The sequence below is a fragment of the Bos indicus genome, chromosome 5 (assembly GCF_029378745.1).
Source record: "Bos indicus isolate NIAB-ARS_2022 breed Sahiwal x Tharparkar chromosome 5, NIAB-ARS_B.indTharparkar_mat_pri_1.0, whole genome shotgun sequence".
NCBI lineage: Eukaryota > Metazoa > Chordata > Mammalia > Artiodactyla > Bovidae > Bos > Bos indicus.
Genome location: NC_091764.1, coordinates 19,513,096 through 19,801,453, shown reverse-complemented (window position 1 = coordinate 19,801,453; position 288,358 = coordinate 19,513,096). Strand labels below are relative to the sequence as shown.

The 288,358-nt window shown below is 40.0% G+C and overlaps 1 protein-coding gene and 2 pseudogenes across 5 annotated transcripts; 2 read left to right on the top strand and 1 right to left on the bottom strand.

Moving 5' to 3' along the window:
- Positions 1-89,798: 89,798 nt before the first annotated feature.
- On the bottom strand, positions 89,799-89,916 carry LOC139183375 (5S ribosomal RNA; annotated as a pseudogene).
- Positions 89,917-102,607: 12,691 nt separating this feature from the next.
- On the top strand, positions 102,608-236,011 carry ATP2B1 (ATPase plasma membrane Ca2+ transporting 1). 5 transcript variants are annotated; one of them, XM_070788935.1, is made up of 22 exons: positions 102,608-102,746; positions 164,789-165,216; positions 176,834-177,031; positions 182,504-182,758; positions 182,850-182,975; positions 187,041-187,181; positions 188,490-188,528; positions 189,252-189,413; positions 191,036-191,250; positions 194,244-194,486; positions 196,569-196,810; positions 199,352-199,589; positions 204,325-204,504; positions 205,153-205,240; positions 205,603-205,709; positions 219,483-219,674; positions 219,912-220,125; positions 220,555-220,766; positions 222,183-222,290; positions 224,206-224,388; positions 224,777-224,863; positions 232,736-236,011. In XM_070788935.1, the coding sequence occupies exons 2-22, from the start codon at positions 165,009-165,011 to the stop codon at positions 233,045-233,047; spliced, it is 3,750 nt and encodes a 1,249-aa protein (XP_070645036.1). In that variant the 5' UTR covers positions 102,608-102,746; positions 164,789-165,008; the 3' UTR covers positions 233,048-236,011. The 5 variants fall into 5 exon arrangements, with proteins under 5 accessions (XP_070645036.1, XP_019815895.1, XP_070645038.1 ...); XM_019960336.2 differs by having other exon boundaries at positions 224,777-224,890; XM_070788937.1 differs by having other exon boundaries at positions 224,777-224,928; positions 232,736-232,958.
- Positions 236,012-269,477: 33,466 nt separating this feature from the next.
- Positions 269,478-269,936, top strand: LOC109558336 (small ribosomal subunit protein eS26-like; annotated as a pseudogene).
- The last annotated feature ends 18,422 nt before the right edge of the window (positions 269,937-288,358 follow it).

The following is a 288,358-nucleotide window of genomic DNA, read 5'->3' as shown; positions in this document are numbered from 1 at the left end:
CCAGTACTCTTGCCTGGAAAATCCCATGGATGGAGGAGCCTGGTGGGCTGCAGTCCATGGGGTCGCTAAGAGTCAGACACGACTGAGCGACTTCACTTTCACTTTTCACTTTCATGCATTGGAGAAGGAAATGGCAACCCACTCCAGTGTTCTTGCCTGGAGAATCCCAGGGACAGTGGAGCCCGGTGGGCTGCCGTCTATGGGGTCACACAGAGTCGGACACGACTGAAGCGACTTAGCAGCAGCAGCAGCTAGATTAGAAGAGATGTTAAGGATTACCTGGCCCAACCTTTTCATTTTACACATGAAGAAAGTGAGACCCAAAGTGGTCCAGGGACTTTGTAATGACAGGAATAGATTGAATCCTACATCTCCTGACTGGTATTCCCGTGCTTCTTTACAGCATCACACAATGCAACCATTATGTAAATGAGAAGGACTCAATTCTTCTTTGGCAGAGTATTTCCTTCTAAGGACAAACTTCAGCCTTTCTGTATCTAGCGACTGTGCTAACCAGTTTCACTAAATCATAAGGTAGAAAATAATTGCTACAGTAATATATGATGAAACACTTGTCCTCTGAGGCAGACAAGATCAAACACTAAAATTCCATTTTGGAAACGGGAATTCTAAAGCCACCTGGCATTTTTTACTTTTAAGTTCTCTTAGATAATACATTTCAGAATATTATCATCGTTGCTTCAAATAATTATGTTAAGACTTTGTCTTGGTAAACAGATTATTATAATAGACATTTAGATGAGGAAATCTTAAACTCTCTCAAGAATAATCTTAATAAGTATTTTTGTTCTATGCAGTGACTTTGGTGTTCCCTTCATTGACAAAAGAATTACTGGAATGGAGAGTTTAATTAACTTATTTGTAATCATGCAGTACACTAGTGGTAAAGAAAGGATTCCAGTACTCAGTTGTTTTGTTTTGTTTGAATTTGGTTTTTTGGTTTTGTTTGCTTTTATTTTGCAAAGCAAATACTTTTAAACTATGCATTAGTTTTAATGCCCAGTTTGTTGTTCAGCCTACATCCACCCTAGGAGGGCATGCTTCTGAGCTCTCAGATGATGTGAAAGAAATGAGTAACAAAAGCTGATATTACCATTTCTTAATATTTTCTATTGAGCTAAGTTGATTTAAACATTTATGATATGAAGATTACAGATCAGTTTGCACCTTTAGCCTCCACTACTCAAATCTGAGTTTGTGTCATTTGTCCCAAAGAAGACTCAGTGGAAATGCAGGGAAAGATTAGTTTGAATCAAGCACTTCAACTCAAAGAACAATTTAAAACAAAGCCCCACTAATCATGGAAAATGTCACTAGTTCCTATTTTGATTAAAAATGAGGAACAGAAAGGAGGTGAACAGACTGGAACTTCTTGCAATGACTCGTTTAGGATTTATAACAGAAGGAGGAAGTTACTCTCCAGAAGTTGTGTTTGAAGTAGAAAGAAATGTGTTACTGGCATATGAATACCAGTCAGGCTGACAGCACTATTAGAGGTAGGCATGATGTGCAGAATAAATAGCCACTCAATGTAGTGACAACTTTGAATGACAGATAAAGAATAAAAATGAACAATTTTTCTGATAATGTGTCAGGAAACAAATGCCTCTTTCTTTCAGAAGAAAAAGATATATATGGTTGTAAATTCCAGCAGCCTCCCATCTGGTGAACTCTTTCTTCCTTAACAAAACTATCATTTTGGCCCCAGACAGAGCAATTTCTTGGTGGAAATTGTTACTTCGTTCATTGAAGGTTTACACCAGTTTATTCTGACTGTTTCTGTTCAGCTTTAACCCTGTGTTTTATACTAACATTGTCTGTCTGCTGCATAATAAAAGATCTAAGAATAGTTTAGGCATTTTGTGCTCTGTAGGGCAAATGCCATCGTAAGTTCAGATGTACTCAGTTCAGTTCAGTTTAGTTCAGTCACTCAGTCGTGTCCGACTCTTTGTGACCCCATGAATCACAGCACACCAGGCCTCCCTGTCCATCACCAACTCCCGAAGTTTACCCAAACTCATGTCCATCGAGTCGGTGATACCATCCAGCCATCTCATCCTCTGTCGTCCCCTTCTCCTCCTGCCCCCAATCCCTCCCAGCATCAGAGTCTTTTCCAATGAGTCAACTCTTCACATGAGGTGGCCAAAGTACTGGAGTTTCAGCTTTAGCATCATTCCTTCCAAAGAAATCCCAGGGCTGATCTCCTTCAGAATGGACTGGTTGGATCTCCTTGCAGTCCAAGGGACTCTCAAGAGTCTTCTCCAACACCTACTCAGAGCAAATTCACATGTGCTTTTTTGCACCAAAAATATGTAATGTTTTAGGAGTCACCTCTTTATAAAATAATAAGAAAATAAAATTTTGTATTAATTTTCCTTTGTCAAAAACAACTCAAGGAGATGATATGGAAAAAAATTTTAGAAATTATACACTACGTTTCTGTATCAATCATTACATCTTGTCTTTGCCAACAAAATGAATTTGAATATTATTTCAACCTCCCTCAAGAAATTTCTGGCATGGATCAAAAAGCAGAAAAGAAAATAATGGGCCTCTACCTCAGGCTACTGTGTGCACAGTTTCCCTGAATGATGGAAATCCCATGGTGACAGCCTTTCATCACAGCAATAGATGTTTCCAAAGATACGGTTCTATAAAAGTCCCTCTGAACTTAAGAAAGAAAATATTAATTAGATAGTATGGTGTACCATGTCACTTTTAATTCTTCTATGCCATCTGAGAAAGCTTGAATCTAATAGCAGACCAATATTTGGTTTCAACTAAAGAGAATGGTATCTGTGTATCACAAGGATCTGTGAATCCAAAATAATGAAAGAAAGCTAAAGCACATTACGGAGTTATCTGTTTATTATAGGAATTCGTTAGCTATGCAGAAAACAGTTTTGCCCTTTTTAATTTCCTTACATAATTTATTATGTTGAGGGTATTCTCACTTCTGCCCAGAAATTTCAAGATAGAAGTTGAAACGTTACTTTCATATGTTGTTAAAGTCCGTTATTTCTGCATGGAGGTCTCATATTATGCATCATGGCAATTGTTTCCACTTTGTGAAATGATCAGAAATTCACTTTTCCCAAATTTCAGTTTTGATCTTTGCATAATTTCAAAACTTCTCTTTGGAAAAAAATATAGCAGTTGGTTTTCCTTTTATGTTTAGTATTCAAGTTAAGAGTGTACAATTTGTAAGGCAGATTTGTAAGGCCCTGACCAAGAACTCACCTCCCTGTCATCAGGATTTCCCTCAATGTCTCATCTTCTCAGCTACTGTGATTTCTCTTTGGTGTCTCAGTGATTTCCCAGCTCCCACTCATTACTGTATGCTTAGCATTTGGAAGGACAAATTAGTTGACATCACTCCATAGTTTTTTTTTTTAAATAGACTGATGATTGTTTTGCAATATTTGTTTGATTTCTGTCATACATCAACATGAATTAACCGTAGCAATATGCTTTTAAGGTTCTTCCACATTTTTGTGTCTTGATAGCTTGTTTGTTTTTCAGTTCAGTTCAGTTCAGTTCAGTCACTCAGTCGTGTCCGACTCTTTGCTACCCCACGAATCGCAGCACGCCAGGCCTCCCTGTCCATCACCAACTCCCGGAGTTCACACGGACTCACGTCCATCGAGTAAGTGATGCCATCCAGCCATCTCATCCTCTGTCGTCCCCTTCTCCTCCTGCCCCCAATCCCTCCCAGCATCAGAGTCTTTTCCAATGAGTCAACTCTTCGCATGAGGTGGCCAAAGTACTGGAGTTTCAGCTTTAGCATCATTCCTTCCAAAGAAATCCCAGGGCTGATCTCCTTCAGAATGGACTAGTTGGATCTCCTTTCAGTCCAAGGGACTCTCAAGAGTCTTCTCCAACACCACAGTTCAAAAGCATCAATTCTTCAGTGCTCAGCTTTCTTCACAGTCCAACTCTCGCATCCATACATGACCACTGGAAAAACCATAGCCTTGACTGGACGGACCTTTGTTGGCAAAGTAATGTCTCTGCTTTTCAATATGCTATCTAGGTTTAGTACCTACTAATATTCCATGCTGTGGATGGTGCCACACTTTATTTATCTATTCACCCTTTGAATCGTTTTTAATTTAACTCTCAGCACAAATCCTATGAGTTCTGGCTATTCCCTTTGACATACGAAGAAACTAAAATATAGAAGGTTCAGGGAACCTGCAGATAGAAGTTGCAGAGCCTGGATTCAAACCCAGGTCTGCTCATTTTTCAAAGAAAAGGAATGAACCACTCCCTCTCTTCCCCAATGCAGAATCTGAGAAGAACAAGAGGCAGTGGTTCAGCATTGAGTCGAATCTTCGCTAAACTCAGAGTCTCTAAGTTTCTCTTCGTATGACTGAGGAAGTGAGGCCTTAAGGGAAATGAAGCAGCAAAAGGTCCCTTCTTCTATTCTCAGAAAACACAAAGGGAGAAGAGGATAAGAAATGAATTAAAGAAACCAGACTTTACAAAATGTTGAGGATTACTGATTTTGTGGACGGAGAAACAATCTGAAGTTTTTTTAATATTTTTAATTAACACTTATTCCCCAATAGCTCAGCAGGTAAAGTATCTCCTTGCAATGCAAGAGATGTGGGTTCAATTCCTGATCCTGAAGATCCCCTGGAGAAGGGAATGGCTACCTACTCCAGTATTCTTGCCTGGGAAACCCCATGGACAGAGGAGCCTCCATAGTCTTATGGAGTCGCAAAGAGTCAGACACAGCTTAGCGACTAAGCACATATAATGTAGCACAAAATGTATGTCAGACACTGTTCTAGGTAGTTCATAAATATCAGCTCATTCAGTCCTTATACTAACCTATGAAATGGGTACTATTACTATCCTCATTTCAAAGATGAGGAAAACGAAATATAAAAACACTAACCTCTGTGCCCAGAAACCTGCTGTTAGTCAAGACAAGATTAAGATTTAAATGTAGGCAGTTTGGCCTTAGACTGAGCTCTTCAGCACCATGACATACTGCCCCTGATAGTTAGGAAAATATTTTGTTCCTTCTTATGGGCTTAGACCACTGTTTCTCAACCTGGAGTTCAAGATCCCCTGGATCCTTCAGATGTTTTTTAAAAGGCTCTGGGGTTCTCTTCAAGATTTTCATTTTATGTTTAGTTCTCAGCTTGCTCTGCAGCATGTGTTACCAAGTCACGTCAGTCGTGTCCATCTCTTTGTGACCCCATGGACTATAGCCCACCAGGCTCCTCTGTCCATGGGATTCTCCAGGCAAGAATACTGGAGCAGGATGCCATGCCCTCTTCCAGGGATCAAACCCACGACTCTTACTTCCCCTGCATTAGCATGTGGGCTCTTTACCTCTAGCACCGCCTGGGAAGCCCCATGCGTGCTTAGTCACTCGGTTGTGTCTGACTCTTTGCAACCCCATAGACTGCCCTGCCAGGCTCCTCTGTGGATGGGGATTCTCCAGGCAGGAATACTGGAGTGGGTTGCCATGCCCTCCTCCAGGAGATCTTCCTAACCCAGGGATGGAACCCAGGTCTCCCACATTATAGGCTGATTCTTTACCATCTGAGCCACCAGGGAAACACTGGGAAGCCCCAGTTCTCAACTTAAGTGAAGCTTAGGTTACAACTGACATAGTTTTCCCATTCTTTCGAAAAGCTGCTTGTTAAGAGGGGCTTCATGTTAGCAGGGGCCTCAAATTCAGGGCCTACCAACCAGAAATGAGACAGCACAAGGAACTGAGGTGGGCAATAAGGTCTGACCCACTGCCCACCCACCAGGTTGTCTTCAGATATGGCTCCCATCGCGGAAATATCTCAGGACTCCCAACTGCATTTGCTCTCTGAAGCCCATGGTCTTTTGTATGTACCTCTCTTATCATCCTTCACTCATGATGACTACTATTATCATTCTCTTTATACTGGCCAACCAACTTCTATGTTGAAACTGCCTTGAGAGTTCTGTACAGACTGCCTGTTGCCCTCAATAGCCACTCTCCCCTTCTTTTATGATAGAATCTTCCACTTTAGCTCGGTGCATTACCCAGCAGCTAAAAGACGCCACCTCTCAATCTACCATAGATATATGAGTGTCCCATACAACTAAGCTCTCACCAAATGAGAGGTAAGCAGAAATGCTGACTGAGACTTCCAGAAAATGTCCTTAAAAATGAGGAGACAATGGAGCATGTTGATAACGCTTGTGTGAGGACAGGAGATATACGCTAAATCTCTGTACCTTCTACTCAATTGTGCTGTGGACCTAAACGTGCTCTTACAAAAAAAATAAAAAAGTCTAATTTTTTTTTTTTCTAATGAGGGCTGTGCCTGTCTCTGCCTCCTTTCTCTTTCCTGCTGCTGTAGTCAGAGATAAGAAGGCTAAATTCCTAAGCCCGTCATGGACCATGGGATGGCCTTGGTAATATAAGCCACCTGTACTAGAAAAGGAAGGGGAAAGAAACAAAGTCCTTCACCAGCTCCAACTGTGTCACTCCAGACTGCTTTATTAGTGGGAGGGAAATATGCTTCTCTTTCATTTAATCTGAGGTCATTTTGATTTTCCTGTAATATGCAGCTGAACTTGATCTTCAGTGGTATAGAAGTACAGAGATGATGTTTTAGTCACCCTTCATTGAAAATATGTTTCACAGTCTCAATACAGCAGGTTCAATTGAAAAATATATTTATTGAATTGAACTTCAAAAACCACTAGAAGGGCTCAGAATTCTCCACTGAGGTATACACCAAAGTTCCTCCTGGTCTTATTGTCTACATCTAATTAAATTCATTCCAAATAAAATTTATAATTGTTTCTTTTCAGTCTTTCTTGAACAGAGGTTTCATAATAGGAAAATATTTAAATAAAATGCTTTATGAATATTCCATATGCTTAAATATATTTTATTAGCTTTTGAATAAAAGGTGACCAAAGTATTGTTTTCTGCCTTTTATTGAAAACATAAAGCTTTAGCTTTATTATTAGGGATTAAAACAGCTTTAAAAAGAAGACCTAAACTGAAAACAAGTTAGTATTACAATGTATTTTCTGTTAAGATAATATAATGTATATTGTATATCGTATTAACAATGTTATATAAGGTTCAATAATTATCTTGAGTTTTAAACTAGCAAGTTACAAGGAAGCTTTTAGAAAATAACATATTTGTAAATTGGTGAGTAGGGGCTACATATAGACATGTAAACTCCAAATATCAGTACTATAGTTTCTGGATTTTGGAAACTATAAAACCTTAGGATATTCTTTAATCATAACTTATTAGATTTCATCCTATTAAAATAATGACTATAGTTTTAGCACTCAGTTTTTCTTTTTTTATATTGAGGTACAGTAGATTTACAATAATATATAATTTTCAGGTGTACAACATAGTGATTCACAATTTTTAAAGCTTATGGTCCATTTATCATCATTATAAAATATTGACTATATGTTCTGTGCTGTACAATAACTCCCTGTAACTTATTTATTTTATACACAGTACTAATAGTTTCTACCTCTTAATCCCCTCCTCCTATCTTTCCCCTCCCACTTCCCTCTTCCTACCGGTAACCACTAGTTTGTTCTCTAAATCTGTGAGTCTGTGAACTATATCATACAAGTAAAATAAAGAATATTATCAAGTCATTCCATACAATGTTTAAATATATGTAATGTAATGTAGCTGCCCTGTGAACAGCACGGGAGTTTGGACATCAAGCAAAGCAGTGGAAAATCCACATACTGCCACCTCAGCCTCAAAAACAAAGTAATTGATAAATGACTTACCCAAGGACAAGAAGCTGAAACAGTGTGGATACAGTCAAGACTCAAACCCTAGTTGTTTTGATTCCACATATTATCATCTCTAATCAAACACAAACTTTTCCTCACACTTAGTTAATTTAAAGATCTATAAAATAAAAATGAAATTTCCAACATTCGATTGATCATAGAGAAAGCAAGAGAATTCCAGAAAAACATCTACTTCTGCTTCATTGACTATACTAAAGCCTTTGACTGTGTGGATCACAACAAACTGTGGAGAATTCTTAAAAAGATGGGAGTACCAGACCACCCTACCTGTCTCCTAAGAAACCTGTATGTGGGTCAAGAAGCAACAGTTAGAACTGGCCATGGAAAAACTGAGTGGTTCAAAACTAGGAAAAGAGTACATCAAAGCTGTCTATTGTCACCCTGCTTATTTAATTTATATGCAGAGTACATCATGCAGCTCCCAGGCTAGATGAAGCACAAGCTGGAATCAAAATTTGGGGGAGAAATACCAACAACCTCAAATATGCAGATGATACCAGTCTAATGGCAGAAAGTGAAGAGGAACTAAATAGCCTCTTGAGAGGAGAGTGAAAAGGCTGGCTTAAACTCAACATTCAAAAAGTTAAGATCATGGCATCCAATCCCATCACTTCATGGCAAATAGAAAGGGAAAAAAATGGAAGCAGTGACAGATTGTATTTTCTTGAGCTCCAAAATCGCTGCAAACAGTGACTGCAGCATGGAATTAAAAGACACTTTCTCCTTGGAAGGAAAGCTATGACAAACCTAGACAGTGTATTAAAAACATCACTTTGCCGACAAAGTCCATATCATCAAAGCTATGGTTTTTCCAGTAATCATGTACAGACATGAGAAATGGACCATAAAGGAGGCTGAGAGCCAAAGAACTGATGCTTTCAAATTGTGGTCCTGGAGAAGATTTTTAAGAGTCCTTCAGACTGTAAGGAGATCAAACCAGTCAATCCTAAAGGAAATCAACCCTGAATATTCGTCGGAAGGACTGATGTTGAAGTTGAAGCTCCAGTACTTTGCCCACCTGATGGGAAGAGCCAACTCATTGTAGAGACCCTGATGCTGGGAAGGATTGAAGGCAAAAGGAGAAGGGGTGGCAGAGCATTCGATGGTTGGGTGGCATCACCACCTCAGTGGACATGAATTTGAGCAAACTCTGGGAGATGGTGAAGGACAGGGAAACTTGCCATTCATGGGGTCACAAAGAGTCGGACACGACTTAGCAACTGAACAACAACAACAAAATAAAAATTCAAGTACTGTATTTATTGAAAAAAATCTGTATATAAGTGGAATTGTAGAGCTCAAACTTTTGTTCAAGGGTCTACTCTACTTATGAAACTTCTACATTCAAATAGAAAATGCTCATTAGTTCATCAATATTTCTTTTGCACCTCTTACAAAATCATCTAAAAACATCCTGTTTAAACTTTAATCAGTATTATCTAGTCTACATTTTAATCAATAATTATTATTAAAAAGAACAGTTGTTCTGTCACTAAGTCATTTCTAACTCTTTGTGACCCCATGAAAGATAAGAGTAGTCAATATTTATTGATCATTTATCATGTGCTAGGCATCATTTTGGACAAGGCAATGGCACCCCACTCCAGTACTCTTGCCTGGGGAATCCCATGGATGGAGGAGGCTGGTGGGCTGCAGTCCATGGGGTCGAGAGGAGTCAGACACAACTGAGCGACTTCACTTTCACTTTTCACTTTCATGCATTGGAGAAGGAAATGGCAACCCACTCCAGTATTCTTGCCTGGAGAATCCCAGGGACAGGGGAGCCTGGTGGGCTGCCATCTATGGGGTCGCACAGAGTCAGGCACGACTGAAGCGACTTAGCAGCAGGCATCATTTTAAGAGTTTCACATATTCCACAAATAGAATCCTGAAACTCAGAAATGATAACAATATGCTCCAATCCTCCCAATAAAGGTAGAATTGTGATTCAAATCCAAGTCAGTCTGACTCTGAATTCGAATCTCTCTACCAATGAACACACTTTGCTGCCTTCTATTAGTAACAAGGAGACTATAATTTCAATATTTTTGTCATTACATTTTTCTTCAAGTGGAGGTTAGCCAAATTAATGCCAAAAGATTTGCCAACCAATTTGTTAAATTCAAGAAAAACTGTAAGTCTTTCTAGTCTGCCTGAAGTGACTACTTTTTATATAAATGAGAAAATAAATTCTATCATTATGTAAAGACTATATTGTCACAGTTATTATTTATCTTTAAGCTGCATGGGAGCCAAAGCAACAAAGCAAATATGATGAGCTACATAATTCTTATATCAAGACTTTGAGAAAAACATTTTTTCTAGTATCAAATTATAAAACCCATATATTGTAGCAGATTTATGAAGAAACAGAATCAACAATGTTTTAAATATCATTTTCACAACAAAAAAAGAAGTGATATTATGTGCCCAACTTTTGGATTGTGTGTCTATGGAAGTCAATGAGCAATGCTGCTGCTGCTGCTAAGTCGCTTCAGTCGTGTCCGACTCTGTGCGACCCCATAGACGGCAGCCCACCAGGCTCTGCTCTCCCTGGGATTCTCCAGGCAAGAACACTGGAGTGGGTTGCCATTTCCTTCTCCATTGCGTGAAAGTGAAAAGTGAAAGTGAAGTCGCTCAGTCACGGCCGACTTGTGGCGACCCCATGGACTGTCGCCTACCAGGCTCCTCCATCCGTGGAATTTTCTAGGCAAGAGTACTGGAGTGGCTTGCCATTGCCTTCTCCACAATAGGGCAATAGTAAAGGATAATTCAAAAATAGTAATTTTTTTTCAGAATTATCACAGTCAATATCTACAAATGTTCTATAGGAATCAAACTTTCATTTAACTAACACTGACACTATGTGTATAAGTTGTAAAAACATCATATCAGTGCCATCAAGACATAAAATAATGTATTCCATGATGCCTACTGTCCACACTGGCTCAGCATTCTCTGACTTGTATGATATTATACAGAATTATACAACATCTGTGCCCTGCATCTTCCCTTTGAGCTCAAAAACATTTTCACCTATTTATGAGAAAAAGTGAACGTGTTAGTTGCTCAGTCACTTCTGACTCTTTGAGATCCCATGGACTGTAGCCTACCAGGCTCTTCTGTCCATGGAATTCTCCAGGTGAGAATACCAGAGTGGGTAGCCATTCCCTTTTCCAGGGGATCTTCCCAACCCAGGGATTGAATCCATGTCTCCTGCATTGCAGGCAGAATCTTTACTACCTGAGCCACACATCTAAGCAAAGCATTCTTTTGCTGCCCTACAACATATTCCCTTCATATAGCTGACACCCCTGAGCATACAGGTACAAAACCATCATGGCCACATGGCCACTGGTTCTTGCCGGCTCCCAGCTCCTCCCTAAACAGTAGACAGGCAGAGACAGGCAGCTAGAAAGAAAGTGCGAGGGCAAAGTCACCTGAGTTGACCTTTTGTGTCAAAAGTGCTTCACCTCCCCCACATTCAGCAGAGAGCTCACAGAAAGCATCCTCACGTATGTCTGTGATAAAAGCTGCCTTTGCCTGAGCACTTGCTTTCTGAATGAGGTCACTTTAACAAGCACAGTAGAAGTGATATAATGAAGAGATGTGGGTCTTTTCCTCATTAAGACATCCCGTAAAACATAGAATGAGCTATGGTCCCTCCAGAGGAAACTTAGACATGTTAAATTCATAGTTATCATTACACATTCAAAGATAATCAGCAGCAGCAGTCTTACCTTGGATATATTGAGGCACAAAGGGAAAATGGAGCATAGGAAATTGCTTACCTAGTTCACAAAGGTACTGAGAAGCTTAATGCTTGAACTCAAAGCACTTGAACTGAAGACACAAGCGTTATCTTCTTAGCATGCCATTCTGACAGACGTCCACATGGTCCCATCTTCCACTAATTGGACTTGGATGTTGCATGCATTTGATGATTGTGATAATGGGTGATCTGATTAACAGCCTCTCCATAGGGCATTTTGTCCACAAATAAAATTGTCTTTATCCTATAGGAGAAAATGTTTCTCAGCTTGAAATAATCTGATTTGTCACCACAGGTTACAAACGATGCCTTGGGCTTGTGGTGTGCAAAAATGTCTTTAAGTCAAGTGCCTGTCTTAAGAGGTTTCTTTAAAAAAGAGAATGGAAGCCTCCATTTGTACCACGTGACACGATCTTATCTGTTGTCTAGACTGTATTACCAATTCAGATCCTCTACCGTTGGGTGAATTGAGTTTAAAGGTAGATAAAGCAAAGCTATAGTTACACCACGTAAACTGATCTGGAAAAAAGAAAATGTAACAGTTTACCTACCATGAGATTGTGCACAGTACTTGTGTTCATTCCCTTAGTTCTATAAATCTTATATAATTCGTACTCAGCACAAGTGTGTGAATTTTGTAATTACTCATAATTAAATTGCGGCTTATTTGAGAATAACAGAGAATCAAAAGTTCATGAAGTTTGTTATCTCCATCTCAGACTGTAAAGTAAGTAGGTCAAGTTTTCAGAGTTGCATTTTTTCCTTCTTTTTTCTTTTTTTTTACTTTATTTTTTAATTGCAGGACAATTGCTTTACAATATTGTGTTGGTTTCTGCCATACAACAATGCAAATCAGCCATAATTATACACACATCGCCTCCCTCCACAGAGATGCATTTTTTAACCCATCAATAAAAGAAAAAAATTGCAATATCTTGTGACTTTTCAATGTTCTTATTAAACTATTTAATAAAATCTGAAAATGTAAGTTTAAATTGTTCATTGCTTCTAAACTAGTTTTCCTTTAAGAACTATATACCATTCAAGTTTTTCATTCCTACCTTATATTATTGTGAAAGTATTTCTGTTTGAACAATGAGTATTTGGCAATAATCATCTTCCCTAGGGTCATAGCCATTCTGATAAAAGTTTAAGAGATGAATTAAGGTCTCCTTTTCAGTAAAGCAGGTATTGATGAAGCTATACATATATATATTTATGTGGGAGTCAGGCCCTCAGAAAAGGTGATCCATTATCTCTGTGCTATAAGCCAAAGACATATACAGAAACTCACATAACTCTCCCTTCACCCATCCAAAAAAAGGCAAAAAAAAAAAAAAGGAAGAAGATTGATAACTATAGCCTGTTCTATCTCCCTCAGAAGGAAAAATACAGAGTAGCTTAAAATGAGAAAAAGATAAATTCCTATTACTTCCAACAACTACAAAAGACTATGGAGTATATTATTTTTGAAAACTATCTGCATAAATCCAATAAGATTTTTCCAAGAAATGGGCAAATTTAGAAAACTCAATCTAACACAGTTAAAAAGATATAAGATCTTGATGTATATGTAACTATTTGAGGAAAGTTCTTAGATTTTATTCCAGTCACAGAGTTGTACCTTTGCTAAAAGCTTTTTGACTTCAATTAGCTGAGTATTTACTTGGAAAGGAATCCCAATACTGAATGGGAAAGGAAAGATTAAAAATGTGGAGGGACAAACACTCATTTCATTCAAAAACCCTTGACCTGTGGTTTCCTAGGGAATCTGGATACTGGTACTATTCATCATTTATCTCTCACTGCTTTTCAGAACATAAACTGTAATGTCATTCTTATAAAATTTCCTTACAGCTATGGGAATCTCCATCCTATTTTGCCTCTCAGCTAACTCGGCTTTATTATTTACCATTGGTGGGTCCATAATTCATAAAACGTATCATTCTTTTTAATTTTTCTTATTTTTATCTTTATCTCTTATTCTCAACTTTATTAAAAATTCATTCATCCAACATTGTATTTACAAAGATATCCACAGGCCTAGTTAACCAGCTGATGCTATTGTGTTGCTGCAAAAGGGAGGTCTTAGAATTTATTTCGTGGAAATGAAGATTGTTTCCCTTCTGGAAGGATCAATCAGTGCAGTCTTTTTGTGTCAAGCTTAATGAAAGTGAAAGGTCCAGTCATTTAAAAATGAATAAACTGAGCTTAGACTCTTAGACAACACTTACTTACCCATGAAAAGAGACTACCATGATCTGGAAACTTAAGAAACGGATTCAAAAATGACTATTTGATATTATTTTTAATTTTCTACAGTAATCCACCATTCATTATTTTTTTAAATTTTCAATCTTATATACTGTGTCCTGTAGGAATGTTGCACCGTTTGGATAAAAAATATAAATGAAGCTATAGTTTGGTCACATTATTCAATTAATATTAGCACTACCAATAAAGAGCCAATGGTGAAAAAGGAGATAAACTTCAGTATCTACTGGTATACTTCTGTTACATTCACCATCAATTATTTCAGTCTTCATTAATTAGTTATATGAGACACAAACATGTGTTCTTCAAGGAGTTGGTCTCATTATAATTAGATAAGTATGGCTTTGTAGGGATCTACTCAGCATATTATGTAACTCATATACAGGACAGCTCGTATTAACTCTATTATAATTCCAATATATTGTTAAACCGGAATCTCATTGATAGAGAAGTGACAAAAGAATAAAGTTCTCTCAGTGTAAGCACATTTTTGAAACAAAGAGAATGAAAGAATCCTGGGAGAATGTTTGGGATAAAAGAATATCAAGCATGTTGTCATTTTTCATATGCTTTAATAGCTTGGTTATAAAGTTAGCTGGACACTAACACAGCTTTAAGGAGAAGGCAATGGAACCCCACTCCAGTACTCTTGCCTGGAAAATCCCATGGACGGAGGAGCCTGGTAGGCTGAAGTCCATGGGGTCGCGAAGAGTCGGACACGACTGAGCGACTTCACTTTCACTTTTCACTTTCATGCATTGGAGGAGGAAATGGCAACCCACTCCAGAGTTCTTGCCTGGAGAATCCCAGAGACGGTGGAGCCTGTTGGGCTGCAGTCTATGGGGCTGCACAGAGTCGGATACGACTGAAGTGACTTAGCAGCAGGAGCAACACAGCTTTAAATCCGATGGCAGGTAATTTTTACTCAGCTCTTAGTGACAAGCTGGAGTCACTGGTCTTTTACACTCTGTATTACATATCAGACATCGGTAAATGAGTTTTTTATTTGTCTAAGTGGCCTTTTAGTTTTCAAACAACCTTAAGATTTGCTCCAATTATTTGCTCCAAATATTGGAATCATTATAAGTGTTATCCAGTTAATAGAAAAGGCAACCACGGTTTTTAATATGTGAATTTGGGGGGAGTGCCATTCAAGGAAATAAGACTTGTAAAACTATTTCTCAAGTCACTTTGAAATCTACAGTCTACCTATAACTTGTACTTAGAACCCTGCCATGGTCAAAATTACAATGGTCCAGACTGCATCATTAGACCTAACACCTTACTGCACTAAAGGGAATGAAACCGTATCTAAGAGGCTGTGCTGTAAATGGTATCAGCCTCCTGACTTAGGAATCAGCTTCACAGAATTGTCTTCTCTGTCAAGTATGACATACACTAGAGAGTGAAATTGATTGGTAGTTTACAGAAGAAAGATATAACCTTCAGACTGGATAACCAAAACTTTCTCAGAAAATCTCTTCTGAAAGTCAAAATCCTTTTATATTCTTAGCAAACAATGATCAGCTGGAAGATTAAGACATTACTAGCTTTTTCCTAGAAGATCAGTTAAAACGGTGGTTATTTTTCCTGTTTTATCCAATAATAGTTTTTTTTTTTCCTTTTTTATCCAAAAGATGAAATAGATCATTTTAAAATTATAAATATTTTAACTGTTTTTCACAGAAAAATAATTACAATCGTTCTCTATTTTTAATGTTTTTAAGTACTTATGGAAATACACATATTTAGGACAATTCAGGTAAAAATTCCTATGTAACTGTGTTTAAAAGACCCTGCATCCTGTCCCCAAAGAGAAAATGAAAACAATATCCAAACTTCAATGCAGGAGACCCGGGTTCGATCCCTGGGTCAGGAAGATCCCCCACCTGGAGAAGAGAATGCTACCCGCTCCAGTATTTTTGCCTGGAGAATTCCATGGGCAGAGTAGCCCAACAGGCTATAGTCCGTGGGATTGCAAAGAGACAGACACAACTGAGCAATGAACACTAGGACTACAGTTTACAACTTCCTTCATATTCTGGCTTTTGTGTTTGCAATTTCCTTTCATGCTTTATTCCTCCTCACTCACCCTATAGAATCCAGCCACACTGATCTCTCAGCTCTACAACCATATCTAGCCCTCCCCTAGCTTTCCCCTCTTCTTGGAATGCTTAACTTTGCTCTCCTTGAATGGTCGCTTGCTTATCACTCAGGCCTCAGCTTAAATATCACCTTCCCAGTCAGGTCTTTCCCAGTAATTTGTCACAATAGGAACCCTCCTTGTTAGTTCCTATTTGAGGAATAGGGATAGTTCCTTGCTTGTGTTTTTCTTAACACATACCATCATTTGTCATTTGCTTGGTTATTTGACCTCCATCCCATTGCATGCTCCATGGCAAGGGGATCAGAATATGTAGTTCTATACTGTAGTGTGAGTACATATCCCTGTGCCTGTCTTTGGTAAATTCTCAATAAACATTTGTTCAGTAAATTAATTGATGCCCAAGAAGAGGTCATACTGGAAAATTATTTTATGTCTTTATGTTGGCAAGTCATTTCTTTTTAAACTCTAATGCTGAGAATGCTGCCTTTGTCACCACCATATAAACTAAGTCCTTGCAAAGCAATTCATTCTAAAGTTATTTTAAAATGTTTTAGGGACTCAGTTCAGTTCAGTCTCTCAGTTGTGTCTGACTCTTTGCAACCCCATGGATGGAAGCACACCAGGCCTCCCTTTCCATCACCAGCTCCCAGAGTTTACTCAAACTCATGTCCATTGAGTTGGTGATGCCATCTAACCATCTCATCCTCTGTTGTCCCCTTCTCTTCCCACCTTCAATCTTTCCCAGCATCAGGGTCTTTTCAAATGAGTCACTTCTTTGTATCAGGTGGCCAAAGTGTTGGAGTTTCAGCCTCAGCATCAGTCTTTCCAGTGAACACTCAGGACTGATCTCCTTCAGAATGGACTGGTTGGATCTCCTTGCAGTCCAAGGGACTCTCAAGAGTCTTCTCCAACACCACAGTTCAAAAGCATCAATTCTTCACCACTCAGCTTTCTTTATAGCCCAACTCTCATACCCATACATGACTACTGGGAAAACCATAGCTTTGACTAGACAGACTTTGTTGGTAAAGTAATGTCTCTGCTTTTTAATATGTTATCTAGTTTGGTCATATCTTTTCTTCCAAGGAGCAAGCATCTTTTAATTTCATGGCTGCAATCACCATCTGCAGTGATTTTGGAGCCCAAAAAATAAAGTCTGCCACTGTTTCCACTGTTTCCCCATCTATTTGCCATGAAGTGATGGGACCGGATGCCATGATCTTCGTTTTCTGAATGTTGAGCTTTAAGCCAACTTTTTCACTCTTCTCTTTCACTCTCATCAAGAGGCTCTTTAGTTCTTCTTCACTTTCTGCCATAATGGTGGTGTCATCTCCACATCTGAGGTTATTCATATTTCTCCTGGCAATCTTGATTCCAGCTTGTGCTTCCTCCAGCCCAGCGTTTCTCATGATGTACTCTGCATATAAGTTAAATAAGCAGGGTGACAATATACAGCCTTGACATACTCCTTTCCCTCTTTGAAACCAGTCTGTTGTTCCATGTCCAGTTCTAACTGTTGCTTCCTGACCTGCATACAGATTTCTCAAGAGGTAGGTCAGGTAGTGTGGTATTCCCATCTCTTTAAGAATTTTCCAGAGTTTGTTGTGATCCACACAGGCAAAGGCTTTGGCATAGTCAATAAAGTAGAAGTAGATGTTTCTCTGGAACTCTGTTGCTTCTTTGATGATCCAGCAGACGTTGGCAATTTGACCTCTGGTTCCTCTGCCTCTTCTCAATCCACCTAGAACATCTGGAAGTTCACAGTTCACATACTATTGAAGCCTGGCTTTAGGGACTACCTATCACCAATAAAATTAAGTTCAAGATCCTTCTCCTAACACACAAGGCCTCTAGAACTGGTGCCTAGAGCCCTGCCCAGTGCTGCATTGCCCCCATGCCCTGCTTCCTTCTTCACACTCTGATAACAGCCAGCCGTGCCAAGCCCTATGCCTATGAATGATCAGGCACTCCACAAGTATTTGCTAAGTCAACTGCTAGCAGTTTCCTGCATACTCCTGCCTGTTTGGGTGGTGTCAGCTGAGACTGGAGAGCCAGTCAGAGACCAGATCTAGAAAGATGTGAATATGACATGTTAGGGATTAAAGCCTTTAAAGCTTTAATGGGAAGCAATGCAAGGGCTCTGATCAGGGGAATGACATAAAGAAGGACTGCTCAGAGAGAAGTAGCATGTGTATCCTTCAGCACTGGCGTAACTTAGCATGTCTTTATGTGATTAGCTCCAAGGGTGATTTAACAGCCCCCCACGAGAGTCAGGGGCAGAGTCTGGAAAATATTTCTAGCCAGTAGTTTCCACTTGAATTGCATCTTGTACACTTTCAGTTCTGTCTTTTATGGAGCATGTAAGTTCTGAGTAACCTCCAAAGTCACTCAAGTAAAATAAATCAAGGATTGTGTTTTATACTTCAAGTCCTTGCGTGTCCTTAGGCAGGAAGAAAGACAGGCTTGGAGGGTCTGTATCTTTCCCAGTCATTTATCTTGAAAATGTCTGAAGCAACACTGAACTTTCAATGATTTTAATTAAGGTATATTTTCCCAAGTCGGAGAAGGAAACATAGGGACAAACAAAAACCTCCCTGTTTGGGTACAAGTAGCTCTAAACTTTATATATTATCTCTCAAAGTGTCATATACTGATATAATATTTGCTAATGTTTGTGTTGATAATGGCTACACATATTTGAATAAGAAATACAAGGACAAATTTTATTATCATCATCAAAGAACTCCTCATAAAAAGTTTTCTAAGCATCTTTTGATAACTTTTTGATAATAACTATGCACTAAATTAATCACAAATTGTTTATTCCCTCAGCAGTAAGGATTATTACTTGGTATTTGAGCTCCTTTTTTTAATAGCTTAGGTATTAAAACTTCTCTGTGACTGTCAGCTAGAATCAGTTTTACTCATTTGTCAAAATAACCGAGCTAATTTGACAGCATAAACAAACGTGTGCAAAGAAAAAGGTACATTGTTCTTTAGAGATATCCAGCAGCTATGCAATGACTGGGCATTACATTTCTCATTTTTCAAAAATAAATTCCTATGACTATCATAAAATCTGAATTAAAAATCAGTGCTTTCCAGAACCTCATGAAATAATCTGCAGGTGCTAACATGCTGATAGCCGCTGAGCTGAGACCAAAGTTAACATGTCAAAACTGGTTGCATTTTGGAATATTCTAACATCTGGGCCTCAAGTTGGATGTGTATGGATAAACCTCAGCTTCTCACGGCTCAGAAGAGGACGAGTATGAAAAAGAAACAGAGGCAATCAGAAGTTTGCAGGAGCAGGCCAGGCACCATCTGGGCTCTGTAGGAGGACTGCTGGGGAAAGGGAACATGATGGCATATGCTATAAAAGTACAGATTGTAAAGAAGGGTAGCACCCTTGTTTTGCAGACAAGTAACTACATTTATGTTGCAAAAGAGCCCTCTAAGACTCAGGAGGAAAAAAACCACTCTGGTTTCAGGTTAGCTGTATTGCAATGTTCTCTACTGAAGGATGGGGAGGGGATGGCGATGTGTACCAATTATAGCCCAATAGGTATAAATAAGTGTTCATGGGTGTAAATCTCTTTAACAATTGATTAAGAATCCTAGAGGAGGAACCGTGTCTAAAATGTCTCCTGCCTTCCTCACAGAAGTGCAATGCTGGGCTCGTGAGAGTGGCAGAAGCTCTGTATTTGAAACTCAGAGCATCTGGGTTTAATTACCATCTGTGCTTTTGTGAGAAAGTCAGCCTCTCAGCCTAACTCCTCATCTGCAAAAGAAAAAAAAAAATAATAAGGAAGTGGATGGTTAATTCCAGTCCTGCTTGGGTTTTTTAGGGTTTTTGTCAGAGTTAATAGATTAATATGTGTGAAGATGTCACATAAACTGTAAAAAGCTCCACTGCTGGAAGGCAATGATATTATACCTGGAGCAGAAGATCAACAAACAGTTGTTGGTAGACTGGTTTCAAGATTAGGATTTATTCATGACTCATCTATGGAAGGATTCCTTTCCATTTACTTCAGGGCTCTCAACCCCAGCACTGTTGACATTATGAACCAGATAATTCTTTGCTGAAATGTGGAACGTGAGGGGTGGGGATTACCTGTGTGTTGTAGAATGTTGAGAAACCAAACATAGCCCTAGATGTCAATAGCAGCCTCCCCTCCCCACTCTTATGAAGTGAGACCAAAAAAAACACGTCCACGCTCAGTCGCTTCAGTCATGTCTGACTCTTGGTGACCTTATAGACTGTAGCCCACCAGACTCGTCTCTCTATGGGTTCTCCAGGCAGGAATACTGGAGTGGGTTGCCATACCCTTCTCCAGGGGATTGTCTCAGCCCAGGGATCAAACCCACATCTCCTGAGTCCCCTGCATTGCAGGCAGATTCTTTACTGACTGAACCATCTGGGAAGCCCGTAAGTGTCCACAGACATCACTAAATGTCCCCAGATGGGGGCGGGATAAAGGGGGCCAAACCATCTCACAGTTGAGAACCACTGATTTAACCTAGAGACAAAATCCCATTATTTTCTGAAAAAAGCCATAAATGATAACAGCAGTAGTCATCCGTGATTACTCTGTGGAAGGCACCCAGCTAAACTATTTGCCTATATTAACTTCTTTAATCTTACAACAGCGAGGAGGTTTGAGTAATCCTCATTTTACAGATGAAGAAATGGAGGCTTAAAGGGTTGAAGCCACTTGCCCAGGTTCAAAATCAGAATAAAGCAGAGCTTGCGTCTGGATGCTGCTCTGTAGGATTTCAGAGTCTTCACTCTTAACCACCCCTCCTGTTCATGCTCACGTGAGATAAACTGATCAAAACAGCCCCACTCTCTGTTGAACATAAGACAGAACTTGCAGAGGTGAAGCTGACAGAAGGATTAAAGCACACAGCTTTCTAAAGGCTGTAGCTGCTTGGTAAATATTATTTATATGAACCATGAAACTAGGCTAGGCATTAAAAAAAAATAGGCATATCTGAAGAAAAATAGGCATCAAGTCCTAACGTATTCATGCATAATCATCATTTAATTCAATATAAACCATTTTTTATTGAGAAATTGTATTTTCTTTGTAAATATTTATATTTTCTTATTTCAGTGATGTGGAAAGAGATGAAGCTTCCAAAAGTAGGAAGCAACATTGTTAATGGTAGGTTGATTAAACTACATCTTACTCGATGGATGTGAGGGTGGAAAGCCTTCTTATGGGACCAAGAAGCTCAGGGCAAAGGCTGTTGTTCATTAAGCATCTATGTGGGTTTGTTTTGCCAGGTGCTTAGCAAAAGTTAATGCCCTATGACTTAATATCTAGGATCTAGGCTCTTGCAAAATACAGAAGCTGTCGATATTATTCCCAATTCCCAAACCCAAAAATGAAGACATGGTAAAGTTGACCAATACATATCAAGTCACAGAAATCAAGAGAAGGCAAAAGAAAACTTTAATTACAGAAGGATGTATAACTCAGATCATTCTCCTTGTACTGTCAATCATTAATGTCCCCTGAAATAGTAACCTGAGTAGCAAAGGTATTTAGTTTCTTAAGAGATCCACCCCTCATGGATGGTTCCTTCTCAACTGACCGTTGAACAAGACTGTAACTGCTAATTCACTACAAGGAAACCTGATTGCATTTTCTTCAAACTTCTATTCTGCTCCCCTGAATCAACCAGAATTCCTAACTTTACAAGTTGATACACATGTTTATTTCCTCCAAGAATAATCTTGAACTTTAAAAATGTGAAGAGAATTTCTTGCTACCAATAACAAGAACAGTCCAGTGTTCCATAGGGTCCAGAAGATCTGGTCCTTCCCCAGTCAGAGATCCAGTCTGAGTATATGCATGAAGGGTGTGGTTACAGTCTTGTTCTTATCTTCCCAGCCAGTATCACACATGTATGGTCAGTTCCCACGGTCACCCTTGCACTTTTAAGAGATGGTCCTGAGGGGAAGCTCCTGCCTCTGGGATGGCCCCCAGAAGCCATTTTATTCCTGTTGGTTTCCTTGTGCCCCTTTGCTGCTATTCATCTGATTCAGATGAGCTGTCAGATAATGCAGGTGCCTGAATTCTGTAGGAGATGACTGTGTAAGTCAGGATTCTTTCTGTTACAAAGGACAGAAACCCAGCTCAAGTTTGTTTAGGAAGAACTGGGAAGTTATTCTCTTTCCTAAATGAAAAAGTTTAGGCATGAACCCTTTCAAACCATGGGCCCAGAGTTTTTAAGTTACAAAGAATGTTTACATTTATTGGATTGCTATTAATAGATAATGGAGGTAGGTAGGTAGGTAGGTTGGAGAAGGAAATGGCAACCCACTCCAGTGTTCTTGCCTGGAGAATCCCAGGGACGGGGGAGCCTGGTGGGCTGCCATCTATGGGGTTGCACAGAGTCGGACACGACTGAAGCGACTTAGCAGCAGCAGCAGCAGGTAGGTAGGTAGATAGATAGATAAAGAAGTAGACGAATGGGCAGGACAGGTCTTACCTTCATCTTCTGCTGCTGCTGCTGCTGCCAAGTCACTTCAGTTGTGTCCGACTCTTTGCGACCCCATAGACGGCAGCCCACCAGGCTCCCCCATCCCTGAGATTCTCCAGGCAAGAACACTGGAGTGGGCTGCCATTTCCCTCTCCAATGCATGAAAGTGAAAAGTGAAAGGGAAGTCTCTCAGTCGTGTCCGACTCTTCACGACCCCATGGACTGCAGCCTACCAGGCCTTCTGTGCTCAAGGTCTCTCAGCTAGTAAATTGCACAGCTATTTACAACTAGTTGACTCCAGTTGCTGTGAATCCTAAGCACTGTGTATTTCCCAGTGTAGCTTATCTTGAAAGGATTGTATTAGACAAATAGCCTTACCCTCAAGATATCTAATTAATAGCAGAAAAAAAAAAAAACTGATGCCCTTGAAAGCATTTTGTATGAAGAACTGATTTGTGCTTTACTAGCCATCTATGGCGGAGATGGCAATGGCACCCCACTCCAGTACTTTTGCCTAGAAAATCCCATGGATGGAGGAGCCTGATAGGCTGCAGTCCATGGGGTCGCTAGAGTCGGATACGACTGAGCGACTTCACGTTCACTTTTCACTTTCATGCATTGGAGAAGGAAATGGCAACCCACTCCAGTGTTCTTGCCTGGAGAATCCCAGGGACGGGGGAGCCTGGTGGGCTGCCGTCTATGGGGTTGCACAGAGTCGGACACGACTGAAGCGACTTAGCAGCGGCAGCAGCAGCAGTACTTCTCCATTTTCTTTCCATAAGAGGAATTCTACAGGACTGTTTGGTGGAAGTTCTAACAGCATGTGCAAAGTACAAGTGGGCACTTTCTTTTGTCACTATCATACTAAACGGACAAACAGAGGACCGTATCATTGTCGTCAGTATGTCACGGTCATGTTGCCGTTGCCAGCAGCAATCACAAGCACCTTGAGAGTACTCCTAGCTCGGGCCTGTGGGCCTCTGCAGGGTCTCAGAAGCCAGCACTGCGTTCATTCATCATCATATCCCTGACAGCAAGTGCAATTTTGGTTGAATTAATGGAGAACAAGTCCTGATGGGACATAAAATCTGAAGAATAAGTAGAGGGAAAACGGAACTCTGCAGACTTTACGAGGGCCATGACTGTAGGTATTATTCTTTTTTGAGAGCGTAATGAAAATGAATCATTTCTTGAAGTTCCCATTGGTTATAAATGAAGATTACTAATTGATGAAGGACACATATAAGTTACCCTATTGTTGTGGAGCTGTATGAAGTTTCAGCAAAATGAAAATGAAAAAGTACCTCTCCTCCACCTGCACTGTAAATTCCATCCCCGTCACACCCTAGGGGGCTTTTTGCCATCAAATACCCCCTCTTCACTTGTAGGTTTACTCAATGTAAAATTACAGCCATCAGTCCCAATATTAAAACAATCCTGGCTCATCCTTTTATCCCCCTATAACAATCACATTCTTTCCTTCCATTCGGAAACTAAAGTCTAAACTCATTGTCTCCACTTCTTCATTTCTCATTCATTTTTCATACTGTGACTCGGTTTTCATACCCTCTATTCTGCTAAACTTGTTCTTGCCAGTTTCTGATACCATATACTAATTGCAATGTCAAAGTATTCTTCTCATCCCTTATCTTATTTGACCTCTCTCTGGCATTTGGCATTATAACTCCGTTCTTAAAACTCTCTCCCTGGAAGACCACATTCCCTGGATTTCCCCTACTTACCCCTTCTCACTGAAAGCATCTCTCGTAAATGCTATTATTCCCCGAGGCTCCATTGTCAACAGTCTTTTCTGTCTACATACTCTGTTAGGAAATCTTATATACTCCTATGCCTTCAATGAGTATTGATTTAACGTCTCCCAAATCTTGGTCTCCATCAATAAATCCACAAACACGTCAGCTATCCTGCCATTTCAGCATGCCCTAAATCAGTTGCATTGTATTAAATCCCACCAATATTCACATCATTGACTCCCTGTCCCCATGAATACCAGTATTATCTATCCACATTGGAAACTTCAGTCATTCCAGATTATTCTGCCAAATCCTTTCAATTCTACTTTCTAAATATTTCTTGTATTTGGCCCATTTTCCCCATGCTCACTGCTGCTCTCAAAATATTTCTCCTGGTTATTATGAAAAAGCCTTTTATTTGGTCCACCTGTGTATGATCCACCTACTCACTTGCCCCCATTTCCTCATCACCACTCAATTCATCTCTAAAACAAGCTGTCAAAGGTCATTCTAAAAACCAAATCTGATCATGCCATTTCTGTGCCTAAAATACTTTCCACATTACCTCAAGGATGAAATTTTAACTCTGTAGTATGTCTACCATATAAGGCCTTTCATTATCTGGCATCTCACAGACATATTGATCTCTATATTTACAGCCCTAGTACAAGATAGGCCTTTGATAAGCACCTACTGAATGAATGAATGAATGAAAGAATTCTGGAAAAGATATCCTTAGATTTAAAAAAAATGTTATGTTGACTTTATTTATCTTCAACAAATAATAACTTTTATCCAGGGACTTCCTTGGAAGTCCAATGGTTAAAACATCGTCTTCTGATGCAGAGGGTGCAAGTTTGATCCCTCATCAGGAAGCTAAGATCCCACATGCCTCATGGCCAAAAAAACAAAATATAAAACAGAAGCAATATTGTAACAAATTAAATAAGGCTTTAAAAATAGTCCACATCAAAAAAAAATCTTTAAAAAATAATTTTTAGTCATATATAAATTCACATAGCTTCTTTATTTTAAAACTTAACATGTATCATCCAAAAAAATAGGGTCTTCTTTTGCTTCTTTTTTTTAGGAAATAAATCTTTTAGGGAAAAGATCTAATAAGATATTTTAGAATATCCCACAAATATATGAGGAACTCCTGAACTTGTAAATGGGCCATGTTCCAAACATTCTTTTATAACTTGGGTCTGTGAAACTTGGAATGCATTTTCTCGTAGAAACAATGTTTTATATATTTTATTTAATTTAGACTTAAATTATTTTAAAATGATTTAAGGTAGTATATAATAAAATGCACATGTCATAAACTATTACAGTAATGAAAGAAAGTCTATTAACAATATATTTGGCGTATGGAAAGTAATTATATCATAAATCTCATAAGCCTACACTAACCCAAAACCACATAGAAATAACTGAGAATCTTGTCAGCCAATACAATATGAAAGGGAGAAAATTATGAGATTCTTTTTTCTTTTTTGCTTTTTAAACCTTTTTTTAAGTTCTTATTGTCTAAAATGATATATACTAACTCATCAGGAGACACATTTTCTTTGTACTAAATTCTCAGAAATTTTTCACATGGACACATACAAGGAATGTTTAATAAACTGTTAGGCAAATGTGGTCTCATAGAATAAACAAAAATACTATACACAGAGCTACCATCAGTGAACCTGAGAACATATTTCATTATATTCCTATAAAGGCATTTCTGTAAGCAATTCAAGTAATATATACCCATATCTCTGATGCTATAACTTTATATGGAATCAAGTCTGGTCATAGCCAGCATGTATCATTTAGGAGGTGCGTACATGCAACGTCTCATTTAATCTTCACAAAAGCTTTTGTGGTTAGTACAATTATTACCATTCCCATTTTACAGATGAGAAAATTGAGGCAAAGAAGTGCATAACTTGCCCAGTTCACACAGCAACATTGGTAATATTCCTCCTACCTTTTTTCTCCTTCAAATATTATTGATCTCATTCAAGAATTCAAAAGCAGTTGAATAACAAAACTCTTGAGTTTGAGCTCAAGACTCAAAATTCTTAAGTCCGTTGTCTTTAAGATGAGTTGCACCACTCCTGCCATTCCAATGTTATCTAACTCTTTTATCCTCTTTCCTCAGTGAATTATTATAAAGAAGTAAAATGCCTCTTACCAACCAAACGTCTTCCCCACACATTAGGGCTTTGCACTTGGAAAAAAACCCTCTACCTAGAAAATATTTCCCAAAACTCTTTCCATGACTGACACTTTCATGTAACCAGATCCCAGCAGAAGTCAAACTAGTTCCTCCTTGACCACACAATCTAGAGAAGCCTACTCATATACTCTCTAATGCATCACTAGATTTTATTTTCAGTCTGTTTATTGGTATTTCATTTATTCTGTTCTCATAACCCCCAGGATTGTGATAACAGAAATATACTGTGAATCATAAATGCAAGTGTCACACTTGTAATTTTGAACTGTCTAGTTGTCACACCAAAATATATATATAAAGAAATTTTAGTAATTTTAGTAATATATTTTCTTTAACTCAGTATATCTCAAATATTACCATTTCAATTGCAAACAATAAAAATTTAAAGAAATATTTAACATTCTTTTTTTCATGCTAAGTATTCAAAATCCAGGGTTTATTTTATATTGGCAACACATTGAAATTCAAATGAGCCACATTTCAGGTTCTCATTAGCCACATTCAAATGTTCAATAGCTTCATGGGGCTGTTGGCTGCCATACTAGACAGAACAACTTAAAATGTAAACTCTTATTCACAGGTATATCTCTAGAACCTAGATTAGCATAGTAATGTCTGCCCTTTGGGTGCTCATAATGCTATGGAATGAATGAAAGAATGTGGAATATGTGGAATATAAGTGTTCTATAATGCCTATATTCTGTTAGTGCCAAATTTGCCCATGGCAGAGATGACATTGTCTTATATAATTTTAGATGAATGCTAATACCTTGATTCAGCTAGTGAACTGATTGCAGATGTCTGACTTCCAGAACTGAACAAGAGTAAATGTATGTTGTTTTTAAGTAATTGAGTTTGTGATAATTTGTTACAGCAGCCATAAGAAACTAAGACACTTATTGATCTGTCAAGCCACCTCATACTAGATATAATTCTCTGATAGCTTGCAAAAATATTTTCATCACGATATCTGCTCCTCCCTGTGTCCATACCCCTTTGCCATGTGAATTAGCAGATTCTCTCCTTAAGAGAGAGAGGTGGGTTTCTTCACACTATCTGTTGCTTTGGCCAGTAGAATGCTGCAGAAGCAACATTCTGCCAGCTCCTAGTCTGGGCCTCAGGAGAGCTTACACGCTTTCTTCCTCTCATCCGGAACCCTCTGTATTTCCATGTGAATAAGCCTGGCCTATCCCACTGGATGCAAGAGACAAGGGACCCAGGTGTCCTCCATTGTCCAACCTGACAGTGAACCATCTGCTGGACCTATGAGTGAGGTCATCTTAGGCCAACCAGCTCTCGGTTGACCTGCCAACAGCTGACTGTGGACAAACGTGCAATATCCACAGAGATCAAAATAACTACCTAGCTGAGCCTAGCCTAGATTCCTAGCCTATAGTACTGTGAGCACAAAAAATTGTTGTTGTTTAAAGCTGCTAACTGTTGGGGTAGCTTGTTATGCAGCAATAAATAACCGATGTACTCCCATAAAGCAAATTCTTTCTACATGTGCTCAACCCTCCCATACAAATTCAGAGAAGGAGTCTGCCAAAAAAAGAACAGTTTGTAGTCTCACTTGGGGACAGTGCCAACTACTCCATTTCTTACTGGAATTCTATAGAGCTAAAATTTTCTACAGAAGCAACATTTCATCATGTTTAGTATCTCAATGAATACTTGGCTAAGGCCAACCACTCACCATATATCACAGTAGAGATAATACAAACGTGGAATTTCAAGGTAGATATGAGTATATAACTGATCTAAACATTTGTTAAGTATCTCATTTCCTGCCAAATACAATTTTGAGTGACATTAAATCCTTTTTTCCCAGTAAAGATGAATTTGTTACAGATATATCTTTGATAACTATAAGAACTAACCTGTTGAATAGGTCAGTTCCATTCAGTTCAGTTCACTTGCTCAGTTGTGTCCAACTCTTTGTGACCCCATGAACTGCAGCATGCCAGGCCTCCCTGTCCATCACTAACTCCTGGAGTTCACTCAAACTCATGTCCATCAAGTAGGTGATGCCATCTAGCCATCTCATCCTCTGTCGTCCCCTAATCCTCCTGCCTCCAATCCCTCCTAGCATCAGAGTCTTTTCCAATGAGTCAACTCTTCACATGAGGTGGCCAAAGTATTGGAGTTTCAGCTTTAGCATCAGTCCTTCCAATGAACACCCAGGACTGATCTCCTTTAGGATGGACTGGTTGGACCTCCTTGCAGTCCAAGGGACTCTCAAGAGTCTTCTCCAACACCACAGGTCAAAAGCATCAATTCTTTGGCAATCAGCTTTCTTCACAGTCCAACTCTCGCATCCATACATGACCACTGGAAAAACCATAGCCTTGACTAGATGGACCTTTGTGGGCAAAGTAATGTCTCTGCTTTTGAATATGCTATCTAGGTTGGTCATAACTTTCCTTCCAAGGAGTAAGCGTCTTTTAATTTCATGGCTGCAGTCACCATCTGCAGTGATTTTGGAGCCTCCCAAAAATAAAGTCTGACATTGTTTCCACTGTTTCCCCATCTACTTCCCATGAAGTGATGGGACCAGATGCCATGATCTTCATTTTCTGAATGTTGAGCTTTAAGCCAACTTTTTCACTCTCCACTTTCACCTTCATCAAGAGGCTTTTGAGTTCCTCTTCACTTTCTGCCATAAGGGTGGTGTCATCTGCATATCTGAGGTTGTTGATATTTCTCCCGGCAATCTTGATTCCAGCTTGTGCTTTTTCCAGCCCAGCGTTTCTCATGATGTACTCTGCATATAAGTTAAATAAGCAGGGTGACAATATACAGCCTTGACGTACTCCTTTTCCTATTTGGAACCAGTCTGTTGTTCCATGTCCAGTTCTAACTGTTGCTTCCTGACCTGCATATAGGTTTCTCAAGAGGCAGGTCAGATGGTCTGGTATTCCCATCTCTTTCAGAATTTTCCACAGTTTATTGTGATCCACACAGTCAAAGGCTTTGACATAGTCAATAAAGCAGAAATAGATGTTTCTCTGGAACTCTCTTGCTTTTTCGATGACCCAGCGGATGTTGGCAATTTGATCTCTGGTTCCTCTGCCTTTTCTAAAACCAGCTTGAACATCTGGAAGTTCACAGTTCACATATTGCTGAAGCCTGGCTTGGAGAATTTTGAGCATTACTTTACTAGCGTGTGAGATGAGTGCAATTGTGCGGTAGTTTGAGCATTCTTTGGCATTGCCTTTCTTTGGGATTAGAATGAAAACTGACCTTTTCCAGTCCTGTGGCCACTGCTGAGTTTTCCAAATTTGCTGGCATATTGAGTGCAGCACTTTCACAGCATCATCTTTCAGGATTTGAAATAGCTCAACTGGAATTCAATCACCTCCACTAGCTTTGTTCGTAGTGATGCTTTCTAAGGCCCACTTGACTTCACATTCCAGGATGTCTGGCTTTAGGTCAGTGATCACACCATACTGATTATCTGGGTCACGAAGATCTTTTTTGTACAGTTCTTCTGTGTATTCTTGCCACCTCTTCTTAATATCTTATCGAGCCCATCATTGCATAACATGTTCCCTTGGTATCTCTAAGTTTCTTGAAGAGGTCTCTAGTCTTTCCCATTCTGCTGTTTTCCTCTATTTCTTTGCATTGATCACTGAGGAAGGCTTTCTTATCTCTCCTTGCTATTCTTCGGAACTCTGCATTCAGATGCTTCTATCTTTCCTTTTCTCCTTTGCTTTTTGCTTCTCTTCTTTTCACAACTATTTGTAAGGCCTCCTCAGACAGCCATTTTTGCTTTTTTGCATTTCTTTTCCATGCGGATAGTCTTGATCTCTGTCTCCTGTACAATGTCATGAACCTCCATCCATAGTTCATCAGGCACTCTGTCTATTGGATCTAGTCCCTTAAATCTATTTGTCACTTCCACTGGATAATCATAAGGATTTGATTTAGGTCATACCTGAATGGTCTAGTGGTTTTCCCTACTTTCTTCAATTTAAGTTTGAATTCAGCAATAAGAAGTTCATGATCTGAGCCACAGTCAGCTCCTGGTCTTGTTTTTGCTGACTGTATAGAGCTTCTCCATCTTTAGCTGCAAAGAATATAATCAATCTGAATCAGTGTTGACCATCTGGTGATGTCCATATGTAGAGTCTTCTGTTTTGCTGTTGGAAGAGGGTGTTTGCTATGACCAGTGCGTTCCCTTGGCAAAAGTCTATTAGCCCCTGCTTCATTCCGTACTCCAAGGCTAAATTTGCCTGTTACTCCAGGTGTTTCTTGACTTCCTACTTTTGCATTCCAGTCCCCTATAATGAAAAGGACATGTTTTTTGTGTGTTTGTTCTAAAAGTTCTCGTAGGTCTTCAAAGAACCATTCAACTTCATCTTCTTCAGCATTACTGTTCAGGGCATAGACTTGGATTACTGTGATATTGAATGGTTTCCCCTGAAAATGAAGAGATCATTCTGTCATTTTTGAGACTGCATCCAAGTACTGCATTTCAGACTCTTTTGTTGACCATAATGGCTACTCCATTTCTTCTAAGGGATTCCTGCCCACAGTAGGTATAATGGTCATCTGAGTTAAATTCACCCATTCCAGTCCATTTTAGTTCGCTGATTCATAGAATGTCGATGTTCACTCTTGCCATCTCCTGTTTGACCACTTCCAGCTTTCCTTGATTCATGGACCTAACATTCCAGGTTCCTGTGCAATATTGCTCCTTACAGCATCGGACCTTGCTTCCATCTCTAGTCACATCCACAACTGGGTGTTGTTTTGCTTTGGCTCCATCCCATCATTCTTTCTGGAGTTATTTCTCCTCTGATCTCCAGTATGCAGTATGTTTCTGGAAATCAGAGGAAATAATGCCATTTATATTTTTAGTGTTTAGCAGTTAATTAGATTTTAGTTGTAGTTAATTAAGTTCTGGTATGCAGAAACACTCCAGCTTATCTAGTCAGAAACATGACTAATACAGAGAAACAGGTATACACAAAGTTTGAGGAGCAAGATCTAGTCTTAGCTTCCAGAAATGATTCCCAGGTATAACAATGAACCCGTGTGGGAACTGCTGTTTCTCCATCAGAAATCTAGAAAATAGGAAAAATGCAATTGCTCGTTTCAAGAACACACCATCTTAACCACAATCCATGCAAGCAAAATGGATAGTCTATGTCCTGCTTCTCAACACTCAAGAAGTTAGGAACAACCACACCTCTTGCAGAAAAACAAATGCTTCACAACCAAACATTTCATAAACAAACTTGTGCAAAGTAACAACAGAAGCACAATCACCTCATTTTTGACTTCCAAAAATTATATTTGGAAAATCCCAAATATAAGGGAAATGGTGAAATGTAGGCTTTGACTTTCAGCCACTTCTTTCCAATAATGCGTGATCCATAGGTTGGAGTGATGTTGGGTGAGCCAAAGAACAGTAATTTTACAATGCTGTAGCTGCTAATTCACTCACAGGCCCCAGATGGGATCATCTACCTAACTAAAGCTAATTAAAAAGTTAATTCCATTAGAAGAACTCCTAAAACCAATCCTCTCAGAAGACATAACATTTACTGAGAAGTCAATGATTAGTAATAGCTAATAAAACTATACATTTATATATGACTATATATCATATTTGAGGGCTTCCCTGGTAGTTCAGATGGTAAAGAATCTGCCTGCAATGCAGGAGATGTGGGTTCAATACCTGGGTGAGGAAGATCCTCTGGGGAAGGGAATGGCCACCTATTTCAGTATTCTTGCCGGAGAATCCCATGGACAGAGGAGCCTGACAGTCTACAGTCCATAGTGTCACAAAGACACGACTGAGAGATTAACACTTTCCAAATGTTGTTAGAAATGAAGTGACGTGCACATTCTGATGATTTCGTCAATAAGAGATTGAATCATCCCTGAAATAAGAACAGTGTGTTGGTCCTTAGACTGTCCTCAGACTCACAGCTCTCCCTCCCGCTCTTCTGCTCTGCTCTATGTGCAGAAGGGCTGTCCCACACGCTGTTTTTCCCAGACTCCTTTGTCAACTGCTGTTTTGCTGGATGTGGTCAATGAGAAATGCTGAACAGAGGATGGGAAAGGAAGAGAGAAGGGAGGTCATTTCTCCCACTCTGCCTTGAGGATCATCTCTGGCAGCATATGTATTTCCTCCTTGACTCCAGCTGTCATTAAAAAGCCCATCTTGGTTTCACCTTCCTTTAGATAACCCTGAACACTAGGCTCTGATAATACTACCTCCTCCTTGAGAGTCTCCAGCAGTTGCTAATCTTCATGATGATTTGTTTTCCTGATTGGACTCTGACTGATAAAATTATTGCAATAATTCTTTTGAGTTGATCTGCAGTTTTTTTTCCCCACCTTGGGGCAAGAGATAGTTGGTACTTGGCCTGTGATTCAAAATCAACTTTAGTGATTGTCTTTTTTTTTCTAATTTTTATTTACTTCTGGCTGTGCTGGGTCTTCGTTGCTGTGCAGGGACTTTTCACTAGTTGCAGTGAGGGGGGCTACTCTTCGTTGCAGCGTGAAGGCTTCTCATTGCAGTGGCTTCTCTTGTTGCAGAGCACAAGCTCTAGGGTGCATGGGCTTCAGCAGCTGCCGAGTGTGGGCTCAGTACTTGTGGCTCCCAGACCCTAGAGCACAGGGTCAGTAGTTGCGGCACACGGACTCAGTTGCTCTGCAGCTTGTGGGATCTTCCCGGACCAGGGATCAAGCCTGTATCTCCTGCACTGGCAGTCGGATTCTTTACCACTGAGCCACCAGGGATATCCAGTGACTATCTTTTTTTTCAATGTGAGTTTATTAACTTTTCCTAGTGATCTAGTGTGTGTGGATCAAGGATTTCCTTTCACGTATGAAACATAATTGGGACAATAAAAGGGTTCTGTAAGTGCTTAGTCAGGAGGCAAAAGCCAGTCTGCCTTCTCTGTTTGTTTCTCAACCTGGTTCTCCATCAGAATAGTATGCTGCTGCTGCTTCTGCTGCTAAGTCACTTCAGTCGTGTCCGACTGTGTGCGACCCCATAGATGGCAGCCCACCAGGCTCCACTGTCCCTGGGATTCTCCAGGCAAGAACACTGGAGTGGGTTGCCATTTCCTTTTCCAATGCATGAAAGTGAAAAGTGAAAGTGAAGTCGCTCAGTCGTGTCCGACTCCTATCGACCCCATGGACTATAGCCTACCAGGCTCCTCCGTCCATTGATTTTCCAGGCAAGAGTACTGGAGTGGGTTGCCATTGCCTTCAGTATGGAGAGTCTTAAAAATTGTTTCCACCAAGGAGATTCTGATTTAAATAATCTAGGATGAACAATTTTTACAGTAATGGTCCCCAGATCAGTGGCATCAGTATTACCTAGGAACTAGTTAAAAAAGCAAAATGTGGGTTCTCCCTCCTACCCCATAACGACTGAATCAAAAACTTCATGAGGTTGGCACAGGAATTGTTTGTTTCAATAAGCCTACCAGGTATTTTGATGTACACTGAACTTTTAAGTGCCACTATTCTAAAACTGGTGCTTCTCAAATGGCTCAGTGGGTAATGAACTGCTTATAACAGATGTGGGTTCAATCCCTGGGTCCGGAAGATCCCCTGGAGGAGGACATGGCAACCCACTCTGGTGTTTTTGCCCAGAGAATCCCACAAACAGAGGAGCCTGGTGGGCTACAGTCCATAGGGTTGCAAAGAGTCGGACACGACTGAAGCAACTGAGCACCCACAGACACATCCTAAAACGACCCAGGTGATGCTGATGTGCAGTGGAGTTTAAGAACCACTGGTTTTGGAATAAACTATCTATAAGATCATAACTTTAATTAAACATACAATTATTTAATACCTGCCATGTTTTGGAATTTCCTGTTGCCCAAGAAAACAACTGAAAGTGAGATTATTAATAACACTTGAAACTATGCAGAAAGATGATGCATTACAAAAAGTTGTAAGAACCACAAATATTCAATCACAGAGAATACAAAAAGGAAAATATATTATGAAATCTCTTCTTTCTGAATTGAAAATAGCTAGCTAGATAGTAAATGTGCTTCAACAATAAGGCTGAAATCCATTGCAGAATGCAGGTCCAATTATCCAACATACATTTCTCCAACTTGTCTTTAATCACACTAATGGTACAAAGTCTTTGCTAGAGATGGTTTTAGATATCATATAATCCAGCATTTTGCAATCAGTAATTCACGGACCCAAGAGCTCACAAAAGTTTTCTGGCAAGGTAGTAACTGAAGGACGTGAATAACAGTAGCTCCAACTCAAAGTAGCATAACTGATCAAGCACATAGGCTCACTCATTTTAGGTCCACGGCTAAGGACGGTTTCAGGTGCAGTTAGCCCCAGCTCCATTTCTCTGCCATGTCTTGGTTTCACTCTCCTCCTTATGTCAATCGACTTTGACTCCAAACTTGATGTCCGTCGTAGCAAAACAGCTGCAGCAGTATCAGGCCTCTCATCACATCCCATACCATCCAAAGAGAAAGTGTCACTCCAGATAAACGCTGAAGAACAACAAGGATTCTCTTTTTCTAGAAATCCTTGAAAAATATATTCTGGTTTTCCTTTAGCCCAGGTTGGTTTATGGGACCTAATCCTTGTGGGCCAGAGAATGAACTGGACCTCGATCAGGGCCAAGTCCTAGAGCTAGGGTTGGAGTTGTTTTCTCATGAGACAAATGGAAAACTAAGATACTATTGCCATAAGAAAATGCAATGAATGCCAAGAAGCCTGAAATGGCAAATGTCTGCCATACATGGGGGAGGGGAGTGTTTTAAAATTGATAAGTAAAATAATTGTTCAGATGTTTTCTTTCAAATTAGATGCATCTTAGAGCCTCCAACAGTTTATCAGATGACCATTCATGGCAGCCAGTGGATATCAGAGGGATACTCTCAAGACTCAATCATTCATTCAGTTTACTATCTAGATTAATACTACTAGTTTAATGCTTTATTTGTTCTTCACTTTAAGATAATTTTTATTCTTAGTTGTGAATTGTATAACTTAGCGTCTCCAAGGGACTGCTGTTTCAAGACAGAAAGGTATACATATTGATGTGTTGTTCATGTTCACCCGGCACCTTCTGATGATAGAACCACAGTTTTCTTATAGGAGGGTACCGACACTTTGAGACTTAGCAGGTGGCTCAGTGGTAAAGAATCCACCTTCCAACTCAGGAGATGCAGGCGACATGGATTCTATCCCTGGGTTGGGAAGATCCCTTGGAGAAGGAAATGACAACCCACTCCAGTATCCTTGCCTGGGAAATTCCATGGACAGAGTAGCCTGATGGGCTATACAGTCAATGGGGTCACAAAGATTCTGACATGACTGAAAGACTGAGCACAGCACCAGCACCTCTTTCCTAGTGGGCACAGTATAAACAGGACTAGGGTTTCCCTGGTGGCTCAGTGGTAAAGAACCCTCCGGCCAATGCAGGAGACGCAAGAGATGTGGGTTTGATCCCTGGGTCGGGAAGATTCCCTAGAAAACGAAATGGCAACCCACACCAGTATTCTTGCCCATGGACAGAGGAGCCTGGCGGGCTACAAAAGAGTCAGACACAATTTAACAGCTAAACAGCAACAACATTAATCACAATGTCCCTCTATCCCATAACCAAGCAGTGAACGTGGGACTTGCAACAGGCCAACCAAATTCCTTTTCCTGGGACAGGAAAGAATGACAGAGCTGATTCATCTCTGCGATGATACCTTAACATGACGATTAAATTACCTACTGCTCACAAAACCCAAGAGCTTTCCAGGTTCTTGCTGTTTCTAAACTGGCCCTTGAGCGTCCTTTGATGTGTGAGTCACCCGTGGCCTTCCAGTCAATTCTCTTTTTGTTTGAGTTTTTCAAGAATAGGTTTCTATGGTTTGCAACATATAATCCTGAAAAGAAGCATAAAAATGATAATTATGAACATTTCCTTTAAAATGATCAACACTGAATTAATAAATTGCATATCTGATCAAAAAAATTTATACAGTGCATGAATGTACCTCTAGTACTTTAAAAATCATTGTTGAAAGGGAATACCTAATAACATTTTATCCAATCTGACTTATAATTTGTTAGGAATAAAATCTTTCTAAACTCTCAATGTGTTATTTGTGGATGAGTGGTTGGGAATAGCAGCTTGAAGCCTTCTCTTTTATCTTACCATTTAGAAACAAAAGAAAAAAATTATGAAAATAAGCTAGCTTCTTTTTTAAAGCAAAACTGCTTTAAATGTTAAAATTCTAAGTATAGCTACAAAAGTGGCTTTTTGTCAAGGTTTGATGCATAATAGGCAGTAAAATTTTAGTATATATTTTAATATGTATTTAATCCCCAAAGAAACATGATGTAATATTATTTTTAGTTGATTCACCAGCAGATTATGCTTTTTCTCATACAATAAAATTCAGGAAAACTAAAGAGAATTAAGCTTTTTCTCAATAAGTCATGGGAATGTAATGTACAGAACAACAACTATAGTTAATGATACTGTTTTGTGCATTTGAAAGTTGCTGAGAGAGTTGATCTTAAAAGTCCTCATCACAAGAAAAAAAAAATTCTGTAGCTACGTATGGCTATGGATATCCACTATAGTTGTCATGGTGATCATTTTGCAATATATTCAAATATCAAATCATCATGATGTGGTACACCGGAAACTAATAGAATATTGTATTATACTTCAATTTTAAAAATAAAAATAAAATTTAAATGCTTTCTAAAGCCAAATGGTATATTTAAATATATGGTGACTAATGCACAGTATATACAAAGACATACTAAGAAAAAGAATAAAAATGTGTACAGTGCTCTTTGAAGACATACTGATTTGGAAGTCTTCCTTGCCTTTTGAATCTACATTTCACACAGATAATAATTATTTGTAACTTCTAGGCACTTTCTATAGATTATTTATCTCACTGAGAGGTGTTCAAGTCAAAAAGAAAGCTGGGAAACACTGATATACCTCCTTACTTGACAGGAACCAGAGAGGTCACACAGATAACCCTGAGAGGTGAGATACAAGCAGAGTTCCTTAGACTCTCAGGGCCCATCAGACACTCTTACTTTCTGCCACCACAAACGCACTCCAGCACTTGTAGAAAAGCAAATTCTCATCAGCTTCTAGGCAATGCCTGTAACTTGTCAGTTCCAAAACCATACATTTCTATGTAATTACATATACGATTGCCTGCGAACCTCCAGATGAAGTCTTGTGTTGAACCCCCACATTTTGAGGCTAAAATCTAGAGCAGTTGCCCAGGATCCATGGCCCAAAGGTTGATTTAAGACCTTCTCAATATTGAGTGATATTGCTAAATTAAGATTTCATACATTTGAGTTTAGAGATTGAACTTCTAATGTTTAAAAGAGGTGTGGAACTGACTGCCCTCCTCTAATTCTCTGCTACAAGTTTGCTGGGACACCAAGGCAGGGAACCAAGAACAGACAGAGACTGTGTCCCTTTGGTTGCTTCTGTCACCCCAACTAGCCACTTTTGAATATTTCTGCTGTCTCCAGCTGTCTCTGATGAAACTGATACATAAACTTCCAATAATCAGAACCCCATGGCATTGAGAGTCTGTAAGTAACAAAGGATAATTCAAAGTTCCTGGGCAAGACTGTTCCCCTTGTAAAATGGGCTGCCCTGATAAGCAGAGGGGGGGTAGACTTAGAAGGTTGGAGAAGATAACAGTATCATACCATTAGTGACGTGAAAGTCACTCAGTCCTGTCTGACTCTTTGTGACCCCATGGACTGCATAGTAAACATTTGCTGCTTAAGATAATCTGATAATGATGTTGGAAAATATAAAGATGTAAAAGGCACACAGTCCAATTTATGTACAAGGAAGAGGATAATTTAGACAGAATGGGGGGAATTTTAAATAGAGCCTATTTGAGTTATACATTTGGAAATATTTCCCATGGAGATGACATCTGAAGTTTTGTGACAGGCGATCATTCATTGAAATTGAAAGTGAAAGTGAAAGTTGCTCAGTCTTGTCTGACTCTTTGCCACTCCATGGACTATACAGTCCATGGCATTCTCCAGGCCAGAGTACTGGAGTGGGTAGCCTTTCCCTTCTCCAGGGGGGTCTTCCCAACCCAGGGATCGAACCCAGGTCTCCCACATTGCAGGCAGATTCTTTACCAGCTGAGCTACAAGGGAAGCCCAAGAATACTGGAGTGGGTAGCCTAGCCCTTTTCCAACGGATCTTCCCAACCCAGGAATTGAACCAGGGTCTCCTGCATCACAGGTGGATTCTTTACCAACTGAGCTATGAGGGAAGCCCCATACCATTAGAATACCTGTTAAAATTTTATGTTAGCTTCAATCGGAGCCTGATCTGACTCCTGTGATATGATGAATGTCATGTGGCTAACAAAAACCTCATTTTAGGCCAAGAGTTTCCATGTTCCTCTAGATAAGCCAAGAATCCTAAGCTTAAAAAAAAAAAAATTAAATTAATAAACAGACAAGAAAATAGAGGAAGAGTTTTAATCAACTGTAGTATCCACCAACTGTAGTACTCCACCCAGTTGATTAGAATTCCTGTCGTGTTTTATTTCTGAAAGGATGGCCAAAAGATACATGTTTTATCAATTATTTTATTTTAATTTTTTGGTGAGAACATTCAAGTTCTACTCTCGTAGGCGTATTTTTTAATTGTATGATTCAATATATATTCACTATGTTATATATTAGATTCTCGGCTCTTAATGATAACTGAAAGTTCGTATCCCTTTACCAACTTTATTTCCCCAGGTCAGATTTATTCCTGACTTTATTTTATTTTAATTGAAGTAGAGTCGATTTACAATGTTGTTAGTTTTTGGTGTACAACAAAGTGATTCAGTTATTTGGTTTCCAGATTCTTTTCCATTATAGGTTATTATAAGATGTTAAATATAGTTCCCTGTGCTATATGGGAAATCCTTATGGTTTATCTCTTTTATATATAGAAGTGTGTATCTATTCATCCTGTATTCCTAATTTATACCCCCTTTTCCTTTTTGGTAACTATAGGTTTGTTCTCTGTATCTCTAGATTCCACATATAAGTGGATACCATATTATATTTGCCTTTCACTGTCTGACTTACTTCACTTTGTATAATAATCTCTGGGTCTATCCATGTGGTGACTGCAAATGGCATTATTTCATTCTTTTCATGACTAAGTAATATTCCAATGTGTGTGTGTGTGAGAGAGAGTGTATGTGTATGTTCAGATACACACATCTTCTTTATTGATTCCTTCTCTTGGTGAACACTTTGAAAAGACACATTTCTTCTTCAACACTCTGCAACCAGGTCTAGAATCCAAGCGAATTTTCCCTCACCCCTCTCTTATTCTGAAATTTAGGATTCAGGCCTAATGTTCATCTCGATTTCCCCTCTGATCTGCCTTTCACTTAAATTCCAGACCACCATCACAAGAGTGTTTGACCTCCCCGACAGTTTAATCTCTGGGCTTCTGTCAGCATGGAGCCCAGAAGATGTTGCCAGTGTTGCCCTTTTGTGGTTTATCAACCTGACAGTCAGGTCCTTGTGGCATCCCACAAAAATCTACTTAATTGACAATATCCTTGAACTGTGGTAGTAATACCAGTAGATCTCCACTTGTAGAGTTTTAGTTGGAGATACCAATCACACATCTTCTTTGGCTACAATGAAAGCATAAATTCAAAATCTTTATAAAAATGTGCCATAGAATCAAGTTTAATCTAGATTAGTGTCTGACCCCATTGTGTAGTAAACACCATGTGAAAAGTAAAATCTCCCAATATTTTTCCTGCTAATGATCGCTGTGTTTCTTTAAGTTTCCCAACAACACTTCTTTCCTAAGAAAGCTATGACAACAAAAAGGAAGTGGGGATGGATATGATCACCACAAGATTTGCCATTTTTAGGGCCTTCATATCTTAGTGATATAGGCATGAAAGTTATGTGTTTAATATTAACTGGACCCACCTGAATCAGGGAATGTCTATGCTTACTTTTACAGCTCTGAAATTCTGCTCTCTGATCTTTTCCTTTTTTGGCTGTGGTGGGTCTTCCTTGCTGCATGCAGGCTTTCTCTAGTTGCAGGAAACAAGGAGTACTTCTGGTTGTGGCGTGCAAGCTTCTCGTTGCAGTGGCTTCTCATGTTGCAGAACGCAGGCTCTAGGAGCACTGGCTTCAGTAGTTATAGTGCATGAGCTCAGCAGCTGCGGCTCATGGGATCTAGAGTGCTGGCTCAGCAGTTGTGGTGCACGGGATTAGCTGCTCTGTAGCATGTGGGATTGTCCCGGACCAGGGATCGATCTGGTGTCCCTTGCATTGCAAAGCAGATTCCTAACTGCTGAACCACCAGGGAAGCCCTGCTCTCTGATCTTTAAAGTTAGAGTTTTTGTCAGAGAAAGCAAGAGGATTATTCATTAAGATTGTGGAATGTATGGTAGGTTGAATGTACCACTGGTAATGCAAATGCCATATTAAATGTGAAACCACGGTTATGGAAAAGAAAAGGGGAGCTTTCAGGGAGCAAAAATGCACCAGAATATAGAACATGCTTCAGATGTCTAGGAATAGCAGAGTTAAAATGTCGGTATATTAGCAGATGGGGAAAATTACAGAATAATATTTGACAAAACCTTTTATTTCATACTTCTACTATTTGTCCAGTTTCTTCCTTCCTTCCTTCCTTCCTTTCTTTCTCTTCCTTCATTTCTATAAGATCATATATTAATATGTTGCTTTTAATATATTCTAGTTCTGTTCATGTTTCCATTTCTTTGACTCTATGGGTCCCAAAAAATAGCTTGCTTTTCTGATCACTGAATGGAAACTTTTTTGTATAAATTCTGAAACCTGGACCTATGATATTGAATATAGTCTTTCAGGGAGACTGAACTGAAAATCTTCACAAAATTACTTTTCAATTACAATATCCTTCTGTGCAATATGGGATATGATTTCTTATCCAAAGTTTTCAAGTTAATTAATTTGTGAATTTGCTATATTGCATATTCTTTGATCAACATGAATACCAAATAAGTGAAATTATTTACCTAGTCATTTTAGGTTTCCAAAGAGAAAAATCTCTATATATTGTGGGTACGATTACCAGTCCATGCATAATCCATTTTAGCTGATCAGCTGGCTGGCTGACTGCAGGTCTCTCTGTCTCAGACAGCCCAGGTAGCACAATGGTAAGGCCCTGGATGCGGAGACAGAAGCTCAAATATCAGCTCCACAGTGTCCCTGGGAAAATCTCTCAGCCCTTATAACTCTCAGTTTTTTCATCTGTGAAATAGGATATAAATATCTTCTGGTCTGCCCAGCTGGATTGTTAGAAGAATCAGAGAAGACAGTGCATGTGAAAGCATTTTGCAAATGCAAGGCATTTGGGATACAATTTTACTTAACTAGTAGTTGATATTCTCCTGCTTTAAAGCCACATTGTCAGAAAATGAAGCAATTAGTTATGGCAGTTCATATATATCCCAAAGCTAATCTTGACATAAAAACATCAAGTTCAAAGGCTCAAACCATGTGGCCTGTCCTCAGGCCTGAAAATTATTCAATGTTTTGTAAAGCTGAGATCAGTCCACCGGTGCCTCAGGATGGTATCAGCAGCAGGCCAGAGATGCTCAGCTTTAGCTGGAGACCAGTTTTCCACTGTCCTCAATATTACAGTGTTTCAGCTACCACATGTTACAACCCTGTGGGCTGGTTGATAAGAAAAATGAGGCAGGATGCAAACACCTGGGGCTCAGCTACCCTAGTGAGGTTAAGTCACTGTTAGGAATTGGGAGGCATTTCAGCAAGGGCTCTCACATTTATTTAAACTGATTTTAGCCTAAAGGTAAACTATTAACCTACTTAAGGAGCAACTAAATTAGAGTAGCAATGTAGTTATCAGTTCAGTTATCAGAAGGACCTGGCAGGAACCTTGTCCATGAATGAAGACATGGTCACTTTGTCACTTAGGTATTCAACCTGGGACAAGTTATTTTCCAGAAAGTGATAGCATCATCTTATGTTTGTGTGGTCTTTGGGATTGAAGGGGTATAGCTCTATGAGAACATGACTGGTAGAAACGGAACCAGCTCAAACATTAGCATCACGACAGCAGTCTCACCGCCAGTGGTTAGAATTTCAGCTTTCAGTTTTCAGATATTAAAATAGCAAGCAAAGTTTCTACAAATGAACTGATACTTTTCCCTACCTTTGCCACTTCACAACCACATTATATCTGGAAGCTAAGATATGGGACCAGGACTTTGAGTGTTTCCATTAGCAGGTTGGTTTGCATGGCTAGATGAAGATGTCTGGGGGAGTCCAAATCTCATTTACCACGAAGCTCCTTTTTATTTTTCCATTCACCTTCTGTATTGTATAACACAACAAAGTTAAATAGCATAGATTCCCAGGTTGAGGGCTAGCAATAAACTAGACCAAGTCTACTAGAGGATGTGCAGTGGAGAAGCAGAAATTTCAATAAAATGTAGGGAGCAGGGGTAGAAAATCTGATGTTTTAATTAGTTCTACCTCTTCCAGGCTTCTGATAGTTATACAGTTATTTTCTGCTTTATCACCATGAGCTTGTTCAAGTAAAACAGTAATTAATAAAGCTTTAGACTGCCCTTCCCAACAATTAAAAGAAATCTGCAAGCAGAATTATTATATCATTTTATCACAGCCATTTTAAAAAAAATAGGGTAATATAATTAGCAAATTGAGACTGACCTGTGACATGTCCAAGCACTTTCTTAACTGATAAATCAGGAAATAAACCAACCATTTCTGGAGTCCCTCCAAGTACTAATACTCTATGCTTCTATTTCAAATGGCAAAGGGATGCAGACAGCTCTAACTGATAATACTAAAACCTAATTTTATCTATTTATTTTTGGCTCTTCTTTCCCTAAATGTCTTTTTCTCTTCTTTCTGCTTATGTTTTGGTAGCTGCACAAATGGAAATGAAAGGTCAAACAGATGGCATAGACAGAAGAGATGTGGGTCAAAAAATACAAACTTTCAGTCATAGGTAGAGTAAGTTCTGAAGATCAAATGTATAGCATGGGGTTACTGTTAATCACATGGTATTGCATACTTGGAAGTTGCTGACAGTGGATCTTCACCTTTATCACCACCCCCCCTCAAAAAAAATACTATGTGAGTGATGAACATGTTTATTTTATTGATGTTGGTAGTTACTCGGCAACATATATGTGTATCAGATCATCATGCTGCACACTAATTATATACAATTATATTTGTCAATTAATCAATAAATGTGTGGGTAGGGGGACAAACAGCCGATCTCTCAATAGTAAAGCACTGGCCATTATCAGGATTCCACAAAACCATTTATGAAATTTATTGAAAATTCCTCCTATATCTATCTTTACTGTAAGTGGATTAGGCCTTAAAATGTTTCAGGTGAGATCCCACCTAGGGTTGCTTGCCTTCTAACTAAGGGATTTATTCAACATTGTTGATGAGTTTTCATGCCCCGCCCCGCGCCCCCGCCGCCCATTCACAGAAGAGAAACACAGCACTGACAGGAGTCCGCACCGGTGCATTGTGCTACTAGTTGGCCTCAATCCTGACCTAGAAGGAACATCTTCAAAGCTGAACGTTAATTTAGAGTCTGTTCCAGGTCAGTCCTTGGCATCTTTGCTGAGAAGACCTATTAATGCCAACCTCAACAAAAATGAACACAAGCCCATTAGGAAATGGACTAAGACCATTCATCATTTGGCATAAGACAAATAGCACAGCCTATCAGATGATGAACCTACCAACTCCAAACTGAGTACAAAATAGCATTTCCAAAATGTTTTAGTAGGTAATAACCTATCAAAAGGTATAGGGTTTACATATGACCAACGAACAAATTAATGTACAATTAAAATAACATAGTAGAAAACTCTAAATGTAATGATCTTGTGATATAGTCTGAGTTTGGAATGCTTCAAAATAACAAATTGTAATTTAGGGCATTTCACTACAAATTATCCTTCATACCTGGCACAATTTAATATACAAAGATGCATGTCTGGGTTACTGTGAAATTTTTATTATCATAAAAACAGTAAGCTGCAAAACATTAAAACATGATTAGTAATCTACCGTCTCAGTTTTTGAAACACTTTCAAATATCTCCATAAATGGAGAGATTTTTAGAGTTATCAAGTAGGTACAGAGTTTTTTCTTGACCAGTAAATTCTTATAGAATGAAGCTAATTTATACTCATTTTTCAATATCTAAAAGAACTACAAATTTAAATTAGCAGACTATATTGTACACTTGTATTGATAAGCATGTCCTTGGTGGTTCATATATAAATATTTTAGATACTTTTTTGCATCCCTTGGAGAACTGGATTAGCAGGACACTTTTCTGAGGTCTTTCTGTCACCATAAGGGGCTGGTCCAGATAAAAAGTCTGTCTCATGTGGCTTAAGACCAGGAGACTCCTGTTGTCACCTGGGCAGGTGTTGCTTCTATTAGGCATGCTAATACTCCAACACTGGGTAAGTACAGAGGGAAATGAGGTCAGGACTGGGCAGGGACAAAGCTGGGAGAAACCAATCCAGCTCCAGGGCTGGCGCCCAAGGAGGTAGTCTACAGTTAAATGATCAGTCCAAAAGGGCACAGTGATCCTCCAGCGTGGTTGTAGTCATCAGCACCTGAGATCCAGTGAGAAGGTACAGTTTGGCAAAATGAGGATTCAGGCAGCAAGTGACCTGCCAAGACAGATGCCACTGTCGCCACAGAACCTGTGTCAGTCAGGGTCCTAGAGGAATCACACTCAGGTTAGGAAAATTCAAGAAAGTTCAAGTAAGGGACTATTTCAAAAGTTGTAAGATGAAATCAAAAGGGAAAATACAATTCCCCAGTACCTGAAAATGAAAGTGTTAGTCACTCAGTCATGTCTGACTCTTTGTGACCCCATGGAACCCACCAGGTTCCTCTGTCTGTGGAATTCTCCAGGCAAGAATACTGGAATGGGTTACCATTCCCTTCTCCAAGGGATCTTCCCTACCCAGGGATCAAACCTGGGTCTCCTGCATTGCAGGCAGATTTTTACCATCTGAGCCACCAGGGAAGCCCCAGTACCTAACTAGGCTATAACCATCCCTAGCCAGAAGGGGTGAGAAGTGAAAGCAGTTCCTAGAGTCTGCAAACAGAGGACCACCTGGAACAGAGCTCTGACCTTCTGTGGAAGGAGGCAGCAGCTCAAGGGAGCCTCAGAGGGAAGAGATATACATTTATATCCAGAGATATAAATGTATAAATTCTGGCCAAACCCAGCCAGAACCAGAGGGCGAGGATTGGTAGGTTCATATGGGTCAGTATGGACGAGAGAGGAAGAATGCAAGGTGGAAGAGGGTGGAGAAGAGTCTGGCAGAGAAAACAAAAAAAAATGGTGACATAAACAGGATCCCCCAAAATATGTGGGAGTCTAGGGATGAGGGTCCAGCATCCAGAGAAGGGCCAACAGAGGGAAGTAGAATATTACAGCCCTCAAAAAAAAAAAAAACATAAATTGCGTCAGAGGACTCCACCCACGTAGGAAGTCAGATGCTAACCATCAAACCAAGTCTGCTGGCACATGCTCTGCCAGAGATGTGGGAGGAGGAGAAAGTCCCCAGGCATGCTGGAGGACTGGCTGCAGAGCAGAAACGCTCATCCCAGATCCAGCTCACTGATGCCTTTAGCATCAGAAGTACTTTCTGCCTGGATCAGGACTCACAGAAGAACAAGTCAGGATTGAGACTAGTGAAGACCAGTACATGGGCCACTGATCAAACAGGAAGGAAAAGAAGTATCAGGGCTATCAGAGACTGTATTATAATGGTCCCTGCAGGAAGTAGATGACACATGCAAGTTGGGAAACATAAGGAGAGTTTACAAAGGTGTGGGAAGAACGTAGGAAATCCTGAGAATGTACACGGGATGTGTGCTCCACCTCTAGGCTTGGGACAGCAAGGGGAGGGGTAATTACAAAAGCCATAACTGCAGCCTGAGAGATGCCCCCAGCCTCCAATTGAGGGACATTATCAGCCCTAGGATGGAAAGAGGGTGACCACCTACGGAGAAGAAATCAAGGGGGCATATCCCTGGACGCACTCTCCACCCTCTTCAGTTCTTCTGCAGGACTCCCCATTGACCAAACCCACTCTGCCACCAGAGGACCAGCTTAACTAGTCTGCATAGTTTGGCCACAAAAAAGGATGCAGAAGGTTGGGACAGGGACACATCAAAGCTGATAAAAATTATCCAGCACAGGCTATCATGCCATCCTGGTGACAAACAATGAGGTTCTTCCGATGGGATACCTATCCTTTACAAAGGAAAAATAGTAACTTCACAGTAAAAGATACTAGCAGACTCCACCTTGACTAGATGATCAAGTTAGCATCACCAGATACAGGTCAAAGTGGTATCACGTGCCTCCCTGTATGATTCACTGAGAAGAAATGTGCACCAGAGTCTAATTATGAAGACTCATCAGACTAACCCAGACCAAGGGGCAGCTTGCAAAACAATTAGTCCATCCACTTCAGAAATGTCAGTGTCATGAAAGAAAAAGAAAGACTGCACAGTCGTTCCTGGTGAAAGGAGACTAAAGAGACACCGTGGCTGAATGCGGTGCACGACAGTGTTTTCTCCTGCTACAAGGACATTGCAGGACACGCTGTGAATTTTGAATTAGGTCTGTAAATCAGGTAACAGTGTTATATCTGTGTTAATTTCCTGATTTTGACTGTTGTACTGCAGTTATGTAATAAAAAGCCCTTGTTTTTAAAAAACACATAATGAGGTATTGAGGTGTAAAGATGCCCTGTGTCTACCCTCAAACAGTTCAGGGGGGAAAAGGCACAGAGAGAAAGAAAAGACAGAAAATACTATAAAATGGTAAAATTTGGGGAATTCGGGTGACGGATATATAATAGTTCCTTCGCTATTTTTACAATTTTTCTTTAAGTAGAAAATTATGTCAAAATGAGGATAAAGATAAAAGTGATGAGCCCTTGAGCTGGTGCAATAGCAGTGGGGTTAGAGAGAAAGGAAGATATACAAGAACAATGAGGGAGGGAACATGGATCTGATTTAAGCGATGAATTATGTGGGAGGAGTCTACAGTGGGCATACACATATGGTTTTGGCCACTGCATAATGCAGAATATCGTCATTTTTGGTACTGTTAGCATGAGTTGTTATCTGAATAATATATTAAATGTGCCCTGGCTAAAATTTAAATGTCTATTTCTATAATTTGCTCTTTTCCTATCAGATTGACACAGTCATTTAAATACTAGTAGATTCAAAACAAGATCCTAAATATTGCCATCATCAATAGTAGTAAGAGTTTAATTCTTTCCCCTGGAAGAGCAAGCAATTGCGAATTTACCCAGCAAAGGGCGAAAGAATGCCCCTGCCAAATCAGTCCCTCTTCTCCAGGGATACAGAGCCTATTAGAGCTCTTTCTAAACATCAGAAGAATATTTAGAATGCAAAATAACTCAGACCTGTGAGAGAGCAGTTACCTGAAACTGATATTGGAAACCAGTTGTAAGAGAGAGCATTCCAAACTCTTCTCCCATGTAAAACACAAAGTTGAGAAAGAAAGACATATATCTTAAAGTCTTCCATCAATCTCAAGTAGTCGCCAATATGAGAAATTAGCCCCATTTCTCTGATCATCCCATGTGTCCTATCTCAGGGTACAAAGCCCAGTTTTTTAAGGCATAGTCTATTCAACAAATTCAACAAACATGTACCGAACACTTACCATTACATCAGCTTTCAATCAGCGTCAGATTTACAGGTAGGTATAACCCACACTTGGCAGGAAAAGGAGACTTAGGGGTCTAACTTTTCTGCTGTATTTCTCATAATAGTGTAAGTATTGTATGACTAATTGTGATTATGGATTTAGTGCCTAGTGAATATGAGTTTTATCTGTTTTCATTACTCCGAGTCCTAGTGAGATATTTGTTATAACTGAAATACCTCAATATTGATGGATTCTATTGAACAAGCAGCAGCTAATGCGCCAACACTCAACTACTGGGCTTAGAAGGGAATGATATTGAGGTGAAATAGGCAACTGGTTACTAATTGATTGTCGTTTTGAGATGCTTCAGATTCTGCAAGTGAAGTGAAAGTCACTCAGTCATGTCCGACTCTTTGCAACCCCATGGACTTATAGTTCATGGAATTCTCCAGGCCAGAATACTGGAGCGGGTAGCCTTTCCCTTCTCTGGGGAATGTTCCCAGTCAAGGGCTCAAACCCAGGTTTCCCATATTTCAGGCAGATTCTTTACCAGCTGGAATCTGGGAAGCCCAGATTCCACAAGGTTACCATTAAATCCCATAGGTAACCATTATATCCCATAGATTCTGCAAGGTTACCATTAAAAATCCCTTCCTTTGGAATAAACACATCTATCAAGGTCTCCTTTAAAATGCAAATATCCTTAACGTATGTCAATAATACAAAAGGGTAAATCAATTTGTTAACTATTATCGAGTCCCTTGGACTGCAAGGAGATCCAACCAGTCCATTCTGAAGGAGATCAGCCCTGGGATTTCTTTGGAAGGAATGATGCTAAAGCTGAAACTCCAGTACTTTGGCCACCTCATGTGAAGAGTTGACTCATTGGAAAAGACCTTGATGCTGGGAGAGATTGGGGGCAGGAGGAGAAGGGGACGACAGAGGATGAGATGGCTGGATGGCATCACTGACTCGATGGACGTGAGTCTGAGTGAACTCCGGGAGTTGGTGATGGACAGGGAGGCCTGGCGTGCTGTGATTCATGGGGTCGCGAAGAGTTGGACACGACTGAGCGACTGAACTGAACTGAACTGATCAAGGATGAGGATAATATAAGAGTATTTTCAGGTGTGAAAGGGGAAGATTTTAAAATGGAGAAAAGGGTGGAGAATAGGGAAGTGCAACGTTATAGAGAAAGAAAAAAAAAATCTGCCTACTTCACAGCTTTCCCTGGAACTGGCTGTAAAACTAATGTCGTGAGTGTATGGTGTGTTTTCTTTAACTTTTTCCAATCGAGAAATTTTTTTCCAAGGCTACAATCTACATCCCCAAATTTTGACAAACACATTGTATCAGAATGAGAGTTGAGGAGCAAGAGTGCAGGAACTCAAATAATAACTAGAATTTCCAGAGCCCATGCTTTTAAATGTGGAAAGTAACGTCAAAGTCATAAAATAATCCAGGATGTTTGCTTATCTTCCCTATTTGCTTACCTTCCTATGACCTGCCATTTCTAGCATTCTCTCTCCCAAAAACAAAGTTTTGTTCTGACCACACAAAAGAGCATCACTGAAATCTGCGGCTGTTTGGAAGAATATCTCCAAGCATGGGGCTGAACTTCTTCAATTAATTTTCAAAGAACATTTCCTTCCATCGAGATATGTTTGGGATTTCAGGATTCAAAGCACTGTACCTTAAGCTTCATTTTCAAACTGAGCATCCTCTTTAATTTTTCTCATCACACAGAGTGTGCACATAGTGGAGAGCTCCCTGGGACCTGTGTCTGATCAGAGCCCACAGTTCAGCAGGAGGGATCTTCCAACCAAGATCTAAAGGTAAACCCCGAGTGTTCTCATGAACACACTCTGGATAATGGCTTATATTTAATCACTTCAAGTGCTGCCTCTCTTTCTCTCTGGTAACTTCTATTTTCATTTTCATCTTTAGTGATCAAAAAAAGAGCAAAGAAAAACTTACAATAATTTTTCTCCTAGTTTTTTTTCATTGGATCTACATTTCTAAATTTTTCCCACTCTGTTTCCTAAACCTAACATCATGTTATATGCCAATTATAACTCAATTTTTAAAATAATTAAAATAGTTTTTAAATTTTAAAAATTTGATAGAATATAATAAAATCCAGGAGGGTCAACTCTCTGGTCAGGCCCCACATATGCAAAATAGCATAATGCTTTCTATCTCACATAGTCATGGTAGCACATGAAGTTATATTACATACGTATCTTGCACAGAATGGACACTTAGTAAATAGTTTTTCAGTCATGTCTGACTCTTTGCGACCCTATGGACTGTAGCTTGCCAAGCTCCTCTGTCCGTGGAATTCTCCAAGCAAGAATACTGGAGTGGGTAACCATTCCCTTCTCCAACCTAAGTCTGCTGCACTGAAGGCCGATTCTTTACCACTGCCCCACCTGGGAAGCCCAAACAGTAGCTATTATTTTCTAAGACTGGCATTTTAATAGCTGGCAATTCAAGAGCAAGATAGAGCCTGATAATGCTAAGAACATCAATGATAGCAGTTAGCTTATGTATGCTGCTTAATAATTTCTCATGCATTTTATACAATAATCACACAACTCTGTGAGGTAGATGGATAGTGTGATTATATTAGTTTTTCATTGCTGCATAACAAATGGCCACAAATTTACTGAATTAAATGATACAAATATATTATCTTATAGTTCTGCACGTAAGAATTCCAACAGGGGTCTCACCAAGCTAAAATTAAGGTGTCCGTAGGGCTGTGTTTCCTTCTGGAGGCTTTGGGGAGAATTGAATTCCTTGCTTACCCAGGTTGTGAGTGGAATTTAGTTCCTTGCAGTTGTAGGACTAAGGTCCCCATTTCCTTGCTGATTGTTAACCGACAGCCATTCCAGCTTCCAGAGGCTGCCCGATTGCTCAGCTCATGGCCTCTTCCCTCCATCAAAGCCAGCAACATTAGGATGAGTCCCATTCATTTTTTTCAGGCTTCGCTGGTGGTTCAGACAGTAAAGAATCTACCTGTGATGCAGGAGACCCGGGCTTGATCCTTGGATCTGGAAGATCCCCTGGAGAAGGGAATGGCAAACCACTCCATATTCTTGCCTGAACAGGGAAGCCTGGCAGGCTACAGTCCATAGGGTCACAAAGCGTCATATACGACTGAAATGACTAACACTTTCAGACTTGCAATCACTTTTTAAATCTTTCCTGCCTCATCTGGCACAACATCTTTCTGATTTCAGTCAGGAAAGTGTTTGTGTTTTAAATGTTTGTGTGATTAGATTGGGCCCACTTGAATACTCCAGGATAACTCTCCGTCTCAGAGTCCATGTCTTGAATCACATCTGCAAAGCCCCTTTTATCATGTAACATAGCACATTCACAAGTGCTAGGGATTAAGACATAGACATCTTCGGAGATGGAGAAGGGCATGGCAACCCACTCCAGCATTCTTGCCTGGAGAACTCCATGGACAGAGGAGCCTGGCCAGCTACAGTCCATGGGGTCACAAAGAGCTGAACACAACTGAGTAACTAATACAACAACAACATCTTGGGAGATTCATTAATTTTCCTCCCACCATTATCATTATCCACATCTTCAAGAAGAATAATGAAGATCAAAGAGAATAAGAGCCTTGCAAAGAATACACAATAAGCAGCAAAGAATGGACTCAAATCCCCAAGTTGTTTTACTCCAAACCCAAGTCAGTGTTCTTCCAAAAGTTTTTTCTCTGAAAGGCAATTTGGCATTTTTTGCTCTTGCATCGTCCCTCCCTCCTACCCACATGTAAACCCACACTTCCATTAACTATATTTAAGGCTGACATTCTTCAGGAATTAATGCATTTTCCAAAGCTTCCAAAAAGAAGCCAAAATTTAGCTGCATTTCTACTGATTTTGATGTAATTTCTTCCAGGACTTACACCATTGAAAGTATTATTTTACCAACAATTGGATACTTTCAGCTGGAGCCATAAAGAAAATATATTTTCTGATGGGCTGAGCACTAAAAGAAGTTTATGTCATGGTACATTTAGGTTATCTCACAATTCTTCTCAAAAGATGTACTTAACAATTTGATACTGAAATGTTCAACATTCAATTGAGATAGGACTGATCACTTCACATTTCCTAGAAAATAGTATTTCCAGGCTCCTATCTTGTTACTAGAATTTAGAAACATAATTTCACATTTATTTTCATGTGATTTCAGTTGACCAGTAAGTGTTTATTAAACCCACTAATAAATATGAAATGTTGATAGGCAACTCAAGGGAATATATGATTAAATGGAAAATTGTAGAGCCCCCACTGTAGTCTGCAAACAATCATGTTCCTGAAATCTAAGGTGACTATTCTGACTAGTAGAAAATGCTCTTTAAAGAAAGATGAACAGTAAATTCAGGTTGGTTGTATGCAGAAATATAGAGAACATGGTAAAGCCTGGCCATAATCAGTCATATACAAGAAAAAAAAACTAAAATAAATGTTTTTATTTTTTAAAAATCCTGAAAAATAAAAGTCATCAGTTTATGCAATTTGATGTATTTCTATAAATTACAAAATTAAATCAATGAAACTCATTTGTAAAAAGGCCAGACCATGGAGTAGATGCAAAGCAAAATAGAGACATTAAAACTTTTTAATTTTAATTTAAATTTTAAAATTTAAGACACTTAAATTTTAAGTGAAATTTAAGCAAAATTAGTCTGACAACAGTACCCAATCTGAACTGTAAGTGGAAGAAAATAAGGACCGGTAAAGAGCCAAATGCTTTCCAGCCATCTCAGTGCGTGATAATGAAGGCAGTGTAATTGAATAGTTGACTGGCTCTCAGTTCAGTTCAGTCACTCAGTCATGTCCAACTCTTTGTGACCCCATGAATCTCAGCACGCCAGGCCTCCCTGTCCATCACCAACTCCCAGAGTTCACTCAAACTCATGTCCATCGAGTCAGTGATGCCATCCAGCCATCTCATCCTCTGTCGTCCCCTTCTCCTCCTGCCCCTAATCTCTCCCAGCACCAGGGTCTTTTCCAATGAGTTAACTCTTCACATGAGGTGGTCAAAGTATTGGAGTTTCAGCTTTAGCATCATTCCTTCCAAAGAAATCCCAGGGCTGATCTCCTTTACAATGGTTGGATCTGGTTGGATCTCCTTGCAGTCCAAGGGACTCTCAAGAGTCTTCTCCAACACCACAGTTCAAAAGCATCAATTCCTCGGCACTCAGCTTTCTTCACAGTCCAACTCTCGCATCCATACATGACCACTGGAAAAACCATAGCCTTGACTAGATGGACCTTTGTTGGCCAAGTAATGTCTCTGCTTTTCAATATGCTATCTAGGTTGGTCATAACTTTCCTTCCAAGGAGTAAGCATCTTTTAATTTCATGGCTGCAGTCACCATCTGCAGTGATTTTGGAGCCCCCAAAAAATAAAGTCAGCCACTGTTTCCACTGTTTCCCCATCTATTTCCCATGAAGTGATGGGACCAGATGCCATGATCTTAGTTTTCTGAATGTTGAGCTTTAAACCAACTTTTTCACTCTCTTTCACTTTCATCAAGAGGCTTTTTAGTTCTTCTTCACTTTCTGCCATAAGGGTGGTGTCATCTGTATATCTGAGGTTGTTGATATTTCTCCCGGCAATCTTGATTCCAGCTTGTGCTTCTTCCAGCCCAGCGTTTCTCATGATGTACTCTACGTATAAGTTAAATAAGCAGAGTGACAATAAACAGCCTTGACGTACTCCTTTTCCTATTTGGAACCAGTCTGTTGTTCCATGTCCAGTTCTAACTGTTGCTTCCTGACCTGCATACAGGTTTCTCGAGAGGCAGGTCAGGTGATCTGGTATTCCCATCTTTTTCAGAATTTTCCACAGTTTATTGTGATCCACACAGTCAAAGGCTTTGGCATAGTCAATAAAGCAGAAATAAATGTTTTTCTGGAACTCTCTTGCTTTTTCCATGATCCAGCGGATGTTGGCAATTTGATCTCTGGTTCCTCTGCCTTTTCTAAAACCAGCTCGAACATCTGGAAGTTCACGGTTCACATATTGCTGAAGCCTGGCTTGGAGAATTTTGAGCATTACTTTACTAGCACGTGCTGCTGCTGCTAAGTCACTTCATTCGTGTCAGACTCTGTGCGACCCCACAGACGGCAGCCCACCAGGCTCCCCCATCCCTGGGATTCTCCAGGCAAGAACACTGGAGTGGGTTGCCATTTCCTTCTCCAATGCGTGAAAGTGAAGTCCCTCAGTCGTGTCCGACTGTTAGCAACCCCATGGATTGCAGCCCACCAGGTTCCCCCATCCCTGGGATTCTCCAGGCAAGAACATTGGAGTGGGTTGCCATTTCCTTCTCCAATGCATGAAAGTGAAAAGTGAAAGTGAAGTCCCTCAATCATGTCCGACTCTTAGCAACCCCATGGACTGCAGCCCACCAGGCTCCTCCGTCCATGGGATTTTCCAAGCAGGAGTACTAGAGTGGGGTGCCATTGCCTCCTCCAACTAGCGTGTGAGATGAGTGCAATTGTGTGGTAGTTTGAGCATTCTTGACTAGCTCTAGAGTCTGACAAATATTGGGCCAAATTCTGGCTTTTTCCTTACCAGCTCTTTGTCTTTGAGCAAGACACTTGATTACTTTAAGACTCAATGTTTTCATCTATAAAATGGAGATGATATTATCCAATTCATGGAATTGTCAGGAGAATTAAATGAGCTGCTATATAAGAAGCACATAGCATCCAGCAAGTAGAAATCACTCAATAACTTTTAACTGCCATTATTATCATGATTATTAACAATGGTGGCAAAGAAATGGAAAGAGAAGAGACAAAGGTCATTTTGAAGGCAATATGATTAGGACACAGTAAGTACCCCCAGACTTTCAACTTATCACTAACACTTAATTGTTTAGGAAGTTGGTACAGCCTAAAATCTGACTCAATCTAGATCTTCACTCCAAATACATCACCCTAAATCATTTCTGTCTACATATGGCAAAATATGGTCAGGATTGTACTCTAAAGACCTCCAATTTAACAAGGCTGTCCAACAGAACTTTCTACAGTGAAATAAATGTTCTGTATTGGAACAGTGCAATATAATAGACACTAGCCACCTGTGGCTATTGAGCCATAGAAGTGTGGCTAGTGGAGCTGAAGCTGAATATTTTGGCCACTTGATGCAAAGAGCCAGTTCACTGGAAAAGACCTGATGCTGGGAAAGATTGAGGGCAAGAGGAGAAGCGGGCAACAGAGGATAAGATGGTTGGATGACATCACCAACTCAATGGATATGAATTTGAGCAAACTCCAGGAGATAATGAAGGACAGGGAAGGCTAGCATGCTACAGTCCATAGAGTAAGTCCATATTCTAGGGTCACAAAGAGTTGGACACGACTTAGCAACTAAACAACATCAAGTGCACCTAAGGAACTATTTCTTTAAAATTTTAGTTAATTTCATCTTATTAATTAATCAGCAAATTTAATTTTAATTAAAAGCAAATGTCCACATGTGGCTGGCAGCTACCTCCCTAGACATTGACACAGCGGCTATGATAGCCAAGATGGTCTGTGATCAGGATGTGAACCCTTCAGTGCAAATGTACGGGGTGTTGCTGGCTGGTGGCTCTGAGTACAGAGGAGGTGTTCATAAGATGACTCCAAAAGCTGGAGTAGACTAGAACAAAAGCTGAGGCCATGATCATCTTAGAGCTAGAAAGCCCAACTCTTCACTGTACAATTCAAAGCTAACTATTGAATATGTTTACATTATCCAATAGTTTACATAAATCTGAAGGATGGGTAGAGAAAAGGAAATGAATTAGGAGGTAAGAAAATGAAATGGGGGACACTAAAGACAAAAAGTCCAATTTCCAATCAGGAAGAAGTTTGGGTCGACCCGCTCCTCTCAGTCTCTGTGCACAAGTGAAACTCGAGATGGAGGAAGAAACAAGTAGTTTGATTTCACTTCCTTTTTTTTTTTGCCTTCTCCATCTATTTGTCCACTTCACTTCCAATTTTAACCCTTCAGCTAACTGCTTCCCTCCTCTGTCTTCTTCCCTAATAGTGACAGCACAGAAAGTAACATAAACATTCTGGAAAGTTCATTCTGTCTTTCCTAAGAGAAGCAGAGGAAGCAGGATAGGACAGATGGAGAAACTGTGATTCAGTTGAACCAAAGGCCTCAGCTGATCCCTCGGAGGGTGTGCTGGTGAAAGAGCTTGAGTGGCCCCTTCAAAAGGTCATGGATTGTCCTGAACTGAAGCAAAGAGGCTAGGCCTTTTAATTTTCCACAGCCCCAGTACCAGATAGTTCTGGAATGCAGGCTGTGCCTGGGGCAAAGGCATAGACTTGAGCAAGGCAGCTTCCCTTTGGCAGAGAAAGAGGGAATTCCTGGAGAGGAAACTGACTATCTCAGCAACCGACGCTCCAGGCTGTTGACAGACAGAAAGAGCCCATAAAAGTGGGGCGGAGGAGGGAGGCGGCAGGGCCGCAGCCACTGAGGTTGGGTCCCAGTCTTTGCCACCAGCAAGTGAACTGGAACCATCCACTCTGCTGTGGTTGAGTGGGATAGCTTTTAAACCACCCCTGAGGAAAAGCTTTATGTCTCGTTCTTAAATGTCTCCAAGGAGCTCTTTCAGAATGTGATATGCCCTTTAACACTGATCAGCAACATTCATAGTTAGGAAGTTCTTTCTGATATCTAACCTAAATCTCTCCTATTTCAATTTCAAACTACTCCCTTTTCCATCCTTAATGAATTAGGAAAAATCTGGTAATCACTGTCACTTACCTCATAATTTTCCTGTTTAACTTTATCAGGATTTACTAATAACATTCTCTCCTACGTGGCATTTTCTCCCACTTAGCTATTGCCTGCTTTTTAACTCTTGAAAAATATTGTTTAATCTTTTTAGTACATTTTCTAGATTCTTTATTCCTTTATTTATGGAGCTTCTTTATTCCATAAAGTATGGAGGCCAAACTTAATGAGTCTTTAAAACACCATAATTAATGAAGTCTTTGTTCAGACGTTTCGCATATTACAACCTAACTTGGGTTAGCTTTCAAATTGCCTTTAACTATCCCAGCATTAAAAATGTATATCAGATTGTTTAACCTCAAGGAAGAAGTAATTTTCCCATGAGACCTATTTATAAAGTAGAATAGTATCTTCCCTTATAGGGGAAGCTAAGGTAAACTATTAAGGACAAATATCAAGTACAAAATGTGCTTAATGTTCACTCTCTCCAAAAAATCTTTAAAATAACAAGACTCATTATGCCTATTAGAATTTGGTTTTGAAAGACAAATATCTTATTATTAGCTCAGTAATCAATACTTGGGAAGTTACTGTTTTTTCTGAGTGCAGCCTCCATAATCCCATTGGCTAATGTGAGTATTTTGACATGTAATATCTTTCCTGACGTGTACAAAATTAGAAGGAAAAAAATAAATAGAGCTTCCTGACAGATTTTTCTGTTAGTATGTAGACTTCAAAAGAATTACAGAAAAAACAGCTCAAATTTTGTTTTTTAAGGAACATATGGAGAAAATACAAAAAAAAAATTCATTTTCTACCTGATATGTCAAAAATAAAGACAATTTAAAACAATTACAGTGGTTTCTATATTCTATTTAAGTGTAAATTTTATATTTATACATGGGAAGTACATCATATATACTTGTATTTGGGGACACAGCCTCCTTAAATGGACCTCTGCTTGATACTTCTATCATCTCCTTCTAAAAGTTGACTACCCACAAATGCATGTCAATTGGAGAGTCTCTTGACACTGTAATTTGGGTCTCCTCTGGACTGTAGGTATGGTGACTATCACCTCTGCCTCTTGGATTTATAGCCCTTGAAAAAGTGAAAGTCGGTCAGTCGTGCCTGACTCTTTGCGACCCCATGGACTATACTGTCCATGGAATTCTCCAGGCCAGAACACTGGAGTGTTTGCCTTTCCTTTCTCCAGGGGATCTTCCCAACCCAGGGATCGAACCCAGGTCTCCCGCATTGCAGGCAAATTCTTTACCAGCTGAGCCACAAGGGAAGCCTATCAATTCAGTTCAGTTCAGTTCAGTCGCTCAGTCGTGTCTGACTCTTTGCGACCCCATGAATCGCAGCACGCCAGGCCTCCCTGTCCATCACCAACTCATGGGGTTCACCCAGACTCACGTCCATCGAGTGGGTGATGCCATCCAGCCATCTCATCCTCTATCGTCGCCTTCTCCTCCTGCCCCCAATCCCTCCCAGCATCAGAGTCTTTTCCAATGAGTCAACTTTTCACATGAGGTGGCCAAAGTACTGGAGTTTCAGCTTTAGCGTCATTCCTTCCAAAGAAATCCCAGGACTGATCCCCTTCAGAATGGACTGGTTGGATCTCCTTGCAGTCCAAGGGACTCTCAAGAGTCTTCTCCAACACCACAGTTCAAAAGCATCAATTCTTCGGCTCTCAGCCTTCTTCACAGTCCAACTCTCACATCCATACATGACCACTGGAAAAACCATAGCCTTGACTGGACGGACCTTTGTTGGCAAAGTAATGTCTCTGCTTTTCAATATGCTTTCTAGGTTGGACATAACTTTCCTTCCAAGGAGTAAGCGTCTTTTAATTTCATGGCTGCAGTCACCATCTGCAGTGATTTTGGAGCCCCAAAAAATAAAGTCTGACACTGTTTCCACTGTTTCCCCATCTATTTACCATGAAGTGATGGGACCGGATGCCATGATCTTAGTTTTCTGAATGTTGAGCTTTAAGCCAACTTTTTCACTCTCCTCTTTCACTTTCATCAAGAGGCTTTTCAGTTCCTCTTCACTTTCTGCCATAAGGGTGGTGTCATCTGCATATCTGAGGTTATTGATATTTCTCCCGGCAATCTTGATTCCAGCTTCTGTTTCTTCCAGTCCAGCGTTTCTCATGATATACTCTGCATATAAGTTAAATAAGCAGGGTGACAATAAACAGCCTTGACGTACTCATTTTCCTATTTGGAACCAGTCTGTTGTTCCATTTCCAGTTCTAACTGTTGCTTCCTGACCTGCATACAAATTTCTCAAGAGGCAGATCAGGTGGTCTGGTATTCCCATCTCTTTCAGAATTTTCCACAGTTTATTGTGATCCACACAGTCAAAGGCTTTGGCATAGTCAATAAAGCAGAAATAGATGTTTTTCTGGAACTCTCTTGCTTTTTCCATGATCCAGCAGATGTTAGCAATTTAATCTCTGGTTTCTCTGCCTTTTCTAAAACCAGCTTGAACATCACCTATATCTTCTCCCATTTCTGACTATGAGCCCTGGGTTTACTCCTCTGATGCTGCTGTTCCCACAGGCTGGGAAGAGCAGCTGAGCTGTTTCACAAAATCCCTTTGCACAAAAATATCTTCCCCATTTCTTCCCAGTCATACATTCAGATGTGAAGAATACTTTATATTTGGGTGATAAGTACTGTCTAGGTACTAATTTATTTAATTCCATACTAAACTTATAATATAAGTACTATTGTTACTATTCTACATTTTAGAAAATTAAATTCAGAGAAATTAAATATCTTACCCAAGCCACATACCAGTAAAGGGCGGAGACAAGATTTGAATAGGTATTTCTGACCCTAGTGCACAAGTGTTTCCCATTATCCACTGTATATCCCCGGCCATATGTAGGCAGGACAGCTTAGTGGTGCAAAGGGACGGAGGAGTTAAACTGTTAAAAGTGTTTCAAAACCGCTTCTCAGTTTATGACCTACTTGGCATCTCTACACTCCAGGTCCATGATGTGTAAAATGGATATAATATTAATAATAGTGAATAGTTTATAGAGTTGGTATAAGCATTAAATGTGACTGGGTGTAAGGTAATGGTTAGCATGCAGTGTCATTAAATTTGCTATTATTATTATGTTATTTTTAACACACGCTAAGAAGATCCTGTGCTGTGTGTTTAATTGCTCAGTCGTGTCCGACTCTTTGCAGCCCCATGGGCTGTAGCCTGCCTGGTTCCTCTGTCCATGGGATTCTCGAGGCAAGAATACTAGAGTGGGTTGCTCTCTCCTTCTACAAGGGATCTTCCTGACCCAGGGGTTGAACCCATGTGTCCTCTGTCTCCTGCCCTGCTGGAAGATCTTTTACCCACTGAGCCACCAAGGAAGCCCCAAGAAGGTCCTGGTGGTGGTGGTTTAGTCACTAAGTTGTGGTCTGACTCTTTGAGACCCCATGGACTATAGCCCACCAGGCTCCTCTGTCCACGGGATTTTCCAGGCAAGGATACTAGAGTGGGTTGCCATTTCCTTCTCCCAAGAAGATCCTACTTAAAACCAAATGATATAAAAGTGGAAGGGGGCAGTAACACATTAATTCAACAGCCCATGTGGAGTCTGAAAGCTGGTAACTAGTCACCTAGCAGATCTGCAGGGAAATGGATAAGAGCAGGTGTATTTGACTGTTGGACAAGGTAGATCTCTGTCAAGGTCGTGCTATGGTGGACGATGACTGGGAGCAAGGGACACTAGAAGCCCACATTTAAAATTATATATGTGGGAAAATAATTATAAAACTACTTGGAGTTATATATGGGACCTGTGTTAAATCTAGGCCTTAAATTTTTATTATTTCCTAATTTGGTCAAGGTCTGGTGCTTAGTAAAGTCCAGAGTGTGTTTGACAGCATTCCAAATATCCTTTATTCATTTTGATTTGATTTTCAACTTCTTTACTTAACATTCGATTTCTTTGTCAGCACCTCAGAGGAGATAGCCTGCCTAAGTAGCAGATTTCATGGCAGCCTTCATCTCTATACTGGTACCAAGATCTTAAAACTCTCTGATCAGCTTATCACACTTTAAGAATTAAAGCCTTGGTGGCATGATCAAATGCTGAGATTCCGTTGAGAACTTCAGGTAGGATTTTAATTTGACTCCCTGTACATGCTAGTTGCAAACATATAAAAAATTTTTATTGGTTTGTAGTGACTCCTTATGTAAAAAATTAAATCATGCAGAGGAAAGGGCCATGAAAGTGACTAAATCTTCAGAGGAAAGATGAAACCATTTATACCTTTGCTTTTCCAATTGGTGCACAGTCAGAGGAATTTAGATACCCAGTAACAGTTCAATAAGCACTCTATTAGCGTAGTAGGAACGTGAATGCCTACTTCATAACACAAAACCAATGGATGTACACCATATTATTATGAATTCCTCAGTGAATTTTTAGTAATATCTAACATTCATTCTTTTTGTGTCCCTCCAATAAAATAAACCTTAATAGTAAGAATGAGTATGCGATAACGGCATGTGTTTTTGTTAGTGTACCAAAAGCACCAACTAACAGTATTTTAATCTAAATTCTATCAATTTATAGTGAACCCTACTTCACTGGTTGTTGTTGATTAGTTGCTAAGTTGTGTCCCATTCTTTGTGACCCTATGGACTGTAGCCCACTAGGCTCCTCTGTCCCTGGGATTCTTCAGGCAAAAATACTGGAGTGCATTGCCATGATTCACTCCAAGGGATCTTCCCAACCCAAGGATTGAACCTGCATCTCCTGTGGCTCCTGCATTGCCGGCGGATTCTTTACAGCTGAGCCACCAGAGGATCCTAGGGCAAAAAAAAAAAAAAAATGTCCTGGATTCAACAAACCACACAGAATGGGAGTAAAAGAAAAGATAATTCATTAGCAAGGTGTGAGATGAATTAGAAGGGCCATCAAAATAATGGAGGCATGGTGAAGCCAGAAAGAAACCAAATACTATTTTGTGGAACCAATATGATTTAAATGCAAAGAGCAAAGGACAGAGGCAATCCCAAGAATTAGAATTACCTGTATGATTATGGCCTGTGTGTGTGTGCATGTGTAGAAATGGAGCCTCAAAAAGGCTGAGAAAGGTCACAGTGTTATGGCAGAATGTGGGTTCAAAGCTAAGTCTTCGGCTTTGAATTTGGTGTACAGCAAAAGGGCATGGTTCTTCTCTAAATACACCATGAGCAAAGGAACAGGATCTGCTAGAGAGTGTCCTGATAAAAGAGAAAAGATACAAGATACAATAGAAGAAGACACCACTATCTTTGAAGAGGAAAAACACAATAGGAAATAAGAATACTGTTAAGACAAATAATAAGATATAAGCTGGATAAATATATGCTAAAAAGGTATATAGGAAAGATGCACTCAGAGTGCGTAGCGTTGTTTTTAATATATCATTTGTTAACACAGAGTCCAAAAATTATCTCATATTCTGTGATAATATTAGGAGTACGCCCTGAAGTCAAAAAAAGATTAAGTGATAAGATATTTTAAATCTGAAATGTTAATATTTTCCATATTATTTAGAAATTGGATGTGATGTTTTTCCATCCAAGAGTGTCAAATGCTGTCTACCTCTGTAGACAAGTTGTTCTTGAACATTTATCTCAGAACAGAGCCATCATCAACTCACAGCTTAGTCATGAAGTTCAAGAACTGAAACCCAGAGACTTGTCCATATAAATGAATGTGTTTAACCTGTGCAGCATGACAGAAACGAAAATGTTTCTTTCTAATGGATGAATCATAGCATAATACAGACCTTCCCACAAAAGAACTTGACACTTTTTAAACATGCAATTTTAAAACCATTTAGTAAGCACAAAAGATTTCAGTTAATGTTAAATTTAGAAGTAATTCACAGTAAAAAGCCCTTCGCTGGAATTTGACTCTACATTTCAGCTGTCCTCAACCTTGACCATGTATCAGAATGACTTGCAAAGCTTTATAAAAACACCTGCTGAGTCAGAACCTCCGAAGGTGCAGTCTGGACTTACTTGTCTGGAAAAAAAGAAATTCTGCAAGTGACTTAAATGCACAAACAAGATTGAGACTTCTGATATAAGCAATTCATAAACACATGAATGGTTCTTCAGTCACTTTTCTCTGTGGGGAATTAGTTAGGATATTACTATGCAAACCTAAAAACTAAAGTGTTCCCTGACAAGGAGAGTTTGACCACTTCTCAGAAGAGTTACCTCAGTTCCACAGAACAGCTGTAATTCCACAATCTGTGCACCTCCAGGCGATCCCACTTTCAGCAGCTGCGATAAATTCCAAGCATATTTCCAATGCAAACCACCCCAGCCTTTGAATCTAAATCCCTCCAACTCTCTCCTAAACTTTAACTGTGTAAGTGTAGTTCAACTTTCCATTTGCCTGTATTAGTCAGCTAGAATGGTTTAAAGATTTATAGATAGAAAAGCTCACATATGATTCATATTTTACTGTAATCAAATATTAACTGGGTTGCTCATGCTACCAAGTATTTGTCTACTAGGGACACTTGAAAATGATTATTTTCAATGAATCTGGGTTTTTTTTTTTCTTTGAAAAGTGATAGTTGACCTTAATAAATATTTATTGGTATTCTCCTATGGTTGGACATAGTGACATGCACTGGAAATATAATAATGCCCTTAATCTGCTCATATTCTAATAGGAGAGCACTCACTTGACAAATATTTATTGAATGGAAGCAAAGATATATAAGATTTACGTATTCTCTGCATTCTAGAGACATCCCAGTTTACATGGAGAGGCAGATTTATACACAGAACTTCCTCTTCCATTTGCTAAGTGTCATGACAAAAGTATTATAAGGTGCTATGTGATCACAAAGGAAAAGCTGTCTATATGGGGAAAGTCAGTACATGCTCTTTAGAGAAAGTGGCATCTACAGTGGAAGAACAAATGGAATTTTCCAGAGAAAAAGAAAGAGTATTCCGAACAAAAGTAGTACATGCAAGTCTCAGAAATAAGAAAATCATGGCACTCTCATGGAAGAATGACTTCATGGAATATTTAGCCACAAGACTCATCAACTCTTTCTCCATTGCCATCATTGTTGTCATACTTGATGACCGCACCAGAGCTGTAGATAACCATCCAGTTGCCCCGTCTCTAAGCTCTTTAGTTCCAGTCATCACACAGAAAGGTAAAATGATGGAGAATGTCTCTCTCTGCCACACTGTCTTTGAAATAGGATGTCGATTTTCTCCTGCCTTTGTCCTCAGACTTGAACTAGACCACAAGCTCTCCTGGGTCTCCAGCTTACTGACCACAGGTCTTGGCACCTCTTAGCTTCCATAACCATGTAAGCCAATTTCTTATAATATGCATCTGTACATGTGTGTAGTCATGCATAAGTGTGTATGTCTTATGAATTCTGTTTTTCTATAGGACCCAGACTAATACAATAAGCATCAATAAACAAAATGGATAAATGAATAATGGTATGTATAGTTAAAATATGGTGGGGGAATAAGGATATGAAGCTAAAGAGATATCAATAATAATAATACCACAAATAGATTATGCCTTAATTATGTGCAAGATACTCAGTCAAAAACTTTTTAAGTGAGCAATCTCATTTAATCTTCAAAACACTATGAGATGTGTGTTTTTATTAGCTCCATTTTAGAGAGAAAGTCACTGAAGCTGAGAGAGATGAGGTAAATTTCTAAGGTCACATTATTAAAAATGTTTTGTTTTAATTCATTTCCAAAATAGAAATACTTTTCTTCATTATTTCAGTTCTTTTAAATCATTGAACTAATCAAGCAGCAAGAATGTACTGAGCCCGCTATTATGTGCCCTTCGTGATTTCCTCTCAGGAAATGAAGCTGCTGACGGTGAGCGCAGGCATCTCCTTGGCTTCAAGAAACATCAGGTCAAAAGTACTCCAAACACATGATGCCTCTGGACAACCTTCCATTTTTCAGTTCTATAACTAGCTACTTGCAATAGAAATAAGTAATTATAAGAGCAAAATAACTACTAATTACAAGCAGCTGTAAATAAGAAAAACTGAGTTCAATGAAGCATATAACCCATGTGTTCCATTTCAGAAATGTGCTGTCCAGGTCATTAGTAACATGGGAATCATTTTTTACTCTAGAAACCAAAAAGTCTGTCCCTGGTAGACTTATAAAATAAAAACACCTTTTTTCCCCCTCACACAGCTATCTAGACCATGAATTGGCCAACTTTCCCCATAAAAGACCACAAAGTAAATATTGTAGGCTTTGTGGGCCATATAGTCTCTATTACTCTATTCAACTCTGTAGCTGCAGCATGCCAGAAAGCCATAGACAATAAGTAAATTGGCATGCTTAGACATCCAATCAAACCGTATTTCTGAAAATAGATGGTCAGCTGGATTTGGCCTGAAGGTTGTAGATTGCCCAATCCCTGGTCTGCAACATTTGATACCATATTCCCAGATTAGAAAACATAAGTAGTCTACTCACTCTGATGAAAATTACTAATTGATGAGGTCTAATCTGATGAATACTAGTATATATCCAAAAGAATAGGTTGAGAACAGGTAAAATGTAGCAGTGTTTACAGGTTTGTGTCTCTACTTGAGCCTATAGTAAATAAATAACTAATAAAGAACCTGTGTCATTAAAGAATCAGAGTGGTTACTGTTTTAAAACAGGACTCTATCATTTATGTCAACATCATCTTTCATTGGCAGGTTCTTAAACATTATTGGTTCCTTCACATAAATTCCACTTTATTATGGATATTTAGGTATCATAGACAAATCAGATTTGTTATTTACCCCATGATTTGGTGACGTGTAAACTTGTGAACTGAAACATAGAAATCAATTAGATAAAACCACCTGCAAGCAATTTAGTTTTTAGGTTATTTCTAAGTGGTACCACAGATTTCAAAGGTAATGACTTAGACCTCAGAAAATCTGCATTGGCAGGTGATTTTGAATTTTGAAAGATTACAGGAGAATGTTTTTAAAATTATAATAAAATTATCTGAGTCATAAACCCATTAATATTTAGATTATAATCAAATATTAAATCTTTCAATTTAAAACATCATTTTTAACCACAAAAAAAAAATCATGTAGCTAAAACTATTTTAATTCCCCTTAAAATTCCATTAATATTAGTAAACAACACTGTTTTTTTTGCTTTACACATTTTTTATAGATTTATAAAACCTATAGTATTTTGTTAACACTTTAGGTTGAAAATGAGATCTTGTTAACACATTATACTGGGATTTTATTGCTATAGGAACTGAAAGAACCTTCAAAAGCTATCTGGTTTAGGCCTTTAACTTTCAGTATAGAGTCGTTAAACTTTAATTTCCAAAGTGAATTCCACAGAATGCAAGTACCACTATTTAAAAATAAAACAACAACAACAAAAAACACATGCTTTGTGTTGTCTTATTTTATTCAATAAGAAGGATAATTTCTAAGTTCAACTAAGTTTAGGAAACTCTTGGTTAATCTTAAACAGGATTCAAAGCTGATCTTCAGAAAATCTATTCTTCTGGAATATAATTTACTCTATTTGCCCTAATTACTACCCTCAGAAGTTTTATGTAAGGCTTGGGTTAGCATTTGGAAGAAAACAGCATTCCTTGTCTGGTAGGGGTAGGCCAAGGATGTCCTGGGGGCAGAACAAAAATCTCCGTCAACTTTTTCTTTCCAAACTATTGAAAGAGATTGACAAGCAGGTTCGTGCACTACCAACAGAGAAGGCCTTCTCTAATCCATGTACATGAGTCTCATTCTTAACTTTGGTTCTGAGACTTGAATAGTAAATCATTATCAATCAACAAAATTATATTTATCAGTTTAAAACTACGCCATATGCTATACTACTGTTATTATTATTTTGAGTTATAAATTAGGAGAGAGTTGCTAGAGCCTGTGGAATTTTTTAAATAAACAACAAAAGTACATTGAGACAAAAAAATTTTTTTTAATCTTTATTTTACATTACAAAGTGGATCGTGACAATAATCTTTGAACAACCAAAGGGCTGTTTGTGGAACAGGTGAGCACATTAGAGAAAAATCATTTGTCTTTCTTGCCATAGTAACAATGTTTTGTGAGTTAAATATACATTTTTTTCAAATATTGTCTCACTCATTTCCATACTTCATAAGCATAACTTCTGTACATAACAACACCTGTCAGTTGATTATCAAGTGCTTACATGAAAACAATAAAAATATGGTTAGAAACTACCAAAAAAAAGATAGGGAAAATCTTATTTCTTAGCTTTTTAAGAGAAAGAGTGTGGTTAACAAAATAGTGTGTTTTAAAGTAACAAGTATCATGTTGAGACAACTAAGTCCATCAACGGTTGTTTGAGAATATAATGTAATATATTTTTAAAGTCTTATAAAATCAGGTATTACATGAAGAATAAAATAAATTAAATAATAAAGAATAAAATCTTTATTATATGACAAGTTGAACATCATATGCCCTAATTTAAAATTGCCTTATAAATTCTGAAGCCCTCTTTTTATGTAGAAAGGCAGAAGGGACAGATCAACTAGAAGAAAAAAGTAGAGACTGGTCGATTGGAAGAAGTAAGTTGAAAAAAACAGAAACATCAGAAAGAGACCTTTAAGAAGATTTTAAAAAGAAGGGCATTGGGAGAGACATGAAAGAATAGAAAACAGGAAGAAAGAAAAAGAAGAAAACAGGGCTTCCCTAGTGGTCCAGTGATTAAGAATCCGCTTTGCAGTACAGGGAACACCAGTTCAATCCCTGGACCGGGAAGATCCCACATGTCTGGGAGCAACTAAGCCCATGCACCACACCTAGCATGCATGCCTAGACCCTGTGCCTTACAGCAAGAGAAATCGTGGCCATAAGACGCCTGTGCACCACGATGAAAAGTAGCCCCCACTCTCCGCAACTCGAGAAAGCCGTCGTGCAGCAACGAAGACCAAGAGCAGCTAAAAATAAACATGTATTTTTTAAAAAGAGAAAAACAAGGCAAAGAGGATAGTAAAGGAATCAAAATAGATTTATAGCTAATATAATGTGCCTTATTTTTCCTCCACCCCGCCCCCCACCAAAAAAAAACTATTTTGAAGAGAAAGATGGCTAAAAATTATATAAAACACAAACTGTAACCACCCAAGAATTGCAGAACTGAAACTTTTCTGTTACCAAATAGCCCTATTGCTTCACAATAATATGCCCTGCCTGGCATTTCTGGAACACAAAGATCAGTCTATCTGCTATCTGATCTGCTATCTGATCCCATGGCTCACTTCCTGCTCCTTCCCTCGGTGCATGCCCCGTGTCCTGAGGAATATACTAGACACGGTTGGCTCAGTACTGGAAGTAAAGCTTTAAGAAAAGGAGTATCTAGATCCATAGGTAGCACGGGAGGATCATGGGAATTTTGTAGCCATCAGTGTAGTAAGTAATTTAGGCAAGTGTCATCAATGGATGCTGAAACCTTGGTCTCAAAGTATTACTCCATAGACTTATTAATTAAAAGGGGGAAAGTTTATCTTTACAAAGGAGAAATCTGGCAGTCACCATCTTAAACAAGTAACCAAACTAAGCACCACCAACAGGGGAACAACTTGACATTCAGACCTCTGTACTATTCCTGCCCAAAATATTTTAACCTAAACCGAACTGTGAGGAAACAATCAAACAAATACAGAATTTAGGACACTCTGCATGACAAGTGACCTGACTTTTCACAAAAGATAATAGCATAAAAGATAAAAAAATGAGGAAACTGTTCTGTGAAAAAAGATAAAAGATAGACTACCCAAATGCTATGCATGATCCTAGATTGGTTCCTAGATAGAAAAAAAATAGAGCAATAAAAAATAGGGGGACAGTTATAGAAATGTAAATACAGATGATATATTAGGTGATGTCACTGAATCATTATTATTAGTTTTTTAGGTGTGAAAAGATTTATTATGTAGGAGATGTCCTTATTCTTAAGAGATGCAGGCTAAATATACTTGGAGGTGACAGGATGTCTGCAACTTACTTTCAAATAGGTCATCAAAAAACTGTGTGTGTGTGTGTGTGTGTAAAGACATAAATCAAACGTGGCAAAATATAAGTGGTGAACAAGTGTTTGTTGTGCTATTATAAACTGTTCATAGGTTTAAAGCATTCGAAATAAAAAGCTGGACAGCAAGGCGGTATTAGGAAATTGTGAGCCTTAAAGTCAGAGAGCCTAGAAGCTCAAACTGGTATTTCTCTCTTGGCCGCTCCAGCCCCTTGAGCTTGAAAAGGATTACCTCACTGATCTCCTCATAAGATTGCTCTAAAGATGTGTAATGTATATGAAGAGGTGTTTGTAAACTATAAAGCACCCTAGAATTGTCAGCTTGCAGTCCAAGGATACAAGACAGGGTGCCATGCATTTGGATAAGGGAAAAATTACACCTTTGCTTTCTGTAGGCTCTAAGTGAAATTTATCACTTTTTCCAATTATACACATAGGCATGACTTACATGTCTTGCGTCAAGTACAGAGTAAGAGATCAACACATGTTAGCTCTATTATCGCTGCAGTTAATTGTTTCAAATTGCACAAATGAGGGTCATGAAAAGCATGAGTCAGTCATGGGGTTCTTCGACTCTTGCATCCTCTTTTCTCTTCCACATCTTAAAGGACACACCTACTCTGAGCCGATACCCTGTGACAGATGCTGTATCTCTGACTCATGCTTTCCATGGCCCTCTCTGGTGCAGCTTTAGAATGAATTGCACTGAAAACAGAACTAACTCAGTGCATTCAAAACTGAACTCCTGGTCTCCCCTCAACCTATCCCCTCTTCCAAAAAATACTGTTCACTCAGAGCATGCTTCCATAAAGTCACTCCATCTGTCCAGCTACTTAAGTCAAAAATGTTGGAGTCATCCTGACTTTTCTTTTCTCCACTCACTTCTACTTTTTCAGAATATTCTGTCAGCTCTAACTTTAAAATACATTTTAAAATCTAATCATTTCCCTTCACCTCCATTGCTACTATCCTGGCCCAAACCATCATCATCTCTCACCTAGAGATGATTCAACAGTCTGCTGAGGGGTCTCCTATTTCTTCTCTTGCTCCCTGTGCTATCCACGTAGAGTTACCCTTTTACAATGCATCACACCATGGCATTACTCTCCTGACAACCTTGCGATGGCTCCCATTTCCAAATAAAAACAAAACTCCTTCAAGTGATATCAAGAACTGACCTCCCCTTGTATCTGTGACCACAGCTCCTACCACTCTCCCTCTACCCCACCCACTCACTTTGACCCAGCCACACTGGCCTCCCTGTGGTCCCTTCAACATGCCAGGCATGCTCCCACCTTAGAACCTTCATACTAACTGTTTTCTAGATATTCATGTGGTTAATTCTATCATCTCCATGTCTCCGCTCAAGTCACCTCCTTAGAAATGCCCATGCAGACAATTTGATGTACAATAGCACCCCACCTTAGGGTGTCTAATCTGTCCTTACCCTGTTCTTCTTTTTGTGCCTATAATACTTATCACCTTTTAACATAGGAGTAATTTAATTACATGTGGTCTATCTCTTCCTACTAGATTATAAGCTCCATAGAGGCAAAGATCTTTTTTGTTTATTCATACATTTTTTTTTAATTCATGAGTTTGTTACACAATTCATAGATGTTGCCAAGAATGTGGAGAAAAGGGAAACTTTATACACTGTTAGTGAGAATGTACATTGGTTCAGCCACTATGGAAAACAGAATGGAGGTTACTCAAAAAACTGAAAATAGCACTACCATATGACCCAGCAATTCTACTCCTGGGTATACATCTGAAAAAAAACAAAAACACTGACTCAAAAAGGTACATGCAGCCCAATGTTCATGGCAGCATTATTTACAGTTGCCATGGAAGCAACCTGTGTCCATCAACAGATGAACAGATAAAGGAAATGTAGTGTATGTATGCAATGGAATACTGCCCAGCCATAAAAAAAAAATGAAATTTTGTCATTTGCAGCACCATGGACAGACTTGGAGGGTATTATGCTAAGAAACGTAAGTCAGAGAAAGAAAGACATATACTGTATGATATCACTTACATATGAAATCTAAAAAGTAAAATAAAGCAGTGAATATAACAAAAAAGAAACAGACTCATAGATAGAGAACAAACTAGAGATTACCAGTGGGGAAAGGGAAGCAGGGAGGGCACGGTTGGAGTAGGGGATTAGAGGTACAAACCGCTATGTATCAAATAGACGATCTACAAGGATATATTATACATCATAAGGAATATAGCTAATATTTTATAATAACTGTGAATAGAATATAACCTTCAAAAATTGTGAATCACTATGTTGTACACCTAAAACTTAAATAACATTGAACATCATTTATACCTCATTTTAAAAATTGTGTGTTTATTTATTTATTTTTATTGGGTTGTTTGTTCAGTTTGTGTGTGTGTGTGTGATAAACCCCACATAATGTAATGCTTACTACGGTAACCGTTTTTTAATGTGTAGTTCAATTATGTTAACTACCTTCATAGTGTTGTGCAACCATCGCCATACTACCATTTTCAGAACTCTTTTCATCTTGCAAAACTCAAACTCTGTACCCATTAAACAATACCTCCCCACTTCTGTTTGCTCATGCTCTGTAAGTGCCTACCACATAGGTACTTAATAATTTTTTGTGGACTTAATGAATGATTGCATGTCACAAAACTTCAGATGTCATCTCCATGGGAAATATTTCCAAATTTGTAGGCTTCCTTCATAGCTCAGTTGGTAAAGAATCCACCTACAATGCAGGAGGCCCTGGTTCAATTCCTGGATCGGGAAGATCCCCTGGAGAAGGGCTAGGCTACCCACTCCAGTATTCTTGGGCTTCCCTTGTGGCTCAGCTGGTAAAGAATCTGCCTGCAATGTGGGAGACCTGGGTTCGATCCCTGGGTTGGGAAGACCCCCTGGAGAAGGGAAAGGCTACCCACTCCAGTACTCTGGCCTGGAGAATGCCATGGACTGTACAGTCCATGGAGTGGCAAAGAGTCAGACAAGACCGAACGACTTCACTTTCACTTTCAATTTCAATGAATGATCGCCTGTCACAAAACTTCAGATGTCATCTCCATGGGAAATATTTCCAAATGTATAACTCAAATAGGCTCTATTTCAAATTCCCCCCATTCTGTCTAAATTATCCTCTTCCTTGTACATAAATTGGACTGTGTGCCTTTTACATCTTTATATTTTCCAACATCATTATCAGATTATCTTAAACAGCAAATGTTTTCTAGAAAGTCTAATAAGTGAGTAAATGACTGAATGCCAGAGTCATGGGTGTTGGGCCTCCCACTACTTCAAAACCCAAACACATGTTTTAGCACCTCCTGCCTGGTCCCACATGCGCCAGCATGTGTTAAGGCTGAGATGTTCTCAGTAGGAAGGAAAGAGGCCGCCAGCTAGAAAACACACAGAACTATATGTTTAATATCCTAAAAACCAAGGTTTACCATGGCATACTGATGGCCTGACTTTAAGATGCCAGTGCTTTAAGGACCAGCAGATGAGAAAAGATGGAAAGTGAGGAAGAATTGAGCCAGTATATTTACATTGGGAACTGGGAATTTAAAACAAACAAAAACAGGCTTCCAAGAGTTCTAACTGCGAAAGAATATACCAACCCCCTTGAGAGAAAAATCGAGTTGGAAAGCCTTGGAAACCATGGTTGACACTCTCTCACCCAAAAAGAAAGGGATGATGAACCACCCCATGTAACATAGGAAAGAGGTCAATGTGTTTAGAATCCATCCTGTGATACCTGTTCACAGTGGTATGGAAGAGAACATTTTAAGACATATGATTATGTCCCTCAACTTGACTTCCTCCCAGGCCCTAGGAAATGCTGCAGATTCTTTTGGAGAAGTGCCTGTAAGTAAGTCAGGCTGACGCTGGGATCAGGAAGCAGAGCTGTGAACAGTGGTGAGGCGGGATCGCCTGCACACCCCTGAGAGAAAGGAGGGGGTGACACAGCTGTAGTGAGAGGATAGACCCAAGCCAGTAGCAGGTGGAGAATGAGCATTGGCTACAGGAACAAATCCTAAATGGCCACTGTGGGGAGGGCCTGAGCAAGGAGACGTGGCGAGGCTGAGAGGTCCAGGGGCTTAAATAGGTAGAACCCTGGAAGCCCTTTTTTATCCCTCCTGCCCTACAGGGCTATTGTTCCAAAGAAAGCGGAAGCACAATTACATCAACTCAACTGAATTGTCTCTTCTTTGAACTGAAGTTTGAACCATAAAATGGGTCATAGGAGGTCTGTGCGTCCTAACTCATAGATATTCTGTATTCCAAAATTTCATACTGGTTGAACTTTTTCATCAAACTGTGGGTTAAACCTCTCCATACCATTAGATCTAAAAAGTTGAAACTGACTTCTGATAGCTGTCGAACAAAGTGATACAGTCCCTTCATGTTCCAGACCCTTGTTCCTCATCCAGGGCCTCTATTTTTAAAAGCTTCCCTTGTGACATCTAGATAAAAAGCTGTAGGATTTGGGGGTAAAAGAGGAGGAGGCTATGTGGTGATAGAAAAATGCTTTGACTCTCATAAGCTCCTTCAACGGGCCTCAGCCCAAACTCACAACAGAGATTTGGAGCCTGCACACCATGAAAAACACACATCAGAAAATTCCTCCACCACCTCCTTCTTTCATCTGCTTCAAACTTGAAGATTGCCACCTCTTCTTATTTAGCATCTGATGGTGCATCTTCAAATTGTTACTAATATTTCTAAGAAATTTTTTTTTAGCTTTTCTCCCTTAGGTCCGAGGAGAGTGGCCTACACTTGGGGGGGAAAACACCAACCAGGCCCACAGTGTCCTTCCAGGGAAGGAAATAGGAAATCAGACACTAGAGTAATGTGTCTGTAATGATGGGGGAAAAATTGAAATTCAATTTTATTCAGTAATTGAATTCTATGCCACACTCCCTCCAGGGCCTGTGATTCTGAAGAATTTGTCTTAATTTCTAAAGGTTGAAAGAAAGTCTTGAAAGAAGAGATTAGAGATTAGGGATGTAATTAAAGATTGGATGGAATGGCAATGGAAACTCAAGGTAAAGATTCCACACTGACAATTTGGGGGAAAAAAAAAAGTTTTCAAAAAGGGTATCTTCTTGGCCATTTGTTGAAATTTGCATTATTACCAGATAAATGATGTTAGGAAAGATGGTGAGGCAGTGAGGGAGGGACTAGTCCATATTAATTGCCTTTCCAAGAGCCATTCTTTCTTCTTTTTGTTTAAAGAATCCTGGCTTTATGGCCAGCTTTAGGGAATTAATCATAGTCTACACTAGAGGAAGACAATTTTTTTTAAAATAAAAAGCCAGGTAATAAATATTTTGGGGCTTTGCAGTTCATATGATCTCTCACCACCCACCAGTTTTGCCACTGTAGTACAAAACAACCGTAGTCAGTATGTATGTGAATGGGTTGTGAATGGCTGTGTTCCAATAAAACTTTATTCACAAAAACAGGCATCAGTCTGGGTTTGGTCCAGGACCATAGTTTGTCAAGCCCTTATCTAAGGCAACAAAGCAACTCCAGTCCTTTATGCCAGTGATTGATCTTGTCATATGTAAGTGACCTACTTTTGCTGAGTATGAAATATGAGGAAGTGAGTTAAAGAGGTTTCTGAAAAAACATTTCTTTCATAATAAAAGAGAGAGGGTGTAAGAAAAAAGTGTTTTGAGTCCTTCCCTCCTTGTTTTCCTTTGAACACTTGTTTGAGGCCATGGTGCTTGAAGTGGTGGCAGCCATCTTGTCCTCATGAGGTGCTAAGTTGGAAAATAAAAGCCAACAGCCGAGAGTGGTGGAATGGCAGGAAGGAAAGAGCTAAGATTCTTGTGAAATCACTGAACTGCCATTTATCTCCGGATTTCTTGTTGGGAAAACAGTATCCTGAGATTAAGTCATTGTGGTTCTAGTTTTCTGTTACTTGTACCTGAAAGCATTCTTAATTGATATATTCACAGAAGCTCAAAATGTAAATGGAATAAGTTTTAATAGTACCTTTAAATTCTTCTGAATATTTGGGATATTTTCTGCCTTAGCATTGGAGCATGAGCTCATACAAAATGAAAATAAGGACTACCCAAAAAAGTACAGAGTTGCCACTGGCGAGGGTGTGGAGACTACACCAGTGCTATCCATGGAGGAGTCACCATGACTATAAAAGAGGTTATTTTTACATATAAAATCATTTTAGATCAGGTTTTATTAACAAAGGAGAAGAGAGTTTGGGGATATGAATAAAGGCAGCTAATAATGACTGCCACATCAATACAATTACTGAAATTATTATTGATAATTTTGAATTGTCAAATAGAAGTGAAATTATGTGGTTTCTATTTAAGAATTCAGAGAAGTCCACAAACTATTGTAAAAGTTTTTTGTGTAATTAAACCAAAAAGAGTTTTATGTTCTTCAGAATGCTCAGCATAAATGGACTCATGTCCCCTTATATTCACTCAGTAGATGTTTACTGATAACTTTATAGTTTTATTTCAACCCTTTCCCTTTCTTTGTGGCCTCCGAGTGTTTCCATATGCTATTTCCTCTAAATGGAACATTCTCCCTTATAACCCTACCTTCCCATTTCTCAATCTCGCTGACTCTAACTCAACTTTCAGGTCTCAGATAAACGTTATTGCCTCAGGAAAACCTTTTTCTCACCTCATTTGATTACATTATGTATTTTCATGGCTGCCTGTCATCCACCTATCATTGTGCTCATTGTTCTATCTATAATTATTTTCTTTATTATCCATCTTCGTCACTTATATGCTCCACGAGTTCTAAGATAATGTCTGCTTTGTACATCAGTTGCATATATACTTGTTGACTAAAGAAATTAATGAGATGTCATATAAACTGTGAAAAAAGAAAACTAAGCACAGACCTAACATGAATGATTAATACTGCAAAGTGGCTAAGGCTACTACCGAGTCATGAACAAGATGCTACAGTATACGGAACAAATGAGTTTAACTCATGTTTTGAAAAATGTGTTGACCAGGTAGAGCGTTTCATGCAGAAGAGATAATAGTTACAAAAGACTACTAAAATCCTGAATCAAGGTAATTGTAGTGGGAGGGGGTGACTGGAAATTCAGATATATTTTGAAAGTAGAATCAATATGGTGTGTTGAGAGATTGGTCGAGAATATTGAGGAAACAAGTGTTCAAAATGACTTCTGCATTTTTACCTGAGGCACCTACAGTGGTAATAACACCATTTATTAAGTATGGATTAAAAGAGAAGTACATGTTTGGAAAGCCAAGAAAGTTAGCTAAGCTTAGGATAAACAGAATTTTGGGGTTTGGGGAAACTTTTGGGTATAGACAATAAGAAATCAGAAGTTTGAAGTGGAAGACATATTTGAGGGAATCCATGGAGCACTGGGGTCTTCCCTGGTAAAGAATCCACCTGCAGTGTAGGAGACCCTGGTTCGATTCCTGGGTTGGGAAAATCCCCTGGAGAAGGGATAGGCTACCCTCTCCAGTATTCTTAGGCTTCCCTGGTGGCTCAGTCTGTAAGCAATCTGCCTGCAGTGAAGGAGAACCAGGTTCGATCTTTGGGTAGGGAAGATCTCCTGGAGAAGGGAATGGCAACCCACTCCAGTATTCCTGCTTGGAAAATCCCATGAACAGAGGAGACCAGTGGGTTACAGTCCGTGGGGTCATAAGAGTCAGACACGGCTGAGCAACTAACACACACATGGAGCACAGAAGATAGTTGAAAAAAGGGGTCCAATTGAGACCAAGCCCAACTCATCTGTAAAAACATGGCATGATTATACAGCTACAATTGCTTCATCAAAACAAAAACAGCTTCACTTAGACATCCAAAAGAATTGATGCTTCCTTCAGCTGAGTTGCCCCAGAAAGCCTTACATTCATGCTGTCTCTGCTGCTACTACTGCTGAAAATATTTTCAACACTTTTTTTTTGGAGCCATCCTTTGAAAAGTGAAAAGGGTATTCTTTTGAACATCCTCAGTGATGGCAAATCTTCATTATTTAGTATAACTTTTATGGGGGGGGGGGGAACTTCAGGGCTAAGTCTGATGAATAAAGGAAATGAATAATCATATTATTATCTAAGATCATTTTGATTTAAAAAAAGGGAGTAGCAATAGCAAGAAATTTTCTTCTATGACTTATAACTGAATTTTAAAGCAATTTTAATTCAATAAATATTTCTGCAATGTCTATAGGCTAAGCACTGTGCTCTCTGTGCACAGTAGCAAAAGGGAAGCTGCTGATATGTTTTGAGCCATAGCATTTGAGTAAGAAGCATCATTTCAATAAATATTAAGGTCCCCCAGTTGATTCCTTTGAGAGGTATATTACTTAAAGAAGTGTTATATCTTCCTAGCTTCCTCATGGTTGGGCCAGATGCCTCTTTATCATCTTCCAAAGCTCTATGTGCATATCTCTTTGATAGCACATTCATATAATATTGTTATCTACATATTACATGTAGGTTTACTTCACAAGAGTATCATTATTTTATTCTTCACTACCATGCCCAACACAGAGCAGTGGTTAATAATTGCTTGCTCATTGAATAGGTAGGTGGATTAATGAGTGAGTGAGTAAGTGAAGCATAATTGAATTTCTGCTCAAATGGCTCAAAAAAGTCTTTCCCCACCAGCTGACCTAAATATCTACACACAGCTATCCCTGTCCGTCTCTGTTTTTATTTGCTTTACTTTTTCTCCAGAGTATTTATGTGTATCTGAAATTATGTATGTGCTGTCTATTTTTTATTGTCTGTCTCCCTCAGTAGAATGTAGCCTTCATGAGAACAATGGCCTTGCCTGGGTTATTAACAGATGCATCCCCCAAGTGTCTACAACAGCTACTGGCAGAATACTTTCTTTTTAAATAAATAGGTACATTTTCAGCTATATGTTGTTATGTAATAAATTACCCCAAAATGTAGTGGCTTAAAACAACAACAATTTTATTATAGCTCACGCTTTTGAGGGTCAGGAATTAGGGCAAGGGTCAGTTGGGAGATTCTTCTAACAACTGAGGGCCTTCGGTGATATTCATTTTGGAGGTGGGCTAATCTGGAGGATCCAAGACAGATATGCTCACATTTCTGACTCCTTGGCAGAGATGACTAGAAGGCTGGGCTTTGATGGGCCTGACGACCCGAGGGCCTACATCTGACTGTCCAAGATGGAGTTCTCAAGGCAATCGGGTTTCTTCCTCAGTGGTTGAGAGCTTCTAAATGAACATTCAAAGAGGTATAGGCAGAAGATTCAAAACTTTCTGTTAATTAGCTTCCCATATCCCACTCCATCTATTCACCAAGCAAGTCACCAAGTCTAGCCTATATTCAAGAGAAGGAGAATTGGACTCCCTCTCTCAAAGGGAGGGTTAGCACATGGTCATGTTTTAATCTTCTATGTTGCATGAAGGAAAAATAATGAATATGTAAAATTGGTTAAGGGTCAAAAACATTGATTGCTAGATAAGCCAGCCATAAGTAGCCAAGAGAAAATAAATTACAACCCAGACTTCTTTTCTCTACCCACAGAAAGACCAGTTTTTAGTAAACTCCTAGAATATGCTGCTGCTGCTGCTGCTAAGTCACTTCAGTTGTGTCCGACTCTGTGCGACCCCAGAGATGACAGCCCACCAGGCTCCCCCGTCCCTGGGATTCTCCAGGCAAGAACACTGGAGTGGGTTGCCATGTCCTTCTCCAATGCATGAAAGTGAAAAAGTGAAAGTGAAGTCGCTCAGTTGTGTCCAACTCTTAGCGACCCCATGGACTACAGCCTACCAGGCTCCTCCATCCATGGGATTTTCCAGGCAAGAGTACTGGAGTGGGGTGCCATTGCCTTCTCCTTCCTAGAATATGGGACCTATTAAACACTCTGTATATGTCAGCCACTCAAGTGACTACTTGACACGTATTCTTTGGCTTGGTCCTCACAAAAACCACACTATGGTGTCAACTATAGTCACCCCCATTTTACAGATGAAGAAACTGAGGCACAGATACATCAAGTTGTTGTTTAAGATATTAATACACAATTAGTGAGTGGTAGGAACCCAAGTAGTTCAACTCCAGAGCCTACATTCTTATCCATTAGGCTATAGTGCTCTCAAGGTAGGCATCATAATATACTGCAAGGCTGATATTTCTCCTTAAGAAAGAGGAGGAAGGGCCTATTCAAAGAAAGTGAAAAGAATGTGAGATTTAGAATCAGCTCTTCGTCATAACCCTGGCTCTTCCTAGTAATAACTGTGCAACTGTGGGCAAGTTATTTCTTAATTACTCATCTGTAAAACTGGGATGATGGTATCTAGTTTGTAGGATACAGTGAAGATGAAAGTGATGAATGTTTCAAATGTTTGAAAGATGAATATTTCAAAGTGCCTAGAATAGAGCCATCACTTAGAAAGACTTAAAAAGTGTTAGTTCCTTTCTCAAATACATAATGAGTGCCCTACTTGGAGGGAAAATCAATCCCATTGTGTGTCACAATTTTTTCAGAAGGTGTCCTGGCATAATTAAATATTTATTCTGAAAGAAAAAAAAAAAAAAGATGCTCCAGAAATTTAGACTTATCCTCAGTGGTAAAGAACCCACCTGCCAGTGCAGGAGATGCAAGAGACTCAGGTTCAATCACTGGGTCGGGAAGATCCCCTGGAGGAGGAAATGGTAACCCACTCCAGTATTCTTGCCTGGGGAATCCCATGGACAGAAGAGCCTGGTGGGCTACAGTCCATGGGGTCGCAAAGAGTCGGACACAACTTAGCGACTAAACAACAAGCTTCACCAGTTCAGTTTCTGCCCTATCTGGGGTGGATGATAGAATCAATTCTATTAAAAGCAAGGTTACCACTGACACTGTAGTAACAGCCTGTCAACAACACTGTTCAGTGGTAACAGAAGTAGTTTTAGAAAAGATTTACTTTTTAGTTAGAATGAGCTATAAAATTAAACTGTAAAGAAAAATGCTCTAGATTTAGACCTAGTTCCGTGTTCTACTAAGTATCACGGGGGAGAGATGGTGGTATTAGAATATCAGCATTTCTAACTTTCATAATCTTACTACTATGATCAGCATGAATATTTTATTACTGATAGTATATAGTCATGGTTTTGTAAGAAAACTTTCTTTTCTACAGCTAAAAGCACAAAATTGGTACTTGGCCACTTATAATTGTTAAGTATAACAATGTACACTACTATTTTAAGTCTTAAATTAGCTACTTGCCTGACAAATAACAGAGAATATCAATTGCATTTACCATGCTCAAATTCTGTACTCTCTTAAAAGCGAGGAGAAATAAACTTGAGAGCAAACAGGCAGCCCAAGTATATGGAACATAAGGGCACCATTAGACTAGGGAAGAAATAGGACAGCTTGTAGTGACGGAAGGAAAAAGCTTGTAACTATCAGAAGAAGGAGGAGGAAAAAGTAGATACAAGTCAAGTGCAGAATATTTCAGCGTTGAGGTGAAGACAAATATATGACAAATACAGAAGATGGAAACACTCTTGAAATCTAATAATACTATATTTACAACCACCTCACTTGAAGACCAGAATTGTTGTCTGGAATATATTTCATAATTACCTAAATTATAAAACCAGAGTATGAATCTTAGAGTAGAAGGATCACTCTAAAGCAACAGGATATGATAATTACAGAAGAGACATGAGCAGGGAAACGAAGTCTGATTATTCCAATCTTCTTGAAAATACGAAGTTTTTTGTTTTGTTTTGTTTTACAAATAAGACCAGCAGAAGCACTGGAATTTTTGAAGAGAAAGATTTCAGAGAGGACCTTAAGAGAAATGTGGAAGATTGAGGAGACTGCCTAGACTTTGAGAAATCAGTCTTTGAGCAGGAAACTATTGACACTGGAATGGAATGTGATGGGCAAGTGTTAGGTTGGTGCAGAAGTAATTGCGGTTTTTGCATTGTTGAAATTTGCCCTTTGATATTGGAAGGCATTCTATATAAATGTGGTTATGTTACATATCATTTTAATGTGCTTTTCTCACTTTATGTTTTTTGCTAATGACTTATCACTTGCTGTTTATTTTATATTTATTTTAGACTATGAAAATAACGTTAGACAAAAAGTAAATTCGAGTGGTTTTCTTATTTGAGTTCAAAATGAGTTGTTGAGCAGTGAAGACAACTTACAACATCAACAAAGCATTTGGCCCAGGAACTGCTAATGAACATACAGAGCAGCCGTAATTCAAGAAGTTTTGCAAAGGAGACAAGAAACTTGAAGATGAGGAGTGCAGTGACTGGCCATCGGAAGTTGACAAGGAAGCTGATCCTCTTACAACTATGTGAGAAGTTACCCAAGAACTCAAAGTTGACCATTCTATGATTTGGCATTTGAAGCAAATCAGAAAGGTGAAAACCTAGGTAAGTGGGTGCCTTGTGAACTGACTGAAAAAAAAACATTTCATTTTGAAAAGTCATCTTCTCTTTTTGTACGCAAAAACAATGAACCATTTCTCGATTGGATTGTGATGTGCAGCAAAAAGTGGATTGTATATGACAACTGGTGATGACCAACTCAGTGGTTGGATCGAGAATAAGTTCCAAAGTTCTTCCCAAAGCCAAACTTATACCAAAAAAGGTCACGGTCACTGTTCGGTGGTGGTCTACTGCTGGCCTGATCCACTACAGCTTTCTGAATCCGGGCAAAACCATTATATCTGAGAATTATACTCAGCAAATTGATGAGATGCACTGAAAACTGCAATGCCTGCAGTCGGCATTGGTCAACAGAATGGGCCCAATTCTTCTCTACTGCAGTGCCCGACCGCACATCACACAACCAAGGCTTCAAAAGTTGAACAAACTGGGCTACGAAGTTTTGCCTGATCCTCTACATTTGCCTGACCTCTCACCAACTGAGTAACACAAGCATCTTGACAACTTTTTGCAGGGAAAACACTTCCACAACCAGTAGGATGCAGAAAATGCTTTCCCAAAATTTCATCTGAACCAGAAGCCCAGATTTTTATGCTATAATAATAAACATACTTGTTTTTTGTTAGCAAAAATGTGTTGATTGTAATGGTTCCTATTTTGATTAATAAAGATGTGTTTGAGCCTAGTTATAATGATTTGAAATTAACGGTCCGAAACTGTAATTACGTTTGCACCAACCTAATATTAAACAAAGCTTTTACAGCCAATGTCTTACAAAGGAGACACAAATCTCTGTTAATTGTATAATAAGTGCATTTCTGAAAGCCACCTATGAATTAGCCAGTGGAGGTCAATTAAAGGGATAATAGTCTACTCTTTGCCTATTAAGTTTTTGTTCACCAAATCTGGAAGGCAAGCAAGAAAATCAAAAGAAAGTGGACTCGTGGATGGTATTCAAGCCCTATAAAACTCAATCTTTCTTTATAGTCATGGAAAATTTTGTGTATTATTGCACTGGGGATTTTAGTGATTAGCACACCCATTCAGTGAGATACAGTGGAAAAGTGACAGGGGTGGAGGGAAGTATGAAAGACACATACTTATCAATGTCCTGAGTCATCATTGTGGCAAGAATATGAGTCAGCTGATTGCCACACATCCTGGTTTTTTGTTTTGTTTTGTTTCTTTTTTTAAAGGCAAGAAGAGAGGTCAAGTGTACACAATAGAAAATAATGAATGACAGTTCAGATCTAGTATTACAGTGGGCAGTTTTGGAAAGAAAGTGTTATAAAGTTGGCATTTCCTTGGGTGTTCTTTGATTTGAGACTCACCCGAAGGAGTGCCTGTTTTCTAATGAAAAATATGTCTCCTATTTATTGAGGAGTCTAAAATTCACACCATCCTTTATCACTTTAGGTTTATGGAAGGAAAGAAAGACCCTAGGTCTGATGGGATGAGGCCAGCGTGGAGTACCAGGAAGGAGTCTGGGCAACAGGAAAATGCTTTGTATTCAATGGAAGACACAGAAAGGGCAGCAGCGGAGAGGAAAGGCAGTCTTAACATCTTACTAATGGAGAAATATCAATAACCTCAGATATGCAGATGACACCACCCTTATGGCAGAAAGTGAAGAAGAACTAAAAAGCCTCTTGATGAAAGTGAAAGAGGAGAGTGAAAAAGTTGGCTTAAAGTTCAACATTCAGAAAACGAAGATCATGGCATCTGGTCCCATCACTTCATGGGAAATAGATGGGGAAACAGTGGAAACAGTGGCAAACTTTATTTTTGGGGGCTCCAAAATCACTGCAGATGGTGACTGCAGCCATGAAATTAAAAGACGCTTACCCCTTGGAAGAAAAGTTATGACCAACCTAGATAGCATATTGAAAAGCAGAGACATTACTTTGCCAACAAAGGTCCGTCTAGTCAAGGCTGTGGTTTTTCCAGTGGTCATGTATGGATGTGAGAGTTGGACTGTGAAGAAAGCTGAGTGCCAAAGAATTGATGCTTTTGAACTGTGGTGTTGGAGAAGACTCTTGAGAGTCCCTTGGACTGCAAGGAGATCCAACCAGTTCATTCTGAAGGAGATCAGCTCTGGGTGTTCTTTGGAAGGAATGATGCTAAAGCTGAAACTCCAGTACTTTGGCCACCTCATGTGAAGAGTTGACTCATTGGAAAAGACTGTGATGCTGGGAGGGATTGGGGGCAGGAGGAAGAGGGGACGACAGAGGCTGAGATGGCTGGATGGCATCACCGACTTGATGGACGTGAACTCCGGGAGTTGGTGATGGACAGGGAGGCCTGGTGTGCTGCGATTCATGGGGTCGCAAAGAGTCAGACACGACTGAGCGACTGAACTGAACTGAATATTGTCCAAAAATTTGGTCCAAAGGGAATAAGAGTGATATTTTCAATCCTTTTATCTCACTCACTGAATTGGTCATTTTGGCCTCAATTATTTTTGCCACTTACTAAGTTGTGTTTTGTGTATTTATTAGGAAGTTGTTTTTTTTTTTTTTTAAGGAAACACTTGCTCCTTTCCTGATCGTTCCTTTTTAATCACCATTAACGACTATTAATTTTGACAACTTTCAGCTTCAGATGGAGTAAATGCCTTAATATGGAGATTAAGTATTAAATATTAAATTGCTAAATCGTGTCTGACTCTTTGCGACCCCATGGACTGTAGCCCACCAGGGTTCTCTGTCCATGGATTTCCCAGGCAAGAATACTGGAGTGGGTTGCCATTTCATTCTCTGGGGATCTTCCCAACCCAAGAATAGAACCCAGGTCTCCTGCATTGCAGGCAGACTCTTACTATCTGAGCCATCAAGGAAGCCCAAAGATTTGTATCAAATCCAAAATACATTTTAACCTAAATCTTTGGAGTTTGGTTCAGATAGAATGTTTATAGGAACCATAGGTATATACTACAGAAACTCCTGTATAGATAGAACTTTCAAATATATATGATATCTCTATCTTTCTTTATCTAGATATATAAAGAAACAAACAAATGTATATGCTTATTTAGAGCATTAACTTAATATCTCAAGACACTCTACCTAGACAATTACTCTTGTATGGATGTGAGAGCTGGGCAATAAAAAAGGCTGAGAGTCAAAAAACTGATGCCCTTGAACTGTGATGCTCAAGAGAACCACAAGAGAACTTCTCAAGAGAAGACTCTTGAGAGTCCCTTGGATAGCAAGGAGATCAAGACAGTCGATCCTAAAGGAAATCAACCCTAAATATTCATTGGAAGGACTGATGCTGAAGCTGAAGCTCCAGTACTTTGACCACCTTATGCTAGAAGCCGACTCATTGGAAAAGACCCTGGTGCTGAGAAAGATTGAAAGTAGGAAGAGAGGGGGACGACAAAGGACGAGATGGTTGGATGGTATTGCCAACTCAACGGACATGAGTTTGAGCAAACTTCAGGAGATAGTGAAGGTCAGGGGAGCCTGGCATGCTGCAATCCACAGAGTCGAAAAGAGTCAGGGACAACTCAGCGACTGAAGGACAAGATGAGGAATTATTTATGTGATTATTGGAAAATCACTATGGCCCTATGAAAGTTACTGAAGAAACAGAAGAAAATCTATAGATTTCATCTTTAGAGAAGTTGTTCATTTAAAACGACTCTCTGATAGTTTAACTTTCTAGTAATACAAATGTAAATAGGACTTTTCTTTGAGTAAAAAGGGTTAGAGATAATGAGATTCCAGTCCTCTATTCAATGCAAAAGTTCCCAACAGTTAAAAATGCAGATTTTGCTGAAAGGCTTCCCTTTTCCAGAGATGAGGAACTCACTACTTTGTAAGCATAGAATTCCAACCTTAACCTGAGGTAAATTTGAGTTCTTCTTCTCCATTGTCCTTCCACCTCCAATTCAGTTGATCTCAGAGTCCTTTAGAGTCCAACTCCTTAATATTTTCCTCAATCTCCATGCCCATCACCACTGCCCTGTTTTACACACTCATCACTTCCAACTGCATTACTGAAATAGCCCAAACTTCCCAAGGAGTTGTCTCCACCCCTTCCAACCATTAATTCATGATGCTATCAGAGTAGCTTTTTAAAACATACATCTGATCCTCTGCTGCTTAAAACTATACTTCTTCAATTTATAGTAAAGACTTTGGTCCCAGCCTACCTTATTCTTCCTCTCCAAACTCATTCCTATATCTAACCTCAGTTCAGTTCATTTCAGTTGCTCAGTCGTGTCTGACTCTTTGCAATGCCATGGACTGCAGCACACCAGGCCTCCCTGTCCATCACCAACTCCCAGAGTTTACCCAAACTCATGCCCATTGAGTTGATGATGCCATCCAGCATCATCCTCATCCTCTGTTGTCCCCTTCTCCTCCTGCCCCCAGTCTTTCCCAGTATCAGGGCCTTTTCAAATGAGTCAGTTATTCGCATCAAGTGGTCAAAGGATTGGAGTTTCAGCTTCAGCATCAGTCCTTCCAATGAATACTCAGGACTGATTTACTTTAGGATAGACTGCTTGGATCTCCTTGAAGTCCAAGGGACTCTCAAGAGTCTTCTCCAACACCACAGTTCAAAAGCATCAATTCTTTGCACTCAGCTTTCTTTATAGTCCAACTCTCACATCCATACATAAACACTGGAAAAACCATAGCCTTGACTAGATGGACCTTTGTTGGCCAAGTAATGTCTCTGCTTTTGAATATGCTGTCTAGGTTGGTCATAACTTTCCTTCCAAGGAGTAAGCATCTTTTAATTTCATGGCTGCAATCACCATCTGCAGTGATTTTGGAGCCCAAAAAAATAAAGTCTAACACTGTTTCCACTGTTTCCCCATCTATTGGCCATGAAGTGATGGGACCGGATGCCATGGTCTTAGTTTTCTGAATGTTGAGCTTTAAGCCAACTCTTTCACTCTCCTCTTTCACTTTCATCAAGAGACTCTTTAGTTCTTCTTCACTTTCTGCCATAAGGATGATGTCATCTGCATATCTGAGGTTATTGATATTTCTCTCAGCAATCTTGATTCCAGTTTGTGGGTCATCCAGACCAGCGTTTTTCATGATGTACTCTGCATGTAAGTTAAATAAGCAGGGTGACAATATACAGCCTTGACGTACTCCTTCCCCTATTTGGAACCAGTCTGTTGTTCCATGTCCAATTCTAACTGTTGCTTCCTGACCTGCATGTAGGTTTCTCAAGAGGCAGGTCAGGTGGTCTGGTATTCCCATCTCTTTCAGAATTTTCCACAGTTTATTGTAATCCACACAGTCAAAGGCTTTGGCATAGTCAATAAAGCAGAAATAGATGTTTCTCTGGAACTCTCTTCCTTTTTCGATGATCCAGCGGATTTTGGCAATTTGACCTCTGGTTCCTGTGCCTTTTCTAAAACCAGCTTGAACATCTGGTAGTTCACGGTTCATGTATTGTTGAAGCCTGGCTTGGAAAATTTTGAGCATTACTTTATTAGAATGTGATATGAGTGCAATTGTGCGGTAGTTTGAGCATTCTCTGGCACTGCCTTTCTTTGGGATTGGAATGAAAAACTGATTTTTTCCAGTCCTGTGGCCACTGCTGAGTTTTCCAAATTTGCTGGCATATTGAGTGCAGCACTTTCACAGCATCATCTTTTAGGATTTGGAATAGCTCAACTGTAATTCCATGACCTCCACTAGCTTTGCTCATAGTGATGCTTCCTAAGGCCTACTTGACTTCACATTCCAAGATGTCCGGCTCTAGGTGATTGATCACACCATCGTGATTATGTGGGTCATGAAGATCTTTTTGGATAGTTCTTCTGTGTATTCTTGCCACTTCTTCTTAATACCTTCTGCTTCTGTTAAGTCCATACCATTTCTGTCCTTTATTGAGCCCATCTCAATATGAAATGTTCCCTTGGTGTCTCTAATTTTCTTGAAGAGATCTCTAGTCTTTCCCATTCTATTGTTTTCCTCTATTTCTTTGCATTGATCCCTGAGGAAGGCTTTCTTATCTCTCCTTGTTATTCTTTGGAACTCTGCATTCAAATGGATATATCTTTCCTTTTCTCGTTTACTTTTCGCTTCTCTTCTCTTCACAGCTATTTGTAAGACCTCCTCAGACAGCCATTTTGCTTTTTTGCATTTCTTTTTCTTGGGGATGGTCTTGATCCCTGTCTCCTGTATAATATCATGAACCTCCATCCATAGTTCATCAGGCACTCTATCAGATCTAGTCCCTTAAATCTATTTATCACTTCCACTGTATAATCATAAGGGATTTGATTTAGGTCATACCTGAATGGTCTAGTGGTTTTCCCTACTTTCTTCAATTTAAGTCTGAATTTGGCAATAAGGAGTTCATGATCTGAGCCACAGTCAGCTCCCTGTCTTGTTTTTGCTGACTGTTTAGAGCTTCTCCATCTTTGTCTGCAAGGAATATAATCATTCTGATTTAGGTGTTGACCATCTGGTGATGTCCATGTGTAGAGTCTTCTCTTGTGTTGTTGGAAGAGGGTGTTTGCTATGACCAGTGCATTCTCTTGTCAAAACTCTATTAGCCTTTGCCCTGCTTCACTCTGTACTCCAAGGCCAAATTTGACTGTTACTCCAGGTGTTTCTTGACTTTGTACTTTTGCATTCCAATCACCTACAATGAAAAGGACATCTTTTGGGGGTGTTAGTTCCAGAATGTCTTGTAGTTCTTCATAGAACCGTTCAACTTCAGCTTCTTCAGCATTACTGGTCAGGGTATAGACTTGGATTACCGTGATGTTGAATGGTTTGCCTTGGAATCGAACAAAGATCATTCTGTTGTTTTTGAGATTGCATCCAAGTACTGCATTTCAGACTCTTTTGTTGACTATGGTGGCCACTCCATTTCTTCTAAGGGATTCTTGCCTACAGTAGTAGATATAAGGGTCATCGAGCTACTTCACTTTCATTTTTCACTTTAATGCATTGGAGAAGGAAATGGCAACCCACTCCAGTTTTCTTGCTTGGAGAATCCCAGGGACAGGGAAGTCTGGTGGGCTGCCGTCTATGGGGTCGCACAGAGTCGGACACGACTGAAATGACTTAGCCGCAGCAAGTTAAATTCACCCATTCTAGTCCATTTTAGTTTGCTGATTCCTAGAATGTCAACGTGCACTCTTGCCATCTCCTGTTTGACCACTTCCAATTTGCCTTGGTTCATGGACCTAACATAGAAAAGGCAATGGCACTCCACTCCAGTACTCTTTTGCCTGGAAAATCTCATGGATGGAGCCATCTGTTAGGCTTCAGTCTATGGGATCACTACGAGTCGGACACGACTGAGCGACTTCAGTTTCACTTTTCACTTTCAAGCATTGGAGAAGGAAATGGCAACCCACTCCAGTGCTCTTGCCTGGAGAATCCCAGGGATGGGGGAGCCTGGTGGGCTGCCGTATATGGGGTCGCACACAGTCGGACAGGACTGAAGCGACTTAGCAGCAGCAGCAGCAGCAGCAGGGACCTAACATTCCAGGTTCCTATGCAATATTGCTCTTAAAGCATCGGACCTTGCTTCCATACCAGTCACATCCACAACTGGGTGTTTTTGCTTTGGCTCTGTCTCTTCATTCTTTCTGGAGTTATTTCTCCACTGATCTCCAGTAACAGATTGGGCACCTACCAATCTGGGGAGTTCATCTTTCAGTGTCCTATTTTTGCCTTTTCAAACTGTTCATAGGGTTCTCAAGGCAAGAATACTGAAGTGGTTTGCCATTCCCTTCTCAAGTGGACCACATTTCGTCAGAACTCTTCACCGTGACCTGTTTGTCCTGGGTGGCCCTACACGGCATGCTCATAGTTTCATTGAGTTAGACAAGGCTGTGCTCCATGTGATTAGATTGGTTAGTTTTCTGTGATTGTGGTTTTCAGTCTGTCTGCCCTCTGATGGAGAAGGATAAGAGGCTTATGTAAGCTTCCAGATGGGAGAGACTGACTGAGGGGGAAACTGGGTCTAGTTCTGATGGGCGGGGCATGCTCAGTAAATCATTAATCAAATTTTCTGTTGATGGGTGGAGCTGTGTTCCCTTACTGCCATTTGAAGTAAAGTGAAGTCGCTCAGTCGTGTCTGACTCTTTGCGACCCCATGGACTGTAGCCTACAAGGCTCCTCTGTCCATGGAATTTTCCAGGCAAGAGTACTGGAGTGGGTTGCCGTTTCCTTCTCCAGGGCATCTTCCTGGACCAGGGAGTGAACCCGGATCTCCAGCATTGCAGGCAGACGCTTTACCGTCTGAGCCACCAGGGAAGCCTAAAATTAAAAAAAAAAAAAAAAAAAAGCCTACAGCACCAGGCATTCCCGGGTGGTCTCCCATCCAAGTACTAACAGGCCCGACCCTGCTTAGCTTCTGAGATTAGACAAGATCGGGCGCGTTCAGGGTGGTATGGCCGTAGACTCCTGCTATTTACCTGTGGCCAAACTATGGTGGAGGTAATGAAGATAATGGTGACCTCCTTCGAAAGGTCCCATGCATGTACTGCTACACTCAGTGCCCCCAACCCTGCAGCAGGCCACCACTGACACACGCCTCCACTGGAGACTCCTAGACACTCACAAGCAAGTGAATGTCTATATCTAACCTCAGTTACATCCTGTATTCCAGCATTGTGAATAACCTAATAATTTGTAAAGAGCTAGCATTTCCTCATGCCTCCCTATCTTTCTATGTGTGATTCCTTCTATCTGAAATGTCTCCTCAACCCTCTTATGGCCAAGCTAATTTTTCAAAAATTCAGCTTTGTATCATTTATCCTGTGAAGCTGTCACAGTCTATAGGCATACCTTGCACTCTTCACATTGAATTAGAATTGTTTTTCCTCTTTGGTTTTCCCACTAGATTGTGAGCCTTGTATCTCATCTCCTATGGTACCTATATTATTATTTTTTCCTGTTGTTCAGTCATGTTCAATTCTTTGTGATCCCATGGACTGCAGCTTGCCAGGCTCCTCTGTCCCTCACTATCTCCTGGAATTTGTTCAAATTCATCTGCATTGAGTCTGTGATACTATCTATCTCATCCTGTGCCGCCCCCTGTTCCTTTTGCTTTCCATCTTTCCCAGCATCGGCGTCTTTTCCATGAGTTGGCTCTAGTACTATTATAGGAACTGAACTATAGCTAGGTACTCAGTTTTGAATGAACATGAGAAATTTTTTCTGTTAAGCCAAAAATTATTTGAAGACAGCTATTATAATATTAAAAAGCAGAGATATTACCTTGCCAACAAAGGTCCATCTAGTCAAGGCTATGGTTTTTCCAGTCATGTATGGATGCGAGAGTTGGACTGTGAGGAAAGCTGAGCGCCGAAGAATTGATGCTTTTGAACTGTGGTGTTGGAGAAGACTCTTGAGAGTCCCTTGGACTGCAAGGAGATCCAACCAGTCCATCCTGAAGGAGACCAGTCCTGGGTGTTCATTAGAAGGACTGATGCTGAGGCTGAAACTCCAATACTTTGGCCACGTCATGTGAAGAGTTGACTCACTGGAAAAGACCCTGATGCTGGGAGGGATTGAGGGCAGGAGGAGAAGGGGACAACAGAGGATGAGATGGGTGGATGGCATCTCCTACTCGATGCACATGAGTTTGGGGGAGTTGGTGATGGACAGGGAGGTCTGGTGTGCTGCAATTCATGGGGTCATAAAGAGACAGGACTGATGGACTGAACTGAACTGATTATGACTAACGGGCTTCCCAGGTGGCATTAGTGGTAAAGAACCCACCTGCCAATCAGGATACATAGGAGACTCAGGCTGGATCCCTGGGTCGGGAAGATCCCTTGGAGAAGGGCACTGCAACTCCTGCAGTATTCTTGCCCGGAGAATCCCATGGACAGGGCAGCTTGGCCGGCTACAGTCCTTAGGGTTGCAAAGAGTCCGACACGACTGAAGCGACTTGGCATGCATGTACATGTCTTAGCTTAAAAAGTTAAGACTGCTGAAAACTCTACCATGCTAATAATTAGCTCTGAAAGACCAATCCTTACAAAAGTCTTTCATTTCTACTTAGAATTATTTAGGAAGGTGTTCGCAGGATCTAGAGAGCAAATATGGCCTGAGTGTGCGCTCAGTTGCGTTGGACTCTTTGCGACCATCCGCCAGGCTCTTCTGTCCATGTGGATTCCCCAGGCAAGAATACTGGAGTGGGTTGCTATGCCCTCCCCCAGTGTATCTTCCCCACCCAGGGACTGAACCGGAGTCTCTTATTGGCAGGCGAGTTCTTTACCACTAGTGGCACCTGGGAGAATGGCGCCACCTTCTACATGGAAGAATAAGTCTGTATGGAGCAATGAGAAGAGATACGTGTACCTACTTTTCAAAAAAGGTCAACCTGTTAACAAAATCACCGTCAAACTTTCTGTGCCTTCCCAGTTTGAAAGTAGATATGGCACATGAATACCTGTGATATTATTTTTCTATACTTCACTGTATTTTTAAAATTTTCAAAATGAAAACTAAAAATAACTTTGAAAAGCTATGTAGAAACTTTCTTTTGCCTTGCCCCACTGCTTGACTTAAATCCTTACCCATTTATTAAAGTTATAAATAAGAGTACGTACTGTATGTGAGGTTTATTTGTTTGTCAATATGAAGTGTCTACTGAGGCTTCTAGTGTATTTTTCAAAATGGTTTTTACCTCTTCCAATGTAAGTACTAAAACTATTTAACTCTTCAGAAGCTATTGTCCCTTTTTTTTTTTTTTTACAGCACTGGAAGAAATGGAGGATAAGTGCTGCTCTCTCCATTTTGGAGATGAGTGGATGCAGTTGTAAATGCATCACTGTCTGGCTCTGTGTCTTTCTGAATCACTACATCAAGGTCCCTGAAATGGTAACAGTTTATGGCCTACAAAAAGTTTCATCATTAACTACCTTCTTATCTTCTATCCCTCCCCCCCAAGTGTCATGCTCAGTCGTTCGGACGTGTCCAACTCTTTGAGGCCCCATGGACTGGCTCATGGAATTTTCCAAGCAAAAATACTGGCATGGGTTGTCATTTCTTCCTCCAGGGAATTTTCCTGACCAGGGATTTATCCCTGTATCTCCTGCATCAGCAGGCAGATTCTTTACCTCTGAGTCACCTGGGAAGCCCTACGGCCCATGTATAATAACTTAAATAAGTACAGCTTTCAGAATTTATTGATAAAGTATAATTTTTGTTTACTATTTAGACTTCTAGAGATAAACTTTAAAGGCTAGTTACTAAGATTAATTAGGACGGAAAGTATTATAATTTTAATTACTTTTGACTTACTTCTTCCAATTACTGATTTATGCTACGTTGAGAATTGCTACATATTTTGGATATATATCTAACTGTTAGATTTTAGTCTATTTGTGGTTATCAATATGTCTTTTAGAATCTTAGAAACAATCATATAGAACATAAATTTATTTTTAAACATGCTCTCAAGGTATCTAAATCACTATTTTTGGATTTTAGTGTCAGGAGGCAATAGCCTGATTGTTTTGGTTAGAAATTCATTGTGTGGTTTTTGCATCTATATGGAGGATCTGATAGGCTCCATCTATAATAAGCGGCTTATTCAGTATGTTAATTTTTTAAATGCTGCTCAAAAAAAGAGGCTGCCTTCTTCTGATAAACCCCAGACTTTAATAACATGTCCTCTGAATTAATTCTATAAATGCAGTACTAAAGTTCAGCACAGCGATCTAGGCTGTTTAATTAGCTCACAGCTGCACTGCTGGGATAACATTTCTTGTTGAGGAGTTAGCTTGGTTTTCATTTGGGCTCTGGTTCATAGTTCAGTGGTCATTTGAAGCATTCTTAAAGAATTGCTTGTATTTGCTTTTAAGGAAGACCATATACTCTCTTGCTTGATCATTACTCAGAAACACTTACTAGTAATCTTGTCATGATTACTTTATAGCTGTTGATTTGGCCTTAATATAATAAATGGTGGCAATCTTCTAGACATAGAAGGAGCCTGTGGGATCAAAAAATTATCTGAGTTACTAGTTTAACTAGTATGTAAGTCACACAGAGCTTAAATCTCAAGTGCTTTACTATTTCAAAATTCATTAAGCTTTTAAAATCTCCTTTTTAGTGATGAATATTTGTTGTTCAGTCCCTCAGTTGTGTCTAACTCTTTGTGACCCCATGGACTACTGCACACCAGGCTTCCCTGTCCTTCACCAACTTCCAGAGCTTGCTCAAACTCATGTCCATTGAGTTGGTGATGTCATCCAACCATCTTGTCCTCTGTCATCCCCTTCTCCTCCCACCTTCAATCTTTCCCAGAATCAGGGTCTTTTCTAAGAGTCAACTCTTCACGTCAGGTGGCCAAAGTATTGGAGCTTCAACTTCAGCATCAGTCCTTCCAATGCATATTCAGGGTTGATTTCCTTTAGGATTGACTGGTTGGATTTCCTTTCAGTCCAAAAGACTCTCAAGAGTCTTCTCCAACACCACAGTTTGAAAGTATCAATTCTCCAGTGCTCAGCCTTCTTTATGGTCCAACTCTCACATCTATACATGACTACTGGTGATGAAGAATATAGATTATAAAATTTTAATAAAATCCCTTTTAAGCTGTATTCAATTTGACTATATTTTCTACATTTCCCAGTAAAATGTATTATTTGCACATATACTACGAAATATAAAGACAATATAAAATGTGGCAGATTAAATGGGAGTTGAATATAAATACATATTCATTTAATGTCTACTAGAAAAAAATTACATGATTTAATTTTATACTTACAGCCACACTAGAAGACTGTCTCCATTTACACAGGGGAGAACTGAAGAATCAGAATAGTTAAGGCACTTGTTCAAAGTCACATAACTGGCAAATTTCAGAACTGGGATTTGAATCCAGGCCTGATTTCCATCAAAGCTCAAGCTGTTTCTAAATGTCATATTGCCTCCTCCTCAAACCCAAGTTTAAGATTCATCTTTCACATAATATTCAGTTTAATTCTCTTGGCATGAGTTTACACAATGTGTACTATACTGTCACATATTTAGGTATTTCTTTGGAATTATTTTTATTGTTACTTCATGACTTGTTGAGGCTACTGGATGCACATATTCCCTGGGTCCAGACACTATATGTTCTACTTCTTTTTATGCCTCCCAGCAAGAACTACTTTGGACAAATGAGACAATATTTTACACTGGTTTTATCTCTGATTACAGAGATCTTTAGTTAAAATAGGACTACCTCAATGAAGACCTCAATGAAGAAGGCTGAGTGCCAAAGAACTGATGCTTTCGAATTGTGGTGCTGGAGAAGGCTCTTGAGAGTCCTCCCTTGGACATCAAGGAGATCCAACCAGTCAATCCTAAAGGAAGTCAACCTTGAATCTTCATTGGAAGGACTGAGGCTGAAGCTGAAGCTCCAATACTTTGGCCACCTAATGCAATGAACCGACTCATTGGAAAAGACCCTGGTACTGGGAAAGATTGGCAGGAGGAGAAGGGGGGCGTCAGAGAATGAGATGATTGGACGGCATCACCAACTTAATGGACATGAGTTTGAGCAAAGTCTGGGAGATAGTGAAGGAAAGGGAAGCCTAGCATGCTACAGTCCATGGTGTCACAAAGAGTCAGACATGACTTAGTGACTGAACAACCTCAAAAAAACGTTCCCAGGAATACAGAAGGCCATGTATGCATGCTTTATCAGTAGAATAATGATAATTCAAAGAGAATTTAACACCCCAAACCAAAATGATAAAATTTTCATCCTTTTTGGTAGATTATTTAGTGTTGAAGTATTGTTGTAGTCCTATAAACAAGGCGCTATTACTTGGGGAAAATAATTTTGCTGTGTTATACTCTTTATTCAATGGTAAAGTGGCTTCATATAGCTTACACTGAAACAAGGAATGTAAGAAATATTTTAAAATTTAAATATAAAACGTTAGGTGAATTATATAAGAAATGAAATGACAGTGGCCAGACATACAACTCAATTCAGGGACTGTGTGTGATGGTAGCAGAACATTAAAAGGGGGCTAGAGTTTGGAACTGGGAAAGCCAGAGAGGCAGACAAAGTGAAAATCTTGAGAAGACAAGGTAATCAGCCATCAGAGCATTTTTTTAAGAAACAGGCATAAGTAAAATTCAAGATGAACCAGGGAGGTGGAAACTAAGCAATAAGCAAGCAGAAGTGAGTATAAATAGATGTGAGAAGTAAGTCTACTCACTGGGTCAGAAACTGGAGAGGCAAGCAGAAGATCATGAGGACACGGTCACTGGAGTTTAAAGAGCTACTGAAAAGAGTATTTACCAGCACGGTTACTGGCAGAGTGTGAGAACCCGGAAGCCATAGATTCCAAAGGAGAAAGGCAAAGCAAAGAGTCAGATCTTGGACTTCTAGGGGCTTCCCCGGTGGCTCAGATGGTAAAGAATCTGCCTGCAATGCCGGAGACCTGAGTTCGTTCCCTGCGTCGGGAAGATCCCCTGGAGAAGGAAAGGGCGACTCACTCCAGTATTCTTGCCTTGAGAATTCCACAGACAGAGGAGCCTGGCAGGCTACAGTCCATGGGGTCAAAAGAGTCGGACACAGTTGAGGTGACTAACACTTTCACTCACTGGACTTCTAGCCTGCAGAATTGTAAGAAAGTAAAGTACCTTAAGTCATCCATCCAGCATGTGGTGTGTTATTATGGCAGCCCTGGCTGACTAATACAGTCCAATTATCAGTGCCCATGACCATCCCTACTGAGAACTGCACCAGACTCCCCTGAACTCTTAACAACTGTAACCACAATGGGAAACCCCAGCTCTGAGTCACCAGAGAATATTGTGCAAACCTACATTGCTATAAAATTGTATGCTAAATTTGCCTGGGCCTTGAGTAACATTTTATCCTTTGCTCACCCTTCAGTTTCTTTCAGCAGCCCATTCCAGTCCTTCCTTAACCTTATTCAGTCCTGGCTTATGACCATAAACACCTATGACTGTATAATGAATATTAAGATGGCATTTGTGTGCCTGTGGCACCCCTCCCCTAAACTTCAAGTTTTACTTTTCTCACACTCTTTTCTTCTTGCCTTTTTCTTCTACATCAGAGAAAGAGATGCTCCTTTTTCTTTCCAAGGTGACTCCCCTCTGTTTTAGAACCTATCTTATTCTGATCTGCACACTCCCCTGCATTATCAGCTTTCCTCACCATCAAAACCACATATATCAACAAATTGACTTTCTCTGACCTGGTTTTTTGATGATTGGTAAATTGGCTTTTTTTTTTTCAACATAGCTCACCCTTGAACACATGCGTTTGGGTTCACTTATACGTGGATTTTTTTTTTTTTTTGGTACATACATATACTATAGTACTGCTCCATTTGCAGTTGATTGGATCTGAGGATTCAGAACCTCTGGCACAGAACGAGGGATGACTCTAAAGTTATAGGCGGATTTTCAACTTCTGGGAGTGTGGGTGCTCCTTAACAGCTGTGTTGTTCAAGGTTTAACTTTATTTATACCTGGAAGAAAAAAAAAAGACCCTGAAAGGAGTTCCCTCAGGTCACCAGAATAAAAGAACAAGGCAGTGAATAAACATTTAGAATTCATCACTGGAGAAGTGATAGTTCATTTGTTTATTTATTTCAAACTAATTTTATTTTAATCACCTATTATGTGCCAGATCTTATTAAGCCTGGCATGTAATAAATGTTTAATAAAAGTTTCTTTGTATAAAAAGATAGATTAATTACTATGTCAATGCTAATGCCTCCTAAGTAGGTATCGTCCATGTTTTTCTTCCTTAGTAAGCTGGTAGGATAACTGTCAAGATCAACAAATGATTAATGAATAAATTAATGATTAACATTATCCTTACCCTCAAGGGTCTGAAGTCATGCAAATAGGTAAATTTTATGAAAGTTTGGATAGAAATGCTCAAGTAGAAGAACTTACTGTTGGAAACAGGGAAAGACAAAGAAGAACTAATGAAAAACACAATAAGAGAATGTCATGACAAAGGGGGGAAACAGAGACCGTGAGGTGCATCAAAGTCACCTAAAGGAACTGCCAAAAATGTAGGTCCTGAGGTTCACTCCAAACAGTCTGAATCAGAAGCTCTGCCACTGTGGCTCCAGGAACCCGCACAGCTAAGTTCACACAGGTGATTCTGCCCCACATTCTAATATCTTGAGAAACAAAGGAGGAGTTTCAAAGGAAAGGTAGGCAATAAAGAAAAATTATATAAAACCATTGTGGTGCTGGAGAAGACTCTTGAGAGTCCCTTGGACAGCAAGGAGATCCAACCAGTCAATCCTAAAGGAAATCAACCCTGAATATTCATTGGAAAGACTGATGCTGAAGCTCTAATACTTTGGCCACCTGATGGGAAGAGACAACTCACTGGAAAAGACTAATGATGGGAATGATTGAGGGCAGGAGGAGAAGGGGGCAGCAGAGGATGAGATGGTTGGATGGCATCACCAACTCAATGGACGTGAGTTTGAGTGAACTCCGGGAGATAGTGAAGGACAAGGAAGACTGGGGTGTTGCAGTTTACCGGGGTCACAAAGAATCAGACACAATTTAGTGACTGAACAACAACAACAACAACATAAGCACTAAATAATCTGAAAAATGTAAAATGTACCACAGATGTGAGAAAATCCTTCTGATTTTCCTATTTTTAGCATAAAAAGATACTGAAGTAAACACAGATCAGGGAGGGTGGAGCAGAAAGCTGTAAGTCTGGACCCTTGATGTCTGTTCAACAGCTAAATCAATCATATTATCACCTACCCCTGAACTTTTAGTGTAAGAATAAGTCCCTACTTATTAATGAAATAAAAATATTTTTTCTTGTTTATAGCACATTCACTTTGTAATAAGGGATAAAGACTACATGCTTACTAATAATAATGACAACATTTATTGAGCATTTAGTACACACCAAATATTCTAAGAGCTGTACATAAACAACTCACCAAACGTCACAACAAGCCTAGATGCACCATAACTCACCATTACTAATGGAAAAATAAATGAGTTACTCAAGGTGAAATATAACAAAGGTAGAAATCTGTTTCATAGATAATAAAGTTTTAGTCACTCAGTTGTGTCCAACTCTTTTGTTACCCATGGACTGTAGCCCACCAGGCTCCTCTGTCCATGAAATTCTCCAGGCAAGAATTACTGGAGTGGGTTGTCATTTACTTCTCCAGGGGATCTTGCCAACCCAGAGATTGAACCTGGGTCTCCTGTACTGCAGGCAGATTCTTTACTACCTGAGCCAGCAGGGAAGCCCATAGATAATACAAGGATAGGAAAATGGATATGGTAAATGTGTTTATTCTCAGTACATTTCCTGGCATTTCTATTGCCCATCTTATTTTGCATTAATTTGAATCTCCTAGACATTTTGTGGCACAAATCAGGTCCAAATCCTCCTGTAGGAAGTCTTCCTCAACATTTAAGTAAGAGCTCCTCCTTCTTTTTTTTGATTCTGTGGAATTTAGATTTAGTGCCATAACCCATGACCTAGATATTACATATGGGGTAGAAAAAAAAAAAAAAAAGCCTTATACCTTGAAGAGTACAGGATGTTAAATAATTCCATCAAATTTTGACATCTAACTGTTCACATTTTTCATCTATAAAAATTTTCCATTCTGTGACTTGAAAATTCTTATTCTAGGGTTACCTGTAATCACCCATGATTTAATTCAGACCTAATAGATAACAGTTCTCTGTTGTTTTTGGCTAAGTAATGTTTCTCTTCATCTCTCTCTCTCTGGTGATCCAGGTTAATGGAAATTTGAGAACACACACAACTACTTTCTATGAAGCACTGAATATTTTTCCTCTCCTGCCTCTGTACACCTGTCAGCTTTCTTTAACAGTCTGCGGTGATTAGAAGTGACACATTCACATATGTATAAATGTGTATTTTGGGAAATGATATGGTTTTAAAAATATGCTGCTGTTGGTATGTCTTTATTTTGTCCCCTTGCTAGATGCATGTGAAAGAATTTTCAAGGGAATAAAGATTCAAATGCTTCCATTTACACTTAATTACATTGAGGGTTTTAGAAAATTCTCTCCATGAGTTATACGAGATTAGTTCATATTGAATTGGTCAACTTATCAGAAAAGATGTCAATAGTTTAGATTTATGCCACTAAATGGAACATTTGGAAAAAACTCTGATGCTGGGAAAGATTGAAAGCAGAAGAGGGTGACACAGGATGAGATGGTTGGATGGCATCACCAGTTCAATGAACATGAACTTGGGCAAACCCTGGGAGATGGTGAGGGACACGGAAGCCTGGCGTGCTGTAATCCATGGGGTCACCAAGAGTCGGACATGACTTGGCGACTGAACAACAAAATGGAACATACTTTTAACAGTTCGCAAAATACATCATTTTGAATACACAGTCTGTCTTCAAACAATGTTAACATTTCCAATGGTAACTTGCCATAGGATTTAAATATCTTTATATACTGTTTTCACTGTAACTAAAAAAGATATTTAAATTGTATTCAAATAATTTTGCAAAATTAAGTATTTCAACAATAAATTGTATCATTATATTGTTCTTATGCGGTGATATATCTCCGGATCAATTAAACCCATAAAATAAGTGAAGTATAAGATTAAAAGGATATGATTATATCAAACACAGTGGCATCTTGTAAGTAGCTCCATTTTTTACATAAATGCTATTTAAGAAGACCAAAACTCTTGATTTTTAACAATGAAAAATATGCCATTAAGAAGGTTTCATTGCGAAACTTTTGGGAGAAAAAGATGAATTTCCTAATTTAATGTGTACAATTATTTATATATTGCTTTCTACTTGAATGAAAATATAAAAACCAAATAACACAGTATAATCATCTTAACTATGACAGTAAAAGTATACTATTGCATGTAACTCACATGTCATTAAAATGCATATAAATATGTTCTGGGATAAGGAAATCCTATGGACAGAGGTTGCAGCCCATGGGGTCACAAGAGTCGGACAGGACTTAGCAGCTAAGCCACCAGCCATATATGTATATGAGCCCCATACATGAAAACGCTATTGAAACCATGTTCTAAAGTGAAGATGCTGAGTAACTTTTCACAACCACAACACTTTAACAGCATATATTTTATTATCTGCGACTGCAACAAACCCACAAAGTGAACAGATCCTAGTTTAATCTATTACCCATTTTGCTAGTGCACTATAGTAATGAATCATATATTACTTTAATGTCAAATTGTTGATTAAAGTAGAATACATAATTCAATTTTCTATTGGAGGAAAAGTTGGACAAAAGCCAGTGGTTCTTAAATGTCTCTAAGCCGTTTAGAAAAGTTAATCTGTTCTTCTGTTAAGAAGTTTAGAAATAGTGTCAGGAATGGTTGTTGTACCCACCACCAATTTTTAACAGTGATTACAGACTGAGAGAAAAAAAAAAAGTATCATCATGCCCAGTGCTTATTTTGCATGTCTAGGGCACAGCTCAAAATGTTGACACTGTTTGACCTGGAAAGATACGTAAATTGATAAAATTTTTTCAACAAGGTTAACTTGGGTTTGTTTTTTTTTTAACTTTGCACATATTTAGTTTTTAATCCTTAAAAAATATTTTAAACACTATCAGAGTGAACAAATAGAATAAACTCCTTCGTATCACCTATTTGTTTTTCAGGAAGACGTTACAGACATTACTTTTTCCAGCCCTGGAGTGAGTAGAAAGGAGACTCTGATGAACTTATCTTTCTGCTCTAAGTGGCATTGAAAATAACACTGACATGGTCTCTAAAGCAGCGGCGACAGGTCAGAGGTGATGAGACGAAGATGGAGCAGGATGTCCTAGGTAAGGTACAAGTCTTTACACGTGTGTATGTGTTGTGTAGGAAAGAAAAACCGTTTTATTCTTAAAGAGGTCACTACGGTGATTTTTTATTAACTTGCAAAATCTTTTGAAGGTTGGCAAAAACCATGTTACCTTTCAGCATCTCAATTATCGTAAGTTACCCCGTGTATCACCCCTCGGCCCCCCCGCACCCCACCGCCCGCGCCCCCACCCCCACCGCCCGCGCCCCCCGCCCCCCCGCCCCCGCCACCCCCGCCCTGCGGCAAAGAAGAGTGCTGGGTCGAGATGCTACAAGTGAACTAAAAGAGCCAACAGCTTGGCATAGGTAGAAAAAGCAAACACCAAACAAAAACGCGGGGATTCTAAGCGCAGACCATCACGGGCCTGTGTGCACCCGCCAAACAACTGGGTTAACCCTTTGGGTGCTGCAGCGGGGATCCCCGGAGTCTACGGGCCCGACCTGCAGGAACAGAGATGGGGCGCCCCGAGCTTGTGCGGGGTACGGGCTATCGTTCCACAAGAAGGGACCGAGTTGGGTGGCACTTTTGTCGTCCGGCGCGTGAGTCACGGCCCAAGACAGGCACTGAGTCCAGTACTGAATGGAGCAGAGAAGCGGCGAGGAAGCCGCTCTAATGTCCGCGGACGCGGGGGTCAACGTTAACCTGTCTTCGCATAGAGGGCTCACCCTAGCCCACCCGCCCGCCCGCCTGGCTCCCGGGCTCGGAGGGGTGCAGGCCCTGGGGTGGCCCCAAGGTGAAGGGTGACCAAGTCTGCCTGCGGCACTCATCGCTTTCCAGCGTCCACAGTCGCGGGAGCCGCCCGGAGCCGCGCTGAAACAGCGGCTGTGACTGACAGAGTCACCGCCCCCCGCGTCCGAGCCACCCCCTCTTCCCCCCACTGTCCCCCCTGCCCCCCCTGCCCCGATACGTCATGGAAACACGGACGTCAGAGCCTCTCAGCCAATCGCTGACAGCGACTGGAGGAAAGGGGCGAGCAGGAGGGGGCGGGGGCAGCGGCCGGTCGGGGCGCTCAGCGGAGGAAGAGAGGGAGAGGGCGCGCAGAGGCGCGAGTCCCCCGCCCCTCACTCCGGCCACTCTTTCCCCGCCGCGCGGCAAGTTCTAATCGCCGGGCGCGTGCTCGTCAGCCGGGAACGCGCTCGCCGGGTCCTCCCCTTAAACGCCCTCTCCGCGACGCTCGACTCCCAGTCTCCGTCCGAGTCGCGCTTCCTCCCGCGCGCGCGCCTGCCCGCCCCCAGGCTCCCCGCGGGCCGCGTCACGTGACCGCGCCTAGCCAAGGCGGCAGCGGCGGCGGCTCGAGCTTCGGCGGCGGCGGCGGCAGTGGCAGCGGCAGCAGCTGCGCCGCCAGCGTGGAGCGGGAGGCAAGAGGGTGTGGAGAGAAGGGAGCGCCAGACCGGAACGGGTGAGCGTCCTCCTCCCCTTGCCTCCCCCGGCAATCCTGCGGGCCACCCGGTGCAAACGGGGCCCCTGCCTGAAGCTTCGCGCAGCCCCCCTCGTGCTCGGTGGTCGGCTCTCCGGGGGCTACAGGTCCCGCCCCGAGCGGGTCGGGCTGCGCTGTTCGCCGAGAGGGCTGTACCCCCGCCCGCCGCTGCCTTTGCGGACGGCGGCGTGAGGCCGGCGGAGCTGCCCGTGCTGAGCGCGGCGCGCCCTATGTGCGGCTCTGCGGAGCCCGGGAGGCGGGTCCTGCGGGGACGCGGGCGGCCACTCGGCGGCTGCCGGGCTCTGGGCGGGGGCCGGCCCGGGCGCCGCCTCCTCCTCCGCCGCTGCCGCCTCCTCGCAGTGCAGCGTGAGTAGGGAGCCCAGGCTGGTGGACGCCGAGCCTCTCGGCTGCGCGGTCACCTCATCCTCGAGGTGCAGCCGACCCTCCGCGTGGCGTCCCGAGTCCTCCGAGCCGCCTGCGGACGAGCCGAGGACCGAGCCCTCGATCTCCGCGCTTCCCGCAGCTCCCACCGCTCTATCCCCCGACCCTCCTGCAGCCTCCCCTTTCTTTCCCCTTCGGAAAATGGTTCCTGCTGCCGGGCGAGGTGAGTCGCGGCCGCCGCCCGCCAGCGGCGGGGGCGGCTGGGCAGGTCACCTGCGGGGGAGGCCGGGCGGAACGCGGAGGTCCGGGCGTCGCGGCGGGGATCCTGGCAGCTGGGTGCTCCGCGGACAGCGGCGATTCGGGAGAAGTTGGCGGGGGCGGTCCGCGGGGCCCCTCGCAGGTGGTCTCTTGCTGCGCCCGCCCCGGCAGATCGTAAAGGTGAGCGGGTTCCTCCGCGTGCGCCTCAGCGCCGTGTTCGACCGGGTGTCCCCAACTAGGGCTCGAGGGACGGGGCTTGGTGGGACTTCGCGTCTACACCCGCAGCTTTTTGTGGCTTCTCCGAGCCGCCTCGGCCGCGCCGTAGCCCATCCTGCGGCCGGCCGCCCCCGCCCCGGCGCCTGGTGACCTTGAGGGCAGCGGTGCCCGGCACTCTTTCCCCGCGCCCCGGGAGGGTCACCCCTCTAATCCCTGGCTTCGGCCCCACTGGCGCTCCGCGGGCGGAGAGCGGACCCCCGACTAGGGCTAGCTAATTGATGTGTGTCACACCGGACGATGATTCCCCGGGAGTTGGAGAACCGCCTCGCCTTTTTCCCGGCGCCTCCAGTCTGGCCCCCCAGGATATTCATGGTTGCTTCCATCCGATTCGCGTTCTTAGACTTAGTTTAAAAGAAAGAAAGAAAAAAAAAAATCTTGCGTCTTCCACTCTTTTTTTGGAAGGGTCAGTAGGAACCGCATTCGCGGGGGTGGCGGGGGGGCGGTGTTCTCCCTTGATTCCATCCTGTAGGCGAATCCTCTGGCTAGGCTAGTTAGCGACCCCTGGTTCTGCGCCGCGGTCCCTGGCCAGGTTGGTGTCTGTGCGCATTTCATTCACCAGTTTTCTGGCACCTGGCAGATGCCAGGAGTGCGTCTCGGAACTGGCAACGCCGGGAGTGCCCGAATCCTGTGCGGTGCAGTGGTGCCGGGGCGGGCCAGAGGTGCCAGGGGGGTCTTTCAACCAGCGGAAGCCTTGATCCTCCTCTGCAGGCGTAATTGTGCCCTTCCTGGGGTGGGAGCGCAGCAGACAGCCACCTCGGGCCGCTGTTCACGCTACTTTTCTGGGTTTATTAATAATCTAATGGCCCCTGTTGGTATCGATTGCTGTTCGTGATAAATTAGTTCTATGGATTTTTCTTCTCGGAGTGTAGGTATATGCATCTATTTGGACTGTCTGCTTTTCAACATGGAAGGCTTTGTTGTGTTTAACCTCCCCCACCTGAGGACAGTCTTATTTTAAAATAAAGCTCTTGTTCAGCGTGGGTGTATTTTATAATAAGAAGTACTTGTGAGGCTCTGCTTTGTATGAGGCTCTCGTCGGGCAGAGGGTGTGTAACCCTTTGGATAGTGGCCCACGTGAGTGAATGAGGGGCCTTCACCGCTCGCCCTGCTGCCAGCCTTCTTCCCCAGACTCCCTGCCCTTGTGTGTGGCAGAGGCGGATTGAGGGGAATTAAAGGGATTGGAGGAGAATCTGCTTTTTATACTTGAGCGTTTCATTTGGTCTCCCTGCTCCCCCCCCCCCCCCTTTTTTTTCTTTTTTTGTCCTGGTGAGTTTAGATTTGAAGTAAATAGAAGCATGTTCCTTAAAGGGAGCCTTTGAGAACTTGTATATGAAATAGGCTTATTTAGCCATGATTTCAGGGGGACGTTTTAGTTTCTACCTTGCTTTGCCTGAGACAGTTAAATTGCTGTAATTAAGGGTGGATCTCTGTCCTGATTTTGGCTTGGGTGTAACTGCAAAGATCTTTGAAAAGTAACAGTTATTTCCTACCATACAGTCTGCAAAAGTGAGTCACAATCGGGTGAGTTGAGGACAGAGCGCCACCTTTAATTTTAAGATTTCGGCATATTCTTTTATTAAAATAGTGAATATTCAGATTACGCCTTCTTGATTTTTGTTGGAGTTGTTGTCATTACTGGCATCTCCAGTTAAATGTGTAAGGTGAAACTGTCTTCATTTTTCTGTATTTTGTAATTCTTCACTCCTTTAAGGGGGTTTCTGCAATTGTATGGGAAATCATGGTTTTTTTCCATTGAAGCCTGGGATTTAATGTAGACCTCTGAAATGAAATGAGAAACTAGATTTGATTTGTGCTTATAAAATAACAGGGACAATAATAGTTTGAATCTGTTTAGGAAAAGAAGGAAAGTAACAGTTTCATTGTAAATATTTAAAACTAGGTATTGCCATAAATAAGGGTACTCACTAGCATGACAGAGGTTTTATAAATTTTTTTTAGCTTCTGTGCTATTAACAAATTCTAAAGTAAATATGCAGAATTATTAACCTTGTTTGAATAAGGTGTAGTAATTCTTTTTTGTTTTTTATCTTCCAGCAGCTTGCCTTTTATGGTTTTCGAGTTTTCCAATTACTTGTTTTTAGATAATGCAAACAAGGACTTCAGCAGGCGTACTTAACACTCAAAGTTATTGAAGACCTTATTGGAAAGGGTGGTTTCTGTGTGTGCCTTTTCTCACATGTAGCTCGTATAAAAATAAATGGAGTTTTTAATGCTTAGGAAACAAATGCTGTAGTGACAGCTGAATGGATGGGATTTCCTTCCCAACCACTTGCTCCTTCCTGTCTCCCTCCCTCACAAATCAAAAACTTAAGGTACACTGTCTGTTCAGACACGGATACCTTTTGATGATTGTGACTGCAGATGTAACAGAAAAAAGATTTAGCTTTCAAGTAATGAATGAATAAATGTGTGAATATTACTAAATATAGTTTTAATCACAAGCCACAAGGTTGTCAGCATTCCTATCTGCGTTTAATTTTTAATTCAACACTTTGAGCAGTTTCTTCATAGACTACTATAAAGCGTATGCTATTGAGCCCCAGGTAGTTTTATTAAGGTAAAAAAATCTGCTTGAGGTGAAAAGTAGTTTATGCTTGTAAGTCTGTGGAATATGGCCCCAGGTTAAAGGACATCATTTGAGCAATTAGGTTGATGTATGTAGAGTAATTATACAGTGTTACTCATATCTTGATAGAATCCTGATTTGGGGGTTAAATATACCGATTTCTTTTGTCTGACAGATATGTTAACCTCATTTTGGGTGCAGCGTTCTCTTACCGTGTGAGCTGAATTGTATTGGTTGACAGGTTTTAAGAGAAATGGCCAGTTACAACTATTGGTGGTCTTTTGCAATACTAACCCAAAAGTATGTGAGACTCCTCTTTTTCTTTATGTTTTTACACATATATGCAGTTGAAACTGGTCGTTTTCACTTTTTAATTATGAAATTTTGTGATGAATGAGCAAAAAATTAAAGGAGTAAGATCAGGATGCAGAAACTTAAGAATTAAGTTTTTGCAGCTTGGGTAAGAGTATTTACTTGCCCCATTGTGGAGAATATTTTTTAATAGGTGTCATGATATGTAGAAGGGTACTGTGAGAGTAGCTTATTTTGGAATATATAGAATCTGAGGTAACATGAAAGGAAAATGATACAATACATACAGGAATAATTTTCAAAGAAAAACTTAAAGATTTTTTAGCTTTTATAAATATTTTATACACACACATACACAGTTGTATTGTTAAATTTTTTATTATGGAAATTGTCCAGAATGTGAAAGTAGAATAATATACTTACTGTCCAGTTTTGACAGTTATCAATTCATGGCACATCTAATTTCATTTCTATTTTTAAACAAGAAATAGATCTATTATAAGTGGGGACATAAGACAGATGACTGAATTAAATTCTTACTTTTTTTATTTATAATTTCTAGGATATATACAATAATGTCCAATATGTAATTGAATCTAAAAGGTCAGTTTTTATGTTCCTTGTTTCTGTAATAGTCTTTTATAGCAGGCACCTAAAGATAGTGTCTCTCAAATTTCACTCTTAATGATAATGCCTTTGAGTTATAAAATGCTTTACAGTGTTTTGGAATGTATTACATACTATCTCCTCTGATTCTCACAGTCAGTAATTCTGTGAAATGAGCAAAGTAGATAGCTGTACTTTTCTTGTTTTTTAGATAGGTAAAATGATTTCTCTAGGCCCTAACGTCTTATAATACAGTCAGCAGCTAGATTAACTAGAACTGGACTCTAGGTGGCTTCTAGTTTTTGCTTCATTGCTCTTTCCATTATAAATGTTTATGTAAGTTTGTGAAAGTTATATAAGTTTATGAAAATCAGTTTCCGACCAGAGTAAATTTAATAGTGGAATATAAACAGATTTGTTTGGGTTTAACTTTATAAATTTAATCTTTGCTTGTATTTGATATAATGTAAGTAAGCAGTTCATACCCTGATTTGCTTAACAGCTGAGTAAATGAATTTGACCATGTTTGAAGTACTATATTTTTAATATTGTGGATTGCATTATTTTTAAGTTAGGAATTTTGTTCTCAAAGACCTGTTAGTCCTTGAAATGATCAGGGATGTCTTAAATCATGAGTTAAAACTAAAAGAAGCTTATACTGAAAATTTCTTTGAATTACTGCTGTAAATTTTTTCATGCATTTTTTTTTTTCCTGCCACTGCATTTTTTTTACCTAAAGCTCTTTGAAATATTAACTTCGTACGTAACAAAGTTTGGTTATAAAAGGTCCCAAATGAAGAGATTTTCGTTCTCGAAATCCAAAACCTTGTTGGAAATCTCACAAGAAAGGTGGTGGTTCTTTAAAATGTGTGCAAGAGGATCACCTGGGAGAGTTACTGAAAGTGCAGATTCCCTGGCATTGCCCCTGCAGATCTGATTCAGCACATCTGAGTGGGGCCCAGCAGTCAGCATTTTGAGAAACACTGACGTTGAATTTACATCTAGGTTAAAATTATATTGCATAGTAGAGATGCCTTTATAACTTAAAAGGGTGTTACTGATTTATTTGACTTTGAACATCGGGCTTTCAAGTAGTTTTGACTGTTGTAGCCAAGTTTGATTTGTGGGCTTGGTGGGTTTTGTGATAATTGTAAAACCAGTAAATTGAAAATATTTGTGATATCTGTGTGCATTGTCCTCTTTCAGAAGATCCATCTGTAGTTATTAAGTTACTTATTAAGCACTGTAAAAGCCCCAAGTGGAGAATGTTCTTCTCTTTGTTTTCATGCCCCAGTGTCTGCCATTTCCAAATGAGTTGAAAATGGGGGCCTATTTATGTAAAAATACTGAATGCTATGTCACTACAGTACTGTATATTTATGCTTTAGTCTAGCTCTGATTTTATGTTGATATAACATTTGATATAAATGTTCCTTCAAACTAAAAGGACATAAATTGGTGGATAAGTAGTGGTCCTTATTAATATCAGTTAACAAGTAGCTGTTCCTTCAGAAATAGTGTTAGTCCTTTATGATCTTTCAAGAATATTAATGACTCAAGACTAAATAATAATTTACCATTCTGTGCATGAAAACAAAAGTTACTGCTGTTTTACGTAAATGTTAAATAACAATTTATGTAGTTCAGCAATCTGCTGTAAGATTCATTTTATATAAACTGATCTGACTTTTAAAGTAATTTTGTCTAATACTCTGTATCCCCGTATGGATTACTATTGAAGACCAGATTTAAAATGCAATTATTTTTGCTTCATTTATGACACTATAGTAAATAGCCTGTATCTGGTTTTTTTTTTTTTTTTTGTATCTGTTTTTAAAATACATTATTTATTGAACTTAATTGCAAAGCAGGTCCATCTCAAGACTATGCTGAACATTTTTTTGTTCATTTGTTCCAAAAACTTATTGCTTATTGGCTATGCTTTAGAATATATTTAGGAATCATGGGCTGTAATTTACTAATGATTGTGGAAATTTAAACTAATAAAGATTTCTGGCAGGGAGATCCAGATAAATTGTAGGTAACCCTTTTAAAGCTATTTCTTTTATTCTTTTAAAGCTATTTTTATTAAAATTTTCCTAGGACTATTAATTATTCTAAACATTCATATGCAGTTACCTCTTTGGTAAGAATATTATTTAGTATTTCTCAGTTGGGTAACTTTCAACAATATGGCATCTCAATATCTGGGATACCTGCTTTATATTAATATTTTTGTCACTTGGGCCTCTGAAGGAAAAAATGATGGTTTAGTGCTTGCTTACATTGTGAAATCTGAGATTATACTCTCACTGTAAACTGGTATGACTACTGTAAAGATCTGACAAATATAGGACTAAAAGTTGCGTGCTCTGAAAAGTAGATCTTAAAAAGGATTTCACTGTTCAAAAGATGCTTTTTAAATAACTTGATTATTAGCAATGTAGATTTATTGTTCATTGTATTAACTCAGTGAGTTAGTTTGCTCCCAGAAGGATCTTAAGCAGTCTTTTAATCTCAGAATTCTTGGATCTGCTGCTTTCTGCCGCTTTAATCTACCTTTGATTTTTGTGCCAGAATGTTTTGTTTTGTTTTTTACATAGTTTGCCTGCTGTCATTTCTTGACTAAAACTCCCAGTGGTTTCTTATTTTTCCCTTTATCAAGATGAAACTTGGCTCTGAAGGCCTTAGGACACTGATTCTGAGAAATATTAATAGGAAGGGGTTATGGAGGGAGAGGGCCAAAACCGAAATTTGAGTTAGGCTGGTTGATGCAGTTTCCCGTTTGGGACTTTTCCCATACTTTGATATGGTAGTATGGACTGCACCTGTCTAAATGTGTTTAGTGTTTTGCTCCCTTATCCCTTTTAGTGAAGCCTCCACCTGTTACTTTTCTAAACTAGTTAACCAGGATCACCGCTTTGCAGGGCTCTAGGGGATGCTTCACAGTGTGAATCATGTTTCCGGGAGTTGAGAGCACTGCTTCAGTCCTGTCCTGCTGCTTGCTGCGGGCCAGTCAAGTCTGGCAGTCTCTCTATATATACTGCATATACTGTATCCCTCCTTTTGCGGTGACTTCATCCTGTTTTTCCTCTCCCCGATAGGACCCTCGATCTCACCTATCTAAATGTTCCCACCCTTTAAAACTCAGCATTCGTTGGCCTTTCCCGGTCATTGCTCAGTAGGTATGGTTCATGGATTTCCCATCTGTTATATATCCTTTTTGTCTTTGGGATAATATAGGACTTCAGGTAAGAACTTGAGTTCTTGAGGATATATAGAGTTTTATCCCACAAACATTCAATCAGTATTTTTTGTGTGTGTATATTGTTTAGAACTTAGACATTGTGTAGCTGACGTGAAGGTAAAGTAGATAAGATGGAAGAATTTTTCTTGGGCAGTTTCCAAGGGCTGAATTCATAGGACAACCTGTTTTACTTATACGTTTCGTAGAGTGTTGCTAGGACGATAGAATTTAGCTTCTATGTAGGAAGTCTTTCCCCTTTCTTAGCTAACATTTGTCCTAAAACAACCAGTTTCACTTTTCTTGTAGCTTGTGACATCTTTTCCTTTCATCAGCATTGATGTTCATAAGATGTTTTTGCATCTGCTATCCATTAGCATATTGTGTGATGCAAAATGCCATAATTCAAAGCATATATTATGTCTAAAGTTTAAATATGATAACCTTGTAGTTACTCTTAATTGATAGGAATACCCTTGGAGCCAAGTTTTTAAATGTCAACTTATTGCAGATTCTTACTTTCTGAGCGTTCTTTTTCATGAATTGAGGGTGAACTTGTGGCCCATGACCTGGTGCAGTATCACTGTAGGCATCAGGAAGATGTGTAGATACATGGTTTCTGTTAAGTGTTGGAGCACAGCAGTGTGGATTTTCTTCTAAGTACCTTCCTTAGGTCAAGGCAAGAAAACCTGTCCTTGACTTTGTCATTTCTGTTGAATGCTCATGTAGTACATGGAGTCATAATTTCAAACATGTAGGCAATTAACAATTGAGGTAGATTTGGTGTATAAGCTGTTGTAGTTTTAAAGGCTTTAAAAACTTGCTCTTCATAGATTATTCACTTTCCAGCATTTAGCACCACTGAAACTGTACAGATGTAATGTAGAAAAAAGTATTGTAGAAGGAATTAATTGTTAATCATACAGGGTGTAGACAGTTTTAGTAGTGAATAAAATTAAAGTTCTGTGAAGGCAAGTCATCAGTGGAATCCGCAGAAGTGAAATAAACGGCTTAGAGAAGGATCTTTTCCTCCTGGGACAGACATGGATGGCATTGCCGTGGACTCCATGCTGCTTTGCTTATAGTTATGCAGAAGCTTGTGCGAAATTTTCAGTTCCTCTGCTGTAACACTGTCCTTTTTTCTTCTACTTTTACCCCAAATCAAGTGAGTGATGCCTTAGCTACCCTTTTTTGTTTAAAAAGTGAATCACAAACTTAAGGAATTTTACTTTGCACATTCCAGATAATTAGTACTATGGTGAAGAACTGCTCAGTTCAAGGGCAGATACAGGGGGCTGAGAACAAGGAAGGTCAGTGAAATGGGGAAGAGATGCTGGCAAAGTCCAGGAAAATGAGCATCTCCAGCCTCAGACCTTCTGAATGTCAGGTATCAGAAAAACAAACGTCAGTCAGTCAACCAGCCCTTTTTTGCATGAAGAGTGGATTTAAAGTTTAAATTCACCTGCCCTTAAGCTTAAACTGCACTATAACCTTCTACAACTAACCTTCTAGAACTAACACCCAAAAAAGATGTCCTTTTCATTATAGGGGGCTGAAATGCAAAAATAGGAAGTCAAGAAACACTTGGAGTAACAGGCAGATTCGGCCTTGGAGTACAGAATGAAGCAGGGCAAAGGCTAATAGAGTTTTGACAAGAGAATGCACTGGTCATAGCAAACACCCTCTTCCAACAACACAAGAGAAGACTCTACACATGGACATCACCAGATGGTCAACACCGAAATCAGAATGATTATATTCCTTGCAGCCAAAGATGGAGAAGTTCTACACAGGCAGCAAAAATAAGACTAGGAGCTGACTATGGCTCAGATCATGAGCTCCTTATTGCCAAATTCAGACTTAAATTGAAGAAAGTAGGGAAAACCACTAGACCATTCAGGTATGACCTAAATCAAATCCCTTACGACTATATGGTGGAAGTGACAAATAGATCCCAGGGATTAGATCTGATAGAATGCCTGAAGAACTATGGATGGAAGTTCGTGACATTGTACAGGAGGCAGTGATCAAGACATTCCCCAAGAAAAAGAAATGCGAAAAGGTAAAATCGTTGTCTGAGGAGGCCTTACAAATAGCTGTGAAGAGAAGAGAAAAGCAAAGAAGAAAAGGAAAGATATGCCCATTTGAACACGGAGTTCCAAAGAATAGCAAAGAGAGATAAGAAAGCCTTCTTCAGCGATCAGTGTAAAGAAATAGAGGAAAACAATACAATGGGAAAGACTAGAGATCTCTTCAAGAAGATACCAAGGGAACTCTTCTTGCAAAGATGGGCTCAGTAAAGGATAGAAATGGTATGGACCTAACAGAAGCAGAAGATATTAAGAAGAGATGGCAAGAATACACAGAAGAACTATACAAAAAAGATCTTCATGACCCAGATAATCACAGTGGTGTGATCAGACATCCTGGAATGTGAAGTCAAGTGGGCCGTAGGAAGCATTGCTATGAACAAAGCTAGTGGGGGTGATGGAATTCCAGTTGAGCTATTTCAAATCCTGAAAGATGATGCTGTGAAAGTGCTGCACTCAATATGCCAGCAAATTTGGAAAACTCAGCAGTGGCCACAGGACTGGAAAAGATCAATTTTCATTCCAATCCCAAAGAAAGGCAATGCCAAAGAATGTTCAAACTACTGCACAAGTTTTATGCACTCATCTCGCATGCTAGCAAAGTAATGCTCAAAATTCTCCAAGCCAGCTTCAGCAGTAGGTGAACCGTGAGCTTCCAGATGTTCAAGCTGGATTTAGAAAAGGCAGAGGAACGAGAGACAAATTGCCAACATCCGTTGGATCATTGAAAAAGCAAGAGAGTTCCAGGAAAACATCTGCTTTATTGACTATGCCAAAGCCTTTGGCGGTGTAGATAACTACAAACTGTAGAAAATTCTTAAAGAGATGGGAACACCTGATCTGCCTTTTGAGAAATCTGTAGGCAGGTCAAGAAGCAGCAGTTAGAACTGGACATGGAACAACAGACTGGTTCCAAATAGGAAAAGGAGTACGTCAAGGCTGCATATTGTTAACCTGCTTATTTAACTTATACGCAGAGTACGTCATGAGAAATGCTGGACTGGATGAAGCACAAGCTAGAGTCAGGATTGCTGGGACAAATATCAATAACTTCAGATATGTAGATGACACCATCCTTATGGCAGAAAGCAAAGAAGAACTAGAGAACCTCTTGATGAAAGTGAAAGAGGAGAGTGAAAAAGTTGGCTTAAAACTCAACAGTCAGAAAACTAAGATCATGGCATCTGGTCCCGTCACTTCATGGCAAGTAGATGTGGAAACAGTGACAGACTTTTTTGGGGAGCTCCAAAATCACTGCAGATGGTGACTGCAGCCATGAAATTAAAAGACACTTGCTCCTTGGAAGAAAAGTTATGACCAACCTAGACAGCATATTCAAAAGCAGAGACATTACTTTGCCCACAAAGGTCTGACAAGTCAAAGCTATGGTTTTCCCAGTAGTCATGTATGGATGTGAGAGAAGAAATGTGATGCCGAAAAATTGATGCTTTTGAACTGTGGTGTTGGAGAAGACGCTTGAGAGTCCCTTGGATGGCAAGGAGATCCAGCTAGTCCAACTAAAGGAAATCAGTCTTGAATATTCATTGGAAGGACTGGTGCTGAACCTGAAACTCTAATACTTTGGCCACCTGATGCGAAGAACTGACTCATTTGAAAAGACCCTGATGCTGGGAAAGATTGAAGGCGGGAGGAGAAGGGGACAACAGAGGATGAGATGGTTGGTTCACATCACTGACTCAGTGGGCATAAGTTTGAGTAAACTCTGGGAGTTGGTGATGGACAGGGAGGTCTGGCGTGCTGTAGTCCCCTGGGTCTCAGAGTTGGACACGACTGAGCAACTGAACTGACCTGAGATATATTGAACATTGGAACTCACCTGATTCTCTTTTGCCTCTGGACTCTTGCTACATCATTCCTTTTGCCAGGAATGCCTACCTTTCTCAGAGCATGTATATCTTTATTTTTTTTTAATTGAATGAATTATAGTTGTTTTACAGTGTCATGTTAGTTTCAGGTGTAAAGCACAGTGATTCAGATAACTGTCTTATCTGTATATGTATCTATAGAGATATATAGATATGACTGAATTTCAGATTCTTTCCACCTTACAGGCTGTTACAAAATAGTATAATTCCCAGTGATCTATACTCACAAAATAGTGAGTGTGGATCCTCCAGAGGATCTCCCAACCCAGGGATCAAACCCAGGTCTCCTTCGTTCCAGGAGGATTATTTATCAGCTTAGCCACCAGGGAAGGCCAAGAATACTGGAGTGGGAGTATACTCTGGAGCCTATCCCTTCTCCAGCAGATCTTCCCGACCTAGGAATTGAACCAGGGTCTCCTGCATTGCAGGTGGATTCTTTACCAGCTGAGTTACCAGGGAAGCCGTGTGTGTGTGTGTGTGTGTGTGTGTGTGTCTGTATAGTGATATATAGATATGACTGAATTTCAGATTCTTTCCCCTTATAGGTTGTCACAAAATAGTGAGTATAGTTTCTTGTGCTGTATAGTAGGTCCTTGAGCCTATGTATCTTCATGGTATTCCTATGTGTGACTAGACCTAAAACTTCTGATTTTGGTTTTTAACTCTGTGATGTTGTTCTTAAGCTCTCTCCACATTTGAAGTTGTTTCATCGTTGCCACTAAAAAGCCAAGTGACCATGGGTACGTCACTTGGTTTATTTGTTACCTCCCACAAAAGTACCAAATGCAAAATCTTGTTCTGTTAACTGTCTTTCCTGGAATTTTGGCTTTTAAAACAATATGTATGTCTACACTAGGTGGTCTTCTCTCTCTGCCTTGTCCCAAATTTTCAACTGTTTTTTAGGTTTGCCACCTAATTTTTTCTATAACTGATCATTTGATGTCTCATCGGTGATACGCTGTTTCATTCATGGGGACAGTTTAGCTTTTTAATAAATATATTTATCTGAGGCTTCCAGTTATAGAAGTGCCTTGTCGCTGGCATTTAACTCTCTCCCTGCCAGAGTGCACTGAAATGAGAGTGAGTGTGCGTTTTCAGTATTTGTGAAGATCCTCAGCCCCCTTCCCTCACTTTGCTTTCAAGATGCTGACCAGAGTTGAAGTGTCTTCTCTAAGGACTCTGATAAGCTCAAGAGAAAGGACCGAAAGAGTCCTAAGCCAGCTCTGTGTTTGCAGGAGGGGCTGTCCAAAGAGTCTGTGCCCTGCAGACCACCCTATGGTAGTGCCCCTAGTCAGAAACCCCACATACGAGTCAAGAACTCCTATTTAACTTATTTGTGTCCTATTGTTTTCCATCAGAATTTAAAAAAAAGAAAATTTGTTACAGCCTTGTTGAGGCATAATTGATATGTAGTCCAGGGCATATATTTAAAATGAAAAACTCGAGTGTTGTTGTATGTGTATTGCAGTGAAACTCCTTCCACAGTCACATTCATGAACACAGCCATTCACCTAAACATTTCCTTGTACCTTTTTGTAATCAGCTTCCTTCCCTCTTCCTCTCCCACCACCTTCTTTCTAAAAACAACCACTAATCTGCTTTCTGTCGTTCTAGATTAATTTGAACTTTCTAAGGTTTATGTACATGGAATCACAAAGTATGTGCTCCTGGTCTGGCTTTCATTCAGCTTAATTACTGGAAATACATCCATGCTGCATATATTAATAGTTCATCTCTTGTTACTGCTGATACTGTTTATGGTAAAACAAGAATTTTACCATTCTTTAAAATTCCACCCCCCTCATTGATTGCATGGATATACCGCAGTTTGTTTATCCATTTACCCATTGATGGACCTTTTGGGTTCCGGTAACTTACGGTGTCTGTTCAGATCTTCAGTCTACTTTTCCATTAGGTTGTGTCATTATTGAGTTGTCATTTCTTGGTATACTCTAAATAAAAGTACTTTGGGAAGCATGGTACTTGTGCTAGGAGTGGAGGCAGGGATGATGTTAAAAGATATCTACACATCTATATCTATAGATCTGTATCTGCAGATATAGATAGGTATCACCTCAAACTGGAAAAGCAAATGGGAGCGCTGCAGGTATTTTTTGTAGAAGTGGAAGTAGACACTTAAACAAAAGTCACCTGTACCTTTGCCTCTGAATGGAGAATGGGACAAGGGGGCTGATATTTTTTAAAAGCCTTGTACACCTGTTTCACACAAACTTTATGCATGTATATGTTTGTTGAAACTAAAAATGAAAACATGAGTGGGATGTTTGTATGTGTGGGTAAGACAGGTCTGTCTCCAGTTGTTCAGTTCTTGAGTCTGCATGCGTGTGTGTGCAAAGTCGCTTCAGTTGTGTCCAATTCTGTGCAACGCTATGGACTATAACCCGCCAGGCTCCTCTGTCTGTAGGATTCTCCAGGCAAGAATATGGAGTGGGTTGCCATGCCCTCTCCTCCAGGGGATCTTGCTGACCCAGGGATTGAACTCAGGTCTCTTGAGTTTCAGACGGGTTCTTTACCACTAGGTATGTCTCCTGTTGCTTTGGAGTCTGCATGCAGTCTTGGGCAACTGAGATGCAGAATTCAGTACTACTTTGGATAAAAGAATTTATTTTCACTAAAGTGTATAAGTAAATAGTGTAGACTAGATTGAATACTTGTTTCGGGAAGACAAGTCCACTTAAGTTCCCTGATGTCTCCCTCAAGTCTTCCTCCACTTCGCAAGTTCACATTTCCCCTCCTTTAGTATTAGAACAGTTGGTTGCTTCTTCGGTTGAGTTTCCCCTGGGTTGTCGCTCAGCACCACCACTGCTCCGCAGGCACTCCACGCACCTCGTAAAAACATGTGAAGACATTTTTTCCAAATAATATAGCCCTGTACGTATAGCCCTGTCCCAGATTAAGAGTTTATGTGATTTCTCCATTTATCTGGATAAGTATATATTCTTAATGTTAAACTTTCATCCCATGAAATGTTGATTTGTGAGAGACTTCTTTATTAATATGTTAAGGATACCATTCTGTGTGTGTGTCGTAACAGTTTACGACAAAATTCCACCCCCTTCATTAATTTCCCATCTTCTCTTTGAAGAATTTGATATTTGACAGAATTCCTTCCTCCTGCTCTTTCTTTGAAGGAGAACTCTCAAAGGGAGACAGCTGACATCCCTTGAAAGATGCTGGAAGTCAGAGGGGAAAAATAAAAAAACCTATGGTTCTGTTGTCAAAGTGCTGTGAAAAATAGACCAGCTCTAAAACACACTAATTCCTTTTATTGGATATAGGAAATTTAAAAGTAGTGGATAAAATGAGCACTGGTATAGATCCTTTTTTTTTTTTTTTTAAGGATTTGTTTACTTGTTTTGGCTATGCCGGGTCTTGGTTGCTGCATGCAGGCTTTCTCTAGGCGCTGCTCTCTAGCTGTGGTGCATGGGCTTATTGCAGTGGCTTCTGTTATGGAGCTCAGGCTGTAGGGAACGAGGGCTTCAGTGGTTCCAGCGCGCAGGCTCAGTAGTTGTGGCTCACTGGCTTAGTATGGCGTGCAGCACGTGGGAACTTCCCAGCGCAGGGACTGAACTTGTGTCCCCTGTATTGGCAGGCCAATTTTTTTTTTAACCACTGAGCCATCAGGGAAGTCCTGATGTAGCTGCTCTCTATCTGCCAGATACTGTTCCAAGCAACTTGCAGATATTAACCTGTTTCAGTGAGTAGGCTCTGTGGAATTTGGGGTGAGATAGCCAAAAAAGATGAAAAGGGTTATTAATGGTTTTAAAAGAGAACCCTGGAATACAGTGACTTACATAACTTTTCTACCAGTTTAAAATGTAACAACACTATAATTTTGGGAGAATACAGAAGAATTAAAAATGAAGCAAAATCACTGCCTCTGAGAAATAGCCAGCTTTAACATTTTGATTTATTTTTGACCTTTAAAAAAAGTTGTACACCTGTTAGCATGCTTGAGATTATGTAGGTGTAATTTTTTTATTTAAAAAAGTTTGTATCATTTTCTCCTGTTCTTAAATTTTTTTCACTAACATCATTTTAATGAAATGATAATCCATCCCACGGCTAGTCCCTTGTTCCTGGATGTTTGGGTTTAAAATTTTTTTCTTATGTTAAATAGTCCTCCAATGAACATCTGGGATTTTTTTTGTTTTTGTAGCTTTTATCTTCATTTATGATTGTTTATTTTGTAATTACTAGGTTTAAGAGATTTCGGTAGTTTGTTATCTTTGATTAACATTTTCTGCTAGCCTCATTTCCGAGAGACTGGTTAAGTATTTGGGATTCTGTGTCATTTTCTACTGTGTGTATAGTTTGTGCCATTCAGCTTCTAGGTCTTTCATTTATTTTCTCTAATTGACATAGCCCTCTTACAGTGTCATAAATTTGTTGTTGTTCTACATGTATGACCCCTCCATGAGATGTTCAGTTTGAGGGCGGGGACTTAATCTATCTCTCACCTCTGGCACAGTGCCTTTTACCTGCGATGTTCTTAATGACTCTCGAACGAGCATCTTGTGACATCGAACTCCTGTGAAATGCTTGTTTTGTCTTTCTTTAGAAACTATTACACTTGCAGTGAGAATTTATCACAAGGCACTCATTGTAAGCTGAATAATATGACAGCTGAATCATACTATTGAAGATGAGAAATAGCTTGTCATAACTGTGTTGTATAGGTTTAATTCTTCTGAAATTGTTCACCCTCCCTACTTTTTTTTAGAGTAAGATAGACTTTACTAAAAGGAGTAGAATATTAAGAAGCCCACAGAAATGGATGCCACCTTTATTATTATTTAGTTCATAATGCTGATAAAGTTTTCCTAGAATGCTTCTTACAGATTAATATATCTTTTTGTTTAACAGAGGAGGAAATCCTACAAAAGTTTGGCATTAAGCTTTTAAGTGCAAGTGTATGCTGAGTTAATCCAAAAAAATGGATGTTCTATGTTTGCATATGAAATAAAACTTAAATAAAGGTTTAGAAAGGTGTCTTGGCAGGTTCTTCCTGTGACATAGTGGTTGATTTCTTTATTTTTTAATGCTCAGTCTTTGAGTGGAAAACTTAAGATTTTGGATAAATAATTTCCTTCAAAAAATAGTTACCTGATCACTGTGCTAGAGAGTAACGACTGTGACCTGCCGAGAAAGAGAGGCTATTCGGCACAGCTTGCAGTCCGTCGTGCTTGGTGTGTCCAGAGTTCCTTCTTGGTTTCTTTTTTGGTGCAGTGATTCATCAGGTGCCGTATGCTTCCAGGGAAACCAGCGTTAAGTGTGTGCACATGTCCCTTTCCTAGTCTGATCTCTTCCTATAATGAATAGGAATACATTGTTCCCAACTATTCTAGAAGAGAGACATTTTAAAGTCAGCTGTCCAACCTTCATCTCAACGGTTTTGCTACCATCGTTTCCTGTTCTTGGAAGTCTTGATGGTGATCTCTCTCCTGTCACTACTACTCTTCAAGGATTTTTTTTTTTTTTTTAAGTTGCAGTGAGCTCTGCTTGTATTCTACATTCAACCACAGTAGAGAGCCAGCCTGTCAGTTCGGAGTTGCGTCATGATCTTGGACTTGCCCCTGTAGTCGGTCTCCTTTTTTGATGTGTACCCATAGATGAAAACTGAATGTTTCTCCAAGCCCAGGCTGTGTTGGTGAAGGTCTTTGTGCCAAAAGAAGGGAAAACTCCTCCTTTAAGGAGTTTCTTTGGCTCCGTCCCACAAAAGTATTCAGTGCCTGGTAGCCCCAAAAGGCAGGTCTGCAGGGAGTTGAAAGTAACATTTTGAGTGGTTTGGGGGATCTAGAGAGATTATAGTTTAACTTAAAACAAAAATTAGAGTTATCAGAAGTCACTACATTATAGCATCGTTGAGGACTTTAGACAGCTACAGAAGTGGAATACGACCAGAGGAAAAATAGGACAGATCATGTAGTTAACTGAATGTAACCTTTTTACATTTAGTTAGTAGATAGACATTATATATATTTGAATATTCAAAGCAGGCTTTTTTCCTCTTAAGTCCTGCATCTTAATTACTTAGAAAGGTTAAAGGTGTAAAAGAATTAAACTGTAGTGACATACCTCTAATGTTGAAGTCAGTAAATAATGGTGGTCTTGTCGTGGAACGCTATTTAGTAGAGTGATTGCCGTCTGAAATACCTCAGAAAGAGAGAGGATGAAAGAGGAAGGAGACTAGAAGAGTGAGAGGTGTGGGATAGTTTCTCTGCTAGCCTGAAGGCTGTTGTTTATCTAACTTCCTGAACCATGTAAAACATGTAGAAAACCAGGAAATTGACAGATAGGTTCTCTTAGAAGCCAGGAATCCAGGCATCAAATCTCTCAGTGCCTCATTCTACTTAGGTATTTACTTGGTGTTTTTACTCGTATTTTAAATACATTTCTGTAGCATTTTGCTCACTGGTTTTCCACCACACTACAAATGAGAGCAGATTTAGAGAAATTGGAAATGTTGTCCAGAAGAAGGCAGAAATATTACCCCCCAAGTTGAAAATGGACATCTCGATAATTTGTGTTTTAATTTTGTCTTTAATGTAACTCTGAGTGCTAATGCATAAAAAGGAACTGCTGCCCTCTCTTAGTTTGATAATTTTGTATTTTTTCTGAGAGGTGGCAAATTTTGTTTCCTTTAATTACTTTGTCTAAAAACAGAGAATCTGTATAAACTAGCTTTGGGTTTCGTTGTTGCTTCTTAATTATAAACTTCTAAAAGACATTTTAAGTAAAAATTGGGATTCAAATTCTCATCAGCTCGGCAAGGGTGGAATTTCCTATTTTATGGGCTTAAAATGCTGGGAAGTGGAGAGAATGATTTCTGAAATATATTTAAGCCAGAGAAATATGGCATTTCTAAAATATCTTTTATTATCTTCTGTTTATCTGTCAAGTTCATACTCCTAGATAAGCAGAGTTCTGCAAGGGCTAGGTTTAACTTGCTGGTTGTCTTTGTCTCCAGGACCTAGAATAATATCTAGCACATTGTAGGGTTTTTTTCCCCAAAGTAATAATCTTCACTGATTACTTGCTGGTTTAATTATGTTTGAATTTTTCAGATTGTCCAAGATAATTTTGTGGTATGTTGTTGAAAGATTTTTGTGTAAAAATATTTGAAATAAACTTTTCTTTATAAGGATAAACTTCAGTTTATGGCAAATAATCTCACAACCTGATTCTGCTACATTTAAATAAGTGCTTTTATCATGAAGAATTTGAATATTATACTGGAAACAATCACAGACTTCAGACCATTGCTTTAGTTAAAGAAAACAGATTTGGCTTACTGGCTTTAATACTCGAGGTCATGAGGATAAAGAATCTGATTTTCTTTGATAGAAGAGGATTGATCATGTCAGAAGCTTGTTGCAACAGTATCATTTATTCTGCATGGCAGCCCTCCAGATACGAAGACGGAATGATGGTTCCTTTCTCTGGAGCTAGAGAAACGAGTCAGTCAGTTCACCTGTCCAGATGCTCTGTGGCAGAGAAGATCTGTGGACCCAGCCCTCTAATTCCCTACTCTGCTCCTCTTTCTGCTCTACACTCTTGAGCCTCTGACATGTCACCAGAAGTTTAAAGTAATACCAAGGGTTGGATTTTTTTCCTTTTTCTTTTCTTTGAATTAAAATGTTTTGGATGATTTTTGGCATGCTTACCTGTTTCCCTAAGGTTTGACAAAAAATGTACAGGAGGCTAGAGATTTGCAGTATTCTGATTAACTCTAAATATCATCTGTGAAAAGCTAAATTTAAATCTAGTTCTGCTTAGGTTGTAGGAAGTTTTTTTTAAACTTTTTTAAAAAGTTTAAAGTGACAACAAAGATTTGATAGTATCTTGGTCTTAAGAGGAGAATTTATGTTACCAGAGATATTAGGAAGTAGTTGTTAATGAAATGTGTTTGTCTGACAATAAGATCTATAATAGAAAAACATAACACTGGAGATTCAAGAAAGCATTCATGTCAAAATTAATATGATAAATAGTAAATGATAAAACAGATGTTTGTTAACTTTAATAACCATAATTCTGTTGAATTCATTCCACAAGGTTGAAAATTCATTTGGGTTTAGGATGTTGACATTCTGAATTGATTGAAGTGATTCTGTGTTATGAAACTCTGCCTTTCATAGACATTTAGCTCTGATAAACAAGTTTCTGTGATATAGTTTTTTTAAACCGTGTCCCTATAACTTACAGTGTGTAATTCACTTGTTAATGAAACTTACCATAAAATTATTTCTAATGATATATCCTTCAAAAATAATGAAGATTGCCTGTTACTGAGAGTATTTTCTTTTAAAAGTGCCCCAGACTGTAAAAGAAATTTGAAAATAGGAGTGCTTGAAATGTTTTTAGCAATGACAGCCTTACTAGGATGAACTAAGGTATTAATAATTCTTAATGTAAAAATAGATATTTTTAGGCTATATATTTTGCTATATCAGCTATTTTTTTATAGTCATGCTACCCAGTCATAATAAGCATCTAGGACAGAATCTAGATTTATTAGATGCTTAGTAAATGCTTATGGACTTCCCTTGCAGCTCAGCTGGTAAAGAATCTGCCTGCAATGCGGGAGACCTGGGTTCGATCCCTGGGTTCAGAAGATCCCCTGGGGAAGGGAAAGGATACCCACTCCAGTATTCTGGCCTAGAGAATTCCATGAACTATACAGTCCTTGGGGGTCGCAAAGAGTCGGACACGACTGAGCAACTGTCACAGTTCACACAAATGCTTACTGCAAAGAATCCAACTCTCCAGAAAGTTCATAATTGGAATTTCTATACATTTTATTTTTAAGCCACAGAGTCAAGCAGTCAATGTAAATTTAATTCAAAAAGTGAGTTCCAGGTTTGTCATGGGATCAATACACAGTCAGTACTGACAATTACAATTTTTGTGTCTGTACTATTCAACCATATTTCAGTATACAGAAAACACTTGCTAAACTTCTGTGTATGTAATGTTGTGTGTATGGTGTGCATGGTGTAGGATAAAAGATGAAGGTTTGGATTCAAAAGAAGTGTCTCCCTAATTGGTTTATGATATATTGGGTATAATAGATGAATATAAGTATTTATAATTGCAAATTAGAGAATAAATGAGGATTAAGAAGCCATATTGATTTATATAAAATATGGCATGCATTTATACACAATAGAATGTTATTCAGCTATAGAAAAGGATCTCTTACCTTTTATGATAACATGGATAAACTTCAAGGTCATTATGCTGAATAAGTCAGACGAGGAAGACAGATACTGAATGGTCTCACTTATGTATGGAATCTAAAAAAATAAAACTTGTTGAATTGTAGGCAAGAGAAGACTCTTGAGAATGCTTTGGATTGCAAAGAAATCAAACCAGTCAATCCTAAAGGAAATCAGCTCAGAGTATTCATTGGAAGGACTGATGCTGAAGCTCCAATACTCTGGTCACCTGATACGAAGAGCCAACTCATCGGAATAGACCCTGGTGCTGGGAAAGATTGAGGGCAGGAGGAGAAGGGGACAGCAGAGGATGAGTTCAGGGCTTCCCTGGTGGCTCAGTGGTAAAGAATCCGCCTGCCAATAAAGGAGACTCAGGTTTGATTCCTGGGTCAGGAAGACCCCTTGGAATAGGAAATGGCAAGCCACTCCAGTAATCTTATCTGGAGAATCCCACGGACAGGGGAGCCTGGCGGACAACTGTGTGTGAGGTTGCAAAGAGTTGGACTCAACTGAGCACAAGCAATACTGTCAGTATTATTTAAGTGGGGAAGGGACTAGAGGGCTAGATTGGCCACTTTCTTGACCTTACTGTCTGGTAAGTTGGCCGTGGCTAATCATTTATGGGTGGTAGGGACAGGATCATATTTATATCTGGCTTAATACCCAGTTTTCAAGCAAGCTCCGGGAGTTGGTGATGAACAGGGAAGCCTGGCGTGCTGCAGTCCATCGGGTCACGGGGTCTGACACGACCGAGCGACTGAACTGAACCCAGTTTTCTCTTAGTGTCTATGCGTACACACACACACCACTTAAAATAGGAAACTGTTCCCAGTCATGTAGTTTCATGCTGAGACTAAGCAGGAGTATTTGTGCCCTGAAGTATACATGATGGAAGTGCCTGTGCCTGGAGAGCGCTCTTAGGCTGGTTAGGCTGTTGATGAATCTGGTTGGTTGGCCGATGTTCATTTGTGTAACATGTATAAGAAATGCATGTGTATATTTCTTAATGAAGCGTGCACTCGATGCAGCATTATTTTTCTAAAATTTCCTCTTAGGGTTTATGGAACGTTTTGTGGTGTGTTCCACATCACATTTTATTCAAGGTAAACTGGATAAAATGGGAGATACAGTTGTGATTTTTAAAATCCTTAACTGCAAGCTGAAATAACAGTGGGTGTGCTCAAAGCATATTCATTATCTGGTGTTCTTGGAGTGAGGGGAAGATAGGGGGTGAGAATTCGAGAAAGGGATCTAGTCTTTGCTTAGACAAGTAAAGAGTAGACCCAAGTCAAATTAGTATGGATCACAGATAGGTGGAGCAGCACCATTTTGTATTTGGAAATAGACTTCAAGCAGATTAAACTGCCTGTGCTTCTTATCTTCCAGGGAAGTGGGGTATAAGGCAACCCTTCCTTTATCATCTAAAAAGGGTGAAAGAGTGACTGGAAGAATGAGTTTTACAGATGCCTAAGGAAACTCCAGACAGCTTTCTTTTAACAATGGCCAGTGTTTTCAGTTCATATCTAAAGAAAAAGAGCATCAGCTTATGTATCGCGTGAGGTAAAACGGAATGTAAGAGTCTGCTTGAACTACCATGACAAAATAACCACAGACTGCGTGGATTAAACAACAGAAATTAATGTTTCTCACAGTTGCAGATACTGGAAGTCTCATAGGTGGATGTGTCGGCAAGTTGCATTTCCTCCTGAGGCCTCTCTTCGAGGCTTGTAAGTGGCTGTCTTGCTGTGCCCTTATCTGGCCTTTTCTCTCTGTGTACCTCTCTGATTTCTCTTCGAATAAGAACAGCCAGTCTGTTGGATTGGGCTTCACCTTTTTGACGGCAGGGCTTCCCTCGTGCCTCAGACGGTAAAGAATCCACCTGCAATGCAGGAGACCAGGGTTTGATCCCTGGATTGGAAGGATCCTGTGGAGAAAGAAATGGCTATGCCGGGAGAAATATCACTCATCTCAGATACACAGATGACACCACCCTTAATGGCAGAAAGCGAAGAACTAAAGAGCCTCTTGATGAAAGTGAAAGAGGAGAGTGAAAAAGTTGGTTTAAAACTCAACTTTCAGAAGATTAAGATCATGGCATCTGGTCCCATCACTTCACGGCAGATAGATGGAGAAACAGTGGAGACAGTGGCAAACTTTATTTTTGGGGGCTCCAAAGCCATTGCAGATGGTAACTGCAGCCATGAAATTAAAAGACACTTGCTCCTTGGAAGAAAAGTTATGACCAACCTAGATAGCATATTGAAAAGCAGAGACATTACTTTGCCGACAAAGGTCCATCTAGTCAAAGCTATGATTTTCCCAGTAGTCATGTATGGATATGAGAGTTGGACTACAAAGAAAGCTGAGCGCTGAAGAATTGATGCTTTTGAACTGTGGTGTTGGAGAAGACTCTTGAGAGTCCCTTGGACTGCAAGGAGATCCAACCAGTCCATCCTAAAGGAAATCAGTCCTGAATATTCATTGGAAGGACTGATGCTGAGGCTGAAACTCCCAATACTTTGGCCACCTGATATGAAGAAGTGACTCATTTGAAAAGACCCTGATGCTGGGAGATTGAGGGCAGGAGGAGAAGGGGATGACAGAGGATGAGAAGGTTGTATGGCATCACCGACTCAATGGACGTGAGTTTGCATAAACTGGGAGTTGGTGATGGACAGGGAGGCCTGGCGTGCTGCAGTCCACGGGGTCGCAAAGAGTCAGACACAACTGAGCCATTGAACTGAACTGATGCACTCCAGTGTTCTTGCCTGGAGAATTCCATGGACAGAGGACCCTGGTGGGCTACAGTCCGTGGGGTCGCCAAAAGTGGGACATGACTAATCGACTTTCACTTACTTTATGACCACATTTAACACTAATTACCTCTTTAAAAAGCCCTGTCTCCAAAGATAGTCCCCTTTTGGGTTAGGGCTTACACATAAGAATTTTGAGGAGATCCAGTCCAGTGGTAACAGGAAAAACAAAGAAGTTCACTCTTTGAAGTGTGATTTTAGTCAGTTAGAAAATGGTTCTCAAACTGTAGCATGCATCAAAATCACCCACATGCGCATCAGAACTCATTCTTGGGTCCTACCCATTGACTTAATGGGTCTAGAGTGGGTCTGAGAATTTGCATTTACAATGAGCTCCAGGGTATGCTGATGCTACTGGTCTGCAGACCTTTGAGATCTCTGAGGCTGTTAGATCTCTCATTTGAATTGAGAGAAGTTGAAGAAGAATACCCTTGAGAGTTCTTGGGGTGAGCGTGATAAATGGACTGCAGTGTAAAGTAGAAAGCTTGGTGGGAATGTGGAAGAAATACTGCTCACTGGTCATCAGGTTTGCTCTCAGTAAGTTAAAGATAAATTTGATTGGGTGTTGAAGCAAGCACTTATTTATGTTATCTGTTCCGGGAGGAGAGTGGACTCTAGACTTGGTTATTAAGGAGTTTAATTCCTAGAATATTTATCACATCCTTGCAATCTTTCCTGAAATGCCCCCGTCTTGGGTCAGGGATTCCCTGACCATCCTATTAAATTGTATCTATGAAAATACAGACTTTACCCCAAGAAAAGAGGGCAGAGGTAGGTGATAAAGTGAAAAATACAAATTAGATAGAGTGGTCTCTGATTCTTTTGCATTTAATATTTGCTAAACAGACTTTGGGGTTGAAATATAGGCAGTGACTAAAATTGGGTTGTACTTCAGAAGTTCAATTTTGTTGGTTTAGAACTTGAAACAAAATTTTTTCATAGAAACAGAACTGTAACAGTGTGTGAAGAAGATCCAAAAATGAAGCTAAGTCACTAGTGCTGTCCTAGCCTGAGGTCTGGGAGTCCCCGTTTCATTAACTGAGGAGCAGGGAAGAGGGAGAGAGGCCAGGTTCCCTTCTCTCAGCCAGTCTCAGATGGACCGAGAGAACAGTAAGTTTTACAGTGTGACTATAAAGCTCCGTATTAGATACTCCAAAATAACCTAGCTTTTCTTTTAAAACATGACTCTTGGTGCGGCTGATTTTGGCTGGGTATTGAAATAGCCCTAAATCATTTTTTTCCTCGTTCTTAGAAGTTCTTATATTTTAAGACATGTATATGTGGGTATGTATGTTTCATATACATATACATGTATACACGTATATGTACATATACGTATATGAATTTATTATTTCATATATGTATGTATGTATACATATATGTACATATACATGTATATGTATACGTATATACATACGTATATACGTATACATACATATATGTATATATATATGGAATAGTGAATTCATACTGATAGCTTCCATACCAGTCCAGCCCGCAGGGCTCTTCTTTGCCTTCCCCTGTTCCATCTTTTTCTCTCTCTACTTCTACAGTGAGAAATATAGCTCCTCACATGAACACTTCTTTTGGGAACATCTGCATCCATGCCACTATGCCAGACAGAGGTACTAAGAAATTTAAGACTTGTTTATAGTCCCCTTTCTTTTAGACAAGAGCTATGAAGTAAAAATAATACTGTGTCTGAAAGTTAACTTGCATTGTGTCCTCAAACACACTTTAAGAGTTGTTTTATTCATTTGAAATACAGTTGGGCTCATTTATTTATGTTGTATCCTCTTTCAACTCCCCCAACCATTTTCATTTCAATTTTATATTTTGAGTATGTAGAACACTAATGTGCTTCCAAAACTCCACATGAAAAATGTGTACTTAAGATGAAAGTCGCTCAATTCTGTCCGACTCTTTACGACCCCATGGACTAATACAGTCCATGGAATTCTCCAGGCCAGAATACTGGAATGGGTAGCCTTTCCCTTCTCCAGGGGATCTTCCCAACCCAAGGTCTCTAGCATTGCAGGCAGATTCTTTACCAGCTGAGCCACGAGGGAAGCCCCGGAATACTGGAGGGATAGCTATCCCTTCTTCAGGGGATCTTCCAGACCCAGGAATCAAACTGGGGTCTCCTGCACTGCAGGTGGATTCTTTACCGACTGAGCTATCAGGAAAGCGTACTCAGAATAGTTGGTTCTTTTCCTTTTCCCTTCTGTCCCTGTTCTTTTTGCAAGTAACCAGATTTTTTGTTTTCTGCTTTATTCTTTCTGTTTCTTCTCTGAAAAATAAACAGACTTATGTATCATTTATTATTTCTCTTTCCTTACCCAAAAAGTGGTGTACATAGTCTGCTTTTTTCCCCTACTCTACATTCTCTGCACATCCCTTCATATAGGCTTGTAGAAGGCTTCTTTGGTTTTTTGTTTTTTATAGCTTCCTAGTATTTTGCCATGTATTTTCTGCAATCACTGTCCTGGGTTTGGACATTTTAGGTAGTTTCTAGCATTTTGAAGTTATAAATAATGCTGTAATGAGTGTGCATATGTATTTTTATATTGTTAAGATATACTTCAAAATAAAATTTCTGTACTGATGTGAAGCATCAGTTAATAGTAATTTTATTAGCTATTGTCTAGTTAAGGACATGCCATGCTCTGGTTATCTCTCTGCTTAATATACTACCTCAAACTTAATTGTGTAACATTACTTTATTAAGCTTCTAGATTCTAGGTCAGAAATATGGGTAGGAGACTTTGTAGTGGCTCATCTCTGCTCCACAGTGTCTGGAGCTTCCACCAGGAGTCTCAGATGGCGGGAAGGGACTAGAACTGTTCGGGACCATACTTCTTTACCCATATCTGGTGCCTGGACTGAAACTGGGTTCAGTTCAGATGGTCAACCAGAATATGTACCCATGATCTCAAAGTGACCCTGGGCTTCTTCACAGAGTTGGCAGCCTGGATTCTGAGAAGGGATACACATGAGGAGACTGGGCATTCCAAGACAACCAGGCAGAAACAACACGGCGGCCGCTTGTGGCCAAGCCTCACGTCTCCTATGCTGCCGCTCCGGTACTCTGTTGAGTGGGCTGTCCAGATTCAAGGGTAGGGACTCGAACTTCATCTCTCCATGGGAGTGGTGTCCAAAAATTTGCAACTGTTTTACAGCTGCTGCCTGATGCCTTGCGTACATTGCTGGATCATAGTTTTGTTTCCTCAAAGCCTTACTAAACAATACAGCTTCCAGCTTTTGAAGTTTTATTAGCACACATGGTGAGAGATGGTGTTTCACTGTAGATTTAATTTACATTTCTCTTATGAATGACATTGAGCATCTTTCCCTGTTTTTAAGGTCTGTTTTTATATTTTAGTGTATTGTCTGACTTTTTTATAGGATATTTGGTTTTTTCCCCATCAACCTAAAAAATACCTTCAGTGTTTAAGGAAAATTAGCACTGGGACTCTGGCCTCCAAAGTGTTGGTAGAATTACTCGGAAACCTTTGAACCTGGTGCTCTTCTGTAGAGGTTTTTCTTTGGAGGTTTTTCTTTTGATAAGCTGTATTTTCTTAAGAAATTACCCATTTCATCTAGGTTTTAAGATTTATTTTTATAGAGGCCTGTAATCTATTTTTTGAAGTTTCCTATGCATAGTTTTTTCCTGTTGTCGCTTTATTTTAGTATATTTGTGCATTCTTTCTACTTTGACAGCCTGTATAACGTGTTCATTCTCTTCTTTTAACCACGTTCTCATCTTTGTCTTAGATCTGTTGTTAAGCATGTTAAAATGCTCACCCTTGAACTTTGCACTGAAAATTCCCCAAGGATCTTTTGATTTGATGAAGTTCATCATCTAGTAAATTCTTCAGGAAGGGCATGTGCATATTAATATTTCTGAGTTGTTGTGAATCCACGACTGTTCTGTTTGGTAGACTTAATATTTGAGGGGAGGCTTGGCTCTCACAGTCTTATTGTCTCAAAAATGCTTGTCTGCTCCACTACTGTTTCTTAGTGTTTGGGGTTTTTGTTGGTGGTGCTTGTTTTTGTCATTTTACTAAGAAATATCTTGAAGTAGATTGTTCTAGATCACCTTTCTCAGGTATACAGTGGACCCTTTCAAGGTTCAAGTTTAGATTTTCTCTTATTTCTGGAAAGATTTCTTGAACAATAGTTTTAAATATTCTGTTCCCTTTTTCTTTTCTTAAAGGACTCCAGTTATACAGTGTTGGATCGCTTGCATGTCTTATATTTCATACATTCTTTTCTGACCCTTTTTATTCCTTTCTTATTTTCATTCTCTTATTTTCCTGCCTTTTCTTCAAACGTCTCTTATTAGATTTTCACTCAAATCCATTCTCTCCAGAGCACTTTATAATTTATTCTTAATTTCAGAAATGGTTTTATCTTTTCTTCTTTGAGATTGATCAATTCCAGTTGCGTTTCTTCCTAGAATTTTGTTCATTTCTGTTTTTAGTTTTTGAATGTTTTATTCTAGGTGATTTTTGGTTTTGTTTTCAGTGTCTTCAGGTACTTGCTTGAGGGTCTTTAATTCAATTTGAAATATCACCTTATAATTTTCTAATGTTTTGTGGGTTTTGTTGTATGTTGTTATGTTTTGTGGGGAGCGTGTTCATTGGCTAGAATGTTATTTGCATTTTCTGCTGCTTTTAGCAGCTTTTGATGGAATTGATGTGAATTCCCCTATCTATTCATAGACCTTTTTTTGGACAAGATTCTTGGTTTATAAGTGCCTTCCATCAAAATAGTAAAGGACTTTTTTTTAATGAATCATGGCAGCAGTGCAGAGAATTCGGCAGGAATTTGTTTTTTTTCCTCTTTGGTTTCTTCCGGTTCCTTACGTTTCCTTTCTTCGCTGTTTTCTCTCTAAGGGCAGCCTCTCTTCTCTTTCAGTCTGCTGCTTCCTCAGAAGTGCTGCTTGTTTGGGCTTGCATTTTTGTTACTGTTGTCTTTATGTGTCACCAGTGATGCAAACTACAAAATCGCAGTGTTATGTCAGCATTTGATGTTGGACCTCCTTCTTCAGTGGGTGATTTGGCCTGTGCTTCATCTGTGTCCTTAGGTCCCTTCTCTTTTTGCAGAGTCTCAGGTGCCTGTGTTATGTTCCCATAGGTTTGCCAGGGCAATGGGAGCTCTCTTGGATTTTGAGGTAATCTGAAGTTTGTGGTGTTCTGTCTCCTTGTTAATACTAGAGGGGTCATGTGTGGTCTTATTTGCGCTCTTCATGTTTTTACGTATTTTGGGAAGAGAGAAATTGGGATTCAGGCTGTTACCATTATCCTCCTGACGCAGAAGTCCCAGAGGTGGTGTTGGTTGTTCAGTCGCTCAGTTGTGTCTGACTCTTTGTAACCCGTTGACTGCAGCACGCCAGGCTTTCCTGTCCTTCACTGTCTCCCAGAGCTTGCTCAAACTCATGTCCATCTAGTCGGTGATGCCATCCAACCATCTCATCCTCTGTCATCCCCTTCCCCTCCAGCCTTCAATCTTTCCCAGCATCAGGGTCTTTTCCAGTGAGTCAGCTCTTCACATCAGGTGGCCAGAGTATTGGAGCTTCAGCATCAGTCCTTCCAATGAATATTCAGGATTGATTTCCTTTAGGATGGACTGGTTGGATCTTCTTGCAGTCCAAGGGACTTTCAAGAATCTTCTCCAACACTACAGTAAGCTTTTTAAAATGAAGATTCTCAGATCCTAGTCCTGGAGACTCGGATTCTGTTGGTGTACGTAGGGTGAAGTGAAAGCTGTCTAGATTAGATACAGAGCTAGTTTGGGGAACTGCTTGCCTTAGACCAAGGATTAGCAAGCTTTTTCTGTAAGGGACAGATACTAATATTTTAGGCGTTCAAGAGCCTCTGCAGTCTCTGCTGCATATTCTGTGTTTTTGTTTTTTTTTTAACCTTTTCAAACTATTTAAAAAGTCATTCTTACCTTTAGGCCTTGGAAAAACAGGGTAAAGGCAGATTTGCCCGATAACCTGCCACAGAACATCTTCAGTTGCCTCTTTATGAATTTGGCCTGAGAGCTAGCGTTTACTGACGTTTACTGTTTCCTGAGAGCCTGCAACAGTGAATGTTTTCAGTGCCATATTCAGTGCTTTAAGCAGCTTTGGGTCTCCTCGGGTGTGTAAGCCAAGAGACAGGCTGAGCGACAAGCCAGAGAGCACGGAAGGGACAACGTGAAATGGAAAAGGGAAATGTAGGGTTGCTGGCTAACTGCTTCAAGAACGAAAGCACTGCATATGACTCCCATAAACCAGCTCATTTCACAGAATCCTACGCTTGGATGGGTGCCTAGCACGTCGACCGGCACAGTGTGCATTACTATGGGATCAGGAGCCTCAGAGTCACAGTTATCCCTCAAGAGTTATTTGTTTAAATTTTAAGGATTTATACCAAATTTACTTTGACTTTTTGCACAGCTGACAATGAACTTTTCTGACCACGTACAGATTCAGTTGCTTCTTAAGGCAATTCTTGATTTCTGTTAGTAAGGCAGGCACAAAATAGCTTTCTGTTTCCCAGGACCAGAGGGCACGTTCTTAGTCTTAAAGCTGTTATTCTGTTGTCTGTAAATGTATTGGAGAAAGTGCAGAAATTAGTACTGTGTCGACAACCACCCTTACCACTTCTGATTCTCCAGCAGTAGTTTTAAACAGGCTTTTACAGCACAATTTTAACGCGAGGAGCAGAGAGATCGTTCTGGAAGGTGAAATAACATGAATAACAGTATTGTGGAGATATAGAGGTAAGAAAGAACAAGGCTTAATTAATTAGTAGGCTCGTTATTATTAGTCTTTAGCCATCTCTGAAAGCCATTTACTGACAGGTTCTCTTTCCCCTACTGTAAGAAGACATGAAAGAAAAATGAGAGTGTTAATCGCTCAGTCATGTCTAACTCTTTGTGACCCCATGGACTGCAGCCCGCCAGGCTCCTCTGTTCATGGGATTCTCCAGGCAAGAATACTGGAGTGGGTTGCCATTTCCTTATCCAGGGGATCTTCCTGACCCAGGGTTTGAACCCAGGTCTCCTGCATTGCAGGTGATCCTTTACCAACTGAGCCACCAGGGAAGCCCAAGAAAACATGAAATGGAGGTCAAATTGGCCCCATAAAAGTAAGGTCATTTTAAACTTCAGGAGTCACATAGCTTAATCTTTCTGTAATCCATGAGGAGATGGATTTCTATTGTGAAATCACTGTGGTTTGAAGCATGGAGTTAAAAAAAAAAGGCACTGTGTTAGTCACCTTTATTTTTGGTGACAAGTCATCCTGTTTATCTTCATTATTCACTGCTGCAGTTAGTATGTAAAAGTCTGTCACACGGACTCTTTGTGTAGGAGGAAGGGACAGTTGGTAGGTTAGTGATTTGCTTGATGCATTGTCCTTGACTCCTCCACTTTTTTGGTGGTATTATGATTTTCATTTCCTTGCCAAACAAGAAAAATGAACAAAAGCAGTTGGATACCCTGATGCTGTGGTCCATTTTTCATGGGAGCCAGCATAATCGTAAAATCAGATCGTATCACCTTGTAGTTAATGTTCAAACACCTTGCCATGGCCCACCAGGCCCTCCATATCTGGGCTGCTCCATCTCTCCCGGTTACTCCCAGCCAGCCTCTGCCTCCTCACCCACTGTGCACTGGCCGCGGTGGGCTTCCTCCTGTCCCTTTGGGACCTTCCTGTTTCCTCCACAGGAGTGCTTCTTCCCTCACACGTTCTTGAGGCTTCTTCCTTGTCACTGTTGAAAGTGAAAGTCCAACTCTTTGTGACCCCATGGACTGTAGCCTGCCAGGCTCCTCCGTCCGTGGGATTCTCCAGGCCAGAATACTGGAGTGTGGGTAGCCTTTCCCTCCTCCAGGGAATTTTCCCAGCCCAGGGATCGAACCCAGGTCTCCCGCATTGCAGGTGGATTCTTTACCAGCTGAGCCACCAGGGAAGTCCAAGAATACTGGAGTGGGTAGCCTATCCCTTCTCCAGGGAATCTTCCAGACCCAGGAATTGGTACTGTCAAGTCTTACACTCAGCACCACCCCTACCCCATTCCCCATGGTGTGTCATCAAGTGCTTTTTAAAACTAACTGGCCAAGTGTCCTCAGTATCTAAGACTTATTCAGGGAAATGCTCAGGAGACTTTGAAGATCACTGCTCCGTCCGTGGGATTCTCCAGGCCAGAATACTGGAGTGTGGGTAGCCTTTCCCTCCTCCAGGGAATTTTCCCAGCCCAGGGATCGAACCCAGGTCTCCCGCATTGCAGGTGGATTCTTTACCAGCTGAGCCACCAGGGAAGTCCAAGAATACTGGAGTGGGTAGCCTATCCCTTCTCCAGGGAATCTTCCAGACCCAGGAATTGGTACTGTCAAGTCTTACACTCAGCACCACCCCTACCCCATTCCCCATGGTGTGTCATCAAGTGCTTTTTAAAACTAACTGGCCAAGTGTCCTCAGTATCTAAGACTTATTCAGGGAAATGCTCAGGAGACTTTGAAGATCACTGCTGCCCTCCCTGCTTATGTGAAAGTGTTAGTCACTCAGTCGTGTCCATCGCTTTGAAATCCCATGGACTGTAGTCTGCCAGGCTTCTCTGTCCATGGAATTCTCCAGGCAAGCATACTGGAACACGTTGCTGTTTCCTTCTCTGGGAATCTCCCTGACCCGGAGATTGAACCTGGGTCTCCCACATTGCAGGCAGATTATTTATCAACTGAGCCATCAGCAAAGCCTCCAAAGAGCATTATTCAGTGTATTAAGTCACTCAGTCATATCTGACTCTTGGTGACCCCGTGGACTGCAACCCACCAGGCTCCTCTGTCCATGGGATTTCCTAGGCAACAATACTGGAGTAGGTAGCCATTCCCTTCTCCAGGGGATTTTCCCAACCTAGGGATCGAACCCTGGTCTTCCGTGTTGCATTATACCCTTCTTTTGTAGTGTAATGTTAATGCAGGCAGGCTTTGGGTGTAGCAAACTAAAACTCCTGATATTTTTTGAAGATTTCTCCATTCTGTACTTAAGGCTCCCTCCCTCCTTAGAAAATCTAAATGCAGGGTTTAGTATTTATAATATTTCATGTTTTTCCTTTTCTGTCCTTTTTATTGAACATGTAGCCTGCCATCTGGTATCCGAGATCTCCCTTGGTTGTAGCATTTGAAGATCGTACATCTTTTACGTCTGCCTTTAGGCTTTTGATTAAAAGCATTGGACAGAATGATCATATAATTTAATTGATGTGATACACTACTAACTACTGGTAAGCTTAGGAATAGCCACACCTGATTTTCTGGTACTATCGGGAAGAAGAAATGAACACCGGTGTGGTCTAACACCAGGAGAAATCAGCAAGAGCAGAAAGTGGTGAAGGAACCTGGTGATGTATTTTCAAGGAAGTACAAGTGGTATTTGTCCCAGTTCACTTTTCTTTTGAAGATAGTAGGGTGTACTTGCTCTGTGTCATTTTAAGTCTTCAAATGAAGAAAGCATCCCTTTCGTTAGAAACTTGGTCCTGTGTTCTTCCATTTAAAGGATGGTGAATCAGATCGTGCCATTAGTGAGTTAGGAGGAGAGTATTTGAAGGACAAATTAATCTCAGTTGGAAACTATTCCTTAAAATGTTCATTAGTGTGCCAGAAAGATTTGGGGAGGGTATAATCACTGCCTCCCACTTACTAGCACACAATTGAAATTAAACTCCTGTGGATAAATCACTCAAAACAGCTGGGCTTTGCATAGGAGTATCGCAGAAGCTGGGCCCTGGATCCCTGGGAAATTCAAGGTGTTTAATACCCCGCAGGGTGTGTGTGCAGTATCATTTGGCAGTGGTGAAGAAGGCGTCTGTCTGCTGGTCCTGGTGGTGCTTTCCGGGCACTACTGCTATTGTTAATAGTCAGAATTGTGAAGTCCTTTTTGGACTAGGACTGTGATTGGTTTTTTGGAGCGATAGTGGTTATTTTTTGTTTTTGAGAGAGACTTAGGAAAAAATTTTTGATCCATAATGGATACTGTTTCCTACAGAGTTTTCTTCTAAGGAGAGAAGGTGGTTTGAAACTGTAAAAAAAAAAAAAAAAAAGATACTTTTTTCTTTTGTTTGTGTTCTGTAGTAATAGTAGTAATAATATTATAGTAGTAATAATAAAAATGGCTGCTTTGTGAATCTAGGAATTATAATTGTTTTAAAAATGTGAATTTAGAAGGGTACTTATCTTGTAAGACTGTGGGAGTCACAAAATTTTATTTTGTGTTATGAGAAGTGGCCACAACTATAAAAGCTGCATCTATTGGCAAGTTTTATACCCTTGGACAAGTATCAGTGGTGTCTTCATATAGTAGAGTAGTCCCTGATCTTTGCATACAAACTTTGTTGTCCTTTTAATTAAATAATACCTACAAAAACAGCAGCAATAGAAACACTCCTTTCACTTAAAAACTGAAATATAGGAAATGCTTATTTTTCAGATCTTTTGTAGGAGAACACTATAATTTTTAAATGCAGTTCTAGCTGGCGCTGCCACACAAAGTCTTAACAGAATCTGCTGTCAGTAATTCTGCCAGCCATCAGCTGGGGAAACCATGTCTGTAACTCTTGTGCAGCGCCTTACGTGGTTCTGTGCATCCAAGGTGAGAAACTGCTGAAGATAAATTGAAGACCTTTGGGTTCTTCCCTTGAATTTGTCCTTGCAGAGCCTGTGGTGGAGGGGGAGCTTGGCAGGTTCTCTCCAGGCCTGCACGTCTCTCCTCTCACAGTGCCCACCTCCAGCTTGGAGTTTGTGTTTTACATGCTGGTCACACACAAACAACAGGTTTTCAACTGCTTGCAAAGCAGACTCCTCTTTCCTACTTACTCTCTCTGCACTGAGGAAACGTTGATGACAAGTCTCTGAGGTTGTAAAAACGGTTCTCTGGCCTAAATAGATCTGTTAGATATTTCTGAAGTAGTACTGTTTTCTGAGAACCTTTTATCATTGTGAAGGGAAATAATTATACATAAAAATAAGTTCTAGGTAGTTAGGGCTTTAAGGTAAAAAAGCAATAGTACATCAGTCACTGGTACCAAAACGGATTCTGGGGCAGCCTGGGAAGGACTCTTTTCTTACCTGTTTTATTAGAGTGGTAACTAATGGTTCAATCAGGGGCTTCCCTGGTGGCTCAGCTAGTAAAGAATCCGCCTACAGTGCGGGAGACCTGGGTTCGATCCCTGGGTTGGGAAGATCCCCTGGAGAAGGGAAAGGCTGCCCACTCCAGTATTCTGGCCTGGAGAGATTTCATGGACTGTATAGTCCATGCATTTGCAAAGAGTCAGACACAACTGAGTGCCTTTCACTCACTCAGGTTGAATCAGGTAAAATATTTTCATGGTTATGATCTTGAGTTGTAAGGGCCACCTTTCTGGAATGTAGTAAACACTTCATTGCTTCAGTTTTAAGTTACATAAAAGTAGTATTGGGACGGGTACACATTTTATATTTGCATGGCTTTTCTACCATTATAATTAAATAGTGCCATTTGTTCATTTAGCAAACATTCATGTGCCTCCCTTGTCCCAGACCACATACTCCTCTCTGCAGGTAAAAGATGTACCCTTTAGGCTCATTGTTAATAAAGAAAGAACACAAATATTCTCAGAATTCAGAATAATATATGTAAAAGGATGAATAATAATGCTGCTTTCAGATACAAGGTTGCCATGGTTCATAATGGATGAGTATTTGGGCTCTGAAAGAGATTTGTTGACGTTTATGTAATGTGATTCCCTGTATACAGTTACATGTATGTCTTAACTGTAAAAAGCATTGAGCATAAGCTTAACTAGTAGAATAAGTTGAGGTTTTCCTGTCTGTTTTTAATGAAGAATTCTCTTCTTGGTTTGTATAGATATAACACGTTTTCCTTTTTTTAGCTTCTTTGTTTTTTCATAATGTAGTGTAATTCTTTTCACATAATGAGCTTCAGGAAATATTGATGATAATGAAAGTTCCCAATCTCTTCAACATATGACCATTCAGAATTAAAATTCCCAGAGAATTTTAGCGATGTGCTGAATTTCCGAACAGATGAACCTCGCAGGTCTGTACCATGCCTCAGTATATTTGTGAATGCATATGCAAAAGCAGGGCAGAGTAGGGAGGAGCGAACCACACTGCTGGGGTGGGCATCCCAGCTCTCCATAACAGCTTTGTGACCTTGGACACATTATTTAACCTGTTTCACTTCAGTTTCCTCAACTGTGAAATGGAAAGTAATACTGCCAATCTCATAGGGCCGTAGTGCTCCATGCAACACTATGGAAATGTTAATTATTGTTGTTACCATCATCATCATTCAGTTTCATGTAAAACTGTAGCAGTGCTCTCTGTATAGTAAACACTCAGGATTGGGTGGTGTTTCTCTTACTGTTTTGGCCGTCACAGGGAACCTGCTTTTCATTTTACCTTGTGGCCAAAGCCTTCCCCCTCAGCCACCCCTGTGTTCCCTGGATTATCCCAGGTTCCTTTTTTGTTTTCTGGCAGGTTTTAAAAGGTTCTAACCAGGCATACTGTTTTGAACCCTGTTAGAGCTTCATGCCCACTTTTTTCTCCTTCCCGAACTGTGAATAACTAAAGGTTAAAAAAGAATCAGCTGATGTATACGTGTCCCAGTTGTCGTTAAATAGCTGCATGTAGTTTAATACACACGGCTAGCGGTTGTAGTGGTTTCATATCTGTATCTTCTCCAGAAGAACGTGAGGTCTGTGGATGGAGATGGTTCTGTTTTGTTTCTCCTGTGGCCTCATCACCTAGCACTCAGATGCACCTTGGATGAGGGGACATGTTTGCCTGCCTGTTCTCTCCACGCTGGTGTCACTGAGGGACTACAGGTCAGTGTAGGGGAGTGAAGGTCTTCGCCTCCTCTGAAACCTGATAGAGTAGTAGAGGAGGCACGCAGTTTAGAGAGTTAGAAAAGCCCAGCTTCAGATGCTTGAATAAATGAGGAAACTAGCTGTAAGCTGTCCCCTATCTGTACCTCCTGATTGTAATTTGAAGGGAGTGACGATCGTGTTAGGTGACATTCACTCCGCCACTGTTGTTATCCATGCCGTATTCGTACTATCCACATTTCTCATTTACCCATTTAAAACTTTCTAGCCCTGGCTGGTAGGTATAAGGCCAGTGCTGCCTTTTTTAGGGAGATGGTATCCTTGAGCTTCGAGTTAAAATTTGTCATCATAAAGCACAAATTCTGCCTAAGTCTCAGGGAGAAATGGTGGGTGCTTATGAAAGACACATCATTCAAGATGTCACTTTCATTCTCTTTTTAATCCTCATGACAGCCTTGAGGGGTTGAGAGCAACATATCTAATATTTATTTTGTAGACATGATCTATCACTTTTATGACAGGGTCTGGAATTCAGAGTTTAGGAGGGAATAGAAAAGATGGAAATGATGAGGTTGAGAAGGTAAAGGAATTTAGCTACTGGCTGGATATTGGGGAGAGAGTGAGAGAGCAGAGGCACTTCTGAACCTAAGTGGTGGATACTCTGACTGAACTAGGAAAGAATAGAACACCGTTTCCTAAAATATTCTGTGAAACACTGGTTCCAGGAGATATTAATAGGTGCTCCGTGGAGAGGGAGGGGGGGAATAGTAGTTAAAAATAAGTTCAGGAAATGCTACATACATATTCCTCTCTTGTAGATTCACAAAATCCAAGGTTATTCGAAGTCTGACTAAAGAAGCCTGTTTGCTCTGCTGACCTTTTCACATCATAGCTATTAACATATTGTGAATTAGCCTTCTCTGGGACACCAGTTCGGAAGTCTGGTCTAGAGGAATTTGGGGATTGGTAATGGGAATGGATTGTGAGGTTTGAGCTTGAGGTTAGGACTAAACCTTAAATTACTGTAAGGATTTTGGAGATGAGTGAGAAATGATGTCTGAAATAGAGTCTTGTAGGTAAATGAAGTGAAAGCAAGAGACAAAACTTGGAAAAGGAAATACTAATATCCAGTTGAAATCCTGAACCTAAGACTATTGATTTGCATGTGGGTCTTTCAGATAAAGGCACAGCTTTTCAATACCACAAGTATATACAGATACCATGCTAGGCTCAGTATAATGGGGAGCATAGTAGTGTTTATACGAGAACAGATCTAGAGTCATAACTGAGTGTTGCTGAGGTCGGAGTAGAGGACCCCAGACTTTCCTGGGATGGGTGGAGAGACAGAAAGTGGATGGGGGAGCCAGTCAGAGAAACAGAAGCAATGCTAAGAGCAAGAAATGTAAAACTGGAAAGTGCTTGTGGAGGGTGAGGGAGGTGTGTTGAACAGGATAGACAGCCAGTGGTGTAGATAAGAAGGGGTTATCAGATCATTGAGCCCAGCTCCTCCATTTTATCCATGAAGAACTGGGAATGAGGAAGGAGAGTGATTGGCTCCGGTTATGTTAGCACAGCACAGTCAGGATTAGAATCCGGTCACTTCTGTTACCTCTTTGTCCCCTAGAGATGTCAAAAGGGAAGGAAATGCTAATGATGATGTTGATGTATCTCGTCTTTTGGGAGAATGAGGACTGGCTGTCCCCCCTGGGGCCCTCACGGGATAGGATTTATTATATCCCTTAGTAGGTTTACCATGATAAAGAGGCTGAAACTTGCAGGTTCTGAAACCCAGTTGATCTGTACTCTTAATAATCTATTTTTGGGGATCAGGCTCATGTTATCAAAGCCTCATCAGATTCATATAAAATATTAAAATGTCAGTTTATTAATTTACAGTGGGGAAAAAAAAATAACTGCCTTGGGAAACAGATTCTCGAGTTCTGGCTAGCACATTCTCTTTCCCATAGATGATGCCACATGGGAATCCACATTATAATTAGAAGGTTGCTTAGTGAGTATGTAGGCAGAGCAAGTGGTACAATCTTTGGAATGTGTAATGGAGTCAGGCTTCTCTTATGCTCTCAAAGACCTCATCTGGCAGATGGGGTAATAATAATAGTACCTTGTTCATAGGGTGTTGAAAGGATTAGGTCGGATATACGGTCATTGCTTAGCATAGTTCCTGCCACGTGCATACCATCAGTGTTATAGTTCTTCCCACGTGGTGGTGTTCAGTCACTAAGTTGTGTCCGACTCTTTGTGACCTCATGGACTGCAGCACGCCAGGCTTCCCTGTCTCACCATCTCCCAACTAGGATACAGCTATTATTGGAACCTCATCATGGCTTAGTATACTCCCCTACGTGCGTGCCAAGTCGCTTCAGTTGTGCCCAACTCTTTGCGACCCTGTGGACCATAGTCCTTCAGGCTTCTCTGTCCGAGGGGTTCTCAAGGTAAGAGTACTGGAGTAGGTTGCCATGCCCTCCTCCAGAGAATACTCCCCTAAACCCTGCTTAAATGATAAAGACCAAGTTTTCTTTTGCTGTTCTGACAGCTGTTCTTTCCTTCTTTTACGGTTGACCAACCCATTTCTGACTCTTGCTCTTTCCCCCTCCCACCCATTAAATTAACTCATTCAATTTACATGATGTCTGATCTTGAGTCCTGGGATCCATTTTAACCTTTTTAGTGTGCTTGATATGGATACTCTGCACAATCGATCATATTAGGTTGAACCATATGAAATTGCAGATTTTCTGTTGCTTTTCCTATACAAAAATGTCAGGGTCATATGGCTTAATAGAATACCTTGATTTTTAAAGTTAATTCTTTCCAAGTGGTCCCAGTGGTTTCTTTTATGAGAAGCTAAGTCTGTTGATGAATCCAGAAGTCTTTCCTTGAAATGCGGAGGTGTGTGTATACCGGTGTACTTCTCTTCCTGTAACGAGGTTCTGAGAAGGCTCTTCTTTTGTCTGTCTGCTTGTGTCCTTTGTGTTGTAACACCGTTTTTCCTCTTCTTTTTACGTTTACTCTTTTACCTCCTAGGCCAGCATCAAACATGAATGATTATTTGTAATCCCTTGATTGATAGTTTACATGGTGCGTTTTCTGTTTAAGTTATTAAGCCACTGTCTGCTGCCCATTGTACATTCCGTGTGTTGTTGTTCAGTTGCTCTGACTCATCAACTCTTTGTGACCCCACGGACTGCAGCACACAGGCTTCCCTGTCCCTCGCCATCTCCTGGAGCTTGCCCAAACTCATGTCCATTGAGTTGGTGATGCCATCCAACCATCTCATCCTCTGGAGTCCCCTTCTCCTCCTGCCTTCAGTCTTCCCCAGCATCAGGGTCTTTTCCAGTGAGTCGGCTCTTTGCATCAGGTGGCCAAAGTATTGGAGCTTCAGCATCAGTCCTTTCAATGAATATTCTGATTTCCTTTAGGATGAACTGGTTTGATCTCCTTGCTGTCCAGGGGACTCTCAAGAGTCTTCTTCAGCACCACCATTCAAAAGCATCAGTTCTTCAGCACACAGCTTTCTTTATGGTCCAACTCTCACATCTGTACATGACTACTGGTTTTATATCCTAGATCGTAGTCATTAAGTTTAAAATGTTGACAGTTCCACTGAGGATACTGTGGCTCAGTACCAAAGTTGGCAGATTCCTTCATTGCACTAGAATTTCAGCATAATGCTGACTAGATCAAAGTCAGAAGGCCTGATCATTGAAGGCAAATGCATCACTTTTATAATGCCCAACTAACATCCACTGGCTTTTAGGAAAAGAAAATGATCTAAAGGCTGCTCTGACAAATTGGCTGTTTCTCCCTTGTGATTTCTGGTTCTTGCCCATTTACAGTATGTGAATTCTAAACGGTGGTAATCATCATACAGACATAGATACGTGTTTATTCCCTGAATATTGTGTCACAAAGAGTTTTCCAGGTTGGTGTTTAGATTTCCTAATAATTATTTTTAAGTTTTGAAGAATCTCAGTGGTTAATTGTCTAATTTTGATTGTGGCAAAAAAACCTTTTTCTCCCTCTGGGTGTAACTACTGCTTTTCTAAAGTAGATCAACTATTAGAAAATTCTGAATGTGATCCAGGCCTCTCACTTTTTAATTTTTAAATGCTATTATATGTCATTATATATGAGGACATCACATTCAGATATTGAATTTAATGTCTTCATTTATTTAACAAGTATATATTATGGGCCTTCTATATTAGTAGGCTGACTTAAGTATTATACAGTGTACGCTGCATGTGACAGTTTATTGGAAACTAAAAACGTGTTGTAGTGTCAGTGTTACTGCAAATTATTAATTTAACAATTAAATAGGTATGGCTTCCCACGTGGTGCTAGTGGTAGAGAACCCCCTTGCCAGTGCAGGAGACTTAAGTGATGGGGGTTCCATCCCTGAGTGGGGAGGATCCCCTGAAAGAGGGCAGTCCGATACTGGCAATCCACTCCAGTATTCTTGCCTGGAGAATCCATGGACAGAGGAGCCTGGTGGGCTACAGTCCATGGAGTCGAAAAAGTTGGGCATGTTAACTTTACCTTGAAGGAGAGGTTAGGAGAAAGGTGAAGGAAATAGGCCAGTATTCATTAGGAAAGATGATGCTCGGAGACTTACTTGAAACATGTGCAAAGACAAAGGAGTTAGGGAGTCTGAGAGCAATACCGAAACAAATGGATGAGAGAAGGGATGTTGACTGGGTACACGATCCTACGCTGAGGCCCTCAGCATTCGCGTTTCTCCTCTTGAAGACCTCTGCACAGGGGAGATGCCCATAGGCTGAATGCTGCCCAGTGTCTTACCACCATCTTAAAAGACCCCTTCCTTCTGATTGCCTTCTGGTTCCTTCATTTTACTTTTTGCTAGTGCTAAGAAAGGAAATTTCCCACATGGCTCAGTGATAAAGAATCTGCCTGCCAATGCATGAGACACAGGAGATGTGGCTTCCGTCCCTGTGTCTGGGATCCCCCAGAGGAAGAAATGGCAACCCACTCTAGTATTCTTGCCTGGAAAATTCCATGGACAGAGGAGCCTGGTGGGCTACAGTCCACGAGATCACAAAGAGTCCAGAGACAACTTAGCGACTGAGCACACAAGAAAGGAAATTAAACATGTTCTGACCCTCTCAAAAGTGATAAAAATCTCTCATTAGTTTTATAAGATGATTTAAAATCATTTGTATTAAGAAATTGTCATAAAGAAATAAAAAGCCAAGAGCTTTTGAAATCTGTATGTTTTTTCCCCCTGAGTACTATAATAATCTGAAGTTGTGGTTATTACGTGTATTCTTATTTGTTTAAACACTCTGTTAGGGGAGTTTGAGGATACTAATTGCATTGATCATCCATAATTCAGATTGACTATTAACCATTTTTATTCTAGTGAATAGTTAAGCAATTTATTAGCCTCTGTAAGAACTATAAAAAGAACAGTAGTTGGGATTCCCTCAGAAAGCTATAGTTGTATTTAAGAAGAAAAGATAAGGTTTCTTTCAAGAAACCTTCCAAAGATACATGTAGATAGTGTTGTTGTTTCTTTTGTCATGGTATCAGTTCTTTACTGAGCTACCTCCTTATTCTTAGCTCAGATGTATCCACCCCTCTGTGTTCAACCCCTTCATCCACTTTGCCCCATCCCACCTCACTCCAGGTGTGTCCCTGACAGTGAAGCCTTTCTCTGATCCACATCCCAGTTAACACTCGACGCTTTGTGTGCTCACCAAACCATTCCTGATGCCCTCTACAACAACTCATTGTGTTTGCTTGCTGTTGTTTAGTCACTCAGTCATGTCTGACTCTGCAGCTCCATAAACTGCAGCACACCAGGCTTCGCGTCCTTCACCAACTCCCAGAGTTTGCTCAAAGCCATATCTATTGAATCAGTGGTGCCATCCAACCAGCTCATCCGCTGCTGCCCCTTCTTTCTTGCCCTCAGTTTTTCCCAGCATCAGGGTCTTTTCCAGTTATTCAGCTCTTCACATCAAGTGGCCAAAGTATTGGAGCTTCAGTTTCAGTATCGGTCCTTCCAGTGAATATTCAGGGTTGATTTCCTTTAGCATTGACTGGCTTGTTCTCCTTGCAGTCCAAGGGACTCTCAAGCCTCTACTTCTGCACCACAGTTTAAAAGCATCAATTCTTCAGCTCTCATCCTTCTTCATGGTCCAACTCTCACATCCATACATGACTACTGGAAAAACCTTCCCAACTCTCACATCCATACATGACTACTGGAAAAACCTTCCCAACTCTCACATCCATACATGACTACTGGAAAAACCTTCCCAACTCTCACATCCATACATGACTACTGGAAAAACCATACCTTTGACTAGATGGACCTTTGTCAGCAAAGTGATGTCTCTCTCTCAAACACTGTCTAGGTTTGTCATAGCTTTTTTCTAAGGAGCAAATGTCTTAACTTCATGGTTGCAGTCACTCTCTGCAGTGGTTTTGGAGCCCAAGAAAGTAAAATCTGTCACTGTTTCCACTCTTTCCCCATATATTTGCCATGAAGTGATATGACTGGATGCCAAGATCTTCATTTTTTGAATGTTGAATTTTAAGCTAGCTTTCTCACTCTCCTCTTTCACCTTCATCAAGAGGCTCTTTAGTTCCTCTTTGCTTTCTGCCATTAAAGTGGTATCATCTGCATATCTGAGATCATTGGTATTTCTCCTGGCAGTCTTAATTCCAGCTTGTTTACTTGTCTTTCTCCCTCATTTAGGCTGTAAACTTCTTGAAGAAATTGCCCTGGATGTAGGGCTTTACTCAGGTATCAGTTCAGTTCAGTCGCTCAGGCACGTCCGACTCTTTGAGACCCCATGTACTGCAGCACGCCAGGCCTCCCTGTCCATCACCAACTCCTGGAGTTTACTCAAACTCATGTCCATTGAGTTGGTGATGCCATACAACCATTTCATCCTCTATCGTCCCCTTCTCCTCCCATCTTCAATCTTTCCCAGCATCAGGGTCTTTTCAAATGAGTCAGTTCTTCACAACAGGTGGCCAGAGTATTGAAGTTTCATCTTCAGCATCAGGCCTTCTAGTGAATATTCAGGACTGATTTCCTTTAGGATGGACTGGTTGGATCTCCTTGCAGTCCAACGGACTCTCAAGAGCCTTCTCCAGCATCACAGTTCAAAAGCATCAATTCTTCAGCGCTCAGCTTTACTTATAGTCCAACTGTCACATCCATTCATGACTACTGGGAAAACCATAGCTTTGACTAGACAGACCTTTGTTGGCAGAGTAATGTCTCTGCTTTTTAATATGCTGTCTAGGTTGGTCATGACCTTTCTTCCAAGGATCAACTGTCTTTTAATTTCATGACTGCAGTTACCATCTGCAGTGATTTTTGGAGCCCCCCAAAATAAAGTCTGTCAGTGTTTCCCCATCTATTTGCCATGAAGTGATGGGACCAGATTCCATGATCTTAGTTTTCTGAATGTTAAGTTTTAAGCCAACTTTTTCACTCTCCTCTTTCACCCTCATCAAGAGCCTCTTTAGTTCCTCTTTGCTTTGTGCCATAAGGGTGGTGTCATCTCCGCATCTGAGGTTATTGATATTTCTCCTGGCAATCTTGATTCCAGCCTGTTCTTCATCCAGCCCACGTTTCTTATGATGTACTCTGCATATAAATTAAAGAAGCAGGATGACAGTATACAGCCTTGACATACTCCTTTCCTGATTTGGAACCAGTCTGTTGTTCCATGTCCAGTTCTAATTGTTGCTTCCTGACCTGCATACAGGTTTCTCAAGAGGCAAGTCAGATGGTCTGGTATTCCCACCTCTTCAAGAATTTTCCACAGTTTATTGCGATCCACCCAGTCAAAGGCTTTGGCATAGTCAATAAAGCAGAAATAGATGTTTTTTCTGGAACTCTCTTGCTTTTTCGATGATCCAGCATATGTTGGCAATTTGATCTCTTGTTCCTCTGCCTTTTTTAGATCCAGCTTGAACATCTGGAAGTTCATGATTCACATACTATTGAAGCCTGGCTTGGAGAAATTTGAGCATTACTTTACTAGCATGTGAGATGAGTGCAGTTGTGCAGTAGTTTGAGCATTCTTTGGCATTGCTTTTCTTTGGGATTGATCCGGGTTTGATCCTCCAATCTGCATTGGAGACAGATTCTTTACCATCTGAGCCACCAGGGAAGGCCTTACTCAGGGACTTTAGGAACTTGTTTGGGACTAATAGGAACTTCAGAGAAAACAGATTCAGGAAGATAAGGATGATACTGGTGATTGAGTTTGATTTGCTGCAAGACATTCACATGTTGAAACAGTTGAAAACATTGGCCTGGGGCTTGATCACATCCTGCGATATAGATTATCATGTGGTATTTGCTGTTCTGAGAGGCCTATGGAGATATCCCTGGGTGAGAACTTCATTTAAGATATGGTAGAAATGTAAAAAGCCAGGAAATATGTGGGCTGAGAATTGAATAAAGACCTGGGAGAACTAAGTAAGCAAGATAATGGAGAGGAGGGAAGAATACTGTCAAACAACACAAAAATATATAGGAGGATGAGGACTGAGAAGAAGCCTGGAATTGTTAATCACCACAAGCAGCCAACTCAGGAGTGAAGATGGATCCAGTTTGCTCATCACAATGAGTGATGATCCAGGAAGAAGAACTGAAGATCGATCTTATTCAGAGGATGGACTTACCAGCTGGCACTTATGGTAAAGAAAGTGAAAGTCACAGTCATGTCCAACTCTCTGTGACCCCATGGACTGTAGCCTGCCAGGCTCCTCTTCCTTTGTCCATGGAATGCTCCAGGCCAGAATACTAGACTGGGTAGCTGTTTCCTTCTCCAGGGCATGTTCCTAACCCGCGGATTGAACTCAGGTCGCCCACATTGCAGGTGGATTCTTTACCAGCTGAGCCACCAGGATAAAGAACCCACCTGCTAGTGCAGGAAATGCAAGAGGCACGGGTTCAATCCAGGGTCCGGAAGATTCCCGGGGGTAGGAAACGGCCATCCGCTCTATCCAGTATTCCCTGCTCTATCCAGTATTCTTGCCTGTAGACTCTCATGGACGGAAGAGCCTGGCAGGCTACAGTCCATGGGGCCACAGAGAGTCGGATATGACTGAGCAGAGCGACTAAGCACAAAAGGAAAGGCGGAAAAGGAGATCTTGTTTGGCTAGCAAAATCCAGGAGAGGCTCGTTTTGGGAAGAGGAGCAGAGAACAGTCTTATGGGGTGGTATCTGAATATGGAAGTTGAAGGAACCAGTATAAAGTGGTGGTTGGGGCTTGCAGTGGCAGATTAGGAATATAAAGTGGTGGTTGGGGCTTGCAGTGGCAGTTCAGGAAATAAGGTCTGGGAGTAGACTTGAGTAGCCTGGAGAGGCAGGAGCAGGAGGAAATTTAGGAGACTCTGAATAGAAAAAGGAACAGGCTTGGATGTTGGAGATGTGTGAGTGGATCATATGTGACGGAGAAAAACAAGTTTCTAATGGAGCTAAGAACTCAATTTTAAAAATTTCACCCACCGCTGCTCAGCCAGTTGATACGTCTTTCCAGGGGTAGCTAAGTAACCAGATGAGTGTAGGATGAGAATGAAAGCACAGAGGACCGACGAGCAAAACTGCAGTCACTGACCACTGGGAAGTGAGCCTTTTTTAGGAAGGCAAGTATGATCAGAAAAGGTCTTGATTGCCTTTGAGCCTGAAGGTCAGAATGTCTACATAAGATTCCATTCTGTATAAGAGAAATAAAGAGAAGTTGTACCAGAGAGAAAGTCTTGAATATAGAAGAGTTCCCAGTGAGCATGACTTGTAATGTGCAGCTCTACCCTTGAATAGCAGTCACAGAGTACAAATCAGAGTCTTGGAATGAAGGTCAGGAATTGTGTGAAGCCAGAGTTTAAAGGATCATCAGTGTGCTGTGATGGGGTGGTTATGATTCAACACATCCACTAATGTCCTTATTCTTCGCATTTTGGTGAGTGAACTATAAATCAGCTTCTTGCCTCACATCATCTTAAAATAACCTTATATTTTAGCCAGATGCCTTGAATGCGTTGCAGAAGTGAGTATTGATATACTGGACCATTCTTCAGTATCCATGGCTGGAAAATGCAAAAGACTGTCAGCTACTATCACACGGTTTAAACAAAAAAAGGAGAGAAAGGAGTGGAAAAGGATCTTCTGCCCTTCAATCTGTGTTCCGTTGTTTAAATATTGGAATAAATAGTCCTTGAAATCTAGAAGTTTTAATTAAGAAAACAGACAGCTCATGTTAAATTTACAGATGAGAGTTATGCTTCCTTAAATATTGCCAACTTTATTTTTGTGAGTTTGTTCTGTGACATAATGAGCATCCTGCCTCCTTAAGCAGTTAAGTGTAGGTTCTTGTGAACTGACAGGAGAGAGAAGCTCTTAAGAACTGAGTAGGCTGGTAGAGCAGCTGGTGTGACATTCAAGTGTTCATGTTGCCTTCGAGCTCCTGAACAGAAGGGGAAAAACACTGTTTTAATTTAGAAATCGCTTTCTTGACTATAGCTGAAATGCTCCAAGCCAGTGAGGCTAGAAAAATGATAGAACATTTCGTTCTCATATTTAACTGTAGATATATGTTCTTATATTTGTTGGTAAGCAGCGCTGGATTATATAAAATTACTTACTTCTGAGCTTTTCAAAGGCTCAGGGGTGGGGGCAGGTAGGAGAAGATAGATCTCTGAATTGTAGTTCTCTGTTAAATTTGTTAAAGTTTGATATATTTAGTTGTTTAAAATCATTTTACGTAAATTCAGAATAAAGCAGTACATCTTCATGTTTCTTTGAAGGAAATTATTTGCAGTATTTGTGTAATACATCAGTATATTTGGTGTTAAAAATCAAAGTAACAGCTATTTTTAGAGTATGGGCTACTTTCAAATGTCCATGAAGATTAAGAGTAGCATGATAAAGAACTGTGAGTAATTTGTTTCTATTGTTGTTGGGAAATTTGGGGTTAAGGTGGTAATCCAACAGTTTGTTCCTTAATCCAGTTTCAGGGCATACTTATTATCTCTAATAGTGGTTGTCCAGACCAGTAGCGTCACCATCGCCAGAGAAGTTTTTCGAAATGCAAATTCTTCTTACATCCTATCCTAGATCTACTGAACTGGAGTCAGAGATCGCAGCAGTCTGTGGATTAAGGAGCCCCTCAGGTGATTCTGATGCAGGCTGAGGTTTGAGAAGCACTCATCGGTGGTCAGGACAACCTTCCCAGAGACACAGGCATCATTGGTGTTTGGGGCAAGATGATTCCAACTGGTTTGACCCTAAAGCAAAAATATCTATAGTGAACTTGAAGATCCCTGTGTTGGGGATCATTCACATTACAATTTTATCATATATTCTGCTTAATTAAGGACTTTGATGTCATAAACAAATCATCCGTGCTGGAAATGACATATCAAAAGAGTAATTGTCTTACAGCCCCAGGGACGGCGGTGAAGCCCCAGTTTAACAGGAACTGTTCTGCTTTGGGCTGACAAAGTTATTTCTTCATAAACTAAAGACTAAGAGGAATGGGAGCTGTAGTGGGAACTAGGATAAGGAAACTGGGTGTTTTTTTTCACACTTTTACTAAGCCAGAGTGCTATATAGTGTGGGTTCATCATTTTAATTGAACAGTGAAATTCTGAGCTATGTAAGGAAAAAAATGAATCTTGTAAATGCACATGCAGATAAATTTTTGCTGTTACCTACAAACTGATCTCACGCTTGCTAACTGAAAATAGATGGAAATAATTATGGTCAGGATTGCAGTGCCACCCAGTCTCTCTCCACTGATTCCCTTGACAGTTAATTCAAGAAGAGGAACAAGCAGTGAAAAAAAGAATTGGCCACCAGAGATGGCACCATGGTGGGAACAGGAGTCAAACATCAGAGAAATGAAGGCAACAGAACATTTCAAGAGCGAAGTGGTTAGTAATAACAGAGGTTGCCACTAGGTCAGATAAAAGGGACTAAATGTGTCCATTAGATTTAGGAACAAGAGAGGTCAGTGATCACCTTGAAGAGTTGTTTCAGTGTGGCATAGGAGCAGCAGCTAGATAGAAATGGGGTGATCTGTGAGTTGGAGGTGAAACAGAAATGGCAGATTTAAGAGGACGACAGCTAGATGTGGGATTGAGGATTATTTTTCCAGTGGACTTTTATGGGTAAGATTATTTCTTTATTATTTAGATCTAATCACTAACTTTCTTACATATTGATTTGGCATCATTTTAGCATGAGTAATCCTAACAAATTATTTCTCAAATAAATGCATCATTTCTTCTGGGCTTTGTGAAGTATTGAAACTCGGCATTATTACTTGGCATAGAGTCTAGCACCTGGTTAAGAACCACTGTCTTGTAGCATTCGTATAATTTACTTGGAAATCTTAACTTACATTGTCTGAAAGCATTTAAAGGAAAGTTTGTGTATATGCATACCAAACTAGTTTGAAAACTCTTTGAATCTTATGACTTTCTCTTAACAAACTAAACACCTAGCATATTATTTTAAACAGAAGTTTAGAAGGTTTTGTTTTGCTCTGCTGTTTGAATTGGCATTGATTACTTTTCAAATAGATTTCTCTATTCAGTAAACATTGAGTACCTACTATATTCCTGAGAGTGCTGGGGGTTAAAACTAAATGGCACAAATCCTGCCTTGAGTTCACAGATCATTGGGGAAGACAGAGTGGTAAACAAATCATTGCAGCCGTGTTTAAAAGCTGTACTAGAAGAACAAATTAGCGCCTCCACTATTCTAATCTACTTGCTTCCCACACTGAGAGATTTGCTAAAGCGGTCATGCTGAATTTATCACTGGCAGCATCTGTAACTTGCCCTTCCAAGTATTGTATTTAGTCTGTCTCTCAAAGACTCTGGTGGATAAGTAACGTGCTGAGAGGAGTAGGGCTAGTTTTTTTCTCAACACAGACACAGCCATGATATGCATGAATTTTGGGGAACTTATAAATCAGGCCTTGTAGATAGTGCTTATTTTCTGCTTGTCAGTTCTCATGAAGCAAATCCTGTTGGGTGGATTTTATCTTGTATATGCGTATCATTCTTTACACACCTGAGGTAAATTGCTTTTCTAAACAAGCTTAATATTTTGTGCAAGTGTGTATGTTTTCTTTAAGCCCCTTAAAATGTGATTAAAGTCAGTTCAGAGTAATATTAAAAGCAAACAGTCCCTTGGTTCTTCACAGTGTTTTAATGGAATAATTTGAATATAACAAAATCCTGTAAAAGAAACTTCCCACCACTCATGGTCTTGTGATGTCTGTTCCTTCGTATGTATGATATTATATCATCTGCTCTTTCCTCCATTACAGTCATATATTACAATAAGTACTTAACCTGTTCAGCAATTTACAGTAAATTTTTATCATTTCTTATTAAAATTGTTTTAAGTTTTTAAAAACTTCATTTTAGGATATGAGTCAGGTATAATTTTTTTTTCTGCAGAAGGTGACTATATAAGGAACTTGAAAGAGGATAGTATTTTGTTTAAGCTATGAAGATCAAAGATAAATAAATGTTCAGTATGTAGAAAGGATGCTTAGTCACTCAGTTGTGTCCAACACTTTGCCATGCTCTGTAGCCTGCCAGGCTCCTCTGTCCATGGGTTTTTTTAGGCAAGAGTACTGGAATGGATTGCCATTTCCTCTTAAGTTTAATCATAGGTATACAGTCTTCCTCCCTTAGGGAACATTTAAGGTGGGGAGTTTCAGGTTGCTCACCCTGGCTGAGAGTTACTGCTAGTATCTGATGGGGTGAGGCAGGGAGGGGCTGGGTGAGGCTGGATTTCTGAATTTATGAAATAGTGCTCACAGTCAATAAAATGCCAATAGGAGCCACAGTGAGAAACAGCAATAAAAATACTGTCCCTCTTCTCATAGCTACCTGTCTATAAAGGAATTTGAGTCAATTTTTATGTTTTTTTTAAAAAAAATGAAAATGGAGATAACTTGAGTCTTCTTTTTTGAAATGCTGCAGTCAAAAACTTTGGTCAATCAAACGGTGTGTAACAGCTGAGGTAGTAGCACCCATTTGAGGCACACCACCAGCTATTTTCTCGATAGTAGCCTCCATAGAACTTATATGTTGTTATGATTTATCCCATGTTTTAAATTTCGATCTTTTACCCTTCTTTTAATGGTTTTGTGAGCATTTAATGCTTGCTTTCTTTCGTTCTTTTTGGCAGTAGATGATGATGAGTATTTGGTTTCATTGCTATAAAATGAACCATCGGATTTGATCTTCAACATGCCTTTCAGTTGTTAAATTCTGATTCTTTGTTATGTAATAATTTTTTTAGCAGAATACCGGCTTTTTAAATTTTGTTCACTGTTGGTATATTGATTTAGAAACCTAAACAATTTTTATCATTAAGTGAATGAAAATTTTCTTGAAGAGATCACTAGTCTTTCCCATTCTATTGTTTTCCTCTATTTCTTTGCATTGTTCACTTAAGGCTTTCTTATCTCTCCTTGCTCTTCTCTGGATCTCTGCCTTCAGTTGAGTATATTTTTCCCTTTCTCCTTTGCCTTCACTTCTCTTCTAGTATATATAGTATATGTATAAAATATATGTACAGAATATATATTTATATAATATATATACAAATTGCATATACGTACATTATTATAGACTCTCTCCACAGAATATTATAGTATACATTTACAGATGTATAAGTAAATGTATATATATAGAATATATGTACATCTATATCTAATTCAACATCTTTCTGCAAATACACACACACACACACATATATATACATACGCACACACACACAGCTAGATATATATTTACTAGTGTATATACATACTAGTGTAGTTCAGTGTAGTGTAATGTAAAAGGTAATTTTCTTACTAAGGAACGTGTGTTCCAGTGATCTAGTTAGAAAAATTTGGCAGTGATGTTGGCCATGAGCATAAGTCAAGTCAAGAATGATAAAATGCATATAAAGATATGGAAAACTTAAGGGGAAAGCTAGGTGAGCAGAGAGACGTAAGTGATTTATGTAGCTCTGTGGTTCCAAAGGGCTTCCCAGATATCTGGTAAAGAATCTGCCTGCAATGCAGGAGACCCTGGTTTGATTCCTGGGTCGGGAAGATCCGCTGGAGAAGACATAGGCTACCCCTCCAGTATTCCTGGGCTTCCCTTGTGGCTCAGCTGGTAAAGAATCCTCTTGCAATGTGGGAGACCTGGTTTCAATCCCTGGGTTGGGAAGATCCCCCGGATAAGGGAAAGGCTACTCACTCTAGTATTCTGGCCAGGAGAATTCCATGGACTGTATGGTCCATGGGGTCGCAGAGTCCAACACAACTGAGTGACTTTCACTTTCATTTCATTTTCAAGAAATTATAGTGTTGTTCCCAGGTTAGCAGAATTGATATTTTAGGATTGGTAAATATTCCTGTTTGCTGTCTAGTTAGACATCCTTGGCCTTTGCTTGGGATTTAAAATTGAAAAGTGAAAAACCATATTTTACACTATGAAATATCCATGATGTCTTTATTTCAGTTAAAATTAATTCTGTTTTTTTTTTAAATTTCTTCACACAATGCTTTGTTATCTAACTCATGGGATACACATTTATCAATTATGCCTTACATCTCTGCAGTTCTTTGAAAAACATTCACATTCAGTTATCTTGTGTGCTCACAACAAATTATAAAGAAGAGTGAGCTAAGAGTTAGAAGACAGTGGAACTTCTGACTAGAAGTCTCGTGGCATTTTCAACAGTGTACAAGCACTGAATTCACTTTCTTAAGTAAGCTAATGTATACAAGGATAGAAGATAGAACCTCTGCTAATATTTCACGAATTATATAATTTTGAATAATATTAGAGATTCTTTGAAAATAAGAATTCATAAATATTTACATGGAATAATACATGTAAAGCCTCAAGTTTATGCTTCTGGCAGAGTTGCTTTTGTAGCACTAATTCTCAAAGAGTCAATAATTATAAACAATGTAAAATATTGTTTAAAGTATTAGGAAACGTTTTTCTCATACATTGGAAAGTCAAAAGTATGAACTAGATCTCACTGGGGTAAAATCAAGTTCCTGGGGGGCTGTGTTCCTTCCAGGCACTTGGGGGAATCCATTTCCTTCCTTTTTCAGCTGCTAGAAGTTGGCCACATTTTTGACTTGTGACTTTGTTGTATCTTCAAAGCCAGTAGTATCTGCTTAAGTGTTTCTAAAGATGCTATCCCTCTGGTTATGATTTCTCTCCCTGCTTCTTCTGCTTAAAAGGACTTTTGTACATACACTGGTCCTATCAGGAAAATCTTCCCATCTCAGTAATCTCAACTGATCAGTAACTTTAATCCCATATGTATCCTTAAATTTCCTTTCCTATATTTCAGGTTCCAGTAATTAGAACATGGACATTTTAAGGGGACTATTCTGCCAACCACACAAGGCCCAGGAAGGCCAAGGAGAGCAGGAAGAAAAGGGAGAGGGTTCAACGTTTGATGGAAGGAAATAAAGGATGCGAAATTCACATTCCCGTGGCTTTTAGTCTAAAAGCAAATCCCAGTCTTTGCTGCATAGGAGGGCCATATGTCAGGCAGAAAGCTGCAGTGATACTGGTCTGCTCAAACAGAGGACAGAGGTTAGGGCTGTTAAAGTAGCAGTAAATCTAGTGGGGAAATCACAGGGGAGGCGGCCCCAGATCTTCATATAAACTTTACTCCAGTCTCTCCAATACCTGAACTGCATTTGTGTGAAGGAGACTACAAAGCAACAGATGGAAGTCTGAGATAAGTAATCAGAGATTTTAGGTACTTTCCACTCTAGGGGAGAGGGGGCAGAATTTGGACTTCTATGGTTTTTCCAGTAGTCATGTATGGATGTGAGAGTTGGACTGTGAAGAAAGCTGAGCACTGAAGAATTGATGCTTTTGAACTGTGGTGTTGGAGAAGACTCTTGAGAGTCCCATGGACTGCAAGGAGGTCCAACCAATCCATCCTAAAGGAGATGAGTCCTGGGTGTTCTTTGGAAAGAATGATGCTAAAGCTGAAACTCCAGTACTTTGGCCACCTCATGCGAAGAGTTGACTCATTGGAAAAGACTCTGATGCTGGGAGGGATTGGGGGCAGGAGGAAAAGGGGATGACAGAGGATGAGATGGCTGGGTGGCATCACCGACTCGATGGACGTGAGTCTGAGTGAACTCCGGGAGTTGGTGATGGACAGGGAGGCCTGGTGTGCTGCGATTCATGGGGTCGCAAAGAGTCGGACACGACTGAGCAACTGAACTGAATGAAAATAAGCTGTCTTTATCTTTAGAGGGCCCCCTGCCAAACCCCAGATCCATAATTTGTGTTCCTATAGAAGGAGTCGTGGCTTCCCTGGTAGCTTAGAGGATAAAGCGTCTGCCTGCAATGCAGGAGACCTGGGTTCAATCCCTGGGTCAGGAAGATCCCCTGGAGAAGGAAATGGCAACCCACTCCAGTACTCTTGCCTGGAAAATCCCATGGACAGAGAAGCCTGGTAGACTGCAGTCCATGGGATCGCAAAGAGTTGGACACAACTGAGCGACTTCCCTTCACTTCTTCAGAAGGAGTCATGGACTAAGAATCTTTGTAAATACTTTTTTTTTTTCCTTTACTTTCATGTTTACTGAGATATGTGATAGAGCTAGTAAATAGAAATTTGACCTAACACTTAAGTTACTTTGGTATATGAATGAAAATTTGAAGACATTGAGTTATTTCAGTGTAGATACCTTAAGAGAAATGTTGGCATTTTCTTGGGAAGGAATATATGAAATCAGAAGTAACTTAATCACTGAATTAATTACAGAATTTGTAAGCATTAAAAAATTAAAGACTAAGATTTAGGACTGTAACTTTTTCTGTTAGTTTTGGAATTTCATCCTGAGTTGGGAGTGATTTGGAAAAATCAAAATTACTTGGGAATCTTTAGTTGACTTGAAGGACACATTAAGAGATTAATGAAAGTTTAAATGAAAAGATTGGTTTCTCACAAATTTTGATTTATAACCAGTTTGCATAAATCTAAAGCTGAAATTAATGAAATGTCTTTCCTAAGCTGATGACCACAATTAGCAGATCTTCAAAATGGATGTTATGTTTCATACACTGTATACAAAAATAAGTTTTCTCATCTGGGTTATGTTGTCTTTGACCTAATCTTGACTAAAAGGAACCTTGATTTTTAAAAGCTAAGCAGTTTAGGATCACGGGAATGGAGCTGAATAGAAGTTGTGTACATGTATAAAGCTACTTAACTGCATCAGGACTGATGGTGTTATTTTTTAAAACAGGGATGGACTTTCAAGACTAGTGTGTGTGTGTGTGTAGTCACTCAGCCATGTCCAACTCTTGGCGACCTCATGGACTGTATAGCCTGCCGGGCTCCTTTATCCATGGGGATTCTCCAGGCAAGAATACTGGAGTGGGTTGCCATGCCCTCGTCCAGGGGATCTTCCCAACCCAGAGATCAAACCCAGGTCTCCCGCATTGCAGGCGGATTCTTGACTGAGTGAGCCACCAGGGAAGCCCTTTAGGACTTTGGTCATCACCAGAACAGCATGGGCTGTCTTGAAGTTTTAAACTGTCCTCCATACATTCTTTCAGTATAGCTTCATCAACTCCAAGGGTAGAGAGTCTAACTCACCAAGGGACCCTTTATTGGTCAGAGTTCTCCCTCTCCAGAGAAAAGAAAGAACCAATGGGAAATCTATCTGTATAGTGATTTATCATCTATAGTGATTTATCAGGAGGAATTTGCTCAGGCAGTTACAGTGACTGAGAAGTCCCACAATCTGCCATCTACAAAGTAAAGACTCAGGGAAGCTTGTGGTTTCATTCAGTTTGAAGGCCTGAGAGCCAAGGAAGTTGATGGGTAATTGCCAGCCTGAGGGCCAAAGACTGGACAGTCAGGCAGGGAGTGGGGTACGATTTACCATTTTTTGTTTTGTGTGAGTGCTCACTGGATTGGATTATGCCCACCTACATAAAAGAGAGTCTTTTTTCACTAAGTCTGCTTCACTTAGTCTACTCATTGACGTGCTAATCTCATCCAGAAACACCCTTGTAGGCATACCCATAAATGTTTGGCCAAATACCTGAGCACCATGGGATCCAGTCAAGTTGACAAAGAATTAATAACTGTTACAGATCCGTTCCAATATGGGATAACTTGTTACTAATAAGTGCTGCCTTTGCCAAAAATCTACCTCTCTGTAACTTTCTTTCATTTCATACTAGTTGTGCCCTCCACTACAGAATACATCTAGTCACTGTTCTACACTGTAAATTTTCAAATGTTTTATGCTGTCCTTATATGAGAAATCTACAATTCAACACAAATGAACACATCTGTGAAACCGATAGACTCACAGACATAGCAAACAGACTTGCGGTTGCCTACACACAAGTGGAAGAGTGGAGAGGGAGAGAGAGGATTCTGAGTCCGGGATTAGCAGATGTAAACTACTACATGCAGGATGGATAAGCCACAAGGTCCTACTGTGTAGGACAGGGAACTGTATTCAGTATCCTGGGATAAAACAGAATGGAAATGAATATGAAAAAGAATATATATGTAACTGATTCCTTTTGCTATATAGCAGAAATTAACACAACACTGTAAATCAGCAATACTTCAGTGAAAGTTTTTTAAAAATTTCAAATGTTTGAAAATAGCCATCTTGAGATAGTCCTCTCCTAGACTAGATTCTTTCCACAACTGTAATGGACTGGTTTTCTGATGGCTTCAACATTCTCTTTATTAGTTTTTACACCATGCATCTCATGTAATTCGTACCTGACCAATGCAAAATCTAGTTGGCCTGTTGTCCATAATACACATAAAAGTTGGTGCCCCTCTTTTGTTCATTAGTCTTTTTGATGTATTCAGTCATCATATGCTTTATCTGTATAGCAGAGCCTCACCTATATTAGACTTATCATCAGAATTATCTGTTTATTTAGGTTTAGAAATCTTAACAATAAAAATTTGTTTGTTGTTGTTTAGTTGCTAAGTCATGGCCAACTCTTTTGTGGCTGTATGGACAGTAGCCCGCCAGGGTCCTCTGTGGGATTTCTCAGGCAAGAATACTGGAGTGGGTTACCATTTCCTTCTCCAAGGGATCCTTCTAACCCAGGGGTTGAACTGCATCTCGTGCGTTGGCAGGCAGATTCTTTACCACTCAGTCACCAGGAAAGCCCAACAATAAAAATAGCTCACATGCATTTACAATTTACTGTGTGCCAGGCTAAGTTCACATTGTTTTATGTATAGTCACACATTTAGGGAGGTGTGTTATGTTGTGTCTGTATTGTATGATCCTGTAACATTATAAGTGTGTACGTGCAAGGCAAAGTAGAAAGGATTTGTTAACTCCCTTTGTTAGTTTTTAATACTCCTGTCATTGCTGCCTAAGACAGCTTGGGAATGGGAGGGGAAAGCACTTACATCATGTTAATTAACATCAAGCCAATGCTTTGAGTAAACTGAACCTCTGTCTTTGAATGTATACAGTAGGGTTTCTTGTATGTCATATTTGTACAGTTATGTTTTTGAAATTAAATGTAAGAGATCATACCTTTGTACTAATTATAGTTAACGTCCCATTCCCACCTGTCTTTCCAGATTCTAATTCTGTCATCTGATAAACTCACTGAGTTACCTAGCTTCAAGTCATCTGTAGATTGGAGAAATATAACTTCTGTGTTTTCACATCACTAATAGAAGTTTAGAACAGTTGGGCATTTGGAACCCAATAATGCATTAAATAACACCTTTCAGGTTGTTCCTCTTATGCTAGTACACTTAGTTATAGTAGCATATGTTTTCTTGCCTGCAGGAATCATCATGTTACTGTATAATATTAATAATCACTTTTAGAGTTCAGTGTTTCATCCAGCTCCATATTTCATCACCAAATTTATTTAGCTGTCCAGCTATTTCTTTTAGTTTTTCTAATGTGTGGTACTTTTGTTGTCCTCATCATTGTTGAGTCTAAATAATACCATACAGCCATTCTGTGATCCAGAGTCAGGTGACCTTGTGAAAGAAAGCATTGATTTGTAACATTAACAAAACTGTCTCTTTATGAGCTTCTCTCAGTGCTAAGACTTCATAGTCATCCTTTCGTTTTCTTTTGGGGTCCTGCCTGCCCATTCACAGTAAAGCTTATGTGTCAGTTGGAATCCATCTCATTCTTTTTGAAGACTGTAGCTATTTTTGCCCAACTTTAGTCTTAAACCATCTGTCTTTTTATGTAATAACTCAAAGATTACCAACAGTGCTTGGATCAGAGACATCATCTAGGGATTCTGGGATAAATTATGTATGGAGATAGGTGTTTTCTTTAAAACCCCCCTCTTGTGGAGCCTCAGCTTCCAAGATTTCTTCTTAAACTTTTCAAATGGAAGATCAGAATCTCTTCATGAACAATGAAAAGCAAAGGAAATGTTCTCCTTTCTGTTGTATCTCAGTTCTAAATAGTGTATCTCTCTCTTGATTGTCATGGTGTAGCTAACAATAAAGAGCAAAGCTTTTTTGATGTCCTTGGCATTTTTGTCAGTTTACTAGTTAGGTGACTAGAAGAGTGAATAATAGTAGGGAAGAGAAGAAAATAGAAGAGGTTATGGACAATCTAGAAATAGACAACAGTTCAGTTTATCATTTGTGGGTTAATTAGTAGTTCAGATAGTCCACTTTGGGAAAGTGGTTCATTTGCATTTGGTAGTTTTCTCTGGATTTCTCTTTCTTTACACAGTAGGGGGAACTGAACGTGGTGATCATGTACTTACCAAAGCCCTGCGAGTTGCAAAGTGATAGAAAAACCTCCAAAAGGAGTTTATTGACAAATAACGAAAAGATCACGGTTAGGACAGACTTTAGGTGTTGGTTGACACAAGCGCCCAAATGATCATCCCTTCCTTTTAGACGTGTTCTCAGAGGCTTTCCACATCTCAGTTTTAAGTTCAGTAAGAAGAAACAAGTCTATTCCAGAGTCACAGTAGAAGCCCTGTTGCCACCGGTTGGCCTTTGTCAAGTCACTTATGGTCAGGGCAGTATCTGGATATGGGGATGGACCATTGAGAGCTGGGGAAGGGCAGAGGTAGCAGATAACAAATACCACTCTAATGTCTATTGAATTCTCGTTTTATCATATAAATTGGTACATTTGCTGCTGTTTGACTGTTTAACCTGCAAACATTTCCATTTCAGCCTGATAAAGATGAAGACTTAAAGCAAAAAAAAAAAAAAAAAAGACTTAAAGCAGAGACAGATAGTATAAGAAACATGACTTTTGATTTGCAAATAGAGGTTTGATTCTAGCTCTCTTATGTATCCTTATTGTTGAGAAATTTAAGGGCCACCCAGTAAATAATACCCTTCTCTCCAGCGTGAATTCTGTCAAGAGAAAAGGCAAATATTGGCATGTAGGAATAAAAATACTACTTTTATTACTGACAAAAGCTGCAATGAATGACTTAGGTTTTGTGTGATAACTGAGATTCTAGTATTGAACCCAGAACTAACAGTTACTTACCTCCACCCCAGGCATTTTGAAGGATGATACGATTTTTTACCTGGGGGTCTGCCCCTACTTATTCAGACCAGATGGCGGGAGTCTTACAGACATGTTGTTTACAAAGAAGGCAAGGAGGTGAGGAAGCTCCTTGTTCTCTGAAAATCAGTCAAGCAGTTCATTTCAGCTTGATGGTGATAGATGGGTAGGAGGCCAGAACTTGTTGAGGAAAATTTCTCTTTCTGGAAACCGGAGGAATGGTGACATACATGCTTCCAACACACAAACTGATGAATCTTAATTGTTTTATTTCTTAAATAATAATGATTTACTCTAGGATTGGTGTGGTGTTCAGATGCCAAGAAATTTTAGGTAGGAAAACACAGAGATCGTAAAACTAACCACCCTCTCCAGCTTTTGAAGTTGAGTTATTATAATAATTGATGTGTGATTATGAACCCACTTTGCCTAGGGGATGAGTAAAATTAGTAATAATTGGGCAAGCATAAGGATTTGTGAAGTGGGTGGAAGCAGGCAAAGAAAGAAAATGTCTTACAGAATTCATAACTGTCACATCCTTGTAAATTTAAGCCAAGGCCAGCGAACTTTTCCTTCCCCAGGTGTCTTTAAGCAGCGGGTAAAGAGTCAGCACCTTCATCCACTCTCCTGTCCAGGGCCCTCACGTTGTGCTCTCCGACCCAGTAGTGTTGATGTCCCCTGATAGTTTGTTAGAAACAGAAATTGTGGCGCCCGCCTTAGCCAGGCTGAAACTCGGGAAGTGGGGTGGCAGTCTGTAGTTTAACAAGTCCTCTAGCCAGTTCTGATGGATACTGAACTGGGAGAAACACATACCACGATTTTGCAGACATCTAGTTCCTCATCATTAGTGACAGTGAAAGTCACTCAGTCGTGTCCGACTCTGCGCGACGCCATGGCCTATACAGGCCAGAACACTGGAGTGGGTCACCTTTTCCTACTCCAGGGGATCTTCCCGACCCACGGATCGAACCCTAGTTTCCTGCATTGCAGGTGGATTCTTTACCAGCTGAGCCACAAGGGAAGCCCAGTCATTAAGATTTATTAAATATGGGCTTCCCTTGTAGCTCAGTTGGTAAAGAATCTGCCTGCACTGCAGGAGACCCAGGTTAGATCCCTGGGTCGGGAAGATCCCTGGAGAAGGAAATGACTACCCACTCCAATATCCTTGCCTGGAAAATCTCGTGGACAGAGGAGCCTGGTGGGCTGCTGTCCATGGGGTCACAAAGACCTGGACACGACTGAGCGACTAACGCTTACTTACTTAAATATGGGGCATTCTGGGGAGCAGAAGAAATTGAGTAGGTAAAATTGAGCTTAGTCTTGAATGCCCAACAGATATTAACATTAAGACTGTATTTTCATCCTATAGGTTTAGATAGAGTGGCACGGTGGTTATTTAAAAGACTAAATAGAGCCTCAAAATGTAGAAGGGATTGGTTATAGGAGATAATGGAATGAGAAAGAAACTAGAGGGTAGTGATTGTAATCTGTGTAGGACACTTGAAGATGGAGGACAACAGGGGATGTACAGAAGAGGCTTTTCAAAGGAATGATTAACTGAGTTCAGTTAACTCACTGAAGCTAAGGTGGACAGAGTCAAAGATGATTTAAGAGCTGAAGCCCACATGATTAAGATAATGATAGTTGGGAAGGAGCTTTCCAATTAAGGAATAAAGTGAATCCATTGTCAGGCGTGTTAACTTTGTGGTCCTAGTTTAAAAGGATATATATTGAGAAGGAAAAGTTGAGAGCTCGTTTTTAGTTGGTTTAGAGTAAGAGGAGAACTTGAAAGCACATTTGTCTCTTGGTGTTGGCAGGAGATTGGTTTTAGGCCAAAACGGCCCCGCAACCTCCCAATACCAAAATCTGCAGATGCTCATGTGGGCCGTCTATCTATGGGTTCCACATTTGCCCATTCAGCCAACCGGTTGTTGTGAAGAAAATGACAGTATGTATTCATTCACTCTTGAAGTGCTTACTGAATGTCTACCATGGGTCCGGCACAGTTCTAGGTTCTCAGGATATAAAAATGGACCAACCCGTGCCCAGCCTTCGGAACTAATGTTGTGGGTGGAGGGAGACAACAAATAAGTAAATAAGTGAACAAGATAATTTCAGGTAATACTAAGGGCCAGCAAAGAAAATAGAGTAACAGTGAAGAGTGGCTAAGGGGTAGAGGATTTCTTTAGATAGCTCTAAAGATAGTGAGGACCTGAGCTGGCAACATGTGACAGAAACCAGTTGAAAAATGTGAAACAGGTGAAAGATAGTTTTAGGAAGCCAAGAGGTGCTGGCATCACAGAGTGGCCAAGGAGAACTGCAGGAAAGCATGTGAGAAGGTTCCTGGTGCTTTTTGCCTTTTCAGGCACTCTTCCATATGAAAGGTTTGGAGAGAGAGGATAGTGTCTATTTGAAGGAACATGGGCTTAGAGGCATCCTACGTCATTCATGTCAGGCATTTGTTGGCTGTGTAGAAACTCCTCAATTTATCTGAGGCCTATTCTTCTCAGTAGAGTAAGGAGTAATAACACCTCATGGGATTAAATTGTGATGATTAAGTGAGAGAATGAATTTAAAGCCGCTAACGTATTGCTTGTAACATGTGCTTAATGATAACTATTAATAATCTCGATTGGTCATGTGAAATACAGTTTTATTTAATAATGGTGAAATATCATGTCTCTTGATACACAGTTTTATTTAGAAGTTATACTTTGAACTTTTATCATGCAAAACGTTTTAAGGGGTGCAAGACTGTTATTTTTGCAGTTAAATGATATATTTTGATTAGGGACCTGATGACACTTAAAGTATGCTTATATGCATAACACTCTCAGATGGATTTTACTCACTTTAAATATTTTCTTCTTACAGATATGTACCTCTCATGACTGATAGGAAGAAACTAGTCATGGGCCAAAGGTCAAGATACTTCCCTGGGAAATGCTGCTGATGCTCCTTTACAAAGTCATACAATGAATGTTTGGTTTAAGAAAGATTTTCCTATTTAAGAGATTTTCATCTTGGAAATATATCAAGTGAAAATTATAGAGTCTTTTGGGAAACATTTTCCTCCTAATAAATTATACCTGTAATGGGCGACATGGCAAACAACTCAGTTGCATATGGTGGAGTAAAAAACTCTTTGAAGGAAGCTAATCACGATGGAGACTTTGGAATTACACTCGCAGAGCTGCGGGCCCTCATGGAGCTCAGGTCCACAGATGCATTACGGAAAATACAGGAAAGCTATGGAGACGTCTATGGAATCTGCACCAGGTTAAAAACATCTCCCAATGAAGGTGAGCTGTATCACGTCCCTTTTTAGTACTTTGTTCAGCAAGTGCTGTGATTGACTCATAAAGAAGCATGCTTAGATTGTCTTAGCTGTTGTTTGATGATGCCATACTTTTTTAACATTTAAGATGGGCTAGCTGTCAGATTCAGAGAAGGCAATGGCACCCCACTCCAGTACTCTTGCCTGGAAAATCTCATGGACAGAGGAGCCTGGGGGGCTGCAGTCCATGGGATCGCTGAGGGTCGGACACGACTAAGCAACTTCACTTTCACTTTTCGCTTTCATGCATTAGAGAAGGAAATGGCAACCCACTCCAGTGTTCTTGCCTGGAGAATCCCAAGGACGGCAGAGCCTGGTGGGCTGCCGTCTATGGGGTCGCACAGAGTCGGACACGACTAGAGAGACTTAGCAGCAGCAGCAGCAGCTATCAGATTGGTATAAAGTAACTTTAGATCAAAAAATACTATTGCACAGTAATTTATTTTAAGTTGGTGGGAGGAAGGATTTTGTACTGTCACACATGTTGCTGCTTGTTTATTAAAGAGCATAGTTGTCTTTCCACTTGAGCTTTGGAGGGTAGAACCAGGCTTGGTAGTTCCCAGGAGATTCTGTAGAAATAAACCCTGCTCACTATCCTTCATTTTGCCAGGCAGCTTAAAATAGTTTTCACTGCCTGTAGCTGACTGAGTTGTTGTTGTTTTTTTTTTTTTTAAAAAAAACAAAAAACCTAAAACTTTAGCAATTTGTTCAGAAGGTACCAGAGCAAATGGAGTAGATTAGATGGCAATTTTTTATTTAGCAGACATTTCCTTTGATTAAAAATAGTTTTCAATCTTAGAATTATATTCAATTTCCGTGTTCAAAGAAGTCTTTGGTTTCATAATTCTTGATTTGTAGTAAATTTCTTTTTGAGAAGCAGAAGAATTCATTATAACTTCATTACATTATGATCTTTGAAGTGTTTTCAAAGGATGACCTTTTTTTATACACTGATCATGTTAAACATGAAATTAAGGTTAGGGAGTTTCAGGATGGCATTTCTACACACTGCAAAGGAAGCCGCAGGCAAATACATGAAGGTGAGTGTTTGGTGGTTACAGTTTATTTTAGTAAGAATAGGTGGTTAGTAACGTTAAAAGTTTAAAGGATATTAGTATATATCCTTTATATCTTTCTGTAGAAAGGAGTATCTGTCTAAAGCCAGTTCTAGAGAAATCATTTTTCCGGAAGCATCTTATGCCGTGCCACTACTTGTGATAAATTTTGGGGTCATAGCAAAAAGTTATTTCCAAAATTATCAAAGAATTTTAAATCACACCAAAAGATTCTTTGAAGCCTTCATATAATTCTATGTGAATTGCTCATTGTTTTAATGATAGGTAGTTACTTTAATTTTTCTGAGGAAGCTGATGTCAATATTCCCATTTCCTTAAAGGGCTTCCTCAGGTCACTTGGAGCATGTTCTTTTTTCTGTAAAGTCTTCCAGATGGTCTGGATCTTCTCCTCAAGTCAGAGCCACTGGAAACATGGACTTGTCAGTTACACCTTAAATATGCTGTGCCTTTTTAAGAGCTGCTTCAGGGAATCGGGAACAGACATGTGGACTTGAATCAATATAATATGACAAAATTGGAGCTTGTTCTTTATGCAAGTCTTCCTTTAAAGTTTTAGCTAACTTCATATGACTTTAGAGATTTGTATGTTACTTATGCTATTCTCAGTTGGTTGATTCAGTAATTTAACCATCTGTACTTAACTACATTTAATCTAAAACCTAATCATTGGATGTTTCAGTATCACCAAATTGATCAAAAGCATTAACATTTTTTTAAAAACCCTCAATATAACTGAAAGTGATACTGAACTTTACTTTGAAACCTGCCCTTAACTGTGCTTTCCCCAACCATAGCTCTGTGTTTCCCTAGTTAATCAGAACTTCTGTCTTCTCGTAACTAAAAACCCCTCCATGGTGTGTTATTTTTAATGGACTTAGTTTCTGTTTACTTTGCATGGCAGTTGCTTTTCTTCTCTTATTTCAGGCAGTGCTCCTTACACTGATTTTGGTTTAATTAGTGAAGTTTCTTAAATTAACTGAAAAGTTAAACCTAATACATTAGTTTCTAAATTTAGGGGAAGGGAATGATTATGTACCTCTTGTGACATGGTGGAAGTTGTGGATAATCTGTAGAAATAGTCAACACTCAAAATTGTGTATGTTTTATTGCTGTTTTGTGCTGTTAAACAAGTGATTGCCGTTTCCCCCTCGTTTACTAGAGCACTCTTGCTCATCTTTCTCCTGGTATAGTGAATTTAATTTTTGTCAAAATTTGTACAGACTTTTGTCTTCTACTCTTCATATATAAGCTTGTCATCGTGAAATATTCTTTTAAAGATTTTGTAAGCATTATATTTGTACTTACACTCCTTATAAGAATAAATATAAACAACAGCCGCTTTCACAACAATGTCATTTCCAAAGAAATAGTTCTAGTTTAATTTAGAAATAACTCACTCAGAAAGCTAATGAATATTTTGTCACTGATCAACTAGGCAAATGATAACGAGTGACTCATCATTGGGGAGGTTTTATGCCCGAGTGAAATGATCTAGACAATAAGTAACCTTTTGTTAGTATGATCTGCTTATGATCATGGAAAATGAGATAGAGATACGATTCTTCAGCGTACAGGAATTTTGTTTAGGTAAAACTGATGTTTATGTGTCCCTTTAGTTGTTTCATTCATTAATTTCTTCATTGATAACATACAGTCTTTCAGATCTAGGTCATTGTCGTATATTTTATATAATCCCTAAAAAAAGAATTAGTGTTGGGAGTTGTACGTGTATAATTAAATTACATTCCAATTTCAGAGATGTTAATACAAGGTAAGAATATGTGTGTTTTAGAGTTGATTTATTGTGTTTATTGGGTATCTTCTATCTGATTGTCACTTTTCTAGGCTCTGGGCATGTACATGTATGCTAAGTCGCTTCAGTCTTGTCAAACTCTTTGTGACACTGTGGACTGTAGCTGGCCAGGCTCCTCTGTCCATGGGATTCTCCAGGCAAGAATAGTGGAGTGGGTTGCTGTTTTTCTCCAGGAGATCTTCCCAGCTCAGGGATCAAACCAGTATGGCTCTTTACCACCGGCACTGCCTGGGAAGCCCTCTGGGCATGCATCAATGAATAAAACAACACTGCCTGCCTTGTTTTTCCACCTGGGACACAAGTTCACAGGACAGATAAATGAGATGTGGGAGGGGAGAAAAAATGAGATGTGTGTTGACGTATGGCTAAGAGAAAACTGGAGAAGAAAAATCAGAAATAGTAGGGATGTAGATCTTAGATTGCTCTGAAGTCTGGAGGAACAGTTAAAGATGTTAAGAACAACAGAATGGTTTTTGTGCCACCTTGGTAGTTAGCACTAAGAAATACTAACTTATCCTCACAACGACCCTATCCAATTTACAGCCCAAGAACCCACAGCACAAAAAGGTTAAGCAGCTTTTCTCAAGTCTTACAGCCTATAAGCCCAGAGGAAGGACTCCAACCTAGACATTCTAGCTACAGAGAACATGCTTTTAACTGCTGTAGTGTACTGCCTGTTGTAAAAGCTCACCTCATTCAGCTTGCAAAAGAGTTGAGATACTGAGAACGGAGTATCTGTGTTCTCTCTTCACAATAGTTTTTTTTTTTCTTGATGACAAGAATTACATAATGAAAAAAAAAATGGGGGTTTATCAGTCAATGTTTAAAATATGCCCTACTTAAGAAGTTGTGTTTCTGTGCTTTCTCATTTGGCCTGCTAACTCACTGCTTGTTTTCTAGCAGACTAGTACTTGACTGAGTTTGAACCTTACTGTTCATGTACTGATCAATAGGAAGTGTTTGAAGCCAGATGTGATTTTCATATTAAAAATTTCCTCAGTTCGGTTCAGTTGCTCAGTTATGTCCGACTCTTTGCAACCCCATGGACTAGTGGTTCTGATTGATCATCTTCACTCTTAAAAGAATTAGAACCATAAATTTCAGGGTAAACTGGAATTGTGACTTATTCATATTTTTAGTTTTATCTGTTACCAAGCACCTAGCTTACAGTCCCCAGACTCCAAGAAAGAACTTTTATGCCAAACAACCTTGTAACAAAATAACCTAACTGTATAAAATCGTCATTACAGTTTTGTTCTTCTGTATCATTACTGTTTCCTTACGTTAACTTTCTCATTTCCTATTCTAAACCTTCTCTCCTGATCTTTTTATGTTTAAACTAGCTGTTGGTATCTTTTCCATTTTCATGTGTTCCTTGTATTAATCTGTAGTATATTTTTTATTGGATGGTAGAATAGACTCTAGTAGTAAGATTTACAGAGTGCAGATCTCAGCCCTTCGTATCATTTCTGATTCGTAGCACTGTATTAAGCAAAGGATAAAAATGAATTCATAAAAATTAGACAGGTACTGAATGGTCTCCTGTAAGAGGCATGGCTTTGTGGATTTATAAAGGGTAGGCAAGCAAAAAGATACACCAGGCTTTCTAAGGTGGGAGTTGCTAAAATTAGAAGAGAACAAAGGGAGAGAGAAAAAAGAAAGGAAATAAGGAAAGGAAACAGTGGTAGAGAGAAACAAAAGTAGCGTATGGGAGGAAGTAGGAGAGCCAGCAGCAGTTGTCCCTGGCTGACTGATGTCTCCATAATGTTTCAGATGGCAGTTTCTGTTTACACTTGCTGTAATGAGGCAATTGGTCACCTTGTGCTTTGGCCATGTCTTCATGATGTAATATAACAAAATGGGCATTCACACATGGAAATGTATTTTAACTCCATAAAGACATCAGCCTTCACCCGGGATCAATCCTTATTGACTTAGAGGCTGCTGCAGGAACGCAGTGATTCCCTGATGCGTGTGTTTGGTGATACCAGCGGGCACAGCCATTTTAGGCACTCGACAAGGATCTGCATGGTGGTGATATGCCAGCCACGTATGTTCTAATACTTGTATACAGTTACCAGTGAGGGTGTTCTATTGATGACTCTGTGTGACCTTGTCCTAGACATTTATTCCTGCTATGATAATTACATACCCCAATTTAAAAATATGGAGAATTATACATTTAATACTTGCTCTGGTTACCAGTTTTCATTGCTTATGAGTTTGTTGAAGATAATTGCAATACTGACTCCTCAAATCTTGTAGCATATATATTATTTTGTAAAGTTGTACTCGGTAGAGTCTGAAGCAGCATTGCATTGTTCATTTTTTCAGGTTCAGTTTTTTTGAATATAATATTTCCCTCTCAGAGCTTCTCTTCTGCTTTCATAACACTGGACTCTGAACGTTTGCTTTTTCCTGTCTGACCGGTTTCATCCGCCTCCCATGCGTTCCTTTCCATGTCGCCAGGCCTTGGGTTTCCGATCATGGGGCACTCGCCTCTTCATCTCTGCCTTCTCCCTGGGTGATGCTCTCCTCTTCTAAGACTTCCTATCAGACTCTGACATCCGTGGCACCAGTCCAGGCTTTTCTCACAGGCTTTGGGGCCAAAAGCTCAGTTGCCAGTAGACATCTTCATTTCCCCAGCCTCTCCAGACTTTCCCTTCGGAGAGGATACTCCCCCAATCCCTGCTGTCTGATGAAACCATCACCCACCTTGCTAGGTGGACTTGACTTTGATAGGAGCCTTTCACCTGTTCTTACTCATTGGGTCGACAAGACATGGAAATGCCATGACTCCTGCCTCTTAACTCAAGGGTATCTGCTCCTCTACCTCCCCACCACCCTGGTTGAGGCTGCTGTCTTTCTCTCGCATAATTCAGGTAACAGCATACTAACGGGTGTTTTTTCCTGTCTCCCTTCGCACTGCCTGTCACTTTCCTGCTGAGAGCTGGTAGAGGTTTTGCACTCGCACTTAGAAGGAAGTTCAGACTTCTCACTTAGATTAACAAATTTCTTTGGGGTCTGGCTCCTGCTTACTTCATCTCATCTCTTGTCTCCTCCTCAGTGTTTGAGGCATAGCAAAATTTTCAGTTTTCTGAAATACTGTTGTGCCAAGCTCATTCTTATTTCCGGTCTTGTGATCTCTTCACCTTAAACATGCTACCTCACCCTTCCTGTGACTGTCTCTTAATCATTCCTGAGATCTCAGGTTTGGTATCTTATATTTCCCTTATCCACCCCAACTCCCTAAATTTGGATTCCAGTTCCTTTTGCGGGCTTCCGTTAACATCCTCACCACCCCCATCTTTACTGCTTAACACTCTGGGTTGTGATTAACTGATTGCTTGTCGGTCTGCCCCACCGAACTACGAGTTCCTTGAAGGCAAGTGCCGGAGAAAGGCATCCCGTCTGACTCATTTCCCTTTGTATGTTTGTGCCTCTCCTTATCTGGCCTGCGGTTGGCGTTCAGGAACAAAGTCTGAGTTTGACTTTAGATAGTGATTCACTTAGATTTGAGGGGAGTCTCCTTCTTTTTTGAAATTGAGAATATGATGAGAGTGTTGATCTGCTTTTCAAAAAGAGTCGACACAGATCTGCACGTCCTTTCTCGATCTGCATCTTTTCCTGTGTTGCTGCTGTAGAGTCACTGAGTTGTGCCCAGCTCTTTGCGACCCTGTGAACTGCAGCCCACCAGGCTCCTGTGTCCAAGGGATTTCCCAGGCAAGAGTACTGGAATGGGTTGCCGTTTCCTCCTCTAGGGGATCTTCCTGACCCAGGGATCAAACCCGCGTCTCTTGCATTGGCAAGCGGGTTCTTGACCTCTGTGCCACTTGGGAAGCTATGTTTTCGTGTGACCCTCACTAAAAGAAGGCATCACTGGTCCACAGGCAGAACACACGCACAAATGCTGACATAATCTCAAGTAGAAGATTTGAGATTCAGATGTGCTGTGTATTAACCATGATTTTCAGTTAAATCCACCTGCTTTCTCCATTTCAGTGCTCTTTCCTCTTCATTTTCTAAATTGAGACATGGTTTTATTAGACTCCGCAGTTGGAATGCTACATTTTCTGGTAAAACATCAGTATCTTGATAGCATTGCATTTTTTCACATAATCTGTCTCTTTCAGATATACAGAGAATATTCTTGAGCCATTATCTGTTCATAGAATGGTGGATCCAGACCCCAAAAGCATAAATTCTGAGACTATTTTTGATGGGTTTTTAATCTATTTTCGAATCTGTTTCCTCTTTGTGAAGCTAACTGGGCCATTGAAAGGTCAATGCCTTGGCCTCATCGCTGCTGCACTACAATCTATGGAGCCAGTAGGTCTAGGCAGAAGAGTTCTCATTCTGTTTATCTGTAATTTTTTCTAAATGATTTGATACCATATCTCATCTATTCTTAAAGCTAGGACCGTGCAGTCTCATTGCCAGTTTCAACAGGGCTTACCTTTCTCTTCCCCACACGCTTTGCTTTTCTCCCTCCTCACAGTGGGAATGTCCTCCCATACCTGTAGTAGCCTGACACCCATGCCCTGGACTCCATTTCCCCTGGCTTCTTCAGAGGTTTGCTCTAGATTAACCATCTGTGTCACCAGTGTGGTCATTTCCGTTGCTAAATAACTTGCCTTAATATCTGTCACTCATCTTTAAAAAAGCAGAACAGTTTTATTTATCCATTTTGTAGTAAAGAGCAAAATAAAATAAAGAGGTAAAGCATTAAGGTAAAATGTAGCACTGAAGGCAGCAGCACTGTATTTTACCTTCGTGTGCGTGTGTTCAGTCGTGTCCAACTCTTCACGACCCCATGACCTGTAGCCCGCCCCGCCAGGCTCCTCTGCCCATGGGATTTTCCAGGCGAGACTGCAGAGGTGGGTTGCCATTTTATTTCACCTTTACTAGGTTTTACCTTGACTGCTTAATTTCTTGTCATTGCATCACACGCCTGGCAGTTACCTGTGCTTATTGTTTCCACTTAACTCATTCCCAGCCTTGCTTCCAAGCCGCCTCCTGAAGGTTCCTTATCAAAGTCGTCAGCCCCCGTCTAGTGCAGGCCAGTTGTCCAGTCTGTCTTCATTTTATTCCACCTTTGCAACACCATTTGATATGATTGCACATCATCCTTTTTAAAAACTGCCTTTCCGTGGTACTCCGTGAACATGTGTCTCTGTGTGTGTCCCCCATTTCTTCGCAGTTGCCTTTGGTGTTTTGAGACCCTCTCTGACCATCAAATGTTGGAGTGCTCCAAGGCTCCCACCTCAGTCTGGCTTCCTTCTTGTCAGTGTACTCTAGCTTTCCAGGGGCTGCCATTAGGCCCATGGCTCCAGAATCATCTGTATAGTGAGATTCTCTGGCTCAGATCTCTCCCTGAGTTCTGAATATGGATAACCAGCCATCTACTAGACATTTCCACCTCTTTGTTTAATGGGCATATCATGTTTAAACCTGTAAAGCAGAACCATGAACTCCTGCCTCCCTTTTTCCACCCAGTTCTGCTGTTCTCAAAGCCGGCCTTATCTTGATAAATGTCTCTATCTTCCATCCATGTAGGTGCATGGGCAAAAAAGAATCTAGGTATCGTGCTTTAGCCTTTTTTTTTTCCTCCCTTTCTTCCTCATCCAGTCCTTCAGCAAGTTCTATCTGATTTCCTTACAAGATACCTGGAAGACTCAGGGGCTCTGCCTCCGTTTTTGAAACCCAGAGCCAACCACCACCACCTCATTTTGTACTGTAGAGACCAGTGGTCTCCCAGCTGGTCTTTTCCTCCACTCGCATGCATGCTCTTCAGTTTGTCCTTCAGTCAAGTTTAAATGAGATTGGTTATCACTACCCTCCTATAAAGCCTTCTAGTGGTTCCCATTGCACTTAGAATAAATGCCAGTCCTCTCTCTGTATTGTTTTAACTCTCTCTCTTTCCCTCCAGTACAATATAACCTTGCTGAATGTAAGACCTTTTTGTTCACCCTGACTTCTCAGCAAAGTACAACAGTACCTGGGCATAGTAGATATTCAGTAAATATCAGAGAAGGGGTCAGACTGGTGTTGCAGAACTTTTAACTAGGTTCCGTAGGTTTGTTATTTTAAATTAATAGAAATCACTTGTCCCCAAAATAGAGTTAAAACCTATATTGTTCAGTTTGTAACTTGTCTTCCTCCTTACTTAATTAACTATTGCCCTGTAGTTTATGATTTATATACTTGGTACGTTCTTTGGTCCTCCCAAACAATCTAGGTTTTACCAATAAATATTAATTCTGCCCATCCCCCATGCCCAGCCCCAAAAGGAGTAAGTGACTTGCACAAGATTTCAGTAGGTTAACTGGGACCTAGGTGTTCTAATTCCTAAACCAGATACCTTTGGCGGTGCAGTGTTCTAGGTATGTGCTTGTATGTGTGGTGGGAGCATAGAAGAATTATGCTAATCTTTGGGTCAGTTGCTTTTTTACTTCCTGTATTCCCTCCAAGATAACATTCTAAAGTGATCTTTAGCTCTGTGGCTGTTCTTTTCAGCATTAACATAAAATATTGGCCCCTGTTACAACCAACATAAGTTAAGATTTAATCAATTATTTTTATAGTTACAGTGATGATATTTAAAACTGAGGTGTTGTATGTAATTGATGGTTGACTCTTAAGGGTGAGTTAAACTGATGGAACTAATATCTTCAAACGTATTTCTTAGGAAAAAAATGGAGACTAACACAGGGAAGGAACAAGAATCTTTTATTTTTGCTGTAATGGCATTAAAATATAAGACAGAACAAACCTACCCACTATATAATAATCATCGCTTCATAAAAGAAAGGCTGTTTAATTTGAAAAGCGTTAGGCACATAATTTCAGGACATCTCAAAGTATAGTTCTTTAAAACAAATACATTTCATTTTGTGGAAAACCTCACTGCATTGATTCCCTTAACCCCCAGTTAAACCGTGGATGGCTGTTAATTCTCCGCAGCCAGGACTGGTGAAGGGACTGCGCTCACCTGAAGAAATAGCTTGTGAAGGCTGAGTCCTGCTTTGCAGGTTTCCTCTCATCTGCCTTTTCCCGGTCACTGTCAGCGCAGGCCTTCACCGTCTGTCTTTCCATGGACTCCAGCTCAGAGCCTCTGGAAGGTTTCAGTTGATGACTTTTGTCATCAGAAATCTAAGGTGCTTTCCACACTGCCTAGTGTGGACCTGACTTTGTTATGGTTGCTAGTGACAACCTTCTCTGGAAGCTTTTTGGTATCTTTAACAAGTAAATAAATAATTAATAATAAACCTAAGTAAATCTTTAAAGCTCTGTATATACATTTCTCATTGTTTATTCTAACAGTGAGCTTGCTTTGTTCTCTCTCTGCTACTCTCTGCCTGCCTCACATCCAGAATCATAGCTAAAGCGAGCCGAGAGCTTTCCAGTGATCTGCTGCTCTCCTGTCTTTCTCCCTGGCTGTTCTCCTAGAATGAGTTCTTGCCAAAAAACAAAGAGTTGAGGTTGCTTCATTATAGATTTTAAATATATAATGATAAAAGTCATGTCATCCCGGTATCTCTGTCCCCTTCTTCATTGTTCTTAAACTTGGGGAAAATGTCCTTTATCACTGCCGCTTCTGTTTCCCTACCTCCATAATAATGTAAGCGTGGACATCCTTTGCAGTAGCTAATTGGGATGTATCTAGGCTTGGCAGGATCATCAGGATTAGATTAGAGGAGGACTAACTTGGTAGGTGAAGAAAAGGCAAATTTGATCACGCAACTCTCTTTTAACTTTCATAGCTTTCTAATTTCATGCTCTAGGCAGTAAATAGTATTTCCCACAAAATGTATCTTTTCCTTAACAGTGACAGTCAGTCAGTAGCACTGCCTGTTTCTCCTGCTACTGCTAAGTCACTTCAGTCATGTCCGACTCCGTGCGACCCCATAGATGGCAGCCCACCAGGCTTCCCCGTCCCTGGGATTCTCCAGGCAAGAACACTGGAGTGGGTTGCCATTTCCTTCTCCAATGCATGAAAGGGAAAAGTGAAAGTGAAGTCGCTCAGTCATGTCTGACTCTTTGCGACCCCATGGACTGCAGCCCACCAGGCTCCTCTAAGAGTACTGGAGTGGGTGGCCATAAATCCTAAAAGTCAAGCTTGAAGGAAAGGTCATCCTAAGCCCCAGTTTTTGTGACTTAAAAATCTTTTATCACTTGAATTAGAACTTTTAGAAGTTTTAAGGTTTATGATAGGTGAACTTTTCATTGTTCAGCAAATAAGAATGAAAGTAAAAGAAACTTGCACTTGTTAACTAAGATGCTATGAACATCTTTATATACTTCCCTACTTATGGAAGAAAAGTACCAGGAAAGATCAGGGAAATGTTTAATTCCAATGTAAAACTATCAGACATATCATCTCTGGTTCTCTAGCAGTCTATATAAATGGTATAGATGGTATGAACAAAAAGCAGCAGTTGGGAAAAGTGCAATTTCTTAATTCAGCCTTGTGTTGTCTACTTAAAATTTTTTCTTCAAGCACTGCGCATGTTTTTTGGTGATTTAAATTATGTACAGTTAGTCTAACTCACAGGAATAAACCATTTTGGTTGGATCTTATGCATTGTGTCCAAATGTAATGAATCTATAAAGTGTAGAGAATGTGTTTTGAATAAAATATTTTCCTTTGTAAGTAGAAAAACCGTTTACTAAAATTTCTTTCTTTTTACTAGGTTTAAGTGGAAACCCTGTAGATATAGAAAGAAGAGAAGCAGTATTTGGAAAGAATTTTATACCTCCTAAAAAGCCAAAAACCTTTCTTCAGCTAGTATGGGAAGCATTACAAGATGTCACTTTAATTATATTAGAAATTGCAGCCATAGTATCATTGGGCCTTTCCTTTTATCAACCTCCAGAAGGAGATAATGCACGTAAGTAAATTGGTAGGGGAAAATGCTATGTTATGTGTGATGTGAAGTTCAGCTCATTTGCTCACTTAGTACATGATAAAAATAGCAGGCCAGCATTTATTAAGTTTCCTGTATGCTAGATATCATTCTAATAGTGCTTCTTAATAGTTCTTTAAATATATTACCTCAGATAGTTTTCCCAATAGTCCTGTAAGGTAGATGGTGTCATCTGCATTTTACAATTGAGACACAGAGATTAAATAACTTGCCCACATATGCATATTCTGTGTCTGGCAAGGAGCTAAGCATGTATATAATGTGTTATGTGTCATGGTGGATTTTAAGTTCTTTAGAACACTATTGTGAAATAGTTTTTAATTTGGGGTTTTTTAAAGAACCTTTTGGAAAATCATTATAAAAGCAAAATTTATTCTTTTCCCCAGGCTGTTACTTTCCAAGTACTTTAAATATTGTATATATTTTATTGTTATGTGCATGATTTGGATAATTTCTTTACCATCTTAGAAGTGTTTATGCTACAAAGTATTCTGCTTGAGGTAACTTGGCTTTAACCTGTGGCTGCAGATGATTTTGTTTTTCTCCTATCTTTCTTTGTCTTTCATTTCTTTTTTAAATTTCTTCTTTTTCTTTGGAGCAAATTATTTTAAATGGATTTTCCTGACAGTACTTTCTATATCTGACAGGAGATCTAGCTTGGTTTTGGTCACTATATTTAAGGAGCTATAGAGTGAACCAGTGGTATTTTGTATGTCAGAAGAATGATTCACCAAAATATTTTTGATTGCGAAAGCTTCATTCTTCTGTCTTACAAGTTATGAAGAGTTTTAATAAGTATTTGCTAACTTGGCTTAGGTAATCATTTAAATTAATTCTTCAAAGGTATGCCTAGAGCTCAAGTGAGAGAGAACTTCTTGGAGGTCTGGGGGCAGGGTGGGAGGAGACAACTGGTCACAGAATAAGCAGATTTACCTGAGGCTGAAGTCTGTGCAGATCAGGGTTTCTCAGAGTGGCACTGTTGACATTTTGCACTGGAACATTCATTGTCACCTGCTCATTGTACCGTCGCCCAGTTGAGGCAAGTCAAAACATCTCCAAAGATAGCCAGCATCCTTTAAGGGGGCAGAAGTGCCTGTGGGTGAAAATCTCTGATGTAGATAAAAGAGGATTTAGGCAACATTCTGGGAAATATTGAACCAGATCATTTTTTAAACTTTTATTTGTTGAATAAATGGTACATACTTTGCTGTTGAAAAATTAGAGGGAAAATGACATTTCAAAGGAAATCATATTTACTGAAAATCCCACTGTTTAGAGATTACTGCTATACCATTTTGAGATATATATATCTTCTGAGATTAAAAAAAAATTTTTTTTTAGTTGTCACTAATGGTGCTCACGTATGTGCATGTGTGCACAAGTGGGTGGGCGTGAGGATGTGTAAGTGTGTGTGTGTCTTTTATCTGGAAAAGGAGGTGATACAGCTAACTTCTTCACTGCTTGGTTTACCCAGCTGTCATTATAGAATACTGGGAATTGGTGTTCTAGCCTTAAGTGAGTTAGCAGATGATTAAAAACTTTTTACTTGTAACATTTTTTTCCCAGGACTATAAGAAAACTGGAGAAAAATGTTTTCAGTGGGAGTGGGTTTTTTTTTTTTATTCACAGAATCTGGACACACCTTGGAATTCAGCCTGCTTCATTTGTACAGTGTAGTGACAGGCCCTTTTTCAAATTTGCTTAAGGAGATAACTGGTGTTATATCCAACTGAGAAGAAAATCTAGAGTTGTTGGTGTCTTAGGGCCATTTAAAGAGACTCAAGATCTACCAGAAGGTCTTGATAAACAATCTAAAGATGTTTTTGCTCCGTGGTAAAAGTTATTTAGTGTTTGCACTTAAAAAAAAAATTATGCTTTTCTATGTATTTCATGTATCTTTTCATCATATTTAAGACTTAAGAAGTGGTGACTTGCTTAAAAGGAAATCCAGTAATTGTAAGTCTGTAGTCATAGAAATCCAGATTATCAGAATTTCTTACTAGTGCTGTTCGGTATGAAAATGAGCACTATAACCCAGAAATCTGCAGTCCGTACACCTAGTGGTTCTCAGACTCTTTGGTCTCAGAACCATATTACACTCTCAGAGTACTGAGAACTCCAAAGGTTTTGATCATGTGAGTTATAGCAGTAGGCATTTACTATATTCTAATTTAAAACTGAGAAATTAAAAAATATCAGTGCATTTAAAAATAATAAATATTGTTAGCGTATAATTATACTTTAATTAATGAATGAAGTTTAAAATGAGACAGTGAAGGGTAGTGGTATTTTTAATTTCATTGTGCCTAGTTAATGTCTGGCTTTAATTGAAGATAACTGGATTCTCATCAGCTTCTGCAATCATTGTGTTGTGTTTAGCTCATGTAGTTTTTGGAAAGTTTCACTGCACATTCATGAAATATGAGACAAACAGCATCTTAGTAGTATTGTAAAAACAGTTTTCACCTTGAGGATCCCCCTGGAGTTCCTGAACAATACTTTGAGAACTGCTTTTTTGTGCTGTTCATATATGCACTTCACATATGACCCAAGAATCACATAGGGGATTTGAGAACGGCGTATTTGCCCTGTGATAGCATAGGCTGAGTTCAAATGGTAAGTACCTCTCAGGTGACTATATTTACAAGGGAGCACCTTTAGTAAAATCGGTTTTTATTACTTTATTTATACTTGGACTTTACTGAAAACATTATTACTTTTTCTTCTTTTTTCTACATATAACTGGTAAACTACAGTCCTTTCCTAACTTTGATTTTAGAGATTAATCTTTCCCTGCAGCTCCCTTAAAAGCTTGTAACGGTCATCAGTAGGAAAAGTATTCAATTTCTAGAAATACTTTACTACTGTCCACTTAGATCATTCTAACTTAGTGTGATATAAAGTAGAACTGTATATGAAATGAAATATGTCACTAACTGCTCTCTTTAGAAATACTCAGTAGTTTAGTTATAAATGCATGTGAGATGTAAAGCTGAAAATTAGATAATTCTCTCATAATTCCTTTCCTTTAACCTGTTTCACTGTCTTTAAACTTTTTTGGTTATTTACCCTATAAAGAAAAGATCTGAGTAAATGTCTCCAAATGATACATTTATGTTTTATATATATTTAAAGCTATATATAATGTGAGCATTTTAAAACATATACAAAAAATAGATTTAAAAGATGAAAGTTTTAAATTTTTATATTTAGTAGCCATAAGACATCTTTATTGATAGCATGATTGAATGTACATTATTATATTTTATAATCTTGATTTGGCCTGATTTGGGTCTTAAGTTTGTTTTCTTTCAGAACTTGGTTTTAATGTCTCTCATAGGTGGGAAAAAACTCATAATGTTAGATAAATCCAAGTAGAAAATTTTAGTGCACTCACTAAATCGTGATAGTTACACCATGATACATCCACCAGTTATGTAAAAGTTTTTTGTTGAAATATGATTGGTAAATTTCATCTTGTAAAGTACTGCATTGTTATGTTTTTAACTAGTAAGAGCAAAGCCCACTGCAGTGCTTTATTTGGAAGATTATATTTTAGCACTGCCTCCAAGTTGGTCAAAGTGGTCAGTAAAGTGGTCAATATAGTATTTCAGCCTTTCTCTGTTCTTGAGTTCAGATTTGCCAGATAAATCTGACTCAGAAAGCAAATCTCCTATCTTCTGGGCAGGGGCGTAGGTAAGGATCAGCTGTCTTTACAGCTTCTGCTATATAAAATGATACCAACCATAGATTCACTTAACTAGTTACTATATGCAGTGATACATGGTTATGTGTTCAGCTTGAAAATAATCAAAATAGAAGTTTCAGTATTTGAATGGCTAGGCTGGCACATTCAGTAGACCATCTTCCCATCTCTTGAAGAACATACTTTATACCCATTGGTCACTGAATCCTACTGATGTTCACAGGGATATTTTTTATGGTTGTTCACATCATCCCTTCCGTTTCGCCCCAGTTGATTTTCCTCCAATTTCTGTCTTCTCTTTATCTGTCCTACGTACCTCTCACCAGCTCATCTGTATTTGGCACCCTTGCACCTCAAGCCCTCTCTTCAGTTATTCTCACTATTCTGAAATATGTGTTCATGATTTCTAGTGTTTTGTTTACTTACTATTTTTTTGTGAATAATCCTTTTTCTGTTCTGCATGTCCTAAGAGAACCATTGACTTTCAGAGAGTTTAGCTCAACCCTCAGTAAGAATTAACTTTACATAGGAACACAGAAGAACATGTTCCATCATGTGAGTTTATAAATGACCAAAGTAAGCTTTCAGAAAACAATGCTTATCTTTACTACAGGTATGTCTTCTCTGTTTTGTTCTATTTTATTTCTCAAAGTTTGGTCATGAGCCACTGAATTGATTTTAGACTCACAAATAGACTACAGCCCAAGATCCAAAAAGAGCACTGTCCTTGTTCTTTCTTCACCATTACTGACCCTGCAGTTTTGAGCTTTCTTTTTTCCCTCCTCTTGTCTTCTTCTAAACTCTTTCATGCTGACTTTAATCTCTCCCTGCAGTTCTCATCCCTTAAATCTACACAGCTAGCTCCCTTGTATCATTCGGCTCCTGGATCAAATCTCATGGACACTTCAAAAGGGCCTCTGTTCGCTTAACCACGATTAGCCTTCTTTTTTATTTGATAGCACATCATCATATTTTATTTTCCTCATGGCATTTGATATCTGAAATTAACTATTTGTGTTTTATTAACTGAATTCTTCATATACTGTCCACACCTGCCAGTCTGAATATAGGTTCTCTAAGGAGAGAGACCTTATATGTCTTATTCATCATCACATCCTTAGCTTCGAAAACAGGGTAGGTGCTTAAATAGTTGAATTAATGAGCAGCACTTGGCTTAAAATTTTATCTTATGAAAGTTAAGCTTTTATCATACTTCAGCGGTGTTGATATGTCAAATAGGCATGATTCATGGGTAACACATAATACTTAAGTTTCTATATGTGGCTTGCCTACTGTATGTTATAATTAATAGCAGTAACCATTGGTTGAGGATGAACAAGTTTTAGCTACTGCTCAACCTTCTTTATAAATGTCTTCTCATGTAATCCTTGCAACAACTCTGCAGTAAGTGGTGGTCTCCTAATTTGACAGATGAAGAAACTGAGTCTCAAACATAAGTAACTTGCCTTAGGTCAAGATTTAATCTTTCCAGTTTCCTCCCTCTTAACTAGCACCTTGGGCTGCCTCCCTATCCTGAAGATGAGAATCTTTGGAGGCAGAGAACTTGAAATTAACAGAGTTAGCATCGTCCCCACTGTGGAATGCTTTGAGTCAATAAGGTGTTCAGAGCTCTACATAAAATTAACGGAACATATAAGCATCATAATTACATGTCTGTTGCCATCAATTCAGAATCTTTTTTGATAAGCATTTTCTTTCTTTCCAAACAGTTTGTGGAGACGTTTCTGTTGGAGAGGAAGAAGGTGAAGGTGAAACTGGTTGGATTGAAGGAGCGGCAATCCTCTTGTCAGTGGTGTGTGTGGTGTTAGTAACAGCATTTAATGACTGGAGTAAGGAAAAGCAGTTCAGAGGTCTGCAGAGTCGAATTGAACAAGAACAGAAGTTCACAGTCATCAGGGGCGGTCAGGTCATTCAGATACCCGTAGCTGACATTACTGTTGGAGATATTGCTCAAGTGAAATATGGTAAGTAAAACAGGGCAGTCCATGTGACGCATGATGTGATTTTATTGTAATCTTGTTCACAGCTTAGCTTACCATTATTATTTTGTTTTAGGTGATCTTCTTCCCGCTGATGGCATACTTATTCAAGGCAATGATCTTAAGATTGATGAAAGCTCATTGACTGGTGAATCTGATCATGTTAAGAAGTCATTAGATAAGGATCCCTTACTTTTATCAGGTATGAATTTCTTTATAACTTTTAACGTTTTCCTCCTCCACGACTGTACACCCGTCGGTAGTTTCCCCAAAAGCCAGTAATACGAAGAAGATTCTGTAGTTTGTGTTAGCTTCTAGCCTTATAATCTTTAGAGACTTTTTTTTGTAAGCTGGCAGAGACTTTAGAGATCTTTGAATTCAGAACTGTGTTTTATAAATGAGAAACTCGAGTCCAAAAAACAGAAGACTTGAGAGTCACTGTTAATGTTAGTATAATGATAAAATATAAACTTAATGATCTCTGTTGAATTGATCAGTTTTTCTGTGTCATATTTATTCGTCAGCCCTAGTAAAATATAAAATTAAAGAATGATTATGTGTTTAAAGCAAATTAATGCATTTTCTGTGATGATCTACATAGGACAACTTTTCTGTTTTTAAAAAGCTTGTATTTTCCTTAAAGTTAGCCTAATCTCACTTCCTCATTTTAACTGCTAAGGAATGAGTCTGAGACATTAACTGTTTACCTAAGGTAATATGATTAATAGTAAGTAGATCCAGGAATAGCACCACATCTACTAGACAGAGATGAATTTGCACCTGGTTAAGACATGTTCTGAAAATGGAAGGGTGTGTATAGGTGAGGGTACTGTCTGAAAAGGAGAAGTATGTGTCTACTTAGAAGGCTCTTGTAACAACTTGACTGTTGATAACTAGACCTGAGGTTAATTGAAAATGAAATGGAAAGGATGAAAAAAATTACAGGCTGCCTTCTAAAATGAAAAGAAACCAAAGTACCACAACTTGTCTCCAAAAGTATCCCAGTTCCTTAACTTTTGATTTCCAGTTTGCTATCTTAATATTCTAGTATTCTTTATAGAATTTGCAGAATTGCTTGTAAAACATTTGTTTTAGGTATATTTTTAGATTGAGTCACACTAGCGTTTAGAGTAAGAAAATGCTGCCTATTTATCTTTAATTATCATTTTCAGATGTTAATGGAATGATAACATTTCCTACATTATAAGGAGATTTTGCTTATTTAACCATTTAATAACTTGGCAGCTATGCTTTTTCATGTCTTCTGTGTGAACTTTATATTCTAATTGGTCGGACATGGTTTTATTCAACCCAAAGTCAAACCTGTGACAAAGGTCAGTTACGTTAGAATCACAGCTATGGAGCACATACCTAAGTTTAACCATTACCTTTTTAAGATTTGTAAATATGTTCCAAAAGGCTTATTGCAAAACATGCCGCCATTAAAAATCACAGTAATTTCATGTATGTACATTTATAAACACCATTATATATAGGGGGAAGGTTTCAGTTGTAATATAGACTTTCATTTCTATGAAAAAACTTGAGATTTGTATATTGTCAGTATCCTGCACTACTAAGACCATTTATACTCCTTTTAAGTTTTTCTTTATCTTGGTGTGCTTGAAATTCATTCCAGATAGAAATATCTTGGCTATATAATATCCTCTGTCCATGGAATTCTCCAGGCAAGAATACTGGAGTGGATTACCATTCCCTTCTCTAGGGGATCTTCCTGACCCAGGGATCAAACCTGGGTCTCCTGCATTGCAGGCAGATTCTTCACCATATGAGTCACAGGGAAGTCCATATATTAAGTTTAATGTTACTTGTTTTACTTATTCCTTGCCATACTTTTAAGAAACTGCATTTCATGTTAACCAAGTAAAATCTGTGATCTTTCCGAAGGAGAGGGAAGCTTGCTGGTCAGACCTAAACCATAGACTGACCAGGCCATGGTGTTTGGTGAACTGAGGCATCTCCTCTTGTGTTTTTGCCGCATGTACTTCATGGACTTTGCTGGCTGTACTTGTAGCTTATTCACACAGTGCTTAGCTCTTAGTGTCTTAGGTTGACATCCTTTTACGGAACCTTGGTCCTTTTCTGTTTTAACAGAGATGGCTGCTAAGTTTTTGGAGACTCAGGTTCTCAACACACCAAGTATATACCAAGAGGGACTCGATAAATTTTCCATGTTTAAGAAAAGACTGAAATAACTTTCTGGAGTCCCTTATCACCGTATGGGTGGGAAAGTTTTTCTACATTTATTTCCCTCTTCCAAAAATGTACTGAAAACATGAAATGTATTTATTTTTAAATTTATTCTCATGATGCCATCTCTCACTGCTGTTCTTGGCTTTTTAAATTTAGATGGTTAAAAGCAGTTATTCAGTTAGCAGTGGGGATATGACCAGAACAAACACTGTTTACTTTGCCTGAACCTATTAGTGGCCAACATTTGATTATCTGTGGTAAAGATGAACATAACATAAATTGAAATTTGCTAAAGGCTAGAATTGTTAAAAGAAACTGTCTTCTACATTTAGTCCTTGCGCAGTATATTAAAAAGCAGAGACATTATTTTGTCAACAAAGGTCCGTCTAGTCAAGGCTATACTTTTTCCAGTAGTCATGTATGGATGTGAGAGTTGGACTATAAAGAAAGCTGAGTGCCAAAGAATTGATGCTTTTGAACTGTGGTGTTGGAGAAGACTCTTGAGAGTCCCTTGGACTGCAAGGAGATCCAACCAGTCCATCCTAAAGGAGATCAGTCCTGGGTGTTCATTGGAAGGCCTGATGTTAAAGCTGAAACTCCAATACTTTGGCCACCTGACCACCTGATGTGAAGAGCTGACTCATTGATTCTGGGAAAGATTGGGGGCAGGAGGAGAAGGGGACGACAGAGGATGAGATGGCTGGATGGCATCACTGACTCAATGGACATGAGTTTGAGTAAACTCCAGGAGTTGGTGATGGACAGGGAGGCCTGGCGTGCTGCGGTTCATGGAGTCGCAAAGTCAGACACGACTGAGCGACTGAACTTGCTCAGTAAATATTGTTTCACTGTCCTTTATTTCTTGTTTCTCTTGCATTTTTGCTGGCATAGAAGCTAATAATTAGTGAAATAGTCAGAATATAGATTTTTTTAAAGCAAGAAAATCAAAGATTTAAAAATTCATGTGGGATAAATTACTCAGCAATTAATAGCCACATACAAATCCTTAAGTACTATAGTAAGTACACATGCTTCACAATCTTAGTTTGCAAATAACAACTGAAGGTTGATTTGTTAAACAGGATGTTAGTAGGTGCTTCAGACCTGTCCTCCTGAAGTAGGAGATCAAATAAATAAGTCATAACTATAAAGAATATTTTCAATATTTAAACAAGAGTTTCAGTTTAGAAAGCTACTTAAAATTCACAAAAGTAGTAGAACAGAGAGGTGGGAAGCCTTGTAGTGAGTAAAGCAAAGATGCAGAGGTGTGGATGTACAGGTTGGAGAGCTGTGAGCAAGCTTAGCAGCGTTATAAGGAAAATATGCCCTCTGTCCTCTGCCAGGGCTGGATTGAATCTGTCTTGTCAGCTTGCAAGATTATTGTGAGGGACAGAGTCAGAATTCAGTCCACGTTCCCGTCTCTGCCCGCTAACTTTTTGTAATGGAGTTTTATGTGAGAGTAATGGATGAAAAAATTTGGAAGGTGGATCGGTCTCCGTGTGGAGATTTTGGATTTTATGGAGTAGGCCATGTAGAGTCAGAAGTTTTGGAGCCATGAGAGGCTTGGATAAAATCACATTTGAGGAGAGTCAAACCTTTTTCAGGATGAACTGGAAAGACAGAAACTTGCTAGGAAGCTGCTGCAGTGATCAAGGTGGGCTGGCATGACAGCCTGGGTTAGGGAGAGGTTGTGGGGTTGTCTTAGGGATATGGCGGTTGTTGCTGTGTAATCCTTTTGGTTCTAAGCATATTTCTTTCTAAGTGATGGCTTTCTCAGAGAAATGTCCCCAACGATAAAAACACAGTTATAATTTAAATACTGACCATTCACTGAACCCCTAGATTATACTTGATTCTCATTTTTACAAAGTGTACGTGTACTGTTATCCCCATCTGTGGACTGGTCATTGAGATGTTACACTTTGCCCTGAATCACAGGATAAATGAGTGGTAAAGTGGGTTTTGAACTCAGATGACATATTACGAACTTAAAACCTTAAGCGCAAGAACTTAGGCTTTATTTAATGTCTTACTGGATTTTTTATTGTTACAGGTACTCATGTAATGGAAGGCTCTGGAAGAATGGTAGTTACTGCTGTAGGTATAAATTCTCAAACTGGAATTATCTTTACCTTACTTGGAGCTGGAGGTGAAGAGGAAGAGAAGAAAGATGAGAAGAAAAAGGAAAAGAAAAGTAAGAATAGCAATACGCTATACGAATTGGTAATTGGAAATACAGCAGCTGGATTGTAATTACTCACCCGATAAATACATTCTTTCATCAGGTTTTGATATAAAGAGTTCTACAAAAAGTTCGTTACCCAGTGTAGTACTTTCAGGTGTTAGAATTGATGGAAGGGATTTTTTTTGTTTTAAGACTTAAGAGTTCATAAAAGGCTTTATAAAGACATCATCCTCTTTACCAGAGTCAGACAAATTCAGCACCTCCTTGAACACTTGAAAATCTCCGTCATTTTCATTTGACCAGCAAAGTGAATCAAATTCCCAGTTCCTGTTTACTTTTTTTTTCCTACTTTCATATCAACTGTGATAGGTCAGACATATCACATTTTGGCCTTATTGAACTTTTTCATCTTTTTCAAGTTTCCTACTAATGTATTATCTTACATTGTTGGCTTTTAGACATAAGATCAAGACTTCACTTTGACACCTAGTATATTTGTCTTGTTATATTCAGCCCATTATTAGCTTGTTAAGGTGTTAAAATTTTTATCTTGACCCATTGTATCTACTGTCCCTACATGGGATCTGTTATTAGTAAACTTGATAACCATAGTTTATCCACAAGGGTCTTATAAGAAGCTCTGTTTATATAGGGAAATAGTTATCAGAATCACTTCATTGGGCAGTATGTCACTTTTTTAAAAAAGCCTTCCCTACTCTGCTTTTAAGTATTTACTGTACCATCGTTTACTCCAGAGTTTTTCCTTTTAGGGCAACAGCAGTTTACTGAGGTTTAACCACTTAAATACTTATGTCTGTGAGAAAAATATGGGCTTACTAGCCTAAGTAAAATTAAATAAATTTAAGTGACTGACTTTGTATTTTCATATTCCAGTTTTACTTGCTTGCCTCTCCTGTTACACAGACCACTTTGCTTCTCTTTCCCATCAAAGCTGTCCTGTGTGCCTGTGGTCTTCCTAGGGCACTCCTTCCCTCTCTAACTGTCTCTTTCCTACATTCTTAGGCTTACATCTATATTTAGTTTGAAAACCTTTGGAGATATTGCAGCATAAAAAAGAGTAAAGTTTTATGGAGAAGTCAACCCAAATGTGATGCCCCAAATTATTTTGGAATGTTCCCCCATGGTTAAGACCTAGGGAGAGATTGAGCCATCAGGTCATTACAGGCTTTCTAATCTGTACACACACACTCCGTTGTGTAACATTTCTGTTATAGAAATGTGAACTACCTTTGCATAATTTAGCATGGCTGTATTCATTTCTTTTGGAAAGCTTTAATTCCCATTTTGTTCCTACAGATAAGAAACAAGACGGAGCTATTGAGAATCGCAACAAAGGTAAATTCAGGAGGTTAAAAGTACACTTAGCTTATTCTTATTATAGCCAAAACTATTTCTCTTGTGTACTGTATTCATCCAAAAGTAGGATACTTGTAGCAGAGAAAATTAACAACCTGTATTACTTGGGTGTATGTCTCTCTGGTCAGTGCCTGACTCATGCTGCCTTAATGTTTTGATAAGATTTTAATTATGGCATGTGGTAGTAAACTTAGAAAGCTCCAGATGTAGGTAACTTTAAACTTAAACATTTCAGGCATTTTATCATTGGTTACTATGTGATTGCTGGCAGAAATGCTTAAGTAACAAAATATATAATGTAAATTTTTTGGCATCTATTTAAGAGTCTGTAAGCATATGTACATTTCTCGTTTGTGTGGTCTCACATGATGTTCTACATTATGGTTATAACTTATTGGGAGGAATTTATGGTGTTTGGAATGACAACACACAGGAGGAGAGATGATTGGGTATTTAGCTCTTTCGGGACTGTATTTCTTCATCGCCTCATCTCTATTTCCTAGCACAGCATTCTCAAATCTGGTACAGTTTCAAAACGTAGCGTCACTATTGTCTTATTTTCTCTGGGTGGGCACAGACATACACACCAAGGTGAATGTTTAGATCTTTATGTTTCTGTAAGAAATTGATTCCCGCCCCCCCGCCCCCACACACACCAAATTGCTTTAGAATGTTAACAGTTATGTGTGCACTTCAACATAGCAAAAGCCCAGGATGGTGCAGCCATGGAAATGCAGCCTCTGAAGAGTGAAGAAGGTGGAGATGGTGATGAGAAAGACAAAAAGAAAGCAAATTTGCCAAAAAAGGAAAAATCTGTTTTACAGGGGAAACTGACGAAACTAGCTGTTCAGATTGGCAAAGCAGGTATGATATATATAAGCAAATAAGATGTTTTGTTTTAAAATATGCTGACTTGCTATTTAAAAATATCTTTTGACATAAGACTGGAAATCGTTGGCTTTGTGAGTGGAAGGGGAGTTAACAATATTTTCAGTTTTATCTACAGTGTACCTTTTGAGTTATTAGAGAGCCTCATAATATTTTGAAACTTGGAAACTGTTACCATCTTTTATGTAGAGGGAGTGTCCTCAGTCAACTTGCAAATAAATAAATGGTCAGGTTAGGGTTAGTGCTTAAGTCTATACCCAATTCACAAGCCCATGAGCTCGTATCTGAATTTCTGGGAGCAATAGAGAGGGGGCTTACTCCCTACAAATTACCCAGCTATATTTTAATAAAAAGAAATTTCACCACACATCTTCTCATCTTTTTATTGACTATGAAAAAAAAATTAGGTACGTGTTTTTCCAAAAATTGCCGATTACTTAAATTGAGTGGATTAGTTATAGCATCGCCCTGGTGTGACTGAAGTTATAAATTAGAACCATCACTAGAAAACACCTGTTCATAGAACCACTCTTCAGGGGAAAATAAAACAGTGCTATAGCTAAAATCAGAGTATGCCCTTCAACTGTATCATCTTTATGAAAGAACACAGGTGGCTAAATCAGCATATACTATTCAAATCACGTAGGGGCTTCCCTGCTGGCTCAGTAATGAAGAATTCGCCTGCAATGCAGGAGACTTGGGTTCGATCCCTTGGTTGTGAAGATCCCCTGGAGAAGGAAATGGCAATCTACTCCGGTATTCTTGCCTGTTGGGCTGTAGTCTTTGGAGTCACAAAAGAGATACAACTTCGCGACTAAACAACAGTTCAAGTCACTTACATGGCATCATTCTGTTACTTCCTGGGATTATCTCAGAAAAAGTTAAGAATTTACCTCTGTCCTCAGAAAGCTTATTATCTAGGAGATATTTGCTTTCTATAATATTTAGCCAAATGGTAATACTGAATCATACAGAAATGGATGGATTTAAGGTGGTGATGGTGTTTTAATAAACATCAGATTGGATTATTAGTTCCAGATATGTGGACAGCTTTATTTTGTAATATTCATTTATAAGGAGATTAAACACCCCACAAAATAGAAAGGTAAATGATTTGTAATAGGTGATTAACTCTTGGTTTTCTTAGTTAATAAAGCAGCAAGGATAGATGAAAAAATTAATTTCAGTAATTTGTGTTTTTTCATTAAAAAACAGAGTTGAATATTTAATTCCAGGTCTCCCCATTGATCAGATTCTTACCAACTTCTCTTTTGTCATTAAGCAGCTTACGCTACGCTTTTGGTATTTCCTTGTCATTGCTTGTTATTTTGTCTCAGCTTTAGTAAAAGACCGAAGATACAGTTAAGTCTAAAAAAGAATCATAAACACTTTTTTCCAGTTCTCCTAGTCAGAAGCAGAACTTAAATCTAACAATGTCAAGGGATGAGTTAGGTGCAAAAAAGTAGGTAACAGTTTCTCAGAGAAATTAAATATCACCAAAGTAGTTATGATTCTTCCAGTGGCTAATATGTAACTGACAATGAGTCATGTCTAGAATATTTAATGATTACATTTTCCTTCTTTTTGTGTGCTGAAAGGTTTGTTGATGTCTGCCATCACAGTTATCATTCTTGTCTTATATTTTGTAATTGATACCTTCTGGGTTCAGAAGAGACCATGGCTTGCTGAGTGCACACCGATTTACATACAGTATTTTGTGAAGTTCTTCATTATTGGAGTTACGGTTTTAGTGGTGGCGGTACCAGAAGGTCTGCCCCTTGCCGTCACTATCTCACTAGCTTACTCAGTCAAGGTAAGCGGAAAAGACTGATGCACAACTGCCTCCCCTATTCCTTTTAGGTTCTGAAAGTAGGAGACTTGCATACATTTACTCTGTGTCCTTTAGAAATTCTGTTGTTGGTCCCCTCCTCCTCTCCCCAGTTGAAGATCTCTGCATCGAGACCTATACATGCCTGAAAGGGCAGCCTTGACACAGAGCTAAGCAGAACTCCACTGGGGAAAGTTCTAGCTTACTTTTCCTCGTACGATAGTTAAGATGTCCGGTCCCCTTCTGTTTCCCATCTGTAAAATTGAAGTAAGCGTGTTTGTCATTTGCCTGTGGTACAAGAGCAGAGTGGTTGACCTGACTCCAACAATCTCAGGCCTCCTTGTTGGACTCTCATGACCCCACGGTCCTGCCTTCACATGGTAGGCAGATTCATGTTTCTAAAAAATAATTCAGATCGTTTTTGTTTCTTGTGTAAAAACCCTCCAGTGGCTTCTCATCAGAATGAGATCCAAGGTTCCTCACCGTGGCCTGCAGGGCCTGCCCAGTCTGCCAGTCTCTCTCTCTTCTCGTGCTCATCTCCCACCTCTCTTTCCCGCTCTGGTCCAGCCTCACCAGCCTTCCTGCTGCCTCTCAAAAACTCTAGCCTTCTTCGCACCTTTGCACCTGTGTGCTCCTTTCTTTGCATCGTCAGCTCTCTAACTTTACTCAGCTCTCTTCACATGTTACTGTCTCTGACCACTCCGTTTACAGTAATACAGTCCTTCTGTTCTCAAAGTCGAATGCTGAAAAAATGAGCTTGGATGTTTTTGCTGACTGCTGTTTTACTTAAAGGAATATTCTGTTTGAAGATTATTAATTTTCTTTTTTATCGGTTTTATATCTTAAATGGTAAAAGCAAATTGGATTTTAAAAGAATTAGCCTGGACAGTTTTTTTATTTTTTTTTAACTTTTATAGTAATGTTGTGTTCATTTCTGCCATACAACAGCACGAATCAGCCATATTTTTATATATATATCCCTTCCTTCTGGAGCCTCCCTCCCTTCCCCCCATCTTACCCCTCTGGGTCATCACAGAGCACCAGACTGGGCTCCCTGTGCTATATAGCAGTTTCTTTCTAACTATCCACTTTACGCACAATAGTGTATATATGTTGATCCTACTTTTTCCACTCGTCCCACTTGCTGTCTCCCCCACTGTGTCTACAAGTTCATTCTCTACATCTGCCTCTCCATTCTTTCCCTGCAAATAGGTTCATCAATACCATTTTTCTAGATTCCATATATATACATTAATATACTATACATATATTCCATATATATGCATTAATATACTATATTTGTTTTTTCTCTTTCTGACTTACTTATCCTGTATAACAGGCTCTGGGCTCATCCACTTCACTGGAACTAACTCAAATTCGTTCTTTTTAATGGCTGAGTAATATTCCATTGTATGTATGTACCACATCTTTATCCATTCATCTGTTGATGGACATCTAGTTGGCTTACAGCTTCAGCCTGGACAGTTTTGATCTTTCTTTCAAAATGGCTTCACACATAAAATTATACCTAATGAAAAATGCTGCTTTTGTCAGTTTTCTAATGTTAATTAGTATTTCTTCCTAAGTAGTATTAATGACAGAAAGCAATACAAAGTAATTAATCATAGTTTCTGCTCTTGCACTCTCATCTTCAGTGTTCCCAAGAATTTTTAGCAGACTTGTCTTGATAAGAATATTTTTTGGCTTCCTGTTTAAGTTTATATTCAGGCATTTCACATCTTTTGTTTCAAAAATGAAGTGGTGAATGTATCAAAGTAATAGTGAGATACTATCTGTTCATCTACTTGATGTCTTAAAATAATTAGAAAACAATTGAGGGTAAATGTAAGTTTTAGACACATGGGTAAAATCATTTTATCAGTACTGAAATTAGTTCATTTTGAGTACTCATTAGTGATACTGATTTTTCAGTTGATCAAAAAGATACAGGCAGAATTGATTTGCATTCCTTTGACAGAAAATGAGTAGGAGCATTTTGACTATTGTTCTTTAAGCTTTCATTAAATGTTCATTTAGCCCGAACGTTACCACTTTTCTCTTCACTGAGGTGTCGTCCTTATGGCTCCTCTGTTAGTGTTTTGCAAAACTGAACACCTTTTTTTTTTTTACTGCAGAACTTTGTTTTAATCATTAGTATTAACACAGATCACAGTAATCTTCCTTCCCCAAACTTCAAGGAACGAGTTTCTTGCAATATCTTGCACATTAGTAGACACAGAACATACTTTGTAAAATAACTCTTTGCAGTTTTTAACCCATTCCAGTTAATGTTTCAGGAATCAGTTATTAAGCATTTTAGCCTAAATGCCTTTTGGAACTATAGTAAAACTCTTATTTTCTTTAGAAACTATCTTTTTCTTATAAGTAAGAGGAAGAGATGATCCTCAGGATGAGAATGCCAGTGTACCACCATTTGGAGAAGATAAAAGTGACCCTTGCTGGTTTTGATATGTTACCTCAATCTGTCAGAGTCAAAAAGAGAAAAAAAAAATTCAGGCAACTACATACCCACAAAATCTATATTTTAACTGATAAAAGCTACTTTTTTCTTATTGACTGATTCAAGAATCTTTTGTTTTCCACTTAACAAGGAGACTTAAACCTTACATGTAAATACAGTTACATGGCTGTGAGTACAAATTGTCATTGCTCTTAGAATTTGAGGATGCTTCCTAGAAGCTGTTGGAGGCATGTCAGCATGATTTGCTTTCATTTACTAGATTATGTTATGTAGTGGGAAACGTACTGAAGCCACAGAAAGCTAGTACTTTGTTTAGCTTATTTGAATAGGCCATTTATATTAAATTCTTCCAGTATTAAATCGGTGCTTTATACTATGTATCCAAGTAAAGTTGGGAGTTATAGTTCTGATTTTAAAGCAGTTTACAATCATTTTGATATAATGAGGTTATTGGTTTTATGTGTAGCTTAACTACCTCTTTTTTTTGTCACTGTAGAAAATGATGAAAGATAATAATTTAGTAAGGCATCTGGATGCTTGTGAAACCATGGGAAATGCTACAGCTATTTGTTCAGATAAGACAGGAACATTGACAATGAACCGAATGACAGTTGTTCAAGCTTACATAAATGAAAAACATTATAAAAAGATTCCTGACCCAGAAGCTATTCCACCAAATATTTTGTCCTATCTTGTAACAGGAATTTCTGTGAATTGTGCTTATACATCAAAAATATTGGTAAGGTTTCTTTAATGATTTATGTATGAAAACTAGTTTTTCGATTTGTGATGATTTGACTATATGTAGTTCTTAAGCCCTATCACTATTATTCATAATTTGAAGAAATGAGTTGTGTTAAGTTTTTAAATAAGATCTGTTGATCAACGTATATATTATGTTTACTTGTATTTTTCTTCTATATTTTGAATTTTCTGTGTTTAGAAACTTTTGAGCCACATAACCAGAATAAGTCCTCAATTTAAAATTTCTACTTCATTCATTTTGTGAAAGACTAGGCTATCTTACTGTAGAAAGTCAACTTTCAATTTCCTGGAGCAAATTTTGAAACCAGATTTTAACTTACTATGTGTCAAACATGCTTGCTATAGGCTCTTTTTGGTTTCTCAGTAGATCGTACCTATAAGGTAATTCTTAAACCTTTGGCACTAACTGAATAAAGTAACTCTAGACTTGTGGTACCTTAGAATAAAATATTTTTAACTTTGCACATTTAAAAAGTTTTATTTATAACATAAAGAATGAGATTGTTATGTGTTCTAGTGAATTACGGATGAAGACTGTAAATTAATATTGCTTGAATTGGATTATTGGACTGGAAAGTGACGAGATCTTGGTTTTACATCTAGCTCTGTCTTTTACTAGCTGAAAGCCTAAGCTTTACTTTCTTCAGTTGTTAAGTGAAGATGGTTTTATCTGCCCTTCATACGGTTGTGATGATTACAGAAGGAGGTATTTGCGGAGACACTCTGAAGGAAATAAAGGTTTTATATGTATTTAAGGCAACTATATTTTAATGACTGTACTTTTATTTTAAGCCATAATAAATGGTAAAGTAGATTTAATTTTGAACTATTTAATATAAACTTTTATGAAAACAAGAGAAAAGGAAGGGAATTAAAATTTATTAAGTCCTATATGTGTCAGGCTGCATGAGTCACAAGCCGGAATCAAGATTTCTGGGAGAACTATTAACAGCCTCAAATATGCAGATGATAGCACTGTAATGGCAGAAAGTGAAGAGGGACTAAAGAACCTCTTGATGAAGGTGAAAGAGGAGAGTGAAAAAGCTGGTTTAAAACTCAATGTGCAAAACTAAGATACAGTATATGGTCCCATCACTTCGTGGCAAATAGAAAGGGAAAAAGTAGAAGCACTAACAGATTTTATTTTCTTGAACTCCAAAATCGCTGCAGATGGTGACTGCAGCCCTGAAATGAAAACACACTGGCTACTTGGAAGGAAAATTGTGACAATCCTAGACAATGTATTAAAAAGTAGAGACATCACTTTGCTGATAAAGGTCCATATGGTCAGAGCTGTGGTTTTTCCAGTAGTCATGTATGGATGTGAAAGTTGGACTATAAATAAAGCTGAGCGCCAAAGAGTTGATGATTTTGAACTGTGGTGTTAGAGAGGACTCTTAAGAGTCCCTTGGACTGCAAGCAGATCAAACGAGTCAATCCATCCTAAAGGAAATCAACTCTGAATATTCATAGAAAGGACTGATGCTAAAGCTGAATCTCCAGTATTTTGGCCACCTGATGGGAAGCGCCAACACTGGAAAAGACCCTGATGCTGGGAAAGATTGAAGGCAAAAGGAGAAGAGGATGAGATGGTTAGATAGCATCACCAACTCAATAGACACGCATTTGAGCAAAGTCTGGGAGAGAGTATAAAAGACAGGGAAGCCTGCCGTGCTATAGTCCATGGGATTGCAAAGAGTCAAACATGACTTAATGACTGAACAGCAGCAGCATGTGTTAGGAACCAGCTTTAAACTTTACATGTCTTACCTCATTTAATTCTTGGATGCTCCTGTTGTCCTGATGTTGAAGCCAAAAACCATGGCAGTTGAGTTAACTTGCCAGAAATTCACATAGCTAATAATTGGCAGGGCTGAGAGTGGAATCCACATCATTTTTGCCCCAGACCTTCTTTCAGCCTTTCTTTTTCTATGTTCCTCTTTGAAATGCTGATACTAATAGAGGTTTCCTATATGATTTTGTTTAGAATGTCTCATTCTGTTTTGCATTCTAAATTAAACTATGGTACTAGCTTCTAAACCTTTTTCTCTTATAGCCACCAGAGAAAGAGGGTGGATTACCTCGTCATGTTGGTAATAAAACTGAATGTGCCTTGCTGGGATTTCTTTTGGATTTAAAGCGGGATTATCAGGATGTTAGAAATGAAATACCGGAAGAAGCACTGTACAAAGTCTACACCTTCAATTCTGTCAGAAAGTCCATGAGCACTGTCCTGAAAAATTCAGATGGAAGTTACCGAATATTCAGCAAGGGTGCATCTGAGATAATTCTGAAAAAGTAAGAGTAAAATGCTTAGATGAATAAATTGCTCACTGTGGTTGCTTTATGAAATACCTACTCTGTTGTTATTGTTGACACTTCCTTTTTGTGAACATCAGGCATTTTCTAGGACCTTAAGAGTTTATTAGTGTAATTAAATGGTATTGATCTTTTGTCCAGGATATTCTGCCATTCTCATACTCCAGCTTCTTTTATTTCTTAGTATTTTTCTACAGGGAAAATAAGCCCATTATATTCAGTCTGTATGGTTTAACAAAATGAACATTGATATTTGTTCTTAGGGATGTTGAGTCCATTGCTGTATAGGATCACAAAAAATAAAAGCCTCCTGGGAAGAAAACTTCATGGTCATGTCTTCTATACTGCATTGTAGATAGTGATGAATGAATTATATATTAGTTTTTAGAATAATAAAGCATTAAAACTTGATCTTGAGGCTCTTCCTTTTATATCAGAGTGAGGTTTTATCATACTTAATGCTACTGCATTTTTGTATTTAAATACCTGCTGTCATTTTGGATGGTAATCTTTTTTTTTTGTACTGTCCATATACAGACCAGTGACCCCAGTTTCGACATCACATGTTTAAATATAATTTTCCTAATGCTTATCTGTTACTACAAGCATTGAAATTATTTTGACCTTTTTTTTAATTCCAGTAGAAAACTTTTTTTAAAAATTGAGGCCAGTTCTGGAAAATTAGAACTCACTTGAAACTGCAATATTTAAAGTATTTCCATTTTAGTTTGCTTATAAATGGATTATAATCCAATGTTATAACGTGTTCGGCAGATTATAATCTCACGGATTAAGAGAAAAACACATAAATGTTAATGCAAAATATGACAGATGCACACAAAATGTTGAAGATGAGAGATCATACTATGAAGGGTGTAGCATTTAAGACAGGTTTTGGTATGAAGTAAGAACGTGAAGGTGAAGGAGGCCACGTTGGAGGGAAGGAGGTGAGAATGTGCAGACCATATTGGGGGAATAGCTAATAGTCACACAGTTCAGCTGAGTGGTGGTGGGCTTTTGTGACACATAGGACTTCTTTCTTCCCTTTACATGTGCTTGGTTATCTGACTTCCCTCAGGTGTGAGATATCTTGTTTCTGGGGCTTGTTGGAAAACAGGTAGATGGATGGAGGAGATTTTTGAATCAAAACCAGTCAGGTAGTGGCTCTGTTGCAACTCAGTAGCTTTGAGATCTTCCTTTAGCTTCCATTTTTACTTCACTGAAAAAAGAGGATAATGACTCCTAATTCTAAGACAGTGAGATAAAACAATGCATGCAAAACATCTCACATGGAGTATACTAAGTAGACAGTATTCTTCTCACAGTGAAATTTACATTTTGTTGTGGAGGCTCTTAAATTCTAGGCTCAGCAGTTAAAACAGTTAAGTAGGCCAGATAATGCGGCTGAAGACTTTTTTTCATCAGGTAGCAGAGGGAGCAAAACTGTGGAATTGATACTTCTTGCATCAGGGAATAAGGTGGGTTGGGAGGAGGGGAAAGGATGGGCTGGAGACTGATATCAATTCAAAGGCTATTACAGTAGCTTTAGCTCCAAGTAAGAGCAAGAAGAAGCAGGGGCAATAGGAAGGAGAGGAAATATTCAGAGGGCAAGTACATAGGACTTAGGAGCTAATACTATATAGATGACAAGGGGAAAGGAAGTATTCAAGTGAGTTTAGACTTCACATTGAAATTATTGGTAGTAATGTTGATATAAATTCAATGGTCAGTGAGGAGACGGCCTGTAGTCTCGCCTGCAGTCAGTTTAAAGTACTGGTACAACATCTGAGTGGACTCTTAGGATGGAAAACCAGTCAGAACAGAAGATGGGGATTTGGGAATCACTTTCCTAGAAGCAGGAAGCAGTGGCATCTCCAAGCAGGAAGAACAGGAGAGGCAATGTGAAAAACTTGATGTAGGGAAATATATACCGGGTAACTTTTATTTACTACATTGTTAAAAGGTTGTAGTTCATTTCACTGAAACTAAAACTATTTCGGCATTATCTTTCATTCTAATAGAAGGCTTATTTTAACAGTAAGTTACTTTTCTCTTTTATGGTTAAAACAATGTAGGTGATAAGACAACATCTCAGGTAAGGGGTTGATTGAACGTGGCTTTTTACTTTAAAAGAAGGACATATTTGGCAGTTTTGTGTTACTTAAGACTAATATCTAAATCTGCACCAAAATGTACAGGTACGTAGTTTATTCTTCTCTGCCACTAGGGGTTTTTGGTGAAAATTTTAAAGCCCTGCATTTCCTAAAGAGAAGTTTTAAGAATATCTCGAGTAACTGATTCAATGAAGAATGATCAAATGAGAACCATAAAAAGAGAACTGTTTTGTAAAGGGGAGAGTGAAAAGTAAATATGGTTGAAGCCTGTAAAAACGCAACATACATAGTTCTCTGAATTCCAGATAATCAGATTACATGATTTCTAGCCCATCCAAGTCACTTAAATGGCATTAACTATTATCTTTGTTAATTATTGATGTTTGGATTCAACATTTCCTTATAGGTGTTTCAAAATCTTGAGTGCTAATGGTGAGGCAAAAGTATTCAGACCAAGGGACCGTGATGATATTGTAAAAACTGTGATTGAACCGATGGCATCAGAAGGCTTGAGAACCATATGTCTTGCATTCAGAGATTTCCCAGCAGGAGAACCAGAACCAGAGTGGGATAATGAAAATGATATTGTCACCGGCCTTACATGCATTGCTGTTGTGGGGATTGAAGATCCTGTGAGACCTGAGGTGGTGAAACGTTCTGTGTTCTGCATGTGCAGAAGGCACTAACTGTAACCGGTTTTCTAGTAAAATTCTTAGCCTTTGTGATTTTCTTTCCAGTGTGAATCCAAGATGAGTGAAATAATAGTACTTGGGATGCATGTGCTGCCTGTTTATGGTTTTTAATTCAGTAACTCCTCTTTGGGACCCTCCATGTTTATTTAGCACCATACCCAGTGCCTTGAACTGAGTAGGTTTTCCCCATTGATACTTACATTAAATTATACAGTAAATACCATTAAGTTATCTGTGTTCGAGCTCTGTGGTCCAGCACTGCCAGTAGGACTTTCTGCGACCGTGGAATTGCTCTGTGTTGTTCCGTATCACAGCCACCAGCCACGTGTGACTCCTGAGCTTTTGAACTGTGGCTAGTTCAACTGAAAAACTGAATGAAAAAAAATTTTTTCAATTTAAGCATCTTGCTACCAGCTGGACAGTCCGTGGCTCTAGACTTTGCTTTTCTTCCTTAGTTTCTTTTTTTTTTAAGTTTATTGAGCAATAGCTTTTTTTGTTATTGAGACTATACGAGGATACTGGAGACATAAAGGTTTTTGAGATCTGGTTCCTAGCCTCAAAGAAGTCACTGTCCTGGGTGGGAGTGGACAAATACATAGTTACAACCAGCATATTAGTACATAGGTACATGTGGAAAGCATGTTACATGAGTACAGAACATGAGCCCCCAACCTTTTAAAGTAACAACATGTTTAATGCCTTCTTACCGGGTGCCAGCTATTGTGCTTAGTGCTTAATGTGTATTATTTTACTTAATATTCACCTCTGAGCTCTAAGTATTGTTACTTACAGAAAGATGAAGAAAAAAATTGAGATTTATAGAAGTTAGCTGTAAACCATAGAGCTGGTATGTTCAAACCCAGCTCTCCTTAAGACATGTGTGCTTAAAAAACCACTGTGCTATATTAACCCTGAGAGGTGTCAAGTCACTGACTTCCCAGAGATTACCTGATGTGAGTCTTACAGGATGAAGAGGTATTAGCTAGACCGAGAGAGAGAGAGGAAAGCACATTTGAGCAAAGAAGCAACATGAATAAAAAGCACAAAGGCAAAAATAGCTTTTGTTCAGTGACTATCATCAACTAAGTGCTTCAACACCCAATATGTAGTACCAGGCACTCATCTAGGAACTGGAAATACTGTAGGAAACACAATAATTATGAAACTTATGCTCTAGAGAGGTAACACAACAGATAAAATGATAGGTACTCAGTGTGCCAAGGGAAAACACATTCTGTAAGGAATAAGACTTGGTCCCTGCCATCATAGGCCTTCTAATCTAGTTGGCACGGGGTATGAGGGGGCATCAACTATGACTAGTACAAGTGAAATAAGGGCCATAAAGGATGTGCACAGAGTGATACAGATAAGAGACCCCATGTTAAAGACTTCTGAGGATTTAACATTTAAGTTGAGCTCTGATGGCTAGAAGTGAGCCAACCATGTTAAGTAGCTGCAAGAACAGTATTCCAGGAAAAGGGGACAAAAAATACAGGAGGCTTAAGGCAAGAAAAAAGATAGCACTAAGTCATGTCCAACTCTTGCGATACCATGAACTGGAGCCTGCCAGGTTCCTATGTCCATGGGATTCTCCAGGCAAGAAGACTGGAGTGGGTTGCCATTTCCTTCTCCAGAGGAACTTCCTGACCCAGATATTGAACCCAGGTCTCCCACATTGCAGGCAGATGCTTTGCCGACTGAGCTATGCAGGAAGTATTTAGTTTTTTGATGATAGAAAGGAGGGCAGTGTGGCTGTAAGCCTGAACAAGAAAGGGCAGACGAGATTATCTTTGGCCTTACCAGGCAGTAAGGGCTCTGAATTTTATTCTGAAATGCTGTGGGAAGTCATTGAAGAAATTCAGGCTGGGAAGTGACATGATTCATGTTAAAAAGTGTACATGGAGTACTCTGTAAGAAACAGAGAAGTCGACACAGAGAACCTAATGAGATGGTTGCAGTGATCTCAAACAAGAGATGATAATGGCATAGTACTTCAGTTGTACCAGGGAAGTTGGAAGGAAAAGTTTGATTTCAAAGGAAATGGAGGTAGAACCACTAGATATTCGTATGTTGGATTTGGATATATCTACGTGACATTGTGGAGGTGTCTGAAAGAGCCAGTTATATGTCAAGTAGGCATTTGGAACTAGAAGCCTGAAGGTGACGTAGGCAAGAGAATGTCTTGAGGAAGATGTGTAGCTAGAGACTTAGGACAGAGCTCTCTCTTAGTAACTCTTCTAGAGGAGTAGGAATCACTCTTCAGCTTGCATAACTGAGTGGCTGGTAGATGGTATTACCAATGTAATAAGAGACAAAGCTGCCTATTTAGAGATCAAGGTAAATTCAGTTTGGAGTTGTAGAGTTTCAGGTGCTTGTGAGACATCCAGATAAATCATGTTTGCCAACCTTTGGTCAAAGGAAAACCATTCAAAGTTTTATACATTGATTTATGGCTTAAATCTTATCTAAATAGAATGTTAAATCAGGATTCCTTCAACTTTTGTCCTTTGGAAGATGTATTGCTCATTTTGTGTTCTTCGCACTGAGGTTGATAGGTTTATTTTTTTTTAACATGGAAGTGGCAATTCATTTCTTCAGTATCACAAAACGAGATGAGTGCTTTCAATGAAGTGAGACAGTGTAATGGGAGGTAGCTTTCCAGAGTGCGTCTCCTGGACCGTACAGTCCTCATGTAGAGAATCTTGATTAATTAGATACCTGGACTAAATCCAGCTTTATTGCATATGCATAGATGCTTTAAAAAGATATTTGACTTCTCTTCAGTTTCTCTGTAAAATTGGAGGTAACTTCTGAGTTTTAAGTGGATGTATTTGGTGATCAGTGGCCTATTAATAATTTAGTTTGCTCTCTTAAATACCATTTGCCACATAGCTTTAACCAAGACCAATTGTCACTTCCTTAGCCTGCTTTCCTCATTTCTGTTACCTGCATGGCCCTCCGGGTATTTGCATTTGTAACCTCTGTTCTGAAAGGATCGTCATGGGTTTTCTGGTTAGAGAAGAACAGAAAAGGATTTTCTAGGCAAAGGGAACTACAGAAGCAGAGACCCCAAAATTATAGATAAAGTGTATAATAGAAAAAAATTTAGATCTTGGAAGCTATTTTTTTTCTAATTCTTTTCTGAAACACAATCATGATCCTTAAGACTTTTAATGATATTCCTAAATATTCATTATTTTTAAAATTTCCTAAATTGTAACACAAATGTGTATTCAAATCAGAATCACCCAGTGTACACATTAAATCTATTGCCATGCCCCTCAAAGTCTTAATCTAGAGCTCTATAGGTTTCCTCTCTTTTCCATTCTTACAGATTATCTGTCAAAGAACAAATAGTTTTATTTTCTTCTAATCAGCAAATACACTGTCATATTTTTGCAGATTATTTGTAGAAAGACGTGTGTCCTGGGGAGTTTTCTACATTCCAGATTTTGCTGAGTGCTTTCCTTCTATTTCCTGTAAACTGGTAGTTAGATCTAGAGTAGGGTTTCCAGATAAAATATAGTACACCCAACTAAATTTTCAATTTTATCTAAACAATTTTTTTTTTTAATGTAGGAGTGTCCAGTAGTACAGTATTTGGTCATCTTGTATTTTTTTTTAATTGAAATGTATCCAATTTACAATACTGTGTTAGTTTCAGGTATACAGCCAAGTGATTCAGTTATACATTTTTTTTATTTTTTTCCATTATAGGTTGTTACAAGATATTGAATATAGTTCCCTGTGCTATACAGTAAATCCTTGTTTATCTACTAGGAAACTATTCTGAAGCTCAAGTGTGACACTCTATTATACTGAGAACTTTGTGGTTTATAGTATAACAGTTGAGTAATCGTCATGTATTTTTAAGAAAGTGTATTAGAAAAAGAACTCTATTGTCAGGTATATCAGACATTTTAAAGGGGAAACAAACATAAACACAGGGATGCCAATTAAAAAAAAATGCTATTGCAATAGCTCGGGCAACAAGCATGGTGACGGGAAGTGCAGGGAAGGTTTGAGGTCCAATCTGCAGGATTCTTTGGCCCTTAAGGATGTAGAGGGTAAGGGAGATGGAGGAGGTCAGATCATCGTTAGGTTTCTATTAGATAGAAAGCATACTTTTCCTTTTGGACACCTACATTCTGATGTCTGCTTTTCTGGTATGACTAAGAATCCAACTCTCACAATAAGCTGGGAAAAAACATGTAGCTCTGAAAGTAATTAGCACATAGATGGTGGTTGGAGGTTCTAGAATAGGAGAGGTGATGACCCTTAAAAAATAAGGAGTTGGGTGGAAAGTGAGTCTCTCTTTACCCCAAGAACACCAACAGTATATGCTGGTGTCTGGGCAGTAGAACCCGAAAAGTAGAGAGCCAACCAGGAAAGAATTGCTTATTGGTTGCCAGGGGGAAAGGCGCTGGGAAAGGCCTTTGACAAATGAATAATGCAGGCAAGTTAAGTAAATGATAACTGAAAGTGAAACCTAAACTAGGACTGTGGAAAAGGAAAGAAGAGGTTATTGGCCATACTGCAAGAAATACTTAATATCTTGAGACGAAATGAAGGTTGTCATTTGTGGGACTGTGAGGCAATCTGTATTTGTTCAGTGGGATTTTTTTTTCCCCATCCTGGAAATACTCTAATTTTCTTTCATGATATGAATTTTTTCCACATTAACCAGGTGCCAGATGCAATAAAGAAATGTCAGAGGGCTGGAATTACTGTGCGGATGGTCACTGGTGATAATATTAATACTGCTCGGGCTATTGCCACCAAATGTGGTATTTTACATCCTGGGGAAGATTTTCTTTGCCTAGAAGGTAAAGATTTCAACAGGAGGATACGAAATGAAAAAGGAGAGGTAAGGGTGTTTTACTTTTTAAGCTGCTATATTTTTAGTATATTAGGAAATTCATTCAACAAATACACTTTGAGTATTCACTGCGTGTTAGGCATCACACCTGGAAAGGCGCAGCCCTCACCCCAAGAAGCAAAACATTATAGGAAATAGAGGGAACAAGTGATAAAGAAATTTGCCTTGAAGGGAGTGAGCCATTCTTTTTTTCAGTCCGGGCCCAAGAAATACAGTCTGTGTAAGCCAGTAAGGGGAGATGATTTTGGACAGGTTGCTATGGAACATATTTTAGGAGGCCCCAAACTCTGCACTACTTATGCTAAGGAGTTTTCATGTTCATAGGCAGTGGGGAGATGGTTAAAATTTGATTTTGTAATGATATGTATAACATTGTTCTCAAACTTGAGTCTGCATCAGAGTGACCTAGAGAGCTTTGTGTAATACATGGATTACTAGGCCCCACCTCACAGTATCTTTATCAGCTAAGCCTTGAATCTTGCTCAGCAATTTCCGTTTCTAACAAGTTCCCAGGAGTTGCTGATACTGCTGGTCTGGTAACCACCCTTTGAGAACCACTGATACAAATGCTAGATAGCTAATTTGGAATTAGAAAACTAGGCTTGGGCATGTTTTAACTTTGACGAAAATTTATAGATTGAGCAAGAGCGGATAGACAAGATTTGGCCAAAGCTTCGAGTGCTTGCAAGATCATCTCCTACTGACAAACATACACTGGTTAAAGGTGAGTAGGTTTTGCAATTTTCCCACAATTTCTTGATACAGAAATGCGTTGTTTCCTGAAATAGTAACAGATACTAAATATTAGATTGAATCATGGATATCATCTTTGCCAATAAAACCTGAATACATTTCCTGTTGATACCTTAGGTGGATTGTGTTTATTCTCAGTGAGTAAAATAGGATATAATTGCTAATACAACAGTTTCTGGAGTTGTTCCTTGCCCAACATCTCAGCAGTTTCCATTTCTCTATGCTTAATTATTTATTTTGAACTTTGAATCTATAAAACTGGCCATCCAAGGTATACCCTACAGAATCACTATTAAACAAATTGTTTTTACAGCACAAATACTTTTATTCCAGGTATAATTGACAGCACTGTTTCCGAACAACGCCAGGTGGTAGCTGTCACTGGTGATGGTACAAATGATGGCCCGGCATTAAAGAAAGCTGATGTTGGATTTGCAATGGTAGGCACTCACCTAATTCAAATACTCAGATGTAATTACTGGCTGGGTTTTCTGTTTGTTTGGTTTCTTTGTTACTAAATTGCTGTTGATTTTAAACACTGTCCCTCTACTCTTGAGGGACAATATGTAAGCCGAAATTGGTTTATAACTCTAATTAGTTATATAATACCTTTTTTTGATGCTAGAAGAAGACTTCTTTTGAACAGTTATAATAAGATCATACATTTACGTTGTACTCTGTAAAGCACATAAGTGTCTATATCTCATCTGAACCTTATAGTGGTCCTGTTAAATAGGGGACAGGCTTAGGACAGTTAAGCAGATTTAAATTAAGAATAAAATTAGAAATCTTACACTCAACTGAAAATGGCTTGAGTAACTTTTAAGAATAATCATTTAATATATAATAGATCTAATCTTGTTTGATTGAAAACAATCTGCTTCACCCTACCCAAGTTCTCAATTTATATTTGATTATTTAAAAAGTGCAAGGAAATTTCAGCCTTTCATTATTGTCTTTATACTGTAGCCATAGTACTGATGAAGTGTTTACTATAAAATAGATATCATGAAATACACATGCTACATAAATGTTTAATGATTAAAATTAGACTGTTGAATCTTTGAATCCAATCCTAATGTTTCAGTGTTGGAATGAATCTTTGTACTTACCATGACATAGAAAATTTAAGTATTTTATCTAATTTGAATTTGATTTATTTAACTTTTGGAATATACAAGTCCATAATCACAGTTCTCAAATACAAAAATACAAAACTGAATTTTTCCCCCTAAATTTGCAGCACACACATTTATTGCAAAAATATATATTCTGGATGATGTGAGGATGTTATTTATCACACTTAATATGAACATTCATAGTCATTGTAGAACTAGAAATATTAATGTGTGTTATGGGATGCTAACCCTGTCTGGGAGAATTTGTGATAGAAGGTATGTGCTTCTAGAGTATAATCAGGCTTTGAATTCTGAAATACAGTCAAGCCCCAGGTGTTTCAGATAAGAGAATATTTATGTGTACCAGTGTTTGTTTGCATAATTTATCCCCCTGATGTTTCGCTGCTAAAATAAGGGTTTAGCAAAACCATCACCATGGTGGCTGCCTTTCAGCAGAAGTTAGGGAGATGGAAGAAGGAAATGATACGGGTAAAGTACCCTCAACCAGTAGCTGTGAACCCAGAGTTTCCCACCCTGCCTTGTCCCAAACTCATTATGGTAAGCAGTACGTTGGTGTGAACCTCTGAAGAGTGGAGAAAAGTAGCTAAGAGGATAAGGAATATTTCAGGGCCGTTGCTTTGCCTGTAAGCAAAACAGGTTCACTTTGGAAACACAGAATCATTGCTCTTGAGCATTTAGCAGGATCCTTACTTCTGCTCTCATCTGGACAGCTGACCAGGAATGTATTTATGTACAATGCATTTTAAAATTTAAAAACAAAGAAACTTTCTTCCTAAAACTTAAGTGTTTAAGGCAGATGCTAAGGGCTTTAAATAAAGGCAGGTAAATATAGTATTTCAAACAAAAGCACAATACAGCCGCTAGTCTTATTTGATTTTTAAGCTGTGAAAGTTTTAAGCCCATTTTACCACCTGTTTTTTTAAAGGTAGCATGTCGAAAAAAAAAGTCTAAATTTATTTTAGATTTTTTTTTTGTACGGAGAAAGAGTAAGTACTTAGTGGCTTGGGCTTGAAAACATTCTTGCTCAAGCTTGAATTTACTTTGTGTATTTGTTCACTTTTTCAATTTCATATTTTAAAACTGACAAAATTATTTATCTTGGGATTTTATTAGAGACCCACGGAAAATTGCTATCGATTAGATCTTTCTAAACCTGTCTCTTATATTTCAGACAAATAGTATTTTAAAACACTCTATTCTCTTTCTCTCCTTTTTTCTCTTTCCCTTTTTCTCTCTCTCTTTCTCTGTGTCTGTGTCTATGTATGTTTAGCAAATTCAACATTAAAATTTACAACAATAAAATAAAGGGGCTCTAACATGAGTACATTATTAGCTTGCAAAGAGACCTGGCATTTTCCCCTAGTTAGCCACTCCTTTTAGAATTCCTTTAGATGGCAAGTCTCCATGCTGTGTTTAAAATATGATTATATCATTTGTAAAATTATATTGCATTGTTCTTATCGAGGGGCTTCCCAGGTGGCACTAGTGGTAAAGAACCCACCAGCCAATGCAGGAGACAACGGGTTCGATCCCTAGGTTGAGACCATCCCCTGGAGGAGGGCATGGCAACCCACTCCAGTATTCTTGCCTGGAAAATCCCTTGGACAGAGGAGCCTGATGGGCTACAGTCCTTGGGGTCACAAAGAGTCAGACACAACTAAAGCAACTTAGCATCCATGCATTCTTACCAAATTCAGTTAACCACACATCTACAGATATTTCTGTCGTCAAAGCCTGAATGCCATTGTCAGGCGAGTGTATGCTCCTCGGTTCTGTCTCGTCACAACAAAGATTTGGGGTGACAGACATTAAAGCCCCCCTCAGCGTGTCGCAGCTCTCAGACCTTAGACAGACCATGTTATAGCTCTTAGGTATTGAACAGACTGTGTTATAGCTCTTAGACAAATCAGTGTTACAGCTCAGTGTTACAGCTCTCTTTTATTTAGATAATAGCAGGAAAATCCATCTTCGAGGCATGAGGGCATGTCAAGCCAAAGATGCGAAGAGAAGAGCACCCCAGCGCGTGGGAAAGAGAGAGAGCGAGCCCTTTGGCTCCTCTTTTTATATGTCTTTCCCTCCCCCTGGGCCAGCCCTATGCAAATTGGGCCAGCCAGGAGTGCTGTTTGTTCTACCTGAAGTCCTCACCCCAGTCCTCAGACTTCCTTTGACCTTCCTTTTTTCTATTTTTGGGGGCTTTTCCCTTTCTTGTCTTTTAGCCACCGCCATTTTGGACTTCTGTTTTCTATTCTAACTACTTAACAGTCTCCCCTCAAGAGATGGGAGGCCCAATTCTTTGGGAATAGGGGCATCAAGGTCTTTCTGGCTACTTCCTGCTGAACTGGGATGGCGAGGAGTATTGGGCCTGCCCCTCTTGCTAGTCTTAGGCCTCAGAGTCCTCATAGCAGGGTCCATCTAAGGGTGAGGGATATTTTCCATGGTCGGCCGTAGTTTTATATCTTTGTTGAACTGGCACTGCATGTTGTAGCTTGTTGACCTGGTGGCAGAGGCTTAGCGTCTGTGGTCTTAAAATTGGAGACTACTGCATACCCGGCTCTTCTTTTTCCATCTAACACAAAGCTGCTTCCATCAGTGTACCAGATTTCCTCAGGATTGGTCAGAGGATCTTCTGACAATCCCTCTCGGGATTTTGTCCAGTGGTCCAAGGTTTCTAGACAAGAGTGAAAGGGGAGAGAGCCCTCGGGGCAAGCAGGAGGGTGGCTGGGTTAAGAACCTCACAGGGGGATAAAGTGAGGCCTGGATTTTCCATCAGCATTACCTGATATCTGAGGATTCTTTGATCAGACATCCATAAATGGCCTCTCCCATTTAGGAGTTGTTTTACTTGGTGGCTGGTAAAAATAGTTAGTTTGCCCCCAAAGGAGAATTTTAAAGCATCTTCTATCATGATTGCAATAGCTGCAAGATTTCAAAGGCAGGGGGGCCAGCCTCGGGCGGTTGGATCAAGCCTTTTGGATAAGGAAGCTGCAGGCTGGGGCTCAGATCCCAACCTTTGAGTTAACACTCCCAAGGCTGCTCCCTCTCTTTCACGGACATAAAGTTGGAATGCTTTTTCTGAGTCTGGCAACCTCAAGGCAGGTGCCTGAGTTAAGGCCTGCCTTCTTTTGAGGAGTTCCCCACATCAGTGGGATTGAATCATCTCGTCCCTTTAAGCTTTCATATAAGGGCTGGGCAATTAGACCGTAGTTGGGTATCCAGATTCTACAATACTCAGTTAGCTCCAGGAAAGCTCGCAATTGTTTTCGAGTCGTGGGGGAGGGCAACTGGAGGATTCCTTGTACCCGATCAGAGGACAGCCTCCTAGACCCGTGTGTAATCTGAACTCCCAGGTAAGTGACTTTTGTCTCAACCATCTCTGCCTTAGCACGGGAGACTTTATATCCCCTTTCTGCCAAAAAGTTTAGAACCTGAATTGCATGTTGTTGGGCACTTTCTCATCTGGAGAGCAGATTAGTAGGTCATCTACGTATTGTAATATTTTCCCATTAGGTCCCAGGTCCAGATCTAGGAGATCCCGGCTAAGGGCCTGTCCAAACAGGTGGGGGCTATCTCTAAACCCCTGAGGTAATACTGCCCAAGTCATCTGTTGGTGTTTTTCTCCTGGGGCCTCGCACTCAAAGGCAAAAAGATATCGGGATTCTTTAGCCAGTGGTATGCAAAAAAATGCATCTTTGAGATCCAAGACTATAAACCACTTGGCCCTGGGTGGGATTTCTCCCAAGATTACATAGGGATTGGGTACTATGGGATGGAGGCGGGGACTACAGCTTCATTTATGATCCGGAGATCTTGAACCATTCACCAGGTTCCGTCCTTTTTCTTTACTGAGAAGATTGGGGTGTTACATGGTGAACTGGTGGGGACCAATAGCCCACAAGCAAGGAATTTACTTATTAAAGTAAATTAATAGTAGTCCCTCCCGAGCCTCTCTTCTGAGGGGATACTGTTTCTGGTTAGGAAACCGAGTGGGATCTCGGAGGACAATGATGACCGCTTCAGCTTGGTGGGCTCGTCCAGGAATCCCCTGATCCCACCCCTGGGGGTTAATTTTGTCTTCCCCTGGTTTTTGGTCCTTCTCTATTGAAGAAGGTGTAATGGGTTCTTCAGTAGTAACCAGGAGCTGTAGTGCTGTAAGTGCTGAAAAGCTTCCCATCACAAGGGTGGTCCCCAGGTTAGTGAGTATGAAAGTGAAAGTGAAGTCACTCAGTCGTGTGACTCTTTGCGATCCCATGGACTGTAGCCTACCAGGCTCCTCTGTCCATGGGATTTTCCAGGCAATAGTACTGGAGTGGATTGCCATTTCCTTCAGCAGGAGATCTTCCCAAACCAGGGATTGAACCCGGGTCTCCCGCATTGTAGACAGACACTTTACCATCTGAGCCACCAGGGCAGTATGTCTTCCCATTAAAGGAGTAAGAACTCAGGGACCACCAGAAACTGGTGGGAAAATATTTGTCCATCCCAGCAACAAAGAAGTGCTGGGGTGAATCTTTTAGTAGTTGCCTTTCCTGTAACACCCAGAATGGTACAGGTTTGGGAGGAGAAGGCTCCGGAGTAGGAGATCAAGACAGAGTAGGTAGCCCCTGTGTTAACCAAGAAATTCTCGGACCTGCCTGCCACATCCAGTTGCACTCTTGGCTCCATCCCCGTGATGGTTATCTGTGACAGGCGGGCTGGCTGGAGCGGGCCACTTCAGTCCTTTTGAACCATCGTGAGGGTAGGCTTGGTGCTTGACCTTGAGGCTCTCGGGTCCCTTGGGCAGAGTGCTGCCCAATGTCCCAGTTGATGGCATTTGTGGCAAGCTGTTCTAGGAGACTTGTCACGGTTCGGACACTCTTTGGCCCAATGCCCCGCCTGTCTACAGATTAGGCATTTGCCTCGTGCCTTGTCCTTCAAGGACTCAGGTGTGCCGTAGGGCTTCTCTGGAGGGCAGCCAGCATCTGGGCATGCCTTGTGTCTTTGCTTCTCTCCCTCTCCTGGGCCTTGGCCTCCTTTTCCTGTTCTCTGTTATAAAAGGTATTGGTGGCTGTCTGGACCATCTCATCTAAAGAGGCAACAGGGTCCTGCTGCTGTAGCTGTTGTAACATAATTCTGATACCTGATGCACACTGGGACAGGAATTTGTCCTTTAAAATCACCTGTCCTCATAAGAGTCTTAAGTCCAGATTGGTAAACTTTTGGAGGGCCTCTTCTAGTCTCTCCAGAAAGGGAATGGGGTTCTCATTGGGCTCCTGAGTTATTGCTGAGACCCGGGCATAGCTGATTACTTTTGTTGGGCTGCTTTCAGTCCTGTCTTCACACAGATTAGAAAATGATCCCTTTCCCAGATGTGCTCAGTGTCATTGTAACTCCAGTTAGGATCAGAGGGGGGGACTGCAGTTTCTCCTACTGGGTATTTATCGCTTGACTTCAGAAGCCCCGTTGCATACCTTCCTTTAAGACCCTAGGATGCTCAGGGTCAGATAAAGTTTGACTAAATATGACCATGATGTCCTTCCACGTCAAGTCAAAGGCCAAGGTAATGTGTTGGAATGTATCTATATATTTGCCTGGGTCATCTGTATAGCTTCCCAGGTCTTGTTTGATTTGTCTTAGTTCTAAGAGGGAGAAGGGCTTATGGACCCGAGTTGGTCCGAATTCTCCTCCATTTTCAACTAAGGGACATACTTGAGCTGGCTTTTGTGGAGGGGGTGCTCCCGGATATGGGGGCACGTTTGGATACAAGGAAGGAGCACCAGACAACTCGGGAGCTGTGGGAGCTGAGCCTTCATGGGCGGGTGGCAGGGGGCGGTGCGGGTTGGTTCCTTTTCTTGGTTGCCTGTGCCTAACACCATTTGCCTAGTGGGCTCACTTTTAGGGCATACAACAATTCTATACTTAAGACAGAGTTCCTTCATATCTCTCTCTTTTTTTTTTTTTTTGACCTTCATATCTCTTAATCGGGAGAAGATTTGGACATAGGGGATCTCTGTCCATTTTCCTTGTCTTTTGCAGAATAATTCTAGCTGCAGGATGGTACTGTAATTTAAACTCCCATCCTCAGGCCAGTGTTCCTCATCCCCCAGTGGATACTGTGGCCATGCAGTGGCACGAAAGAATTTTAAGCGACTCCTACTCAGAGTTAGAGGATTGAACAGCTTCTCTTTATCAAGGATGCATCTCAAGGGCATCTGCCGGGAAGTGGATTGGTTATTTCCCATCTGAAAGACAGTCATGACAGGGAGGAAAAGGAAAAGAAAAAACTAATAGTCCTCCTTCAATTTCCATAGGTGGACTTCCTTAGGGGTGAGTCTTTCTGAAGCTTATCCTACCCAGTACTGTTGGAACCCGAGAGCCAAATGTTCCCAGGTCAGGGTGCAGATCCCCAGGCAGGCTGAGGCATGACAGCCTCCTAGAGATCGAATCCCTGGGCAGGTCGAGGCATGATGGCCTCCTGAGAATTAGGTCCCTGGGCAGGTCAAGGCGTGACGACCTCCTGGGATCCCTGGGACTGGCAGATCCCCGAGCAGGTTTCGAGGACCAGATAGATCCCTAGGCAGGTCAAGGCAGGTTGACCTCCTGGGACCCCCGGACTGGAGTTGGGCATCCCCAAAATCTCCAGCGTGACCAGTGCTGAGTAGGATTAAGGGGTTGGATATTATATAGTATTTCCTTCCCAAGGCCAGCTATTTTCTGGTTGTCCCTCCAGAAGATTGTAGAGGCAACATTGTGGGCCCGGATGGGGCTGAGGAAAGGAGCGTGAAACAGGAGGGAAGGGGGCAGAGCACAACCTTTGAAAGAATGACATAGCACAAAGGCATAACGTAAACCAATTAAAATCAGTTGGGTCCAACATGACAGGTTAAATTCAGTTCAGTTCAGTAGCTCATTCGTGTCCGACTCTTTGCGACCCCATGAATCACAGCACACCAGGTCTCCCTGTCCATAACCAATTCCCAGAGTTCACTCAAACTCAGGTCCATCAAGTCGGTGATGCCATCCAGCCATCTCATCCTGTCGTCCCCTTCTCCTGTCCCCAATCCCTCCCAGCTTCAGAGTCTTTTCCAATGAGTCAACTCTTCACATGAGGTGGCCAAAGTACTGGAGTTTCAGCTTCAGCATCATTCCCTCCAAAGAAATCCCAGGGCTGATCTCCTTCAAAATGGACTGGTTGGATCTCCTTGCAGTCCAAGGGACTCTCAAGAGTCTACTCGAACACCACAGTTCAAAAGCATCAATTCTTTGGCACTCAGCCTTCTTCACAGTCCAACTCTCACATCCGTACATGACCACTGGAAAAACCATAGCCTTGACTAGACGGACCTTTGTTGGCAAAGTAATGTCTCTGCTTTTGAATATGCTATCTAGGTTGGTCATAACTTTCCTTCCAAGGAGTAAGCATCTTTTCATTTCATGGCTGCAGTCACCATCTGCAGTGATTTTGGAGCCCAGAAAAATAAAGTCTGACACTGTTTCCACTGTTTCCCCATCTATTTCCCATGAAGTTAAATTCAAGTAAACCTTAATCCCCAATCTGTAAGCCAAAAGACACACCCAGAGGTGGCAGGACAGCTCTAAGGCACTGCCAAAAGAGGGAGGGGTGGGTGGTTCCCCAACGATTGGGATGATCCTCCCACTCATTAGCATATGAGTTCACCCCGACAGCAAAACCTAGCCAGGCTGCATTCCATGGCCCCAGCCCTTGTCCTCGGCAATGGCCCACACCCTGAAGAATGGCTTCTCTCTGAATCCTAACAGATCCACCTCTTACTTCTCGCTTTGTCTCTCAATGAATTTTTGCAATGAGACAGAGCCTGAGCTTCATGGGTTTTGGCCGGGCTTGAGTCCCAGGAGAGAGAGAGCTGAAGGACAAGAGGAAAAAGCAGTGGGAAAAACGTGCCAAGGGATCCCCTTCGTAGCCTGCCAGAAAGCCTGCTAAATTCCTGACCTGTGCTCACAGTTTTCATTGGCCTTATCCTTGGCACAGAGAAGAGTAAGGACAGAAGAACCCCCACCGGCTTGGGTAACAGCTACTGGGGCTCAGCAGATAGTGCCTTTGGGACATGCTGAGGAGTAGCCTCTCCAGAGTCCCTCAATTGCACCCAGTGCCTCCCGCCTGTTTGCGGGGGTTCAAGAAGATGAGAAACGAGAGATTGTCAAGAAATTAAGATTTTGTTAGGCATGTCCCTCGAGCCATAGGAGCGAGGATCTCCTGCCTTAACCGGAGGTCTTATGGAATCTGAGACGGAGACGCCTGAGCTTTCTGCTGGGTTCGTTTTTCACTGTCCTGGTTTCCAGCACGATGGGCCTCTTGTCAGTTCCCTTGCTCTGGGTTTTCTTCACGTTCCGCTTCTACCACGGGAGCTTTCACTGAGTTGGGCTCCTGCTGTGCTTGGCTTCCTCCTTGCAGGGCCCACTCCGTGGTTGTTTCAGCCAGGTTAAATCCGAGTCATGGCACCATAGATGTCAGGCGAGTGTCCGCTCCTCGATTCTGTCTTGTCACAACAAAGATTTGGAGTGACGGACATTAAAGCCCCCCTCGGCGTGTCACAGCTCTTGGGTCTTAGACAGACCGTGTTATAGCTCTCAGGTCTCAAACAGACCGTGTTATAGCTGTTAGACAAGTCAGTGTTACAGCTCTATTTTATTTACATAATAGCAGGAAAATCCGTCTTCAAGGTGTGAGGGCAGGTCGAGCCAAAGACTTGAAGAGAAGAGCGCCCCAGTGTGCAGGGGTCGGGGGGGAGGGAAGCGAGAGCTAGCCCTTTGGCTCCTCTTTTTATATGTTTTTTCTCCCCTGGGCCTGCCCTATGCAAATTGGGCTTAGCCAGGAGTGCTGATTATTCTACCTGAAGTCCTCACTCTGGTCCTCGGACCTTCCTTTGACCTTCTTCTCTTCTATTTTCGAGGGCTTTTCCCTTCCTTTTAGCCACCGCCATTTTGGGCTCCTGTTTTCTAGTCTAACTATCTAATGCCATGATGTATTAATATTTCTGAAACCAGGTATGCATCTGTAGTAATAAAATCTTCCCTAAGGTAGTTAAAATATCTTAATTTAAAATACTTTCAAACTTTGGGTTAATAAACATTTGTTTCTTCTCCAAACATTAAGAAGCTGTTTCCAGTATTCTGGTCCAGAGGTGAGTAGTTGCTGCCTCCTAAAGGTTCAGCACATAAGGGAGTAAATCAATGAAGCACAGTGGCAACAATGAAGGAGTACACACAGCCCAGGGAGTGCCTCCAGGAAGAAGTCCTAGACTCTGCCTCTAGAGGCTAAGAGAGGTTTTCTGAAAGAGGTGACATTCGAACTGAGGAAGGGAGAAAAGTACTGCCAAGAGACTCCCAAGAATTACAAGTAGCCTGACTTCCCTAGAAGAGGGTGTGGTGTTGATGGGTACTAGATGTGAGGATCAGAAGGGCCTTGACTATGAAGCTGAGCAGTTTGTTCTTTTATCCTGTAGATCAGCAGTTCCCAAGCAGACTTCTGATGTCTGATGACTCTTCGCAGCCCTATGGACTGTAGCCTGCCAGGCTCCTCTGTCCATGGGATTCTCCAGACAACAATACTGAAGTGGGTTGCCAGTAGTATTCTTGATATTGGCAACCCTCTCCAGGGAATATTCCCAACCTAGGGACTGAACCCAGGTATCCTACATTGTCAGGCAGGTTCTTTACCACTGAGCCACCTGGAAAACCCCAGCATACAGCTTTAAGAAGCTCATAAAAAAGCTGTTTTAAACTCTTTTTGATAGAAAGTTTCCCAAGCTTGTTTCACAATGGAACTAGTTTTTATTTGGACACCAATTAACATCTTAAAGTTGCTTTTTAAATTTCAAAAGATTTTGAACTGGGGAGTGTGAGATTTGCATTTGCTAAAGATGGAGAATGATTAGAGGCAGGGAAATGTGTTGGGTTTAGATGTGTTAAATATGTTGCACATGAAAAGTAAAATATTCAGATTAGGAGCTAGAAACCAAAATTTTAAATTAAGATTGCTCCTTCATGAACTATTTCAAGAAAAGCTTGATTTGGACTTTGTTTTTGTGTTTATCAAAACAATATTACATAGCTTTTAAAAAGTCAGACAGTTGTATAAGACTTGATCCCCTATATATATATATATCCCCTACCACATATCATTTCTTACAGCTCATTTTTTGACTAAAGAAAAGCAACTATTTTCGCTGTTTCTTTTCCTTAGTTGTTTGCCTCCATGTATCTAAATAGCACAATAACAAGGATTTTTTAAATTTGTTTAATAAAAAGCATCTGTTGATGACTTTTCATTTAGGGAGGTAAGGATTTAGCACTTTGATAGGCACACACAGAGACATTTATAAGCTTTCATGCACACTTTCTATCCTGTCTTCTTCCATCAGAGTTAGAGATCAGTCAGTATACCATCCTTATTGTGATTGGTTATAGTGATTGGAAATGCTATTCCAAGCTGAGCCATGTGGTCGCTGATAATTACTATTACTTCCTTGCATGACTTTTTGTATTCACTGTACATTTTCTTTTTCAATTCACCTTTTAATCTTTATTTATTTGTTATTTTCTTTTTTTTTTTAATGTTCTTAACACTAATTCATCAGCATCTTCTCCTTTCATTATTTCAGAGGTGTCAGGCAGTTTTACCATTCTGCCTTCTAACAAGTACCTCTCCCAGATCTTTTGACATGCTTTAATCTGAACTGTTGGCTCAGCCTGCTGCACAGCTGTCTCTTCTTTCTCCATACCTAAGAATTTCCTTTACCCCTGTATTATGTTGCATTTGAATTTCTTAGATTTGATGTAATTTTGTTTTTAAAACAATTTTTATTGAAGTGTAGTTGATTTATGAAGTTGTGTGATGGCATCATCTTTTTTGGTTTACTCTCTCATATAGTAAAGCCATCTCCAACAGATTCCTGAGAAAAAGGATTCATGAAAGTTAAACTTTTTCGTAACTTTTATGAGTGAAATCTCTCTTTCTTCAAAGACTCCTCCTTGATGCTTCATCCTGCTTGGTATAAAAATCTAGATCGAAAAGCACTTCACTCAGAATTTTGGATTTGTACCTTCATTGTTATTACGTATCATTTTGAATTTTGAACCTCCTTTTGTTTTTCTTTCCATTTTGGTGGTATGTAAGTCTTTCCTTTGTTCTCATTCCTTTGAAATGGCATGATGTTTTGTCTCAGGGCAACTTTTTTCTGTGAAAACTCATTGTCTTCAATTTTGTGAAATTTTCTTATACTCATCTTATTTCTTCTCCACTGCTTATTCTTTGTGGATTTGTCCCCCTGATTTTTTAACCTCGTGGGCTTGCCTTATTTTGTCTTTTTTTTTTTTTTTTCCTATCTGCCATACTTTTATCATCTTGCAGGAGTGCAGGAGTATTTCCTCAGCTTCTGTTGTATTTTCATATCTGTAATCATATATTTAATTTCCAAAAGTTGTTTTTGGATCTCTGAGTTCTTGTTTCATTGCTGGGCCTTTTGTCATTCTAAGGATTTGATTTTTTTTTTTTTATGTCTCCGTTGACTGGTGAGTTCTTTACCACTAACACCACCTGGGAAACCCGGATTTTTTTTGTTTTTAATCAGCTTTTGTCTCTCTGTAGAGTCTATATCTCTATCTCCCTTTAATTTAGTCTGTGTCTTTCAGGTTAGTGCTTTCATCACATGTCAAAGTGATGATTGGTTGTTGCTGCATATTTTTACCAGTAGGAAGCTGGAGAGCCTGAGGCCTCTACATACGCCTTATCAACCAGAAGCTTCCCAGTAAAGTGATCTGGCTTGGCCATTTCACTTTCTTAGGGTGCCGTGAATTTTCAGTATCTTTCGGTCTCATCTCCTAGGATGATCAGATTTTCAGGAAGGAGTTTTCATATCTGCTGCCTACAGGGCACTCTCGGTTTCTGGGAAACAAGCAGGAGAAGAAGAGTACTGTACTCAGCAGTGCATGGTACCCTTGAGTCTGGAGTTTGCCGTTGGACCCTCTTTGGTCAGTTAGCAGGCAGTCTCCTGCCAGGCCAGGGAGTAGCAAAGTGCCCAGTTGTGTGACTTAGGGAGGGCCTCTGGGGCCCCAGTTGCCTTTTCTTTTAATTTTGTTATTAAAATGTAACACATACAGAAAAGTTTCTCTGTCATAAGTATGCACTGAATGGATTACCCCAAGTCAACAGACCTGTTCTGTGCAAGGCAAGAAATATGTTCTGTATTCACATATTCCTCACCCACACTCTCTTCTAATTACTGCTATGTCTCTCCACAGAGATAACCAGTATTCTGAAGATTCCCTTTGTCTGTTTTTATACTTTGTACATTAGGATTATATGTTACATGTTATTTTTGAGTCCATCTTCCTTTATGCATTATTATTGTGAAATTCATCTGCATGGTTGCATAGAGCTGTGGTTCACTCATTTTTATTAATCCACAACTTATTCATCCATCCCGTTCCCCTGTTGAGAGACCCTGTTATTTTAGTGCGGACCTTCTAAGTACTTCTTCAGTGTCTTCAGTAAACGTAAGAATTTCTCCTGTTTTTATTCATGCCTTCACCTCTTCATCCCGTGCTGCAAGTCCTGAGCCTTACTTAGAAGAGTCCTGGGGTGCAAAAAGGCTGCTACTCTGCTCTCCCTACTGTTGGTTTAGGGTTCAGCTTTCTGGGTCTGTGAGTTTCTTAACTATTTAGTTATCTGCTTTCCAACCTCTTACGATGTATCTCTTTTCCCACTAACTTTTAGCCTTTGTGAGTTTTTATTTTTTAATTAAAAAAAATCTTTTATGTGACTTTTGGAAGGAACTTGGGGTAGTACCTGTGTCCATTTCTCTCTCTCCTTTTTTTAACCCAAGTTGAACTTTATTATAAATGTCTCATTTATTATTTTCAATTTCTACTGAGATGAATGTCTTTCTGGGAGATAGTATCTTAGACTTAACTATATTACCCCCTTTTACAGTAAATATAAGTCAATAATTATTAAGTATAATAGTAAATTTTTATTTGTAAAATACATATTATCCTTTCAAATATTTAAAAGTTGTGTTTTAAACATTCAGTCTAATTCACAGAAATTTTCTTTAATAGGGTATCGCTGGAACTGATGTAGCTAAAGAAGCATCTGATATTATTCTCACGGATGACAATTTTACAAGCATTGTTAAAGCAGTTATGTGGGGACGAAATGTCTATGACAGCATCTCAAAATTCCTTCAGTTCCAGCTTACCGTTAATGTAGTAGCTGTGATTGTTGCTTTCACGGGTGCCTGTATTACTCAGGTAGGTTGACAATTTGTTTATTAAAACTTGCTTATTTTAGAGCACAAATGTATAGAACCTGCCTTTTTTAAATATTTAAGTATTTAAATAAGTTCAAGCTTAGCATTTTAGGTTAATTAATATAGAAATGTAATTTTTAACTCCTGTACTTTAAGTTTTTAAATAGAAGTGGCTTCCTGCGAATTGCTGAATCCCTGGAAAGTTGTGAGTGTCTATTAAGAAACCTGTCTTTTCTAGGACTCGCCACTTAAGGCTGTGCAGATGCTATGGGTAAATCTCATCATGGACACACTTGCTTCCCTGGCTCTGGCGACCGAACCCCCCACTGAATCTCTCTTGCTTCGGAAACCGTATGGTAGAAATAAGCCTCTCATCTCACGCACAATGATGAAGAATATTTTGGGTCATGCATTCTATCAGCTTGTCGTAGTCTTCACACTCTTGTTTGCCGGTAAGAATTCAACGCCCAGTAAAGCTTCGGTTGTTTTGGTTCTGAGCTTATATTGCAGATTTTTCAAGAATGTATGTTATTTTTCTTTCTGGCTCCCCATTGATCTTTAATTTCTTCTGTCAGTGGATGCTTAGTACATTTTGAGAGGCAGTGTGATAGTAGTGGGAAGTAGAGTCCTGATTTCTTATCCTTGGCCCTACCACTAACTTAGATGTGATCTTGAACATGTCACCACAGTTCAGGGGGGCTTCAGTCTCCTTCCATATAAAATAAGAGAGTGATACTGGAGGATCCCAGGTCCCTCACGATTCTTTCTGTGCTGCTATTTGAGAGCAAAGAACGGTCTGGCTAGGTTTTATTGCATGCTTCCTTAAAATGTTCAGTTATTTTGTATGATAATTACAAAGCAATAATTTTTCATTCTTTCAGGAGAAAAGTTTTTTGATATTGATAGCGGAAGAAACGCTCCTTTGCATGCTCCTCCATCGGAACATTATACTATTGTTTTTAATACCTTTGTACTGATGCAACTTTTCAACGAAATAAATGCACGGAAAATTCACGGTGAAAGAAATGTGTTTGAAGGAATCTTTAATAATGCCATCTTCTGCACAATTGTTTTAGGCACTTTTGTGGTACAGGTGGGTAATTGTAAAAGAGAGTTTCAAATATGATTATTATGTGGAGATCTTAGGTAAGCAGGTGGCTTATTCCAGAAATTACTTGACCTCAATGTGTGGGCCTTCTGTGTATGGCCTTGATGACATCAAAGAAGAATTTTAAATATCACAACTCAAGTGAAAATCTGCCCCGTCCTGAAGTTCTCCATGTGAATGAGTATATTAAACTAGGACTCCTTCAGTTGCACTACTGCTTCTGTGGCTGTGACACTGCTCACAGCAGTGTTTGCTCACGCTCACTGTTTCTCATTATTTATTCTACATTGCTTTTATGAAAACTGTTACAATGTTGATCTTATTTAAGGCCAGTCTTACAGCTAACCACTTCTTAGTCTACCTAGAGTGATCCCTTAATTGCTTCTAGCAATTAATAGCAGTTGTATTTCTACAGTTGAGTTCATTATTAAGTAATAATAGGTTTTGAAATAAGTATTTTAAAATCCACATGATTCTAAATGACTGCATCCTGAGTTGGTTATATGCCAGTTTTATATTTTGTAATATTGTCAAAACAAAGCAGAAGAGAAGTGGAGGATGGGGTATGAACAGTGAGGTTGAGAAGGAATAGAAAGGACCGAATTTTGCCATTTTTTATAAAGACCATAATAAGGGCAAACTAAGCATCACTTTATGTATGGTAAATTTTATGTAATTGTGTATTATACATATGTTTTATACCACCTTGGATTCTGTGGTACTCTTCTACGCAAACGACTGTTAATAGCAGAATCTGCAATCAGAGCAGGTGGGTGAGTGGTGCGTGATCACATCAGGTCAGTAAACACAGTAAGATTTAAAAAGTGAGCTTTCAAGGATAGAATCAGACAGTGACGGTGCTAGTTTCAAAATGAAGATCTAAGAATTTTGAAGCATTTATTCATTCTATGCCTTGGGCACTGTGGATTCTGAAACCCAAAACTCTCAACTTAATTATTTCTCTGCAGACTGTTTCTGTTTTAGCTTTCAGTTTTTCTGTCAACTTGAGAGGAACTGTTGTTTGCTTAGTTGTTGTATAGTTTCTGGAAGTATTTTATTTAAAAGAAATCATTGTTCTTGATACACTAAAATGTTAGTTCCTACTTACTATCAAAGTTAGGTTTATTTTATCTGTTTTTAATATATGAGGATTGCAAAAACATAACTTCTTGTCTCTCTACCAAGCAAGTCTGATAACACTTAGTTGCTGGCATAGACTGATATGCCCAGGACAACTGATGGAAGTAAGGTCATTCTTCAGTGCCTTTGTGCTACTCAAAGCATGTCTGGATCAGCTATTTTGTTTGTTCATTACAAGTCCACAATGAGATATAAGGAGCATGGGTCAGAGTGTAAGTCAGCAACTTCACTAAATAAATTTATTCTTGATTATTCCTCCAGATAATAATTGTGCAGTTTGGTGGAAAACCTTTCAGTTGTTCAGAACTTTCAATAGAACAGTGGCTATGGTCAATATTCCTAGGAATGGGAACGTTACTCTGGGGCCAGGTAAAAAAATCTCATCACTTTTTGTTCAAACCTAAAGTGATTTTTTTTTTTTAATTTCTAGTGTGTATGCTCTTTAATCAATTCTATAACTTGATTCTAAGTAGTTTTCATTCTGGGTCAAGAAAGAACATTCAGAGATTCTTTTTAATATAATATTTGCTCTAGTATGTCACTTGGTATTAATTATGATTATGCCTATGCAATAACACTAATTTCTTACATAGTCTTTTAACTTGTTTTTTAGAACAAGTTTTACAACTGTTACTAAAATGATACATTTATAACTGGTCAGAATGCTAATATCTGTATCTTTTGCTCTATGACCTGCTTTGCATTTTCAGAATTAATATTTTAATAAAAATATTATATGCTTTAGCCTTTTTATCATTCTGTTATATAATTTCATAAAAATGTAGCATTAAAAAAATCTCGAGTTTCAGTTGATATGACGAATGTTTCCATAAAACTCCTGGTGTCTGGAAAAATAGGCCACAAAATGACATTTTAGATGATTTGAATTGAATGACTTTAACAGTGTACATATAAAATACACTGCCTCAAAAATGAGATGTCCTTTGTCTTCACGATGGGTAGCTGACTTGCAGATGTATGTCATTGTTTCTTAAAAGATAAGTGATAACAGTGTGTGTTCATTTTAAGTCTATTACCATCACTAGAAAACTGATAAGAGAATCTACTAACATTTTCATAAATGCAGGTTAGCACATGTTACAGTGTGTAGTTGATGTGAACTAATTTATGGTTATTTTGCAAGTCAGACTAAATATTCAGATTGTACTTAACCTTAACCCAATCTTTACGTGCTTTTTATCTTTTTCTTTTGTTTCTAGGGTCTGAGCTTTCTCTTCTTACTCATTGTAAAGACCTTTTTTAACAGAAATCTTCTTTTAAGTAGGATCTGTACTAGGTCCACATTTTTCTTTAACTGTTCTAGTTACTTTATAATGTTCCCTCACAGGCAAAGCCAAACCCCCCAGCCTCCCCCGACATCTGGCTATTTTCAAGAAGAGGAAATTGAATATAGTGAACATGCCTAATAGGCACTAGTAGCTGTCTTTGGTTGACATTGTCTATTGATTTTTAGGTGCCATGGTAGAAAGCACTGATGTGTTAAGTCAGGAAACCTAGGGTCTTAGTCACTCCATGAACAAGTCACTTTCTGTGTCTCTGAACCTGTTTCGTCTCTAAAATGAGGTGGTTGAACTAGAAGTTCTCGGAGCAGTTCTGATACTCACTGCATGCCTGTTTCTCCTAACTTCCTTAAGAAATGGCTGTTAACACTTACAAGTTAATACATATTGTTATTGTTCTATCTTTTATGTCTTCTGGGGCATTTGTTCCTGTTTGGTGTCATTCTCAATCAGTGTTAATCCAATTTTAAATAGTTATACTTTATGAAAATAAATACATTGAATAAATGTACTTTCAGTGTAGCCTCGAAGGTTTTCTGAACTTTAGTGTGTTTTTTCTTCATTGAATTCTTAACGCGCTAATGAAATGTAAACTTCTTTTGCATCCTATAAGATTGATTTTCATTTTATTTGAAATAAATATTAATATGAGTTTAAGTAAGTGTGTATATATATATATGTATATCAAAGCATGGTTGGATAATTCATGGTCTTGAATGTCTTAAATAAAATTTGCAAATGTAATCAGGTTATTTTCATTCAGGGAAACTTTTGCCCTTCAAACTTAAATCTTTTGTGTAGCTAACAGAAGAATGTTTTTTGTTCTGAGAAAGAAGGCCTATGATGGACAAGATTTCATTGCTTCATTGGTAAAGCTAGTTGGCTCTTGAGTGCAGCTTTTCATTCCTTTTCTGTATTGAAGTTGATCAGTTTCATTGTATTTTGATATGGTTTGTTTCTAAGTTCTCTCCCCTGTGTTGTAGCTTATTTCAACAATTCCAACTAGCCGTTTAAAATTCCTCAAAGAAGCTGGTCATGGCACACAGAAGGAGGAAATACCCGAGGAGGAGTTAGCGGAGGATGTGGAAGAGATTGATCACGCTGAGCGGGAGTTGCGGCGTGGCCAGATCTTGTGGTTTAGAGGTCTGAACAGAATCCAGACACAGGTATGGGCCTGGTGGAGAGGTAGGAGAGACAATGGGAGTGGGAGCCAAGGGCCTTTGGAGCTGGGGAGGAGGTTTGAATGTGCTCCTTTGCTTCCTTTCTAGCCTCCCCAACCCACAGAACTTACTCTTTTGAAAAATAGTACTGGTGCTTGGAATGAGTGCAAGTTTTAACTGACCACGAAAGAATGTGTCCGTATGCCCCTAAGCTCCTTTTCTCCTAGCTTTTTTTCCACCCCCTTCATCTCCAAATGCTCCTCTTGCCTATTTATCTGCTCTGTAAAAAGTGCCTTTTTCTTTACTTTTTATATGTTGATAGATGGAATGGTCCTTTCTCTTGTTCTCTCTCTCTCTTGCTGAGCAAGCTGTCACAATCTCTGATTCCTTGCAGATGGATGTAGTGAATGCTTTCCAGAGTGGAAGTTCCATTCAGGGGGCACTAAGGCGGCAACCCTCCATCGCCAGCCAGCATCATGATGTAACAAATATTTCTACCCCTACACATGTAGTGTTTTCCTCTTCTACTGCTTCTACTACTGTGGGGTGTGAGTGTGTGTTCCTAAGTGCATGAAATTAACATCTCCTACTTCACACACCTAACGTTTCTCATTTTCTCCTTAATGTTTGAATTCATTGTTCAGGCTTTTCATAAAGCTTTCTTTTCGTAAAGTGGATTGAGACCTCAAAGTGTTGTCCTTGTTGTCGTTTTATTTCTTAGAGGGCTAGATAACAGGTGGAACAATTGCAACCAAAGATCAGACATGAAATCTTTGTCTCTACGCTAACTCTGGTAGTTAATACGGGGAATAAAACTGTAGCTTAGAATTTGTGAAACGACTATAAATTTTTGAGTATATGCCTTTAAACATATTCCATTCTGCATGATTCCCAAAAGCATGTGATTTGAAACTGATCTAACAGAACCAAGAAATTGTGTTTTTAAAGCTGAAAATGAACATAGTGCCTTGACTTGTATCTTGATCAGTTTAGAAAGTAAGTTGGTACCCTGAAGAAAAGTTCTGAGCATATACGCAGGTGTTTGCCTTCTTAGACTTCCCTGGTGGCTCAGACGGTAAAGTATCTGCCTCCAATGTGGGAGACCCAGATTTGATCCCTGGGTCGGCAAGATCCTCTGGAGAAGGAAATGGCAACCCACTCCAGTACTCTTGCCTGGAAAATCCCATAGACAGAGCAGTGTGGTAGGCTACAGTCCATGGGGTCGCAAGGAGTCGGACATGACTGAGTGACTTCACTTCACTCACTTGCCTCCTTAGCCTAGACTTTGTGGGCTTGCTGTGAATTTTTTATTTATTTTGTTTTGTTTTGAAGTGGAAACCCTGTAGAAGCTTCTAAGTTCTTTGGTATTTATGTGAGGTTTTTTTTTTTTTTTTTTCATTTATACAATCAATTTAAAATTGCTTCCTAGATAAGATATTCTATTGAGTTTTCCAAAGTAGGGAAAATGCACTAAAAATTTTTTTTACCTAATTTTTTTTTTTTTTTAAGTTTACTCAGCTCTCCCACCACTGCCCACCTCCCACCTCTTGCAGCAACCATTTGTTTTTTTAATATCTGTGAGCTTGGTTTTGGCGGGGGGGGGGGGGGGGGGGGGGGGGGTGGGGGGGGGGGGCGTTTAATATGTCACATATACATGTAAGAGAAACCATACGATATGTGTCTTTCTCTGTCTGATTTATTTCATTTAGGATAATAATACTCTCAGGGTTCATCTGTGTTATCACAAATGTCCAGAATCCCTTCTTTTTTATGGTTAAATACTATTCATGTGTGTGTCCACCATACTTTGTTTATCCATTCATTCATCAGAGAACACTTTGGTTGTTTCCATTTCATCCTAACAGATGTGAAGTAATACCTCGTTGTGATTTTGACTTGCATTTCTGTGATGATTAGCGATATTGAGCATCTTTTCATGTACCACTTGGCCATTTGTATATATTTTTTGGGAAAATGGCTGTTCAGATCTTTTGACCATATTTTGGGGTTTTGTTATTGATTTGTATAGATTTTGAAATATATATATATTTTGAATATTCGCCCCATATCATATACATAGATTTGCAAATATTCTCTCACATTTTATGAGAACAAAATGTTGCCTTTTCATTTTGGTCATGGTTTTCATTGATGCGTAGAAACTTTTCAGATTGATGTAATCCCACTTGTTTATTTTTCCTTTTATGCTTTTGGTGTCAGATTCAAAAATTCGTCATCAAAACCTATGTCAAGAAGCTTAGCATCTATGTTTTTTCTAGGAGCTTTATGGTTTCCATGTCTCATGTTAAAGTCGTTATAATTCTGAGTGCATTTTTGTGTGTGATGTAAGATATTGGTCCAGTGTCGTTCTTTTGCATGTGATTGTCCCACTTTCCTAACACCATCTATTGAAGAGACTGACTTTCCCCATTGTATATTCTTGATTCCTTTGTTGTAGATTAATTGATCGCCTATGCATGGGTTTATTTCTGGGGTCTCTGTTCTTGTCCACTGATCTGTATCTCCATTTGTATACAAACTCATGCCAATATCATACTGTTTTAATTACTGTATCTTTGTAATGCAGTTGAAATCAGGGAGTGTAATGCCTCTGGCTTTGTTTTTATTTCTCAAGATTGCCTTGGCTATTCAGGGTCTTTTGTGATTCCATACAAATTTTAGGATTTTTTGTTCTATTTCTGTGAAAAATGCCATTGGAATTTTGCTCGGGATTACATTGAATCTGTATTGCTTTGGGTAGCATGCACATTTTAACACTATTAATCCTTCCAGCCTATGAAAATGGAGTATCTTTTCATTTATTTGTGTCATCTTCAGTTTCTTTTATTAATGTCTTGTAGTTTTCAGTATACAGGTCTTTCACTTCCTTGGTTAAATTTATTCCTAGATACTTTATTATTTTTAATGCAATTGTAAATGAGATTTGTTTTCTTAATTTCCCTTTCACATAGTTATTAGTGTAAAGAAATATAACAGATTGTTGCATTTTAGTAAACTCTCCAGAAGTCTTATAACCTTTATCATCCTTACTCTGAATTAGCTTGTTGATTCCATGGTGGATTCTCAGTATATTGGAAACATTAAAGATATAAACACACCCACCCCTCATCCGTACCCTCCAACTCAGTTGAGATACCTGATTTGGGCAGTGACTTATCTTTTCCATTCGATCTTTAGCCAGTGAGAGACTAAAGAGGAATCTTGGGAAACGTTGTTGTTCAGTCGCTCCCTTGTGTCCAACTCTTTGCAACCCTACAGACTGCAGCACACCAGGCTTCCCTGTCCTTCACCATCTTCCAGAGTTGGCTCAAGCTCACGTCCATTGGGAAACTGGGGAGAGGATAAATTAAGGGAGAAAACAATGCTGTTTAAAAAAAAAAAGACTGTTCACTCAAGAGTCTGCCTGTTCACTGTTTGCTTAAGTAATTTTCATTTGTTATTTTTGACAGTGTTGCACAGCAGGCAGAATAGGAACCATCCCCATTTGACAGGTGTGAAAGCTGACTTAGAGTTTGAATGACGTGTCCATAGCCAATAAGCAGAGGCAGCATGATGTAGAAGAGAGAGCACCCAGGTGCTGAAAAGACAAACTGACCGTGTAACTTTAGGCATGTTTTATCTTTAGGGTGACTGACTTTAGGATGTTACATTTATATGTATGGACAGATAGGAATCTTCCTCTTAGAAGTTACCGTGGTGCCACCTGCTTGAATGACGTGGAATAGGCAGCCTTAGGCCTGGCCTTAGGCCTGGGACGGCTGATGTCGCTTGCATCCCTCCCTCATCTGGATCCACGTGACTCCTGGCTTTCGAGGGCATGTTACCACTCAGGCCTTCACCTCCTGCTCTAGGTGTTCACTTGGTTGTATTTCATAAACACTGCAAGGCCTACCACGTGCTCTGGAACCTCCCGACTTTGTCCTCTAGGGAGAGAAGCAGATGAGATAGGAATTTCGACATGGTGATGAAACTGTTACAACAGAGTCTTTGCCCTTCCCTGAGATGTCAGGGAAAATTACCTAAGGAAATGACTCGCACGCTGACCCTTTGATAGAATTTGTTGGTTGAGGAAAGCAGATCCCAGCTGATATAGTTTAAAACTAAAAGAGTAATGAAATGAAGGAGTTGATGAGGCTGGAATGGAAAGTAAGCTTCTATGTATATCCACAAGGAGGAGCCAAACTGAGACTTAATCCTGATACATTCCCTCCCCTCAAAACTGAAAAATTGCAAACTGATAGACAAGTTGAAAGGTTAATCCATACAAAATCCCTTTGCCTGGATTTACCACTTCTTAATGTTTTATGATGTCTGCTTTATCTTTATAATAGTATATACCATTTTATCTAATACACAGTCCATATTTAGATTTCTTCATTTGCCCCCAAAATGTCATATATTACAGCTTTTTTGATCCTGGATCCAAGAAAGGACATTCAATAGTGTATGTTATGACTCTTCTCTCCTTTAACCTGGATCCATTTTCTCTACCTTTATTTTTCATAACATTGATTTTCTTTTTTAAAAATCCAGGCAGATTGTTTTATAAAGTGTCCTACATTCTGAATTTAATTGTTTCCTCTTGATTAGCTTTAAGTTAAACTTTTGACAAGTTTTATCTAGTAGGTAGTATAAATTCTGTTGATTTTTATTTCAGCAAAATTTTAAATAGTTGACTTTTTCACTAGGTGTGGTATCATATTAACTGTATTTCTCTGTATAATTGGGTCCCAGGCTTTATATTAAATATCAAATCAATCACAAGCTCTGTTTTAAGTCTTACACACCCACACCTGCTGCAGACTCTTTTCTGATGCACAACTCTGTATGAAACCTCTGAGTTGCTGGGCACAGGTAGCCAGGATAATGGTGTTAATTCATTTAATGGAAGGTTTAATTTTATCACTGGGTTCCTGCCCTAATAGAGAATAATTTTGACTCTTTTTTATAACCTCTTTTTTAAATTGGAGTATAGTTAATTTACAATGTTGCATTAGTTTCAGAGGTATAGCAGAGTGATTGTTAGACGTATATATCCATTCTTTTTCAAATTATTTTCCATTATAGATTATTACAAGATATTGAATATAGCCCTCTGTGCTATGCAGTAGGTACTATCTGGCACTTGACAGAAAATATTTTCCAGCCCCGATTCCAGATAATTAAAACATTAGCTATTACCAGGTCTCACTTTGAGAAAATTTGATGTACAAAGACACAACTTTGAAAAGCAACCTAGAATTTTCTTTCCTTGCAAAGTACCTTTTACTTTACCATTGAAATTCTTTAATTTATAGTGCGTATAGTAAATGGATGATGACAGATTTCAGGAAAAGTCTGTTGTAGAAGGTAAAACAGAACTGTCTCCTGTGTACCATGTTTTGGTCAGTAATATTCTTTTCTCCTATCAAAAGTTAGGATTATATTTAAGAAAATGGGTGGTTTAGCATGGTACATGATCTTACTTTGCTAGATTTAATGTAGTGCTTACCTTGGTAATCACTTTCAGTTTCCTAAAATTACTTTATTATTATAATAATCATTTCAATGTATTATTTGCCATCTGTGCCTCATGCCTCGGATTTTTTTCTCTCAATAATTTATTCTTTAAAATTTTTTCTTGACATAGGAATTGTTGAATTTTCCTTAAATAGTGTTGTACATAGTAGGTCTTAATTTCTATTAAAAGAATAACATTTAAAGACTGGATTAAATAAACAGTAGGGGTTGGATTGTCAAAAATAGGTAATCAGTTTCTGCTTAAACTGATTTCTTTGTGGTATTAAAATAATTTTCTATCTACCTACAGTATAATGCACGCAATTGTGCTTTTTCATCACTCAGAATTACTACTGTTCTGTGAGCATTTTACCTATAGAAAGTTATAGAGATGAGAGCAAATGTAACTAGCTCAGTGGCATGCCTTAGGTCAGATGCTTTCTTATGTAACGAGCAGAAAGTGAACTAAATTTGTTTCAGTGACCCCTAGTTAATCTAGGTGTTATTTTGTGTGCCTAATATGAGAACTGTTACTTGAAAATTATATTGCTTTGGAGCATTTCTAAGCTTCCCGTGTACTGTGCTGACCCTAATCTTAGGAAGTACCTTATTCTAGTAAAGTTAGTTATAAAGTTAATGTCCGTGTATTCTTTCATTGACTTGAAAGAACCTGGAGTTGGGAGTCCAGAAACCTTAGCTCAGGCTTTCTGCACTAATTTGGAGTGACCTGCCAAGGCAGCCACCTGTCTTCAGTTGCTCGGTTGTATTATTTGTAAAGTGGTTGAAATAAACTATCTCAAATATCCTTTCAAGCTTCGATATTCTAGGATAACATAATAAATTTTGTCAGAGAGGGGGAAAAAATTGAAAAACTTCAGTGGAAAGGAATCCGATTTCAGCTGTCACAGGTGTGTGTGATTGTATGTACAAATACACTTGCTGCCCTCACCTGCTTGTTACTTTTTACACTCTACCCCTCCTGGAGCTTTGCTAAACTCCCAGATCTGTAACTTACACCCATAACTTTCTTCTGAACTCTTAATACTTTCACTTTGGTTGTTTAACAAATTTAACATGTTTCAAAAATTGATTCATTTTCCCCGTGATTCTTCACTACTCTCCTCTACCCAGACTGGTCAGAACAAAAGAGAGACCTCAACTGCTTCTCGAGCTCTATTAGCAATACCAGCAAACAAGTCCAATAAGCAGCAACTTCAGAGTCACGTTAAGCAGCTCATCACCCACCAGATAGGCTAGCTGGTCCTCCAGTTTGTATCCTCTGTGCATACTGGCCACTGACAGCAGCAAACACGGGAGTGCAGGAATCGCTCCAAAATCTTGATTTCAGTTCCTTTGGTTAAAGTCTCGGAAGTGGGGATCTGGAAGAGTCAAACGCATATGAGTAGAGTAGAATGGGGATTACCAGGGGGAGGGGCAGTTGCAAGATGCTGTTCAAGGAGTGCAGAGTTTCAGTTATGCAAGATGAATGAGTTCCGGAAGTCTGATGTATAGCATGGCGACTGTAGGTAACAACACTGCTGTCTACTTGAAATTGGCTAGGAGAGTCCAACCTCAGGTCTTCTCAACACACAGAGACAATAACTGTGTGGGGTAATGAATATGTTAATTAACTGGATTGTAGTGACTGTTTCATGCTGTAGATATGTATCAAATAGTCTTGTATGCCTTAAATATATGCAGTAAAAAAGTGGGCATAAATTGTTACATTTTTACAAAATAAATTGAAATATCTCTGTGAAGAAATTTATTTTTTGAATACCATTGTTTTATGAGGTGATTTTGGTGACTTAGGACTTTAGTCATCTTTTTTCCTGAAATGTCAGTGTCAGTTATATCTGGATAACTGACATAATAAATAATAATAATCCAATTATTTGGGGTTTTTTTTTTTAAGTCTTTATGATACTGAATTAATGAGACCCCGAGTCTGTGTGTTTAGTAATGTATTTGAGTTGATTACTCGTTGACCTCTTTTCTTCCATTTAGCAGAATTCTGAGAAGGAAGATGAATTGTTGGTCTGTGTGTTTAAGGGTGAAAATGCTTGAACACTTTTTCTTCTCCTTGGGAAATTTTTCATAGAAGAATCTCAGAAAGTTTTTTGTTTTATTTTAAATCTGTTCTTTCTAGTGGAGTGTAGTACATAAAGTTATCTAAGTTTTATTATTATAGAGAAAAACACTAACACTTTATAGACAAATGGCATATACTCAAATATTTATAGCTGTTTAATGGCATTTCATAGATATTTATTTGGGTTTTGTCTTTATTTTTTTTTTTAAATTAAGGGTGTAGTGGGGTAGATGTGAGTTCATTGTGGCATTCAGCTTATATTTGCTTGGCTTTTTCATAGTCGGTGACTCCCTAATTCCTAGCATGATGAGTAGTAACCCTCTGTGCTTGACTTCGTTTAACTTATTTGAATTGTTTTTAAAAATTATATTTCTTTTATTTAAAAAATCAGCTAACGCTTGTGTATGGTTAATTTTATGTTTGTTTTCTCTTTGGTTTTGTTTTCTTAGGGAAAAATATCCTATAAAATGGCTATTAAATTCTTAGCCAGTGACAATGAGATATTCTTAGCATTACTTTGAATTCTATTCCCCTTAATTCTTAGAGTATGTGGTTTTGTTGTTCTGTAGTGTCCTACTAAAATATTCATTTTTTTTACAGTGTATTGCAAGTTCCACTGCATTACATGCAAATATGATTCACTCATCCCTAGCTGTTTGTGGATTCAGACTCATAAATGAACCATTTTTAAATTAAGGTAACAGCGTACTGATATGTTTCTGTGTTTTCTGATATTTACAGATTCGAGTGGTGAATGCATTTCGTAGTTCTTTATATGAAGGGTTAGAAAAACCGGAATCAAGAAGTTCAATTCACAACTTTATGACACATCCTGAGTTTAGGATAGAAGATTCAGAGCCTCATATTCCCCTTATTGATGACACTGATGCTGAAGATGATGCTCCTACAAAACGTAACTCCAGTCCTCCACCCTCTCCCAACAAAAATAACAATGCTGTTGACAGCGGGATTTACCTTACAATAGAAATGAACAAGTCTGCTACCTCTTCATCCCCAGGAAGCCCACTACATAGTTTGGAAACATCACTCTGATTGTAAGCTGAACGTTAACACACTAGCTGCATTGTAAAGAAACAAATTGAAACTGGGTCTTTTCACATATTGTGACGGACAAGATAGTATTCTTGTCTCTGGACTTCAACAGAAGACATACTTGTACGAATGTAGATTTATTTTTTTAAAAAAAAAAGCAAAGCTTTCTGCCAGACTGAGGGTGCTTTTTGGGGGGTGGGAGAAATGAACTGACAGATAAACAGTAACTCAGCATAAGTCGACCTGTGGATCATCAGTAGAACCTAAGAATGGTCCTGAACAGTATATTAGCAAAGTTTTAGTTGATCTCAATCCTTGATGGGAGAGAGGGAGGAATAAAGCTGGGCAAGCAAGCAAAGAGCCCTGGATCATTGAATTGATGCTTTAATTTCTGCTGTTGGCTGTTAATAATTTGGATTATTTATGTTTATAAATGATGCAGATCTGTTTACAAGGTTTGTAGATACTTTTTTTGTTCCTGTTCATAGATGGGACGCTTCCTTATAACTGATGCAGAGATAAAATTAGTCCTTCAAATACTGCTGTATTTTCAGGAAAAAAAAGGAGGGGGGGTGTTTCTATTGAAACTGTACTAAATTTTTGCCTACAATTTACCTTGTTAAATACTGTAGATAAATTGCTAATACTAATAGCCAAATAGATAACACTAATGCTTTGTTTAAAAAAAAACAACAACAAAAAAAACAAAACAAAAAAAAACATGAGCAGTGGTGTTCTAATGAAGTTATGGCATCTGTCTTAATTAGTTTCTTAAATACATTTACTACTTAATGGTTTTGAAACAACTGTTTAATTTTTAAAATTTTTGAAAACTTGCTAATAACCTTTGTTCAGAATTTAGTAGATTGTTTAATGCAGGACATCAACGACATAATGAAAGATGCTTGAAATGCTTTTGTTATTTCAGGCAAATCAAATTAAATCAAACTATCAAACTACAAGAGAATTTTAGTCCTTTTTGTTTTTGTCTAAACATGTTAGTTCAGTGATGTCTTGGTGAACTGTGAGTGAACTGTATTGATTTTATTTTTTTCTAATAAATCCTTAGAAACCTTCATACAGCATGAGGGCTGTTGGCATTTTGAAAAAGGTTAATAAGTAGAAGCATACATGTTTTCCTTTTGTTTTTGAAACTTGTTTGTAAACATAAATAAATATGCCCTTTTATTAAATAAATACACAGCAATTTTTTTTAAAAAGAACTTTCAGCTTCTTTACTCAATTCTGCCTATGTGGTGCATCGGTCTGTTCTCTTTAACTGCAATTGGAATAAATTTCAAGATGGTAACAGCCCCATGAGGTACCCTCTTTAATTCCTTGGTGGCAGTCTACTAGAAGCAGATTAAGAAAATCATTGCAGTTTGACATGTTCTTCGTAGAGTTTATTTAGTTTGCCTAAAATAGTCTCAGTTTAAAAAAATAATAATAACGACCGCCATTGTCTCAGATACATTTGTTTTCATTCTTAAGTGGCCAAATAACAAATTAGTTAAAATGATAATGTGAAAAGATGGGAAAGGCCCTAAAAATATATATTTAGATGTATTACTTAACGTATGCTGGAATGCCTGTCTCTAAGCCAGTTGGATTTTTCAAGTCTTTATTTCTTTGGTCTGCCTTCTCCCCTCTTTGGCCTCTGTCGTTACCATTTAGGAACTGGCACTGTGTTAGGGCCCAGATTTCACCAGATATATAATCCTCAGGCTGACATAAAGTTTACAAGGACTACTACAACATCTGAAAATGCTGACCCAGCAAAGAAACATTTAGTTGATGGTGCTTGATATTTTTGGTGGGTCGGGGAGAATCTTTTTCTCTCCATCAATCCTTTGCAGTTATCCTCTGCAAGACTTAGAAACACGTTGGCTCTGTCAGCATTTGTAATTGTACATTACTCATCAGGTATTTAGAGTGAATCATACTGTAAAAAGAGGTAGCATGATATGCTGGAAAGCATACTAGGCTAGGAATCAAGACCTGGTTTCTAGTCTGGGTTTTGCTATTAATGTGCTGCATGACCTTGGGAAAATCATCTCCCCTACAAGAGGGTGGTGGACTAGACTATCTCAAAGAACCCTTTTCAACTCTAAAAATTTATCCTGTCAACTGGAGAGCCTACGAGGCATAGGGAATAGAGAAAAGGGAAGTGTTTTCAGTTTTCTTTTTTATTTTGATTATGCTTAAATATGAATGTAATTACCAAAAGATATAGAAGTGCATGTGCTTTGGAGGGTTTGTATTGAGCTTTTACAGTATTCATTTTTCAACTTAAGGCAATGGCTTTTTACACCAACTCTAATCCATAAACGGGTCTTATGACATCCATGAAGTAGTAGCAAGACATGCTTAGTGTGTATTTCTCTCTTTGAGACACTGTAATTTCTACCAGAAATTTCCAGAGCATTATGTAAGTAGGAAAAAATGCAAGCAAGCTGTTAAAGATCTTGGATCCCATTATATAGTATGTATAGCTGAAATCAGCATCTGTAATTCAATCACTTTTTCTCTTTTATCCTCTAACCAAAAAATTGTTTAATTTTGCATCCCAAATGTTTTTAATCTTTGTATATTTTTTAAAAATCTTTTTCTCCTCATCATTGCCTTTTTTGTGGTTGTAAATAGACTTACTTGCACTTTGAAGATGAGTTACTCCTTGTCATCTTATAAATATGTGATATGGTAATTTTCATAACAGATGTCAGTTTTGAACCAAGAAATGGCAATTTGTTTATAAGAAAAAAAAAACTGGCTTCATTTCTGTGAAACTGCTCTTTGAAAATTTCTTTTTACACGTGTAAGCCAACTGAGATACCGTGATGGTGTTGATTTCTTTCAATGATGCTTACCATCTATTTTAGCCACTGAGCCTTTTATTATTTGTCTATTTGTAAAGTTTATTTGTCTTAACTCATTTAATAAATATACTGTTTATCTGTTTCTGAATGGGGACTGACTGAACTTTTTGAATATTTAAGTTAATCTGAACATCATATTTTGAAATTACTTTTTTCTACTTGAAATTTTAAAAATCTATAATTAATGAGAATTCTGTAATGTACTTGAAATGTTATGGTTCTGTTACAGTGAATCAGTGGCCTAATATGCATGATCTTGCCCCTAGAATGAACGTGGGTATGTTGTCCATTCTCTCATGCCCACCGTCTTCAATCTTTGTAGCTCAAGAGTTAATTTCTCCAGTCCAGGGGAAAGTAACGTTTTGGTTTTAGAAAAGATTATATTTTCACATTAACTGTAAGACCTGATTTTTTCATTAACTAATCCAAACTTGTCAATAGCAATTATCTGAAGTTTATGGTAACAAAATTAGTCAATCTGCCCTCTGCTGGTATTTTTATAATAAATTTTTAACATAAATTAGCAACTTTGAACTACTGAGAAAACTTTGAATGGTTACAAATACTATACTTTTCCATTAGTAAATATTATTCAACTAATGAGTATATGATTACCATATTTATGAGGAGAGATTTTTCCACTTTGTCAAGTTCAATTCTGTAAGTGTACTAAGTATAAGGATTGAATTTTGAATGAAATCCCTTTGTAAAATTCACTAAGGAAAGTTTCTATAAGTTTTTGTTTATCGACTCTTTTTTTCTTGCCTGTGTCTTTAGGGAGCTCCTATCATACCACAGCTGCTTTCTTTCTTTTAACCTCTGCCACTCTAGGACCCTAATGTCCAGATCCCACATTGACTTTTACCTTTTCCAGTTCAGTTCAGTTCAGTCACTCAGTCGTGTCCGACTCTTTGCAACCCCATGAATTGCAGCACGCCAGGCCTCCCTGTCCATCACCAACTCCCGGAGTTCACTCAGACTCAGTCCATCGAGTCAGTGATGCCATCCAGCCATCTCATCCTCTGTTGTCCCCTTCTCCTCCTGCCCCCAATCCCTCCCAGCATCAGAGTCTTTTCCAATGAGTCAACTCTTCGCATGAGGTGGCCAGAGTACTGGAGTTTCAGCTTTAGCATCACTCCTTCCAAAGAAATCTCAGGCCTGATCTCCTTAGTGTTATATTCACTTGTAGACCAAAAAATTTTATTAGTGTAATGATACTACCTACCCTAAAAGCAATCTTAGAAAGATCCTTGAAATTTTTTTTTCTGTTAGAATAGGCATTATAGAAATACCATAAAGAATGTTCCATGCTGGAAGAGGAGTCTTGGTTGTGTTTCTGTACTTCTCAGCAGTACATCAGTGCAAAAGGAAATATCCTTCTGTAATTTGTAAGGGTGGTTTTGTCTCAAACTCTTGATAATTTATTTCTCTACTTTTTGTCTTAAGAATGACTTCTTTAACATTTTCTTATTCATTAGAAAAATGTTTCTGCTTCTAGATGATAATACTAAACATAGACATGTTCAAGCTATATTCTCTGAATTCAGTGTCATTATTAAACTGGTTAACATTAATGGTTCCAAAGTAGGAAATTAAAGGAAGAAATAGGCCTATGGGCTTATATAATATCAGTCTTTGGCCCAACTTTCTTAACCCACACTATATCCTAGGAAAACAAGTTTCCAAGTCAGTATTACATGAATCTGGGTGTAGGGGTTCAATGTGGTAAGTTACTAAGATTGTCTTAAGTGAAAGTGAAGTCGCTCAGTGGTGTCTGACTCTTGGAGACCCCATGGACTGTAGCCTACCAGGCCCCTCTGTCCATGGGATTTTCCAAGCAATAGTACTGGAGTAGATTGCCATTTCCTTTTCCAGGGGATCTTCCCAACCCAGGGATCAAACCCGGGTCTCTTGCATTGTAGACAGACGCTTTACCGTCTGAGCCACCTGGGAAGTCTGAATTAAATCCAAATTACAAGAGCCACATAGCTTCCAAATTACTTTTCAGGTAATTAAATATAGACACTGATACTTTCCTCACTATTCAAAGGAATCTCGTCACATCACGGGTGAATATGTATAGAGTACCTGATCTGTCAATATGCTAAGCAGCTTATGTGGACTATGTAAGTGACAACCCTGTGTTACTTCTGCTGTTTTACATAAGGAGAGACTGAGGCTTAGCAAGTTTAAGTAACTTGTTCTGGGGTCACATGATGAGCTGGAATTGACACTAAACAGATCTTTGCAAAAGCCCAGGCTGGTAGCTATTGGTTTTACTGCAGTGCTAACATCTTGTTATCTGGAATCCAGACCCAGTGCCTAAAAACCTTAACTTTTAAGTGTTTCTTTGTTGTTCTTTTCTGATATCAAATGCATCAGAGTTGGTCTTAAAGATTCTTCACAACCTTCCTGGGTTATGAAGAGACAGGGAAAGAATCACTGATTAAGATGTATAACCCAAACTTTACTTATAATCAGACCTCATGTAAGGTAAACTCGGTAGCAGTTGCTTCATTTCCTAAGTAATGTATAATGAAAATTGATCACTCTGATGAGATAATAGCATTTGTCTTGAAATTTATGAAACTAAAAGGATAGGGTAAATTTCCTGAAGAATTATTCTGTCTTCCAGTTGTATTTTCCTTGGTGAAAATTTTTAATGTTTTAGTATTTAGCCTAAGGGAGTAACCCTATTGCACATTAGACTTCAATAATTTTTAAAATAAGCAAATTGCACCCATTATTTCATAGCTGTTTCAATACCATTTTATATTAACATTGTTTATAGTTAGTGAATAGCCATCCTCCCAGTCTGTCAAAAAGAGATACTTGCTGATTTTTATAATCTTTAAGGTAAAATTATCTTACTGATAATAAAATATTTTAAGATTCTTTTTTTTTTCCCCTGTTAGGCTGCTCTTGGAATCATAAAAATTTAGCATAAGGCATACCTTATACCTTAATGAGTAGTTTGAAATGAATGCAAAAATTTTTAAATGTGAACTCAGGGAGAGTTGTGTTATCTGAGGTTAGAACTTCAAATGTAGAATGTTTCTGATGAATCTAGGATTCTGCTCTTTGAACCATAAGCCTACTCTCAGTTGGCTTCACATCCTCCAAGAAGGGTAGCCTGTAAGTATCTAAAATATTTCACTGTCTCGCTTACAGACTTAGGATGGCACATAGGTCTTAATCTGAAGTGTGGAGGAGAGTATGACAGTGAAACCACACCGTGTTTCCAGAGTCTGGGACTCAACTTCTTAAGAACACGACTCTAGTGTCTATCTCCCAGTTCCTCCCTCCCAACAACTGCTCTCCTGCCATTTATCTACGTCTCCTCTCCAGTCATTTGGTCAACAGACATTTGGTACCTGTCGGGAAATTCATACCATTCTAGACAGGAGAACCAATCAAGGTCCTTCCTCTTAGAGACCATTGTAATGGGTGGGAGACCTATGTCAGGTGATAGGAGATGGTGCTGTGTTACATAGTGTGGTCAGGGAAGCCTCTCAGACGAGGTGACTTTGAGCAGAGACCTGAAGGAAGTGAAGCAGCCAACTTCGTCGTTGCCTGGAAGACCCTTCCAAGGAAAGGTTCCAGCAGCTGGTGCTTGGTAGCTGAGGAAAAACAAGTGTGGCTGGAGTGGAGTGAACCAGTGTGGCTGGTGGAATATAGCCTGAGAGGTGTAATGCGAGGACTTGCCTAACCTCATAAGCCTGGGCAAGAACGTTGGCTCTCAGGCTGAGTGAGATGGGAAGCCAGTGGAGGTTTCTGGGCCGGGTAGCAGCAGTCCAGCCTTTGAGAGGCTCGTTGGCTGTTCAACAGAGCGAGAGGTTGGAAGTTAGAAAACCAGTTAGGGAGCCGTTGCCTTTTTTGGATACTTTCCATTCCAGCTTAGCTTATTCTGCTTTTGTGGCCCCAAAGCTATATTTTAGAAGCTTCAGGCTACTAAAAGGTCTTGTGGACCCCTTATTTTGTTACATGTTTTACCTTTATGCTTGATCCAGATGACATAAGGCTGGCATTTTTAGTCAATTCACAGAACCTAGATATTTTCCTCATTTGCTTTAGACTATATGCATTTTCCCACATGAATTATAGTACTGCGTTTTTACTGGGTTATTCAGAAACATGGTCACAAATAGAATATAGTCATTTTTCAGCTGTTCAGTCTCTAAGATTATAATTGCACCTTCTCCAAACTAGCCTTTTTTTCTTTTCCTTTGTAAAAGCTCTTTACACCTGCTAACTTTATTTTTTATACCAAGCGTGACTGCTAGTCTTGATTCCTTCATCTCCCAGTCTTTTTCAGCTAGTTTCCTGGCTCCATCCCATTGAAGGCACTCCAGTAGGCTGCCTCACACCTGCTCTGTCGTCGACCAAGATGGCTTTGCTTCCTTGACATTTCACACCTCGGTGCGCAATCCTGAACCACCTCTAGCTTCATACCTGTTCTCGGCTTCAGAGTGTGCTCACAGTCTTGCTGGTGACCACAGTTCACACTCATTTCCTGGTTTTTCTCACTGATGCTCAAACCAGACTTTAATCCCTTATTCTCTTAAGGGTCATTCTTTGTATGCATTCCAAACCTTTTACGTTTTTCTCAGGGCAAGGATTCGAGATGTGGTTTGTCTCAGTTTAGAACATACCTTTCTGTTTTACCTCTCACTGTCAACCAATCGTGTATTTATTCACACGTTTCAGCAGCCATCTGCCTCACCTTGTATTCTGCTACTGGTTTGGGGTCCCAAAGAACAAGATTTTACATCTGTTTATAGTAAACTGTTGTGCTAGTCCATTCATAGCACTTTGACTCCTATTTTGATCATCTAGTCTTATCCCTGACCCTTCTCAATTTAATGCTGCCCAAGACAGTGATTAGCTTTCTTTCTACTCCTTTATGAAAGCCAGTTTCTCACCAAAACTGAAAGACATAAGACAGCTCTGCCAACAACCCTTCACCTTACTTTTCAAAACCACTACCAGGTTGGTATTAATGCCCTTTTAATCCAGTCATTCAACCAATTAGGGGTCACCTAATTAAGTATTCTGTCATCCTACACACAGCCATCAGATCCGAAAGTAAATGTCTTATTGAAATAGCTGCATTTCCTGTTTTGCTACAGATACTTCATCCTTGCTTTCAAGTATTTTGTCAGTTTCTTGATTTTCACTCTTATTGCCCTAATCTATTCCCTCTTACCTCAAGCCCATATACTTAGGTTTCTTAACCATATGGTCCACATCCCTGTCCTCTCCTCTCCCATCATCAGTCCATCATAACATGTAACCCCAAATCTTTCTAAATTACCACTCTGCCCACATCAGCCCTCCTCTCCTCAAAAGATAAATAGCCAATTATAAAAAACACTTTGCTGCTGCTGCTAAGTCACTTCAGTCGTGTCCGACTCTGTGCGACGCCATAGACGGCAGCCCACCAGGCTCCCCCGTCCCTGGGATTCTTCAGGCAAGAACACTGGAGTGGGTTGCCATTTCCTTCTCCAATGCAGGAAAGTGAAAAGTGAAAGTGAAGTCGCTCAGTCGTGCCCGACTCTCTGCGACCCCATGGACTGCAGCCTATGAGGCTCCTCCGTCCATGGGATCCTCCAGGCAAGAGTACTGGAGTGGGTTGCTGTAATGCCCCTTAATTGCTCCTTGATAATTCTGGCCTTACATGGTCACACGCCCGCTCTCCATGCTCTGAGCACACTCTCTATCCGTCTTCTCTCCCCTCTCTTACAGATTCCTCCTTGAAGCTCCATTTTCCTGGCCCCTTTTGTACTTTATGCCTCTTTGTAGTGCTTGAACCACCGGACCTCAACGTCTCAGATGTATTAGGGAGAAATAGGGAAGAGTGTTTTCTTAGAGGAAAAATCAGCTCCCAGAAGAGGATGTTGAGGCTTAAAGATGGCTGAGGTTTAGGTAGAGGTGATGTAATATCAGAAGAGCATTTCCATAGACGTCACCCCTGGGGTCTGGTTCCAACTCTGCTTTGTGCCAGCTTTTAATACCTTGAGCCCTTATTTTCCTCAACAGTTCTCAACAGAACTGCAACCATTATGATTCTTCCACAGCTCTGGATGTGATGGGCTTGGAGACATGAAAGCACTTTGGCAATTATAAAGGGCAATGCAAGATGGTACTGTTGACTCAACAGCGACAGAAACAATCCTGTGAAGAGCTCTTCCTGTCTCTCCCAATAAATTTGGTTTAAATAGAAAATTTCTGAGTTGAAAAGTGCCCTTAAATCTCAGTTGGTTTATAAACACCCAAGGCTTTGTGAAGAGTACCCTGGAGATTCATCTTGCTAGAAGTAGTAGCGTTTGCTTCCATTTCCTTTTTTCTGTGCTTTTAGTCACTGTAAACATTCTACATTTTAAAAAGAAGCAGTTTGCTTGCTTCTTGCACATCTGGAGGTGGAGGTCAGATGAGTGTGCTAGAAACCCACTTAATTTTTTTTTTTTTAACTATGGTATTTAGCTAAACACCACTGATGGTTTTGGAACCTAGTTTTAATGGCTTTTTAAATCCTAGTCATAACTATTTCTATAATGGGCCATGGGATAAGACCATATTTCCCAAACTTGGTACAATGGAGTCACCCAGGGAACATTAAAACATACTGGCTTCCACTCCCCGGGCGTTGTGGTAGAGGCTGTGGCCTGGGTTTCAGGAGTTTTAAAAACTTCCCAGGTGATCCTACTATGCAGCCAAAGTTTGGAAACTACTGCGGTAAACAGTGAGGCATTGAGAACTACAATGCTGAAGGACAAGAAGGTATAATGAAGAGGATAAACAGTAATCTTTTTATAAACTTGCCTTCAAGATGTTCAGTACCAGAAGTTCTGTTTACTTGGACAAAATGCATTTAAAAAATCGGGCTCTTTAGTACTTCAAAAAATCAATGTTAGCAAGAGAAAATAAACTGTAGAGGACTATATTTAGATTTGTTTTTAATTTACTGTCATTAAAAACTAACAAAATACATTTTAGTAAGAAGTTAAAACCTCTTTGTCTTATTATTGGAAAAGTAGATTATGACCAATTTTAAAATCAATTGTCTTTAATGAAAGGATTTCAAATGGAAGTTTACTTGTTTCTTAAATTCTAATCTCTATACAGATGCAGTCTCAAAATCAACCTATATGCCATTTTTAATTTTTTTCTAACATGCTTTTTTCGCATTGTTAAACAGCATATATAGCTTGACAGGAAAATGTCATTTTATGATGAATATTAAATATTTTATTAAAATATTTATCATTCATTACTTGAGTACATGTCTTAAAGATTTTGCATAAAATCACTTTATCTTATACCTGGAAAAAATTACTAATCGATTTCTTCTATTTATAAGAATAAAGGTTAAATTACTCAGGAAAACAAAAGGTTGGCTCTGCTCATCCATTTAACTAATCCATAAAACAGCACTGCACCACTGGTGGTCTGTCCCTGTGCTTGACTACTCCCAGCAATATTTATTGAACCCCTATTCTGGGTCACTTGCTCTTCTATTTTACCTCAGTATGTCATTACAACTCTGTTCCCCTTTTATAATAAGAGACTTACCTATGGTCACACAGCTAGTTAGCCTCATCTGGGACTGAATCCAGAACTGTTCAGCAGCCAAGCTCATGACCATTACATCAGATGGTAAAGCCTCTTTAGCTTGGTTCAGTCACTCCAAGGGCTAGAATAAGGATCATATCAAACCAGTTCTTTGTGGGTTTTTCAGATACCTGAGGAGAAGGCAACGGAACCCTACTCCAGTACTCTTGCCTGGAAAATCCCATGGATGGAGGAGCCTGGTGGGCTACAGTCCATGAGGTCGCACAGAGTTGGACATGACTGAGCGACTTCACTTTCACTTTTCACTTTCATGCATTGGAGAAGGAAATGGCAACCTTACTCCAGTGTTCTTGCCTGGAGAATCCCAGGGACGGGGGAGCTGCCGTCTATAGGGTCGCACAGAGTCGGACACGACTGAAGCGACTTAGCAGCAGCAGCAGATACCTGAGGCAGCTTGCAGGTCCCTCCACATCTTCACCTTCTCTTCTCCATGCTCACCATTGCCAGTTTCTACAACTGTTCTTCATAGTAGGTTGACCATATGTCTCAGGTTCCCAGGGGTAGTCTGTATGCAAACCTGCCATCCCTATGTGATTATTAAGATCTCCTGTCTTTTACTTTCAAAAGTGTTCTAGATGGAATGATAAAAATTTTGTTTTAAGTTGTATTGTCATCTTGGTCCCTTTTGTCTAATGTGTCTATATCCTTCTGTGTCTACAGTCGGACAGCTATTATTTTGAAATTGTGGAGTTTGAAATTCTACTGCTTTGACAAGTGGAAAATTGAGAAAAGATGTGGAGCCTTTTTTTTTTTTTGTCATTGGCATAGATGACAAAGAGACTCCAAAGTACATCCTGTTGGTAGGGGTAACTTGCAACGTTCAGCATATAAATCTCAATAAATCTCCTAAAGTTTCTAGCTGAGAAGACCACTGTAACCTACTGTGCAATTCTCCACACTGAACTATCAAGGACAGTTGCTTTCCACCCAAGAGACCAAGTATTGATATAATTTGGGACCTGACCTCTGATTCAGAGGCAAATGCTTAAATGTCTTAAATTTTTTTGAAGCTGATCGGAGGACTTCCTTAAAATTCATAGAAGCCCTATACCGTGTGTGGGGGGTGGGGTAGGGGTAGGGCAGGTGGTGTGTGTCTATGCTCACCAAAGATGCAATTACAAATCAGGCACTTCTTCGAGGACAGCATATAATAAAACGACTGATGTATAGGCCATCAATTAATAATTTCAAGTGAATGAAGTCAGGATTTTGCAAAAAGACTTCCCTACTTGATTTTACTAGCAACTCAAGTGTTCAGTAGCAAAGGCTTTTTAATGTATATTATACCACATCTTCATGACAGAATAATAAGGAATCATTAAAAGTCTGAAAAAGGAAGTTTATGTCATGTATACTTTTATAGCTGTCTTTTCATTATGCATTATATTATAAATAATTACTTGTCAGTACTTTAGACTTAGCTCCTTAAAAAATAAGTTACATGACTTAGGACATGTTATTTGGTCTCTGTGAGCCTTATTTCATCCCAAAATGTTAGGGTAACAGTATATCTACCCATCTCTCAGGATTATTGTAATCATGCTGCTGCTAAGTTGCTTCAGTTGTGTACGATTCTGTGCGACCCCATAGACGGCAGCCCACCAGGCTCCCCCGTCCCTGGGATTCTCCAGGCAAGAACACTGGAGTGGGTTGCCATTTCCTTCTCCAATGCATGAAAGTGAAAAGTGAAAGTGAAGTCGCTCAGTCGTGTCCAACTCTTAGCGACCCCGTGGACTGCAGCCTTCCAGGCGCCTCCGTCCATTGGATTTTCCAGGCAAGAGTACTGGAGTGGGGTGCCATTGCCTTCTCCAATTGTAATCATAAAAGGAGATTAAATGTCAGAAAGTCCTAGCACAGAGCATAGCATGTAAAAAAACCTCAGTAAATACTCTGTGGGTCATGACAGTATGAGCTTTCATTAAAGGAGTATTATTAGCAAGTTATTTACTGTGTGCTGATCCCAGTACCATGAGGGAGACAAAATAAATCCGATACTGTAAACTTAGTAGTCTGGGAGCCATATTTGATCCATTAGTGTCTTTCATTTGGCCAGAACGGTAATGGTACAAAAAGGTTGTTTTTGTTTTTCCGATGTTCTTAATTGATTGCCTGCATTGACAATTAGATTTCACTAAAAACATTCACATTATTAGTATCTAGCAAAACTAGACCCTGATTCCCATATGGTAACACTATCTTGATGCTTTACCTGCCCTCACTGGTTTGCCACAGTCTCTATCACTCCCTATAGGGCCACACCACTGTCATTTATCCGCATTGGTGGCCCTTTATTCCTGTTTCTTTCAGAGTAAAACTAAGAGCAAAGTGAAACATGTTTATTGCTATCAAGTGTGGAATAAAGTAAAATTGATAAGGATTCACTCTCAAGAAGAATTCTTCTCACTCAGGTCTTTTTCACTCAATATGTGTTACCTACCTGACCCCGTAGGTGTTTGTATGGAACCTGTAGCCTCTCCTAAAATTCTAGAGCTGTAACAAACCAGCACTTTCGACCAGGTAATCATCTTTTCCTCATTGTATGTGTGAGTTAAGACCCCTCAGAGACAGTGACATGCCCAAGATTTTAGTTAGAAACAAATTTGAGGCTGAATCACATGTAGAGTTTTATTTCTCTATTTTTCAGACTTCTAAACATTTTATCATTTTTGTCTTAATTTTTAAATGATAGAAATTAGTGTCAATTCTCTTCAGAGTAAACAAACTCTCTGATACCTCTTCCCTCTACAAAATACATATGTAATTCATGGCTTTTTAAATGCATATTGTTAGCATTTTTCCAATAATGTCAAGAAGCTTTTTAGTTCAAGAAGCTTTAGTTTTGTTGCAATGCTCATAGTGAATTTTAAAAGACCATTTGAAAAGTACTTTGCATTGATGGTTTTCCTTTTTGTCAAGAATGGAGAACCTGGACAGAATTTGTTCCTGAAGGCCCTGCAACCTCGAAACCTGCATGTGGAGGTGGTTTTGCTGTTGCCAGTTGCAGACATGGTTTAGCGTATCAGGAAAAGACTGCACTGGCTCTTGACTACCTGTGAAACCAGAAGCCCTGTGAATAATAGATTCATGTAATGTGTCTGTAATTACTTCTGACTATTCATTTCAAGCTTCTCCACAACATTACAGAATACAAACAGCTGAATTAAACCATTTTTCAATACTTTTATGTTCTTTTTCTTCCCCTCTCCAGTTTCTGGAAAGGGAAACAGCCCAAAGGAGTTGGAAAGCAGATGACATGGATAATTCACAAATGACTCTATCCTAAATAAGTGAGATATAATTCAGTTCAGTTCAGTTCAGTCGCTCAGTCGTGTCCAGCTCTTTGCAACCCCATGAATCGCAGCATGCCAGGCCTCCCTGTCCATCACCAACTCCCGGAGTTCACTCAGACTCACATCCATCGAGTCGCTGATGCCATGAGATATAATTAGGATGTATAAAAACAAAAAGTTCTTTTGAGATTTATGGTGTGATTGAGTTAATTTAAAGATAGAACAAAGCAACATAGCTAGTAATTCCATTAAGAAAACAGCATTTTATATTTTCCCTTGGGAACATTACCTTTTATCATTGGATTTGAAACAGTTTTATATAGGAGATTTTGGATTATATTCATTATGAAACATTCCCAAGCATAAATAGTTTTGGTTTTTAGTTCAAAGATTATTAGTATTATTTAGATTATAAGAATAATCTATACTCATTATTAAATAAGGACAGTATCTGATGACAAGAAAAACTACCCTTAACCCCATCACACAGACTTAAAATATGAATGTATATTTAGAAGCTTTTATTCGGTGAGTTAATACCACAGCTTGTGTCTTCAGAACTGTCCACAACTGGAGTTTTAGATATTTAAAAAAAAAAAAAAACTTAGATGGATTTTAGGAATAGTCTAATGCAACCCCATGATAATTGTTGGAAGTGACAAGGGACACCCTGAAAAAAAAAGTCCACATCTCTGAAGGTGGAAGTCATGACCTATCGATCCTTAGTGACCAGACCAGCAGAGGGATGAAGGCAGAGGACCTTGGTTCACAGTAAGTGCTGTTCCTGAGAAAGAAGACATGAAACAGAAGAGCTGTGTGGTCAGAGGCCTGGCGACTACGCAGTAAAGGCCACCTTCCAAGAGGACTGTGGGATGAAACAGCCTTGTTACCATGGACCCAGCCACTCTCCTATGGAACCATCAAAAACTGAGGCAAGGACATACACAGAGAAGCCATTTCTCCATCAGTCAGAGAAGGAGATGGAGGTAGATTTTTAAGAAGTTCAAATGGCATAGTCCCAGGGGCCAAGTGAGGAAGACCCAATGGGAGAGCAGACCAGAGCAGAAATAAGCAGTTTGGTTATGCTAATCACTCAAACTGATGCTTTAAATTCTGGTTCAGAAACCTCATTGGGTATCCATCTTATGAAGGGACTGTCCTTGGCAGAAAATGTACCAAATGAAAAAGACACAATCCCCAGTATCTGAGACTGATATGGGAACAATTATGATAATATGATAAATGCAATAATGATGTCAAACAATATATGTTGGGGTTAGCTCCAACAAAGATGGGAATCCAGGGTTAAAGAATGCTTATCAGAGAAGTCCTCAGGGCAAGAGATCGAGAGATAGATGGAGCTCTGCCAGCCCAGAGAGACAGACAGAGGCAGTCCAGACAGAGAAAGCAGCTGATGCAGCATGCAGAGAAGACAGAGATGTTTCTGCCGTGATCGTCTGCAAGTTTGTCAGGTAAGCAATTGTTCTGAATCCACTACCCTTTAAGGTTAATTGAATGATGAATGTTTAAAATACAGTAAAAATCTCTATAGAACAGGCTAAAGGGAAAGGCTTATCTTGATCAGCTAGATTCTTGAAGATGTGGGCTTGTATTAAACATACCAAGGCGTTCAGACAAGAATGACTGTTGGATAATAAGAATCTTAGACTAACAATGAATAGCTTATAAATGTGTGCTTCTAACATGCGCTGTTCCTTTTCCCTTGCAATCTTGATTATACTAAGAATTTGCTAAACTCACCTTCTTTCACTTGCATCTAAAGCAGAATAAATCCTGAATCAGAATAATAAATATTTACTGTACTATTTTGTGTTTTTTAAAAAAACTTTTTTTTTTTTGGTTACTGAAAGAACAGTCTACCCTTTAATGAATGGTTTACCTAGTAAATATTTTCTCATGGTTTAATTTGGTGACAGAAAGAACAAGAAGGCCTAAAGATAAATATCTTTAAAAATCATACCTTCATTGCCAACTATATAACTTCATGTCAAGATCTAACATAATGAGAAAAAATAAATTCTCTGTGTTATGTCAACATAACCAAGTCCATGACATTTGAATCATCACAAAGCTAAAATTGTTTCCTGATTCTTTTATAGAAGACTTTTTAAAGTATACAGTATATGTTACTGTGTACTCAGTTTTATGGAATGTGGAGGCAGCATCTGATTTAATATTTTCTATTTGGGCTGTTTACTTTGTAGTCAAACATTCTTCAAAAACATTTGCATCTCCCTCCACATTTTCCATCCAAGGCTGTCAGTTCCTGTTTAGAAAGGTTAATGGAGATCTGGAGTCTCCAGGCCTCTGATACAGAAGCAGCTCTTGCTAGCCTTTGAATCTGCTGCCAGGTCTGATTCTACACATAAATATTTGCCTGAGTGGGTTACATTTTCTTTTTCCACACAAGTAGGGGAAGCGAAGTTACCATAATGAAACTTATGAAAAAACCTAACTTTGATTTCTGCATAATTTCTTTTGGCTAAATTCTTAGCTGTTGTCAAATTTGCAGATGCCTTCATTACTGCTCATTAAACTTTCAGCCTCCTTGGGAACTGCTGAGTGGACCAGCAGATAATGCAACATATTTGTGGGAGGCCAGCCTGTTTTAATTAACTTGCCTGAATGTCACAGAGAAGGTTGGGTTGAGTGGGCCCCTCCCCATGACCCTTAACTCTTGAAAAGTGATCATCTTAGGAGAGCCAGCTTGGAGCAACTTACTTTGGGATGCTGACGTGTTTCTTTTTTTTTTACCTTTTCAGAAAGCAGAGCCTGCTTTGGAATGTGGTGGAAATAACCCACCACAGAAGAAATCATCAGTGGGCCAAAGAACTTGCTGCTAATGTTGGCTTTTTGCCATGGCCTCCTGACTGTGGAAGGAAGAAACTTTGTCTTTTTCCACCACTTCACTTGCTCTTTCCAGCTGGAGTTCACCCACCCAATTGAGACCCGAGGAAGGGAGCTGACCAAGCCAGCCCCTAGACTCACTAGAATATAAAGTAAGCCACAAGGGTGGTTTAAAATTTTCCGGTAGCCACACTATTTTATTTTATTTAAAAAATAAATAAAACAGATGAAATTAATAACTTTAACAGTATATTTTTTGGACTTCCCTGGTGATAACTCTGGATGAGAATCTTCCTGCCAGCACAAGGGACATGGATTCGATCCCTGGTCCAGGAAGATCCCACATGCCATGGAGCAGCTAAGTCTGTATGCTACACCTACTGAACCCATCCTTTAGAGCCCATGAGCCACAAATACCAAAGCCCCAACACCTAAAGCTGTGCTCCGCAATGAGAGAAGCCACTGCAATGAGACACCCTAGTGCTGCAATGAAGTGTAGCCCCTGCCCGCCGCAACTAGAGAAAGCCCATGCAAAACAACAAAGACCCAAAGCTGCCAAAAATAAAAATAAATACATTTTTCAAAAATAGTGTATTTAAACCTAACATAGCTAAGATATCATTTCAATGTGCAATCATTAGAAAATTTATTAAAAAGATATTTTACTTTTTTTAACTAAGTCTTCAGAATCTGTTGTTTATTTTATGCTCAGAGCATATTTCAATTCAGACATAAAGTTTCCATTGGAAAAAGATGTTCAGCTATTTAGATTTCATTAAATTAATAACTGAAAAGATAGATTCACAAGTTGTTCTGAACATACTAAAAAAATGTTTTCAGATAACTGAACCAAGCGTCAGTTTGTAAAAATTAATTGAAATTAAAGTATGCCATTTCTTTGGTGCACTAGCCCACATTTCAAGGGCTCAATAGCACATGTAACTGATGACTTCCATACTGACAGCACAGAACTATAGCCTTGCTACTGAAAGTGTGGCCCACACCCTAGCATCATCTGGGATTTTCTTGGAAATGCAGAATCTCGGGCCTCACCCCAGACTTACTGAATCAGAATCTACAGTTAGCAAGATTTCCCAGTGATTCATATGTAGAATATAATTCAGGAAGCACTGATCTATTTAAGACACCAGGAAAACTGGTATTATTGCATCTATTTTATATAGGTGTATTGAGGCTCTTTTTATACCCTTTATACTGTTTATGGGGTTCTCGCAGTAAGAATACTGGAGTGGGTTGTTATTCCCTTGTCTAGTGGACCACGTGTTGTCAGAACTCTTCATTACAACCCATCTGTCTTGTGTGGCCCTGCACAGCATGGCTCATAGCTTCATTGAGTTATGCAAGCCCCTTGGCCACAACAAGGCAGTGATCCACGAAGGGCCAGGGAGGCCTGACGTGCTGCAGTCCATGGGGTCGCGAAGAGTCAATGACCGAGCGACTGAAAACAACAACAACATATTGAGGCTCCGAGAGGTTGCATAACGTGTCTAAAGTCACAGAGCTCATAAGCGTAGGAGCTAAAATTCAGACTCAAAGCTTGCCCGTGTTTAAGCCCACACTCTTTCTAACATTTATCACTCAGTGCATGAAATGTGTTACTAATGGCATGAAAAGTAATTTTAAATGGTGCTCAGAAAACATTCTGAAAAGCGCTGAATACAAAGTTTGAAGGTTTGACCCTTTTCTGTCCTCTTTTAAGTTTTCTAATATGGTGAAAGATAAAATCTCTGATTGATGACAGTTTTCAGTACCTAACATTTGCTGTAAATGGGCACACAGCCTCAGAGCTTTCAGTAAAGGAGGTAGCTAGGTCTTCATAGCTTTGTTTCTTTCCATTGTATTTATTGTTTCTTCTACCATCTATTTATGATGAATGATACTGGCTTTCCATTTACAGCAGTGATGCACAGACACTTAAATACACTTATTTAAGGCAGTGGTTATAAGTATGAATGTAGACGGGGCACAGGTCTGGCCACCTGGGGAAGGAGACACGAGAATGATGATGTGTGGGAAACACTGAAAGAAGGTGCTTCCCCAGGAGGCATGCCAGCAGCAGCTGCAGCCCTAGAGAAGACTGGGAAGCACAAGAATGTTGTGTGTTTTTGTTGTGGGTGCCCCGTCAAAGCACTTTTCAAAAGTAATCTCTTCTTTGTGCCTGGGATGGATGTAATTATATTCAATTGATTGGTTGAAAACCCAACATTTCTTACCTCCCAGCTGGAGGTCCTCCTCTTGACCTCCTCAACAAAACCTCCTCCTCTTGACCTCTTCAACCCAACAGCATAGCTGTGGGCACCTCTAGTTGAATGCTTTTGTTCCTGGATTTGCTTAGAGTGGGTGCCACAAAGAAGCAAAGGCAGCGGCTGCACTGATGGTGCATGGTGGCAGTGATTTCCATGGCAGGACCCAGCAGCGGCAGCAGGGATGTCTGGACTGGGCTCTGACCTGGTTCAGGGGCTCAGACTGCCTTAGCAACATCCCCGTTTTCTATGCAGATTTCTCTCCTGGTTTCCTACGGTATCTATGGGCTATGCAGCGCCATTCCAAAACAGCCTCTTCCCTTTATGGTAACCAGACTTGGTTTCTGTCTTTTACAAATAAAAACCCTATTAGAATGATATTATTTGATTGTCCATCAAACCCACTAGACAACCAAATCCCTTAGAGTATAGTCTGTATTTGCTTGTTCACATGGCATAATCCCCCGGTTTCAAACAAAGTTGGTGTTTCCCTGGTGGATCAGATGGTAAAGAATCTGCCTGCAATGCAGGAGACCCAGGTTTGGTACCCAGGTTGGGAAGATTCCCTTGAATAAGGGAATGCCTGGAGAATCCCATGGACCGAGGACCCTGGCGGGCTGCAATCCATGGGGTTGCAAAGAGTCAGACACAACTGAGCAACCAAGAACACGATAGTTATTTGATGAACAAATGAGTGTTAAACATATAGGAGATGCCAATAACCAATGTTGAAAAGTCATGCTTTTACTGTCTCAAAACACATTAAGTGCATCCTATGACTTAAGAAAACCTATCTATGAAAATTAAACTTCAAAGATAAGTTAATATCTAAATTGAAAGAACTCTTTACTTACAAAATGATTCACCCAAGATTCCTTCTCTGGTTTTTTAAGTGTTGTTTTGTTTTCTAACTATAAACTATTAGAGGAGCTTAGAGCATAAAGGAAAAGTTTAATTTTTGTGCAGTGAATATGCAATGATTTCAATATTAAAGGAAATAAACTATTTTGAAAAATAACATTTTTAGAACGGATGGCAACCTGACATGGCTCTACCATGAAGATCACACATGTCTGAAATAGAAACCTCAATCACAGAATTTTCAGAGAAGAGTATGTGGCATGCTAAATTGCAAAGCTGTGCATACAGTTTACTGACATCATTAAGCTTCACCACAAACAAGGAGTTACCTAATTTGTGACCTTGTTCCAGATGAAGAAACTGAGACGCAGAAAAGAGACTAATTTGCCTAACAAGCTCAAAGAGCTAATGAAAATCACACAGCTAAAGAGCTAGGATTTAAACTTCAGCCTCACTCCAGGCTTAAAGTTTTAAGCACCATGCTATCCTTGTCGCCTAAGAGATTTGTGGCGTGTATTTGTAATAAATATTTGTAATAAAGACCCTTGACTCCATTGTTAATGCGTGACAGCTGGTAGCTTTTTCGTTCCCCTTCTTTTTCTGCTGCACAGCTGGGAAAGTGGTTATGGAAGCTGGGACTTTCCCTCTCTTGGGGCCAGCGAAGAAGCTCACTTAACTTCAACCTTACCTCCTAACCACACGCACGCACACACACAAGCCGTTCACCCCTTCCTTCTCTCCAAGCATCTTCAGCCCTGTACCCTGCATCCTCATCTTCTATGGCCCTGCTCATCATCCCCTTCTCTAACCAGCTGTGGTCTCATTGTAAAGCCTTTGCACTCATTGTTTCCTCTGCATGGACACTCTTCCCGAAGATGGCCACACAGCTGACTTCCTCACTTCCTGTGAGTCTTTGAGGCCCTTACCACCTGTGACAGCTTGAATCTTCCAAATATGGCCAAGAAAATATCTCATCCTGAGACTCTTCTAACAATATCCCCTTTTCTCTCTCTTGCTAACCTACGGCACTGAGGCCCCTTTCCCTTTGAACCTGGATGAAACGTTGTGCCTCACTCAGTCGGCGGACAGAGAATCTGTGACTTGAGGCTAGGTCACAAAAAGCAATGCAATACCATTCTCCAGGGAGAGGAACTGAGGTTTCTTTTAGAAATTAGAGCATAGGATAGGGAAAATCCAAGTGATCCTGCAAACATCTTATAGTACCAGGAAGTGCTTAAAAAAATTAAAGAATGAAGGCATGTCAAAGGAACACAAGGGTGAACTAAAGGACCTCCCAATGCCGAAAGCTGGAATAATCTGAGCAATAAAGTAATGTATTATGGTAGTAATTTTTTAAAATATATTCATTTATTTATTTGGCTGCACTGGATCTTAGTGGTGACACACGGGATCTCCAGCCTTCGTTGAGGCGTGTGGGATCTTTGGTTGTGGCATATGCACTCTTAACTGTGGCCTGTGGGGTCTTATTCCCTGACCAGGGATCAAACTTGGGCACCTTGCATTGGGAGCATGGGATGTTAGTCACTGGACCTGCAGAGAAGTCTTGTAGTATTATAATCCAAAGTATAAAATAAATATATGTGACATAAGTAAGTGAGGAAGGAAAGACAGATATTTCAAAGAAAAGAATTCCAAATGATCCTTGCAGATACTACCTCACCAGGATGTGGAGTTTAGCCTCACCCTCCCTTTTGAGAGTGGGATAGACTTAGTGACTTGCTTCCTAAGAATAGAATATGGGGGCAGGGGGAAATAAAAACTTTGCTCTGGTAAAACATGGCAAATATGACCTTATCAGGTGATAAAAGTTAATATCACCAGTGATATCACATGGATATTGTATACCTACACATGGGAAAGGCCCTTCCCCTTTGTGGTTTTTTTTCCAAAAATCCATCCCCTCAGTCTAGCCATGAGAAAAACATCAGATGAATCCAATTTGAGGGGTGTTCTACAAAGTAACTGACTAGTACCCCTCAAAACTGCCATAGACCCAAGCAGACTAAGGAGACATGAAAATAAATGCAAAGTGGGATCCTAGATTGGATCCTGGAACAGAAAAAAAAAAAAAATTAAGGACATTATTGAAAAAAATTAGTGAAATCCTGATAAAGTCTAGAGTTTAATGAATTTTAACATGGTAACGTTAGGGGAAAGTGAACCTGGGTGAAGCATGTATAGATACTCTTTACTTTGTTTGCAGTTCAGTTCAGTTCAGTCGCTCAGTCATGTCCGACTCTTTGTGACCCCATGAATTGCAGCACGCCAGGCCTCCCTGTCCATCACCAACTCCCGGAGTTCACTCAAACTCACGTCCATTGAGTCAGTGATGCCATCCAGCCATCTCATCCTTTGACATCCCCTTTTCCTCCTGCCCCCAATCCCTCCCAGCATCAGAGTCTTTTCCAATGAGTCAACTCTTTGCATGAGGTGGCCAAAGTACTGGAGTTTCAGCTTTAGCATCATTCCTTCCAAAGAACACCCAGGGCTGATCTCCTTTAGAATGGACTGGTTGGATCTCCTTGTAGACCAACAAAGGTCCCTCTAGTCAAGGCTATGGTTTTTCCAGTGGCCATGTATGGATGTGAGTGTTGGACTGTGAAGAAAGCTAAGCACTGAAAAATTGATGCTTTTGAACTGTGGTGTTGGAGAAGACTCTTGAGAGTCCCTTGGACTTTGTTTGCAACTTTTCTGTAAATCTAAAGTTATTCCAAGATAAAGTTTGTTTGAAAGTAAGGAGGTGATATAGGTTCATCCAGGCTTCCCTGGCAGCTCAGATGGTAAAGAATCTGCCTGCAATTGCAGGAGACCCAGGTTCCATCCCTGGGTTGGGAAGATCCCCTGGAGGAGGGAATGGCAACCCACTCCAGTATTCTGGCCTGGGAAATCCCATGGACAGAGGAGCCTGGCAGGGCTACAGTCCATGGGGTCGAGAAGAGTCGGACATGACTGAGCAACTAACACTTTAACACTATAGCTTCATCCAGACCTCCCCTCCTTCCCCCACCTCTCCCCTCACACACCCCCATTTGCTCTTGATTCCAGATGTCAAGGGGTGAGAACGTCCAGTGTCCCTGGGGGCACCTGATACATACCTTCCAGCTGACAGTCCCAGGGATAGTTTCGAATGACAGCCAACATCGAGCACCAGACACACATGTGAGGAAGCCTCTGAGGTGATCCCAGCCCCAGCCACCACTTGACTGCACCCATGGGAGAGGCTGTGTGAGGACTCTTCGCTTCACTGCCTCAACCCTCAGAGCCATGAGAGACAATGGTCATGAGAAACCGTTACTGTTTGTGCCGCCAAGTTTGGAGTGGTTTATCACACAGATGACAACATTCTCTTTCCCAGGTTAATTATGCCCTGCTCTCTCTCATACTCATGTAGTAGGGGAGGCAGGCTCCGAAAATTGACCTACATGTGCATTTCCAGTGGGAGAGGGGAGAGCTGACTTCTGCTTCAAGCCTTCAGGTCATGCCAAAGGTGGTTTTACCAGACAACCTTGGCTTGGGAAAATAATAAGTGGTTGAGCATCTATTAATCAAGTAGTAATCTGATTCCCATTCTTCTATTTTTGTGTATACAGGGTCCTGAAGAATGAGCTCCAAGACAGTGTGTACGGAGCAGGTAGGGTGGTTGTATAATGCACTAAAACTTCTCACCCTTCAGAAGCATAGAGGGGAAAATATCTCCCTGAAGGCTCAGTACCAAGAATTGCTCTGTGTTTCAGAACAACTCATGTGCTTTTGCCTTTTGGACACGGAGAACCACGTGGAGTGATCTTTCATTGGCTGGGATGAATTGTAAGCTGAGTTGGCAGGCCACTGCTGGCAGGAAGACTGGGACTGCTGTACTGTCTATACCCCTGACTTCTGGCTTCATTGCTATTTCCTGTTGTATAGGGTTCCCACTTATCCTGTGTGTTGTCTTATAAGTTTTATATTCCTTCTGGAAAGAAGGTATAAATAAAATAAATACACAAATACTTAATAATGTTAAGTGCCTCTTCTAGAATGAATGCCCCAGATAGGAATTTTCTTGGTCTTTGCCTAGTCCTGAGCTTCATTGAGAGGGTTAGATGTCTACAGCCCTGTCTGTGCTTCACACTGATGGGTTCTGATAAATAGACCTGTAAGCAGAACCCCCCCCCCCCCCCGTTGAACCCCCTTTTCCCTTTGTTGTCCATTTTAAATAAGAACCCGGCTCCAGCACAGTTTCAAGGTGGAGTGGCGCACTTTGACCTGGGCCACAAGTGTGGGTCCACTACGACTGTGAGGACAAAGTATTGGTGTCTTCTGAGATGCGACTCAGCAGGGGCTGTGAGCAGGCCCACTTCAGTTCGTAGGAGTAATCACCTGGAGGCTTAAAAGAGAAATGTTTTGTTCACTAAATTGCTAGAGTGAGATCTGTACATTTCTGTAACTCTTGAGACTTATGGTCTCTCCTAAGACAAATATATCATCAGCTTTACCAATCCCATAAGGTAAAAACTCTACCTAGTGGAAAATTCTTGTAATTGTGTCAAGTCTCTTTATGAGAAAAAGAAGAAATCTTGCTTGGGCTGTCAGAATAATGTAAGACAGCTTGTGGTTTTTTTGCCTCGAGTTTGCGTGGGCAGGAAATTTATTCTTTGCTCGGTACATCTTTGAGCTGCACGCAGCTGTGTGAGATCCCAGCTCTTTACAAATTGCTAATAAAGAAGATAATGCCAACATTTGCACTCCACTCAGAAGTCAACCACTGAAGATTTAAATCTAGATTTCTGGATAGAAAATCTTAATCTTTTGAGTCATGTCACTATGCTTTTAAATTCATTTCTGAACACTGCAGTGAACTAAAATTAGAATTTGGAATAAGCTAGAAGCAATGAAACAATTTCCTCATTCATCTAACATGTACTTATTGAATATCTAATCTATGTGTGTGCATTTAGAAATTTTTAAAAAGTGACGACATGGGTTTGTTCTCCAAGTACAAGGATTCTATTAAGTTTTGGCCAAAGAAGAAGAAGCTAATTAATATTTGTTGAGCCTTTACTATGTGCCGGGGACTTGGCCTGGGCTTGTATAACTCTTATGACATAAATATTATGGATCCCATTTTACATGTGAGGATACTGAAGCTATATAACCAGTAAGTCACAAAGTAGGATTTTTAACCTCAGCATAATGGATTCCACAGCCTGCTATATCCCACTGCCTCCTACAATATAAATTTTCATCTTGACTAGAAAATTTTCTTTTCTTTTACTTTTTAAAAATGTTCTCATATATTTAAATTCATTTAAAGTAGATTTAAGGCCTTCCCTGGTGGTCTGCCTTCCAATGCAAGGGACACGGTTTCCATCCCTGGTCCAGGAAGATTGCACATGCCTCGGTGCAACTAGGCCTGTGTGCTACCACTACTCAGCCTTCATGCCCCAACTATGGAAACCCACATTCTCTAGAGCCCGTGTTCTGCAACAAGAGAAGTCACTGCCAGGAGAAGCCCACGCACCACAGCTAGAGAGTAGCCCCCACTCCCTGCAGTTAGAGAAAGCCCACATACAGCAATGAAGACCCAGCACAGCCAAAAAGAAATACGTAATAATTATAATTTTAAAAGTATGTAGATTTAAATCCATTGAAAGCACAAAGGAGAGATGTATGTGTATACATTCTGTGACATAAGCATTTATTTTTAAGTTAATGTGATATTGGATGTGCCTATGGGAAGCAAAGTGAAGTGAACTGAAGCAGTCTCAAGGAGGTGTCTGGTCATCTTGAGTTCATCCCTGCTACCATCCTCCCATCCTTCCCTCTTTCCATCCATCCCATTAATTGAGCTCCTACCACAGTCTAGGCATTGGAATGAAGACATAAAAAGAAATGGACTTCACTCTCAAAGAATTTTCAGGTGAGTGAGTGAGTGAAAAGGATACATAAAGTAAGTAACTTAAATGTAATATATTTCATAAAAAAAAAAAAAAAAATACAAGGGGCAATGGGGTCTGGGACGCAGCTATGCACTTGGAGGAGTCAGAAAGTGATTTGAGACTTTCCTTGTAGGAAAGATAAGAGATGAACGGAAGACATTCTGCTTGAATAACAAAGGGACAAGGTTGGATTAAACTGAACGGCTACCTTCATAATGACTCCCGTGCCAGCAATCCACACTGGAAAATGAGCCTAGTACTTCCCTTTCATGATCCCAGTCCATATCCAGAAGTCAGCTGGGAATAGCATCAGTTTATGTCTCTTCCAGGTTTAAGGAAATCTTTACACTCTACTCTTGGTGCCATTGTTGTTCGGTAGCTAAGTTGTGTCTGACTCTCTGTGACCACGTGAACTGCAGCAGGCCAGGCTCCCCTGTCCTCCACTATCTCCCAGAGTTTGCTCAGATTCATGCCCACTGAGTCGGTGATGCCATCCAACCCTCTCATCCTCTGTCGTCCCCTTCTCCTCCTGCCCTCAATCTTTCCCAGCATCAGGGTCTTTTCCAGTGAGTCAGCTCTTCACATCAGGTGGCCAAACTACTGGAGCTTTAGCTTCAGCATCAGTCCTTCCAATGAATTCTCAGGGTTGATTTCCTTTGGGATTGACTGGTTTGATCTCCTTTCAGTCCTTGGGGACCTATTCATTTCTAAATGCAGGCAGGAACATATTTAGAAGTTAGAAAAACCCTCATTCTAGACTATGCCAAGGTTTCCCCCCAGTTCTCAGGGATGCATGCACCACTGAATGTGGTAGCGGTGGGAGAAGAGGAGAACTTTGGAGGCTTGCAGTCAGTCTCAAAATCCGTGCTTCTCAAGTATGGTCTGAGGACCTCTGGCTCAGAATCCACTGGGGATACTCACTGAAAATGAGGTGTTCTAGCCCTTCCCTATGGCTCTGAGTCAGAATCTTTGAGCGTGGGACACAGGAATCCTCATTTAAACAAAATCTAAAGTTGAATCTGATGCTCTAAAGCCATCCTTGGGAATTCCCTGGTTTTCCAGTGGTTAGGATTTGGCGCTTTCACTGTCAGGGGCTTTCACCCTGGTCAGGGAACTAAGATCCTGGAAGTTGTGCAGCACAGCCAAAAAGGTGGTGGGGGGCATCTTTGACCTGTGTTACTATGGGTCCAGAGCTTCCCCAGAACTAGTATAAAAAGATATTGAAACTGCTCATTACCACCATGTAAAACTGCTTGTTAACCTCTCCCTAAACCCCATCACAAAAAGGAATAAAGAAACTCATTATGTGCAAAATGTACTAGGTGCTGGTGGAGGATAAATAGAATTATATGGGAGGGCCCACCTCTCTAGGAGCTTGTGTTAGGAAGGAACACCAAGACAGAGCTAGGAGGTCAGGAGATCTACAGGGGGCAATGCTTATGTATGGTAAAGGGATAAAGCAACAGGCACCGTGAGCCTTGGACCATAATGCAGCTCTGAGACCATCCTGGCTAGCCCAAAGGAGAGCTCCAGCTCACTGACTTGCTGAAGAGGAGTCCCAAGTTAAGCAGAAGTGGCCAGGCCCTAGTACCCCTACCATGCTCAGTCGCTGGCCACAGCTATGCCGAGAGAGTGTGTCCTTGCCTCAAATGTTGCACCAAACCCCAAAGTTGTTGCATCTGGAAGCTGTCACCTGACTCCACTCCTTATGAAGTTCCCTCTTGTGGGAGTGCTGAGAGGCACGCTTCCATGGCTGCCCCAGAACTTGGTCTCTAAACGGAGAGTTAAATTTCTCATCCTAATCAACGCAACATCAGGAAGAAGGATGTGGCAATCATGAAGACTCAGGCACATGTCTCTGGAGCCAAATGGGCCTAGATTGAAATCTCAGCTGTCACTTAACATGGGACCTCAGGTAGGTGACCTGGCTGGCCAAAACAGTCCACAGTAGTCAGGGTGGGGTCGTTCTAAGAGGGTGTTTGGGGCTGGCTAATGAGAGTTCTGGAGAAGGAAATGGCAACCCACTCCAGTATTCTTGCCTGGAAAATCCCATGGACGGAGGAGCCTGGTAGGCTGCAGTCCATGGGGTCGCGAAGAGTCAGACATGACTGAGCGACTTCGCTTTCACTTTTCACTTTCATGCATTGGAGAAGGAAATGGTAACCCACTCCATTGTTCTTGCCTGGAGAATCCCAGGGATGGGGGAGCCTGGTGGGCTGCCGTCTATGGGGTCGCACAGAGTCGGACACGACTGAAGCAACTTAGCAGCAGCAGCAGCAATGAGAGTTCAGGGCTTCCCTGGTGGCTGAGTGGTAAAGAATCTGCCTGCCTATTCAGGAGACATGGATTTGATCCCTGAGGTAGGGAAGATTCCTTGGAGGAGGAAATGACAACGCACTCCAAAATTCTTGCCTGGGAAATCCCATGAACAGAAGAGCCTGGCAGGCTACAGTCCATGGTGTCGCAAAAGAGTTGGACACGACTGAACAACAAAGAGAGTTCAAGCAGTCCCTAACTTATGATGATTTGACTCATGACTTTTCAACTTGTATGATGGTGTGAAAGCAATACACACCAGTAGAAACTGTACCTTGAATTTCAAATTTTGATCTTTCCCCGGGCTGTTAATACGATAACTCTTTTATGATGCTGTGCAGTGGCAGTGAGCTCAGCTTCCAGGGAGCCCCACGATCATAAGTGACCAATACACTGACAACCATTCTTTCCTTTCAATACAGTATTCAATAAATTCCATAAGATATTTGGCACTTTATTATAAAATAGGCTTTGTGTTAGATGATCTTGCCCAACTGTAACCCTACAGTTTTGTTTTTTTTTAAGCTGCTGCTGCTGCTGCTGCTAAGTCACTTCAGTCGTGTCCGACTCTATGCGACTGCGTAGACGGCAGCCCACCAGGTTCCCCCGTCCCTGGGATTCTCCAGGCAAGAACACTGGAGTTTTAAGGTAGGTAAGGCTAAACTCTGATGTTCTGTATGTTTAGGGTATAAAATGCATTTTTGCTTTGAGTATTTTGAACTCGTGATGGGTTTATCAGGATATAACCCCGTCATAAGTCAAGGAAGATCTGTATAGACAATATTATATCTAATAATATATACATACACCCACCCACACACTCATACATACACCACAATCTGCCTTTTCCTTTGCATGCAAGTTTTATTTCCTAACAGAGAAGAGAAACCAGAAAACAGGAAAGGCAAGCAGTCAAGTAATGGCACAGTGTCTGTTGTTGAGCTGGTCCAGATTGGATTTTTATCCCTTTTGTGGTTGGCACAGGTTTGTGTGGTTGGGTTTGTATAGATGGCTAGATTCATGTCATAATATGTGCAGAAAATGATAGCATCTATAGGCCACACTGGGGGGTGATGAAAAAGACTGCTCAAGGTTACATGGAGGTGTTTGAGCTCTGTCGCTCCAGTCCCACCGGGCTGCCCCAGGGGCCAAGGGGACCAATATCCCCAGGAGCTTCTGTGGTTCATGAGTGCCGCCAGGTGCGCTATTAGGAAGCCCTGCTTCTCATTAGGAGATACAAGCTACTTACTGGCCATGCAAAGAAATGCTAAAGGTATGCGTTGACACAGAGGGCAAGGAAACATTCTCCCCGTCTCTTCATTAAACTCAGAGATGTCTGGGCACCCCAAGGACCAGTAACATTCAGGAGCATCTGTAGCTGAGATCTTGACTGTAGATGCTGTTTCACAGTGACATCTGTGTGTGAAGAAAAAGAACAGAACAGACGGTGCAGTGACTGAGGCTGACAGACTGGTTTATAAGAGTGAGTGAGATATTGCGATTTAGAAGGAACATATATCTGGTCATTCCGATGACTAAAATAGATTTCTCATCTATATTCGGTCTTTGTCCCAGGTTCCTGGCTCACAGTTTCAGAACCCTTGGGATTTCCTGGGTAATGGGAGTTATGGGAGTCTTTTCTCCTCAGTTCTGGAAATCGCTTCAGGACTGTAAAGGTGGAATAGATGCCTTTTTATTTATAACAAGCCCCTTTCCACCACAACTGCGTTTATGTTAATGAGGTGAACTTTGTAAGCACTAAATGTGGAGGCTGGCTGCCAAGGGGATCGAGCATGACTGGAGGGTTGGAACTTTTAGCCCCAGCCCCCAACCTCCGGGGAGCATGGGAGCTGGAGATTGCGTTCAGTCATCGATGGCGAATGATGTAATCCATCATGCCAGTGTAATGACGCCTCCCTAAAACCCAAAAGAGTGGGGTTGGGAGGGCTTCTGGGCTGGCAAACACATGGAGATATGGGGAGAGCTTTGCCCTTGAAGAGGACACTATAGCTTCACACATTTCCCTCATGTCTTGCCCTAGGCATCTCTTTCATCTATCTGGTCCTGAGTTGTATCCTTTGTAATAAATTGGTTATCTGGTGAATAAATGGGTTTCCTGAGTTTTGTGAGCCACTCCCTCAAATTAATCAAACCCAAGGAGGGAGTCCTGGGACCCTTTGACTCATACTCCATCAATCAGAGGTACAAGTAACAATCTGGATTTGCCACTGGCATCTGAAATAGAGCATGGTCTTGTGGGACTGAGCCCTTTACCTACGGAAACTGATGCGGTCTCAGAGTGGATAGAGTCCAGATTGACACCCAGCTGGTGCTGGAGTGTTGTTTGTTGGTGTTATGAGGAAATCCCTCTCCCATCAGGAACTAGTGACCAGGGCCCCTTTGGGTGACACAAGAAAATATTTGGGGATGCTTGAAGCTATTAGAGGAAACTTTTAACCCAAGAGAGAGCTGAGTCACAAGAACTCCTTCTCAGGGAGTTGGAAGGGTTAAACGAGATAAGTCGTATGAAGTCTGGTGCACACAAAGAGCTCCGTAAGTGGTTAAGAGGGGTACATGTTTTGGGTCTTCTATTAAATCTCTGTGAACAGAAAATAACTGCAACATATTTAAACCAACAAAGAACTGTGTGCATGCATGTGTGTGTGTGTGTGTTTGCACGCACAGAATGTGGGATGTGGTGCTGTGCTGTTTATTGTAAAAAAAATAGTTATCTCATGGGGCCTGAGGACTAGAACCTACCTGGCCCTCAAGAGGGACTGGAACCTAGAACTGCAAAACCGTTCAGAACTCACGCGATTTCAATGAGTGAATTTCTCTATGGACCAATTTACTCAGCTTATCACCACTTGGTGGGTGGAAATGGCACAGCACAACCCGTGCATTCCCCTCCTCTTCAGTCCAGATGGAGAACTCCTTCAGGCATTCTCCCCAGAAGAATATCTGACTGGACTAATTTGGGTGAGGTGTCCAAATATTCTTTGAGTGAACTATGGCCTGGAGCATGGAACCCTGTTGCATGAACACGGATCCTTGGCACCCCCCCTGGGATCAGGGTGAGCAGGTACCCTGCATGTCTCTACCTCAGGACTGATGGAGGTCTCAGTGAGGAAGAGAGAGTGTACGCATCTTAGGACAACTTGAGGAAAGTGTAAGAAAAAGACTACTAACAAGGTGAGCAAGCTGTAGGGAGCAGGAACAAGATAGTACTCAAGCTAGGCTGTCCCCACCTCTGGACCCAACCAGAAAAGAAGGAATGGCTATCAGGACCCAAGGGGAAGTGTGCAATTCTTCTATGGGAGGCAGCAGCATGAGATGACCCTGCAAGGATGGAGCCTAGAAAATAGGTCCCCTCGCATCACTAACTTCCTTAGTCATTCAGTGGCTGAACCAGGAGGTAAGGGCCTATCGCTTCCACAGGCCTGCCCACCGGGGAGAAGAGCAGGAGGAGAAGGTAGAGATGTGTCTGGAGGGCAAAGGGACATCCTAGGCCCTGATCCTTTTCACATTATTTACTAACAGCAAAGGAAATCACTCCTCTACCTAATATTCAATGGCTCTCTCTAGGAAGCAAACCAGCAAGCTTACAGCACCGGACCTATCATGGGACCCTAATCACTATAATCCCCTTTTCAGTCAAAGTAGGCTATTAACCATTCTGTGTGTGTGTGTGTGTTAGTCGCTCAGTCATGTCCAACTCTGTGACCCCATGGACTGTAACTCACCAGGGTCCTCTGTCCATGGAATTCTCCAGGCAAGAATACTGGAGTGGGTTGCCATTTCCTTCTCTTGGGGATCTTCCTGACCCAGGGATTGAACCCAGGTTCCTGTATTCCTATATTCCAGCTTCCCTGGTGGCTCAGACGGTAAAGCATCTGCCTGCAAAGTGGGAGACCTGGGTTCGATCCCTGGGTTGGGAAGATCTCCTGGAGAAGGAAATGGCAACCCACTCCAGTACTCTTGCCTGGAAAATCCCATGGATGGAGGAGCCTGGTAGGCTACAGTCCATGGGGTTGCAAAGAGGTGGACACGACTGAGCGACTTTCACTTTCACTTTCCTGTATTGCAGGCAGATTCTTTATCATCTGAGCCACCAGGGAAGCCCTTTAACCATTCTACTTATTCTGAACCCCCACTGCTTGCCCTCCACCGCATCCCACTTACCCAAGAAAAAATTCAAACCCCACCTACTTCCTAAGGTATTCCATTGAACAATCCCATCTCTGATTTTTCTAAACTCAGTGAGATTTGATGCTAACTCATTTCCTACTTTGTGTTATAACTTTTGTCCAGCTTATGCTCTCTCATTTCCGTGTATATATGAAAACATGCAGAGAGCATCACCCATAAAAGAAGCTCAGGAATGTTTGCTAAGTTGTTGAAGAAGGTTTGAAGAGTTTGGCAAATCTCATTTCTTCTGGGATGATGTTTCCTCTCTTAAGATTACATAATGGATTCTTTAAGCTTGAAACTTGGAAATACACAGTTCAACAAGTTAGAACATTTGTGAAAGGATCTGTGTCTATCTCACAACACTGGCACAGCTCTATTGCCCTTAGGTTACTTTTGAAGAGCTTGATTTATTTTGACTGCATCTGAGAAAGGGTTGAAATTAACTAACACAGGAGTGAATCACTCTCCTATCTTATAGGATATCTCTTATACACTCTCCTATCTCTTATACAGCAATAAGAGATGGACTTTAGATTATTAAAACCCATGTGGGCTGTATCTTGACATGGTATTAACTTAAAATCAAGTCACACGATATAAAGCTGAAGGTGGGACTGAAAATATACATACAATATTCTGTTTCATACCTTTTAACCTTATTCCAAGAATTCATTTAGGATCTGGAAAACCACCCAGTTTTCCAAGTGGCCACATTAGCATCAGAAAGAAATTCACCCTTTCAAATCTCATATTCTCAAGTTCACCCTCGAAACTCGTCTTTTTATTTAGAGGCTTTTTCCTGCATGTGAAATTACGATTCAAGGCCACGCTGTTAAAATAGGGGTCATTAGCCTTTCTTATCTTTTCAACCTACCGTCTTTCCATCTGCTGCTTCTACTTTGCACTTGGGATCATTGATCCTCTCTATTGTTTTCTGTTTCCACATTCAGTGAAACGCCACACCACGTCTCTCCTGCCTGCTTACAAAGCATTGAATTTTCCCGACCCTGGGGCTCTTTTGCAAAGCTAAAGAAAACACAAGTAAATCAAGTAGGAGTTCAATGATGAGAATGATAATACCTGCAAAGGTTTGTGAGAAGGATCCAATAAGGTATCGCAGGCAAAGCAGCAGCCCCTAGAGGCTCATGATAAATACAAAATAAACACCGACTCTACAGTTCTCTTCGTCATGAGAAAATGGCCTCCCTTTCCAAGATTATTCATCTTTGGGGGCCAGACAAAAAGCTGGGGTGGCTGCAATAAGCGCTGAACCCACCCAACACCTCCTATCTGGGCTTCTGGGCAAGACTTGCATGGTTGATGAAAAAGCAAGTTTGGAAAAGAACATGTCTTGGCTCAGTGAGCTCCTGTTCCTTTGCACAGTGCTCACCTCATGCACAGCCAGCCACACAAAAATGTTTAGGTGTTTCTCATTGACAGATTCCTTCTCTCTCTCAGGGTTCTGAATTCTTCAACTTTTAAGATCAAACTTCAGCTACAGTCCTACACTCTGCCTCTTGGGAGGTAAACAATGCTTTCATGTCAAAAAGAGAGAAAAAGTTCCGCTGGGGAACTACCCCTCTGGCCTTGGTAACTAGTCTTCCCGGAAAAATACCAGATTATGACAGAAAAGCCCAACACTGAATTCCTAGCCAGCAAGACAGTTTTCTTCTTCTCTTTGAATTCTCCAGTTTCCTTCAAGTCTACCACTGATCTTATCTTCCCTCTTCCCAAGCCCTAAAATCCTGCAGTGAATGGTAATAATAACAATCAGTTCAGTTCAGTTCAGTTCGGTCGCTCAGTCGCGTCCGACTCTTTGTGACCCCATGAACTGCAGCACGTACACCAATTACACCATGGCCAACTCTTGGCATATGCTATCCCTTTCAGTTCTCATATTAACTCTGTGATGTAGGTATGAACATTATTTCTGTTTTATAGGTGAGCTGCCGAGGTTTGGGAAGTTAATTGCCCGAAGTCAAATTGCTGTTACGTGTTGAAGCCAGAAGTTAAATTCATTTCTGAATGCAAAGCCAGTGCTTTTCATCTCTGTGCCTGATAGGACCTTCTGCATCCTAACCTTCCTTCTCACCTGGCTGGTTTTGATGATATTTTTGGCTATATTCACTTAAGTATCTTGCTTTTGTCTGTTAGTCTATGACTATATATATATCTGTTTTTAATTTTTTTTTTTTTTTTTTTTTGGCCACATGGCTTGCAGGATCTTTGTTCCCTGACCAGGGATTGAACCAGGGCCCATGGCAGTGAAAGCACCGAGTTCCCTATGATTTTATTTAATGCAGTTTAAAGCTCTACTCAACTCTGGTTCAGATACAAAGAATTTTGCCCTTAATTTTCTCAAAACTTAACTGTCTTTACCCAAATGAAGTGGGCATCTATTTGGATAATAAATCCTGGTTTTTCTTCCATCTCCACACAAAATTAGTGAACACATTAGTAAAGCCCTGGACACGAGGCATTAGTCTTGTTGTTCTATTAACTGCTGGGCCTCTGAAAAGAACACCAAATTAATATATTGCTCAAGCAAAGCCGAGTTTGCTGCTCATTACAATGAAGGAGAGCCCTGTATTGGCATCATCTTAGGGTGTCTCAGAGTGGAACTTCAAGGATGGGTATTTATAAGGTGAAGATGAGATTTCCAGTGTGGGAACTTGCTTGTGGCTGGACCAAGTGTGTGACGCACAATTTAAGACTGGTGAATTCAGCAAGGTGTAGGTTTTGAAATGACTCTTGGTAAGTAAACAACTCTTTGATAAGCACTCTGGTTTTCCCAGTTGAGCTGTCTAGCCTTCACAGGAATGCATTTTCTGGATGTTTTTGAGACAAATATTTTACAAGCTCTATCTTCTTGGGCAAGAACTTCCCAGTGTAGAAAGCTATGTTAATGGAGTCCTATTTTGTATAGTTGTAAGAAGATTTTCTCAGTTCTTTATGTCTCTTATCTGTAAATGGAGATGATTCTAGCACTTACCTCATGGAGTTATTATAAGGTTTAATGAGTTAATGGAGGTTAAGCACTTAGAAAAAGTACCTGGCACGCAGAAGGTGTTATGTATCTATTTATCATCATCTTTCCAACCTAGTACATTTTAATTAGTCTTGCCCGTGCCAGATTGAGGAGGACTTTCAATCTAAATGGATTTTTAAGGATTTTTTTTCTGATAAAATCAGATTTATAGCAACGATAGTTATCTAACAGCTCCACATTACTTTGCTTTTTAAGCCATTCTGAATCAACAAAATTCATTACATTTTCATATATTGCCCCGACTTTTACCTTTCCTGAATTCTAGATATGTGTTTGCTGTCAGAGATGAAATTCCATTTCCCAAAGTGGAACTTCTCATCTTTACATGAGTTCTTCCAGCACCCAACTTGGCATTACTAGAGCCACTCAAATGTAGGAGTGAAGACAAATGCAGGTTCTGATTTCTATCCCATCCTCCCATAGGCTCTTGTCAAAGGTCTCAGTCATTAAGCAAATATTAGGTGAATACCTTGTATGCTCCAGGTTTTCTGATTGGTATAGGGAATAAAATGGTAAGCAAAGCAGATATGCAATCTCCCCTCACAAAGCATAGACTCCGTGGTAGAGATGGATATCAATCTGGTGTAAAGTTACAACTGCCACAGATAACAGACACAGGCATGTCAAAAGGACTGAGACTGCTTGCACATATATCATTGTAACTTGGGACTCAGAACTAAGGCCACCGACATCAGCAAGACTGCATGATTTATTCCAGTGATTCCTGCCCAGGGAGCTAAGACTATACACTGGTAAATATCTTTATTGTTTGCTTTAGGAACTTCCTTAAAAAATCAATTTATCTGAACTTTAGCTGCTCAAACAGTCAATGTCTCAGGATAACAAACTCTTCACTGTATAACTCCTTGCTTCAAGACCCCCAGCTCACTCTCAATTCACTACCTCTAAATGATTAAAAAAAGAACTTTGCCTGATCTCAACTGGATCCCCTTAAAACCACTTGAGTCAAGACCTCAAAACTCTATCATATCAGCTCCTGACTTCCCCTTTCTGAGACATTTCTAAGTTTTACTTGAGTGACAGGTTATGCTGGTGGTCTTTTGGAGAGGCTATACTCAATAAATCATGACAAGCTGATAGAGGCTATGAAATCAAAACACGGGGAAAAGAGTGGGTAGCAAGAGACCTGGTCTAGAATGAGAGTGGGGAAGGAGAGCTCAGAAACCTCTAGAGTAAACGATGTTGGAACTGAAAATTCAACACCGAGGAGGAATTAACTAGATAAAGAGTGAAGGAGGACCTCTCTTGCCTCTGCGCTTCCAAGATGATCAAGAAAAGAATAATGACCAAAAACAAGAATAATGGTCGGACCAAGAAGGGCCTCGGCCACGTGCAGCCTATTCGCTGCACCAACTGTGCTTGGTGCCTGCCCGAGGATAAGTTTACTAAGAAGTCTTTATGTAGAACATCGTAGCGCTCGCAGCCTTCGGGGACATTTTTGAAGCGAGTGTTTTTGATGCCCATTGTGCAATGCATCGTAAGGTAGTCAGGAATCTCTCGGAAGCCCCGAAAGACTGAACACCTCTATCCTCGATTTAGACGTCCAGGTGCTACCCCATGTCCTCCTCCAAAGCCCAAGTAAGAATCCAAGTCCTTAAAGATTAAAGAAATACTGGGTTCTCTGAAATGACAATAAAATGGAAATTATACTTAAAAAAAAAAAAAGACAGAGCGAAGGAGGGAGAGTGTTCCAGGCAAAGGCGTTGAATTGGGAGAGGACTGTATTTTTCTAGAATGGAAAGAAGTCTACAGGGGCTGGAGCAGCAAGAAGGATAGGAGGAAATGAAGGGTAGGAGGAAAAGTCCAAAGGATGGGCAGAACCAGCCAGGTCATAAGGACCCCACACTATGTATTGAAGACTGGAGCTCTTATTTCTGAAAGAAAAGGGCCACAACTGAAGACCTTACAGCAGAAGAGTGATAGGATCTGATTTGACACTTTAAAAAGCTCACTCTGGCTGCTGGGTGGATGGAGTGATTGTAGAGAGCAAAAGTTAATGAGACATAGTTAAGAACTGCTGTAGAACTCAAAAAAAAAAAAAAGCTAAGATGGAATTTGCCACCTGTATAGTAATCCAAGTCCGTCCTACACTCCCAGTTTAGCTTTTCACCATAGCCTGCTACCCTAGTCTAACTTAGACCATTCTCCTTTTTTGGCTGAACCACGCTGGCATGTGAGATCTTAGCTTCCTGAGACTAGGTATTGAACCTGTGCCCCCTGCATTGGAAGGCAGAGTCTTATGCACTGGACTGCCAGAGAAGTTCCTAATCTAGACCATTCTAAATCAACTCTAGGACCTAACTAGTTCTCTGATTTCCATATCCTGTTCTATAAAATGGGAGAAATAATAACATATATACTTCTCGTTTAACTCAACAAATACTTTTGAGCAACTGTCATATGTCCAACATGTGCTAAGTCCCAGAAATTTACTCATGAGCAAAAGCAAGACAAGACAAACATATCCTGCCCTGCAAAGCCATCAGATCAAGTGAAACAAAGCATATCAAAGCTCTTTGAAAACTGTGAAACTTTAGGTATCATATATATTTTTATTTTCTGTTTATTTGCTATTTTGACACCTGAGGTTTGACAGAAAACAGCAAACTTCTGTAAAGCGATTATGCTTCAATAAAAAGTAAATGAATTAAAAAAAATTAAAAAGCCTTTCTGGAGATAGACTGTTCCGCCTGGAGCTAGCAAACTTAAGAGATAGCCAAGGGCTTCCCAGGTGACTCAAGTGGTAAAGAACCACTGCAGGCTGCAGTCCATGGGGTCACAAAGAGTTGAACACAACTTAGTGACTGAGCAGCTCCAAGAACCTGTCTGGGAGCACACCTTTGATATGCCAACAAACCAATTAGAGCCATCCTCTATCAGGCCTCACACCCCAGCAGACAATATCCCTCTGCCTTAATCATCCTAGGCCAGGTGTCAGGTGACTAGGACTTCTCTGGTGGTTCAGATGGTAAAGAATCTGCCTGCAATGCAGGAGATGAGGGTTAAACCCCTGGGTTGGGAAGATCTCCTGGAGAAGGAAATGGCAACCCACTCCAATGTTCTTTCCTGGAGAATTCCCACAGACAGAGGAGCCTGCTGGGCTACAGTTCTCGGGGTTGCAAAGAGTCGGACATGACTGAGTGACTGACACTATACTTTAGAGCCCACAGAAACAAGACTGTTTACCCTGGGATGCCTTGACTTTCCCCTAGAAACTGCAAAAAATTTCTAGCCTCAGCCTTCCTCCTTTTTCCTGTCTTCTGCTTGAAGATAAAACCCCCATTCTGGTGCTTTTCCTGTGACCCTGTATGGCAACAGTGACTCCAGTCTAGACCCATGAGTATAATAAATTTGGTTTTCTTGTGATCTCCTGTGGCTGCCCTTGACTGACCATCACATAAAAGCACGTAGAAGACTGCATTAACACTTTTGATTGCAAGTAACTAAAACACAAATCAAGCACCATGAAAAACAGGAAATTTTTTAACTCACGTAGGGGACAGTCTAGGAGTATCCTAGTCTGATGCATAATTGTATCTATGACATCAAAGAATGACCTGAGGGATCCATATCTTTCTCCATCACTTAGGCTGTTTCCACATCACGGACCAAATGGCCACCAGCAGTGAAAGGACAGTCTCGAGAGAAAGACTCCATCTCTCATGAGAGCCCTAAGAGGAAAGTTCAGGGCAGAAATCTGATTGCGTCTGGTTTAGATCATGTGCCTGCCCATGGTGTTGGTCTTGAGGTAGCATTCTCTCAGGGCCTGGATCACATGCGCATTCCTGGTGGAAGTAATTGGGTGAATCAGTTCTCCTGAGCAATGTTTCTAAGGGTTGGTGTGAGGGAAGATGGGTTCCCTAGTGGGAGGTTTCTGGGCAAAGAACAACCACAGCAACAAGTTCACAACAAAGATGTTGCAGACACACACTAGGATTAATAATTAGGATCTGAATATCTGATGTCTGATAGCCTTTATGAGCCTCAACATAAATAGTAGAGAGGAAGTAAGGAAAATAAGAGAAAGAGCAAAATGGAATAATAATAGCTAGAGGATGACATTATGAGAGCCAGGCTGATGACTTTCCAGATAAAAGAGAGCTGGAGATGTTTTTAGTCTGAGGAAGTTGGACTGAAACACACTGGAGAGAAAGGGAAAAAATCAGTGGGAAAAGGTCAAGGAGGAGAAAAAAATAGAGAACATAATGAGAGAATTTTAGATTGGAGGAGGGATATCTCAGCTTTTGACACAGGAAAGAAAAAGGTTTTGATGGCTATGGATGTACCATACTTAAAAATCATCTATTTTTTAAAGAAAATTTACTGCTTGAACCATCCATCTCTTATATAGGAGTCATCTTAACATTTTTTCCGTAATTTACTTGAAGCACTTTTTAGTGTTATACGAAATAATGGTGCTTCTTATACTCAATACTCACTTAGATTTGATGAAATTTGGTGGGTAATTGTATCAGTAATTGATCATCCCCATGCTCTTCGTTGGAGAAGGCAATGGCACCCCACTCCAGTACTCTTGCCTCTAAAATCCCATGGACAGAGGAGCCTGGTGGGCTGCAGTCCATGGGGTCGCTAAGAGTCAGACACAACTGAGCGACTTCACTTTCACTTTTCACTTTTATGCATTGGAGAAGGAAATGGCAACCCACTCCAGTGTCCTGGCTGGAGAATCCCAGGGACAGAGGAGCCTGGTGGGCTGCCGTCTATGGGGTCACACAGAGTTGGACACGACTGAAGCGACTTAGCAGCATGCTCTTCGTATTCTGAGCAGATGAAGTAAGAGATGCAGAGACATTGTTTGCCAGCAGGGATGGGGTTGAAATTTAGATAAGGTCAGTTCAGCCCTGGCTCTGAATTGACTATCGGTTCCATCAGTTACTTCAGAGTCAGGGCTGAACTGATCTCATCTCTATTTCAACCCTTCCGAGTGTCTCCGACGGGTATGGAGTTTGATTCTAAATGCGATTTTGCCTTCCTACTGTCTGGTTGGGGCCTCTCCTTTACCCTTGAATATGGAGTATCTTTTTTTGGTGGGATTCAACATTCTCCTCTCTATGGTTGCTCAGCAGCGAGCTGCAATTTTGAAGTTCTCCCAGAAGATAAGCACACATCCTTCTACTCCATCATCTTACAGTGTCAAACAACCTCTCTATATCTCTTACTTCATCTGCTCTGAGTACGAAGAGAATGGGGATGGTCAAACAATTACTGATACAATTACCTACCAAATTTCATCACATCTAAGTGATTACTGATTATCAGAAGCACCATTATTTCATATAACACTAAAAAATGCTTCAATTATGGACAAAAATGTTGACAATTCCTATTTAAAGATTCAAGAAGTAAATTGTCTTTAAAAAAATGACTCTTGGCTCCACCAGTTACTGTGCTTCCCTGGTGGCTCAGATGGTAGAGAATCTGCCTGCAATGCAGGAGACCCAGGTTCAGTCCCTGGGTTGGGAAGATCCCCTGGAGAAGGAAATGGCTACCTATTCCTGTATTCTTGCCTGTAGAATTTCATGGACAGAGGAGCCTAGCAGGTTACAGTCCATGGGGTTGTAGAGTCAGACACAACTGAGTGACTAACCCTTTCACTTTCACTTTCCACCAGTTACTAGTGAGATCCTTGGTCAAGTTTTACATCCCTATGCTTCAATTTTCTCATCTATAAAATAGGAGTACCTAAATATGAAAGTTATGACCAACCTAGACAGCATATTAAAAAGCAGAGATATTACTTTGTCAACAAAGGTCCATCTAGTCAAGGCTATGCTTTTTCCAGTAGTCATGTAAGGATGTGAGAGTTGGACTGTAAAGAAAGCTGCTGCTGCTGCTAAGTCACTTCAGTCGTGTTAGACTCTGTGCGACCCCATAGACGGCAGCCCACCAGGCTCCCCAGTCCCTGGGATTCTCCAGGCAGGAATGCTGGAGTGGGTTGCCATTTCCTTCTCCAATGCATGGAAGGGAAAAGTGAAAGTGAAGTTGCTCAGTCGTGTCCGACTCTTCTCAACCCCATGGACTTCAGCCTACCAGGCTCCTCCATCCATGGGATTTTCCAGGCAAGAATACTGGAGTGGGGTGCCATTGGAAACTGAGCACCGAATAATTGATGCTTTTGAACTGTGGTGTTGGAGAAGACTCTTGAGAGTCCCCTTGAACTGCAAGGAGATCCAACCAGTCCATCCTAAAGGAGATCAGTCCTGGGTGTTCACTGGAAGGACTGATGCTGAGGCTGAAACTCCAATACTTTGGCCACCTGATGTGAAGAGCTGACTCATTTGAAAAGACCCTGATGCTGGGAAAGATTGAGGGCAGGAGGAGAAGGGGACAACAGAGGATGAGGTGGTTTGGATGGCATCACCGACTCAATGGACATGGGTTTGGGTGAACTCCAGGAGTTGGTGATGGACAGGGAGGCCTGGCGTGCTGCGGTTCATGGAGTCACAAAAAGCTGGACACAACTGAGCGACTGAACTGAACTGAACCTGTATATTTGGAGACTAAATGAATTAAATGTGTGGGAAAAAATTTAACATGTTGCCTGCAGCATAGAGGCTTCGAGTAAAAGTTTGTTGCTGTGTTTTTAATTTTATCTTTGGTGTGGAAGATGTGTGCATGTTTGGAAGGGCTGTGTTTCATTGCCGTGTTTTAATTTTAGTTTTGGTTTGGAGATGTGTGCATGCTGGGAAGGGCTGCCATGGCAAGTGGGAGTGAAACTGCACACCTCAGATGGGACTTGCATCTTCCAACTGAAGCTGCATGACTCATCTCCAGACTTAATGAAACTCAACTTCTTTATGTTTAAGTGCAGAAGGCATTCCGTGAGAGGCAAAGTGCTAGGTAAAAGTAGGTTTATTTATATCCTTTGTAAAGAGGTTGCAGGAAATGGGGCTTGAGAGAATGGTCATGTCCCAGGTCTCACAAAGTTCCTTGGCTTCCTGCAGGAAAGAATTCAAGAATGAGCCATAGTAAAGTGAAAACAGAGATGCACACTCCATAGGCAGAACACAGGTCCATTTCAAAAGGCAAGAGCAACCCCCTAGTGTGGGGGTGGTTAATTTTTACCGGCTGGGTTATTTCCTAGGCTAATGAGTGGGAGAATTGTTCCAGCTATTTGGGGGAAGGGGTGAGAATTTGCAGGAATTGGATCACCACCTACTTTTTGGCCTTCTAGTGTTGGCCTTGGAACTTTCATGGCATCTGTAGGTGTGTCATTTAGCACGCTGGTGTGTTACAGTGAGCATGTAACGAGACTCAGGGCCTACTGGAAATCAAATCTGCCATCGTGGGCCTAGTAGATTCTAAGCAGTTTATGTTGTATCCTCAGTAGCTCTGTCTGTCTTTTTATGGTTGTTCCCTGCCCACTTCCTTCCTGTCTCAGGAGAGAGAACTAAGAACAAGAGGGGAACCATCTGAGAGTTGAAACAGTACATCAACAGCATCGCTGTTTGCCCAGTGCTATCAGTACCTCCCACTGATCAGGTGTCGGGTGGTGATGGCAGGCTGTACCACCTGAGGTTGGCTGAGTGAGGGCAGCAACATGCCACCCATGTCGCCACTGCTGCTGGTCCTTTGCTTACCGTTCTCTTGCTGAGAGCACCTCTCCCAAAAGCCGTGCAGCTCCTGCCTCACTTCACTCAGACTCTTCCACCAATGTTATTTCTACAGTGATGCCTCCCTAGTCACCCTCCTGAGACTAACACTCTACCTCATCCTGATTGGTTGTTTTCCTTTTTATTTCTTTTATGTGGACCAGGAAGTGAAGAGGAACTAAAGATCCTCTTGATGAAAATTAAAGAAGAGAGTGAAAAACCTGCCTTAAAACTCAACATTCAAAAAACTAAGATCATGGCATCCGGTCCCATCACTTCACAACAAATAGATGGGAAAACAATGGAAACAGTGACAGACTTTCTTTTCTTGGGCTCCAGAATCACTGCAGATAGTGACTGCAGCCATGAAATTAAAAGACGCTTGTTCCTTGGAAGGAAAGTTATGACCAACCTAGACAGCATATTAAAAAGGAAAGGTATTACTTTGCCAACCAAGGTCCATCTAGTCAAAGCTATGGTTTTTCCAGTGGTCATGTATGAATGTGAGAGTTGGACTATAAAGAAAGCTGAGCACTGAAGAATTGATGCTTTTGAACTGTGGTGTTGGAGAAGACTCTTGAGAGTCCCTTGGACTGCAAGGAGATCCAACCAGTCAATCCTAAAGGAAATCAGTCTTGAATATCATTGGAAGGACTGATGCTGAAGCTGAAGCTCCAATAATTTGGCCACCTCATTCGAAGAGTTGACTCATTTGAAAAGACCCTGATGCTGGCAAAGATAGAAGGTGGGAGGAAAGTGGGATGACAGAGGGTGAGATGGTTGGATGGCATCATCAACTCAATGGACATGAGTTTGAGCAAGCTCCAGAGGTTGATGATGGACAGGGAGGCCTGGTATGCTGCAGTCCATGGGGTCATAAAGAGTCAGACATGACTGAGTGACTGAACTGAATTGGACCACTTTTAAGGTCTTTACTGAATTTGTTACAATATTGCTTCTGTTTTATGTTTTGGTTTTTTGGCCACGAGGAATGTGGAATCTTATCTCCTCAACTAGGACTCGAACCTGTACCCCTGCATTGGAAGGCAAAATCTCAACTGCTGGACTGCCAGGAAAATTCCAGCTTTAGCATACGATGGCCTTTAGGGGAGGAAAAAATCCTACTTCCTCTCTTTGAGGTTCTCAGCTGGGGTCCTTGTAACCAAGTGAAGTTTCTCAGTGTGCCCGACTCTTTGTGATCCCATGGACTGTAGTCTACCAGACTCCTCCATCCATGGAATTTTCCAGGCAAGAGTACTGAGCGGATTTTCTTTCTTCAGGGGATCTTCCCAACCCAGGGATTGAACCCAGGTCTCCCACATTGGAGGCAGATGCTTTACTGTCTGAGCCACCAGGGAAGCCTGTAACAAAAGACAGTTTAAAAGACAAAAACAAACAGAAGTTTATTAACATGTGTATACCTGGGCTTCCAGGTGGCACAGTGGTAAAGAATCCATTTGCCAATGCAGGAGAAGCGAGAGATGCAGGTTCTATCCCTGGCTTGGGAAGATCCCCTGGAGAAAGAAATGGCAACCCACTCCAGTATTCTTGCCTGGGAAATTCCACAGACAGAGGAGCCTGGGGGCTACAGTCCATGGGGTCACAAAGAGTTGGACATGAATGAGCGATTAAATAGCTGCAGCAGCAGCGTGCCTCATATACAGAGAGAAACTCTGGGAAGAGTGACTCAGAAGTGGTTTAGAATTTGGACTTAAACATTATCTTCCGCTACAACAAAAGAAGAAAGGTGGGAGGGGAGGTGGCAAGTTAAGGGAAGGTGACTAGGAAAATATAATAAACAAGAGTAAGTCTTGCTTTGCAGAGTGACATCTGCGCCTTCCTTCTCTATGGAGAAGAGGTTTCTGTGATTTAGAGTCCTCTTCTCCCTGGTACAGAGTGAGAGACGCTTTTTACAAATGGAGATTTCTTTTATGAATGGAAATTTTCCTTACAAAAGGGTAATTTCTACTCTGATTTCTTTCTCAAAATAATCAGCTTACAATAATCCTTATGCAAAAGAAGCATATTTGGGGGCAGCATATCCTGGTATCTCATAGCATGTAACATTAGAGCACATTCAATCTGTTTATGTATTTATCGCCTATCTCCCTGGCAAGGAAAGAGGTGGTGACTTAGTTTTGTTCGCTATCTCTAATGCCTGGTACAGAACAGACACATAAATAATTGTTGAGCAAACAAATGAATAAATGAGTGAATGAAAGGTGAGGGAGTGATTCAGGTCATCATCAGAAGTTGAGGTTGCCAGGGAGGGAAACGCCGCCCGCGGTAGCTGATACCCACTTGCTCATTCATTCAAAGCTCTTTCTTGTGCTCTTGTTCTGTACCTACGCTGTTTTTGGTGCTAAAGACCGATCAGTGGAGAAAATAGATACAATTCCTGTTCTCTGGAGTTTATGTTCTACTACCGGAGAGAGAAAATAAGCCTGATCAATAATTAATTATGTGCTGTGTTCGAAAGGGATCCGAGCTATGGAAAAGTGAAGCAGGACAAGGGGAATCTAGAACACAGGCCAGAGGGCGGGACAGACTGGAAGTTGATCACAGAGAATCTTGGAGCTGCCTGGGTGACGGTTTTTCTAGGCAGAAGGTACAGCTAGTGCAAGGGGCCGAAGGTAGGAGCAGGTCTGGAGTGTCCAAGTAATAGCCAGTAGGCCGGTGTGCCCGCAGCAGAACAAGGTGGGGGTGCGGGGGCGCCTGGGGATGAGTAGGGTGCCAATGTTGTTCTGGGCGTTGTCAGATATTGTAAGAATCTGGGCTGTGATTCTGAGGAGTGGGAGACATGCAGGGTTTTAGGTAGTAGAGTAACAGGATCTGGGCTTCCCAGGTGGCTCAGTCATCAAGAACCCGCCTGTCAATGCAGGAGTTGCAGGAGCCTCAAAAGAAATCTGCAGCAGAGGGCACCTCCCGGTCCAGAGAGCAAAGTTCCAACTCTGTGTCTGGCCTGAGAGTGCCTGGCAGCAATAGGAGCTGTGTCCTCCAGTCTCTGTGAGTTTGTCCTTCCGGCCTGCAGAGTCACTGCCTTCACTCACCCCTCCACCTGTTGTGTCATCTCAGTAAGAAGAGAGTCACCCAAATACCATGAGCCGCAACCCCAAACCCCAAGGAAGCACTGTGCTTGAATGTCAGGTCCCATCCCCTCCTAGCACTTGTGAAGAGAACTGCCCCACCCCTGGCCCCGACTTTTTGTGGCCTCATGTGTGCAGGCGTTTATCACCCAAGGGCAGCCCGTCCGTTGTCTAGGCTGTGACATTATCGTGGCCCAGTGACATCCTGTAACCTATCAGAACTAGAAAATTCTAAGAGATCTCCCTGTTAGTAGTGGCAACAGGAGTCAGTGCAGAAGCAGAGGACTCGGCGGGTGGAGAGAGGAAAATGGAGCCAATAAAGGATCGCAGACAGACTGAGAGAGTGCTGGTCCAGGAACGAGGCTGCCTGCGTTCCTGAGCTGTTGACAGAAATAATGCGTGGCGATTCCTGCAAGTAGCTCTCACTTTTCCTGAGGTGACTTGAAAACTGACCCAAGCCAAGCTAAAGCGTGTTCTCAGTTCATTCTTGATATTTTCAAAAAAATACCAGCTCTGCTCCCCAGGGCTCAAGGGGTGTGGCCCCCCTGCTATGCACTCCCTGTGCTTCTGCTCTGTGAGTGCTGCAGAGCTAGAGCCCAGGCTGGGCCAAGTTCACGTCTCCTGACTTCCGTCATTAGGATTCTAGATGATGCCTCCTTTTTCTGCTCGTGGTTCAGACCTTGAAAAACATTTAGCCCTCTTTCCTACCAGACATTCTCATTTTATTTTTACTATGACTGCTAACCTCATCTGGAACTAAGACTCTAAAATAATCCTGGTAGTTAAAGCTCTGTGTAGAGGCATATGCTCAGTCGTGTCCGACTCTCTGCAACCCCATGGACTGTAGCCTGCCAGGCTCCTCTGTCCTTGGCGTTTTCCAGGCAAGAACACTGGAGTGGGTTGTCATGTCCTACTCCAAGGGATGTTCCTGACCCAGGGATCAAACCCAAGTCTCCTGTGGCTCCTGCGTTGGCCGGTGGATTTTTTTACCACTGAGCCACCTGGGAAGCCCCAAGTTAAAGCTACTTTCTACTATTCAACACAATCCAGTAAACACTAGGTGAATATCTATTATATGTTGGGTATTGGGAGCAACTGTGCATAAGGCAGGTAAGTCCTCAGGCAGCTTCAGTCTAAAAAAAAAAATAACAAATTTGTAGTCTTATTTTAGGCCAGGTGGCATAGTACTGTTGTATATAGAGCTTTGTTTTGAGGATCATAGAAGAGCAATGGCTTATCCTTCTTGTGGGCTTAAGAACTTGAAGTTGGTCATTTGCTGACCCAGCAAACTCTTGGAACATATTGCTGATTATTGCTGGAAAAGCTGATTAAAACTAAAGCCTGTCTCCTTGTCTCCTGGACTGAATACTTTATACTGAACCTTAATACTTCCATTAAGGTTTGAATGTCATGCTTGTTCCTTTAAACATGGCATCAAGCCAAGTCATTAACTTTCTGACAGCCAGTCCTTTCCCCCGGCTATCTGTTCCAGATCTTCACTGGGTCACTCAAGCTGCATGGATGCTTTGATGGAAATTGGGAATGAATACACATGTAGAATATTAAACCTGAAAGTACTTGGCCTGAACAGTTTTCTACCCTAGATAAGTAGAAATGGAAAACTGAGTAAAATGATGATTTTCTGCCTGCTTTGTGTCTGTGCAATCTTCTGGGTTTTCTCCAGTTTTATTTTTAAAGTTAACATACAGTAAAGTTGACTTTTTTGTATGTACTGTCTGTCCTGTAAGTTTTAACATGTACATAAATTCATAGAACCATCACCAAAATCAAGATTCAGAACAGCTCAATCCTGCCCCAAACACCCTCGTGTTGTCCCTTTGCCATCACACTCTCTCTCCAGCTCTAATCTGTTGTTCATCACTATGACTTTGTCCTTTAGAGACTTTCATATAAATGGAATCATTGAATAGGTAACCTTTACAGACTGGTTCCTTCTGCTCAGCTTAATGCCTTTGAGATTTATCAAAGTTGTTGAATGATTCAAAGTTGGTTTCATGATATTGTTGAGTAGTGTTCCATTATGTTGATGCACCATGGGTTGTTTATCCATTCACTAATCAAAGGACATTTGGCTTGTTTCCAATTTTTGGTGATTATGACTAGAGCCGCTATGTAAACACTTCTGTACAAAGCTTGTTTGCTTTTGTAAATGTGTTTATCTCTGTATGGTAAATACCCGAGAATAGGATTGCTGGATGTGGTGAGTGTGCAAAGTCAGTCAGACAGGGAAAGACGAGTATCATACGATATCGCTTACATGTGGTACAAATGAACTTATTTATAAAGCAGAAATAGCCTCACAGATGTAGAAACAAGCGTACGGTTGTGGGGGGTAAGGGGGGACAAACTGGGAAACTGGGATTGACAAATACACACCACTATATGTAAAATAGACAACTAATAAGGACCTACGGTGTAACACAGGACCTCTTCTCAGCACTTTTTAGTGACCTATATGGGAAAAGAATCTGAGAGAGAATGTGCTGCTGTTTGTTGTTGTTGAGTTGCCAAGTTGTATCCAACTCATTTGGGACCCCACAGACTGTAGCCCACCAGGCTTCTTTTTCCATGGGATTTCCCAGGCAAGACTATCGAAGTGGATTGCTATTTCCTTCTGCAGGGAATCTTCCAGACCCATGGATTGAACTCACATCTCCTGAATTGGTAAAGATGGGTTCTTTACCACTGAGCTATCTGGGAAGCCCCCCAAAAGAATAAATATATGTTTATTTTTACCTGATACACTTTGCTATATAGCAGAAACCGATGTGACATTGTAAATCAACTCTATGCTAATAAAAATTTTTTTCAAAATTTTTCCAGAGGGCATATACCATTTTACATCCCCACTAACAAAGTACGAGAGTTACAGTGGCTCTGCATCCTAGCTGCCACTTTGTATTTTGGTAATTTTTATTTTACCCATTCTAAAAATGCGTCATGGTTATAAGTTGTATTTCCTTAATGGCTAATAACGTTGAACATCTTTTCATGGGCCTTATTGCAATCTTTGCATTCTCCTTGGTAAAGTATCTACTCAAGTCTTTTACCCGTTTTAATATTAGCTTCTTTTATTTTTTTTAATTGAAATATAATTGATTTACAACATTGTATTAGTTTCTGATGTATGGCAAAGTGGTTCAGTTATACATATATAAACATATTCTTTTTCATATTCTTTTCTATTATGGTTTACTACAGGACACTGAACATAGTTCCCTGTGCTATTAGATAGGATTTTGTTACCTATTTTGTATATAGTATTAACAGCTTGTATTTGCTAATCCCAAACTTCTAATTTATTCTTCCTCTACCCTCTCTCCCCTTCGGTAACAACCCATTTGTTTTCTACGTCTGTGAGTCTCTTTCTGTTTCATAAGTAAGATCACTTGTGTCATACTTTAGATTCCACATAATGGAATCATCTGGAGAAGCAAATGGCAACCCACTGCCTGGAGAATCCCATGGACAGAGGAGCCTGGCAGGCTACAGTCCATCGGATCGCAAAGAGTTGGACACGGCTGAGCGACTAAGCACAAAGGTAACATACGATATCTTTCTCTGTCTTAGTTCATTTGCTACAATAAATTCTATGTCCATTCATGTCGTAGCAAATGGCATTATTTCATTCATTTTATGGCTGAGTAGTATTCCATTGTACATAGGTACCACCTCATCTTTATTCATTCGTCTGTCAATGGACATTTGTTTCCGTGTCTTGGCTATTATAAATAGTGTTGTTGTGCACATTGGGGTGCATGTTTCTTTTTGAATTAGAGTTTTTACATTTTCTGGTTACATGCCCAGAAGTGGGATTGCTGAATCATATGGCAACTCTATTTTTAGTTTTTTAAGATCTCCATAGTGGCTACACCAATTTATATTTACACCAACAGTACAAAAGAGTTCTTTTTTCTCCACACTCTCTCCAGTATTTGTTACCTGTAGACTGTGATGATGGCCATTCTGACTGGTATTTGGTGGTACCTTGTTGCAGTTTTGATTTGCTTTTTTCTAATAATTAGTGATGTTGAGCATCTTTGCACATGCCTCTTAGAATATGTATGTTTTCTTTGGAGAAATTATTATTATTCTATATAGTAGATGGAGAAGGAAATGGCAACCCACTCCAGTATTCTTGCTTAGAAAATCCCATGGATGGAGGAGCCTGGTGTTCATGGGGTCGCAAAGAGTCGGACACGACTGAGAGACTTCACTTTCACTTTTAACTTTCTATACTAGAAGACTATTTAGGTCTTCTGCCCATTTTTTGATTGAGTTTTTTTTATTTTTTGTTACTGAGTTGTCTGAGCTGTTTGTATATTCTGGAAATTAAGCCCTTGTTGGCCACATCGTTTGCAAATATTTTTTCCTAATATGTAGGCTATCTTTTCATCTCATTTAGGAAATGAGACTCTGATGTGTAAAAGCTTATAGGTTTAAGTACATCCCATTTATTTATTTTTGCTTTTCTTTCTATTGCCTTGGGAGACTGACCTAAGTAAACATTGTTATGATTTATGTCAGAGTTGGATTGTTTTCTTTTCATTGATATTTGATGGTTCTTTAGGTATTCTGGTTAAATTCCTTTTTTAGAGATACTATTTGCAAATATTTTCTTTTGCAAATAGCTTGTCTTTTCATGCTCTTACTGTCTTTTGCATATCAACAATTTTTAATTTTGATGAAGTCCAATTTATCAATTTCTTCTTTTATACTTCATACTTTTGGTATTTGTTAGTTTACTCTTCAGAATGTCGATATGATGAAATTGCCTTGACTGATATTCAACTCTGAACCAGTCTTGCATTCTCAGAATAAATTTCACTTGGCATTGTATATTATTGTTTTTGCATATTAGGGGGCAGACTTGAGTTCATTTTAAGTGATACTAGAGGGGAAAAAGTAATAAACTCACCATATTGGTCATCTTCTCCAATCTGACTGCTACTATTTACCTTCAGAGCTCTCAGATGCTTCATTTATTGTATGCAGGTTTCGTAGCTACAGTCAGTGGGATGAAGAGGGTGGAATGACTCAGTGTGCTCACTCTATTGCACCTAGAATTGAACCTCTTCAATCGTTTTTAAAAACTCCTACAAGAGACAAGAGAATGGTGGATGGAATTTCTATTCTAAATTTCCTGCCTAACCAAATGTTTAGACCTATTAATGCTAGGAAGAGGAAAAATGTAAGTGTGGGCGGATGAGGTGGGACTACCGTATAGTCATGTGAAATATTTGAAACCCAAAAAAAGAAAAGAAAGTCTTTTAAGCTTCACTTTTACAGGCTTATATTTTACCCACCATCTGTGGGAAAGGAAATAAGAAACGAAACACACGAATTAAAATAAGTTTTGGAATCAGCAAAGGACTAAAGAAAGTTTCACTGGGCAAGTTAGTATGGATTCAGGAAAGGAGGAAATACACTATACTTACTGAGGTTTTTTTGTACCATCTCCAAACCAGTACTTGCCAGGAATTTCCCTTTTTCCATTTAGCCTGCTTATAAGCCCACCACAAAGAGCAAGGCTTGGGTTTGCCGAAGCCTACGTTTGAGACAGAAATAAAACCCTTTTCCCTCCAAACAGGGGACTGAGCTGTGAGACCTTGAAAGCTTTTCTTATTGCTTATCTTCTTTGTTATTCTTTTACAGCCTTGTGGATCCATAATACCATTACCTTTCCCCCACACAACTGTCTAGTTTTGACTCTCATGTCTATGGAGTTCATGGAGTCAGGTCACAGTAAAGGTCAACTTCTACACAACGAGCCACTGTGTTTGCTGGTTTCAGTCTGAATATATTAATTCTGGTGCGTGCGTGTGTGTATGTGTGTGTGTTTTGGGAAACTTTGAGTCAGAGCTTAGTCAAGGATAAAACATCCTGCACTGGGAGACTCCTGACAAAAGAGATAAGGATTTTCTCCATACCCTTTCCTACAAGTGTACTAGACTCCCATCCAGTGACAGGTTTGCTCAGAAATACCATTTCCTCCACTCTTCAAGGGTCAAAGTTGAGAAAAGGATTGCTGGGTATGATTTACAAGATGAAAATGCAGACTATTCATCCCAAATGAGACACTAAATTTATTTTGAAAACCTGCTGTGTTTGCCCGGAGATGACTCTCATGGAAAACAGCCTGGAGCCTCTGCTAAAATGAGGGTTGTTATTACCCGAAGCACTGTCCCTCCTCTCTGCAGCCTAGCAGGAAACGGAATTTAGAGTTTGGGGAAGTGAATTGCTATCAGCCTAACAGAGCAACCTAACCCAGAGTGATCAGATTGCAGGCTTCTCGTGAGCCAGGGACCACGTGTTCTTGACTTTAGCTCTTGCTCAGCGTGATCCTTCCACATCCCCTTAGGTCATCCCCTAAGTGACATCTCGACAAGATCTGAGAGTTGATTCGTGCATCCACATTTAGTGAGTGGCCTGCTATGAGTGAGACTTTGTTCTAGTTGCATACACTGACATAAGAAAAATAAACCCCCCAAATCCTGCTTTAAAAAGACTCTTTTAGTGGAAGAGGCAGGAGGTAACCAATGGTCTCAGTCAGCTCGGCCTGCCCTCACAAAATACTGTAGACTGGGAGGCTTCAAGCAACAGAAATTTATTTCTCATGGTTCCAGAAGCTAGAAGTCCAACATCAAAGTATTGGCTAATTTGGTTTCTAGCGAGAGCTCTTTCTGGCTTGCTCATGGCCACCTTATCTCTGTGTCCTCACACAAAGAGAGAGACGAATCTCTGGTGTCTCTTCTTATAAGGACACTAATCCTGTTGGATCAAGGAGCCACTCTAAGAACCTCATTTAACCTTAATTGGTTCTCAATCTACATATAGTATGCTGAGAAGTAGGGCTTCAACATACAAAGTTTAAGGGGATACATCTCAGTTCATATCACCAACCGTCCAACAAATTAATAAAGTGGCAGATAGTAATGAGTGGTATAAAAAGAAAGTGGAAGAGACTAGGACAGCTTGAGATCAAATGATGCTAATAGGCTTCTCTGAGGAGATGACATTAACAGAGGCTTCAGTGAGGAGAGGAAGCAAGCTGCTGAGAGGGGAGATGGCCCAGAGACTCTCCCCTCTCCGGGGATACCAAGAAGAATGCTTGGTCACAGCAGGTAGATGTTTCAAAATAAAAAAGAATTGATCAGATAGAGTTGATTAGGGAGAAAGAGCAGCTTGTTTTGAGTGAAGCCACCTTCAGCCTTTCAGCTCAGTCCCAAGGAGGAAGCACCTTGGCCCATCTGATCCCCACTGTGCCCGGAGGGTATGAAGGGGAGGCAGTCTAAATGTATTTAGAATATCAAATCTCTCTAATAAAAAGAGCTCAAACCTCAGGAGATTTTAGCCTGTCCCCAGAGCCCTGAAATAACTCATTCAACAATTTGTAATAATTCAGAAGCTCTTATTACTATGTTCCAGGTACTGTGCGATTATTCATGATCATGGCTTGGCATAGAAACTAGTAAAATGCCCTTGGACTTCTTTTCCTGGAAGGTAGTTATAACAGTGGAAAGTCAACCAGTTCTGTTGCGGGCTTAGGATGCCTTAGAACAGAACTGGCTGTTCTTTCTCTATTGCTTGGTCCTTCTCTTTGGTTCGCTTCTCTATTTTGTGTTTTTTTTTCCTGGTTATCTCATATAATCTTATATAGCCTCTGTGCCTATTAATCTGTAATTTACATTTGCATTCACACATTTATTTTGAACTCTAAACTCATAGATGCTTCACGACCTACTTGACCTCTCTATTAGGATGTCTGACAGATGTCCCAAACTCATGGTGCCCCCAACCGAACTTGCCATGTTCCTCCCCAGCCCTGCCCTACCCACAGTCTTCCTCAGCTGAGTTGATGACAACTTCACCTTGCTCAGTCCTGAAACCTCAAAACCATGCTTGACTACTCAAGTCTCATGCCCAATCTTTCAACAAATCCTGTCGGTTCAATCTTCAAAATATACACAAACCCTGACAATGATATGCATGTCTGCTGCTACCAGCCTGGCCCAGGCACCATCATCGCCATCGTTTTTCCCCTGTGTTATTGCAAAAGTTTCCTGATGGGTCTTCCTGCTGCTACTCTTTTTCTGTTTGTCAATTAAAAAAAAAAAATTGAAGTATAGTTGATTTACAATGTTTCAAGTATACAGCAAAGTGATTTATAAACACACACACATATGGGTCTTCAAAGGTGGCAGCAGTGGTAAAGAATCCACCTGCCAATGTAGTAGATGCAGGAGTCATGGGTTCAACCCTTGGGTCAGAAAGATCCACTCGAGGAGGAAATAGCAACCCACTCCAGTATTCTTGCCTGGAAAATTCCATGGACAAAGGAGGCTGGCGGGGGTACAGTCCATGGGGTCAGAAAGAGTTGGTTATGACTAAGCATGCATGGCACACATGTATATATTAATACATATATATAAATATATTATTTTTCAGATTCTTTTCTATCAGATTATTACAAGATATGAAAAGCCCTGTGCTATACAGTAGGTCCTCATTATTTAAAAATATTTTTATTGTAGTATAGTTGATTTAAAATGTTGTGTTAGTTTCTGCTGTACAGCAAAGTGAATCAGTTATACATATATCTACTCTTTTTCAGATTTTTTTCCCCATATAGTCATTACAAAGTATTGCAAAGAGTTCCCTGTGCTATACAGTACAGTAGGTCCTTATTAGTTACCTATTTTATATATAGCAGTGTATAGCCATTAATCTCCAATCCCTAATTTATCCCCACTCCTTCTATGTCTTTGACACTATTCTGTTTTTTAAATAAGTTCATTCTAATCATTTTTTAAGATTTCATATATAGGTGATATCCTACGATATTTATCTTTGTCTGACTTACTTCACTTAGTATGATCATCCCTTAGGTCCACTGATGTTGCTATAAATGGCACTATTTCATTCTTTTTACAGCTAAATAGTATCCTGTTGTGTGTGTGCGTGTATATATATATATATATATATGTTATGTATGTATATAGCATATATATTATATATATCTTCTTTATCTATTTATCTGTTAATGGACATTTAGGTTGCTTCCATGTCTTAGCTATTGTAAACAGTGCTGCTATGAACATTAGGGTGTATGTATCTTTTCAGATTAGAGTTTTCAGGGGTTTTTTTTGATATATGCCCAGGAGTGAGACTGCTTGATTATATGGTAACTTGAGTTTTAGTTTTTAAAGGAAACGCCATACCATTCTCCATAGTGGCTGCCCAATTTACATTCCCACCAACAGTGTAGGAGGCTTTCCTTTCCT

What these genes read in the sequence shown, in the direction of transcription:
- ATP2B1 (XM_019960336.2), top strand. Translation starts at nt 165,009, where the DNA reads ATGGGCGACATGGCAAACAACTCAGTTGCATATGGTGGAGTAAAAAAC. An exon ending in GAAGAAAAAGGAAAAGAAAA is followed by an intron (nt 187,182 to 188,489) that starts GTAAGAATAGCA and finishes TTGTTCCTACAG; the next exon opens with ATAAGAAACAAGACGGAGCT. An exon ending in CTTATACATCAAAAATATTG is followed by an intron (nt 194,487 to 196,568) that starts GTAAGGTTTCTT and finishes TTTCTCTTATAG; the next exon opens with CCACCAGAGAAAGAGGGTGG.